General features: G+C 41.7%; 3 protein-coding genes and 1 long non-coding RNA gene across 11 annotated transcripts in view; 3 read left to right on the forward strand and 1 right to left on the reverse strand.

Moving 5' to 3' along the window:
* Window positions 1–33,197: 33,197 nt before the first annotated feature.
* On the forward strand, window positions 33,198–164,336 carry magi1b (membrane associated guanylate kinase, WW and PDZ domain containing 1b). Of its 8 annotated transcripts, XM_051414450.1 has the most exons (25): window positions 33,198–34,030; window positions 91,752–91,868; window positions 113,052–113,171; window positions 116,798–117,040; window positions 119,820–120,045; window positions 120,994–121,076; window positions 121,941–121,976; window positions 125,438–125,495; window positions 126,512–126,645; window positions 127,891–128,010; window positions 130,440–130,625; window positions 130,827–131,483; window positions 140,528–140,559; window positions 141,025–141,069; window positions 142,934–143,180; window positions 146,846–146,937; window positions 147,542–147,734; window positions 149,353–149,724; window positions 151,576–151,779; window positions 155,559–155,652; window positions 156,274–156,361; window positions 157,163–157,306; window positions 159,258–159,396; window positions 161,085–161,164; window positions 162,260–162,542. In XM_051414450.1, the coding sequence occupies exons 1-25, from the start codon at window positions 33,733–33,735 to the stop codon at window positions 162,323–162,325; spliced, it is 4,074 nt and encodes a 1,357-aa protein (XP_051270410.1). In that variant the 5' UTR covers window positions 33,198–33,732; the 3' UTR covers window positions 162,326–162,542. The 8 variants fall into 8 exon arrangements, with proteins under 8 accessions (XP_051270410.1, XP_051270403.1, XP_051270405.1 ...); XM_051414443.1 differs by lacking the exon at window positions 161,085–161,164 and having other exon boundaries at window positions 162,260–164,336; XM_051414445.1 differs by lacking the exon at window positions 161,085–161,164 and having other exon boundaries at window positions 142,934–143,174; window positions 162,260–164,336.
* Window positions 164,337–205,778: 41,442 nt separating this feature from the next.
* Window positions 205,779–252,339, forward strand: LOC127371571 (A disintegrin and metalloproteinase with thrombospondin motifs 9-like). The gene is made up of 40 exons (XM_051414442.1): window positions 205,779–206,161; window positions 206,490–206,899; window positions 208,582–208,747; window positions 210,812–211,149; window positions 211,823–211,906; window positions 212,023–212,147; window positions 212,406–212,446; window positions 212,582–212,687; window positions 214,461–214,607; window positions 215,252–215,393; window positions 215,964–216,068; window positions 217,100–217,245; window positions 217,690–217,871; window positions 217,972–218,108; window positions 218,998–219,115; window positions 219,319–219,414; window positions 220,625–220,791; window positions 221,026–221,155; window positions 222,184–222,310; window positions 222,435–222,645; window positions 222,770–222,934; window positions 223,741–223,902; window positions 225,073–225,192; window positions 227,028–227,135; window positions 227,217–227,384; window positions 229,481–229,729; window positions 231,308–231,469; window positions 231,769–231,945; window positions 237,680–237,850; window positions 240,056–240,232; window positions 243,171–243,341; window positions 243,566–243,760; window positions 244,823–244,952; window positions 245,369–245,463; window positions 246,017–246,111; window positions 246,317–246,450; window positions 246,896–246,987; window positions 247,809–247,913; window positions 249,553–249,661; window positions 250,052–252,339. The coding sequence occupies exons 1-39, from the start codon at window positions 206,065–206,067 to the stop codon at window positions 249,646–249,648; spliced, it is 5,847 nt and encodes a 1,948-aa protein (XP_051270402.1). The 5' UTR covers window positions 205,779–206,064; the 3' UTR covers window positions 249,649–249,661; window positions 250,052–252,339.
* On the reverse strand, window positions 236,851–240,146 carry LOC127371592 (uncharacterized). The gene is made up of 2 exons (XR_007886421.1): window positions 240,040–240,146; window positions 236,851–239,398 (listed from the first exon to the last, which is right to left on the reverse strand). It is a non-coding gene; the product is annotated as an uncharacterized LOC127371592 (long non-coding RNA).
* A 6,525-nt stretch (window positions 252,340–258,864) lies between the features above and the next one.
* Window positions 258,865–283,601, forward strand: part of prickle2b (prickle homolog 2b) — an 81,707-nt gene continuing 56,970 nt past the window's right edge. The window contains exons 1-2 of the mRNA XM_051414474.1: window positions 258,865–259,085; window positions 259,566–259,651. Of these exons, the coding sequence (XP_051270434.1) occupies window positions 259,044–259,085; window positions 259,566–259,651 (128 nt within the window). The 5' untranslated portion in view covers window positions 258,865–259,043. The remainder of the gene's footprint in view (window positions 259,086–259,565; window positions 259,652–283,601) is intronic.

The raw sequence follows: 283,601 nt of genomic DNA on the forward strand, positions 1-283,601 counted from the left end.
TAAAGAAACAGTGAGCGAAACAATCACAGACCAGCAAACTCTTACTTTGTTTTCTCTTATAGACTAAGAGAGTGATGCCATGCGTTGTCTCGTCTGTAATGTTGTCCGAATGGGGTGATGACACCCTACTTGAGGGGTCAAGACAACACTTTCTGAGCATTTGAGCAGAGGTGAAGTGTAACTGCTTTTACTGAGTGGACTGGTGTCTCTTCGATGGGTCACTGTGCTAAAAGAGCAATTCTGAAAGAAGTGCCCTCTCTTTTGATTCTGCTCCCAGAATGTCTCCAGTCCTGGTTTTCAAGACAGAAAAAGAGAACAGAATGAGGTTTAGAGAGAAGAGCCAGCTGAGGACACAAAATCACAGTTTTGATTGGTTGAAAAATATTAGTCGAACTTGATTTAGTGTCAGTAAGGTTGGTGTTTTGCTGATGATGCAGTGCTTGTTTTATGAATAATACCATGCATGTGAAAAAAAACCAAGCATATAAAAGTCAAAATGTGTTTTTGTGACCTACCTTCACACACACTTGTGTTGCCATTCCATAACTGTAGCCCTTGCGTCTCACCTCTCCCTCGTGATCCTGTTGAGTGAGTGTGCTCAGGTGAGTGTGTTCTTTTGCCAGTGACACGCCGACTGGGTTATTTATGGGCTGCTGTCAGCCAGGCAGCGCCTCCTATTAGGGAAGAGCAGGCGAGGGGCCACCACCTCTTTATTCAGCCCGGACCCAATGATGTCTGGGCTGAGTGCGCCCAGTTTGAAGCTCGGTGCCCGTCATCCATCTTGTTGAAGCGGGTCTCACAGGGATCCCGTTGGATGTGAGCCCCAGCTGTATGTGGACCTGGCTGCTGTCTCTGCTGTCTTGATCTGTATTAGGCTTGAGGATGGCAATTGCATCGCTTACACTCTGCTTCTCGCGTTTTTATTGTCTTGATGCAGCACTTCAAAAGACAGAGTACAAATATTTCTCTATATTTAAGCATTTATTTGTTGCTGTGGTCTATTTTAGGCATGTTATTCAGTCATGTTTTACTCCAAGAAACATATGCAATAGTTATTTACTGTGGTACTGACAATGTGCTGGTGCTTCAGACTTTGTCCCTCAGTTCAGTCAATGCAGCGCATTAATTCTATGCCATACCTGAAATTGATTTTTTTTCTTTTTTTCTTTCGGTAGTTGTCTAGAAGTTTGCAGTGTCCAGAGTCTGTCTGTTCCATCATGTAAAGCCATTTATCACTCTGTCACAGCACGTCCTTGGTTATTGGGATTTTTGTCATTTGTGCTCCAAATGCTGTATTCATGTAAGTCTCAATGGAAATGGTTTAGAAATATTAAGACTGGATGATCAGTTTTTCAATAAGTGTGCTTCTGAAAGATCTTTATGTTCTAAGAAAGGCTGGTTGACTCTTTGCTTCTGATCCATTTATTTATTTCTTGAGCAGTGATGAAACCTTTTAACACTTAGCTGCTTGTCAGATTCACCTAACAGGTTCCTTAATGACTTCAGCCAGATACGTGTCAGGAGTGCAGCTCACAGTTTGAGACCAGGAAGAACTGAAATAGAGAAACAGCTGTATAGGTCGTCTGTGCAAGCAGCTTATTACAACTCATATTTACGTTTATCTAATCATAGTAATTATGACAGGAGGAAATAAGGTGACATCGTATAAAGAGCCATTAGGGCTGCATAGGGTTAGGATTAGGCCGAGGTCGATGAATGGGTTAAACACATCCAGACTTTCACTCAGGAGACTGCTGTTCATGTCCAATGCATCAACATATAAAAGGTGGACGTTGTGTCTCTATTTTCCTGCCACAGTACAAAAATTAAAGCAAAATATCCCAGATACAGGATTGCGCTGGTGACGTCATTCGGGGTGATCTGGGCCGCAGTATCGAATCCCTACCCATACACTTGGCCATCTCAGTGTAGGATTCAGTTGTCAATCATGATGTAAAAACCCCCTAACTTCAAATAACTAATTAAAACCAAACTTATCAGAAAAACAAACACTGGAACATCAGAGTGAACTACCTAAAATTATACCAACAAGTCAACTTTTAGTTATTTTAAGTTTACTTACGTAACATAACTCAAGTCATGTAACATAGTCATGCTCCGTACCTTAAGTTATATAACTAACGTACTTATAAACCTATTCAGTCGTTATGAGGAAATGTTTGAAGCAGAGCAGAAACTGGCCTGCACCAATATGGTCCATGACTTTTTAACGAGAGCCCTGCGAGCAGTTGCTGAATTTATCCATAGACATTCATGTAAAATCTGGCTGGATGAGAGTAGGAGTGTTCAGTTACCCCTGTGTAAGGTCAATGAGAAGCACCCAGAGTCTGGGCAGATTTGCAGGGAGCACCATTGATCTTGACCTACTCAGAGTATGATCTCAGAGATAAAAGGGAGGAGACGAGAGGGGAACTTATTCACTGTCAGCCACAAGTCAGCAAAGGGCAATTCTAGCCCGCAGGCTGTCTTTGAAAAACTGAAGGGCAAAAGCACAGAGGATTAAGCCACGAGGTGGGGGAGGGAGCGAAATGCAAGCCGCCATAAGGGTTGTTGTAATAACACAGAGCCAACATCTATTGGTTGAGGCATGTGTGTTAGGTGACAGCCAGAATGAACTCAGAGTCAAAAGGTTATGCAGCTTGCACAGATGAGGGGTTGTTCAGAGTTCCACCTGAAGTTTTCAGACACTTTTTCTGCTCCTGTGTGTTTGTGTGTGTCTGCTATGTGTGTGTTATTTCAGGGCAGATTGCTTACATTTGAATTCCTTAAATTAATTTTCATCGCCTTTTTAGAGGCCCAGTTGCTCCTTTGGACACCATTAAAGACCAACAATTGACTTTTTTTCTTCTCATATGTAATTTGAGAAAGCACCATCTGTAATGGTCATTATTTGTGAGCCGAGAGGAACACACATCTTGAGTCTGACACTGTGATATTATTCATGAGACAGGGTGGTCGAGCAGCTCGGTAAACTTCAGCCAAAACATAACTCCTGCTCATTAGCTGGCCTAACATTTGCATCATTAGGACACGGCAACAGCAGGGGTAGGAGGAAATGCGCCTAAGCGCCTTTCATATAACTCTTTGTTTTTTAAACTCTCAGGAGGATGATAGGCTACACGAGTCTGTGACAGGGAGGGAGAGCGGGAGGGAAGGGAGGGCGGGAGTGATGCTCCAAACGGAGAGAGGAAGGGAGGTGACAGGGGGAGAGGAAGGAGGGAGGTGAGATAAAGGGAGTAAAGGAGAAGAGAAAGGTTAGAGAGAAAGAGGAGAATAAAAGAACATTCATTATAAATTCACTGAATCGACAAGCTGTCAGGCTGCGCTGCCGTCCATGTAGCGTATAAGCCTCTGCTGCACTATTGACTCCTACGTCACACCCAAAACTTCTCTCTCCTTTTCTCACCTTTTGGTTGCATCCATATCACCTGTTTCTGCTCCACGCTACCTGCTCTCTGGATTGACCCCTGAGAGCCCTGCAAAGCCATGCCATCATCCCATCTTCCCCTTCTCCTTTCTCTCCCCCCCTCTGCCCTCTCATCCCTGCTGGGCCACCAGTGAAATATGAGCTGCCTGTAGCATATTGATCCCATGCCTAGCCCCTGCCTAAAGATAGATAGATCACAGACAAGGCAAAGCACTCCCGATGCCTCCTGCTCCTCTACAGCAGCAGCGGTAGTGCCAATGGCTTCACTGGTTGATATTGATTGCAACAATCAATTTCACCACAACGCACGCTGATGGATTCTGTGCTCCTGTTGTCATTGTCTCAGTAAGAGCAGGTGAGCTGAGCGAAGGGCTGTCACACAAGTCGAGCTGTGATGGCCTTCGATTGGTCAGGACGGGTGTAATCAGCCCTGTGTTACAGCTGTCCAGTGGCAGCGCAGCGGGCACAATAGAGGCATTGGCTGTCAAGACCTCTTTCACACTCTGAGAACATAACTGAAGATACAGGATTTGAATATGCCATTGGTCAAATGTTGATTTATACAATTGAGTTACATTACATTTCTGTATGTATTTGCTTGTATCACAAATCACTCTGCTGTTATGATCACTGTTAAAGGCCCAGTCACATGTCTCCTAGGTGCATTCAGTATTGCTATTTTGTCATGAAACATTGGTCATAATTATATATATATTACAGTTACACAAAATTACACATTGTTTTAATTTATCATAATGATTATATTTATCATTAGTTATTTGTTGAGATTTTTCTGGATCATTACCTTCGTTGTGGCAGTGCTGCAGCACAAGGCAGAGCATAGGTGCTGACTTAGCTGTATGCTACATAACAAGTCCTCCAAATGAAACAACAAAATACGTTTGTCCATGCTCATGCTTGGTCAGATCCAACTCATCAGGATTTATAGGGGGAGCTCAAAACTTAAAGATCCCTTTCGGACATGTATTAAAACACATACAAATAGTTTGCTTGGAATATGTTCCTGGTTTTTTCCACATAAAAAGTATAATTATCATAAATTAAGGGATGACCAAAGTGGTAAACCAACCAGCTGACCAAGATTGCCATATTTCTGCACTGCTAGCTTGGATAAAAACAGAATTCTTAATGACCTACAGACATTTAATGTTACCACTTAAAGATCCCCTTCAGCCATGTATTAACACTTACATATTCATAGATTCTGGCATTTTTAATGAGATGGAAAGAGCAGGTGCCCTTTTAAGGATTTTAATGTGAAAATTATTCTTTTTTTCCCCCCACACATTATTGTTCTGAGCAGACTATTTGCATTATGTCTTAGTACATATCTGGGGGGGATCTTTAAGTTGTAACCTTATGTGTGTGTAATGTTTTAAGAATTCTGTTTTTATCCACGCTAGCAGTGCGCTTGGCATTGTTGGTCTGCTGGTTGGTTTACCACTTTGGCCATTCCTTAACCTAACTGTCGATATATGTTGGTTTATTACTAAATACCTGCAAAACTCATGACATTCCCATCATCCTCAGCTGATAAAATAAGGAAAAACTAAGATTTAAGAAGTTATTCCAGAATAACTACGTGTTTTTAAGAAAATATTGTATGCAAATCTTCATCTGTTTATCTGTAGCACAATGTTATGGGGGCCTTAATGCAGAACATTACTATCTAACAGTAATTTTGCGAGTGTGATCAGAGACAGAAACAAGCCAACAGGTTTAATCCCCTCTAAAGAAATGTGCTGACTGGTGTAAAAGAGGAGAAATGAACAGCCAGTCTCCACACAGAAAGCAACTTACACAAAATTATCTCAAAAGAGATATGGTGTCTATTCATCACAACTAGTATTGCTGACTTCTTCCCTCCGCTGGTATTAACTGACTGGCCTTTTGCTGCTCTGGTTCCTAGTCACAGATGACACTTGCATTTGTCATGGCCTAAGTGCTGAGGAGGAGAAGGTGAGAGCACCCAAACAACAATACTTCACAAAAGAGCTGCAAAATGAATCACAGGAGCTTTGTTTGCAGCATCCTGTCCCCTTTGATAAATCACTTCACCAAGCCTCACTTCTTTATAATTCTCCATAGCTGCTTTTTGCATTTTCTGTGAAAAAAAAAACAAAAAAACACTCTTCTCTCAATAGGTGGTGGTCTGATGGAGAAGAAAATGGGGCGATGGTTCTCATGCATGACTGATAAAACGGACAAAAAAAGCTTGAACGCTAAAATCTAAATTTCCTTTGACTTTTTCCTCTTTTTTGCATGGCATAATGTGCTCTCTTCCCATTAGAGAACACTTTAGTGTGATGTGAGTCACATACACACCTCGTTGATGCCACTAATGCCATTCCGTCTTTGTGTCTGCAGTGACAGATATCCCTGCCAAGCCTTATTGCCGTCTAGTGGCTGATGCCTCAGTGCTGCTTTAACGCTCCACAAAGCCTCATGCAACACTGTACAGCTTTCTCATGTGTGACTTGTCTCTTCTAAGATTCTCTCTCATTTCTCTCTCATGCACACACTTGAAAGTAACATTGGCACACACTGCCTTTCCTGTTTTTGCCAAGTGTGACTCCATGATCTGTTTTGTTCTATGAACTAAAGAAACTTTCGATGATTGCTGATGATTGACACTAAAGACCTGCTGTAGTCGAGCAAGGAGAACATTTTAAATTCCTTGGAATCACGTGGGATATTAAACTCAGTTTGGTGCACTACACCACCATTCACCAGCCCTGTTTGGGACTGAGCCATCCACTGTGTGGAAAAGTTCCCAGTGCTACTGAAATGTTTAAGGAAGCTGCTGCGTGCTGTTTGTGTCTTTATTAGAAGTGCGGAAGTTAACCAGATGTGCATTTGCCAAACAACCTACTGAACTTTGCGTTTGGAACAAGCAAGTTTTCCAGTGAGGCATCTTCTTTGCCTCCTTCTGGTGCATCAAGCTGTAATGGGCCTATTACTGTCCCCTGAGGTCAGAGGGCAGAAAGCTCCTCGTGCAACTACAGCTGGTGAGAGCAGCAGATTAAAGTGGGTGTTACTCCCCCATCGGATCAAAGGGCAACAGTGAGCTCTGGGTCATTGCAAAGGGGGCATTGGGATGCAATGTGAAAATATAACTCAATCTACGTTGCTATTACTCTACAGCTCCCCTATTTCTCTTCCGTGTTAACTGTCTCCAACAGATCTCAATAACAGAGCCTTCACACACATAGCACTCACCGTAGCACACAACCCTAATCACTACCTCAATCTATTTTTCATTAAGCAGATGCAAATCAATAGAAAAAACTCTACAGTCTTGATGATCCTCCCATCACTTCTCTTATGACCACAGAGTCCTCACCTAAAACCCTCACCTGTGCAGCACCAAGTATCATTTCCACTACTGCTCCCGAGAGTGCACAGCTCAGTCAATATCCACGAGTGTCGTGTGGGTCTGAGAGCTCACAGTTGATGTGTGGCCTGCCAATAGCCCACACTGTGCTAAAGGCCCTCTGCAGCACAGGGACCTGATGTGAACAAGTAGATTTCATCTTCACTGGCAGTCATTCCCTCCAGGCAGCTGCAGATGGATCAATAAGAGCAGTCCCCTGTCTCAGCCAGAATGAGAAGTCTTGGAGTGGCTCTTGTGGCAAAAGCATGTACAGATCTATTCGGTCTGTATGGAATCGATTTAGGACATGAACATCAAATAGGAGAGCAGGATGGGGATAGTGTGTACTACGTGTGTGTGTGTGTGTGTGTGTGTGTGTGTGTGTGTGTATGCCTGTTCATATATATGTATGTGTGAAATTCATGCGGGCATCTCTATCACCTCCTCTGTAGGTCAATGAAGATGGAGGAGCTGCATTACGGTAAAAATATGCACAAACATGCTTGGCAATCCAGTCCTATCTGTTCTGTCTGTGGAGCCTAATAGAAATATGGATCCGTTCTCGTATGCTCCCTGTCACACTGACATTTGATTCATCCCTTCATGAGCTGATACAATCTGGCATCAGAGTGACATGCTGACACTTTTAGTCACAGGAGAACTCTGACAAATTGTTAAGCATGAATTTTTCGTGTCGAGGGGAGACTCACAGGGGAGACGTATTGTTTGAGCACAACAGGACATGTGACACTTTAAACATCAGCGTGGCCCTCTTCTCACCACATTCAACTTCAGGTTGCACTGGAGAACTACGTGAGGGTCTGAAAATTAGAGCATCATCAAAACTGTGATAGTGATCAACTCCTCGCCCTGTCGCAGACCACGATTATGATTCAGCAACATAAATGTTACCCCAGATTGTCCTCCGCCTGCAAATGATGACCTTTCAAACAGCAAAGACTGAGCACTGAGGGAGAAGCTAACCTTTACATCTGAATAACATCTGGACAGCTTTGGCAGCTTTACTGTGGTATCAGAGTGCCACCTTCTGGTCAAATGCTGCACTGAAATTGCATTTTGTATGTTGTGTGGATAATGTTTGATGAGGCGATCTGGACTGGAGTCATCTGCAGTTAGTAATGCTTTTATACTCTTAAAAACACTTTTCATCTCACTATTTATTTTGGGAAATAACTGCTAAATTATTGCACAACAAAATGTCCTATATTACAGTAAAACGTGTCTAATCTTATTGAGTCACTTGAGACAAAATGTTATGGGCTTTCATTAACCCTGCATACATAATGCACATTCTTCCAATTTATCAGTTGTCAAGCATTATGTATTGTTCCTTTCCACCTTCAACACATGGGAACCTTCCCATCAAGCCACTGGTAGGAAGAAAGTCTTTTGGGAGCAATGTGCTTGATTGTGTGATAATAACCCATTAACATGCTAATTTCACAATTCATCTCGGCGATAATTGCCTCCATCAATATAAACCGAGACAGCGCAGCCTTCATTTGGAGAATATAGGTTTGGGGGTTTTTTTTAAATTCTGTGCTGTATTGTGATTAATAATGGGCGGCAAAGGGTTGTGGCTGGCAAAATAGCACAAACCCACCTCTGTGTTATTTGGATAAGAAAGTGAATCTAGAATTCATTCAGTTAGGAACAGTGGATGACTTATGTTTTCAAGGACCTCCTCGCTGCTTTATGGTTCTCGTATACCAGATTCTGGTCTTCTCTTATAACCTCATGGTGTTAAACTGCCTGTTACACCATCTCTGATCCATCCTGGAGCTGAACAGTGGGGATGGCAGTGACCTAGAGGTCTGGCTGTCCTATACCACCTTGTTTTCCTGTCTACCTGACCTCCCTCACCAGGGCAAATGACGACGTGTTAGCTCATGAGAATCAGCGATCACAGCTTTCCTATGTTCTTTGACCTTAAGGTGAGCTTCAATATACTGTGGGTCACTTCTCTTAAATTGTTCCATCAACATGCATGCAGCTCCTGAACAAGACAGACCTTATTAGATACCAACTTCCTGTTGAATGCAGCTTCCTGTCTCCTAGTCAAGTCAAAGAAAACATCCACTTCATATCAGTGCAGGCTTCATGCTTTGCTCTGCAACTGGGAATTTTGATGTTGCAACTTCTCCTGTTCTAATGCAATCCTGGCCAACCTTACTAGTTAGATTTTTTCCTCCTGGTTTGAAAGTGTGATGCCTCCACAAGTCATCTACAGCTATAAAACTTTTGGCCACTGCAAGATCACAACCTCAAAACTCCCCTGTATCATTTACTGTCAATGTTCTTCGAAATTCAACAACAGACAAACAATCACCACCAAAATAATCAAAATGACATTCCCTGATGGCAATATAGTATCAATTAAACCTGAAAGCCCTGTCAAATTCCCAATACATTAAACTAAATAGTCATTAATTTAAACAATTGTCAAAAACACGGCATGCATATTTGTCAAAAACTACATATGACAGACTATCTACATTAAATTCTAAAATTTCAAAAGTTTATATTTCCAATCATGAAATCAGTGTCAAATGTTAGTACTTTCAGTAACATGGAGACAGTGCTGGGCTTAAAACTCAATATAGAGAGCAAAGAAGAAGGTTGAGGGAGCAGCTCCCTAAGGGCTACAGAGCTGCTCAGGAGCTTATCAGACCTGAAATCCTGGATCCTTTGTGGTCTCCAAGAAGGAGCAATAGTCCACTCAGTAAATGATGAATGATATATGATATCAACAGTACATGAAATTTTACTACTTACATATAACTCTGTGTCCTGCAGATGTGAATAATATTGGCAGCTATTATATTTTTGGTAAATTCATATTTTTATAGTGAGTGATTGAGAAAGTGTGTGTGTGTGTGTGTGTGTGTGTGTGTGTGTGTGTGTGTGTGTGTGTGTGTATGTGTGTGTGCTATTCACATTCGTGTACGTGCTGTATTACAGCTTCATTGAACATGCGTCCATAATCTCAAAATCATTTGTACAACATATTAAATTATACATATGTTAAGTAATTAAATATGAAGATCAAGGAGAAGTCTCAAACATGCCTTTTATTCCCGATAATGTGAATATGCAATGGCTCACAATCAACTCCTTTCCTTAATTAAAAGCTGTCCATCTCCATTTGAGCTAATATCCAAGGTCCGCTGACAAAGCAATTCACTGAAATTGTACCCGGCTGGCATGATGCATACAGTACAGTAATTGATTTTTAAATCAGTAAAGAGGAAGATGAGCGCATTAGAGGCCATTTTGCATGTAACAGCAACCAGAAAAGGATCTATCCTGTCAACATGCTGACCTGCAGAGGTGCTGACTGTCTCATTGTAATGTAATTATATAATTTGTCTGCATCATTGTACATTTTGCATTCATGCAATATTGCACTCACATGTCTGTATTAAACAGCAGTTATGCATGATACATCTGTGTCAGCGTCTTAGCTACAAAACCATTTTATATTTGTTGGGATTATACAGGATCAAGAGCAATCAGCTCAACTCCTTATCTTACCAGCTATATATAGTGTATAAAAGCTGAATATAGCAACTTCTGCATGTGTGTGATCCACATAGTACTCACAGGTTTTTGAAACTTTAATACTCTGAAATCATGTGACCATGTGATTTAATGTCAGTGAACTGTACTCTGCATTCTGTTGGTGCTTCATACAATCATAGAAAGAAGTATAGAAAAGAAACATTTGGGGGGTAGAAGGTCAAACTTTTGGATGTAACAAGACAAAAATCTTCCATAACAAAAGTTTTTTAATTATTTCCTCTCCAATTAATCAGCTCACAACCCTTCAGAAAATCTAATAATGTCATACATAATAATCTATCACTCAGAGGGGACATTTTACTGCAGAACCAGTACTTTTACTGGGATTTATAATATTTTCCCACTGTGGTAAGTACTTATACTTAGTAAATGCCCTCCACCTCATGCATCCCAGCGACCTGTCAAACTGACAAACGATGGACTGACTAAGTGAACGGAGAGCCATTTTTTTCATTTGCATTATTGATTCCTACAAAATAAAACCATGACGTCAATTCAAGATACAGTTTGCTGAATTGGGCATGTAATTACATGACAATAGCATTATTAACTCTACTGAACAAGGCAAGGCCCCATTACCTTTAACATCTTGTTTGCAAGCATCACCAATTAGCGTTAATAGCTTGGACAGTAAACATGGCTAATTACACTCCACCAGAACATTTCCTCCAATGTTATCTTTTTTTTCACAGAGGGACTGTTATGTGTCTCTCCATCCTAATTGGTCTCCTCGTCATCTCTCATCTTAGGAAACCGCTGCCACCTAATTGTCCCAGTGGTAATGTTCCCAGACGCCTGCAGGCCCTCAGAAAACAACTCCTGTGATATATTCAATGATTACTAAGTATGCTAGGCACTGCAGTGCCTGGATATGAGCACTCAACACAAGAGGCTATAGATATATTACAAATGGCTGCTGGCAGTGTAATTATGCATGGTAATGATAACAAATGCTTTACATAGAGGTTTTTTTTGGTTGTTGTTTAAGAAAACATTTTTTTTCTCTTAAGCACATTCTTCCTGAGGTTTACTGCCTGCTATATATTGCAATACCTAACATCACCAGCAGAGAGGGCACATGTCATTCTGTTCCAATGTGAAAACCTATCTGGATGAAACCAGGGGTCTTTGACCTCAGGCTACACTGATTCATGTGTTTTTCTCAGGCTATTGATATCACACTATGAAACGAGTAAAGCCCCATGCATCATCATCACTGTGCAAGGGGGAGCTCCTTCCTCTGCACTGCACTGAGGTCTCACTTAGTGTCCATGCCAAACTTTCAAAACAAAGCTTCCCACCCTAACTTGATCTTCTTCCGACCTGAAATCTCCATGTCAGCCACTGATGTGCCCTGAAGAGTGGGGACAGGGAAGATCTAGTTTTCTGGTTAAGGAGAAGATTCGTGAACTGAACACACACGGAGGTTAAGAAAAGAAAAGAAAAGAAGGAGTAACAAATCAGAGGTGATCATTTACAGCCCTTTGCCCGAAAGGTTGATGTAAGGAGAGTAGCTAATGTTATAATCTTAAAGTTGACCTGTGGAGGCAGGAGTTTGGAAGCCTAAACAAATGACGATGTGAAAAGTTTCAGGAGAGAAAGGTATGAAGTGAGAATTTAAAGAAGAAAACAGTCGGAAAAGGGGCCAGCAGCAAAGCAATAAAAGGTGGGATGAAAACAAGATCAAATTTCTTAGCAGCTGCTGCAAGAGCAGAAAGAGTGAGAGGGTTGGCTTGAAGTCGTGAAGGATGGGGAGCGATTTTTTTTATGCGGCGCCGGTGGCTAATGGAGTCAGATAATGGCTGCTCCCTGCTTTCATCCCAGCTCCAGGTTGTTTAATTAGATCAAAAACTGATAAATGAGTCTTGACTTTCAAATGAGCTTCTCAAAGGGTTGGAGGTTGGAGAGATCTCTATCCACACTGATAATAAAGTTGGCCCGAATCTGCAATTCATCAGGGAGCCTGTACAAGACCAGTGTTAACAAACACGACATGTGCTTACAGCCTTGCATACACACAGATACAAACAGTAGCCATGCATAAATGAAAGAAACATGTACAGTATTATCAAGGCAGAGTGTTTTTACTGCACTTACAGCATATTCCATTGCATGTGAAGCAATAAACTCCCTGCTGGAAATATTTTAATTCATCAATATGTATCTTTGTATACACAGTAGCTTCATGGATGACACTTTTCCTTGGGGCCCCTGAACATTACCTCATAATACCATAGGCATTTAATCTGTCTCTCTTCCTTTGCTCACCTCCCATCTCTGCCAGGGGTCTAATCCTCTGTGACTAATAGGCTGGATATAAGGATTATTTTTTACCTGCCCAGAGACACAGTAAAAGAGAGACATAGAGGGAGAGATGAATGGATATGTGAAAAAGCTGATCTTTTTAATGGTATGACAGTTGTCACTGTCCTACTCCTGAGCTGGAGAGTCAGTTTGAGTGCTCACATGTTGAAATAAAGTCTGACAGCTTTCATGTTGCCATTTCATAAACGTTTAACGCCAAAAAGGTTGTTTTTTTTCCTATGCTAATAACTTTCTCAGGTTTTACTGACAGCATGAGCATAGGAGGGACCGACTCAACCTATAGTCACACACTGATGAAGACCTTTCTTACACATATAAACACATAGGTTCAGTGAGATCTTTCAGTGTATAAAGAGATTAATCACTCTGATCTCTTATCCACTTTGCTCCGAGGCTTTCTGCTCAGTGGAAAGTATGTCATATATTTAAGCTGTGCTTCACTTCTCTGTTCTTTTGATAATAAGAAAGTTATGCAGTATAAGCTTATAATTTGTTGGCAGCTTTCATAAAAATGCATCCTTAATAACCACTGATTTTTCTTTTGCCTTTAACAATTACCACAAAGCAATGCAGCTCTTTGTAGCCTTGTGTGAGCTGAGTGAGCTGAATTAATTTTTATTATTTAACTATTGCATCTCTTCGATTGTCAGCTCGGCTGTAAAATAGATTTGGCTATAGTTTTGAATCTGAATTTGTAAAACTAAACTTGAATATATTAGGTGTCATTTATTGACAATTTATTAAAAAATGTTCAGAGAAGTTGTTGCATGCTATTTTAGAAGTTACCTGGTAAAAAGTAAGTAATCCTCCTTGGTGCGATAATCCCACCTGGACTCATCTGGAAGGCAGGTTTTGGACTGATGAGAAAGCCATATAGTATAGTAGTATGTATAGAAAGCCCATGAATAGTGGGGTATGTTATATTTGTATGACCTGTGAACAAGCAGTTTTTGCAATAAACTCTATTGAGTGAAATTTCTAGAATTTTGTTGTCAACTTGATCACTTTTTTGACAAAGTAGTTTGATCTACTTTTTCAAAGTAGCTGTAATTGACAAAACTAGACTCCAATAGCTTCTGTGGAAGCTTTTTGAAATGGTTGTCATCTGTCTTGCAGAGGTATTCCTTACCAAGGACAGCACCGCATTACGCAAGTTATCCATTTTTGCATGCTCCAAAAGCTAATTTGAATATTCAAAAGCAAAAAGTGTGTTGCTCAAAACTTTCTCATGCTCTCTTGCCGTATGGTTCACTCCTTTGATTTCAAGGGCTTTGGCTTGTTAAGATTGCATCAGTGGATAATCAGATTGTACAAAGAATGAGCCAGTAAAGCTTTACGTCTGAGACCGATAGGATACAATAAAGCTAATCTTATTAAACAACTTCTATGGTAAATATATGCAGTGATCCACCCTCGACTGGTTCACATTGTAATCCCATCAAAAGGCCACGGACAAAAGGGGAGAATGTGGTCCTCTTGCACCAGTCTGTCAAGCTGCATTGTCCCAGACAGATCCGCTAATGTATTTCCACTTGAGAGAGTGCCGTTGGGGTTTGGGATTGTCTTCAAAATAAGGCAGCATAATGACCATTGGATTGGAGAGTTATCCAGCCAGAGAGCTGATATCTTCAGAATATTAGAATATGATTACTCTTTTACATTGTGCATTGTGTGGCAGCAGATAGCAGCACTTACATTTTAATACTTAAAGAAATAATAAGGTTGATTTTGGTTGTGCTGACTTAACCATGAGTGAGTTTCACCAGCCATTCCTACAACCTCTTTCTAAGTTTGTGTGTAAAGTCCAAGTTTTGAGTAACTTAAGAAACTGAAGTGAATGTGCATTTCATTTCATTAACTGTTGTGTGTAAAGTCCTTCTTAGGTTTTTTATAACCCCTTGTGACTAACTTTATAGGGTTGTTTATAAGATGTCTTAGCTAGAACTGACTAATGCAATGTATATCAGTTCCTATAGGAAGACTCTGTGGCACTGTCCAAACAAAAGTAATCAACTATGTAAACAGAAAGTCTCTTTAGATATTTATAAAGTGTAACATAACTTCCAAAAATCCAAAAATGAACAGTTAGGGGGTCAAGTAAACTTCCAATCTTTTCTAAATGTTGATTTATTGTTGTTATATCTCAGAGTTTCAGCGTCAGTGATATTCATAAAGTTGAAGAATGAGTTACAACTGTCAGATTAGCATTGAGCTAAACCAACTGACTATAGTGATTCAGATGTTATTGGTATACCATTTGGTAATTTGAGGTAAATTGTGTAGTTTTTATAAAATGAGATTTAAAGGTTTTTACATCATTATTAAACCATAATTTAATCATGTGTCACATGTGTTGACCATATCCCATTCTTTTACTCTTCAGTCTAATAATAAGACACAATAGCAAGCTGGTTCAGTTAGTTAGTTACGCAACAGTTACACACTGGATTTAAATATCTCCCACAGGTCTGTGACACGTTTTAATTTAGGAATGTGTGAATCTCCAATTAAAGCACACTGAACGGATGTCCATGAAAAGCAAAGGGCCCAGCATCCAGTCACATTTTCACCTGACCATACTATATGTCTACTACTCTGTATGACCCCTTTTATTAAAATTGTCACAGAGGAATTACTCTGTACTGTGAAGAAGTCCTCTGGGATCTCATTTACTCTGCTTCTCCAGAGTTTCCATTAACTCTTGGGAATGTCAGCAGCTTTCTCGCTTCCCAGTCATCTCCCTTACACACATACCTGCTATCCAGTGTCTATGAAATAATTTGGTTTGATAAATAACAGAATGCTTTCTGTTTATTTGTTCAGCCTGTCCACTCACATCTGGATGCAAAGCCTTCTTTGGTTAGTGGTGGGTGCTGTGTTTTTTTTTTAATTGGAACGACACAAATAGACACAAGACACATGCACAAACACACAAAAGCAGGTGCACACATTTACAGAAGGACATAAAATGAATACTCACACAAATCCTTCACCCAATAGTGCAACCATGACAAAAGACATAGTGATCATACATGCTAGCCTTCCACACACATCCATTACATGTCTGTTGTTTGTCTTTCGCTGCCTCCACCCTGTCTTGTTTACTTAAGGGTGGAGTGCTTGAGATTGTGTGTGTGTGTGTGTGTGTGGGGGGGGGGATTAATATCAGTAATGGCGACAAAAAGCATTTATTTGCCCATATGTTAAGCAGCCACTTTAATATTGATGATGGGAGGATGGGGCTAAAACGGGGAGAAAGAGAAGTTGTAAATCAGAGAAGAGGCACTATGGGGATGTGAGTACTGACCACTCATCGAGAGAGAGAGAGAGAGAGAGAGAGAGAGAGAGAGAGAGAGAGAGAGAGAGAGAGAGAGAGAGACAGACAGACAGAGAGAGAGATGGTAAGGATGCTGCCAAGAGAGAGGTTATTAGATAAACCACATAATCTCCCCTCCCGGCCCCAGTGGCACTATGTAAGCCTCAGGGCCGAGAGGTGTTAAAGGTATTTTATGAGCATGTTTATGGAGATCGATATGTGTAAGCTGCAGTGGAGGGGGTGTGGGTGGGGGAGTGCAAAGGCATCTGTGATATTGTTGTTTTGTCTGGGGGCAGTATCAGCCACCTCACAATATGGGTGTTGAATGTTTATACTATTCTGCTTGGAATGAACTATTATTCACTATCCAACAAATGTTAAAGTTCAGATGGTGCTGGAGCTTTTTGGGTTAGGGATATCATTGCTCAAGTATGATAAAGTAGGGGAGCTACAATGGTGGATAGCCTATTGAAAGTGATTAGATAACCTCGTGATGTTTAAAGATAGTTAAATTATGAGAATATATACATAAGGTGGTCACATAACATCCATTTTTTTTAAGTGCTCCTTAGAGCTGAGGGGTAGAGAGTTGCTGATAATTCTCTTTTCACATTAAATACAGTCATTTGATTCATTGTTAATATGAAAATACTTAAAGAAGAAGAAGAAGACTACTCCAGGGGAACACACCCAGGTACAACGTTTTCATTATGTATCATTTGAGTTATTTTGTTCAGTAGAATGTGTCTGCACACAGATACCACAATGGCAACTTCATATCTTGCATACAATGTACAAAAGTTGTGAGATACACGTGATATTCCTGCTATTCATTTTCAGATAAAGCATAATTCTTGCTCTTCATGATAACAGGCAAAACAGATGACTGCAGGTCATGTCAAAATATTTTCAGCACAGCTAAAAATGTACTTTAACAGCATAAAATCTTCCCTCTGGGTCAAAGAGCAATGGCTTTTGCTGGCCTCATTATTTTGCACTGACAAAAAAAACAACATAGGGAGAAAACCACTGAGGGGGAGATTCCTCCCTAAAAGATTCCTGTGTAGAGTTTAAATTGCAGCCTCAATAGATGTTTTGCTCTTAAATTAAGTAACTCAGTTTTTCCTCTTCCCCCAGTATAATATTAATAATTGTAATAATAATAATGCATGTGAAGTTAGTAACATGCATTAATGAGACATGAATGTGTGCAGAAAGAGAGAGAGAGGATGAGAGGAGCTCAGTGCATCATTGGAAATCCCCTGATAGTCTAGGCCTATAGCAGCATAACTAAGGGATGGTTCAGGACTCACCTGATCCAGCCCTAATTATAAGCTTTATCAAAGAGGAAAGTTTCAAGCCTACTCTTAAATGTGGAGAGGGTGTCTGCCTCCCGAACCAAAACTGGAAGCTGATTCCACAGGAGAGGAGCTTGGTAGCTGAAGGCTCTGGCTTCTGTTCTACTTTTAGAGACTATAGGAGCCACAAGTAGCCCTGCATTCAGAGAACGTAGTGTTCTAGTGGGGTAATAGAGTACTATGAGCTCTTTAAGATATGAAGGGGCTGGACGCCCTGTTAGCTTAGTGGGTAGAGCTGGCAACCCATGTACCGGGGCTCAGTCCTTGCTGCAGCGGCCAAGGGCTCGAATCCGACCTGCGGCCCTTTGCTGCGTGTCATCCCCTCTCTCTGCCCCCCTTTCCTGTCTGTCTTCAGCTGTCACTATAATAAAGGCAATAAAAGCCCCCAAAAATATACTTAAAAAAAAAAAAGATATGAAGGGGCCTCACCATGAAGAGCTTTGTAGGTGAGGAAGAGGATTATAAATTCTATACTGAATTTTATGGGGAGCCAGTGCAGAGAAGCTAGTACAGGAGAGATATGATCTCTTTTCCTAGTTCCTGTCAGTACTCGTGCTGCAGCGTTCTGAATTAATTGGAGTGTTTTAATGGACTTATTGGGTCAGCCTGATAATAAGGAATTGCAGTAATCCAGCCTAGAAGTAACAAATGCATGGATCAGTTTTTCTGCATTTGTCTGTGAGAGGATGTGTCTGATTTGTGCAATGTTACGTAAGTGGAAAAAGCCAGTCCTAGAGGTTCGCTTTATGTGAGAGTTAAAGGACATGTCCTGATCAAAGATAACTCCAAGATTCCTGACGGTGGTGCAGGAGAACAAGGTCATACCATCTAGAGTAACAGTATCTGTAGATAATGAGTTTCAGAGGTGTTTGGAGCCAAATACAAGAACTTGATGCAAAAAACAATACATGAATACAACAAAATTGCACCAGTCAAAAACAATTTTGGGGGAAAGTTAGACATCACTGACTGAAACAGAAGTAGGTGAATCAGACTGAGGGAAAGTGAGTCTACCAAAATTTTAATCACAACTTTTATTTGAAAGTATTGAAACTCCAAAGACTGATGGTATCAAAGTTTGGATTTCCTTTTAAAACTATAATTGGAGCCACTGGAGCTGACTTGGCTCCAGTCTACATAGATTTCTGAAGGATCCCAAAACTGATAATGAGACTGCCGTTCCATCAAGATATGACACAGTCTTGACAATTTGCCTCACGCTGATAATGTAGTCTCTCACATTGGTATGGTACTGAACTTTGACTTAAACACACACACACAGCAGCGCACGACACTGACAAACACACACACTTCCTGTCTGTGCATATTTATATTCAATCAAGTATGACTCACAAACAAAGCCATCTCTGGCTGCGTATGTGCAAAATTACACACCACCCTCTCTTTTTGTGTGAATTTACAAGCACGCGCCACACACACACACACACACACACACACACACACACACACACACACACACACACACACACACACACACACACACACACACACAGTGCATACATGCCTGAGTCAGTGCAGCAGGGTTGCCACATTGGATCACAGTGAAAAGCCAATGAAGACCTGCAGCTTTGGAGCCCATGGCAGAGATTCAGCCTCTGAGCAGGCAGCTTCCTGCTGAGGACGGTGAACGCAGCGCAGCACAGTGACAGAGCAGACAATCCCGCCCAGCACAGAGAACAGCTGAGTTCTCCCAACCCACAGAGCAACTTGTTACTCATACTGACTGCTCACTCAATTGGATCACTGTGTTTCCAGAGTTGTACAAAAAGCATAACGAGAAGGTTGTGTGTGTGTGTGTGTGTGTGTGTGTGTGTGTGTGTGTGTGTGTGTGTGTGTGTGTGTGTGTGTGTGTGTGATTAGTGTGCAAGGGTTGCATTTGCGGGTGCGTGCATGCCATTCTCCGGTTAGAATGAGACCTATAAACTTTAACGCTTTCGAAAATAGCAAAACATAAAATATTCACACACAGGCGTGTCAAAGTGGACATAAATGGCTTTGCAGCAACTCTGTGGTGTTGTTTAACTATGCCAATAGAAAGAACAATGCTTTTCATTCTCTTAAACACAGTTTACTCCCTCTTTAACACAAAGTCTTTCTAATTAATTCTAATATGAGGGTCCACAATCAATGCTGGCTGCTCAGTGGGGGTGTTCATCGATGCCATACTTAAGTTCTTCATCCATCAGCTTGAAAAGGGGATTTAAAACATTTGTAGTTTCATTCTTTATGGAACACGGCAGCTGTGGTCAACTTATATTAACAGCCATATTTCCCCCCCAAAATATGGTTAAATGTGGTTTCCAAACCTCACGCATGACCATTTCATATATTTTTTTATGTACCTATATATTTTCCAAGGGGATACCATGAACGCATGGATAAATGATGTGCTTTAAAGTCAACACATTTGAAGGCCCTCTTTTGTTGGAGCTCTGTTTTGAATTATTGCTCACTTCCTGACTGCTCACTTCTTTGCAGTTGAATGTTCTCCCAGGCTAGTTTCCTGCCTCTCCATGTGAAACTTTATACAGCCTTGACATACATAACTGGAGCATAGTAACAACCCGGCACTCCCGGGTCCTGTGGCCCTCGCCCTACCAGCCCATAGCTACTCCCTCAGGGGGATAATTCGCTCAATCTCCCCTGACATCTCCTGGACCTCTGCCAAGGCTTCATTCAAGGCTAGCCGAAGAAGTTTTTTTGCTGTTGTGGAAGACCATTACATTACCTCTCTCTCTCTCAATATGTAAGCAAATATTAAAGACAAGTATGTACTAATTTAAATTTGTATTGGTTAAGTTGAAGACCAATGTGAATTATCACCTGCCTACTTTTGCTTCCTTCAGATTATTGTTTTGTTTCTGCAGTCCACACCTTTAAAATGTTGGTTTGATCACCTTTCTCATGAACCTTGTTTCCAACTGTAGCTGATTTTCTTCAGCTAAAAAGTTCTAAAAACTCACTACGCTACCTGCCCAGCACCAAATGGCAGACTAGCTAGTGAACCTTAAGTGTATAGTGGAGCATTTAGCTGCCAAACAGCCTCTTAGGAGCTGGTGGAGTTATTCACCAGGTGGCCAGAATCATGACTCCAAAAAAATTGTGTAAAGAGGGTTAAAACTGTTTGCCATATAAACTCTTTTTAGGTGATGTGTCAGTGTTGTGTTAACAGCTTGTTCTGCTGCCAACATGTGCATCATGTTTCCTTACCTTACAATGAGCCGTTTTTATCTACAGGCTTGGCGGATAGCCTTCCATGAAGTCCATGTTGAACCACCATGTTTTTAGACACTGGACAGGTGATTGTTTGTTGTTTTGATCACTCAAAAATGATACTGATTGCTAAAAATATCTGAGCATTTTTGTTGTGACTTAGATCAGATCACTGCCACATCACACACATCCCAGCCCCTTCCTATATTTTGTTTAGAGACACCAGATAGCTTCATAATCAACATCATCATCAACAACAACAACAACGAACACAGTCATCAACAATCATCAACAACAACAACAATGAACACAGTGCCCCAGACTGTTGTTGCTGTGCACCTGTCTGTCTGTCTCTCGCTCTCTCTCTCTCTGCCTCTCTCTCTCTCTCTCTCTCTCTCTCTCTCTCTCTCTCTCTCTCTCTCTCACCCCAACTGGTCGAGACAGACGACCACCCACCTAGAGCCGAAGGGTCTGTCCTAGGTTTCTGCCTTTTAACAGGCAGTTTTTCCTTGCCCTTGTCGCCAAGTGCTTGCTCATGGTGGTACTGTTGGGTCTCTGTAATTAATGTTTTAAAGAGTTCGGACTAGACCTGCTCTATTTGAAAAGTGTCCTGAGATAACTTCTGTTATGAAGTGGCGCTATACAAATAAAATTGAATTGAATTGAATTGAATTGAATTGAATTGACTGTGAACCCATGACAGCAACTTTTTTTCATTTTGACTCCACCCTCTTCTAATCAGTGTTGGGTTCAGGCACAAAGCCTAGCTCTGTGCTGCACTGAGGATGGTTAGAGTGCCACACACTGCTGCAGGCAGGTCAGCTAGCTGTGAGTGGAGCAGCCAGGGTCGTGTCAGCCTGCTGATGCATTTGTTCATCTGCCTGCCTCTGTTTATGCTTTCTGTCTTATCAATTATTCACTATGTGTATTTCTGTTTGCAAATCTGTTGGTGTAGCTGCTTGCCTGTTTCTGAGTCGCTGTTGTCAGTCCCACGTCGGATAGCAAAGGGACAGTTGTTTTTGAAGATGAGCGCGTATTTGTGTGTCTTTTTTTATGTGTGTGTGTAGACATGCATGAATGCATACAATCCCCATTCTTTAAATCTCATCATATTTTTTCCGTACAATCATTCTCACAGCACACACGAGGTCATTCAGATTGTGATCAAACACTCCAAAATGAAGCACACTTGCAAAAACATAAACCTTGTGGCTTTTATAGTGGCCAGAACAGATGTAGCTGTACTATATCAGTTTCCATTGCCGTGGAACAGAGCTCTTTGTTAGCGGTTTGGTGGACCGGGTCCATTCTGCTTGAGTTACTGAGAGGGGAACCACCTGCACTCTGACAGAAGGGCACATATGCTTCCTCCACTAGAGTTTAATACACACTCAGGCAAACATGCTTCGTGCCCTGGTTGAAATCATGCCGGTTTAGGAATCCTCATAACCCAGGACAAATGTTTTCATTTGTGACCCAATCAGTCACTCTTCACTTCTATGGAAAAAAAGGGCCTACTGTATATGCTTTCATAGTTGACATGTACTCCACTCCACTGGTTTGACTGTTAAGCCTTCAGGAACACTGCAAACATCTTTGTGTGTGTTTAAAAATGGTCCACTAGCTGGATGAAATAGGAAAGGATACAAGACAGCAGTAACAGTGTGACATTTACAGATTGATTTAAAAAAAAGTCATCTTAAGCAGGATGTCAGTTACAATTTGCAAGAAAGCTGATACCAAATTGTCGCACAAACAGTATAGAGTGAAACATAGGGCAGTTACCTCCTCTTCAAAAGGGCAGTGTACAATGTTCACAACACATGACAACACAGGCAAGTTCCCACTAAATCCAAACAGAGCGAATGGAGTCACGCCTGATGAGGTAAGGAATTTGCCAAGGCCACTGGTACCCTCCCGCCCCTCTCCCCCCATTGTGTGCTTTGGTCTTTCGTCATGCCAAGCATCCCAGCTAGGTCGAGCAAACAAAGGAGCACCTGGACACAATAGCTGCCTTGTTTGCCACTGTGTGACAGCATGACAGGTATTTCAAGGCTGACACTGAGGATGGGCCGGCAGAGGGGTTGCTTTGAACTCACTGTTAGTGACGGTGTGATTTTATTCCACAGGAGCACTGGCACACAGCCCATGTAAAAAACTGTAAATACATTTTATCAAACAAGCATAGCACTCTTATCTCTGAAGGGCATGTTCAAAAAGTAGAAGCGATATCTTTCAGGTAATAGCAACATCAAGGTGAAAAGCATAGTTTCTCTGACCTCTTTAGAAAAAATTCAGCTAGTGATAAAGGCTCTAAAAACTTTCTCCATCAGCTTCTTACTCTGAGTCACAGTATCCGATATAGACACAATAATCTCCAACAGAACATTTTTCCATTTTACATATACAGAGACTCAGGATACACATGTGGCTAAGTTCAAATGAAAGTTTCTTAATCACCGGTTTAAAGTGGGGGTAAAAAAGTTATATCACATACCTCCATACAATGCCAGCAAAGGTAAATCAAACCACACCTGCACAGCCCTGATGAAACACATTAGCTGATATTCAAATTAAATTAAATAATAATATGATAATTGCTTATAAAGAAGCACATGGGAAGGGAAATAGCATGAGCAGGATTATACACCCAAACTGTGGGAGCAAGCATAGCTAGCAGGCTAACAATATATATATATATATATATATATATATATATATATATATACATATAATATACACACATACATATACACATTCCTACACACACGCATAAAACACAATAAAAACATAAAATGCAGACATGATGCATGTATGTTACCCAAACACCTGTCTAAACAAATGTGTCTTCAGCTGCTTCTTAAAGGAATCTACAGAATTTACAGGCCGTAAGTGTTGGGGCTGAGCATTCCATCGTCTAGGTGTCACTGCCTCAAAAGCTCAGTCACCATAGGTCTTAAGGCGGGTGCGTGGGACAGACAGCAAATAATACATTTGACCTAAGGGAGCGAGTGGATGTATTTGGTTCAGCTACTTATACAGGAGCCTGGTTGTGCAAAGCTCTGTACCTAAGGGTGATCATTTTAAACTGTATCCTATATGCAACAGGGAGCCAGTGAAGGGACCTAAGTATAGGGTTAATGTGGAACTGCCTATTTGATCTAGTGAGTAATCATGCTGCGGTGAGGTCAATTCCAAACCCTCTTTCAATCTGAATGAACTCTGCACGATGTGAAAAAGGCGGTTCAGTCTGCGTCTTTCAGTGTACGTCTCATAGAAATGAATGGTGAGCGAAATCCGGTCTGACTGCACCATTAAAGTGCAACTTCATCTCTGCTGAAAGGCTGACAATGGGGTAGTATTAACACTGAATAGTGATGTGCTCCACCAGCAACAATATGAGTGGTGATATGTGCCTATGGCCCTCATAATAAAAGCAGATCATTTCAAAAGTTTTTACCAAATAGCACTTGAAAAATGTCCAAAATATCACGTGAAGTTAGATTTGTAACGCACAAATGAGATGTTTAATTAATCCATATGTCTATACACTTTATTTGATGGTCTGAGGATGCAGTACAGGCCAAAAGGAGCATTTTGGACACGTATAATCCTGTTATTTTTGTGCCAAATTTGAGTTTATTTTGTGACGTTATTTGTGGAGATGACACATTTACTTGCTGGATACATAAAACTTGAACTTCATTCAAAAAGGCCTGCATTTCATTAGACATTACATAATATCTCTTCATGCTGCAATTGCAATTAATCAACATTTTCAAACTAATTCAATTGATTCTGCGAGCAGTCTTTTTTAACTGTGATAGTTAGAAACATACTGCTACATAGAGAAGATCGCAAAAGAGGCATAAAACAGTGAAAGGAGAAAGAGGTGGAGGAGAGCGAGTCCCATCTCATGTGGCCTGGCCGAGCATCTTCAAGTAATTGCATCGGAAATCAGGAGGAAACAGAAAGCAGTCGCTTAAGGCAAGAGGGAGAGCGCAGAGGGTGAGCTGGGCCTCTCAGATGGTCCTAACATGAACCATCCATCTGTGAATACTGCACATAGTCCCATTCACAATCCCTTCATTTAGCCTTTTTATTAATTCATGCCTCTTGTGGTGTCTTTTATTGTGCTAAGAACATACTCATACTCTAGGCAAGAAGCAAAGGAATGATTGTCTCTTTTAAATGACATTAGTACAGTATATGGTACTTTGTTCCTCACAAATTCCACATTAGAACATAGAGGAAACATGGAAAATGTCAAGTAGAGTACATCCTCAGCTTGTACAGCTGGGCTCTAACCCTAAAATGTCCACTTGACTTGCATCTGTTTTATTCCAGGCAGTGTGGTTGTGGAGCTGGCGTGGGAGTCTGTAGCAGAGCACTAAGAAAAACCCTGTTCTGTTCAGTCGTTGTGTTGTGTTGCTTTGAATTATTCACTTATGCTTTAACGGGCACACGTGACCTAACCCAGTCATACTCAGCTTATCATCATGTATCATCATCATCTTTCCCTTTCTTTCTCTATTTGCTCTTTCCTTTTATCTTTTTACTTCCTTTCAGGGTCTTCTTGAATAAGAGGTTCATATTCAAAACAGGAGATGAAAGCTCTAAAGTGTGGCACTTCTTGGGAGTATGGTGTGTATGAGAACACAATAATAGTACACATTGAGTCATAATGTTGCAATTTAAGGTTTATTATGATGTGAAATGTTTTGATTTGTATTACCGGTGTTGGTACATCAGGAATGGACAGTTTTCAGAGTCAGTCCTTGTCAGTCCATCTGGCTAATGTGTTAGGAAACAGTTGCCTATTTATATATCCAGCAAACATGGAGCAATATTCACTCTCTTTTAGCTCTGTTTTTGGTCCCCACCTACTCCTCAGGGGAAAATCTTACTTTTCAGCTGCCAAATGATGCGATGAGAGTGAACCAAAACAGTGCACCAGTAAAAGAAAACAGTGAGTTGAAAGTGGCTCTGTAGAGCAAAAGGAGGAACGCTGTGTTGGATGATAATTCTCGGTGGGCTACATCGCTAAGAATGATCCCTTTCACATTTCAGATAGTAATTCCTGATGACATTATATTCCCTTTAAATGTGTATATTGTTGATACATTTTTGATCCTTTTAGGAAGCTACAGATTCTTAGAAGCCACTTGTTTTGTGACAATAACTGCTGAAGCCATCTTTTGCAAGACTGACAGAATGCTAAATATGTAATTCCGTGCTACTGCTTAAATGCAACTCTGTGTAACATCAAAGTTCATCCAATTTTAATGTCCATGTTTAATGACATTTTAGTGTAAGCGGGGAGCAAAACAAAACTGTACATGGCTTGTCGAGAATTATTAAGTGTCTGCGTGCTTCTATGTAGAAACAAGAAAAACCAGGGCAACAAGCAAAACTTCTCACTTGTTATGTAAATGGACAAATGTCTAACAGTCTTCATCTAAATACAGTCAGTCCCCTCCCTAAGGCTCTGAAAATGCAGATAAAAAAGCGATACTTAACTCTGCTCAGCCTGCAGTCCAAAAAAGGAGCTGATCCTCTCTTGGTTCCCGTTGACGGGAGGAGCTTTGGAGGGCATTTTGGAGCACTCCTGACACGATGACCCATATGTCACACATCTGAAGGCATCATCAGATCCGGCAGTGGTGTTGTTAGATGTGTTGAGTGCTGCAGGGTGACAGTGTGTGAGGTTTCTTATATTCAGAGCATAAGAGAAGATGCTCATTTGTCGATATTTCTCAGTGTGACCTGAGTGATTAAGCAGAGGTGTGTTTGTTATAGCAACAGGGCAAACATACTTCCCCAATGTATCAGGATAGGACCCATAAATAAGTGGGTATACATGTAAATGCCCCTGTCGACCAGTAAACCGGTAAATATAAGACGTCCCTTTATATTTTGGGGAATCTATAAAGATTGTATTAGCAAAGAGCAAGCATTTTCAGCTAATGAGCCAAAGAGGCAGAGCAGGACGGGGCAGGCAGTTCTGTTATGGGGGAGCCAAACATTTGCAGTATCCAGATCCAGCTGATGTTTTATTGCTTGGGATCACAGCCAGCTTTAAGAATGTGCTGACGTGGATTTAGGCAGTTAAATATGCTGAATAATGTGTATAATTCACTCAGTGTCCCATTCCTGTCCGGGCCCTCAGTTAAAGAGCTCCAGCCTCTGTTGCTCACTCCTGATTCAGACTTAAAAACAGAACTCTATTTAGAGGACCTTCTAGTACAGTAGAGCTTACAGTAAAATATAGTCCTTACTATACCATGTACCTCATTAGTCCCCGTTATGAAACCCCATCCCGTCATTGGCTGTGATGTGACAGCTCTCCGCAGCCCAGTCACATAATCTGATGGCCTTTTTGTGCCAACCCATTCATCCTTAATCTTCCAGGGCAACACTGAGCTTTGCACTGCTTTAGTTAAAAAAAGGATTTCACTCTTTCTCCCTCACTCTCTCTCTCTCTCTCTCTCTCTCTCTCTCTCTCTCTCTACACATTGTGGATATTATGATGAATGAGGCATTATCAGGGCACAGAGGTAAAGTAGATTAAAGTGACATCTAAAGCAGAACAATAACCCTCCTCATTTACAGAGGCTGTGTTAAGTGATGAGCACAGATAAGTCATAGGTCAGCAAACAAACTCCTTTGTTACACAATGCAGGGGGCCACTCTGGGAGTTATGATGCACCAGTTAGGTCTCGGATATAAAAAGTTCATATGGTTTTAATGACTTATGAATGATGCACATGCTGTCTTTTAGCTGTGCAAAATGGTGAAGCAATGCAACGCCACAGATACTATGAGGTCATGTGTGGCCTTGCATATAGGGTTACATCGGCACAGCACTGTTTCACCAATCAAAATCACATTTTGTGTCTCTCCGTGTAGAGGATGGTGCAATGACAGCTCAAAACATTCTGATCTCATTCATCAAAGCATGAGCCGGGACAGACATGCCCTAAAAATCTTTACAGAGGCTACATTAGAGCTTCTAAGAATTAAAAAGAAATACGGAGTTCAGTTAAATATTTATGCAAAGTTCACTGCAAGTCATTTGATATACAGAAAGTCTGCAAAGAGAGCAACATTACAGATTAAGATGTGGAAGTTTCAAACACAAGGAAGTTTTGAGGTATGAGGACAAGGAGAGAGGTTCCTTCCAGGATGGATGTGTTAAAAGGTCAAGTGTCAGACACCATCAGATTACACAGGCCTCTCTGTTTCTACATCTCTGACAGCCATAACTCATTTAAAGCGTCATTTCTTCTTTTTCTATTTATTTTTCGCTATCCGTCAATCTCTCTCCCACCACCTTGTTTACTTTCTACTCTCATGCCTGCAATCCTGAAACTACTTTAAAGTAGTATAGCTGGACCTATACGCTGGTTTGTTAACTGACAATCAACAAACACATAAAACTTCTCAAGTTATCAAATTCATGTTGGATACAGCATGAATGTACAGTGTAGTACTAACAAGATTAAGAGTATACACCCATGTTAGCGGCTCTGTGAGGCTGTACTTAATATGCTGATGTTTAGCATGATGTTATGATTACCACGTTTGCCGTCTTATTTTATGTCAATATGTGCTATTTAGCCCTTAACACTGAGTAGAACTGAGGCTGCTGGGAATATCATAAGTTTTAACCTGATGATTGTGGGAAACATGAATGTACAAACTTTTGTGCCAATCCATTTACTACTTGATGAGATATTTCTGTCTGGACCAAGGTGGTTGACTAACAAAGATTGCCATCCCTAGAGCCATGGCATTAGCATGCCTAGAAAGCTTTCCTAATTTCATGTAAATACTTCATTACTCAATGAGCTCCTTAATTATTGTTGTTATTTTTTTGTTTCATGTACTTTATCATAATTTATGTGAAAATGATGGATGCACCAATATTACTTTTTTCAGACCAAATATAAAAGTTGTTTTAAATGTCTCCAAACTGCTGAAATTGCTTTTCCTCTACCTACCTGCTCAACTATCGCGAGGTTACGTAATGTCACGCTCCTGTTAAAGTGGTATCGGCTGCATTATTGGAGTAATTTTATGATGACCATTATGAGAACATGTGCACACACAGCATCAGACCCAATACCTGATTTTGACATCCCTGGTAAAAAATAAAACATAAAATCATGTGAGCTACAGCGATACAGTCACGTATTTGTGTGAGTGACGAGGTGACTTCTTCAACCAAGTGTGTCCCAGTGTATTTTGAAAATCTTCCACTGGACTAATGGTGAAAGTACATCACAAGTAGGCTCTTAACTACTTGTAAATACTGAAGGTGATGTGTCTATAATGTTAACATCCCATTCCAAAACTTGAAATCAGAAGTGATGGATGGCTCAGCCACTGCGTACGTCATGAAAGCTACTAATGGTGGAGGACTGCCAGGGTGTAGCACCAAAGTCATCCGAGCGCAGCTGTCAGATTTGAAGGCTACATTATTACTGTTGGCCATTAAGTTCACTCTGTCATTACTTGTCAGCGGTGCCACCAGGCACATCAGGCAGAGTGAATGGAAATGGTGGCTAATAATAGTTTATGATAAACAAACCATTCTTATCCAAGTCTTCCTCATTACATATGCTGTCATAACACAGCAGCACCATGGCAGAAAGTGATAATGTGAAAGCCCTGCTTTAATGCACGACAGGGTCCTGACTTTTCTATATTAGTCTTTAAAATTGATGCTGACATTTATTACATATTCTGTTGGTCTTTAATATGTAGATCCTGTAGTGCCATATAATATTACATATGTGACCATAGATATATTACATATAAACTATGCATGGTCGTAAAAAGACAGCATTTTGATTGTAACGTCAACATCCACTACATGCTGTGGACCATGTCGTGATTGTAGTATTGCATGCAATCTGGTTGATTCATGTGGATAAAACACAACATGCAGCTGAGGCTGTGTGCATATTTACTGAATGCACATGCAGATATTTGCATTCATTAATGTGTGCCTGAGAACATGACAGTGAAATTTAGGGAGGCAGCAAATGCTAGCAAGAAAATGTTGACACATACAGACGGATGGATGGGTGGAAAGGGAATAGGAAATTTTGGGCCTGTGGCAGTGTGTCTTCCTCTGTCGATCTGATTTGGATGACACTGTGTGACAGGAAGCTGGCAGAGGAGCTGGATGACCCCCCTCCACTAGAGGTCACGATGGAAGTGACTGGCACATATACATATTCAAACACACACGCATTAAAAACCCAGTCTTCAAGTCTAAAAGTCCTCTACCCTTTGCTTCTTATCAGCCCTCAAGCCAGTAACAGTGGAATTCATTACTTGGAGAATAAAACTTATATTACGTTTATGTATTAAACCAGAGAAAACTGCTGGAAATATGTAATTAGTCTATTCCTGTGAGTCAGTCAAGGTAGAACTTCTAATATCTTTATCAGTGATCCCAGACCAGGAGCAGAATTTACCCACTCCCAGGTACAGGAATTAAAAAACAAGATATATTGTATATTTAAAAATGGACATAGCCAATGTGAAGCTCAATGTAGTCGGCTCTGGCCATCGCCATCTTGGCAGTCCTGACTCCACCGGCTCCCAGCTAATCCAAAAATGGCAAAGACGTGGAGCGTGGGTAGAGCTGAGGCAGACTGGATCCAACTATCCCTCAAAGCGGCCATGCTCTTAATTATGCATAACTTTAAGCTTCAATAAAATTTAAATGACGGTTGAGTTATATAAAAATCCTAGGGCTGTCTTCGACTAAAGATTTTCCTAGACGACTGGTAGTTGCTGGTTAAAGCCAAAAGTTAACTAGTTGTCAAACAACAGACACCTGTTAAATTATATCGGAAAAAGTGGTTGGAAAAAGTGGTTGGAACAACCAGCAATGAGACTGAACATTTGGTCAATTTATTTCAACATTTCAACACAGTATAACATCACGCAAGTCTTGTTGTTCAAAACACAGAATAAATAACTTCCAGCTACACAAAAACAAATACTTACTGACTTAGCGATGCAATGGATGATATAACGTTAACAGTTGCTTCCAAATCAGCTCTCGCCTAACTCACTTCTCTCCCTTTATGCCTCTCCTGTCCCTGCCTGAACCCGTGGTATCTAGTCCTGGTAGGAGCCACTGTAAATTACCTGACTTCTGACAATGTCTGTGTTTGGTCCCAGCAAAGGTCACTGCATCTGCTACAACTGTTCTCACCGACTAACAGTTTACTCGATCGTTGAAATGAATGGGTAGTTTAGGCAGTGAGAACAAAACCGTTAATTTCTACTGTAATGCTGGGCATTTTAATACAGACCTTATGGAGATTGACTCACTTCTGTAGCCAGCCTCAAGTGGCCATTTGAGGGACTGAATTTTAACATTAGAACGCTAACATGCTCACAATGATCTGGCTAGCTATGTCTATGTAATGTGTGCAAAGTCCTCAAGTAGATGTTAAGATATTTCACTTATTATATGAAAACTGTGACCTGCTGGTGGCACAAGAAAAAAAGCCAATCCAACCAATATGATTCATCATCTGGGGACCATGAATAAAATGTTATGACAGTTACTGAGATATGTATTCCCTTTTATCAGACGGTTCACACCACTGAAGGATAGCTCACACAGGCTAAGGAACTCTTTTGTTTCTTGTACTTTTTAATAGCTTGCCTCCGGTTGATGTATTTTTTATAGGATAGTTAGAAGTGCAGTGTTACTGCTGTTTAGTTTAAGGGTGCTCTGTAGATGAATAAAGATGTTCATAATTTACGAAGCTTGTGTCTTGCGTTATGTTTTAAGTACTTTTCTATATCTCGTTTATTGTTCATCAATTGCCTGCAAAGAAAATTGCCCTTGGAGGGAAGTGCAATGAACTGTATACATATTAAACATGCATTTGATGGATGAACACTTGATAAAGGATGGAGATAAGGGAAAGTTGTACCTTTTCAGCTTAAAAGTGCACTTGCTATTTCCCTTCCCATCCAGGCCAATGGTTTTTACTCCCAAGAGACCAAGAGTACTTTCACTGTTATTTTTAGGTTGGGAAAAGCTCATCTACTGTTCCCTAGGTGAGAGGCCTGGCCCATCTGATCCCATCAAGCAGTGTATTCATCCCTGCTGTCTTAGGCCACTGTCTATCTATATAATTGTTACGCTTTATTATTTGTTGGATAATAAACATGCTTTACAGGTATTGCCCCCATCGTAAAGTGTAGAGAAAGCAAGAATCTGTGGTAATTAAGGATGATCAGATTTTTTTATGAGACTGATAATGTTGCCAAGTTTTCCTCCATTAAAATCTGAAATTGTATCTCTGGGAAAAAGAAGCAAAGCCTACTGAAGCTTGTTTCATTCACAAAATATGATGTAAGGGATACAACTAATTCTGTCGAAATGTCTGTATCTTTCTGTATCAGGGACAAACACATACATACACACAAACGCACACTTAGGAGCAGGCAAGAATAGGTTTCACCCGCACATGAAAACATGGTGTGCTGCCTGTCTAACCTGAAATGCAGGAATCCTGAAAGGCAGGATCACAATTATAACCCGTGGTTGACTAGGTCATTATCAAATAAGCATGTCAGTCAGAATCATCATAACAAGTCTGTTGAGTGAATAACTCACTTAACTTGAGTAGCAGCTCAAATAATGACAATTACTTGACAAAAATCTCCACAGAGAAGCAAATATTTGCAATAGGAACATCTGACAATACATTTTATATTTAATAAGTTAATTTGAATAAGATTTGTATTTAAATTGAATAGCTTGAATTGAATGAAATAATGACAAAATGACACCAGTATTTACTGTAGGGACTCTTTTATGTAAAAGGTGCAGGCAAGTCAGGCATCTCTGTTCTGAACAGCACGCATGCGCTCATTGTAATATTGCTGCCTTCAAGTGCTCTTTGAGGGCTCCGATATTCAAATCTTTATAATTTTGTCCCAACTCAATACCATGGAAATGTTGCACTATTCTGGCAGTTGCTCTAAAAAAAGAGTGTTCCTTTATCATGTAGGCAGCGGTGTGAAAAAAAAGTGAGATAATAATAATAATAATAAAATTACATCAAATATAGTGATTATAATATACAATTCTATTGATGGATTGGTTATTTATTGTTGTCTGAGCGTTTAAGAATCTATGTTGGGTTTTTTAAGTACCGTATAGGCTGTCATTCAGCCAAATACCGTGTAAATGTATATGATTCAAAACATGGCTAAATAAAAATTTGTATTATTAGTCTCAGTTTGGACTGAAGTGAAATTTTGATAAAAAAAAAAAAAACCAAAGTAAGTTTATAAATGAAAATAAAAAGATGTATAAATATTATATGTTGCTTGATCACACACAATGCGATCACACGTCAGGGATTACGGAACATTTCACTTGTATCTATTGTCACATATTGACATGGTCGTTGGCTCGTTCATGTGAACCCATCAGAAACTTTCCTGCAGCACTTGAATGCAGCACGAACAGCAACACACTCCCAGAGCCACAGCAGAGCCCAGAGTGCACGAGAGCGTCGTACCTGGTTCAACGGACCGAGCACCGTCTCAACCACCGAGAAAGTCTTACGGTTGGATACGGAGAGAAGAGAGTGGACTCGCTGTTAACTGGACAAAAGAAAAGAAAACAGCCATTTAGAGTGAGTTTATGAGAACAACTCAGAGGATTTAATAAGTGGACACGAGACGTGAGTGGGACCGTGGCAGATGTGAGATGACACCGATAAAGGAGGATTAAACTGCAGGGATGTTAAGAAAATGATGAAAGCAACACACACACAGTAGGAGCAAGTTCAGAGCACACGGGAATGGCTTGATTTGTCACCCAGAGAGAGCGGCGGGACAACACTGTCAGAGGCACTCATGTTTCTGTGGAAGAGAAAGAAAGTTTGCTGCGCTTCACTCGGATACAAGTCTACTTTCTGAGAGGCATTTCTGCCGTGACTATTTCGCATCCCAGTGGCAGAGCCAGACTGTTTTGGTGTCGGCTCTTAAACTGTTCACAATGTCCAAACCCGTGCTAAAGAAAAACCACTGGACCTCCAGAGTGAACGAGTGCTCCGTCTCTAAAAATGCCCGTGGTGACTTGAATGTGGCACTGCGCGGCGGCGCGGAGAACGGAGAGTTCGCCTACATCGGGCAAGTTAACGAGGATGTCGTGCTTTACAAAAGTGGAAACTTAACTGAAGGGGAACTGCTGCTGGAGGTGGAGAACCTCTCGATTTCCGGATTACCCTTGTATGACATTCAGACAGTAATAAAGAACTGCAAAGGTCCCGTCAGGTTGAAAACTGTCAGGCAAGGTAAGGACATTGGGGGGGAGAGAGAGGCAGCAGCACACGCAAAACTCCGTTCAAACTTCTGCCCTTTACAGTGGTCCAGTGTCCTGAAAGGTGACAGGGGTTGGAAAATGTATGCCAAGCCTTGTATCGAAACAGAAGGATGCACCCTTTAATTCGGCCCCCATAAAAGGTACAACATCAATCAAAAGTTGATCAAAGTTAAAACGTGTCTCCAAATTGGCTTTGCTTCCAGAGATGAGTAGTGTGGAGTTGGTAATATGTTATAATATGTTCTGCCAGGTGAAAATTGTGTTACTGAACTGATTTGGCTGCCAAAACGTCAGGAAGTCATGCTACACCTGTCGATGAGCCAAGCCCCCTTAAATTGACAGATTTTTGAATGGAGTTTGGCGTGTATTTTTTTTTTTTGGGGGTGGTGGAAACAATATACCTAGCTTCACACATAAACAGCTTCAGTCTCCTTTCCAACCCCTTTAACTTATTCACATGTTTAAAAAGATTCTAAATAATGTGTCTGTTTGTGTCATTTTAGTTTACTGCCCCTTCATATGGTGAACAATACAGTCAACTCCTGAAATAAGCTATTATAATTAGGCAAAACTTTCACTTCATGTAGAAACACCAAGTGACACCATAAGATATGATATGCAACCACATGGGAGAAGGTCAGTTTTCCCTAAATGTTCAGTACACCAGACACATTGTATGAAATAAAGAAGTCACCCCTCATTGACGTAGGTAATCTACTAAACAAGCAAAGTCTCAGTTGGCCTGTGTCTTTTGTGGCTGCGCCTGTTATGACTTTATCTATCTGTTGAGTCCTCAAACAGGCTAGACTGGCAACACTTCTCTAGCACCTAACAAGAATGTGAACATCAGACACCTAACATCAGGCCAGTGTGGCTGGTCTGGCTAGTTCATGGTCAGCTTGACTCAGCGGGGCTGGGCAGTTTGACAGTGAGCCACTCTGACAGGCTCCCAGCATGGCAAAGCAGACTGCTGAGGGGATGCTCGGAGCCTGCCTGGGCCACGCTAACTTCCTGTAGAGACAGACAAAGAGAGCAGCAACTCTTCAAGGACAATTTCACATATTTATAACCTGTGACTGCTGGCAGCAATATAGGCTGGGCCTGTGCAGAAGTGGCACCACGGTTTTTTAAAGGCTCTCCATGTACAATGTGACATCTACCTGCATATCACATTGTTTGCCACCATATTATATTTGGGAGATAGAAGAAAAATGTCTTCGGCACTAATATGGATGAATGCACTAGTTCTTCCAGTGAGTAAAGAGTGGAATCTTGTCCAATACAGCCTTTGAACAAATGCACTCTGTGATAAGTTGGTGAAGTATCTGTATCAATGTGTGAAGGAGAAAACCTTCAACTGAATGTGTAAATACCCTGTGTGGGATGAGGAGCATCGGGGCTAATGGAAAACATGGTCGAGCTCTGACAATCCCAGAGGTATACCAGAGGCCATAGACGTATATACCTAGGTTTAATTTGTTTACAGTCGTGCTGAGCAGTTGTGTGCTCTGAAGTGCAAACAAACTAAATTAAACACAGTGCCTTTACAGCAGTTCCTCCTCTCTGAAGGTTTGTTAACCTACTGTAGTTTTTGTATTGAAGGCTTCAGACTTTTGACTCTCAATAGCTACATTTTGTCCAATTTATCTAAAAGAAATATTCAGCATGTAGCAACTTTAATGTAACTTTGTGTTTTAAAAATCAAAGAACAAATAGAACAAACCAAAGTAAGTAAATCAATGTAATCTAATTTAAAGGTCCTGTGTGTAGGATTTAATTTAATATTTAGCAAATCATGTGAACGCCCCAATCTAGAGCCAGTGTTTGGGCTGTCCCTTCTGGGCACCTGTAGAAACATGGCGGTTTAACATGGTGTACTCCATGGAAGGCGACCCATGGCGTCTGTAGATAAAAAACAGCTCATTCTAAGATAACTACTCTATTTATCTATCTACTATTTTTAAGTGATTATACACTAATGAAAATATACCTATGAATATTATTTTCCATTTCTGCCAATAGATCCTCCTAAATGTCACACACTGGACCTTTTAAAGGTCCTGAACACAGGTGTCTTTCCTTATTGCCTAATTAGACCTCTGTTTAGGTTGGATATGGGCGGGGCTATGCTGGTTATGTGACTTCACCAAATTCAGTAAGCCATTTTCACAGCCGACAGTTTCATAGCAGGAATGGCACAGGTGTTACCGATAACATTAACTAATGGCTCTCTTCTATTCCAGTGTCACATGTCAGAGCAAGCATGTGAAACACCAGGACTGTCATTCAGTTTATTGTTGACACTTGTGCGTCTCCTAGTGTGACTGGTCAAAATGGCTTTTGTTCAAAAGGCCTAATAAGTGTGATAAGGGTGTGAGAGGTCCCGTCCTGACTAGTGCTACAACACAGGACAGTTAGGGAGAGGTCTGTGAACTCCCACACAGTCCTGAGAGGAGGTCCTCTAATCAGGCAAAATAAGTGAAAACACCTGTGTGGTTGAATCAAAGAGGCGTAGATGCTTGAATTCAGCTTGAAAGTGCTGGTCTTCATTTGAATTTTCCTAATATCTCTATTTTTGTTCATGCGCAGCAGGCACTTGAGTTAAGTACTGCTTTCTAGTTTCCAGGTGATTCTAAATTGTTGCGGGCGTTGCTGGTACTCTGCCTCCTCCCATTCAGTAACTGCAGGGGTAGTGTATTCTGATTACTCTTGCTGCAGGGGAAAGCAGCAGTAAACAAATCACAGTGCCAAGTGGTGGATATCTTTCTGTAGCGTCAGCCAGTGTTGATTATGCAACCCTTCATTCTTTCTGCAGTTTGTGATGACTTTAGACAGCAACAGGGAACTCACTTCTTACTTTGAGCCAATCAGAAGTCTCAGGGCTCCCAGCTCCCCCTTTTTTTTCCAGGACCAATCTGGGGACGTCAGGTGTCACTGCCATCAACATCACATGATCAGATTCCATTTAAAGTTTTTAATAATTGACGCTGTCTGGGAATTTCCCTCCCTAATCAGCCTTAATTGGGAAAATATGCTTGGCAACAAGGGCCATCTGTAAAATCGAAGTGACCTAATTTTACCCAGAGCTTGTGCCATTTTCTCACTTTAATCAACTGAGATGTGTTGAGAGGTACTGCTGCAGTGTCTAAGCTCGCTGATACTCACAAAGCTCTTGTTGCCAACTGTATAAAAAGGCATGTGGAAAAACATTAGGTCGGGACCTTCTGCACTCTATTCAGACCTGTTAGCGTGTGCACACACACACACACACACACACACATGCACACACACACGCATTTCTAGTCTGAGCTGATAAGAGTTTTGCTGCAGAGATTGTAATGTTTGCTTTGGGTGTCTGTGAAAAAGCACTACATACACACACATACATATTTACTGCAGAACACCCTGCTACGAGGAGTCCACTTCACTGTGTATTGATTGGGAAGAAGCTGTGGGAAAATAACTGGATTATGTAATTATGGACTATTGCACACAAACACAGACATGCACTGTCACTCCTCACCCTTTTAAGCAAACCGCTACTGACCCTGATGTCCTAATGCAGCTTTATGTTTAATACTCAGACAGAAATATAATGCAAAGACAGAAAGCGGTGTTTGCAAACAGAAAGTCACATTATAATAAAACTTGTCAATCTGATAAAGCCCCCGGACCTTCTTTATGGATAATCTTCATGAGAAGCTGACCTACTGCTTCACATATGCAAAACAGTCACTGGGTCACACTGTGGATAACACGCACAAACACATGCTTGTACACACACAGTCACAACAGAGAGGTTTCAGATTGAGAGCAGATTAGTGTCATGCTCTCTCTGGTGTTAGTACACATGTCCGGTGTGTTAATACTGTATTTTGCATGTGAACAGAAAGATGGCCAAGGTTTCGGGTGTTGGTGATATCGAGGGCAAGGGATTGTAGCCGTCAAAGGTCCTCACAAGGACTGTAAATCAAATAAGCATGTATGAAATGTGCATGTGTTTTCTGGACCTGAAAAATGGCACAGTGGCCCAGGGTTCATGGATTTCCCCAGGCAGGAGCGTCTGGGTTGATTTTGGTCAGCAGGATTTGCTTTATGTTACCGCACTCTCACACACGCCAAATCTGAATCCTCTTCACGTAAAACAAACCGTCGCTCTCCCAGACCAATCACAGGAATCAAGGCACTGCAGCTTAGGAGGAGTGTATTTCTCTCCAAGCTGCATTATATTCTGGAGCTGGTGTGATGAACAAGGCCTTACTAGCTATAAATTTCTGGAAGCAGAAAATATTCTGCCTTTCATACGGCGGTGTGTGTTGCTAACTAGGGCCCTCCTGCTCAAATGTACAACACAGTGTCACTGCATGGACTCCAGGCTCTGTGTGTATGTGCGAGTGTTCCTGGCAGGGTTTGCATATGGAAGTGTTTATTTCCTTTCTCTCAGCAGGAAGTTGGACACCGCTCCTCCTCGCCCCAGCCGTTCTTCCACCTTTGTATTCTCTGACAGTGGTGGAACGACTTCACTTCCTCCCTCGTAGCCTGGCTTTAGGAAAGATCTCTGGCTTCAATTTGAGGGTGTGTGTTTATATTTATGTGAGTGTGTGTGTGTGTGTGAGTGTGTGGGTATGGGAGAGTGAGAGAAAGGAGTCATATGCGTACAGTATAAGCATCGTGCCTACTTTGAGCTTTATGTGTGTCGGTGCTCAGCTTAAGCTCTGGATTTAAATACAGTGGAGGGACACTCAGTTACTGACTAAACAGGCCATGAAATGATGTCTCACTAATGCAGCGCTTTTTGTAATCCCACTAAAGAGGCACATATGCACACGTGCGCAGTATTTTCTCTTGTTTGCTGAAGGATCGTCTTTCTCTTCCTAATTAGCTCAGGCATGGGCTGTTGTATTGAGTGTGAATGGAAATTGGTCACACTTGGCGCTTGCTGTTACACACTCCGTCAGGGGAAGAGAAAGGCAAACTAATTTACGATGGTGAGTTTAGTAGGGTGGGGGAGGCGGCGGGGGAGGCGGCGGGGCAGTCTTCTTTCGTTTTCCTTTGAAGACTGCTCTTATCCAGTGTCCTTAAGTTGTATATGTGCACAGTAGAGGAGTGTATATTTCTGAGGAATGCCTCTAGATTTAGACACGCTTGAGCAAAGTTCATGAAGAGAGAGCCCTGATTACCGAGGAACATCAGGACCTCGCAGTAACAGTTTATTAGATCTTTTAAACAGTAGTTGACTACATGACATAATGAATTGATGTTTTTCAGTTACCATTAGTATGGTCTGCACTGAAAATCGAAGCCTTGCATAGATCTATGGCACCTTTTTTAAAAGAAAATCTATTATTAAGGAAGTGGGTGAAGAGATGATTTCTAAACAGTTCTAAGGAAATTTGTCATCCCTCTCTTCTCTCAGTGGTCAGTTCCTTAGGATTTGTAGCACTGAGTCATTTAACCGCTCTTAGCTTCTTTTTTTTTTTTTTTTCAATCCGTCAAACCATGAAATGCTGAGCTCCTTATGGGTGTCAGGACACAGGGAAATTAAAGCCCTAAGCAAAAAGCTTAGTATCAGGCTGCTTTGGTTCTAAGGTAAGTGTTAACCTAGCCAAAGTGTAGGATGAGTTGACAAAGCTACTGGAAAGGCCTTCACTTATTTTCACACTGTCAATCCGACTGCTTGGTTAGCATAATCCCTCAGCTGGGAGGCACGATGATGCTCAGCAAAAGAAGCACCCAACCTCAGAGCAGGTGAACTTTTTAATCACAAGGTTTCTATGAAGCATTAAGATCCTGGAAATATGTGTGTTGTTCCAGTTGCTTAAAAATGTTCAACCTCTCCAGCAGTCATTCACATCTCCTGTTCTGTTACTGTCACTTCGCCGAGTCTTTCCGTCAGCTCTGCTTCTGTTAAACTCAGATGAGATGTGGTTTGGCCTCCAGCAGGCACGACCAGGAAGCTAAATGATGGGATTGATAGTGGCTGTGGGCATTATTAATATGGCTGAGACTAGTCCCAGTAGCAAGTGGATGTGCCCAAGAAAAATGCTTCAAATCTCTTGTAAAGCTGAAGTTTTTACAAGTTTTTTTTTTTTTTTTAATTCAGCAGGGACGTCTTCTTACTTCTGCAGAAAGAAACACTGTTAAGTGCTTGGGCATTTTTAGCTCCACTCGATGCTTCTGTAATATCACGTTGCAGCATATTTTACTTGAGATACAAGCTAGTGAAAAGACACTTGGAAGCTTACATGGTGTTAATTTGTTGTTGTTAAAGCTAATCGTCAGCTTATTATCTTTCTACTTGTGGTTGCACCCAGAAAGTCCATGCTTTTATCTCTCAGGTTCCTTGAGACATGAAGGAATTTCTTGCCAAGTCTGCTTCCTTCTTTTCTTTACCTTTAATTACGCTCTGGTCTAGGCCGTGGGGTCTGTTTACACAAATCCCATTAATGTAAAGTCTTTGGGAAGCTTACCCACGCACACTCATGTGCACACGCAGACAAAACAATGGAGAATCTGCAGGTTTAGAGAACAGTCTCGCCCTGATTAAGAGGATTTAGGCACGAGTCTGTCTGTTTGTCTGTGGCAGTGAGCACACACGCACGCACACACGCACACACAGGCCCAAACTCCCGGGGTCTTCCTGCAGTGGCAATTATGCGGCACACAACAATGCCTTGCTGAACCACACTGCCTTATTCCTCCTCCTCCTCCTCATCTTCCCTCACTCTATTCATCTTGTCTGCTCTCTTCATCTCTCCCCTCTCAAGTCTTCATCTATTCTCTCCGCACTCATTGTCGTCTGAATATGGGAATTGTGATGGCTCTTATTAAGGCGGCAGCCCATTCTGACTGAATCCCCCACCCCGTCCTTTTCCTGCTTGAGTCTCCTAATGAAAAGAACCGTCCAACAGGTCACTTCACAGCAGTTATGGATGACAGTGTGTGGCAAAGCATTGAAGACAGCTTAATGTGGGTGGTAGTCACGGTGAGGGGCGAGTGTGGTGGATTATGGGAGAAATAATTTGCTGATTTGAAGTAAGGAAGACGTGTTGGTAACGTGTGTTTAGATTTGGGGTTGACCACTGATATATGTCTTGAACTATCTGTTGATGGTTTGACATTTTGGGAAACATGCCTATTCACTTTCTCTCTGAGAGATAGATGAAATAACTAATATTCTCATGTCTGTATAGTAAATATTTAGCTGGAGCCAGCTAGCTTAGCTTGGCATAAAGACTGGATGTGGTGGAAGGTAGCCTGGCTCTGTCCAAAGTTAACACAATCCACTGCACCAGCGCAGGTAAAGCTCACCAATTAACACACTTTATCTCGTTCTATACGGAAAAAAAGAATAAAAACACAAATTTGATATTTTACTAGGACTATTGGCCTCAGAGCAGTTGCCAGGCAACCGGCGGAGACTCTAGGAAGTCACTGCTCATGGCCAAGAAATAGTCTGGCGCATAATCCCTCGTTAAATGGTGAACTGTCATTTTCACACTTAACTTTATGTACAAAAGTTAATGTGTATTTCCCAACAATATTTAACAGTTTCTTTAATATCTCTGAGAAAACAACAGTGATGTATCAGGAATTATTAATTCAGGAACCTGCTATGCTGTCACTTAAAATGTTGTTTGCAATGTTGTTGTACATGCTCTCGTTTAAATAGTGGGCAAATAGATGATGAGTACACTGTTAAAAAGGTGCCTGCAGTTCTCCCATCTGGAAATGTCAGCCTGCGGGGTGGTGACCAGCACTGAAGCAGCCTTGATTGAGAAAGCATGTGTGTGCTGTGGAAACCTTCAGGACACCAAATGGCTTCGGTAATCTCTTATGATGACAGGGGAGATATGGTTGTGTCATCAGCTTCGCAGGTGGCCTCCCAGCACTGATGGGCGTTCAGTATTAACCGGTTAGCAGTTAAGGGCCAAGTGTCCGTGTCTTACAGCTATTGCAACTATCTGATATCAGAGAGCGTGGCTCTGCGTGATGACTGTGCATCAGCTGTCTGTCCCCTGGGCTGCCCTGAGCTGGGCACGCACTGTGTGACTGGATCACCCCAGATCCCTGTGCCACTCACATTCAAATATATTACTTCCAGTTGTTTAATGCCTCTTCAACTTAGTGGTACACACGCTGAATGATTCAATATATGTTGGCAACCACACATAAAGGATTCTTTACTTTTGGTATGGGCTCTGAAATGGAACTTGAGAAGGAAGAACACTGCATGCAGAGTTAATTCAGATTTTGGTGTCTTGTCTCCAAAAGTACCTCAATTTGGGTAAATAGATTCTTGTAAGAGCTTTTTCTGGGGGCAAAACACTAAGAATGGAGGCAGACCTAATACTTTATCAACACCTGTTCAATGGCTGATTGAGAAAGATCGTGTGGCCCTAACATGATTGGACACACAGAACAATATGATGCTCTAAATCTCTCAAATTTGATCTGACCCATTCCTTAAGTGGTTGCAAACAGACTTTAAAAGGCATAGCTCAGCTCTGTGATGGGTCCTTTGCTTTGATTGCCTTGGCAGCACCATGGTAGCACAAAGTTACGCTGCCCCATTGTGTGCATTTGTACAGCTGATCATTGCACATAAAGGTCAGTATGCATATGAACACTTAAAGGTCACTAGACTGTATGGAAACTGCAATAGAAAGACAGAAACAGTCGGTACAGTCCTACAGTACAGGCTTCATTAAACCAGTACAGTGAGGAAAATGTGACAGCTTTCTCATAGAATCTTAATTAGACAAGCAGAGACTAATTAGCAAAGACAGGAAAAGGATTGAGTCTTAATTAAGAGGTCACTGGTGTCCATCTTCTGTCTTCACCGTTGGCATCAGTCACAGAGGTTAATGTCTGCTAGTCTCTTGAAGGGACTTCTGTTTGTGACAACTCTGCCACTTTCTATAGGCCAGTGTCAGCTCACCCACCCTGCCCTGCTTTCTATCAAAGCTGGCTGTGCCCGATGATAGATCTTGGAAGTTTAAGATTACATTGTAGCAGTGTACTATGTATGTATATGTTCACACCTTGGCTACACATTTTCACACGCTTCTGAAAATCCTCGTCATTTAAGAAGATCTTCACCACGACGCTCTCTTATTTTGCCATGCGCCCCCTTCTTGAATGAATCTGACATCAAATTAAATCCACTTTAGATTTGCGCTCCTTCCAACAGCAGCTGTTATAAAATAGATTCAGTCCAATACTCTGAGCATATTTTACATTTAAATGTGAGTCCATTTGCTTTTATTATTCAAGAACTCATACTACTTTATATGACATACCAGCCACACTTATGTAACACCAGACCATTTTACAATCTGCTAACAGCAGAGAAGGCCTTTTCTCTGTATTATCTTGTCAAGACTGTATTGTACTCATTGATTCTCTGTTGTGGTCTCACTCAGACACGTTTTTTGAGGTGTATTTCTAAAATGTATTTTAGGATATGTTTTGTAAGCAGTAAGTTGCCTGTCTGTAGTTTCTCTGATCTTATAAAGACTTAAAGCCATGAAATACTGATGTTACTGACTTAAATTGCTTCTCAACACTGCAGAAAACAAATGTTACGAGACAGACAAGCTTGGCTTTATAGTCAGGTTTTAATATTGTTGCCAGCCACCCAAGACTTTGTAGTTTTAATGAAAGTAAAACACAGGCCTCGCATAAACACTTGCCAACTGTACTATCAAACCGAGGCAGCTGTGTGTCCCTTTGGTAACCAAATCTCACCGTAATATGTCTTAAATCACATTTCTCACTCAGTGTTAAATTCTTGCATGTTCATGTTTTTACTGAATAGAAACAACCTTAGGGACAGGGTGGGATGTACACTAGTGTAAGCTTGTGGACCGCGTGCCACCGTGGCTAATAGTGGCCACCATGACAAGTCTAATCTGGCACCCATATGGAAATAGTGTCATACAGTAGGATTATGACTTGACACAGACCCTGGGGGCCTTTTCATAATGCCTGTATTTTCAGTTTACCTAATGACCGCTCAGCAGCACGTTGACTGACTGTTGCCAGTCTTGATGGAGGCTTTGTGAAGCTGAGGTTTACCACACATAACATGCTGTTGATGCCATTTGCAAGGCTTTTATGTGGGCATCATGTGCTTTTTTAGCTGTGTGTTGGATCAAGTGAGCAGACTTGAATTCCATTTTCTCACCTAGTAATGCTCCACTACTATCATTGCAGCTTTAGATTCTCTCTCTCTTTCACTCACACACACACACACACACACACACACACACACACACACACACACCCCATACACCCACACACACACACACACACACACACACACACACACACACACACCACGGTTTCCCTGATCTCTGTACTGTTCAGGAATGCTCTGTTTACATAGCTGTAGCTGGCCCAGATCAGTATTTTAGTCTCTCAGGTGTCTGCTGTGTGTCACTGACAGTTATTTTATAGGCCCCAGTATGACTCGTTATACTCCAGACAGTGTCGCAGCACCTTGCCTACTCCTACGCTGGATTTATAGCATCACACAATGGCCCAAAGACTGTAGCGAAGTTTAGCACAATCATTGAAATGAATAAAGTTATTTATTTTGTGTGGGGAAACCTTGTGGAAAAGTTGTGGGCTGTGTTGAAAGAAGCATTGATTTTTTTTCCCCCCGGTCTGAAATGTTGCCACTATGATGAATGCATATCCTCAGCCTTATACTCACATACCTGACATCAATTTTCAGGGCTAGAGATAAGATTGGGCTAGTTTATACAACTGTGGCTTGTATAGAAAGCCCATCAAATCAGACTGTGTGCTGCAAATGAGGACCGCACTGATTGTGGAACAGAATTTATCTTTCCACCTGCTCGTGGAATTGAATCTCCCTAGCCTGGCCAACCGTAGCGTTTAAAAGCAAAGTGCAACATCAGCACGCCTTTTTATATGATCTCTCTCTCCCTCTCAGACCTCCACCCCCACCCTCCCCACGCTCTTTTTGATGTTCCCACTCGATGCACCTTCGTGTGAAATGACAGTTCCCTTTAGCAGTGATGTATTGAACCAATCTGTATAACAGATAGAGAATCACCTATTTTCTTAAAAACTCATTGGTGCAAATAGGCAGAAGATTGCTGGCGAACACAGACGTCCCTCCATGACCTGAAGCTCTACTGGGCTCCAGAGCTCATAAATTAGACAAGAAATCTAATTTCCCTGTGGGGCTCTTAGGATCCGAGTGCTCACAGACACTGTTTCTTTTCAGGGGCGGTTGATTTCTATTCTTCTTGATGTAAATGGGCTGTTAAGGGGACAGTTGGAACTGGATTGTGGCCTAGTTGCTTGCTGAGTCACAGTGGACAAGTAGTACTCTCTTTCTGTCACACTGACTGTTTTTTGGGCTTTTTTTTTTTAAGCCGTGCACATGACAGGCCTGTTTGGAGTTGTCTCCTCGCAGCTGGAGATACTGTTGTTGTGAAAGGGAGTTTATTACAGTCAAGCGTTGAATTGAGTTGGTCCCGAGACTCTTGAGGGTCACAGAAAGCGCCACGCTTTTTTTAAACAATGTTATCACAGCAAACAGCTGGAGTGGGAATGGCTCTGATAAGCAGAGTCATTTTCAGCATTGTCATATGTTACTTAGCTCTGCTGCTGAGTTCTTGTCTCCTTTTTCTTGAAGGGGCTTTTTGTTGTTGTTCAGCTTTCTTTTAGATCCATTCTCACTATCTCTGACCCTCCGTTGCTCCCGCTCTAATTCCTGCGTGTCACTTCCTCAATCACTGCGTCGCCTTTGTCCACCATGCCCTTTGTTCTTGTTGATATTCAGAGGCACCCTTGATATTTCCCGCTCTGTAGGGTAGAGTTTGGGACACATTTGGCATTTTTAAATACAAACAAGCATATCAGATGCGTGTCTATAAAACCTGGTGACTCCACTAATAACAGGGTCTTCATCTGAAACCTGACTCCTGCCATCCATTCGTTTTTTTCGAGGATAATAAAATGAGGCCAGTCAAAGGTTGGTTTGGTTCATTATTCCTGTTCAACCTCCCCTTCATTAAACCTCAATGAATGTCATTGGTCAATATCTGAAATCCTCAGAACATTTAGAGGCACAGTTATATTACACTACTGAATGCTAAAAGACAGAGTTCATTTTACCCTCCATTGCCACTGTGAAATCATTAGTGAAAAATAGACTGAACTTTATTGTCAGATGCACCCAAATCGTATCTTGCGTCAAGCAGATTGAGGCCGACAATGATATTGAGATTTGGGAGATGGGAGGTGAGGGTGGGGGTCCAGGGAGGGAGAGACGGGAGGTGTGAACTGCAATTGATGTCAAAATCTGTACACATACTTTTAAATTCACTGTGACTTACACTTTATGAGTCTATATATGAGATCTGATGTCCACTGTGTTCTAAAGTAAAGTAAGTATAATAGAAATAATAAAAAAAACGCTCCCTATGAACTCCTTTTTTTGAACTTTTCTTTAGTATCAAACTAATCCAGTGGCGGGTGTCTATACGTTCATGGGTACATTGCAAACAGGAACTGCTAATGGCTAATTTGGCATACTTTTAATGGTGCCAGTTTGCCAAAATGTGAACAAATATAGGCCAAAAACTGGGCTCAAGTTGTAGTCCACACCTAACTGAACTCAATTGCAATATTATACTTCCTGTCCCCCAAAGCCCCCAAATTACAGGACCTGTTGTTCTAAAACGTAGAGTATGAATATCCCCCAAATCAAATTGAGCACTATCAATATTTTTTGACATTACTAAGGCTCAGAATGTCTCATCCCCACAGTTCTTATATTCCTGGACACTGTCCTCTGTCCATATACATATAATTGCCCTGTGTTGTTAACCCCTCCCTAACCTTTCTAGAAGAATCTGAGCTCCCACAATTTCCATTTTGTCTTCCAATGGATGTAAACTAGTAAAATAGCAAGCTATAGTATAAAGGCTCCACCCGTGCTGCCAGTGAGTCGTCTTTATTAGCTCCATGCAGCCCCAGCCGGTTCATTGTCGTTAGAGTAGGAATGGTTGGAATCCTATACAGCCAGTCGGGGCTGTTCTGCTGTTTATCACCACAGTGTCTCTGGTGTGCTGTCAGTTAACAGCACAAGAACATGCGAGTGTGAGGCATTCTTTACGAGTCATTTACAACAGAGATGGAACATGGAAAAATGAATGGAACATGGAAGTGGTAGACATTGTGGTTTGAGTTCAGCTGTTGTAAAACCGATGCATTGTTACAACCATAGGAGCACACAGACGTATTCTGAGGAGCAAAATAACATTTCTTAACTTGTAGGTGTGGACTCTTAATAGAGATGTCATTTGTAAGCAATTTTCTGAATCAGTTGTTGGATGCGTTTATCAGTTACTGATTAATCACCTGAGAAAGCACTTATATCATCAAAATCCTTTCTGTTCCGGTGTGTGTGTTTCTCATTTCTGATCCAGTCAGGCAGGTTGGAGTGAAACCACAGGATACCTGTGCTGCACCTGTCAGCAGGTGCTCTGGGCGGTGCTCTGTAGCAGAATGCATCATTAGGGCGGGATAAAGATCAGAGAGATCAGAGGCTGCTGTGCTTCCTGGAAATGTGACCACACCCGCATACGTCCCTGTTTTTACTGCAGCCCTTGTTTCCTCACTGGTAAATGCAAATTCCCCTGCAGTTCACTCAAACCTCTCTGGGCCAAGTCCCCCGTATTCACCGTAGCTGGCACTTAAAAGAGTTAAAAGATTATCTTTCAACAGTTCGGGCCTGATGTTGTCTTTACCCCGGTTAAATACCACACTTGAATACCACGCTCTCTGCCCCTTCACTATTACTCCCTCTGTTCATCTGGAGAGTGTAAACATGACGTCTGAGGTGATCAGTGTCAGGTGACCTTTTGGTTGTCATGGCAACGGGGTCCTAAATCCCTAGGCGCCGAACCGGTCATCTCCAGGGGCTTGGCTGATTACTAAATAAAATCTTCCCAGACGCATGCACGCACGCACGCACCCACTCACCCACTCGCGCGCACACACACACACACACACACACACACACACACACACACACACACACACACACACACACACACACAGACTTGGAAAGCGGTAGATAAACAGTGGTGGGGAGAGGAGAAGCTTTTAGTCTCATGATGTTGCAGGCAGATAACTTTGTTTAGCTGTCTGAGTACGGACAGACCACATTCCTGCTGTCTCTCTGCACAGACAGCGAGGTACTACAGCATTGTTGTCCACATCTGGTTGGAGTTGAGTAGTTGCCTCATTGGTGAGCTGGACATGTGTTGTTTTATAAAAGATGGATATGATATACAGAATTATTGAAATCTGTCCACTTGTAGGTTCACAGTACAATAACTTTTAGCTACTGGGACTTATTCAGATTCATCAGTGCCACAGAGCTTCATCTATCCCTCTACTGTGATATGAATTCAAACAGAGCTGCAGCAATTAGTCACGTAGTGATCAACAACTATTTTGTTGATCAACTGATTTATTGTTTATAGCATTCAAGCAAAAATGTGAAATATTTGCTTGTTACAGGTTCACAAACATGATAATTTGCAGGTTTGACTTCTTACATTATGATAAATGTATTATTTGGGTATTGGACTGTTGGTCAGACAAAACAAGACATTTGTTGGCCACATCTTGGGCTCTTAGAAACTGTGATGGTTAGTCTTTTAATGGTTTATTGACCAAGTGATTAATTGATTAATCACTAAAGTAAATAAAAATCAGATAAATAAAGATCAATTGTTAATAGAAATAATTAAGTTAGTTGGAGCCCTAAATTCAAATGGGTTTTAAAGCAAGTAATATACAACCTTCTATTACTTCATTCAGCTATTTTAGAGTAATAAGAGCCTCCTTCCAGTCCTTTTGAGTTGTGAATAGAAATAAGTACCAGAAAGCTTTAGGAAGTGGATTCCACAGTGCCTTCCTGCACCTTTGTTCCCCACACAGATAAGCTATAGACTGGCTGCTCTTCAGTCCCAGTTTCTACTAATCCATGGCACGCAGAGGTGTGTGAATATTTTTTCAAGCTTCAGTAATAAGGTGTAATTATCACTGAAGCTACTACATTCATTCATTAGTCATTTGTCTCCAACAAAAACATGGAGATACTAATGTAAGATGTAAGTGAATCCCTAGTTTACGTTACCTAGTTGAAGGGCAGCAGAGAAATATGGGAAAGCAGCATTAATGTTTCCACAGGAAAGCAGTTTCTGGGACGGTAGTTATATTTGAATGCAGTTTTAAACAAATGATGTCATAGCTCTGCTCCCCATTGTAAAAAGAGAGCAGAGGAAAAATGTGTTGCTTTGTTCTCTAAGTATCCAGGCTCTTGACCACAGGCCTGTGTGTGTGTGTGTGTGTGTGTGTGTGTGTGTGTGTGTGTGTGTGTGTGTGTGTGTGTGTGTGTGTGTGTGTGTGTGTGTGTGTGTGTGTGTGTGTGTGTGCTGGCATACATCATGCTTGTGTGTGGTCTAAATACAGCTCTTTACTGCTGCCCAAATCATTGTGCGCCAAAAGGCATAAGCAAGGTCATAAAAGTCACTTTGTTTTGCCGCTCTAAACATAGACCGGCTCTATATTTTGGTAGCGTTTTTCCACAGGCGATTGTGTCTTTGTTGGATGTGAGTCAGCAATGGATCTGTATTCAGCTACTGTTTGCTCATGAAATGTCAACCCTGGGCAATATATTTGTCATTAACACACGTGCCTCCCTTGGCTACAATGTCACTGTTTGCAAAGGGTTTCATTTTATTTCCAAAGATTTAGCCATGCTAGCTAAATTGGTGTAGTTATTAATATTTTCCTTTCCTTTAGGCACTCATAGTTCGTACTGTCAGTAACCTCTGCAAGGTAGAAATGTAACCAACTTGTGTTTAGATCAGGGTTGGAGAAACCACCCATCCTAGCTTAACCTCCACTCACTCTTTTTGGCAGCTAGAAGATACACACACACACACACACACACACACACACACACACACACACACACACACACACACACACACACACACACACACTTCAACTCCACTACACATTTCCCGCATGACGCTGAATGAATGAATTAGAGCAGACACAGGCAGAGAGGCTAGATCTGAGTTTTTTTAGTGTGTGTGTATATGTGTGTACCTGCTCATATGTTCTGTTTCTCTGATTTGTTTCTGCCCTGCTAAGCGCCAGCTGTACAGAGAGGTATTTCATCCTACCTGACTGTGGAATGAGCGCTCCGCACCACAGCCTAGGTCAGCCACAGAGCCATCACTCAGTTTCTTATAGTGCAATGAATGACAGGCAGAGGACAATGTAAGTCTGGTTGAAGGCGTGTTATGAGAGTATGTTCATGTTCATCAGTGACATACTGTATCTGGTATAACAGAAGTTCTTAGCTTGAAATGAAACACCTTTTATTTTGAAATTTTCCCCATGTATCTTAAATAGCTTCAACAGAATGGAGAAATGTATTATCAGCTTCAGCCTCTGATGTGTGGCAAAGTCGTTTTTCTCTAGCTGACCCAGCTGCAAACTGACAACATCTGTTACAGTTAATATGACATGTAGATTGCAAACATCAGTATTATAACAGGAGCTGAGTTTTTTCATGCGTGGTTGCAACTGCACCCATCTTTCTGAGATAGCACACTAAAGTGACCTTTCCTCATATTCAAGTAAAGTCAAACATTTTTGAACATTGCATGGAATGAAATAACAAGTGCTTATTACGAGGTTCTCCGCCTTGGGAACCATGAAGAACAAGGAGAGATTACCTCATTCTCATTAGCATTTTAGCGCACACCCATCTAAACTTAATTTCAGTCTCTTTCGCTTTCTCTCTCTGGGGATCTCTTTTTCTCCTCTACTGATTGAACACAATACACTGTGGGTCATAAAATCTGGGCGTGTATAGTTTCTTCCAGCGGCTGTGGTCGGCTCGAACACGGCCTTATGGAGCCGAAGGAGCCCCGAGGAGCTGAGGAGAGAACTGGCGGGGCTTTTCCACAAACCAAGCCCCTTTCCCTCCCTTCCCCTGAGACTCATTCCGGCGTTCAAACTGAAATCAATCCTCTTCCCTGTCGCTCTACTGCACCCCTCCACCTCTTCTCATCTCCCTCATTCTCTCTCCGCTCGGTCACCTCCCCCTGTCCTCCATCCTTTTTCCCCAAGCCCATATTGCCAGGAATCCAATTACATCACATGAGGGTTAACCCAGTCTAATGCTGCTGTTCTCCCGCTGCAATCCTCTCCTTCTTAAACTTCTCACCCTCTCTCTCTCTCTCTCCCTCCCTCCCCCACTTCTTCTTCCCAGTGGGTAAAGGAAGATCCACCACCCCTTGGGCATTTGCCCCCAAGGCGTGTCACTCTGTCCTGGGTCAGTGTCACCTATTGGCCTCTCCTCTGTGCTCCCTGGGTGCCTTTCTTTCTTTGCGTTCCCACACTAAACAGTGGCTGTGTTGACACTGTTGTAGTGCTGCTGTCATGTTTTTTCGGACACACAGCAGGTGAACCATGAATGAGAACAAAGCCAAAGCAAGGCCATGGGTGCATGGATGGTGGCAGTAGTGACACTGAGGGTGGGGGGTGGAGTCAGTTGAGAGCACGGAGTTTTTATTGACTGGATTTGGTGGTTTAAATTTTGGCTATTTTTTTCCAGAAACATAGACATTTTTAGGGACTCCAGTCCACCTGATTTGCATGTTTTAAAACAATGAGAGGTGTATTTTTGAAAATGACCAGTGAAAATTCATTGAGGCATGATAAGTTGACTTAACTTTAACTGAGAAAAAGTACCAAAATTGTTATATTGACAGATGTTTGTTATTTGACAGCAGCAATGGAGAGGTGGATGGAGCGTTTTATACTCATGTTTATGTCTTTGTGAGTATGTGTGTGTGTGTGTGTGTGTGTGTGTTTGTCAGACACCACTTGCTGAATCATTAAGCTGTAGGGATCCTCCAACAGAAGGCAATAGATATTACCTCCATATTTCATGTCAGGGGGAATGGACGTGCCCCGCCGGTCCCAATGTCCAATCAGCTCAAAGTGAACTGTGGCAATAATCAGCAGCCACAAATCACTCTCATTTCCTGTTTTGGGGTGAGGTGTGTTGTTGTTATTATTGAATTCTTTTCCTCACAAATTTCACAGTTCCTTTCAGTTTGCAGCGTCCTGTGTACATTGTGGCACTATGTAAATAACGGATAGGAGTGGCGCTATAGAACAGGGACTGATAAATTGGATTGGACTGGGTGAGAGATTATGTGTACATGTGTGCTGTTGATATGTGATTTCACCCACTTAAATTAAATTAAAGGGAAAACCATTCATTTCTGGGCCCATTGATTGTATAGAAAGTTTAAGCTATTACGGTTGTCCTTAGCTCATAGGCAAGATGAGTAAGGGCCCTTTATTGGACCAGCATCACGTAAAGGCCGATCAGATCAACTGCCTTGCATGCAGGTAAGCTGTGAAATGGAAGGCTTATAGATAACATCAGCCAGCATTTTAAATACAGATATCCACTCTGACAGCAGGCAGTTTTTTGTTTATTAAAAAAAGCTGCTTATAGCGCTATTACAGCAACATTTTGCAGGTGCAGCGTGCCTCTAAAGTACAGCTGTTCATTGAAAACTGCACTTTTTCTTGGCAATTCTGGGAATGACGAGATGCAATCCAAATTCTGCCCAAGCATCCTGCCACAATGATTACCGACTGAAGCGTCTCTCTCTGTGGATATTATACAAAACACCATAGGGAGCCATGAAAGAAAGCTGTGATGCAGGCTGTTTTCTCTGATGCGGAGCTGTCGAACATCTAAATTGGAATGGCTTCCTTGATTTTAAATGTCGGCCTACCTTTGGATAGGATGTATTTTGTAGAAAAATCTACATAGTGAATTTGGACCTGGGAAGGGATTTGCTTTTAAGTGGCTAGGAGTGGGTTCAAGGGAGGAAAGAAACTTCCTGAGATTCCTGTTTATCAACTGTAATCGTACACGTTTGGGTGTCGCTTCCTCAGAGTTCAATAGCAAAGGCTAATTTAGTTCCCTATTTTTACATTTATGTCAGACACATGAGCAGAAATCCATTGTAGTTTTGTTTTGTTTACGAACAACAGCCTTAGTAGACAAGAAAACAGCTAACAAGCGTATTATGCTTTAAAGGAGCACACATTCAGCCTTGTACTCTGTAACAAAGTCATGATGGACAAAAGCATTTGCATGAGAACCAGAGATATCATCTCTTTTTATTCCATGCATTCTTCTCGTCAAAACCTGGAGCCTACATTACCCACAATGCAACCTGACCAACCAAAAGTTAAATTGGAGAATCTGGTGTGTTATGCTAGTCGTGGCTTATGGTGCCTCGAGCTCACTTCTTTCTAACTCCACATCACTGAACATCACAAATTGATGATATATAGCACAAGAGAGTAGGATTTTTCTGTGTGTGTGTGTGTGTGTGTGTGGGGGGGGGTGGTATGCTGCATGCTCAGTTGTGTCAGATGTGGGTGCTTGTCTGTAATAACGTCTCCCTCCCACTGCTCGAAGAGGAGCAGTGCAAACACACTCAAACAAATCCTCTTCCTCCTCACACTTCTGTCCCTCTCTCTGTCCTTAAGTTATCTTGTCTAACATAGTAGTTAAAGATAAATGTTCAAAGTTGAATTATTTATTTTTCTGTAACTCTTAATAAATTACCCCTCCACGTTTTATTTGGGTTATTTATTATTTTTTATCCTTGAACCAAGGGAATGTTAGTTATTATTAGTTAAATAAATCCTTTTTGCCATGTGATTACCCAGTTTTTTACTGCACATTAGCAAAAACCGAATTAAATCTGTTTTAAATGGCAGATAGACAATTATTAACTTATTTTTCCATCTGAATTGACACTTTCTTGTGTCTCGTCATGACATTTCCCTGTCTAGTAGATCTAACCAGAGAGAAAACTCTAAAGAGACATCAAAACTGTTGAAGTTCTCAAACCCCATGCCAGTCATTGCAGTGGAATAAACCTGCTCACTACAGCAGAAAGGTAAAAAAAATACACTCCCGCTTCATATCTTAACTTTCAGTTCTGCCTCTGTAAACTCTGAGCATGGCAGACTGAGCACCGTGACTGGCACAGCCCTTCATAAAGCTCCTCAGCCCCTTAGGCAGCATGCTAATGTAAACTCTGTGCTCCACTACCCCTGTTTTAATCACAACCATATGCCTTGCATTCCTCCCCCGGGGACCTGGACCCTGGTTCTGCCTACAGTCAGCCTGTAATACGACAGCCACTCTGTTAGCAAGCTTGTTGATTTGCTCGGCTGAAACACCTCATATGAGCAGACAGACTTTTAAATATTATATTTCAGTCGATTCATATCATACCTGGGGGGGCAAGAGCCGAGTAGTTGTAAAAGCAAGCTTGTGTTCGGTCTGTCAGAAGTGGCTGGGTAGCTGCTGGAAAAAGGCCCAATAGTGCTACTTCATGTTACAGCCGTGGTACCTTTGAGCAAGACGTTTAACCCTTGACACCTGTTAGTAGCCATACTCTGTGACTTACTTGCGAACTGGTTGTAGAGGAATGCTTATATACCCTCAATGACAGCGCTAACATGCTAACGTTTAGCAGGTGTAATGTCTGCCATATTCGCCCTCTGGTTTAGTGTGTAAACAGGCTAACATTTGCTACTTAACACTAAACACAGCAGAGGCTGATGGCAATGTCCTTAGTTGTCTGGACCAATTCTGACCTGTTGGTTCCACTAGAGGAAAAGTCAGGGGATCTCAAGTGCTTAGTATTTACCCTCTGGGGAATATGAATTTCAAAATATTATATATATATAATATACTATTTCTCAGGAAAAGTGAAAATCTTTAACATGCTTATCATTTATTTGGCAAAAAAGTGAACTGTTTGCCTTAACTGGCTGATAATGTAAGGAACATAAACACTTCTTAACTGAAAGAATAGGTTTTCTAATTAGCACAAAAAAATGCTGCTTTGTTATTTTTATATAGAAGTGGCCACATTACTAATAATATGCTGAAATCCTGCATGCTCATATATTTCACTGACTTATCTACGTCAGGCTTTTTCCCACACAATAACTTTATTCGAAGTTTGTTTCTGCATACTTTTTTTTTGACCTCATAGCCTATTTCAAATGAACCGAACAATACATACACGCCCCAGATTTTTAACTCGAACCAATCCATCCCTATCCTGAAAGTATTCTTGCTTAGTAATGTTACCTCGTGTAATTTAAAAACACATCTTTGCTTAACACTCTCACCGTGAAAGAGCCTAATTTCCTGGGAGTTCCACTTCTTCAATTCTAAGCTTTGCTGAGTAATAGAAAATATTTTTGGCCGTTATGTTTTTAGAGGCTTGAAATCTCCTGATACTAAGCCCTTGTGATCCTCTTTAGTATGACTTATTGAATAGCGCGCTGCATTGTTTTATGTGGAACTGATGGTCTGATAAATTGCTGCTTCATAAGGCCCTATCTCACCGCTCAATTAGCTAGGGAGGTTATCCGAGGACACGGCGCAACACACCACTGCGGCAGGCAGATGGTGACTTGGTGTGTGTTTGTCTCATTCGACACTACCTGTGTCTTACGCATAATCACTCTCTCCCTCCCTCCCATCCACTTTTTTTTTATCTACCCTAGTTTCCCAGTTGGTTGTCTCCTGTCGCCCGTTCACTTACGCTCAATCGCTCATGTCTGTCTGACGTTTCTCACATTCTCTCCTGCTTTGTCTTCTGAGGCTGTGATGGATTGCTTTTACGGGGCAAATAGCTTTGCATTCATCAACCCTGCAGACTGATTTGACAAACCTGATTTCTCCCCCTCTATCAATAAACTAGATTTTGTTTTGCTGCCGACAAACATGTAGCCTAAATAAGAAGCTAAATCAGGAGTAGTCATGGCCTTAATTTACTTTGTGTGTTTTCATTTCTGTAGAAGACAAGCATGACCTGGGGGCTTTGTATTTCATGTATGAACACTGGGGATTAGACAAGAAACTTAACTTTGCTTTGATGTAAAAAGAGGCCAGTTAGGTCCAGTTCTGTGTGAAACAGAAGGGATGAAGAAGAGAGGGGAAAAAAAAACAGTGTGACACGAGAGAAGACACACTCTCTGAATGCGGTTGGACCTGCTCAGTTGGATTGTGGGTGGTCTGATGTCATCATTCACACATGCAGCCAGTTTCTGCCTTCATGCTGGACTGCCCAGCTTCAGTTTCAGTGTACATACACGTGTTCATTTCGCTATCTGCTTCTTCTCTCATCTTCCATCGCATCTACTGTTAAAGGCACTTAGAGTGCACTTCCAAGGCTTTTTTTTTCTCTTCCACTCTTCAGGATTCTGGGAAAAAAATAGCTGTACAAACAACAGATGTGTGCTCTGATCCCAGGCCACCATTTCCATTTTTGAAGAAATGGTATGTTCCCAACCCCTTTACACAACGTAACAAAGGAGATATCCTGAAAGAACATTGGTGGGCTTTTGTTCAGCTGTGACTCATGATTGAAACTTCCCATCCCAAATCACTCCTCCGATTCAGGTGTTTTGACTCTTTTGAAGGCAGCAGTGATAAGATTATGCCTGTGGCCCTTCCCACTGTGACACGGTGACAAATGAGCGTGCGTGTTTATGTGTGTGCATGCTCATACACCCAAGTGTCCCATACAGGTTCAGTCACAATAGACTTGCTGAGAAGACAGGAAAATCGCCTGATATCTGTCTAAATTCCCACACCGCACAGAAACAAGCAATCTTTTGTGGACAGAAACGGGTGAAGGTAAGGTCCGTCCTTTGGCTCTTTTCCCAGGAAAATGTCCTCTCAGCTGAATAATCGAACAGTCTGACTCTTAATAGCTGGCCTCAGGTAGGGTTTGTTTTTCACTTGCTGCTTATGATGCTTTCTAAGTATTGTACAGACACAAGCACCACTCTGCTAAAAGCAATCCTTCCACTTTGCGATTATTACACAATTCAAGGCGAGGTGGGAATGTCTCAAAAATAAAGGCCTCACTGTAATATATTTTTTATGAGGGCTTTATTGCTAGTCATATTGCTGAAGTTGATATGATTGTTGAAGGGGGCTATGAAAGTGCTGAAAGGTAGAGAAACGCTCGCTTCACTTGCCTATATTTATGACGAGAGTGATGATGATATATTTTTTTAAGCTGTTTCTCTACCTCTGCTTAGCAAGTTGCTCTGTTTGTACTGTTTGTGATGTGGAAACGTAGATGCCAGAGTACAGGAAAAGTGAGTCTAGCCTCGTGTCCCATAGCCAATACCTACATTTCTGTCTTTGTGTTCGGTCCTGCAGGGTTAGGGTTGAAGAGAAAAGAGAAAGAATTGAAAGAGAAAGAAACAAAGAGATGACTGGTAGCCTCTATCTCACAGCAGTGGTATTTTGTTGCGCTCGTAAACTCAGACCACATTCCCCATAAAGCCAGTTTCTTTTTTTTTTGCAAAGATGATGTTGCTACTTGCTCCTCATCTTCCTCCCTGCCATGTGAATTTTATTGTTGACCAGCAGAAGAAAGCAGTGGTTATTTTTCTAGTTTGCCTTGTTTGCGTCCAGCCATCAACTTTCTGGTCATGTAGCATGAATTGATCTTCCTTTTTGTTATAATACACACAGAATATTCAGTGCATTTCAAAGGCGGCTGATAGTCTTGCTTCTTTATGGACATCTGGCTAATGTCTCCAATAAGATAATTTAAGTTTAATTTGAAATTGCTACACATAGGAAGTTGAAAGGTAGAACAGACTTCTTGTTGTGCTCAGTGAGTGTCTGTGTGTGTGTGTGCTGCTCTGACCCAGTAGTAGCTGCGGCAGCATGCGGCCATATGGTGCCTCAGCCTCTCTGTAATCACTGGACTGGTGGAAGAGATGAGGATGGAAAAATGAATGTGGGGTCCAATGAGAAAGAGTCGGCGGACGCGTCGGTGTAATGTTTCTGTCAATTCCAATTCGTGTCTCGAAAGATCTCCAGACCTCCAGTCGTCTGAACTGCAGTGAAAAGGACCATAAACATTTTAGCCTGCACACATAATTCTTTTATCACCACATATTGAACTCCTCTTTGCTTTGCTGTGCTTCCATGCATTCTTTTTGACGACTGTGTCATTGGCAGTGCATGGCCTATTATTCCAGCTGTGCTTTAGCTGCAGTGCCGGCAGCAGCTCAGGGCATTTAGTCATGCTGAGGTCAGGAGTAGGTTACCACCACTATGTATGAAACTCTGAGGTGGTGTAGTGTGTGTCCCTCTGTAAAATGATACAGTAATTGATCCCACTGCGTGGATCCCACTCCTCCTTGGCTTTATGGAGACGTGATTACTTCAGAGACTCATGAGGGGAGTGATGTAGTGCAAAGGGAGATGTGGTCATTACGAGGGTTGATTGCGCCATGCTGTGCATTGTCAGAAGCAATAACAAGTGTTGAATTCACCTTAACTTAAAGTTAATGCTTCACGCTGAAGCCCATGTGTCACTGTCATCTCACTGAGTTAGCAAATGGATGTGTTTGTACGCGCATTGAGGAATGAGAGTGTGAGTCTGTGGCGCTACAACACACGCCACAGATGGATAATCTACCCATGTACCCTTGCTGGAGCTACAATGCCGGCCCTCAGCTGTGTCCCCAAGAATACTGGTTGCTATGATACGCCCTGAGGGAGGCGGGGCTCAGGCCAGGATGGATGTTACAGATCTTGGAGTTGGCTCCATGTGTAATTTATGACATAGGGAGCGCGGCCGCCGGGGGCCACTGCATGCTGTCAACACACACATGTACAAACACAGGGAGCTCTTTAGGAAACCATGTCGCAGCTAAAAACAAACACCAATCAATAGCCCCAGCACCTGCGTCTAGGTTTATCACCCCTCTGTATGCGTGTGCACATCTTCAGGAGACGATCAAAGAGAATCTGTCGTACACATTTTGTTGAAACTTGAATCCACTCCATGTACATTTTAGGGCTATAGTTTGATGTTGTTGTGATTGATTACCTTGTGTTTCAAGGTGTTTGTAAATGTAGGGGAAAAAATATTGGAATCTCATTTTAATATAATGCAATCTAATTCAAGGCTATCATAAACTCGGGTCAGCACAAAAGAGTTTCAAAAAGGCAATATGGCACAGCTTTTACATTCGATCGCATTATTTTACCCATTATATTATTAATTTTTAAGGTCATCAAGTTTTAATGCTGTTTGTTCTTCTGAGTGATATTTATACTGCAGCTAAATTGGAACAGCAGCAGAATGAAACCTCCATCTCTCCTCCCCCCAAAATGTAATTAGAGGAGTTGAGAACAGAAATGTCATGGCTATTGATCAGAGAGTGCGGGGGCAAAAAAAAAAAAAAAAGCACTGGCCACTCCACATGTTTAACGGCTTATTAAAGGGCCTCATTAGGAGGGCAGGGGCTGATTGTCTGCAGGGCAGAGATGGCCCAGCCCCAGTCATCTGGCCCGAAGCGGAGCTCTGCACTCATTTGTGGAATGTGAGGAATTCGCATAGCGGCGAATGAGCGTGTCAGCAGTTGGCGTGGACAACTCTGTGGTCAGCAGCAGGTTAACTTCCAGACACACAAACACGAAAGAGGATACTTTCATGTTTATGTTTGTGTGTTTACAAGTTTGTATCATCTTACACTCATGTGGGCGCTGCTGCGAATGCCCAGACAATCTTAAAACGGGGAATCAGGAATCTTGATTTTGCTTTATTTTCTGGGAGAATGAGCATCAGTCAAAATGACATCAGTCACCTCTCATCTATACATGAATGCTTCTCATTTAATGGCAGTTGTTTTTTGTGTTTGGCTCAAACTTCGCCTCCTTCAGCTTTTGATTTCAGACAAACTGTCCTTTTCACTAGTATTTTTGTCTAAATCATGTGACTATCCAGCTCATTTGGCTGGCTGTCCTGCAGTGCCCCCCTTAGTGCATTTAGATTTCGTTGAGATTGCCAGACAAGGAAGCAGCTTCTCACATCATTAAGGGGACAGTTAGTGTAATGATTTGTTTATTGGGCCTTATCTTTTCACATAGCAACACATATGATCTCTGATTGTGTCGATATTTGAGCGATTTATATATTTAAATTATTTCATGGACTTTCATGAAATAATCTGAAATGTATCGCCTTAAAAGAATGACATTTCTTTGTTACTTTTCATGTTCTTTGCTATATTTATGTTACAGTATCAAGAGACCTCTTTGTATGCTGTGGCAGAAGAAAATAATATTTCAGACCAAGTAATAAGGCTGCATTCAGTAGGTTGGAAAAGTAATACTTCTGTATCAGATTTAGAGCTATATCCGAGGTCACAGAGCAATGATGCAGGCACTTGCTGAATTTTGTTGCAGTGGACTTTTGTGTTTCCCCGGGACTTTGCAGTGTGATTAGTCAAATGCCAGCAGTCCTCGCCAATGAGCAAGTGCATTTCTGTGCACTTCCCTTCTTTCCTTTCTGCCACGCAAACACAGCCTCTCACATGTGTGATATATGCAAATAAGCAATAAGGTGATGAGAATAAACAAGTGTTCTGTTATACAGTCATGTGCAGATTTATGATGTTAGCATGGCTGCACAGAGCCAACAGGAATATAAACAACAGTTCTTTAGCAGTATGTTATCTTTTCAATATATGGACATTGTGTTTTTTTTAATTTTTATGGAACAATTTGTTCTTCTAAGATGGAGAACACATCCAGAATGAGACATCGGAGTGACAAATGTTGTTCAAGCAGCACCTGAGTTAGCGGTCACCCTGTATTGATTTTCCAACTTTCCAGTTCACAAATCTATCTCTGAGACTGTTTGCAGTTCAGCCTCCTGGCATGGTGGACAGAAATCAAAGCTAACTTTATTTACTGCCCAGCTCTCAAACTTTGACAGCAACATTTTTTTTTGTCCTCACAGCAAATTCTCTGCTTCAGCTTTCTACTCGTTATGTGTTTATGGCTGCAGAGCGTTCCAGACGCCTTGCAGTCTTTTAATGGTAACACCAGCACCTAGAAGTTGGCAATTATGGCTTATGTTTTATAACCCGATTTATCTTTGCTGCTTAGAAGATGCAACTTTTCACAGCTGCAAGCACCAAATGCCATGATGTCTACATGGTCATCTACCTGTTGAGGTGGGTCAGTCAAGACAAGGAGACATAGAAGAGGAAAATGCTCGAGCAAGAGGAGGAATTTGTGCATTTTGCAATAGAAGCAAGTGCATTACACAACACTGATGGAAAGAAAAACTGAAAAGCAAAAACGCACCTCAGCTTAAGTTGCCCAGATGCAGTTTGGTCTCTTTCCCTTTTGCGGCAGATATTACTCACAAACAAGCAAGAGGCATTGCAGTGCAGCTCTGCAGATGCAGGCAGAATGTTACGCGAGGGCTTGGAGGCTCCAGGCTGACTTTGAAGCTAATTCAATAGTGTGTTCTCCTCTGCTCTGGCGCATAATAAGATTGGAACACAGACATTTGGTCCTTTTGATTAAAGTGTCCAATCACAACGAGGTTATCGGGAGACAGATTCCTCCGGCACCGACTGTAATGGAGAGTGTTATCACCGTCTTTGTCATTATTGTTTCCTTAATTGCAAACGATGGCAGTGTTCGCCTTGGTAGACCTCTTTGAGCATCCCAAATAATAGGTTGTGATAGCACCGTGAGGGAGTTGAGAATACTAATTAAATAGACCAGGGTTTCAAGTCCACGTTTTCCCAAGTTTAGTAATTAAATAACTTTACAGCGAGTAGAACAGTAACTGTGTTTGTATCACAAAGAAGCCTTGTTTACTTGTTTAATTTGGTGGAGTTTGATAGGGCCACAGCTGGCCAAGAAACACCAGAGACCGTCTACCGAAAGGACTGTATTGTCTAGGATCTTCTCCACTCTACCCAAACTCGAGTGGCTTTTACTGGGGAGCTGATATTTCAAAGGAACAGACCTCTGTAAGCCAACACAGAAATAAATGTTTCAGCACATATTGGTCCATCCATTCCTGCTCAACATCACTGCCAGCCAGGAGTTTAAGGAGGAGGCCAATGATGTTTGTATTGGCTCGACCCGGTTACAAGCACTGCTCTTAAGGTAGGTTTTCATTGGTCAAGCACCACTTTATAGCATATTTTTCAGGTCGCAGTTGTACTGTGTCCAGCTTATGATGCTCACTTCGTGTCACGGCTGTGAATCTCAGAGAAGAAAACACAACTTTTTCAGGATCCTAATACAACACAGTGTGACGTCTGCTCTTTATATTCCATGTGCTCCGATATGTGAAGGCCCACTTTTATGGACAGTGGCTCTACCGTAGGTTTTAAAAAAGTTTAACACCAATGCTGCGGTGTTTCCAGTTTCTCATGATCCACATTCCGAAGGTGTTAGGTCTCTCTCACTCTGTGTACTCACACTGTCATTAAATGGCCTGCTGGCGACTTTTGGAGAAATCAGCATCAGCAGTGACTAAGATGGGGGTGTATATTATGCCGTTAATCATCATGAAAATATCCGTCCTCCTCTGTTTTCTGTGGCCTTCCTCACTTGACTCTCCATGCCACCCATACTATCTTTGCCGTCTCTTACTTTGTCCTGACCTTTTGCGGAGCCCCATGTTTAAATGACAAGATGCACTCCACGTACGTGCTTTCTTTTACAGTGAACATTATGATTTTTCCTATTTCCAGCTTCTAGCTTATCTGTCATCTCTTCTCAAAATACCCTCTTCCCAACCATCCCCACAGCATGCATCCTAACCTCTCCTGTATATCTCAATTAGTCATTGATTTTTCTCGGTGCACATCTGTTGGCTCCAGCCTAATTTATGTTTTCTGATGACCTTTTTACCTCAGCGTGGCCCCTGCGGCTACATTGTTAGCATAGATCCGCTAGCCAAGTATGTGGCTGATGGCCTAATGTGGTCGCTGCTGAGTGATGACCAACATTAAGACCTGTGTGGGGCCTTTTTTCTTTGGAGTGTGGCATTGATGGAGATCACAGAACCCCGGGTTTTACTCCCGCAGCTGTAATTTTAAGGACCACACCAGTATTTTTCCATGCAAAGAACTACTTACTAAAAATGATGGACTTGAAGTGATTAAGGTAAAAACATACAAAAACATTGTCTTTGTGTCTCTGATGTCTCAGTCTACACCCAGATAATGAAAGCTTTTGTTTTTAATGATTCAAACTTGGTGATGGGTCTTTCCTGGGAAATAGAGTGCAGGAAGCAATGCTTTCTATTATTCAGGCAAAAATAAAAATAATTTGGCATTTACTTTGGTAGACAGTATAAGTAGTGAACACCAGTCCAAGAAAAAGAGAATAAAACCTACTGAAACTACTCAACAGAAAATCTAGTGGTGACTGACTTTTAAATTCAAAGTGAATTGTTGGAAGTGCAGTGCAGAAATAAAGCAGTGATGGCCACTCACGGTGCCAAATAATGAAAGAGGATCTTAAGAATTACATCTTTACATTATTAAAGTCTGATTTAATAGGACATTTAGATGATTTTAAGCATTGCCGTTTGCTGATGTCATAGGGTTAGAGATCTGAGCAAGAGGGGAAGGCGGAGAAGGAGAGAGAGTATAACGTAGCTCTTTTGGTATGCATTGTTATGTGCTTGTACAGTACACATGCAAATTATGACCACATGCTCAGACCTTCCGTTGTATACATTATATGATTTTACTTTTACCCAGCTTTTATTAAAAGCAGTTGTGTGTAATTCTTGAATTACAAAAGCATGTCTTTTTTTATTGTACCGTTTGAATGATGATGATTGAATGTCCACCTTTTAAGCACAAGGTAGAGCACAGTACATCGCTGTCATCGCTAACCGTATCCAGCTACCTCATGTCTCATTCATACATAGTTCGACATACTACATACATAAGAAAACAAACCAGATAATTACCTGTCCCTCAGTTCTCACCATTGTTGAAAAGCCACACCAATAACCTGTTGCTTTATCCACACTTTTTGTTCATAGCCTTTCCTGCTTCTGTCTTTCTGTCCTTGCTTTATTTAGCAGTGCAAACTCTTGTGGTACATTGTGGCTGGTCTTTCTCTGCCATCTTAGTGCGACTAGCTTGTTAGCTTTAGCAATGTCTGCCTGGCTTGTGAATGAGTGCACGGAGGTAGGCAGGTAAGGGGGCAGTTTGGCCAGCCGATCATTTCATTCAGTCTGAATGAATTGATACGCTGGGCTTATTACAGGCCTGTGACTGCTACAGATACAGACTCGTTTTCATTTTTTCAGAGCATTTGATTTATTGACTTCTGTCAGGATGTATTGTAGAGATTTCCGATAAATATAACAAAGCATGCTTCTGAAATATATTACCTACCCTAGCTTTAAGTGGCGTATGAACCTGGTTATTGAGGGGGGGAATCACACTGTGCTTAATAACTTTGTTTCTCTGCATTGTTTAACTTTAACTTAAGCTGTAAAATAAAAACCCTGCCCATACTGTATCTCTTTAACTCCTGACTCTTTAGTGTCTAATATATGACACCATTTATTTGAGCACCAGCGTTTGGGTCATTTTACAATAGACTTTAATGTTAAACCATTATACTACATTGCAGCCATTTAACACAGTAACTGAGCTTGCATTTTCAGAATGAGGGATCAGTGTATGGTACTGTACATTAACAAAGGCTCCCTTTGCCAAACTCTCTGCAAGGTTTTCTGCATGTGTTCCGAATAAAAATGTCAGCCATTGACTTTTTTAAATAAAACCTCCCCAGAAAACCTGCATATGTGAAAATGACATCATTTTGTGGCTGTACTGCAGAGGCAGTCGTTACTGGTTCATGTGTCACAGTGGTAAAGCCTTGTGGTTGGATGTAATCAAAGATAACCGAGTACTGTAAGTGTGTAAGTAATGTCGCTTATTAGTGGGCATTCATTTCCCTTCAGACTCTAATAACATGGAAAATAAACAGCACTAGTTAAGAGAGACAACATGACCTTTTATCAGTTTGTACTGAAGTATTTTGGATCATTTTCAGTAATACATTTCCTTATTCCTTGACCCTTGACAGCCCATTTCAGCGTTTGCTAGACTGAGTTGAACACAGTCTATACCTGTTTCCATATGAGAGGTTTTCAAAAATGTCTAAATGATCCCAAGCCCAGGTCAAAGAAACTATTTAATCTATTTTTCTACAGAGCTGAGAATGTTAAGAAAACTGCAGTCTGGTCTAAAGCTTTTAGTGCCTTGGTCTATTTGTCACTGATTAATGTTCTTATGGAGTTATGAGGAACTTTAAAAGTTTCAAGGTGTTCTTTTTTGATACCTAAAGACCAAAAAGGTCTTTAGGTATCAAAAAACACTTCTACTTGCTCGCTTTCTCTGTCATGTAATCCTCTTTGACCTCTGCCCCATGCAGACTCTTCTAATCTGCCCTCTGTTCTTGCTCCTCCAAGCAACACACCCATCCTCTTCTCCCTTATTCAAAATGAAAGAAAAAACAAATTCATCTTCAGTTCTCCCAGCTCAGGAGGTTTTGTGGGAATCTGGAGGTTTGCGAGGTGGGGAGGGGGCATGGAGGCCACTGTTCTGACGTTTCGCTAATGCTGCCCGATAAATCACTCACCAAGATTCCTGCACACTCCCACAAACCATGCTGTGGCCACCGCGACTTGTTGATTCATTTATCAGTCTGTCTTTGAGTTACTGAACTGCAGCTGCTGTGGGCTATTAAGCACTGCTACACCCAGTTCAAGAACTCAGTTACTCCATTATAGACACTGTACAGGGTTATAGCTAGATGATCATCTATTGGCCAAATGGGCTTTTAATTACACTAAGCTGATCTGCTTTATGAAGAATGCCATAAACGTGATATATACTGTATGAACAATTAAACATGGGTGGAGCTGCAATGATTACTTAATTAATTAATTAATTAATTATAAAATTAATGGTCTACTGTTTTGATCATCAATTTCTTTATTTTGACTATGTTTTTAAAGATTTTAAATTCCCTGATTTCAGCTTAAATGTGAATATTTTCTGCTTTCTTTAGACCTCTATGACAGTGAACTGAATATCTTTGGGTTGTGGACAAAACTAGACATTTGAGGATGTCACCTTGGGCTTTGGGAAACAGTGGTTAATATTTTTCACCATTCTCTGCCATTTTATGGACCAAACAACTAGTTAATTAATCGATTTTTGGGAGTTTTCAGGTATATGTGTGAGGAGCTGCAGAATGATCAGCTTTGATTCTGAGTGAGTTCTTCAAGACAGTTATTGCCCAGTTCTTCCAGTGAACGTCAGTGGGACAAAGTCAAACTAATTAGGGCTACAACTAACAGTTATTTTCATTGTTGATTAATGTGCAGATTATTTTCTAGATTAATCAATTAATAGTTTGGTCTATAAAATGCCAGAAAATAGTCCAGTATTGTTTTGTCAGTCAAAAACTCAAAGATATTAAGTTTAATATGTAATAAAACAGAGAAAAATTTCCACAGTTGAAAGGACAAAATCTGCCATTTTTCATGAAAAATTACTCAAACTATTTTTTAACTAATCATTGCAGATCTAAAACACTCACTTCTCCTAATGTTGTAGTTTCAACTATTCTCACGTGATGTGCCAGGAGACACTCCCTCATGTTCCTTGAAAAGTCCTCAGTTCTTTATAACTCTTTTGGGAAATGGCTCAGAAATTCCTCCAAACAGCTGAATGGATTTCTTTTATCACCATATTGCTTATTTTCTTTTAAGAAAAAAGTCCCAATGTTGCGTGTTCTAACCTTTTTTATTTGTGAACATGTTGCATGCCTATGTTTTCAATTTTCAGATTGTGTCATGGCCCAAAGAGGTAAAAAATCCCCCTAAATAATAAATAAATATTGTTTTTTAATACTGTTATTCATTATCCCTGTAATAATCTGCCCACCCCCGGTGTGGGAACCAGTTTGGCCATATTTTCCACCACATCCAATAGAACCAATAAAGAAGCATTTGAGCTTATTTAGAATATGAAAGGCTAAGTTGCTACTAAAGCTGCTAAGCAAGTACCAAGACAACAAGATAGCTTTGGCTGAGTGTCTGACCATTGTTAGCTGGAGGTTGTTTGGAGAGTGGTTAAATTGGACGTTCATTCAGTCAGTTGTTTGGAGAGCTGTTTCTAGTTCATCAGCCTTGCGTACAGCCTTCACTGCAGGGGGAGTGAGAATGTTGAAGGGGGGGGTGTATTATACGAGGTGGTGGTGGTGGTGGAGGGGGTGTGCAGTTGACTAATTGTTGTAATGTGGTCTAACTGTGCACGACCCTCGCTCGCTCCGTCTCTGTCATTCTGCGCCAATTTGCCTTAGAGTGCTTCTCTCCTCAGTCATCTGGAATGCACACTTTATCATGCATGCATGCACAAATGAGGGCTGCAGAAGAACTGATCCACATACATGCACACACACACACACACACATATCCCCACACCTCTTTGACCTCCCGGGGGAGTCAAACCTCAATCGTTACGTTTGTCCACTCCTTCTCAGTGTTTGCTTTTCTTACATTTAATGTCATCAGGGGTGATTTCCCCCAGTGTTCCCTACAGTCTCCCACTGTAAAGTGCTGCTATTGAATTCAGCTCAGGATAGCTGTAATGGGGGGGGGGCTGTGCATGCTGGGAAGTTATGGCATCCTCTGCATGTCCTCTGGTCCTGTATGGCTCAATAAAAAGAAATGGTGAGCATTTTTGTGATGGTTTGGGAGGTTGATTCTCTTGCAGGGTTCCCAGGGTTTTATCCCCTGGGTTTGCAGTGTGCTGGTGTTGCAGTTTTGTATTATCATGGATATTTGACAATATATTGGTTTGTAGGAACACTGGTATCTCTTATTATACTGTATACTGTACTGCCTACTGCATGTCCTGTGCTATTACTTTAATTGGCTGATGGCTCAAAGCCATCTGGTATTGCTGGAAACTCAGTATGTGACCATTGTAAAGAAAGCCCAAAGTAATGTAGTTTCAGTTGTTTCCAGGCAACTATCTTCATTCTTCATAGGGGTCAGTCTGCCTTTGATTAGTCACATTATGTGCATGCTGTACTTTACCATGTTGAAACTTCTTAGTCACTGCGTAAAAATGATGTTTTTTTGTGTGTAAACTTGACAGGTTTATAAGAATGCTGTTAAATTCCACTGGTGTTTGAGTTTTTACAGAGTTCTTATAGAAGATGTCTTATCTGCAGAGTTTATTTTGACTTATGTCAGCATTATCTTAGAGCTGATTGGGTTGGGTGGAGGATAATCAGATTAGGTCCTTTTGAAACCACCCTAATTTGGTGCTATAATTAACTAATGAAGATGTTTAGTTTAATGATTTTGATATTTTGGGGCCTATAAGCAATCAATGACAATGTGTTTTGGTGCTCGGGGTCATCAATAAATCAGCAATTAAACCTTTTATGCTACTTTTATGCAAATGGTTGGGTCCTATAGGGAACGGAAGAGCAGTCTGATTGATTAGACTGCTGATGTCGAGCTTCAGTCTCTGTTGTTGACTAGAAATCATTATAATGCAATCTGGCTCGTCATTCAAGCCAAGCTTTCCTTTTAGCAAAGTCAGCCTGTTTTTATTAGCTCATGCTATAGATACAACATTATGAAAACGGAATATACTTTAGGAAGTCTAGATTTCCTCATCATTACAGGGGTGCAATTATTAAAAGGAAGCGAGTAAACTCACAGTAATACCTCCTGTAATGAACCTGTCAGATTACCATTAGTTTCCAGTCCAGTTTATCAACACATTTCAATCAAATATGGTTTGGCCATGGGCCATGGTTAGTTTTTAGTTTGGATCAAGGGTGTCTTGAAAAGGCTTTTATAACATTGTGAAATGTAAAATTTCTTAGTTTTTCATGAACTGCCACTCTTCCTTGAATGATACCAAATCTGGTACTTCACTATGTGTATTTTTAGCCAAATTAAAATGCGGATGCTGTTTGTAAAATAAAACGTTTAGGGGATTGTCTTGCATTCGTGGACTTTAGGGAATCACCTAATGATATTTTCATTATCGAATAATCTGCCAAATAATCTTGTTTTGTCTATTAATATGTCAGAAAATAGTAAAATATGCCCATCACAAATTCACAGAGCCAGAGCTCACATCTTCAAATTACATGTTTTATCTGACGAGACAGTCCAAAAAACCCAAATATATTCACTTTACTGTCAACGTTTACATATTTCAAAACAGGAAAGCAGTGAATTTTAAACTAAAGAAATTACTTGATTGTCAAAATAGTTGTTGACTGTCAGTTCTGTCAGTTCTGTCAGCTGACTAATCTTTTAGCCTCTAGTGGAGTTATCTCTTGCTGTAATAGCTTTCAAGTGTCCACTGACATTTTTCTCCTGGTGGAACATCAGTTTTCATCAGACTGAGGTGGTAAACATTATCTCAAAGACCTTTTCAACACCTGAGTGAGAAAGACCAAAAAGTTCCATAAAATTGGTCTTGTGACTATCAGCTGCAATGACTGCATGACTTTAGCAGAAAGGTTAAGTAGCTTAGAGGCTAATGGTTTGTTTTGGTAGCTTATCAGCTAGTTTATTTGTAATGATTTCTCTCATTGAGATTTTTTACATTACAGATATAACCCCCCAAATACTGTACAGCATGTATTTATATGCAGTGTATTAATATTTACAGACTTGAAAGATACATTTTTAATTCCCACAAATCATCTGCAGCAAATGCCTTTAAATCCAATAATCCCTTAGAGCAGCAGGGTGCATTATACAAATGTCACTAATTGAACCCTTTGAAGAGGGTTGATTACAATAAATCCAACAGTAACACATCGGCATTGTTGTATTAAATATGAATTGATTTTAAACACCAAGAATTATTCTTCCACCTCCATAAAGACAGATATAGCAGTCCTCAGAGCTAAAAATATTTTGGCGCATCTTTGGGCTTATTTATTTCCAACTTAACTCCACAATGCCTTTATACCTCATTGGCCCTGCATTCTCTTAACTGTAGCCATGCATTACGCTTATCTCACGGGATGGCTGACGAACCAAGCTGGCGAAGATCTCTTTCTGATGGGAGAGAGCCCACTGCTTTACCGTGCTCTCTGCTTCACCTCCCATCACTCACATAGCCATCTCTTCAAAAGTTCTTTAGTGGATTTAGGGGTTAGCCACACCTCGCTGCATTCTCCCTTTTCAATGAGCTGTCACTGATTGAAGCTAATTTGCATATAAATGGACAACTAATTCCCTCCTTCTTAATCGGGCTTGGTTGAAAGATTCCAACACAAAAGAAAACAGCTTTTGCAAAGTTTTAGGCACGTCTCCACATTTGACCTCAAATTTTTTTTCCTCCTCAATATTAACTTTAAAAAGTGCACGGGGGAGATGTTGTTCTTGTGTCTGCATCTACATCTGATAGAGCAGATAATGTGATAGAGTAATGGAGGTGGTCCAGGCAGGCCATACTAGTTATCTCTGCGTGTTTGCCTATTTCTGGGTATTTCTGTCTTTCTCTTCCTCTCTCTTCCAGAGTGCAAGCAAAGATCTCATTTGGGGACAGATGGATCTCCCTTTTTCTCTCTCTAGACAGTTTCCACTCTGGTCCTCTTATCTCTGATCCGTCCATTAAAGGCAGCAGGAGGTGGGGGCAAGGGGTGAATCAAGGCTGGTAGAGGGGAGGAACCAGAAGACTTTGGCAAACATATTAAACTCTCCTCTCCTCTCGTCTCATCTCCTCCCACCCCTACCCCCTCCCCTTTTCCTGACATTCTCTCTTTCCTCCCCTCCTGTCTGACTCATATCCTCCCTGCATTCCTTCTCCTCTTTCCTCCTCTTGTTCCTCACCCAATATCCTCTGGGTCTTTTTCTTTGTGTCTATCCTCACCCAAACTATTTTCGCTTTGGTTCTTGTAAACAGTGTTGGAAGCGCTTTCCCTACATGTTATTACAGTAGCTGTTCGTCACCATTTTGCCATATGGTCATTTGACTACATTTCAAACATTTTAGCAGCATGTTTTTGGAGCTGATTTATTATTGTAAGGCATAGCTGCTTCAGCTAATATTCGCTATTTTTGTGAACTTGTCTTGCACAATGATTCAGATATTTTTTTGTAGTCCTAATACTTCTTATAACAACAAAATTATTATTATTCTTTTTACTTTTGAGAACGCTAGGTTGTAAGCAGTTGTAGCTGCCTATCACTGCTTGCATACAGGTAAAAATATGGGATTCTGAGTTAGTAGTATTCATGGATGCTAACAAATGTTATTTGTTTTTTTTCTTAGACGTTCATTTTTTGGAAATTTTATTTAAGGTCAAATGTGTGGACTGTATCCCATTACCTCTTTTACGCTTCACTTTAAACAATATATTAGCCAGCTAATGTTAGCATTGGTTCAATTAAATACAACAGTTATACCTTGTTAGTGTACATTTTTAGCAACAACTAATGTTTTCATAAGAACCCTTTTTAATTTAGGAACGTGTAAACACTAAAACTAGGCTAAGTTTGAACTTAGGAACAGCTGGTGCTAGCGGCTCCTGATGTTCTCCAGTTCTTTGCTACGTAACTGTGTATAACAGTTAGGGAGAGAGTGATGGAGGGAGAAACGATGGGATGACGGAGTTGCATAAAGGCTGACCGTTCACACTGCCCCGTCCTGTCAGTTAGCAGCTGGAGCTGACACCGGTACACAACAGAGCCTCTTACACACACTTTAAACACAGCCAGAATCCCACAACTCCTCATGACCACATATTTTAAGCTGCATCAGCAAGACAGGAAACTGAATGTGTGTGTGTTTGAGAGAGAGAGAGAGAGAGAGAGAGAGAGAGAGAGAGAGAGAGAGAGAGAGAGAGAGAGAGAGAGAGAGAGAGAGAGAGAGAGAGAGAGAGAGAGAGGGAGAGAGAGAGAGAGAGAGAGAGAGAGAGAGAGAGAGAGAGAGAGAGAGGCACTGTTTTTCCTGTGGTCTGATAGTTGGAGCTCTCTGTGAGTGGAGGGCTGCGCTGTATACTGAGCCTGACCTATCTGTGTAGATGGAAGTTAAGGTGAGCTGAAGACACAAAGACTCTCTTTTCACTGATGGCAGCATTGTATTAACATAAAATAGGTATTTTGATGTGCTGTAGTTTGCTTAATAGAACATTAAATTGATCAGTACTCTTCTTGTGAAGCCCTTCACTTAAATCGACAAATGCAGCACGTTGATAAGACCACCAAACCACTGACTGACTAGCTCAGCGAGAGAGGAGAAGCCTGGTGTCTGACAGTGTGTGTCGTGGGATCTCACAACTGACCTCTCTGAGTTTCTGGTTGTCTCTCATCGTTCCTTCATCACTCTCTCTGTCTATTTGATTAATCCTCTAGATTAGCTGGTCAATGTCACCCACCCTCCAACTCTTTCCTGACGTCTACTCCTCTTTCTCGCTCTCCCATCTCTTCTCTCTCATTTTGCCTTTCTCGTTATATGTCAGCATCATTATTTGGGCTTACCTGCCCACAGTTGCTGCTGGGGACTGAGAATTTAGTTTGTCCTGCTCCAGGAGATCACTTTCCCCTCCAAAACAATGATTAATGATGCACAATTTCTGAGTAGGCAGAAATGGCAAGCACGCCCCAGTTTTGAAGAATATTAATTGCATCAACAAGCGTTCACTCACAGACACTCATTACCTCCTCTCATCAACAAGGCTCTTACCTGTCCCTGTCGGATGTTTCCCCCTCCTATTCTGTTTGGTCTTTTTTATTCACTCTGTCTCAGTGGATGTGGTTTGTGAAAGGTGTCGGCTGACAGATTGAACATGTTGAAAAAACAACAGCAAACAAAAACTTGTATACACTTGCAGACATGAAGAATAGTATCGTAACAACTGCCTGCAGATAATTCTATTCCTCTCAGTGTCCATGTCGCATGGGTCAGACTCAGAATCAGAACCAGAACCAGAACCAGAATCGGGTTTATTGCCAAGTACGTTTTTTTGCCTTATTGCATTGGTGCATGAGAATCACAAAAAATAAATAAATGAACAAATAAATAAAAAATTTAATATAAATAAAGATAGAAAGATCTAAAGCTGTACAAGAATGATATTTACAATATTTGTTCCCGCCTCTGTAGAGTTCTCTGTAGCTGAGTGCTGAGGGTGCTTTTTGTTAGGGGCGACAACAAATAAACTAGTAAACAGTGGGACAGACCTGTCACTGTCACCATGGATACTTGCCTTACTCATCCAGCTGTCAAAATTACATTATGTAGTGTTTCATGTAAAGATTTAAATATTTACATGTTAAAAAAAATGTTAAATCAAATGACTGTGTGTGTTGTCCAAGGTGTTGCTTGTAGTGACAAACCCAAGGAGAATTCTTTGATTTTTATAGATGAAATTCAAGAGAAATGTGAGAAAGGCTGTTTTGTCCTCAAGTTATGTTTACTAAAGTGTGTGACAGCTGGCATTTGTTTCCATGCTGCAACTTCTGTGCAACTTATCATTCATGTGCACATGGACATGCGTCTGTATGTCTTTTCTTTTATTATTATGGAGTCTTGGTGTCTTTCTTTAGCTTTTATGAGTTGAGAGTATTGCTGAGTTATACATCTCCATTCGCCCCGACAGTCTCCAAGGTAAACACGCCCGTAAGCCTCGACAGCCTCAGCTCTGTGTAATGTTAGCTTTGGGTCTGGCTGTCGCACATTGCTTGAGTTAACGCTAAGGCTTCTGACTGTGCCCAGGACTTAGCATGAGCGCTAACATCAACACCGTAAGCCCTTACCACCTAATTAAAACAAAGTCAATTTCCAACACGACCCACATTTTCATCTGTGACTCCTCAGGCTCGCCAGGAACCTGCGGTGATGGCCTGTTGTGATGATGTTTAAGGCAGAACCCGTTAAGTATTTGCTTGGGTTTCCTTGGATAGGTTCTCTCACACTGAGAGGATTTGTAATGGGATCCTAATCACCTATTCCCCTTTTAAATTCTTCTTTCAGAAATGGCACTGTTCATTGTGTTGGACCAGGACACTGTGAAAGCTTTGGTTGTGCCCGAGTGTTTCATCTCAGTTTATAGCTTTCTGTGTAACCTTTGTTTACTTTAGCAGTTTTGCTGAAGGTGGTTTTTTTCTGTTGGTTTTGCTGGAGCTTATGGAGATGCAAGCAATCTGAGTCGATGTGTTTTCTGTGAAAGCGATTATTAGGTACCAAGTGTCAGAGTCAGCACATCAGTCTGTTGGGTTTTGTGTTTGGGGCAAAATGCGTGTACAATGTGCAGCGTATTGATCACAAGGATCAATACGCTGCACAACTAATGTCAGTTTGATCCAGTTTGTCTGTTTCTTAATTTTCTCTCACATAGGAAACACTGCGTATTTAATTTTTGTCTAAGATTTTATCTGTGAAGCAGCTGCACACTAACTTTGTCACTATGAGCGGGTTAGCATGTTAATCATAGCTCAAAGCACCATTAATGCTAGCATTAAAAATAAATGTCACATACTTCAGATTTTCTAACATTTTTTTTCTCTTCTTCTCTTTTCGGTCTCTCTCTCTCTCATGGTCATGCTTTTCTTGATGTTGCTTGACAACAATGATGACTCCTCTTCCATCATGTCCTCAGGTTAGAAAAATACTGCCTTCATTGTGCATTTGGTGATGAATGTGCGAAGTCCGTCTCTCGCGTCATAATGAGTGTTGTTTTATAGTGTTGCGCACTTCCTGCCACCAACCTGCTATGACCGGAATAAAAAAAATGTGGAATTTCCATCATTCCAAAAATTGTAGACAGAAGAATAGAGGACGTCATGACGATGAGGGATGAGGCAGATATTTCCGCACTGCTGACTGTTCAGTGTGTGGTTAAAATAATATTTAAACAGAGGGTGACTGTATCTGCCTGCATGCCAGAAGGGTGATGATGGTAGCAGCAGTGATACAGCAGAAGTAGACAGGTGGAGAGCCTTCAGTATCACTCACACACATAAAAACACTGAGGTTAAAGCCAGATGGAGTTTTTTTCCTCGTCCGTGTAAAAATGACATTTCTTTTTCCCCTCACCCATTTAATGGCCCAAAATCCCTTGAGCCCCAAGTGCTCACCGCAACCGAGCTCGCTGTGTGACTGGTACTGACGTTTAGTACATTTTCCATTCCATCCCTCTGATCTCCTAAAAATCCAGAGTCATGGTATGGATCCAGCCTTCACAGTTCACAAAAGGACCACAGATAAAGCTAATGTGAAACGGCAGCATGATAAAGCTCACAGGGGGAGGTCTCTAAAGGAAAAGAGGAGTTTTGGAATTATGTTTTCATCTATTTTAGCGCATGGAAATTCCACTTGTGGACACATTGATCATTTAGTTCATCCATTTTTAGCCTGGAAGAACCCAGTGAGCCACCTGTCATCTCTCCCCAACGGGGCTAGGAGACAGGTACAACTGACATCTGTTCAGCACTTCAATTGACGGCATATACATTGCTTATGAAGTGCATCCAGATTTTGGTGGCTGACTCTACTGAGGCTAGAACCACAGCTACACAGGACCAATGTGTGTCAGCAAACTCTATCAATCAGTGTCAATCAAGGTAATTTCTTATATAACTCAGTAAAAAGGGAAAAATCCATCCCGGGATACTCTTATTCTTGCATACTATTGATCTGTGATGGTCCAGTCTGGTCTGTAGAATACTGATGTGGTGAAGTGTTGCCACTGCTCCTCAGCTTACCTCGTGTATTCCTGTAATCACATCATTTTGAACTTGAACTACATGCCTTAGAAATTCTTAAGGAAGCTCTTTCTCTGTTGTCTTGAAAAGATGAGTAGTGAATGGTTTTAGTAATAGTTTTGGAGTCAACAAAGTGAGCCCTTTGTCAGAACTACCAGCCAAGTTACGCTTGAAATACACTTGACAATGTGATTGACATCTACAGTCTCTGTAAACCAGGTAATGTCTTGGGTGGTCTTGTCCATTTGATGGCTAAATGAGAGCTGGTGGAGCTTGTGCGTGTGTGTGTCAGGAGGGCGTTCCTGTCCACTCAGCACATTCAACCCCCCCCCCTCGGTGGTCGGGGGGAACATCTGTGGCACACTCCCTGCCCTGGCACACTCCCACCCAGGCCTCCCTGCTTTCTTCCTCCACTCACGCCCTTTTCCCTTCCTCTGTTTTTTGCTTGTCCCTCCCCTCTTTGTGGTCGTTTCTGCCTTGTTTTCTCACGCCTATACTTTCTACCCCTTGATCTTGAATTAATTTCTTGGTACACAATCAGTGCTTTTATATCTTAATTTCTGTGCTCCTACAGCCATCCTATCACTATATCATCCCCACCCACCTGCCTCCATCTACCTCCATCTACCTCCATCTACCTCCAACTGACTTCATGCCTTTGAAACATCCATTAACAGAGTTTTTCCACTCATTGTGAGTCACAAAGGAGCATTTTAACTCAGGCTGGTGCTTATGAAATGGCTGAGACCTTGAACTCCATGACTTTCTGCAAATTAGCAATTTAACAAAATGACTCTTTGTGATTACTAACAAATGTCTGACAAAAAATAGCTCTGCCATAGTTGAGCATCTAACATTTTTTTCATATCTGCTCTTGACGCAGCAGAAGTGGCGACTGGTTGGCATGTAAAGATTCGAAACACATTGCCCACATCAATTTCCCTTAATATTTCAATGAAATACAGACATACCTTGAGTAAGGATGTTAGCATTGAATCATCCTATCATGGAAGTTGAAGTATTTGGTGTACTAAGTTGGTCTGTGAGGCTCAAGGCGCCTTGTCTCAGTGAAGGGAAATTGTTTTGTGATGTGACTCAGCAACTGTGGGAAAGGTTGGTAGAAGGAGAAACAAATGGAGACGGACTTCAGACTTGACCTCCATTATCACTGGAAACTGACACACATACACACACACACACACAAACACACACACACACACACACACACACACACACACACACACACACACACACACACACACACACACACACACATACACACACGTGATCGATTGTTCACACAGAGGAGTGGTTCAGGAGTCTGTCTGCATGGAGGAGTGCTTCTGTTTTTTTTCTGTGTTTATCTCGTTCTGTTGAGTATTAGTTGTCACAGACAACAATGGAGCTCTTCTTTTTGTCAGTGTCAATAAAAAAAAAAAGCCAAAAGTTTGCACACTTTGCATTCTTTTCATCATATTTATGAAGCTGTGAGTCTGCATCCTCTTTTGTAAATCTCAATCATCAGGAAATTGTACGCACATGCTCAAGCCTGATTTCCACTCTCAATGTAGACACTCCCTTATTTAATCATTTGCCCCACCAGTTATTAGACATGGCAATGGAAACAATTTCACCAAACGTGAAATTGAGACACTCATTGTCGAGGTTGAGAAAAGGAAATGTGTTTTATATGGTGGAATCACAAACAGGACTGAATGGCAAAAAGTAACATTTGCATGTTCAGGCTCATGATCGTACAATGTGAGCTGCTGATAGTGATTAGTGGCTGCCAGTTCCCAGCCAGCTGATCCCCTGTCTGTCTGTCTGTCTGTCTGTCTGTCTGTTCTCATCCTCTCTCATCACCCTCATCCTCATCTTCATCGGCTGAGTAAGGCAAATGTGTCTTTCACCCCAAAGATATGTTACGTCAATCAACCTTTTTGCCAAAAAGTAGCGTAGTTTCCTCTCGACTCGAAGTTAATGAGAACATAAACATCATCCATCCTCCATGTGTCGTTGGTAGATAATGTGCTCCAGTTGATTTGATTGTAGTCACAAAAGTGGCACACAGAGTCAAGGACATGGATGTAGAATATGGAAGCTTTGAAATGTCAAAATAAAAAGGAAATGCATATAATGTGTATTGTATTTCACTTCATTATTTTAATTCATCCATAGCAGGACAGATAGAAGGCATATGAAAGAAGCAACATATATGAAAGTCCTTAATACCAATCATTATGATACACACATTACACATTTGCAATTAAATAGAAGACACAGTGTGCTAAAAAGCTTCCGGCAATAGTTTGATGGTAGCAGTAGTCTTTATGCTAAGCTAAACTAGGCTAAGTGGCTTCTGGTTGCAGCTTCATATTTACCTTGCAGGTATGTTTCACTATTCCTTTAAATGAAGGAATTCTTTCACATTTAAAATTTAATTTATATCATGATTTTGTGTTGCCCATCATGGCTCACATAGAGGAGACAGTTATTTATTTCCTATAAATCTCTTAAGGAGTGCTGCTTCACATGCTGTGACACTGTTTGAAAGCAGAAGAGGGGGGTGTGTCTGTCCGTCAGTGTGTTGTCACCGCGGTTTGGAAGTAGACCTCTGTGGTGGATTAAGGCTGTGAACTGGCGGCCTATTCCTCGGACCTGGGCCCGCTCCAGACTGAGCCTCTGTCGTAATACTCTGCTGACAGTTTTGTGCATGTGGATTCTGTTGTTTGCACGTATGGCTGTGTTCACTTGTAACGACTTTATGAGAGCAAGCTGAGCAACCCAGTTACACACAGAATTATCTAACCCGCACACAGCTCTTTTAATGGTTCACTGGGCTTCATCTCACTCATCATGCTATAGTGCTACACTGCAGATAACTATAGCCCTGTGTGTGTGCTTCTGTTCACAGGGGAACACGCACACACAGCACATGGCACAATGCACGCATACAGCTTCACATGGACATACACACTTGCCAGGCTTGAATGCAAAGACGAGAGTACAAGGTGGAGTAATTGATAAAAGAGATTTCCACTTTCATCAAGTGTGTGTGTCTAGGGGTTTGCTTGCAGCATGGCTTGTGGGTGTATGCCACTTATTCATAGGTCAAATGCATCTCATTTTAGTGGGAGTTGTATCTAGTGTAGAGATATAGTTCCTAATATTTATATTTATTCATTTACTTATATTATTGTACTTTGCCATGGGGATTTGTTACTTTGAGTGTCAAGTAAATGTCTTGTTTATAGCAAGTGCACCATTCATACTTATCTGCCCCTGCTGGATAGAAGTTAGCGTTACAACTATGTTACTGTGTGTGTGTGTGTGTGTGTGTGTGTGTGTGTGTGTGTGTGTGTGTGTGTGTGTGTGTGTGTGTGTGTGTGTGTGTGTGTGTGTGTGTGTGTGTGTGTGTGTGTGTGCGCCTGCCTGCCTGCCTGCCTGCCTGCCTGCCTGCCTGCCTGCCTGCTGCCATGTCTGGCCTGGAGTCAGCTGTTAAGGGATGCAGCGCTGGATGAGCGTTGCCTGATGCTGACCCAGAAACAACTGTAGACGTAACCAGCAGTGACTGCTGCCCCATTAGCCCACAACCCTAAAACACACACAGCTTTAAATGTATGTGTGTGTGTGTGTGTGTACACTTGTGTGAGAATTGTTTTTTTCTTCTCTGTATGTATGTACCCTGATATGTATAAATGTTGCTGCCACATATTTTCTCTGTTAACACATAACAATAACTCAAATGACTGGCAACAATGATCGACAAAGTTGAAAACGATACGTGTATGTTTGCATGTTGTGTGTCCTGTCAGACATGAGTAATAGATGTGGTGCTGAAGTGTTTCCTCCCCTCTATCTCTATTTAAGCTATTTCTTGTGTTAGCGTGCATACGTGTGTGTTCCCATCCTGTGTCTAAAATTAGATCGGTGAGCAGATGTGGTGTGTTTGAGTGTCCCTTTTGTGTGCATGTGTTGCCAAATGTATTCATCCGCATTAGCGAGGCTGTATGTCTGTGTTTGTGCATTCACACAACATCTTGAGTGTGTCTTGAGTCAGCAGTGTGACAGGGTGACGGGGGCAGGAAAGTGGGTCAGTCATGCTCTCTCCAGGCATGAGGGAGACAGACGGGTGGATGGATGGATGGATGGATTGATGCAGATGACTAGGGGTGGATGTTTGCCACTTTGGGGTGTGGCTTAGGGAAGGAAATAATGATTTTAATGATGGAAGAGGGGTTAAGTAATGAATTACAAAAGAAGGGAAGAGGCAAAGGAAGAAGGATGAGAGGGAGAGGAAGAACTGCCGACCTTGGGATGAAAATGAGAGAAAATACTGGAATATAAAGTAGTCAACTGTGTATATGTGAAGGCTGAAATCAGTGGTTAAAAAAAGGAAAAAATGTAAACTGATGTTAGCCACATTTTCAACCAGACATGAATTTTCATTTCATTGTTACTTAGAGCTGAAAGCAATTAGTTAATTAATTGATAAATCAATCAGCATATAATAACCAACAACTATTTAGATAATTGATAAATTGTTTAAGCCGTTTTTCAATATGCCGAGCATTTTGTAGTTCCAGCTGCTCAATTGTGAAAATTGGTTTAATGTGCTAATTAACTCAAGGTTTTTGAAGTCTCGGTCAGGACAATTAAGTAATTTGAAGACTTCACTGCAGCCGTCCAGGAAATTGTGATTCCTTTCACACTCAACATTTTACAGACCATTTTAAAGACAACCTATTTTGTAAATAAAAAAGTTAGTTGTAGGTGTTTTATATACATTGAAATTTCAAAACAATAATATCCATAATAGTGTCTGTAATGCTGACACCATTTTTTTAGATTAGCAGAAAAAATTGTGTGGATTTACTGATGGGAATCTTGGAAATTGTGATGAGCCTCTATCATCAACAGACAAATGTACTGGGTAAGCTGGTGTAACCCGGCACTGGAATTATCATGTGCAATAAAGTTTAAATAAAGTTAGTTGTCTTCAGTTTCACCTTGGTGCGTGATCTTTAAACTATCTGTGCTCAGAATCTGTGAAGGCAGCTGTGGTAATCAGCTTTATAATACAGGCACACACACACACACACACACAAACACACAGGCATCAGAAAATTCACCCAGTAATCAGCATTGGCAAACACACACACACACACACACACACACACACACACACACACACACACACACACACACACACACACACACACACACACACACACACCTTTCAAGCTATCCCTCACACTTAGTGATCCTGAGTGACATATGCCCCCTGGTGGCAGAGTTAATGAGCTTGCCCTGGTTAATCATAGAGAATAACCCACTCTTCCCCATGTGGCCAATTAGAAGCCAGGAAATCTGTGATGAAGACATGGAGTCCCAACAGCTGGTTGTACAGTTGTAGACAGACGGGAGCAACGTGCCTCGCTCCGGGTCTGTCTCGACTATGAATACACTTGCAAGGAACCTCCCACGTTGTCGGCCTCTGATTTGTCTTCTCTCTTTAATCTTTTATTTGTTCTTTATTGCCGCCTGCTCTCTATTCACGCACTCCCTTGCTTTTAACTTCTCCTGGCTTTAATTTCTCCTCCTGCCCCCCTGTTGTTTATGTTAATCCTCCGTCCCTCACCCTGTCCTGCCCTCCCTCTCCGGCTGTGACCAGTGGTTGGCCTGTCAGTACAGTGTTCACCCACTGTGGGCCTGGGGTGACTTAGCACACTGCCTCTGATTACACCCCAGCAGTTGCCCATTTATCTTGCTGTGAAATGGAATCGGGGTGTAGAGAGGCCAGAAGATATTATGGTAATACATCTCACCGCTGGTAAGGCGTGATAAACTTGGAAAATGTTCAGCTTAGTAATATGTTTGTATCAGTCATTTATTTGTAGCTTTGCTAGTGATTTGCTGAGGGTCTTCCCTTGACTTGCTCTGGGTTGCTTACTTTATTTTTTTATTGTGATATATTTTCCTGTAGTTTGTGTAGACAGGGGCATGTGTCTTTGTTGTTTCATATCTTGTTTAATAAATGCAATGATAGAAAATCTTTTTAAAATGAGCATATGACATTTAGATGGATACATCATGTTTAAGTTGAACTTTGCCAACAATTAAAAGTTTACTTGTCACCAGAAATATTGCTCAGCCTGTGAAAATAGTTGCCTGAAAGTTTGAAGATGCCAGGTGGGCATTTACTAGGCTTGGAGGGCCTAATGAAAGATGCCATTGAGTTGCATTATAGGAAATGTAGGATCCAGCATTCTGGAGCCTAACCCATCCTAGAGACTACAAGTAAGGATATCTCAGTCTCTGCTGCTTTTATTTTGACTTTTTTTTCACGTCTCTTAGTCTCCCAACTTTATGAAAGCATGCATAGGTGTGTATGTAATTGATAGGTCCAGATTATGATATTTCAAGGAAGACAGCATGTATCTTTGTTGCTTTCTTGTGAACTTACTGTTAGTGGTATTTAAATGAAACAGTACTAGTAATATTAAGGTAGAGAATTCCTCCATTTTCTAAATGCATTTATGCTTTAATCAAAGTTAAAGGTAAGAACTGTCTCATTGCTCTTTATTTATGGTAGACTTTGTTCTGAAGACTGGGTTTTCTTTCTGCTGACACATGCTTCTTTGGTTGTGTTTGAACACGAGGACCACTTTGCTAAATAACTGTTGAAGTGTTTGAAGGTTTGCAGTGTCCCAGAATGACCTTGTTAGTGTCTAGATGTCTCACCCGTACACACACTGAGGCTCTCGCTGTCACATTTTCTTCCGACTGTAAACGTATAAAGAGTTATATAAAAGTTATTCCCTCAAAATTCTCCGCTTTACCTTTATCGTCATTTCCCAGGGTTTTGTTGATCATTCCTTTTCTGGAATTTGTCTTTCTCTCTCATTCTAACGTTCACCATCCTTCTCTGTGTAAAAGTGCTGATCTGTCCTCTTAGCCGGGGGACCTGTTTTAAATCTGGGAGCCAATCAGCTGGCCTGTCACAGGAGACTAATACTCCCATTGGTCTTGAAATGCCGCCTGTCAGCGAGGAGAGGGCCATGATGGAGAGGTAATTACCTCCAAAATACTCGTGTCCCACTGGCTTAGGCATCAGTCAGTCAATAATCACATCATTAGCTGGGCAAATCTCGGGCTTAGAGAAAGTTTGCATCAAGGAGGCCTCAAATTCAGCGGTTCGTGTTAATCATGGCTCACTTTGTTTTTCCGTGCTCCGTGAAGATTCTGGCGCTGGATGTCAGAGTCTTTATAGTGGTTGGGTTGTACTTTCGGTCTTTCACGTTTCCGGACTTTTGATATTAGTGTTGAAAATAACATCTGCTACAATACTTGTTGACAGTAAATGCAGAGCCATCATGTGTGTGTCAGTGGATGATGGATCCTCTCATTCACTAGCCTCTCTGGAGGCAGCTTTAATCGTAGAGGCTCATACTGTATGTAGAACTTACAATATTGTGTTCAACACCCACATAAATCATGATGCAGCCACCGTATTATTGTTTATCGTGTGAGGAGTCCTTGGCTAGCAGATGTTTGTCAAATTAGACAGGCACTTAACGAATAACCCACACCAAAAAGAAATACATGTGAATCACACATACATACACACGTAATTAAACCTATAAAAAGTCACAAATGTGCTTCTCTAAATTCACTGTCAGATTGCAGCAGGGAAACTGACCCCCCTACTGCAGCCCTTTTGCTGCTTCACGTGCTCAAATGAATCCTCTGAGGATTTTCGTTTCCTTGTGAGGACGACGATCAATGAAAGCAATCTGGAACATAGTAAACAGGCAAGCAGCTCCAGGACACACCACCATATAGACAGGGTTGAAAACACGTCAGAGATTTAACCCTGACAGTCATGGATCTGGTGTTTTTCTGTCTCGACTCAACGAGGAGCAGATTTTTTGTTGTTCCACAGCTGTAGCGACAAGACTGTACCAGGTTTTCTGACTTGTGTCTGTGCACAGCCTCGACTACAGAGTGAGCCATAATGTTTGCCATTGCTCATTCAATTTAAAGAAACACATTACTGAACAGCTAAGACACTGAATTCTTCTTGTGTTTCTTCTCTCTGTGGGTGGATAATGATTTCTGTAACAATCTCACAAAAAGCCCCAGTTCATATTTAATAGGGTTAAATATGAAGTGGTATGGTTCATGATAGGCCTTGAGTTTTTTATGTGCAGTATTGGGAGAAACAGCATCGCTGGTTACAATAGATTTTCCTTTGAGGAAATAGACGGTTTTGGCTCATGCTGTTAGAGCCATATCCAGATACATTATCTCAGTTACTGAGTGCATTTCCTCTTCAGTTTAGAGCTTCACCACCTCACACAAGCATTGATTGGAAAGCTGCTTGTCTCTGCCACAAGGGTCTAGGAGAAAGCATTCACTCCCCCACATGCAGGATAACCGTCACATAAACCAGGATACCAGAGAAACCATCAACTCAAAAACCATAGTGTCAACCTTGCCTTCTATTCTTCCTTTATTGTGAATAAGGTGTGCATGAATACATACATACATTTCTAGTCCCATAGATTCTAAATACAGTATTTATACTGAAAACTTGTGACTATTGCAGTGTTGCTCAATATCTATTTCTGTTAGTTAGATGTGTCCTTTGTTGTTGTAATATCCTGTTAGTCCAGATGGGGGCAGCAGACTATGGCTGGCTGTGACCATCACCATCTTCACTACAGTCTATACTCATCTGGCAGCTGTTGCTATGGATACAGAGCCCGGCCTTTGCCGTGATGCAAGCCACATCTAATAGAGGAACATAGGGGGTAGTGTTGAGCTCATATTTTCACACAGACACACACACACACACACACACACACACACACACACACACACACACACACACACACACACACACACACACACACACACCTGTCTGCTCTGTGAATATGAAAGATCGGTCTTCTCCTCATCGCTGCAGTATGGTTTGGGACTAAGACTTCTTATTCTTATAAGAGCTAGATTATATTGCTGTTTTTTCATCTGCCTTACTTAAGAGCTTTAAAGAAAAAGTATTCTTTTCATTTGCATTTCCTCCATCACTTTCAGCTGGCTGCAGTGTAGGTCAGTGAATATACATAAACTTTGCTTGTGTCAGCAGATAATAACCATGGTGGTTTAGTTACCACTAATCACCTAGACCTGCATTTAACAAGCTGGAAAGAGAATAAGATCCCTAATCTGGTCATGGGTCAGATTGAGCGTTCTTAGACTTCTCTATGAGCCCCCCAAGCATCATGACATATGGTAAAGCTCTGATCAGTGGTGATGAAAATGTTAACTGTAGATAGCCGCTGCTGGTTGAATCAATTAAATGGTGATTAGCCCTGATTAACTGATTAATTAGAGCCATGGACTGACTGCTCACTTAAGAGTTGATTACTTAAGACATGACTTTGGACAGTCTGCGTATGTCTCATAGCTAAATTTAGCTTGTAGTAGGTCAGGTTTGAATGGCACAGATTCAGTTGACTTTAAAGCCCACTTCTTTACAATGTCCCACTTTGGAGAAACTAAATTTAACAATAAACAGCCCACTGTATGAAGGCTTCATTTCTAATCATAGCCTCTGCCTGGCAACATGTCCCTTGATGTTAAAAAGACAATTGAAGAGAGAAGGGAAAAAAATTGTTTGTTACCTTGTATGCCAGACTGTTTGTGTATTCTACATCGATACAACACTCAGTGCCCAGCCAAACATGGTGGCGCTGCCAAATCTGACTTGGCTAAGTGTAAAACAGGCTGGCACCATGGCATATGACTGTGTTTTGTGCTTTGTCACTTAGACTGGTGCTTTGCGTTAAGAGGGTGACTGTGTCTACCATTGCCCAGTGTGCTGATTGAAGTTAAAACATTTCTTAGATGCCTCTGCATAAAGACCTTTTAAGATATTGTTATTTATTTCAGGGCAGGCCATGAATTGTAATTATTACCAATGGTATTTGTAATTAAAATCTAGTATACACTACAGTCCCCTGTCTTACCTACAACCCTAAATGTACAGGTTTTTTTGACTGTCCCAAATATAGCTAAACAACACTAATGCCTAATTTCCCACTGAATGGTATGGCTCGGCTAGACTGGACTCGCTTAGAACTGTCCCTTTTTGGTTTTCCATCAGCAGAAGTGGTGGATAGTACCTTTTTTTTGGTATCACCGCAATTGAGGTTGTAATGGCAGTTTCACAAGAATCCCGACTACATTGAGGGGGTACTATCTAAAATTCTTCTGATACCAATACCAGTATTCCTCAAATTTCTCCTATACTGCCTAAAATCAGGTATACCATACAATTTAAAATGGTACCCTGCTACTTCCCAGCAGTGATACAACAGTGATAGCAATTATATAGGCTTAGTTGTATACACTTACAGTATATATATTTATTTAATTTTTTTTACGCACCTGTATCGGATCAGTACTCCATATTGGCTAATACGCAAAGTTTAGATATTGGTATCGGAAATGAAATTTTTTTATTGGAACATCTCTTAGTTCTATGTTAGACTGCAATTGAGGTTCATGGGAATGTCATTAGTTTTGCAGGTATTTGGTCATAAACCAAAGTATTGGACAAATTAAAATTTTAACCTGCTGATGGGGCTAGGTATAAACTTTAGAAATTATCCTGAGTTGTTACAATTCATCCTGTGACGGAAATGAACATATTTCCATTCTAATCCATCCAATAGTTGTGGAGACATTTCACCGTAACCACAGCGTTACATACTCTGGGAAACATGAATGTCTGTTCAAAATAGAATTTTGTGTCAAACCATCCAGTAGATACTGCGATATTTCACTTAAGTGGATAAGTGAAAACTTTGACCTGCTGGTGGCACGAGATCCATTACAGGCCATCTTCCAGTGTAAGTTTGGATTTTGGCCTGAGCCCTGTTCTTAAATCAACAACCTCAGCTACTTTTCAACAGTACACACAAGTACAATTAATTTCAGAAACGGCAGTTGGGCCATACAAAGACATCTTTGTTGCATAAATCGTAGCTGTAGGCTTTGAATATCGAGCAAGTTACCGGGGGCTCTCCACTATGTAATGACACTGCTCATCTGGAGCGTGAAGGACCCGTACAACTCTGTGACTCCTGCCATTTCCAAATCAGCAGAAATCGGTCAAACTTTTCCTTTCCCACTACGAGCAATAGGGTTGAGTTTCTGTGAAGTTGGGTTTTTCCATGCTGTGAATACAGATGTCAACTGCCAGCGGAGGGTCTGGCTGGTGCCATGTCTGGCACTGCATGTCTGAGCAGGGCCTTGGCTGGCTGATCAGAGCTAAGGGATGCAGGGGTGGGCTCAATGGGAGATGCCTGGAAAGTAGTGGAGCTTTTCACATTTCAGCTGTGTCTAAAACTCTTTTGATGTTTTTTGTCTGACTTACTCTGATGTTCTTTTTCTGTGTGACAGACTCTGCCTCTCTCTCCCCCTCTCTTGCATAAACCACTTCTCCCCCACTTCCCTTCTGTCATGGATTGCGTGTCTCCTTCTCAAAATCTTGCTTGTTTTAGGGGGCTTATGGAAAATCTATAACAGGTGGGCTGTGTTTGAAGGGTATGTCTTTTCTAATTATCTGTTTGCAGAGGGATTTGGGTGGGTGGTTTGCGAGGCCAAATATTCTCCCAACCTAGTCTTGCTGCTTGCCTGCCTGCCTACTATATGTTGCCTTTAAACACATTGGGTCTATATTGTATTTCAGGTTGGTCTAATGAAGTCTGTTCTCATCCAAGTCTCAAGGATAAGTACAGTGCTCTTTGTTTGCAATCAGGGTCAGCATTGTTTTGTCATTATGTACACTGTAGATAGACCAATTAATTGGTTGGCCGATTATCTGGCATTTTGCAGTAATCAGCATCGGCTGATGTCTGCGGTCACGAGGCCAATAAACGTCTGCAGATACATCTGTAGGCAGCGTTGTCAGTTTGGGCTGCTAGGGAAAAATGTTAACACTCCTCTGTGAGTTTTGGGAATGTAGTGATAAAGTTAGATTCTAGCTCTGTACCATAACTCTCACATATTCTGCTGCAAATGTTTGCCAACATTTCCTCAGTCTCCATAATATTTTCTAAATGTTAATACTTTTCTCCTAAATGACACCAAATAAGCTCATCTAAAACCATTACTGGCTAATGCAGTTGAATTGTGTCTCTTCTACCATACTGTTACATTCTGAAATCTACAGTATAAACCAATGTATTTTTCTGTAAATATTGGCATCGGCCATTAGAAAACCCATATCGGTTGACCACTAATGTAGTACCATAACAGAGCAAGGCAGCGCGGTAAGAGTTAATGGGCTTATTGCGTTAACATACTTGGCATTGATTTGAAGGAGCTGACTAGCTGCCTTAAAGGCTTAAATGGAGGTGAGCTGTGATATGCTTAACCTTCTGCAGATAAGGTGGGTGACAGATTGCTGGTGAAGCATCCACAGGATATTGATCTCTAAGATAACACAGTTGATTGTACTTGCACTACAGTTGGACTGAGCTAGACCCAATTTGGAGCCAACCAAAAGACTGAAATCCACACATTGTGGGTGCACTTCAGAAGAGTGGTTTTAAAGTAGTCCACTGTTATTTTAAGTAATGGACAGGAAAGAGAAAGAGAAAGGAAATGTGGTGGAAAGGTATTTGATCTCAGACCAGAAACAACATATTATGTTGGGTAGCCACAAAATGAGTTTGAGCTAACTCCCAGACCCCATGCATACTTTGGTCCCAGCCAACACCTCAGCACCATCCAATGAAAAGCTAGTGGTCAGTTATCTTCTGATTCTTGTGAGGGCATTGTGGACACTGCATGCTTAAACTGTCCGTCACGTCCTAAAAATCAGTTGGTCAAACAGTTTCCTATTTTGTCTAAGTCACTCATCCTTTTAATGTCAGGCATTGGTCCCAACCTCGTCCACGCAAGTACTGGTCCCGATTTTATTTCAGACACTCGCTGATGTCACACACTATTAAGAACAATGTATTGATACCAGATGCTGATCAGTAGACACTTACAAAGGGGCCAAAAACAGAGGGAGGACAGATAGTGCTATCTACTGGATCGACACATCCCTATGTGATTACCTTCCCCTCATTCATCAGTGCGGCAGTCCTTCGGGGCCTCTCCATTCACACTGTCACTGTAGGATTTCTGCTCATTCTAATTAAAACATTGTTGTTTTCATCAAGATAACCATACACAAGGAGTGAGTGAAAAGAGGACAGAATCTGCGTAACTGGATTAAAGCTTATGTAATAGCTCCTTGAGGTGCTGTTGCTTCCACACTAGTGATCAACCACATACAAGGACGTCAGTCAGATTAGCTTTCTTAAATACTGCTCACATTGTCCACTGTCCAAATTTTTATTTTTTTTCCTTTTTTACCAACCAAATGACCATCCAAAATATAACTTTATATACATCAAGCACATGGCTAGTCAGTTTTTGGAATTGAACTCTTCCCCCTTTACTTATTTTCGTCATCCCTTTAGCTCACTCATCTCATGGCTCACAATAATCAGTCTTATCAGCTAACTTTGCTTTTCCTTTTTTTTTTTAACAAACATTTCACAAGGTTCAGATTAATTCAAATAGCTTGCCATTGTTGGCCCACGCACCATTTACCATAATGCTACTTCCCCATAGGCAAGCCAAAGTTTGAGTAAAGTAGTCTAACAGCAGCCTTCTTCCATTAGCAACAATGCTGGTTCGTACAATTGCATATGGAATGGTAGGATCTATCATTTTTGGAGCTTGACCCATACTAAGACTGACTGTCTTGTCCACTGCTTTTCTAATTTTTACTATTGTTTTTTAAAAATCTGTTTCTTTCAAGTCCCCAAATTTTGTGCAATAAAAAATCTGCTTTAACATTACCAAAAACAAGACCATAGAAGATGTTGAATAAATATGTATTCTGCGGGGAAACTAATAATTATATGTTTGAGGTAAAACCCAAGTGTGTGTGTTAGTGAACTTTTTAATATAATTTGATATGAGTGCATAAAGTTAGATAGCAAATTATAAAGATTGTAGCTATATATTAGGACTTGGGTACCTGTAGCTGCCTGTGTTGCCTTGTCCCTCTCAGTAGTGCTCTTATCTCTTCTTATATGGCCCCTTTGTTAGGTCTTTTTTTGAGTTCTGTCATGTTACAGATTTCACAAAAGTAGCACTCAGACACAGTCACACAGCCAGTTGGGGGCCCATTGCTCTCCAGTAATTGGTGTGTACAAGAGCACATCAGGGTGTGTATTAGGCTCTCTTGTTGGCCTGAGCGTTGTGACCTGTTGTGAGGATTACTACACAGTGATATGTCTGGATGGGACAGAGCCAGGAGCAGAGTTTCCACACAGGAGGAGCTTAGACGGTGGGCTGAAGACTTCTTCCTCCAACAGTGTTTAACAAACAGCCACATTGTCTATTAGCTACAATTAAATATGTATGTATACATGACACTGGACTCACTACAGTTGTCATGAGTCCTAATATAGAACTATAGTTTAATAAAAGTATATTAACTAAGTTTGCTTTCTAACAATAAAGCCAGTAAAAAGATGATCAAGTCTGGACAACTCATCTGAAAGAAAACTTTTATTTGAGAGCACTGCTTTTAACAGTCCCATTCACTTGTTTTGTGTGTATAAAGAAGCAAAACATATAAAGAAGCACAATTTAAGCCTGTCTTTATTAAAAGCGTAGCAGTTAATGTTTTTTGTGTTTCCACCAGTGCCGTATATTGACATTTTAATTGCAGTGTGAGCCTGACAGCTTCTAAACCAGCAGTGTGACCATAATTAAATTTTTGCATCTCCTCCACTTTTGTTATTTAATGTCGATATGAATGACAGACAAAATCTTGGGTCACATTTAAATAAAAAGCAGTCATATCATGTCTGTGGGAAGTGCATGTTGTGTCTCAATTGTATTTTTAAAGTATGAACCTACAATCATTCTGCCAACCACTGCAGAATTCTCTTCTGTACTATGCTAACAATCTCAATCATCTTATTAAACACACACACGGCACACACACACACACACAGACACACACATACACACACACAGTTTCCATGGAAACAAGATCCAGGGCCTTTTATGACTGGTTGTTTGCCCAAGACAACTAAAAATGGTCTCAGCAGCCACGCAAAGATGGGAGATAAATCACTTGGATAATAAATAATGGGACATGCACTAATATAGAACGTGAGAAGATGTTTGTTGTTGCTTGAAGCAGCAATGTTATTGAATTTAGATCTAGACATTGTCATATTCATCAGATAAATTCTTACATTTTTCTACATGTGTAACATTGTGCATTTACGCGCGTTCTTTCTGTTCTGTTTGTCATATTATTTGTGCTGTGTTTGCACACATAGCACCGCCTCTAATGGCCACACATGGACACACATTCAGAATCAAACACACACACACACACGCATAGGGACACTTTCCAGCCGCGCTGCCCTTCAGTAGCCTAATGTGTGTCTGAAGGCCAGATGGCGTAGCAGTGGGAGGGCTGATTCACAGGGCTAGCCGTGGTGCTAGCAGTCTTAGTTTTGCCTAGCCCTGGCTGGTTGGAGAGGTAGAGTGTGCAGCCAGCTACCCCTCCGAGTGACAATGGCAAGTGTACAATTCACAGCTATGTACACAGCATCTAGCTTTGCTGTGGTTGCAGGATAAACTTGTGTATTTCTTTTCGTGGGAGCCAAACTGAGTGGTCGTTTGACACTTCACTGTGAATTATACCAGCGTCATTTTGACTCTTGTGTTGTGCTCATGTCCGCTAGCCTTATTTTTAGTTTGTTTTGATGCCGTTCACACATGTTTTCCTGTTTGTGTCCACAATGACAGGAAGTAAGCTGAACAAGGACCTGAAGCATTATCTGAGCCAGCGCTTCCAGAAATCGTCGCCTGACCACGAATTGCAGCAGACCATCCGAGACAACCTCTACCGCCACGCCGTGCCTTGTGAGTCCATGACCATCTTACACCTCACTCTGTCATTCCTTTATCTCATGTTTTACATCTCTCTCCCTGCTCTCCTGTCTTCTCCGTGTGCTGGCATTTATATGAGCCATTCTTTCAGTTCCTGATGATATTCTTTACACACAGTCTTTACACCAGGGGTCGCCAACCATTTTGAGAATGACAGCTACCTAAAGGAAGAAAATTGTCAGAAGGGCAACTCTGTATACTAACAACCATGTCAGAATTCCATAGAATAACAGTGGTGTGTCTTTTCACCTTTTAGGCAATTTCATATATAGGGTTGAAATGTGAATTGGAATTGTGTAACATATAATAAAGGCTTTTCTCAATATACTTTTTAATTAATAAAAACATACCATTCATGTATTTAAAGGTTTTGAGGCTTCCTTGCAATACATCTTTAAAAACATATTTAAGATTAAGATTACAGCACATGCTCTTTGGGCAACTCAGAGGGCAGGGCTGCCAGGGGCCCTCAGGCTCAGGCTACCTCCCAGTAATGACTGAGTGTAGTCACCTCACACAGACACTTTGGATGGTTATCTAATTAATCCTGATTATTTCAGTCTAATCTGAGCATGGTTCCTTTGCCATTTGGCCAATATTGGCCATACAGTTAGCCAGGCTGATTACTTAATATCCTCCTTGGAACTAACCTCTTGTCATGGGTTGATCGGTTTTATCACACATCATCCCTCTTCATCCCAGAGGGATCAATAGCACCAGTAATTATAGGTGCTATGGCTTCATCCGAGTCCCTCACCCTCGATCACTAACCAGTATATCCTCTGCCAAAGCAAGCAGTGTAATCCAGGAATAAAGGCTTGTGTCTTTTGGCTTTTTTTCCCCCCGACTGTTGCAAAGATCTGAAGGCACATTCGTTTTTTGATGCTGCATATTTCTCTTGTCGTGGCTGCACAAAAGCTGAAGTAGATATTTGAAGTGGTTTATGCTTCCCTGCTATAAAAACAACCCTTGAAGATGGCATTGGTGTTAAGGATGGGGCATTGTAGCATTAACGCCATAATAGTGGAGTAATAACTGTGTAATTCTCTCTAGGGGTGGGGTGGGGTGAGGGGTTGGGGGTCTACAATAAACACATATTTTTTAATAGCAAATTAAATTGGTGTATGCAAACTTGAAAAAAACTTTTTTGTTGGTAATTACTTTTTGCATTCTTCATCATACATACATCACCAACAAGCGTTAGCATATTGGATTGTTTTTGTTTTGCTGTTAATTTCCGACTAGAGAGGGGGCACCTACCCTTCCCTAAACCATGCTTTTCCCTTAATGGTTCTCATCCATTGGCTTTTCAATTAGTTTATTCATGGCCCTCTCACGCAAATTACTATCTGTATTCAGGAGGCTTGTTTAAGGGACTTTATGTGCATTACCTCCACTGCCATATGTCAGCCAGACACTGGTGGAGGGTGGGGGTCTGAACATAATGGCCATTTTAATCACTGAGTGGTCTATGGCACACTAGTAAAAATCCTGGTGTTGTTAGCGGTAAACAAAGCATGAAGGTGTTCCCCTGGCCATATGTTTTATAGGATTATAAAGTTTTTCTTGTTATGGTCTTGAAAAGGAGGGTCGCACTGTCACAGGAATATTATATTTATAAATACTTCACCACAGCTTAATTTTTTTTCTTTGTGTTATGGGAGGGCATGTTACAGTGGGCACAGTCCATGAATAAGTACTCCCTTATGCCCTTCACACTCACAATAAGACATGACCAACACAGCAATTGCATAGGAAAGCATACATACTGTGACTGCTTTGGCTTGTGTTTTTGAGAGGTTAGTGTGTGTCCATGCTGACATATGTCCAAAGGGTGTTAAAAGCACTGTCCATGTGCATGTGTAGGTGTGTAGGTGTGAGTAATGCACAGCAAGCAGGTGGAGAAACAGATGGAGAAGTGTGGCTGTGGATGTTGAGTTTTTTTCTTGCCTCAAATCAGGCAAAATGGTAACTCAACCAAACTCTCTGCACATTCATGTGACCCCTTCTAGTACACAGTAGGCGTTTTTGGACCTAACCGTTCTGAAGAGTCCCTAAGAAGAAGAACTGCCCACTGGGAGCTCGCCATAGAACGTCATACATTCAAGGTTTTTTTTTTCCCGTTTGCGTTCAGAAGTGAAGTGACGTAAGCCAGCCTGCGGTTGGTATAGCAACGTCTCTACTGCGCAACATTTGTCCGTCCAACTTTTCTTAGAACTTGAAAAAGTTCCTCCAATCTGAAAATGCCTAATTTTATGAACAACAGTCTGTTAGTTAAGTCTTTTTTTTGACTATATCAATTTGAGCCACATTCACAGTCAAGTATGTAGTTTTGACTTGATGATGGACAAGAAACATTTTGTGCATTTGTCAGCTGGTCAGTAATCAAAATAGGTTGTTTGTCAGCAGTGATGCAGCAGCAGTTGGAGAAATATAGAGTGCAACAACAAAATATGAGTTATATGTTGTTTCTGCAGCTGTCCGTGTACGCATATTCAAGCCTGAAGTAGTCCCTACACTTGCAGGCTTACCCTTGACTAGTTTAGAACTGAATAAATGAATACACTGTCAATATGCTTATTGGCATTTTTCAGGATTAGCCATTTCTTTTCAGAATGGACAAATATTTGTTTCTTCATAATTCATGCAACACTATTGGGGGCCACTTTTCATTCTGTTTAGTCATGTCATAACTAGCTGGGCACTATAAAAAGACAGTCCAAGAAATAACCAACACAATATAAAACTAAATTGGAGATTCAGTGAAGTCCACCAGACCTGTCCACCTTCTGATACTTTATGAAGTTGGTTGTAAACATAAACTAGTCTCCTCCTCACTTACATCTCTAAAAAGTCAGTTGTTCCCATAACCCTGCTAAAATTTGAAGCACAGCACTCTCACCCTCCCCCATCTGCTGAGGCGTCCGTCGGCTTCCCTTGTGGTCACCCCATCCATGCTTTCAGCATTCCCAATCTCCCATTATCCCCACCAACCCTCCACCCCCTCTATCCTGCTCTCATTCCTGACCCCCCCAACCACCCCCCCAACACCTCTGCCTCTCGCCCTCTCACTGCTCTCACTGCTGCTCCCTTTCTCCCTCTGTATCGCTCTTTTTCTCTCATTTTTCCTGCCAGTTGATCGGAGCAGTAGCAAGAAGAAGAAGAGGAGACGAATGCTCTGTTTGGTTTACAGCTGATTTTACAGCTCAGCATTCTGTGTCTACCAGCCTTGAAAAGGGAGCTCTGGTCTCTCCTGCATCTAGGCAAGTAGCAGTATTGTCTGCTGTGGTTGTTGTGATGCTGATGACTTGGTGTTTGCTTCTCAAATGAGCGAGGTCTGCAGGGGCTAGTGTTCACGTGCGTGTGTGCTGAATTGCGGGGCTAGCAGCACAGACGATTGGACGACCCGTATATAGGCTAAGAGGATGGCTCGGAGTGGGGTGGGGGCTGAAGCCGCGGGGATGGAGATGGAGATGGGGGTGGGGTGGAGTTTGGGTGTGGGAGGGGGGCAAGAAGGGGGGAAGGGTGGAGAGAGAGAGAGAGAGAGAGAGAGAGAGAGAGAGGGATGCAAAAGCACTCACTCACATCAACGCTGGCTCAAGCTAGCCTGTCGAGCTAACATAAACATATGTACACATATGACTTGACTTTGCTGATTTGGTGATGTTTCTGCCTGTGTGTGTGTGTGTGTGTGCCTCTACGGCGTATACAAAGGCAGCCTTTCTGGTGCTGGTTCAGTGAGATTACAGATTGCATTCACAGATGCAATCACATTGTGTCACCTGAACAAAAGAAATGCTCTCACTCACTTCCTAAACAGCAGAAGGTACATCAAGATAGGGGAAAGGAAGATTTTGGCTTTGTTGACTTTTATCAGGCAAGAAGAGTGTATGTCAGTCAAATACTCCGTGTGTGTGTGTCCGCTGTTTGACATGCATTACACAAGGGATGTTGTATTGTGTAAACACATGTCTTTCCAATGACAGATCCTTCCTGTTTTACCAGTTCTCAGTTGATTTACACTGAATCATAAAGCCAAGTTTGCTTTGCCCTGTATTGCACTTCACACTGCAGCTGACAGGATGGCCACAGATGGATACAACGTCTGTATTAAAACAGATCATCTGGATTTAGGAATAATTGATAAATTGACAGACTGTCTCCTTGTTGATGGTAAATATAAAGCCACAGCCAACAGCAGGTTAACTTACCTTAAATATGATAATGTTTAGCGTGGCTCTGTCCAGAAGCAGTACCAACTAACTTTGGGCAAGAAAGTGAAGTTTCAAATAACTATTTCTTTAAGGCCTGTATATTATTTGGATAGGTTTCCCCAGAATAGCAATGGCCCCTGATTTAAAGTAACTATGTTAACTTAATGTAGTGTGATATATGACATTTTTTGTTGTCCATCCCCTAAACATGTGTTTTATAATGATTCCGATCCTGTTCTTCTACATAACCATAGGGGAGGCACCACACAATACCAGGATCAGTTTCATTACATTTGGACTATGGGATCCCAGCATGCTGCAGGTGGATCAAAAGGAGGTTGCGAAGGAAACAATAGGAGCTGAATTGATGCTGATGGGAAAGTTTTTGTATAGCTAACTCCATTAGCAGGAGTCAAAGGAATGTTGTCAAACAGAGTGAATGATGGGTGGAGTCCCCCAGACTCAAAGCCCCCATTGCCCCACCCACACACAATGTATTGTATGCACACACTCAGTCACTGACTGGCGCACACGAGTGCAGGACAATAGGCATAGAGGTAGTTTCAGGCAGTGTAGGATGTAAATGCAGATGCTTATTTGAGCCTATCTGGGTCTGATATTTTGTTGGGCAGGTGTAAATTCAGTAATCACGCACAGAGACCCTTGAGAGGAGGTGGTCTCGGTCCAGTCCCAAATGTATTCTGGAGTGGTTTGTTTGTGGTGGGAAACCGACCAACCTCGATCAGATCCAACAACCAGGTGTACTCCGCAAATCTGAGCTAAACAGCTCCTGTAGCCAGGTGTGCTTTGCATTCTGGGATGATGGAGAATGAACCAAGGTGTTGCATAGCAATGTTTCTCTCACAGAACACGGGACCTTCTTCCTTGCTTTCTTGCTCCGGCCCCAGACACATCTGACCAAAATGAATAGTCTCACGTGGTTTGTAGTGATGCATTTTGGTTCGTTTGGATATTTTTCTGTGTGAAAAGGTGTAGAACTAAAAGAAACTGATTGGGACCAGAGCAAACAAACTATTGGTATGAAAACACCCTTTGTGTATAGCAGAATATTGTGGATCATCATCATGCTGCACTGCTAGTACAGCTTTTACATAAGACCTGTTTGTGTGTTTGGATGCTGACTAATCTTTTTAGGACCTATAGGACATGGCAGGTATTGAAAACATCCTTCAACAGGATGCTGCTGCTAAGAGTGACTAAAGCTGTGTCCAGAATCTGAACTATATTTAATACCACTGTATATACTATGTATAGGAATCTTCCAAGTATACTGTATTGTCAGTGTGAATATGCTGTAATGTTTTGTACTAGTAGTAAATAATCTAGGTTCCAAGTGCAACATTATGTAAGATTTGGTATTTATCTATTTGTGTGTAACACCATAAGGAAGCCAGCTAATATTACTGACTAGTCCAGCAGCAAGAAGGCCAGCAGCCTTTTATGTCACAAAGCTCCAATAAATAAAAGCCAGTCCGAGGTTTACTCTGGCGGTCTTTCTCCGTTTTTCTTCACAACTTCCTCCTCTAACATCTTCTTAGGTCTCTCTTAGCCTCTGCCATTAGCTATGTCCATAGAAGCTGCTGAGTCCGGTGACATTGCCCGCTCTCCCGGCTCCAGTTCTGGCATAATGCCGGTGCTGCTCTCCATTGGCATTCCCCCCAGTCCCAGGCATGAAAACGTCCTCCTGCTGCTACCAGTTTAAACATCGACAATGCCCTGGTGCTCTAAGCACCCAGTCCTGAGCAGTACGGCTAAGCTAACCAGCAACATTTAGCAGCAGTTTACTTTCCAGGGAGTGGAGCTGAAGCAGCCAGAGGACACTAGGGGGAAAACCAGTGAAACAATCAGTGGCATTGTTGGTTGTGTTCGCCGTAAAGCGTTACGCACTTGTTCCAACCCGAAACCAAAAGTTACACAGTGTAAGAACAGTCGTAAGGTGCAGATATTACAACTCTTGATTTTGAAGCTGTTGTTTTAAGGTGGAAAAGTTACATGATGTTGTTTCAAATTGCGTCTTTTAAAAGCTTCTTGGAAAAAATAACAAAGAGAAAGCAAAATCTTGTCCAACTCACACTCCATTTTCGTGTTTTCTGGGGTGTGTCTGGAGTTGTCTCACCACCGCCCACAATTAGTTTCATTTTTTCCAGCTGTGAGTTACTCCTATTTCATATGCATATTGCACCGTGGAACAAAAGTGTCCATCAACACCACACTCAAAACCCAAGGAAAGCAAACCAAGTTGTCTTTGCATCTTCCTAACATTGTGAGTTTTACTATGAAAATGTCTGCTTAGAATTAGTGTAAAGTACGAATGTGGGTCACATTTAAGGGGTATCTGATTTTTAAAATGGCACATCACGTGACCTTTGACTTTCCTCCCATTTACATTTTCTCACTGCTGTTCCAAACCCCCTCCTCTGACCATAGAGCATAACAAATGAATCCTGCACATGCGGAGTTGGCTTTTTTTTTAACTTGAGCATGCACAGATGTGTGCCAGTTGGCCAGTTTGACTTTGTCTTTCTTGTTAGTCCATATTTTATCTTGAATCTTGTATGAACCCTGAGACACTTGATCTCCTTCTTTTTGGAATTTTCCATATTTGGCTCATTCCCACTGACATCCTGGTGGCTTTGTGTTACTAGCCTTTTTTGTCACCGTTATTTACTGGGCTTGAAACACCTCAAATAATTGGTGATTTAGAAATTGTGCATGAACTTCTTTTGCGTCTGACATGTTCATTTCTCTGCAGCCGTATTCTAGTCCATGCCTTCCAGCCCAGCTCTTGTCACAAACCTTTTCTCTAGGTCTCAAGTCTGTCTATTCCACACTTCCCCTGACTCCGGTCCTCTTCACATGTTGGTCAAGGATGAGTTGTCTGAAAGTTGTTAAACACCCGGAGCATGTGTATGAGTTTGTGTGTGTAAGGACACCGGTGTCTGGGGAAGAGCAAAAAGAAACGGAGATGTAGGGAGAGGGAGAAAAAAACAAAAAAACGGACGGGATCTGTGAGAACAAGAAAGAATAGGGGTGAACAGCCAAGAGAAGGGGAGGGAGTGAGAGAGCTGGGGAGAGGGGGGAGGTGGGCGGGTGCAAGTGGGTGCCTGCGAGACGGGAGACAGCGGGGCTCAGTCAGTGAGGGGGAGAGAGAGAGAGAGAAGCCTAGCCTTGGTGTGTGTGGGTATGAGACGGAGCGCATTATAAGCCAATGTGTGGATCCTGCTTAGCTTAGCTCCCATTAGCTTAGCATCACAAAGCCAAAGCTGGACAGAGGACAGACGCACAGGAGGAAGAAGGGGAGGGTGGAAAGGAGACGGAAATGTGAATCTGCACTGGTTTTTCATCCACTCATCCACACCTGATTGGATTTTTTTCCCTCCCTCTGTCTCCTGTCGACGTGGTGTTGTTCTGTGGACTGTAGGAGAAGAAGCCCCTCACAGGCTCCCTTAACTGAGGTATTTTGTCTTGTGTTTCATTTTGAGAGAGGGCTGAGGGTTGCTGTGATTTAATGGTTGGGGGTTGGGATGAAGAGAGATGGAGAGGCAGGCAGGCTGCGAGGATGGCTGTGCATCAGGCGGAAGACATCCGGAGCAGAGTGAGGGAGACGGAGGCACATCGCTGGCAGTAATGGAGGCTGATGTGTTGTGGTCAAACGGAAGCTGTGTGTGTCGGTCTGAGTCTGTCTGTCTCAGGTATGCGTGCGTCTGTCTGTGTGTGGCTGTGCCCTGGTTTAATGCCTCTGTGTGTGTGTGCAAAGTGTCACTTCCCGTGTACAGTATGTGTGTTTCTAGTGGAAGCCCTCCAGTCCTGCGATGGTTGTATTAAGGCTATGGGATCTGTTGACATGCTTGATCATATTGGAAGCCATTACCTCCAGCAGCAAACTGCTGCCTGTCTGTTTGTCTGTCTAGAGCTTCCAGGATGCTAAGGTTAGCTTCTACCTCTCCTTCATCCTCCCTCTTTCTTTCTCTCCCCCCTCGATCCATCTCGTGTCTGGATTACCCCCCCTCCCCATCTCTATCCTTCCATCCCTACTCCCTCCCCGCCCCTCTAAATGTATCGTTTTAAAGACTCTCTTTTCCATTTCCATGTTGCTGTAGGTAGTAGAAAGCCCATGGTGCTTTTTTTCTGGGTGGAATAAAAAGACAAAGGCCGGCTGTGTGAGTGTGTGTGTGGGGGGCATTTTCAGGCAGGGTTCTGGCTGATTTAGCTTCACACTGCACTACCTCAACCCTTAAGGTTTTTTGTTTCTTACTCTAATCTCTGTCTCTCTTCCCTTCCCCCGGTCCTCAGACCCCCCCCCGTCTCCCTCCCTCCCTCCCTCCCTCCCATCACTCTGTATGGGAATCATTTAGTGCTGAAAGCATTGCTTATGAAGGGAAAAAATGGAGCACGTCAAAGGTCCAGAGAAAGGCCTGTTTCGATCTCATTGTGGTGATGTGTGTGTGTGTGTGTGTGTGTGTGTGCATCGTCTCTTCATTGCAAGCCTCTTTCAGCCAGCCGGAGCAGTGAAAACACCCTCCCCCGACAAAACACTCCATCCTAAATGATGGGATGGAGTGCTTTGTCATCCGTGCCAATCATTGAAAAACCATAATAAAACTCCCCCCTTCAACATTTAATTCCCTTCCTCCACCACATGGGAAGAATCAGGTGAGATGGTTGAGCTGGACGGCTATAACCCCCTCCTCCTCCCCACAAAACCAAAAGAAAAAAAAAAAAAAGTAGCCAGAATGTAGCTAGAAATTTGAGGACTGAAAAATGCTGGAAAATGCTGGAATCTGCGGCCTGTGCTTTTTGGTTGGATTAACCCTTTACTGGGACAGATGGCTCCATCCCCCTGCCGAGCTGACAAACCCCAGTCAGCTCGTCACCCCTCATTTGTGTGTGTGTGTGTGCATGTGTTTCACCCCCCCCCCAAAAAAAAGAAGCACTGGCAGGCTAGCTGTGGCAAAGATGGTGGATGGATCTGTTTTGGTTTTGGAATATGACGGGGAGTACCCACCCCCCTTGTGTTTGTGTGTGTGCACATGCATACCGTCGTCTGTTTTTTGAAAATTATCCATGAAGACATGCCTCAGTATCTTCTTGGAAAATGTGGACTAGCTGGCTAGCTTGACATTAGAGCATGTTTATTGTGGAGATTTAGAGAAATGCTTCTGTAATAGCTTCTGCACAACAGTTGGGTCTTTGAATGTTGCCAGATTTTCAAGGCAGGGCCATTATCCACCATGTTTTGCTATGATCATCCATCAGCTACATACGATATTCCTTTATGTGACCACTTATTTCAGCAAGGCAGATGCTACAGTAAACCCAACATAACCAGGCAAATGTGATCAGTTTGAAAAACCATGTCTGCCAGATTACACTAGAAAAATTTCACATGATTGTATGGTATTTATCCACATGCATAATGCGTGTTACTTCCATTAGTGTCCTGCTTTGTTTGCTCTGACTGCCATAAGACAAAAACCATAAATACCTTGCAGAGTTAGAGCGCTCATGTATGAATTATAGAGAACATTTTCTTGCACAGTTCCATGGTCTGCTGTCTGTGTAGGAGATATAGTAGATGGCATACGTGCAATGCGTTTGAAATTGAAATGACTGGACTCTTTGAAAGACATACAGCGGGTTAATTCAATCCACTACTAGGCCTGCCCTTAATGTAACACAGTCATCACATTTCATTTCAAAGCAGCATGATTCAGTGCACGGGGCAATTTTGTTTCCCTTAATACAGACAAGACTAAAGAAAAGCATTTGCTTGCTATATGTTGAGGACCCCATCTTTATTAGAGAGGGAGCCAGATCTGTTAGAGCGCATAACACATTGGCTCGCTGCTTCACCCCTTCGCTCCACTTTCTCTCCAGTGACGTGCACAGACTACGGACAGTAGAGGAATGTGAGGTAAACACATTGTACCTCAGAGTTAGACTAAAGCAGAATAAACCAAACCGAAATGTTGCTTTTTAGCCATAGGCATTTGTTGTTGTTCAATATTATTGTTTTGTTTTAATCTACATTGTTAATGTTCTCATGTTCAGGTTATTTAGTTAAACTCCACTGATTTTACATATAAAAGTCTGTTTACAGGTCTTGTGAATAAAGTTTTTGTGGCTCCGGAGGGAGTCCATCACGAGTTTCGACAATGTTATAAGAGTTCAGTGTGAAATCTGGAGTACTCTTTTAAATGTAGATCTCAAGTGGCATTCAAAGGTCTATACGGGTGATCAGTTGAGCAAAACATTTGAATTTCACTCCATGTACAATATGAGAGAATCAACAATATCCTTCACATCTGGATTTCGGTACGAGTGGTCATTTAAATGAGTGGCAGCCAAGAGGAATGAAGCAGTAGTTATTTGGTGTTCTTCTGGATTACATGACATCATCAACATCAGAGCGGCAAAATGGAGTTTGGGCTTTTGGCAAGACTCAGTCGGCGGCTTGAGAAAAAACCCACAGTTGTCCTCTAGTCAAACCCGAAAGCAGGAACAGTTTTGCCCGGCCACACAGGCAGTTGTCACATCTGCCAAACTTACTGGAGACAGAGAAAACACAAATGAGCGGATCAGAGGATGGGTGGGGGGAGTCTGTGGCATTAACTTCCTTAATATTCTTTGTATGAAAGAAAGAGTAGATGAATAGTGGTTTAAAGATTAAAAGAGAGAGTTGCTAAGGTTACAGATTTGAAGAACTGGAACAGATGAGAGGACCAGTAAAAGAGGGAACAAACAAAACATGGACAGAATGGAAAGAATGAAGTGGAGGAGGGGAGGGCAGCAGAGGGAGTGAGTACCACAGGTTTCCTGGGCTGTCCACTGGGCCATGCTCATGAAAATTTTAATCAAGCTTTGCAGATAACCGCTTCTTCTCTAAGCTAGCACATACATTTAACTGTGTTTGTCAATGATTCATGCGTCTTATCTATTGGAGAAAACCAAAAATATCCCCAAAACACTGTCAGAGTTTGAGTGCTGCCATTGTTTCCATGTCAGTCGCTAACTACTTAAAATGCACTCTTTGAAATAACTCCTGTCCTGAATGACCTGAATGCCTGCACACAAGCCGAATAAGAATAGCTGGGCCTATTAATAGAACAATTATGATAATGAATCATTGCCAAACACATTTATGATGGCCTACTTTTCACTCATGGCACCGATCAGTTAACCATCATTACCCCCCCCGTTTTGTTTATGTGTTATTTTTAATCCTGCATTTTGGATTGCCCAAGGAATGAACCCTCAGTGCTCTGAATTATAGGTGTTTTCCACCTTACTGTGCATGTCGTTTCTCTGAACCCTCTGACTTTTGAAGAAAATTTGTATCTAGGTCATACTGAAGTCTGTGTATCTGTTGGTATAGTGTGGGCATACTCTAAAGGCCTGCCTCAAATGGAAAGATGTGCGTCTTGATGGAAAACACTGTCTTGATTATTTGTGTTTGAGATGCTGTGAAGGTCTCAGTCCAGAGTCACGTCTTTTGAGTCTCAGTGTGTTTGAAACGATCACATCCAAACTGCATAATGGTTATTATGTAGTCATGTTTTTGTCAAAACCAGAGCTCTCAGGTACATCCTAAATATCACACTATTTGGATAGGTGTGTTGTCTTAAGAGCCTGACTAACTTGTTTGGTCGGGTTACTTGACTAATATAGTAATTCCAGATTCAACTTGCTGGGTGACAGAGCAGAAAGTACCAAATCTGAAGTGGTTCATTATGAGGAATAAAGTTAGTGTAGTTTGCTATGACAATGGCAAATTTTAAATGAGACTACTTGTAACTTGCTGGATAATTTCATGCACAGAAATAGCTGTGGTGTGCATACAATGGCTAAATATGTCCATGCAGTGTGACATCTAGGGTGTGTGTGCATTAGCCCAATTGGTCTTGTTTTTCTAACTGACGGTGATGTTATGTCATCAGCAGTGACACACTGACATGTCGGACAGTGTGATTGTTGCAGATTAGATGAATATTGAACACGGTCAGTTCCAGACAAAGAGATTGTCTAAATAAATCCAAGTTAGTTATTAAGGGATTCCTTTACCATTTCATCTCCAAGTTTCCTTTACTTTGGATTCTTTGTATAGTTGGTAATAACAATCACCATGTTCTCAGACCGTCTAAAGCCTCATCCAAGCTCCATAGTCTCATCAGCACACCTGTCTGTCTGCGTTTTCGTTGCTTGTGGATGTTGACAACATTCGGTTTTGGGTGGCGTAATCTTTCAGTGATATTCCTGTCAAAGTCTTAGGAGCCCTTAGGTCAGACCGAGATCCTCCTCTTAGTTTGTCAAGCAAACAGAAAGTCAGCTAATCTCTTTCTGTTTTTACCACATTGTGTTGAGGTACTGTCACTGTATGTAATGTCACAGAGGGTTTTGTCACCTCCTAAGAAAGAAGACAAGCAATTCCTGCTTTATTCAAGAGGCCATTCAGAAATATGGATACTTTGCTAATAATTTTGCTGCTAAAGCGTTCCGCTGTGGTTTTGAACAGTGACATCCAAGGATATTTGGACATTTGCCTGGATGTCAATTTGATTCCGTAGGACCAGCATGCCGTCATGTTCACTCTTATTTCGCTGAAGCTTTTTGGGGGTTTTGGATCACGCAAAAAGAGAAAGAAGCCTGGTACTAATATGAAAGAAGTATTTCAGTCTGGTGCGCTTGAATCTTTCAAATTCGAGAAAGCGGTGAGATTTAAGCAAGACGAAGACTTACTCATGGAAAATGCCAAACTACACCACCAAACTGGATCAGATGAAGATGTCAATCAAGACAACTCCTCAGCTCCGGGCCATGAACCCAAAGTCGTCCAAGGAGTCAAGCCCAACATTGTCCTTGTGGAGGGAATTAAATGTAGGTCACAGCTAAAATGCAAGGCCAGGCCTGGGGGATATGTGGGCCCAGGGTGCACTGTTGCTCTGGGGCAATGCAAGCATAGGAAATAAACAGATTTTTCACACATAGTTATTTTTAGAAGCTGGGTTGTGGCTCCGTGCATGCCTGTACCGCCTCCTTTAACGTTTTTCATGTGTTTTGATGCCGCTGTGTTTAAAAAAAGAAGGCTAATTTTAATACCATGTGTTTTCGTCTGTCATATAACCTCAGTTGTTGCCAAGCAGAGCTATTTTCCTCTCCGTGTTAGTATTTCTGTCTTACTGCAAAATCTAGCACGGTTGAAATGATCATGATTTACTTCTTTTTTTGCATTCTGTCTTCATTGTGTTGTGGAAGATGTTTCAGTGATGCGTAATTGAATAATCTAGTCATTTTAGTCTTTCTTCTAATGCCATTGTACTCTCAGATCTAATCTTAGTGTCATCCTCTGTATTCACAAATGTCAGCAACCTTAGTTTGAAGCTATCATGCCACTAGAAGGGCAGATGCTCCCTTAAAATAGTCTGCCATCAATTAAATATAGATGAGGTGCTTGGATTCTTCTGCCAGTGAGTGGTAGTTGTGCTTAAAGAGGGAAGAAGTAAAGATCTTCCATATATTAAATACATTAAAGCAATCCATTTTGTTTTACAGTATTTAAATCATGAGTTCTGTTTCAGGGATATTGGTGGTTTGTTCAGTGTGAGACATCCAAACACTTTTATCTCTTTATTTATTCCCATAAAGGAAAGCGTAAGAAGCTCGCTATTGTTCAGAACTAGCTAGAGAGGTGACCCATGAATACAATACACAGTGAAAGAAGGAAATGAATGTCTGTGCTTTTATGTATAGTATTTGCCGGAGGATTTCCAGGAGAGCTCGGCATATTACGTCATTATTATTATTATTATTAGCAGACATCTTGATAGTAACTGATCAGAATAACTAGCTATGCTCTTGATTTTTGGGTGTGGCATTCAATATGGCAACAAAAGAAAGAATACAAATCATCACACTGTTATCCTTATTGTTGACCTTGAACCAAGACCTTAAAGACCACAGTTGAGCCAGTTCAGTTGATGATGAGAAGGTGACAGAAAGAAGACAATTTGATATTGATTCTCTGTAAGCTGAGTGACAGTGTGTAGACAAACCGGGAAGGCCAAGGTCACAGCGAGGGTTGTGACCAGTAGCTGTCATGTATTGATTGTGGTTTGAAAGACATCATGGTGTTACTGGATGCTCTCTGTAGTTGATAAGCCCAATCCTGAGATACTGTGTAGAGAGGATGACATTTTGATTGGCAGAGCCAAGGTCACAGTGACACCAAAGTGGTCACAATAAAATTTTGAAACGACAAAATACTGTTGCAAGTCAATTGTGTTTGAAATTGAACACTTAAATTAGGTAGCTTTGTAGCCTTTTTACCTGTCAACAAAAACACTACATGTGTAATTCTAAACTACGTACTATCCAATTAGTGTGTTTAAAGGTGCATTAATCAATTTTTGACCACTAGGTGTCAGAAAAACTTCAAAGTCAACTTGCAGAATCGAAGTTTTAGCATACAGTTACCTTGTTATACATCCTGAAGACGCAGAGCAAGCATCCATTTGGAACCTTTTCTCAAGCTAACGTAAAAATACAATTTTAATACTTAATAAATTTTTAGCCCTGGTTTAGTCCACCTACTCTTTAAAAAAAACATGTAGCCTTATTACTTTACTTTCTCTGCTGTTTGGTGCTGAACAGGTCGCGTGCACTGCTTGAGCTTGTTTTATTGGAACGTCTGAGTTCATTGAATGAAAGCCTTCAGGAGGTAACTAGGTAGTCTAAATACTGACCGAATATATAGTGCCCTTTTCACATCACAGGAAGTTATTTGATTGAATTGATAATATCACTAAATGGAGCTTTGAATTTGTTTGTGCACTGATGTGTCAGCCATATAAGGCAATATTATGCTTTAGACTTACGTTGAGGTAAATGGGGGTGAGAGTGGCAAAGAAATCTTTTCACATGGACACGTAGCCAGGTCTTCAAATCTAAGTGGGTGTAAGTAAGCTAAACAAAGCTTCACTCACAATCAGTGGTTACTTTTGCAGTTCAGCAAAAGGGTAAATTGAGATGAACTAACAACAACATTTTTGCTTTTTTAAGTGAAAAAGATTTTTCTATTTGCCAAATTTATTTCCCACTGTTAAAGAAGAGTGCAAGATAACACTGAGGTTTGCACTTCTACAACAAATGGTTAAAGGGAGGGGTTGTTTCAGTTGCTACACTGAGGGGATTGATGGAATTGCAATTTAGTTCTAAGTGCTATTTGTCCATAGTTATTGGCTATTAATATCTATTTGCTTGTTTGTTTGTTAAGGTTCCATTTCATGTGTAGTGCCATTAGCTAAAAACATATAATTTGCATGCAGATGATACATACTATACATAATACTTAAACACACCTATAATATTTTGGCATGAAGCACGCTCATGATGTCTTGCTTTTACTAACTACATTTTGTATGTGTGTATGTATTACACTAGTTACTAATAACTACAAGTGTTTTGTCATCACAATAGGGCTGGGAAATGTGCCTGAAATTTCTTTCATATCAGTCCATATCAGTAATAACTGATCATTTTTTGATGACCTATGAAATTACCCACTGTATTTATCAAGGCACACGGGTAATCGTTTTAATGTTAATGTTTTGTCATACAGTATTGTTGTTGAGTGACTCTCCATCGTGGACTGGCTGTGAATGGTTTCTTTAGAGGTAACAGGACAGGTCGTGACTGATGACATGTTGTCAAAAGGGTGGACGCGGCTGTGGTGAATCACTCATAGCGCGCCCCATGATCATGATGATGAAGTGTTATGATGCTGTTTATGATGCACAGTGTAGACATTATACATGACAGTTTGCATTTAAGTGAAACTATTAATAATATATTGAACACTTTTCTTAATTGCTATTGATGTGTGTCTCTTGCCGATATATAGTATTGCTATTGTTTTATTGCCCAGTAATGCATCACATCTATATCTGCCCTGACTAGATGAAACTAGACTTTTTATAGGCCATTGTGCATAGAGGTATTTAAAATGAGTCAGTTTAAAATCAACAGATATGCATCTAAAACCAAAAATTTAATATTAATAATAAAAATCTATGTAAAGTTCTTCCTTAAAGCAAGGAGGATGGGAGTGGCAATGTGAAAATAGAGGGGACAGCGGAAGGACCGGTTAGACATTTTAGCTAGGAAAGTCATTTTTTGGGAGGTCATTGAGTTCAGATACCCAACAGCCTGTTGATAGCTCCTGTTTCTCTGCCTAGCTGTTCTCACTAAACTTCTTACCAGGTGACCGAATGGATACATTGTGGGATGGATGAGAAGGGTCCTTGATAATGAAGAAAGCGTTTTGGATGCAGCAACTCCTGAATGAGAGCAGAGAGAAGTCTGAATGATGTTTTCTGTTGTCCTCTTTATGTGCTGCTGGAGTGACTTGAGGTCTGAGAAATTGCAAGCCCCATACCACATATTGAGTCTGAGCACATTTTTAATGGTGCCTCTGTAGAATGTAGACACGGTTGGAGTCTGGAGTCTTGCCTGTCTCAGTTGCTGAAGTGGAGCCGTTAAACTTTGTTAGCCAGGAGGATGGGATTTATGTTCCAGGTTAGATCTTTAGTAAGGTCCACACTGAGACAATTGATATCCCTGACTCTTTCAACATCAGAAGTGCCAATATCCAGTGGCCTTTGGTCAGGATGGGCCTTGTTGAAGTCACCTGTTTTGTCACCTTAAGAGACCCTTTATTGTCATCCTCTCATCCTCTTGTTCAGGTGTGTGAGGATGATGTATAAGGAACATGATCTAACATGAGATGGACAGACTGAATTTTGTGTGGTCCATGACTAGTCATTCCCAGCATTATGACAACTGTTGATTAATGTAATTGTTGGAACTCTAATCCAGTATGAACACCACATATACTTGTAGCATTGTGATTTTGCCTGGTAAACTTTGAAACAGAGGAAGAAAATTATTGTTGCCATGATAACTTTTCTAAAATGGGAAATCTGGCATGAAAGGAGAATAAAGCAATGGGCCATGTTTTGATATTTGATAAGCCTTCAAACTGAACTTCCTGGTTCACGTTCAAGTCTGTTTACTTGTACCCTGTAGCAACACACCCACAAAAATTCAGTCCCTTGCATAGTGCTGTGGCCAATCTTAAAGTGCCCTTACTCTCATCATGTTCATTTTTGACCACATTAATTCTTGAATATCTAAATGTTAGACCAAACAATGAGGAACATTTAGAGAACAAAGAAAAGGCAGTGAGTGTTTTATTATTAAATTATTTCAAATTGCATATAGCTTAAACCATAAACAACATCAGGATGGCAACACTCTCAGATGGCAGGGAGATACAGTTGGTAGGAAGGTAGTAGTGATAACATGTTTCACTTTTGTGGTATGGCTGTGATGTAATTAGCCCAAACTACAGTACAACATGGTTATTTAGTGAGTTACTGTAGCTGCAGTGCAGAGGTGCTGAAGTTGCTCTCCTCACTGTGGGGGTCTAATCTGGTCACCATAGGTGGTTCACAGCATAGACAGGACAGTTCTCCCACTGTGGCTGTTATGGTAATGAAACTGTGTGTGTGTGTGTGTGTGTGTGTGTGTGTGTGTGTGTGTGTGTGTGTGTGTGTGTGTGTGTGTGTGTGTGTGTGTGTGTGTGTGTGTGTGTGTGTGTGTGTGTGTGTGTGTGTGTGTGTGTGTGTGTGTGTGTGTGTGTTGCAGGGGAGATGGGTGCATAAAGCTCCATTAAGTGATTACCCTCCACCCACATCTCCCGTTTAGCCCCAGACCATGCCATTTGGTGGTCAGGCACCTCCTCCTCATTGTCACTGTGTGTGTGCACAAACACATGTGTATGTGCTGGCTAGCAGGGGGTTGAACAGCTGCTGATTATGACAGGAGGTGTTTCCCTCCCAACCCCTTTTTGTACTATCACAAGCCAAAGCATGTTTGGCATTCACATACACATGAGCCATATGACTCCTCTGTGACTGTTTGGTATCTGAGTCAACCCTCTGCTGGATTGCCAGAGGGAGAAGGTGGCTCAGCATTGCGCTCTCATCTGTGCGAAGGGACAGACAAAGAAGATTGACAGAGAGAGGAAGGGACGGAACCAAAGGTTATGTAGAGCAGATCCACATGTTCAAACATGAAACTGCAAAAATCTTACTGCCCACAAAGCAGTTAGCCCTCATCCATTAATTTTCAGCAACACCCAGCTGCATACTCATGTAGTCGACCCTTAGACGCAGTATGAATACAGATTTTACATATAGCACTAGTGTTCAAGTCTCTTTTCCCAAGCAGATAATTTCCTGCTGTTTTGAGGGTTTAACCCAACAGCATTCTAGTCTGTAGCCATAGTTAGACTGGAACAGCTGCTGCTTCACCGCTGTTGTGTATGAGCCAAATTAATATACTTCATGGATATCATTTTTGCTTTCTCCTGTGGACCAGACCTGTGAGACCTCTGCGGTATTTAATTTTTGTGTCTTGGTATTGCAAAGGGAGTTGTGAAGCCAGAGGAGACTGAGTAGAGGACTGTGTCATCACTGGAGGACAAACTTCCCCACATAGCTTCCCCACATCTCTCACTCTATCCTATCCTTCCTGGGTTGTCCCTAGCAACAGCAGAGACCCAGTGGTATGAAGCATGAAGACACAGAAATTACTTTGATTTTCTTTTTTCTTCCTTTTTTTGAAGAACATATGCTCCTGGATAATTTATTGTAGTGTGCTATACATTTACAGGCTATAGTAAATTTACAGTTTTTATTTTGGTCATGCGTGCATGTTTTTGATGCAGCAGTTGTAGCTCCGAGCTCCCTGCATTACAGTACGATCGCCAATATCTCAACGCTTGTTTCCTTGATCATCTTCTTGAAATGCTAATGATGAGTGTTTTTTTTTATTTTTAATTTTTTTTCATACGACGCCCACCCACCCATCTCAGCTCGGGAAGATGTTGAAGCCGTTAAGCCATCCAGCACTAGACAAACACCCTCACAGCAAATCTCAGAAGCTTCACTGTACGTGCCAGTCATTGGATTATGCTAACCCTTAGCTTTGGTAGTCTCTCTTCTTCTTCTTCTTCTTCTTCTTCTTCTTCTTCTTCTTCTTCTTCTTCTTCTTCTTCATTTTTGGCATCCAGAATAGTTGTTGTTTGGCTCATCTAATCCCAACTCTAGGGAAGAGTATCTATGCACAACTTTTCCCAACCTGTCTTTCCTTCTCACTCTATTTCACAGCTTGGTCAATGGAGCTTTTGTGGGTGGGGGTATTGAATTAATCAGGCCTATAGCAATGACAGTGTCTTACCCCTGGGTCCAAGCCAAGGCTCTGCTTTTCTATCCCTTTTGAAACACTGGTCACAATTCCACTTCCTATTTGGTTTTCTAAGAGCAGCAGTGTCTAAATGGAGTCGAATCAATGGCCACTTTTGTGCGGGAAGTGAACTGACAGTCGGCTGAACGCTCGGGCTCGGCTGAGGACCCTCCAAGGTCAACATTCTGTAAAAGACTTGGTTCCTGGGAATGAGCAAACTGACTATTTGTTTGATAGACTTCAGAGGGGATATGTTTGACTTTAAATCAATTTCCTCGAGCTGCACGAGTGTCTGGTCACAAATAGTGAAGTTTGGAAAGTATGAATGAAAAGAAAGATTTACTATCGCTGTGTGTGCCCTGGTATAGCAGCCTATAACAGAGATAACATAAAAGAATAGACTGTGACAGCTGGGTGATCGAACTGATGGACGTCAAGAATATTTTCTGAGAGAGATTCAGTCCCTTCTAACATTGCAACATGCAAGCCTTTCGACATGCTTGCACGAATGTAATGCATGCTTGCTTCAATCCACACGTCTGTGATTTATCACCAGTGTCACTGAATGTGGCTGCAGTGGGAGCTTCTCCCCCTATCCCCACACATCTATTTTTACCAGCTTATTGCTTACCAACCCACTGGAGTGATTGGGAGATAAAACAGACTGATCAAGAGATGGAAGAGAAGAAAGGTAGCAAAATGGGAAAGCCCTCTGTTGGCAAACTGATGTCTGTCAGAACAAGCAAGATGAGAAAGATTATTTGCCATGAGCACTGTCTAGATGCCTCGATTTATATCTTCTTTCTAAGCCACTGACTTTTTGTAGTAGGATACAGTAAATGCACCCAACAAGAGAGCGACAGTCGCTCAGTAGTGTAGGAATGTGCACTGGTGAGGCGAAGACTGACTGAGCAGAGCGAAGAAAGTAGAATGTATTAAGGAATAGATATTTAATGGATAATTTGTCAGTTACATTTGCATTGTTTATTGTAGATTTGTTGTCATGTCACTATTGTAGCTGCTGTAAACCTGTTTACCATTGACGCCACGCTAGCCAACTGTCAGCAGTCATTAAAGACAAGTGCTAGAATCTCACAGGCTACATGCCAAACCAAACACACACACACACACACACACACACACACACACACACACACACACACACACACACACACACACACACACACACACACACACACACACACACACACACACACACACTCCCACTCCCATTTCCCCCCCACATATGGCAGGATCCCACTAAGGTGCTACTACGACACCTCACACTTTACCCCAGTGTGAAGGAAGATCCTAGCAAACAATGGAGACTTCTATCATGTTATTTATTTTTATCTACCAGTGTTACAAATGTGAATACTATCACACTAGATACCATTCATCCCCTCTCTGATTTACACTGAAAATTTGGGAAGTATAGGTAGGTAAGGATAAATGGCTGCTAAACCAGTTTTAGATGGTACACCTTAAACCTGAGTTAGTACAATGAAAGCGATTCTTCCAGTGAATTATTACATAGCAGCTGCTAATGTAATCTTCAACTGTATTCCTTGTCATTCTGGTTTGCTAACTCCTACCCTGTCTCTGATTGGTTGTCCAGGTACAACCCGCACCCCACGAGAGGGAGAAGTTTCTGGCGTGGACTACAACTTCCTCTCAGTGGAAGACTTCCTGGAGTTAGAGAAGAGTGGGACCCTTTTGGAGATTGGAACATATGAAGGTAAATTAGAGAATCTCACACTGTGTTGGGTGTAATGTATGTAACTTTTACTGATAAAAACTTTTTGGGGAGTTTTCTAACTAGAGGGAGCAGACCCCTACAGATGCCTGGAGAGGAGCAGAAATTCTTTGAGGTCTGGTTCTGCCTTGTCTGCCTGCTCTTGGCAGGGTATGAGCTCCCCTAAAGAGATGTTCAATAACTGGATGAATCAGTAAAAACAGTCCAATGTTGAAGGAAAATGCACCTTAACTCACTTGAATTACTGTAATCAGACTTGTTTTATAGTGCCAATTTTGTAGTTTTGTTCTGTATTTTATTATTTTCATGACTATCTGACTCACATACTGTAGAGGATGTGGCAATATGTCATCATATTTGTAGCTTTAAAGGAGTTTGGAACTATAAAGTTCCATATTGTAGATTTCTCATATCTAGAACATCAACAATAAACATCAGTGGTTTTTTAATCAAGTCTTTCTAGCATAGAGTTACATTGGGACACTGTTACACACACAAAAAAGCACATAATCCTTTCATACCACTAATGTACTGGACGCTTTTAGTCACTGCACGTAGTTCATAGACATGTCTTTCTCTGTGTGTCAGTTAGTGAACGTGCTTAAATTGTCAAATTGCATTGAACCTGACTTTGGACAGGTGTGCCAACTGTATGACAGGAAGTAAGTAAATAAAAAAAAAAACCTTTGTACCTTTAACTAGTGCTTAAACACGCCTACCCATGGTTCATTGTCAGCAAGCAGGCTTGTTGTGTCCCTGTCCAGGCCAATCAGCCCACTTCTGGACAGGTGCACCTGCTGGCACAGCAGGAGAGAACCGTGTATCCTGTCTCCCTCCAGCTGGCGCTCAAAACATGGCCTCCCCCACCACAGTCAAATCTTGGTGTCAGTCCCTTGGAGTCAAAGCTTCATTCCAGAATCTGTTTGCATTGACATTCAACAATCACATTAAAAGAAATCGATTGCAAAACAGCATATATACCGATGTCTCAACAGATAGTCTCCTCAATACATCAACATTTTCTCAAATGGAATGATTCTAGTTCTTATGCTTTTTGGTATGCACCACTTTTGCGATCACTGTCCACCATAAATGTAGGTCAGATAGCCCTCAGCAACATTTTCACCTCGTATCTCTGGAGGTTGTCGAAAGTAGCTCTCGGACATATTGGAAAACACTAGGTGAAGTTGGAGTAGAGGAAAAGAGCTGGAAAAAACCAAAAAAAGTTTTATTTGAAAGTTGAAAAGGTTGCTGTCAAAATCTTGATTTGTCTTTCATGTAAGCAACATCACAAAGGGATATTCATGAAAAATTGATGTGGTGGACGTTGGATGTATTGAGCGACTGGGGGCTTGTCAGTAGCCAGTGTTAGTGTTTGGTTGATGTGTTTTGTGTTGTCAGGATAGTCACACAGACACACTTAAACCTTTTAGCTCAGGTCAGGGGTTTTTGAGTCGTAAGGTGTGACCTTGTGGGGTCTCAGCAGTTGCCTCGCAACACAACTATAATCACAGCCTGACTGTCATCCACATAATACAGTGTGTTTTCCTCTATATTTTTAGTCATTCAGTATGTTTTCCTTCCTATCTGCCAAAACTAAATCCAACAAATTCATTTCAGTCATCAAGGCACGCAAGTATGTGTCACATAGACTACACAACACTTTTGCTTTGCTGATAAACCAAAGTCCCTACTGACACACTGGGAGGACTGTAAACAACAACACTACCATGTATCAACTCCATTCAGTCAGATACCGTTTAATTAAGTGTCTGCTGTGTCCACTTAGCTTGTTCGGTGTTCCATAACAATGGATTTCCCTATGACGGCAAGCCAGTAGAAGCAAACAAGGCCAATGGACTTCTGACTGACAACTAGCTTACTCACTTCCACTGGTGACAGTATGGAAGAAATCCTAAACTGTCAAAGATCCCCCTTTCACTCGCTTTAAACAAGGTAGTCGTGTGACACATTGTCTGACCACATCAGACTGCCAGAATCCAAGCCCAACTTGAAGATGGGGTGAGAAGCAGGTGTCATAAAGAGCAAAGAGGTGGGAAGACTTACCATGCACCATTTTTGTTATCCACCAACCACCACAAATAACAAGGAAACTGACAAAATAGTATTTCAATGGCAAATCAGGCAAAATTGGGCTCACAGCTGTAGTTGCCACTTTATTAGGTCAGTCAAGTATGCTCACAATTCAAATATTCTCTGCAGCATCTAAAGGGAACATTGATTTGTGACTTTGCGGCTCTGTATAGTCATTAAAAACAAGAAATGATGGTAAATGGGTTATATTTCAATGAGTACTCAATTTAACAATTTGCCCACCTGCGCTCACACTATGTTTGGTGTTATTAGGGAATGTTATACTAGCTTTCAACTGTAGTCTGTTTTATAACTTAAGTGCCATGATGCGTGAACACAGAATGTTGTTGATGTTGGACTACATGAAGATGAGACTGAAAAATGATTGAAACGTTCAAACACAGTGTTTAAACCAGCTTCCAGCCAAAATCAGTGTGTGGAATAAACTCTGGTGACGTGTGAGCTACAGACGAGCCAAAACATCCCCACACTTGAATATTTCCATCACACTTTTGACTGTTGGTTTCATGCAGCAGAATGATAGAATTCTTTGGTCCAGGAATACAATGACACACTTTAGGCCCATACTAAACGTTTACAGGTTTTATCATTGAAAATCTATTTTAAAAACTGCTAATAGACATTTTTCATGGCAGAAATTGTGACGTGTCATAGCAGGAAAAGCACAGGTGAAACTAATTTTGGTAAGGAAGGCTCAGCTCCATTTGGTGTCCCCAGTAAGTCGCGTCAGTGAGCCAGTATGCCCAATATCAGACCTTGGTACTGCCTAACCTTAATGGAATGCAGTCGTTATTAATGTTAACAATTATGCCTGTGCTTTTCCTGCCAAAACGTCTGCTGTGAAAAAAGTATTTTTGCCATTTAAGTTGTAGTTTGCCAATTTATCTTTAGACTGTAAAGTTTTGCCACCTGGACTAAAACATTCTTTTATCCATAGCCTTTATATTTTGGATGCTAATGCCGCTCTGTCTCATTAAGAAGTTGGCTTTATATTCTGGTCTTTAGATGGTACAGTCTCCTTAGATCTGCCTGGTCTAGCTTTAGATGAAAAATACTTGGTTTGTGGGGGAAAAAATCATGTTGCATGTTTTGTTCTCGCCCCTTTGAAGTTTAGCTGAAATGTGGTATTGGCACTGGAGAACAATTTGGCTGTAAACAGCTTCACTAAATGATTTTATGATGTAATATTTGTTGAGAACTGATTAGTTTGTGGTGAGTTAAAACAAAGTTGTCTTGGTTTTGAATTTTATGTGGGTCAAACAAGAAGGAAATTTAGTTTTGCTTCAGAGATTCACATTTTCCCACAGACAAAGCCAGCTTCTTTATTTGCATACAAAGGCTAAAACTAAACCCCCTCCAACACACACACACACACACACACACAGACACAAACCCCTTTGACCCCTCTTCTCTAACCCTCCTTACTGAAATGCCCTTCTTTTCTCTGTCTTTTTTTTAATCCTCCCCTCCCTGCCTTCTTCTTCGTTGCCTAGGTAACTATTATGGGACACCGAAGCCACCAGTGCAGCCCCCCGGTGGGAAAGTGATTAGCAGTAGCGGTAGCGGCGGTGATGCCCCACTGCCAGACGGGCTCAGCGGTAGCCTGCCGGGCTCGCAGCACTCCACTCCCCGACGCACCAAGTCCTACAATGACATGCACAATGCTGGAATAGGGCCTGGAGAGCAGCATCAGGAGGACGACGAGGACCTCCCTGATATGAACAGTAGCTTTACAGGTATGTACAGGGGGACAGAAGGTCGAGCTAGAGGGGGGGGAGGAAAAGGAGACATAGCAGAAGACATAGCATGTGGGATGGATAATGAGAGGACAGTGGAATAGATGTTCTTCACAGGTTTAAGCTAATGCTCGAGAATTTTTAAAAAGGGAGGGGGAATATTTTAAAAATTTTCCACTAAAAAAATTTTTAGAAAAAAACAGGGGGAAACCCCAAAAAAAAAAAAAAAAAAAATTTAAAAAAAAAATTTTTTTTTTTAATTTATTATGTGAAGATTTCAAATATTTGACGATTACAGCTTCCTCAAATGAGAAAATTTGCTTGGTTGTCTCCTTTTTAAACTTTTTATATTAAAGAGGCACCGCCATGTTGTGCACTATGTTCATGTTACTTTTAATGAGGAGAACTACTCGGCCCGTGAAATTATTTGTTCAACATCTTCCTTCACTCTCAAAGGAGCTTCATCAAGTCTGAGAATGCCATCATCATCATGGGTGTGGTGACTGCAAATTTAGAACAGAAAGCTTCTATTACAAACTGCAGTTATGAAGGTTGAAAGGCATGTAGTCAGTCAGGGAGTGTCTAATGATAGACACTGTCCTGTTGCATCGTGGGAAATGTTTGTTTGGGATTTGGGATCATTTAAGTACAAAGCTCAACAAAATATATAACATAGGTCTAGTATTTATAGATATTTTAATGCAGAAATGTTATTATATCTTTAAACAACTGTTAATCTGAAAAATGTTTGATTGATTAGTCAATAATGAAAACCACTACTGTTAACGCTTTAAAGATTCAATGATTACTCATAGTCCATGCAATAATGCAGTGTGAATGCTCAACCTCCCAAATACAGTTGATTTTCCTATGCCATCACCTTGGATAAGAGTTGAAAGTCTGTACTGAAACTGGGCTGCTAAACAAACTGCACAATCCTTTCTTCTAGCTGTGTGGTTGAGCACAGATGTGCATTTTATCTGTTAAGCAGTTTCACAATGTGAGCATGGAAGGGAAATTCAATAACAAGCGGTCACTCTAGACACATTTGAAACACATTCTGAGGCCAGGTGTAAACAGCGCTCTGTCTCCAATGGATTTAGACACAATTTTCATTTATTTGAATACAAAATATCAGGCCCCAAGGCTGGTACTATACTTCTAACTAGATTACATTTGGCATCTTCACACAAGCAGCAGCCAAAATGAAACGGCACATTTGGCATTGATAAACACAGTGTGTGCAGGCTAGCTAGTTTCACTTGACTACAGTTTTCACTCAAGTTTTTTCACCTTCTCAACCTGCAAGTCTTGGCTGCAACCAATCAACAGATGTCATGTGACCGACTGTACACCACTTATTGTTGGTTTATCATCATTTGCTCGTAGCTGTAGTAGTATGTCAACTCCTTCATTTGCAGATCTTACATAATCACTCATGTGCTCCTGTAGCTGGTGTGGACACCTTTAAAACAAACAAACCTAAGTTAGTGAGTACACAGGCAGTTGCTCGCAGAGCCGTCTGCAGCAGCAGCCTGAGGACAGGCTGTGCTCCGTTTAGTTTGGAGACACTTGAATGCATTCCTACTTTCTGCAGCTCTGTTTGGAAGAGAATCTTGCGATGGATAAAGTAGGAGGGGACGTAAGCGGAGACAAGGTAGCCGGACGTTAAATAGAAAGAGGGAGTGGCTGAGATGGGGTGAAGTGGGCAAGTCTGAAAAGAACTGGACAGTGGGAGGAAGAGAATCAAGGCAGGATTGTATTTTGTGAAGGAGGATAAGCTCAGAAAATGAAGAAGTAGGAGAAAGAGCACAAAAGAGGTGGAGAGAGAGCGGCAGAGAGAGCACTTTGGTGTGGTGAGCGGCTGCAGAACACAAGAGCTTCTTTGATTGGTGAGTAAGTGGTCTCTGGGTTTGACTACAACTGCCTGTATCTATGCGTCCAAAAATGTAAAATAGTGCCATCTGGCTGCAAGAAGCGGAGGGTGGATGACTGAGCAACCTCCATTTTTGAAATGATTCTTAATGATACCATTAGTACTTGGTAGGTCATTTGTGTTTGAATGAATTAGAGGAAGATTTTATTTGATTAATTTGAAATACTTGGAAGCATGATACTAACATCACTGCTATTTTAATAGGTCTGTCAGTGATGATTTTGAATATTACTCACTGTACAAATTTTTTGACATCTCCTCTTGTGTGTTAGTAGGTCACTAGGCATTGTAAAGAAGTTGACTCAGCGCTAAAGCTGTTTCTGCCATGTGGTTTTAGAAGGTGGGACCAAAAGTTGTTTATTTGCCGTCTGTGATTGTGTGAGCTGTGAGGGTGCCAGTCAAGTGTGAGTGTGAAAATTAGATAACAGGAAGCTAGGTGATAACACTTCAGAGGCCATGGTTCTAGGTGTGAACTGCCCACTCAGCAGTCTTAACTGAAGTGAATGTCTTTATGAGAAGAAGTAGTTCGGGATAAATGGATATACTCTACAGCTGTAGCTTCAAAAACTAAATGTTTGAGCTTAGGAAAGCTCTTGGACTGAGGCAGGGGCTTCTAGCGGCAAGATGAGGCTGTGTCTAGTGATGCATTTCAGGCCGGGAGGAATTTAATCAGTGGGAGCAGTTGTTTCAACAAAAAACATTTTTTGGTTGATCATATATTGAGAGTTCTCCTGTGGCACCCACATTGTTTTCACAGCTACCCTTTTCTTCTCAAAAGTGTTTTCTTCATCCTTCTACCCAAATGTTCTTAACACCAAGCCATGTTTGCATGAAACCCCCTAGGAGACTCTAGTGAATTAGACGAGTTTCATCACTCGGTGCCACCCTTCGTCCCCCGCCGGAGTGACCCGCCCTACATTGGGACAACCCCCTCACCATCGGCCACCACGGAGAGCACACAGCAGACACACTCTCACCTGAGCCATCCTCCCCCGGAGGACCCACTGGGACCTCTGCCTGACAACTGGGAGATGGCCTACACCGAGAACGGAGAGGTCTACTTTATAGAGTAAGTAACTCTAGACGGGTTCACTCGTAATGCAGTAAGTCAGTGTTCACTTTTTGGGTGCTGCTTTAGCTGGAAGTCATTGTGTAAACTCCACTTAAATGTCCTGAACGTTCTAAAGAGGTGATATTTACATGCACATATACATCTCTCCACTGCAGTTTTATGTTTAACTGCAAAGTTCTAGTAAATAAATGGACATAAAGTCTAGAAACAAAGCAACATTTTGCAGGTTTTGAAAGTATAACCTCTTTGGTTCGTAGCTGCAGATCCATTTTTCTACTTAATGTGCTTTATCACAATTTAATGGAGCATAAACCCAGATCACAGTTAATTTCTCAGCATGACTCACATGCAGCTACTATACTTTGAGGCATGTTAGTAAACTATTAATAAAAGTATGGTAGAAAGTTGGGGACAAATTGACCTGGTCATGTTTTATGATGGTGGCATTTTGCTCACTGTTATTGTTACTCATTAGATCTAGATTCTAATATTTTCAGAACAATGAGCATAATGAGTGGAGTCTGTAACACGTATCATGACCTTGTGAGATTCTGTTGTTTGTTTATGAAGACTCTTAAAGGCGAGTCCAGGTTCAGTGCTTTCATCATAATAATTAAAGTTATTAGAATCTGTAGTGGAGTCTAACAAATCATACTGTACTAGAGTTCTTTGTGAACATTTTTTTTATGAAGGCACTGATTTTCAGTCCTGTTGACTTGTATTTATATCATAAACAGATAAGTATAACCTCAGACTTTTGTGTTTTTGAATGAATAGTCCCTCAGATTGTGATAAACCAACAAATCTTCATATACAAATGAGCATTATAATCTTTAAATCCTGTCAACAGCTTAGAAACCCTTCTTGTTACATACCAGATGTGAGGAAATAAGGATTATTGCTATCACCTCAAGGTAACTGTATTTGCGTGTATTTCCTGTTTAGCCACAATACAAAGACCACCTCCTGGATAGATCCTCGGTGCCTGGACAAGCCTCAGAAACCCCTGGAAGAATGTGAAGATGATGGTATGTCCATGCAATGACATCATGCGTATTTATGTAAACTGTATCTGTTTTTACTCAACACTGAGCATGATGCAGCTGATTTGATGTGTTGTCAGGCATTCTATGACTTTATTTTGGCCTAGTGTGGAAATACTAAGGACCTTTTTAGATGTTAATGAGTAAATGAAAGAAAACTAGAGTCAGATCCTGTTTATGTTTGTATCCAGTCACCTAGTCATGTATTTAGTTAGACTTGGATCTAGTTTCCCAACAGAGTTGTTTCTAGATTTGACCAAAAACCTGACTCAGAAGCACCTTCTTTCACCTATTATTTCACTATGTTGTGTTATTATGAAAATCCAGGATGTTTATACAAAAGTAGTGGCTCCCACAGCAGCCCTTAGGTGTCAGTGTTGGGTCACAGAAAATAGTGAGTCAGTCATTGGGTGGCACTGTTCTGCTATACTTTCAGCTGTTTGTCAGAGCAAAATGCCCCACAGCTTCAAGGAATTCAGTGCATCATTCGCATCATCTAACTCAAACATGCAACGCCCTCCCTGACCTACACTGAGGCATCCTGCCTGCTCATAGATTAACACAGAATTTCAACCAAGAATTGGTGCATATAGACACACAGAGAAATACATATAATTTTTCTTATATGGACATGTCAATTGGGGCAAACATGCCTCGTGATTTCTGTCAACATGGATTGTCACATGAGCCTGAGGCTCTGGCTGTGATAAACTTCTTCCACTCAGTGGCCAGATGTAGTCAACTGACTCACAACTCACAACTGACAGCACCTTGTCCGCTCTCTGCCCCCTCTTCTCTTTCCCTTTGTCTACGATCCTGTGCTGCTGTGCCGCCCTTGCCGCTGAGTAGAAGGGGTACATACAGAGGAGTTGGACAATGACCTAGGTAGGAGATTCTCTCATTTTGTACACCACACTGCTGCCACACAAATGGTGGCACATCATTGTTTCAATTTAAAAAGTCTCAGCTGAATGTAAAATGTTTGAAAATGGGAAGGTGAAGATAATAGAGTCACAAGAGGTAATGGTTGACATCTACATAATCACATGCACAACACCACCATCGGTGGCTCATACGGAGTCATTTGACAGTTGGTGAGAGATGACTATGACAATGACTCCGATCATCTAGAAATGAGACATTTTGCAACGCTGACAGAGATCTGACCTTTACCTAGCCTTCCATCAGTAGGTAGCTTAGATTTTTTTAACAAAAAACACCATATGTGATCCGAAATCTGGCCTTGAACATGACTGTCAACTTACCCACATACCACCAGCCAACCAGACACACACACACACACAAGAACAAAACACTCGCACGTCGGCAGATCGTCATTTCATACATAAGAGACGGGGTCTGATCCAAGGAAGATTGTTATAATGATGATTTCCTAATGGGTGTCTGTCTGAGCCAGACGGCAACAGGCCTTTTTTCCTGAAGCCCATCAACACACTAACTAGCCTATCAGACACAGCAGCGCGGCCACTTGTGCACGGTAAATGGTGTCTGGAGACTGTGCCCTGCACTGTTATGCAAGGGTAATGAATGATGTCATTCCATCAGGAGGTGATATCTGAATAATGATTGTACCAGCCCTGTATTATTAACACACTGAAATACAGGGGCAAACCTTTGGGAAATACACACATTTCATTTTATTCTCGTCTTTTTGTAGAATTTGGAATAACACATATGGCCAAATGTCAAATCTGTTGTCAAGTGAAAGAATGAAACCTCACAGAAAAACAGCTTCTTTTAGCTTTAGCTAGAGTTGTAATCAGTTTCAGCTTTGTAAAATTAGATTTGGAAGGTTTTCATTAGCCCCAGACTCAGGGACTTAGTCAGGAACCCTGTTTAAGTATCAGTCAATCAAGTATATTTAATAAATATTTTTATATTAACATTGAGTCAAAAGACTAAATGTAACATGAAAGAGGTCACACACAGAGAAATATCTACGTTTAGCCTCTTTCTAGCTTTTTTCCAGCACCGGACAGCTGGACAAAGACAGGACATCGCATGCAGTAAAGTTGACGATGCTCTGTGAAAGCAAACCCAACATCTACTGTGCTTCTTGTTAGCAGCTCTCACTTTTAAACATCTGAAAGAGCTGCTGTGTTATAATCATCAGATCAGACAAGTCCCATGTCCATAAGACACCCTTCGACTGGATGAACATGTTCAATACTTATCGACCAGCACAATCCAATACAGGTGGGCAAAGAAACGTAATTAACTACAGTCCTTTGTGGAGGAGCAGACTCAAGCATTTCATGAACGCCGGCGCACACACACACACACACACACACACACACAAACACACACACACACACACACACACACACAAATTCTCTCTCTCACACACACAAAGAGGCTCTCTGTGCTACATGCTTACTCAAGAGAAATCAATCACAGCACTGCATCAAGAGAATGAGATGCAAGCAGTTAAACATGTAATTCATCACGTTTGACTCTCCCTCGAATTCGCAGTATGTTCAGGAAGGTGGGATGTGGGAAGAGGGGACACGGGATGAGGAGAAAACGCTGCGCTACGAGTGACAGATTTCTCTCTTTGTCTTTGGCGTGGTTACAGCAGCAAACATCCACTCGCTCGCTCGCTCTCTCTCTCTCTCTCTCTCTCTCTCACTCTCTCTCACACACACACACAGGTGCTTCTCCAGGAGCGAAACTAGTGCAGTGTGAAATCAAGTGGGTGATTAAAATTTTGCGGGAGGCGAGGCGGGACCACATTCCATTTAACGTTCCAGTTCAAAACATCTGAATGATGATTCACCATGCCTGCTATGTGGGTTCACCCTGTACTAACACACCAAAGCTGTAACCTTGCGTTCCTTTTTAGCCTTTTTGTATTACTTTCATTTAGCAGGTGTAGAAAATATGGAATAATAGTAACTGGAGTTGCTTACAAGCTTCAAATTGACGAATCCAATTGCAGATTTGTGCGTGGTGGCTCTAAATCAGTTTTGCTTACAAGTCGTAGCTACCTGTTCTCACAGACTGTAATATGTACTGCTGTGTGTCGTGCACAGACGATTTAAACATTCCCATCTGGCTTTTATATTTTATATTTTATTTTTTTTGTGCATCTGCTGCTGACTCCACTCTAACCAAGGGCCCTCCTCATTAGGAAGCAGAGGGAGGCTCTCCAAGTTGGATGATTGTAATTACCATCTACTTGCACACAGGGCGAAGCTTAATTGGTATAGGGTAATAATATGTAAAATGGATACATCACAGCAGAGGACTATTGGACAATCTGTGTTTGTAGTCAATTAGAAGCCTCTGACATTATCTATGTGGACGCCAGCCAATAATCAATGCTGCTGTAATCAGACTACAGAAGTGATTCAGATGGCTCCACTGGAGATAATGACATCACTCCTCTCTGGCAAACACTGTAGAAACACAGCACGACTGCACCATCGGGAAATTACACACTGCTGAAGTGGGCCCAGTCATATTCATATCTTTTCCTAATCATCGTTGATTAGGATGAATTTCACTTTAACTCTCTGTAAAAGTGTCTGCACATGTGTGCTTGGATCGCCGTGCGTGAGCAGGTGCTTTCAGTGACACCTCCTTGGATGAAGTCGCTTTTCAACCCTAACGCTAAGTCAAGGGTGCGGTCTCAGTCCGCAAAGCGGGAACTGGCAGGTCATTCACACACAAACAGGATGACGTATTTGAAAAAACGAAGAACGCAAACACTAGAAGACAGAGACAGAGACTGTACTACTACTTGATTGCACCATTTTCTCACTAATACAGACAACAAATCGATTAGAAATGTCTGCTGGATTGATTCGCATTGGTTTGAGAAAAAGAAATGGAATATTTTCCTCTAATCATTTTCTCACTTCCCTGCACATTGTTGTTTTTGTACATTGGTTTCAAAAGCTGGATTATTCCTCTGTCTCCCAGTTTCTCACCTTTACCTGTCTTTCCGTCCTTGCTTTTTTCCTCCTGCTGTCTGTCTTCCCTGCCTTCCCTCTCTCTGACCCCTTCACCACTCCTTTTTCCCACCTCCTTTCATCTCTCCATCCCTCCATTCATCCATCCATCTCTGCCCAAGGGGGTCTTGCTCTGTTCTTATCTGATGTGTGGAAATGTCAGCCGTGTGAGGGGACGGGGGGGGGGCTGTGAAGCTGTTGAGTCACCCTGGCCCTGAAGACAGACTGACAGGCAGACACAATGAGAGGCAAAAGGTCTCTACTGGGCTTGGCTCCAATGGCTCTATACTTGGGGCCTCCAGCAACTTCACAGCCTTGAGTTTTTGTCGTTTCCTCTGTCTCACTCTGTCTTTTTTTCTCATTTTTATTTAGAACTTCCACCGGGATGGGAAAAAATAGACGATCCAGTGTATGGGGTCTACTATGTTGAGTAAGTGCACGTGTACAGTATGTAAAGGCACCCAGCACCACACAAGGACACTTGTATGCAAACGCGCAGGCTGACGCTGCACAAAGGCATGCAGAAAAAAGAAGAAATGGCCTGCTTGCATTTTTCTTGCACATAAATAGAAATGCTTTCACACATTTTCATTCGAACAAAAGAAACTCTTGACCTTACTGTAAATATGAAAGGCTCTAATGTGTGTACAGTTATGCTGTAAGACGTCACAGCCAGATTTCGCTCCTGCTATTTTGGTCTTTTGTGTACTGGAAAATGTAGGCCATTTTGTTTTTGTCATTATCATTTGGGAAAACATGCAGAGAAGGGTGTGTGCGCGCATATGTGTGCATCTCATCTTGTGTGAAGCCCCTGGGCATCAGCAGTAATACGAATATGTTTCATGCGTTTTTGATGTTGTTCAAAGCAGCACCTGGGGGCTCAAGGCTGTGGCATTTCTATTTTTTTCCCCTCTTTGTCTTCAATATTATTCTTCTTTTTTCACACAGACATTATTCACCGTTTCCTTCATTTGCTGTATTATGTGGTGCTCTCAGGTGTAATTCCTCAGTGCTGGTAGGTTTGTAGGAAACCTCCCAGGGTTGATGTGTGATGTGAACCATGTTTGTAGGTTCTGTGAATTAAGCCATCAGAATGAGATTTATTCGATGTAATTTGAGGGAGTGATTTTGTCACACGTGTCTCAGAGAGGGGTTCCTGTGTAAGTACGGATGGATGCATGTGTTTTGTGCCACTGTGTATTAATATAAGCTTATTGCCATGTCTCCCCTCCCTCTCTTGACCCTATCTCTCTCTTCTATTATCCTTTCCACTCCTCTGTGCCTGTTTTCCCTCTCTGCTGCGCTCCACTTTCCTGCTGATATTTACTTCTTGTCCTACATCCTGTTTTCTATTCTTATTTTCTATTCCTATTATCCATTCCTCCTGTCCTCCATTTCTTATTCCTCAACCTCCATCCACGCATCCCTCCTTCCACCGTCCCAAAGTCATATCAACAGGAAGACCCAGTATGAAAATCCAGTGTTGGAGGCTAAGAGGCGCAGGCAGCTGGAACAGCAGCAGCCTCAGCAGCCTCAGCCCCAAAGCCAGCAGCCACCTGAAGGTGAGCGCTACATCCGAGGTTCGTTCACAAGCCCCCACCAAGGGCGTCATTTCCTTTCTTTCTATTCATGTGTGTGACTGAGTTGTCTGCATATGTCTCTGTATGTGTGTGTGTGAGATTGGGTCTTTATAGCAATAATTGCTACAGTACTTGATGTTGCCTGCTACTGCCTTATGATTTGCTAAGTGCCCTTCCATAAAGGCATAACTATAATTTGCGGCTGTATCACGCAGCCTTTTTGAAGTTAATTTCTGTTTTCTGTGCTGCTTTTGGATTCTTGTTTGTGGTAATAATTCGAAAGCTTATTTTTCTAAGGTGAAGACAGGTAAGTTTGGCTTGAACTAAACATGATGTGCTTACTAAAGAGACTTTTATTTTCCTTTGATGTAATTTAATAAAGCAAGTGCTACCAGTGATAACAATGATGATTTAGCTCGCACTACTGCCACAACTCAACCGATTGGCAACCTTAGCTTGGTCTCGCTTCTTGTCTTAAACCTTATGCAGTCACAGGACGCCCCGCAGAGAGATTAATTGTAAATGCAGGCTGGCCCACATGGGAACTCTCCTATCGCGCTCCACCTTCTGCTCATTCAGCAGAAATCATTCGCATCCACTCGATTACCTGCGGACTTTTACCCGGTCTGAACACTCAATCTCTTCTCAAAAAAAACTCAATACCTTCAAGCAAGGTTTTTACCCATTTTCTTTCACCTCTGCATCGATTCTATCTCACTGCTAAGAATAATAATGAAGGTTGTAGTCTGATCGGTGCTGTGATGCCATAACAAGGTGATTAATCAAAGATTGTAGCCATACTGAAGAAATGGGTCGCTCTATTTTCACACACCTCCATTTGTATTCAATATGGAGATGTGAAATGTGAAACAGCTTCATGAAGTTTGTGCAACCTGTTTAACCCCTGAGTTTACGTGTTATCTTACAGTTGCTCAGCATGGAGATGTGCAAATGTAGGTTTAACACGATATCTTGGTAATTGAACCACGTCCATTCACTTGCTGCTCTGTGGGGAGGGTTTGTAACTGAATATCGGGCACACCAGGAAATGTATAATTTTCACAAAGAATTTTCAGACCTATTCCTTTACAAGGTCCTCTAGCTTCATAGAAAGCCAAATGCCTTTTTCCCAAACACACAGGCCATGTTGTCCCATAGCCCTTCGCCCCGGTTCTTCCAGAAGTAGGGCAACTGTGCACCTGTTTAGACCCCATCTAGAGAATATGTGCCTCTTGCTTGTTGCAGAATGGATCGAGGACTCAGCGTTGGCAGGGGCCCCACTGGCCAGCTATGCTGCCAACCACCAGGAGACCTATAGGGACCCTCAGACAGGACCTCCAGTGCCCAATGCAATGGGACAAAAACGTAAGTTCCCGCCTTTATAGAATTAAAGTCTGAAACTTAATAAAAAAGAGGATTACTTGTTACTTTTCTGTTTCTAGGCTGTGTTACCCAGAGCGACTTATTATGAGTTAAATCAGATTCAGCTCTTAGAGTGTAGTTTGTTTTCCTGAGCCAGCGCCTCAGGGCATGTTTGCGTTTTCATGATGGAGGACCAGTTATGAACTGACACTATAAAGCTGGTATCTGTATATGGTTCATCAGACATTCTTAATAAGTAAAATAAAATTCAGCTCATCTAGTATTTACAATAGACTAAATTATTCCAAGAGAGCACTCAGGGCAATGTTTGTGTTTTCTTAAAGACGATCCGGATACGACTATGGAAAGTACAGTTTTATTTTATACGTGTGCTCCCTCTTTGTTTACTGTGGCCACATGTTGCTTCCCATGGAACCTCTGTTATGATGTTCCATTTTCTGCATCAAATAATGGCCTGATTTCACCCATCATAGCGATACACACACCTACAGATGCAGTGTCTAGCCATTACTGTGTGTTTCTTTCTCCTGGTTGCCAGCTCCTTTTATACCAGCCTCCCACTAGCAGCTTGTCTAATTAGCACAACCATGGCAGAATTAACTGCCTCACCCCGTCTTTCCCTCTTACTCTCCCTTGCTGCTCTGTCGGCCGTCTTTTCCTTTTCCCTCATCGATCTCTTTATTTTATGGCCCACATTGGCCGACTCACTTTCTTTTGTCTTGTCTCCCACCACTCTCTCCTTTGGTTCAATTGTTGGTTCTGTCCATCATTCCGTCTTTCTACCTCACTCTCTGTCTGTCCCCCCTCCCACCCTCTCTGACTTCACTATTCTTCACTGTCCGAGGCCTGGACATTCCTCCAGAGAAAGGTATCATTTGAAATCTCTTTATCTAACTACCTACTTTCATGTTTCTTCTTCTTCCTGGTCTGTTCTTACATCTCTGGATCCCTTGTGGATAAAGCCTCCATCTATGTTCACAGCTTTGTTACATCTCTCCTATTCTGAAAAATGCTATTCTAAGGCATTGCACACACACTGAAAAACACCACAAACACAAGGACACCAACTGACTCCAAGGGTAATGCATTTTTCATTGAATTAAATTGAAGTCGTAGCGCTAGCATAACTTAATGTGAAACTGCAGGTCAATAAGCACACATTCCTCTGTGTCCCCCTCACCCTAATGTACACTCTCCCCATCTCCTACTTGTTTTGCTTTCATTCTTTCCATTCTTTACATCACCTCTACCAACATCTCCTTGTTCATGTTATGTGAAGTAAATTGTGTGAAGTAATTTTCTGTACTATTTGGCTTACATTATGTCTATTAATAGACTGTTAGATCTCAGCCTGTCCCTGTATTCAGCTGTTCCCGTTTCTCCCGTTCTCTACAGTGAAGACGGTGGATGAATACCGTACTCAGTTTTTTTTTTATCAAGACTGATTCCATCTAATATCTTTCTTAATTTTATCTTTAATGCCAGATAATGAGGTAGAGAAAGGAAGACAAAAAAGGATGAAAGTAATTTGGTTTGCAGTGTTTGAGCAGGTCTCATGACTTGAGACCATTTTGAAATGTGTTTCTGTGTTAATTAAGCCCTCTCAATCCATGTTGAATGATAGAGATGTCTTGTTTGTAGGTAAGGCTGTACTTTCAGTAGCCATCCACAGAGGCAGAACTCTCTCTCATAGCAATGCTTTTGACCTTCATGAAGGAAGGATGTCACTTGATTTGTCACTTGGCATTTGATTTCATTAATCAAAAATCTGGTGCCTCTGTGTTACATCTTTTAAAACAAAACCACCATTAAATGCAAAGAGGGCACTGCACACAAAGAATTAGTATTATTTCAAGAAGCTGAAATAATATAATTTGATTTGCACCATGTTGAATTGAAAAAAGTATATATTGCTTTGTGTCCTTGGTGATGTTTGGACTAACTGGTGTAAAGCTATGCCTAGCTCAACCTTCAGTCGCAGGATCAAGTCACTCCTTTGAAGGTAGTAGTGTCTGAAGCCTAGAGGAGGTGGCATTCTGGATTCTGGTCTGGAAACAAAGTGTAATTAGTTATTTTAGGTGTTTTTTTTCTACCACATGCAACCTCACTTCCAATTCCCTTTTAATCTAATTAATCTGTTTATTATAATTCGCCTGTTTTGATTTGCGTTGCGTCATCAGACCAGAACACAGTCAATGGGTGATCACCAAACCTAGGCTAGTATAGTATTACATTAATTTCATGTGGTTACAGTGAAGAGTAAAGGTTAGTTGCGTGTTAGTTTAATGATAAGTGTGCAATAGCAAAAGCTCACTGGTAATAGAATAGAACTTCAGATATACTGAATCCCAGATTCAGTGCTGTTATATCAGTGCATCGGAATGGTGAATTATCTGCGTTTTTGTGTGCAGGAGGTAAGCCTTTCTTTACTCGGAACCGATCCGAGCTGAAAGGGACTTTCATCAATACCAAGCTGAAGAAAAGCCGTCGGGGGTTCGGTTTCACTGTTGTGGGTGGAGACGAGCCGGACGAGTTCCTGCAGATCAAGAGCCTGGTCCTAGATGGACCCGCTGCCCTTGATGGCAAAATGGAGACAGGTTGGTGTACTTAATTTGTAAAAAAGTTTACAAAGAAGGAATTCTGCTTTTTAATTTATTTAACTTTGATTTTCTGAATGCTGATTCTCTATAAGCACTGTGTATAAGTAAGGAAGCTAAAACTTTGTATCATATAAAAGAGCTTTGACAAATAAGTACATACAAAATAAAATGAAATTCTCCCTCCTCTCCACCTATAAGGTGACGTGATTGTGAGCGTCAACGACACATGTGTGCTAGGCTACACCCATGCCCAAGTTGTCAAGATCTTCCAGTCCATCCCAATTGGCTCAATGGTCAACTTGGAGCTGTGCCGTGGCTACCCACTACCCTTTGACCCTGATGACCCCAATACCAGCCTGGTTACCTCAGTGGCCATTCTCGACAACAAAGAGCCCATCATCGTCAACGGCCAGGAGGCCTCCAACAGCTACGACTCGCCGTCCAGCCATGGCAGTCAGAACAACAACGGCTCGACCAATGGTGGGGCACCCCTCAACGGCCTCCACCGACCCCACAGCCCCTCAGCAGAGGTGGTCTCTGATACCTCTTCCCAGCATGGCTACCCGAGCGACGTGGTCACCCTGGCCTCATCCATCGCCACGCAACCGGAGCTCATCACCGTACACATGGAGAAAGGAGACAAGGGCTTCGGCTTCACCATCGCCGACAGTCCCGGAGGTGGCGGGCAGAGAGTGAAGCAGATCGTGGACTACCCTCGCTGCCGTGGCCTCAAGGAGGGCGACATCATCGTGGAGGTGAACAAGAGAAACGTGCAGAGCATGTCTCACAACCAGGTGGTCGACCTGCTCAGCAAGTGTCCCAAAGGCAGCGAGGTCACCATGCTGGTACAGAGAGGTGAGTGGAGGCTGATCTCTCCTTATGTATGCCTGTTGTCTCTGTGAATTTGTCATTTGTATTGTAACTGATGAGAGCAGATGGAGATGAGGAAGATGGAGAAAACAGGTGCTAAGCTTTATGGTGGTTTCTGATTTATGTCCATATGTTGAAGTATGGCAAAGAAAAACAACCTTTGCCATGAATCTGCTGGATGCTGTTGACAAAAAATAATAGACTTCTGCCTTACAGGCTGCTCAAGCTCACAGAGAGCTCTTTTATTGACACACACATTTATTTATTCATATAAATAGAGGTTGGAAGAAAAAAAGAAATTGCAAATAAGGCAAGAAGGAGTGATAATTATGGTATGGAAGGAGAAAAGGAGCAGCAGAGGAAGTTGAAATAACATTTGAGGACGTGGCTGATAGTAAAGTAGGAAGAGAGAGTTAGGTGTTTACACTGAGTAGCATTGACTGTCGGAACATTATAGCTGTCTTGAGTTGAAAGGAGGCAGAGGGAAGGAAAAGTAAAAAAAGGGCAGATGGAAGAACTATGAAAAGAAGGGTAAACACGGGAGAGAAAGGTCTCGGGTCTGAATATTCTCCTTCTCAGTCTGTCTCATACTCAGCCCAGGATCTTATTCACTCTCTTCTGTTTCTGTCTGCTGTTTCTGTTGGCTAACAGGGTTTCTAGTTATTTTAGGCTTTTAGTGTACTCCCATGTCAAAGTTGTTTGTTTTATAGGTACCACCAATTGTGCTTGTGTGCCTTTTATCCACCCACATGGGTATCTGGCTGAAGTCTGTGACATTTGTTACTGTTAACATACATTTTCAGTGTTAGCTGGTCTCTGTCGATGCTGTGAAAACAATGCACCAGCATGTCAGTGCTGCTATTTTAACGCGTACCACCCAGCTTTTGTCATAGTTTCTGATTAAAAATCACTGTCGCACAGAACCACTAAATGGAAACAAAGCAACTGTGAATGGAGAATAAAACTGAAATGATTGAATTTTGGTATTTTCCCCTCCAATCCCCCTCAGACTCGCAGACCTCCAGAGCTCTAAACGCACCGTGTGATACAAGTAATTGGACTATTTTCTCTGTCAGACTGTCCATAGCTTGCTTTGGGGCTTATTAATTCCAAGTAACTAAAAGGTTTTCTGTGTGTGTGTGTGCACACACACGCAGTTTATCTCCTCTGTAGGGTTAAGTACTCAGAACAGTCAGGGGAAATTGGTCAGATGAATGCCAGCCAAGTCTCACATTGAGTCCCTGTCTTTCTTTTCGTCTTTCTGTCTGTGTATGTGTGACTCCGTCTCAATTTGTATCTCCATCTCTTTCTCCATGTTGTCAAACTCTCTTTTTGTCTTGCTTCTTGACACACACACACACACACACACACACACACACACACACACACACACACACACACACACTCCAAAGACACACAGGCCAAACCGTTCCTCTCCCTCTCACTGGCTTTTGCTAATGAGTAGCATTTCTTCATCGTGTTAGTGTACACAAGCACATGAAGTGATACAGGCTCATCATGGGCAGGGGTTTAATGGGCTGTCAGTAAGACAGAAGGCAGTTCAGCTGGGCTTGTGTAAACACAGTGACTGGCTTTGATAGCCACAGACAGATATGACTGTGATAGGAGGAGAAGGAAATGGCACTGAGCTAAAAGATAATGGTATGGATAATGATAATGCATATGAAGCATTATAATTGAACCAGCATTACTAAACGCTGTTTATGGTTGTTTTTTAGCCTACTTAAGGTTTGGAATGAAGGATGCCCATCAGCAGAAAAACACAGGAAACCAATATAAAAGCCAATTTAATATATAGTATATTATAGCAGGACCTGCCGTTCTGGTGCTTCATGCAAATTAATAATAGAACAAAAGTCTGCTAAATTGCACTTCTCCCATTTGCACATTTAAGTACCAAGTGCTGGCTGCCCTATGTTTTACAAAGAACCTTTCTGAGGAAGAGCCTTATGGCTCCACCATCACAACACTGACAGTAATTAGTGAGCCGGAGGAGTACAAATTCTTTTTTTATTTGTCCTGCACTAGGGCTGGGTATCAAAATTCCACTTTCTTTTTTTGGTACCAAACAAAATGTGTTGAAAGCTATCAAGTCCTGGAACCTGGAAATGAATCCTTGCATATTATTTTTATTTCTTTTTGTGCTTGTTCTTTGATCAGACAGCTTTAAAGCTTTTTAAACTGTATTTTATTTAGGCAAGGCTCTTGTATAGCTGCTTGTGCTTAGACAACTTTTTTTTGTCCTCTTTTGTTAGACAATGAAAAGGCATTTGTAAAAAGATAAATTCATATTCCTTGAATAATGCCCAGCACTATCTAGCATCTGGACATGGATTGTGCATGCGTGACAACTCAATTTGCTGTAGATATGAACATCTAGGGCTGCAACTAATTATTTTTATTATTATTGATTAATATTTTTTTTTATTAAATAATTGTTCTACCTATAAAATGTCAGGAAAAAGTGAAAAATGGCCATCACCATGTTTTGTTTTATCTAACAACAGCCTTATGTTGAATGATGAATCTGTTTTACAGTTAATACAGCACCCACACTGCATCATTGGCGTCTTGTACGTGTTGCTAACACAAACACACACACACAGTCGCAGTCATGAGAACTTAAATCAAGGTTCTACATGCGGTGCCTTAATTACTCTCCCGCTCTTACTCTCTTCACTGCTTTTTCACTCCGGCTCACTCCACCAGTAGCAGCGAGGCACACTGGCCTCTAATTGGGGTCCTGATGTCAGCTTTACTTATCATACACATACATCTTTTTCTCTCTTGTGCTCTCTTTTACTCTCACTCTCCTGCCATCCATCAAGAATCTCTTCTTCCCTGAGCAAACACCGCTTGTGCACACACACAGACACACACACACACACTCAGTGTCACTCTTAAACACGAACAGCCATGCATCCAATTATAGATTTGCGGCAGTAAGGCCCTGGTACAGTCTTAATTGGTGGAAATCCACCCCTCCTCCAACCCGCCATCCCCCTTTTCTGTTTCTATTCCCCCACTACCAGTATGTAGATTCACACCCGCTTATCCACATGAAGATGGGAGCCAGTCCCTGAGGACCAGCGCACAAAGATACACACCAGTTAAGGCGGCCGTGCGCAACAGTGTGCCCACCTCACCCCTCTCCCACTGTCTTTCTCACAGTGTGTGAGCATGTGTGCAAGTCAGGTTGTGTGAAAATGTGAACACGTGTTTTTATTCCACACCAGCTACAATGAGCTGAATGTTGGGAGGTAGGGTCGAGAAACTGCCATTCAATGTGAACCTCATTCGAGGGGGTTTTGCTTCTATCTTCTGTGTCTGAGCAAGCTACATTAGCTGTGAATAATCTTTTTTGACCCTTGTGGTCCAGTTAATACATACAGTGGAAAAACCACCCATGAGTGCAGGTTATGAGGTTTTGACAGTGTTTCATAGGTTAAGCACACAAGACACAGAGGTTTTACAGACAGTTTTTACTCTGAGATGTACTCCGTGTGAGCACACAGGCATGATTTATTACTTCAATCAGGTCTGTGTTTCGTGATACATCGTTCTTTCATTTGTCTAATTACACTGCTCTAATGTGCTCATTTTCCCCTGCCTGTTTTCTCCTGCCCCCACTGATGCGCTGACATAACTCATTTTGGCCGCTGATGTCTTGCCGTAGCAAAGACGCTAATTTCCTCTCCCCTGTTCCTTTTAAAAAGGTGTAAATGTTACAGGGTCCATAGGGACGCATACACCTGCCGTACAGGCTTTTGTCAGCGGAAACTTGTTTGGGTGTAGAATTTGTAAACACAGCCTCTCAATAGCCTAGCAGCTCATGTCATTAGTCAGCTATAGAAAAATGAAGCCCATTTGTCTCAGCGTGGACGTAGAGTCGTTTTCTGCTCTTTTTTTCTACCTGTTTGTAAGGCCCAGCAGGTGCTGCAATGAATGCAAGGTAATTTGTGTTTGGCTGCAGCAACAGCTTGTAGCCATGTGCAGGAAATGGAAGAAAAGATAGCTGCAGTGGGGTGAAGGGGGAGGAAGAGAACTGTGGATGGAAGCATGTCAGAGGATCAGAGAGATGATGAAAGAGCGGCGCCGAAACCCCCATGTTGCTCTGCTCTCTCTCTCTCTCTCTCTCTCTCTCTCTCTCTCTCTCTCTCTCCCCCTCTCTTCCCCGACTTCATGACTCATCAATCAGCCGTGACACATTAGTCCCTGCTGGGCAATCAGGCCTTGCACTCCTCTTCTCTCTGAATGAGAGATGGACCTTTTCTCTCCTCCCACGTAGCCGGCGGACGGACAAATGGCAGGTTGAGGGACTAACACAGACAAGAGGTGTTAAACTATTTTGCAAATGTCAGTGGATTTGATGGACCCCCTCCACTGCACAGTCACTTTCCTCATTTCTTTTGAATAGATGGGACTCTAAATACCCAAAGACATGTCCGAGACCTCAGATTATCTGCATGGCTGCTTGAAAAACTCTAACTCATCATTCATCTACAAAATATCCATAGTGTTAAAGCACAAGAGGGTGTATTTACACTTGTTTACTTTTGTTTGCGTTTCCCCTCATTGCCTTTAAGTGCAGTTTGAAAGGGATTTATTGTACCCTTGAAGACAGACAAGGGGTTGAAATGTGTGATTTCCTTTGTTTTTTCATGGACGGGCAGTTTAAAGAGGGTAAAAACACCAAGTGGATCATTGCCACCCTGGATAGCTCTTATTGGCATAATGTTAGGCAAGCGAACCGACAGCTTGTAAATGCCTCCTGTCAAAAAGCACTCCATGGATCAGTGTTCTTTGAGGACACACGCTGATAGGCACAAACACCATTACGTGTACTCACATAACCCACGTAAACAAACTCACAGTTACCGGCATGCACATTCATAAGGCCCGAATAATGTGGACAGTCTTGTACACACCCATTAGAGGGAGATAAACGTTGATGATGGGTCCCCGTGCAGACCAAAGCAGGAAATCAATTCACTGTATGGGCAGGAAGCGTTGTATTTTTGCCCACTTCGCATTAAAAATTCTGCTGACTGCACGTTCCAATGGCACCATAACAAACAGCATTGCAGTCCGGAAAAGCAATGATGGGGGAGTGGCCTGCCCGCTAGGTGCCCACGATTCACCTCCACTCATTTTTGGCTTGCTGGAGGCTTATGCTTGTGAATTACAGCTTGTTGCACAGATACAAGGTATCCCCCGCCCCCAAACACACACACACACACACACACACACACACACACACACACACACACACACACACACACACACACACAAACACACACACACACACTGATCTCCCATGTCTTCACACCTCTGTAGCTATTGGGCGAGTTATAAATCTCCACCATTGCACCATCCTTTGTTTCTATGACAATGCTCTGCAGATAATCTGCGCTGGGGTCTCCTCTGGGTGGATGTGTGCATTTGGTGGAGGAGGGGATTTCACCCATACCACAAGAAAAAGACACTCCTAGGACGTATTTCTTTTAATAACAAAGCACCATGGCCTTCCTTGCAGGAATAACAGTTATGTTCCATCATTTTTTATTTTTTTTTTACCTCTTGCATGTACACTCTCCTCAGTCATCTTTGCCATGTATTTAGTCACACTGGTACGCTCCTCTGTCACATTTAATTTCACTGTTTACACAAACAAACCTAGAGGAAGCTAAATAAAGCTGTACTCTGCAGGGCTGTCACATCCTGGCCGCTGATGTACACAGCTGATGTGAGCCTTTCACTCCTTGGAGACCGTCTGTCGGTTCCCTACGGTCACCAGGCACCGTCGCCACGGTGACAGATGGACCTGCCTGTTGGAAGCCATCACTCGTAGCCGAGATCTACCAACTTGTACGCACACACGCGCACTGTGGACAGACAACATAATCTGCTTAGTAATGGGTTCCGTTTAGTGACTGCTGTGCTGCCAGGTTGTTGCAACAGTTCCTGCCTGTTGAAGGGAACTATACAGCAGCCGAGGGTACAGTCCTCCTCGTCAACCGTTGCCCAGTTCATCGGAACACAATTATTCCCAACCAGCAGGAGCAATTTTTTACTGAATTCATCTTTCCAGTGCGCAGATCTTAACTCTGCGTGTCAATGCTTTCATATGCCTAGTTGCATTTATTCCACGACAACCTTTAGCTAAGGGTTTTTGTCGACCATACATAGTCTTCATGCACCCAAACTGCTGGAATTTAACCAACTGAGGGGCTGTCGCACGGAGAAAAACAATTTGTGTTTGGCGAAATTCATGGAGTTTTGCCTCAGGCAGTGAAACAAGATGACAGTTATTCTGTCAAGCTCAATAAAGAATTTCACTGCAGTCCCTAAATATACTGGATACTATTACTATTATTTTGGCTTCATTGAAATTCGTAATAATCAGTTGATGTATCATTACTCATAAAAAAAACACATATTATACAAATTTAGTGCCCTGTGGGTTGCGCAGCCCTTTATTATTCACTGTTAAGAATGCATTGTCTGCCACAAATCTTAAGATTTAGTAAGCAGAATAAAATGAGCTGGGGGAAGGCCCACAGCAGTCCTCGTCCATTATTTGAGAGCTGGAGGCGCAGAGGATTTAGTGGGCGCTCTCTCACTCGGACTGTCAGTGTACAGGCCAGCCGAGATCGCCCACCTGTCCAAAACCACTCTTTCCTCCCTCTTGTATGTAATTAGGGCTGGAGGTTGGTCCAAACATCCACAATAGCTTTTGATCTAGGAGCTTCAAACACACCGTGGCGCTTCACTCACACACACACACAAAACCCATAGAACTGCTTCTGCCTACCAATGCAGTGTTGACCTGTTCACAGTGTAAGTATCTATCAAAGGGCATCAAGGCCTCAGATCTTAGTTGATTTCTGTATTTTCAGATTAATATATATCTCATTTGGTAATATTGCTGTTACAGTATGAATTTTGAGGTATGATGTATTACGAAGACCTGAATCAACCCGCGTCTGAGTCGGTTAATTGCTCACATAGGTGTGTCCGCTTTGTGTATCAGTGTGTCTGATCGAAAATCTAAGAGAGAGAGAGCACGCTGAGAGACATTGACGGACAACAGCAGCAGATCAGTTGCAGTGGATAGATGAAGGATAATCAAACATTAGCCTGACACTTTGACTGATGCTTAGTCCAGGGAGAATACCTCAGGATTGACAGCTTGCATATGCGTACATGCGTCTGATTTAGGGGATTGTTATCCGCTCCTGAATGAATGATTCTTATTGATTGAAAAAAAAAATCGGGGTGAAAAGGGGAGAGGAGAGATGGGAGGAAGGACGGGGTGTGCAGGGGGGAGGAAAGGAAAAAGAAAAAGGGATACAGACGCATCACAGTTGGAGCTGTCAGTTGTGAATGAACCCAGATGTCGGAGAGATAAAGAAGGTGTGTGTGTGTGTGTGTGTGTGTGCGTGTGCGCATGTGCGCGTGTGGAAGTGTAAGATTGTATCCTCTCAGTTTCCCTGAAGGATTGACACACAATAGTGGCCCATTTTCTTAGATCAGACACCGCCTGGTCTCACTCATGCTTTACATCTTTTACACACCCTTATCGTATGTCATGATGTATGAGGTGTGTGTGTGGTTTTTACTGCTCTCACTGTTGAATTTGAAGGTTATAGAGGTAAAAATACACTACGAGTCTTGCATTTTTGCCTTTGTTTCATGCATTCCTTCTGTCGTTCTCATTTCCATAACTTCATACAACTGTTTATTTCATGCAGAGTCGGGGGAGGGAGGGAGCGAGGGAGGGAGCGAGGGATGGAGGGAGAGGGAGAGGGCAGTGATGTGCTTAAGGAGCAAATTTCCCTGGCTAGATCCAGGCTGTGTTAGCATTTTAGTGATCTGTCAGTCTTTCTTTGTGTGCTCGTCTGTGATAATGATATTTCTGCGATGATATTTCTGGTCACTGCTCACTCATGCAGAAACCCGTCTGTCATACCTTAAGCACACTTCGATTTGTGTCGGGAGCGCCTCGCAAAGCCGCCTGACGCCCGTTTGTGTGTGTGTGTGCGCGCGTGTGTGTGTGCGCGCGGGTGTGTGTGTGTGCGCGCGTGTGTGTGTGCGCGTGCAGCTGCGTGGATGTTTACCAGCATGTGGGGGTGGGAGGGAGACTGAGATGGAAAGGAGAGAGAGGGAGGGTGATGATGATGCTGAGGGAAGAAAAGGGAGGGAGGACAGTGTGCGGTGAGGTGAGAGAGAGAGAGAGAGAGAGAGAGAGAGAGAGAGAGAGAGGGAAAAAAAGGGAAAGGCAGCAGGAAAGGGAGAGACTGGGAGGACACGGCAACTGCCTATAGATGCTGGAGCCTTCGACAGCGGAGCGCGGCGCTCAGCGGACGCAGGAAGATGGTCTCAGTAAGAGGGGAACTGACGGTTGCCTATAATTTAATGTTCAGTATCTTGGACTCCTTCTCCATGGGTAATGCTACGGCCAGGAACTCCAGAGCACAGCTCGCTTTTCTCCTCTCTACTCCTCTCTCTTTATTCTCTGGTTGCTCTCTAGGATTCTGTCCTTTCCTCTAAACTCTCACTTTCCTCCCTCAAACACACACTCACTCACATGCATGCGCTGCCGTTGGGTAGCCAGGGTCTAGCGAGCGCTGGGGTAGCCCTTGGGGCTGGCTCCACTCTTCCGCTGCACCAGTCAAGCCAAGCGCTGGCCGCGGCAGTGATGCAGATAGATCGCGCTGCCTGCCCCCCCCCCCCCCCATCCTCTCCTCCCCACCCTTCCTCCTCAAACACCAGACCGCGGATGTGCGAGCAAACGAACCAAGCAGGGAAAGAGAAGAAAGAAGGGAGAAGGAGACGAGGGCTAGATGAGCACTGTTGTGACATTGTTTTGGAGTCTGCGTTATCTGTTTTTGTTTTCCTTTCTTCTTTTTTTTGTTCTCCTTTTGTCTGAACATGAATGATATAGTAAAACTACACTGGTAACCTTCTGCCTTTTTCTTTTTCCCCATTTCTGTCTGGCTTCACAGGAGTGGCACCTGCAAAGAAGAGCCCGAAACTGGTAAGTAGTTGTTTTCGTATGTTTCTCTCCCCTCCCATCCATCCTTCACTCTTCTGTCCCCCATCCACACGCTGTACCTGTCAGAGGGATGTTTGTCTCACCTTCACAGCCTCTCTTCCCCTACCTCATCTCCAACTCTCCTCTGTAAGGTGTAACTTGTCCTGATGTTGTGGGTCTGTTTGTAGACATGGGATGCTGTGCTGTGCGGGGGTGGATCCCTGTGGCTTTACATCAGTGCCCCCTCCTCTCTGGTGGGGGCTGGGACAAGGGGCTTTGAAGCACAGCGTGAGCTGGGTTGCTAACACGCTGATGATCGCTTCGCGCTGGGTGCTAAGCTTGCAGTGTGAGAGTTGAATGTATGATCACAGCTGAGATACAGCCTCATCCTGTGATATATGCTACATTATGGTGGGACCCTGTTGACTGTGTCTGACTGAACATATGTTTGTTAATTTTGTTTTCCAGGATGATTTTGAGCTGGCTCCTCCATACAGAGATTACATTAGGAGGGTATGTGATGCCATTTAGATGGGGTGAAAGTGAGGTGTGGTGGTATTGGTGCTGGATATTTAATGTGTTAGATGATAATGGTGATGGCATAGTGATCTTATAGCAGATAATATAGGTGAGAAGTTCAGAATGATAACAGTGTTAATGCATGACGTCTCAGTATAATGTTTGGCTATATAATGCTGTTTATGTGCAACAAAACACTAAAAGATGACTGCTACTACTGTGATGAATCAAGGCACCCAATCTGAGTGTGGCCTGCTAGTGGCAAAGCAGGACTGAGCTGAGGAAGCGACAGGGATTTGTTTTCATTGCCCCCCAACCCCCCTCTCCCTCCCTCCGTCCCATCTTCTGTCTCCTTAATAAGTTATTGGAGCAAGAGAAACCAATGTATTAGACCAGTCCCGGAGCACAGAGGGAGAACACAATGACTGCAGAAGGTCAAATCTAATAGATCCATCAAGAACAAGAGATTTGTTTTCATTTGAAAGGGGGATAGGATTTGGAATTTGTGTGCATCAAAGTGAGAGAGAAACAAGAAAAAATGCTGCCTCATTGGCTAATGGTGGCGCCATTTTGTTTGATGGAATGAAAGTGACCAAAAACATTATTTTGCGGTCAGGTGGAAGCGCCAGTCTCTGAAGTCTGACTTTAGCACCAAACATGGCCTGCACTTGTGACTAATTATGTGAATCCATTGATTTTTACTTCACCTCACAACCCAATGAGGTTGCGCTGATAACACTGGTAGTGTAAGCATTCCAGCTGGAGCCACAGCTCTAACTTAATATTTGCTAAAGCGTCAAGCTTCTTTTATGTCTAACAAGGCTGATGAATATAAACATGAATTGCAGAGGTGTAGGAGGCTGATTAAGGGAGTAATGAGTCCGAATTTATTGAAGACATGGCTGCACTTTGAAGGCCAAACACTTTGATATACGAGAACAGATAAGCCACTTGCCCCCGCCCCTTCCTGGTGTATTTTTGTCTGCCACATCCAAAGTACTCAGAGGTCACGTGATGTGAAGGGACTGAACTGCTGTCATTTTCTCTTACTGTCTTAAAATATCTGCCTTTATTTCCCATGCTCTAGCTTTAACCCTTTCCCTTTGGTGGCTTCTTTTTTAAACCGGCAGAGTAATGATGACAATGGGACTGGAAAGAAAGATGGTCACAGAAGGGATTTTTACTTGTACTCGCAGTGTACTTGTGCTTGAGCTTGGGATTGCGTGTGCTTTACCCTGCTCAAGCAACACTCCCTTCATATCCTTGAGCAGGTGCTTAAGTGCCCATATTATTGTGTGGCCAGTGGCAATTTATGAGGAGTTTTACATTTCTGACTTCACTAGTAAAATCCTCCCTTCGTTTCAATCCCCACAAGTGCTTTATTCACTGTGAATATCTCTCCATATGCAGCAGGGGATGCAGTTCCTTGTGAATACATTCCACTCTGTTAAACAAAAGGAATAGGCAATGTACCGTCCTAAGTTGAGCTAGTTTTTTTTCCCACAGCCGAATGACTTAATCATGAGAAACCATTGAAGTATTTATTTTATTTTTTGTATGCTAAAACAATTCTTTGAATGAATCTGCTTGATTGTCTTCCTGTTGAATAAGGTAGCAACGTAACAATGGTTGACATTATACACTCTTAGATTATACTTCCCTTTACCATATGGAGCAGCATTCTTCATCCCAATGTTTCTCCTCTCACAAACCACAACCCCAATTCGTCTTGTTTTTCCACTGCTGAGCATGCATGCAGTAACCTTTTTGTTTTGTCTTTTCCTGTCTGTCAGCTCTCAGTTCAGCCTCCATTTTCGACTTTCAGTTGTCCAATGATATTGATCTGCTTCTCCGACAGCAGCTGTCTAGAAAGGACAGTCAGAACAGTTCCCAGCATAGTGTTTCCAGCCACCGGAGCACCCACACGGACTCGCCCGTGCACCCATCCCTGGCACCCCCTCTCAGCGAGAGCATCGCTCCCCCACCCCCCTCTCAGCCCCTGCCAGGCCTGCCGCCCCAGGACTCCCCAGCAGACGGGACCATCCAGAGAAAACCGGACCCCTTTAAGATTTGGGCCCAGTCCAGGAGCATGTATGAAAGTAGGCGTAAGTATATTTATTTTTGGTGGCGGTTGGATGAGGGCTGCATGGGGCTGTTGGCTCAGTGGAGACCCTTGGTGTGTTTAAATGGTACTGCAGGTTTTGGAGCAAGATTTGAGATAAGGGATAAGTCTTGTGCATGTAAGTAACCGGTTTATAGGCTTAAACAAAAACAACAAAGACACAACCTTTTTTGTGTCCTTGTTCGGGTTCCGGAGTGGGATGTGGTCTCGATTTAGTACCTGGGGTGTTGTATGTGGACTTACTCTCTAAGATATGCTCAGTTTATTTGGTACACCACGCTAAAACTATAGTCTATTACAACATTCCTGCAACAAATCTCACCTACATGAAAGTTATAATGTTTTTTAACTGTTTTAGAGAGGTGTAGATTCAAGTATCCTCATTTGTATGTATATAGGGTGTAGTTTGTGGTGCTGTCTAAGTGAATTGCATTGCACAGAGAGGTGTTCCTGTTATTTTGTCTACCGTCATATAATTGAGGTGGACAAAATCATAGAAACACCTGTCAGTGTAAAGCAATACAGTTTAACATAACCATAAACTGCCACTTCCAAATTGAGCACACAGTTGATTCAACACCTCTCTAAAACAGAACAAACGATTGAACCAAGGACGGAAACAGCGTTGTAGAATAAAAATGATTAAACTAAATGTAATTGTTTGAATGTGTAATTCAAAGAGTAGTTCAGCATTTTGGGAAAAACGCTTATTCGCTCTCTTAAGGAAATCGATAAGAAATCTCACATATCTGCACTAAACATAAAGCTGGAGCCAGCAGGTGCTTACCTTAGCTTAGCTGACACAGAAAGCAGGGGGAAACAGCCAGCCTGGTGCTTTTCAAAGTACTTTTACATTTTTGCTTGTGTGCAGATTGAACAGACAAAATATACCTTGTGAAATAGTAAAATGTTGCTTTGAAGCCAGTAGGCAGATTTGTTTTCCTTTGGACAGAGCCAGTCTTTGTGCTAAGCTAGGCTAAGAGCTGGCTAGTTAGCATACAAGCATGACAGCGGTATGAATCTTCTCAACTAATACTCTGCAAGAAAGTATACATGTATTTCCAACAAATGTTAAGTTATTCCTTGTGAAGCAGTTCTTCAAAGCTATAAAGTTGGCATTGATTTTATTGTCATTTGTGACCATCATTAGAAGCAGTTGTCTCCCACATGTTCTTGGTCCAGTCTTTTAAAAGCTACTAGATGCCACTTTGGTCCAGTTGTCCATGCTGGCACAATTGACACACTTTTACACTAGACTTCCCTAAAGAGACACATGGGCATATAATTAGCAGCAATAGTGGAGTGGATGTCAGTGGATTGCATATCCTCCTCCTCCTTTTCTAGCCTTGCCAAAGCAAAGGGATAACGCCAATTAAAAAGAATAACTCTCAAATCCACTGTCAAGTAAAAAAAAAGAAAAGGAAAACAGGAGTGTGTAAAGGCTGAGAAACCTTAACATCTAATCACTTTCCCAGGAGCTACTTGTCAAGGACTTTCATTATTTAGATGCCTGTGAAGAAGAATGTGAAAGGAAGGTTTAAAAGTGGGCTATACAGGCGCCTGTTGGCAAGTCGCCGTGAAGGGCTGAGAGGACTGTTGTCCTTTGATTTGAAAGGAAATAAAGTGGAAGAAGGCACGATTTAGGAGCAGATTATGTCTTCAATCCTGTGCTAAGATGGAGTCTCAACAGGGGGTTTTCTAAATTGCCTGAGCCAGTTTGCTCAGTACAAATGAGAGGATATGCAAAGTGAGCACGAAGGATAATGAAGAGGGAAGTGACAAAAAACATAAATGGGATGTAAAAGACAAATGTTAGGATGAAATAAAGGTCAAGCACTGGGGGATCAAGGGATTCTGACTTGTAGAAAAAGAGACGAACACAGAGAGAATGACAGGGATGACAGCTGACCTGTACCAGCATGTGTAAATCCTCTGCATCCTCACGCTGCATTGAGCTCTCACCCTGAAATCCTGCTGTGTGCACCCCATAGGGCTCGGTCCTTGGCTGCGGCAGACACATTTCTCCACGCAACATTCTCTGTAATGAAAAGTTCTGTTGAGATCAAGGTCTTTAAACACACCATGTGGTGAACAATTTCCATTTGCAGAAAAATCTCCCCCCACAAAATCTCACACAGCATTGACCTGCTCAAAAAAATCAGGCCAGAGAGGATAGGAAACTCATGCTCGTGCTTTATTTTGTCTTCATTTTGATTATTGTCTGGTTTTAAGATGTTCCCAGTTTAATCTCCTCACTGTTTGAACCATCCGTGCTTATTATTATGTGTTATTTGCAGTCCTCGCGCAGAGCCCTGCACTGGACCGCCCATCTTTGTAAACTATTGACTGATTCACGCCCAGTTGCCTCACTCTGGGGATCACTTATGGATCTATTAATGGACAGGAGCAGGGTGTAACCGTGCAGTTGACCCTCCCGAGTGCAGGTGCAGATTGCGACAGTTAGCCTTTGACTCTTCCTCTCCCAGTTCTTCCACAGTTGCATTGTGATAGATTGGAAGAGATGGCTGCATTCCGCAGGGATTTTAACTATTGACTGAAGGAACAGATTGGGAGCAGGCTGTTTATGCCTTCTGCCACCCTGCCATCTCTTAGTGGCTTTAGTGGCCTTGGCAGCAGTGGCCTGTGTTGGAGCAAAAGGAAATCTCACCGGGAGTTTGCTCAGAGGTGCGTGTTTGTCAGCCCTGTGGCCTGTGCATACATGCATATGTGAATAAATATACACATACTTAAAGCAAAGAAGCCCATGTGTCCACCAAGATGAGGCCACACAGATACAAACTCGCTGGCTCCATGTAACCCTCCTAAAGGCTCCCCCCCAGCTCCACTGCTACATGAACCATGAGCTGTCATTCGCTGCAGTGCCATGCCTCTTTTATTCTTTCACTTGTGGATGGGAGAGGACTGTAAACTAGTCATACACTGCTCAATAATATATAGCCTGTTTCAGCATGTATTAGCACCTCTGTCGGGTGGGAAGTGCTCTCCAACATATGGAGGAGTTGCGTGTCACACATCACTTCATAAAAGAAACAGTGTCGCCCATTTGAATAGTAATGTCCAGTCTGTGAGAACATTACTGAAAATGGTTTAAAAAGCTAAAAGAAAATATGCTATTTCAGACATCAGAGTGGAATTTCAGCCTGTTCATGTCTAATTATGGGACCAATGAATGAGGGTGCTCTGAACTTTTTTGGCAGCTTGTCTAGCTTTTGATTTTTTTTTTATTAAAAAAAGCTCTATACCTATGCTCTCCCAAAATAGATCATTTTTTAATCTTTTGATGGATCAGTTGTTTGTTCTTTTCCCAAAGCCTCCAGACAGATTGTTTGTGCAAAGTGCTATCTTAGCAGCGAAGCTTGGAACAGTTGGGAGGACAAATATTTGCATGTTGACATAAGCAGGCGGGTGGTTTGATTCCCAGAGAACAATAAGTGCAGCCATACCTCTTTATGACAAAGCTAGAGCATGAAATTTAACTAAATGGGGTGATATTGAGGGAGTTAAACTAAATGGCTAAAAGCATGCTAGCACTGAACTCTTCCTTTACTGGTGCAAGCACAGGAATTCCCCTGGGCAGGCTGTTGGTATTAATGCATAAATGTTAACAGTGGTTTGTTGATTTTACAGTTCCAGACTTCCAGGAGCAGGACATTTTCCTGTGGAGGAAGGACACAGGGTTTGGCTTCAGGATCCTTGGAGGCAATGAGCCAGGAGAGCCGGTGAGTTTCCTTCACATTCTTTGTATCTCTCAAAGCTGATTCTCTCTATTTTTCAGTTTCCTCAATTTTCACCATATATTTGTGTGAAATGTAATGAACTGCAACTGACAAGACTCAGTATCCTGACTAATGAAATGGACCCAGCACTAGTTTGAGCAGCATATATAGGATTTTTCATCAGATCTGTCTTTCTACTTATCTTCCTTGGTGTAGTCTTGAGCTTCTGTGTTGGACACAAATTCATATCAGTGATTTCTACAACCCACCCATCTCACTCACACACCACCTTTTGCTTCTGTTTTTTAAAGAAGCAACGTCGTTTGTTCTTGTTCACTGGCCTGCACTGGGTTTTTTGAAGGAAGAAAAAAATAATGATTTACTTTATAGCCTGGCTCGGGTGACTACTGTAGCAGGCTGGAAATAAGAGTAGTGAAATAAAATAGTGAGGTCTGAAGGGTTGGTTCTAGCAGACCTGTACTGCTAGCCAATTGTATACCTACTGCCTACATTTTCTAAAAATCTATAGCACATAGGTTCTGTCTGTGATCTAAATTTGTGCACACAGTCTCAGCAGTCTCCTCCATCTACTTTGTTTGTCTTCCAGATCTACATCGGCCACATAGTGAAGTACGGAGCGGCAGACGAGGACAGTCGTTTGCGGTCCGGCGATGAACTGATATGTGTGGACGGCACAGCTGTGGTGGGCAAGTCGCACCAACTGGTGGTGCAACTGATGCAGCAGGCTGCCAAGCAGGGCCACGTCAACCTCACTGTGCGACGCAAAACCAGCTACGCCGGTAAGAAGCAAAAGGGATCAAGATGAAGGAGCAGCCTAACGTGTTAGAGACCTGCTGACATGTTCAGAAAAGTCTATGTTCAACCACTCCCATAATATCTTTCTGCTGGCTGGAGTTCAAAATCTTGATCAGGGTTTTTGAATTATGGCAAATACATTAGAGACAATCACTTAGAAGCTGGAGGTATGCAGCCTGTCGCCTCCAACGTAACTCTTTATCTGACAACTCACAGCGACTGCTCCTTCTCATTCCATTACTCCCTGCAATATTTAGAAATGCACAAAATTGCTGTTGTCTTGTTGTCTGTAGGTGCATTTTTAATGAACGATAATGATTAGAGCCAGTTTCACCGGCTCAAGCCTTCTAATGTGAAGTAGCAACAGCTGGATGATCTGCATCAGCAGTCACTTGATACAGCATTGGCACTGTTAAGGAGAGTGAACAGTAAACATTGAGGCTGATATCAATGAGATAAACTTGCATGTGAATGTGAAGGAAACTTGAATTCGATGCAGGAATGGCTGCAATTACTCAATGTGAACACATTAAATGGCTTTTGCTGAAAAAATGCAAACCATGAAGAGTATCAGTAATGGTTATAGTTATTGTTAGAAAAGATCTTAAGTATTATAACTTCAGAGGGTTCAAAGTTAACCTCTAATTGTGCTTATTATGTCATGAATCCATTTTGCAAACATCATAATCCTATTTCTTAATTTGCCTCTGATTCCATTATATCATTACGGCCTCTGCTGTTACAGTCCAACAGCATTCTGTTGCTGAAAAGAACTCTGTACTTTACATCGCCAAGAGCCCCATTTATTTTCAGCGCAGTTTCCATCAGGGGCCCGGGGACCTGCTTACTATGTGCAGGGGTTGCCTTAATAGTCTGGGTGTGTGTAGGAAGTGCTCAGCCGCTACCACGAGCAAACGCCCCCGCCCATCACTGCCTTTTCACTGCTCTGCTTGGCTTCACTCTGCTCCTCAGCAGGCGATAAAGAAAGACCCATAAATATGATGGAGAGGGTGGTCAACCTTCGGCCCGATGACAGCGGCCAGACATTAGTGCATTGCTGCTCCCCGTCTGCCTCAGAGCATCAAGAATATGAGGCGCCTTCCTTGAGCAGCTGTACAGGAAATGAAATGTGGAATGAAATGTCCAGATACAACAGACGGGCTGCGTCTTTAGTTCATCTTTTGTTCAAAACAGATCAGAGAAGAGATTGTTGGAGAGGCTCTTCTCCCCAAGCTGTCTCGCTGGCTTGTCTTTTATCATATCTACATAAAGTAGCTGTGTTAGAAGAGAAAAGTGTTTGTGTTTATTTACAATATATTTTCTGATTGTACAGATGATGTAACATTTGCAGCGTTCATATCTTGACAGTGTTGTTTTTATGTTATCTTGCCTTATTATTCACCAGTCTCTTACTGTTTTTTCTCTTCTTTTATCTCCTAAACTTCTTGTAACACTGGATGGCCTAATTTGTATCTATTTATCTTCATTCTCCTTTTGATCGTCTCCCTAAATCTTTCTCCCCTGTTCTCCGCACTATTTCCTCTCTCAGTTTTCACTGTATATCTGCATCATTCTCACCATATCCTCCTCTTTCATCTCTAGTTAAAGCAGAGGGAGACGTGCCTCCATCTCCGGCGTCCTCTCACCACAGCAGCACCCAGGCGCCCAGCCTGACGGAGGAGATAGGGAAGCGCACTCCACAGGGCAGCCAGAACTCCCTCAACACCGTCAGCTCAGGCAGCGGCTCCACCTCCGGCATCGGCAGCGGGGGAGGGGGTGGAGGGGCCGGGGGAAGTGGCAATGCCGTGGTCGCTGCGGCAGCTGCCACCACCTCCTCTCAGCCCCCCAACGCCAGCTCCACTGTCGTGTCCGCCTTGCAGCCCTATGACGTAGAGATCCGCCGTGGCGAGAACGAAGGCTTCGGTTTTGTCATTGTCTCTTCGGTGTCGCGGCCTGAAGCTGGCACCACCTTCGGTAAGAGATCACACTTTTCTGTTTGGAGTGTTCTAAATGTTATCTTCAGCACACTGTTGTTGATTGCACATGCAAATATTGCAGAAATCAGTTCCACTAAGCGGAACATGAAACACACACCATAGCTTTCCCTCATCACTGGGGCCTTTTATCTTTTTATCTTCTTTATGGGCTGCCTTTGTATCATCCATAAAACCGCTGAACACTAAATAGCCCGACAACCAACACATATTCTGGCTATTTACAGTCTCACCAGATCAATACCAACACTCTTCAAAGAAATGGTTCTTCTTTCTCATTTTCGTCTAAGCCTGTCAAACCAAGACACTGAAACCCTTTCTTCGCCTGCAGCTGCTGCTACACTCACACAAGGCTTTCATAATTGATCACAAGTGAAGTGGGTCTTACATAAGGCATTTGTATTATTCAGCTGAACTTAAATGGCTTCTGCCGAGCAGGTTGGCACTAAAAGCCTAATGATAGCTTAATGAGAATGAGTGCTGCAAGCAGAGAGATGCATTGACTCAGAGTCACATTGTCTACATAGTTATTTTGCATCACTTAGCTGATAGTAAATACTGTAATATCTGTGTTTTTCAACACTACAATGTTTCCGCTATTTGATCTCACACACCTGTCATATAAAGCTGTTCAAATTGACTCTACTTTGCCTCTTACAAATTAGTTGTGTCTTTTCAGTGCAGCGCACTCTTTGCCCTACCACTATGGCATTCCACTCTTCTCTCTGCTCTTATCTCTGTCAGTGTGGGTGGACTGAAAAGGCCTGAAAATGCTCAGCTTTCCAGGTTGGCTTACAAGTGGCAAAGCTTCCTTTTCACAGGCCAGAGTAGAACGCATAGGCCAGCAGATAAGCTGTTTTTGATTTGACCTGACAGGTAAAATCTAATGGAAACCCATCAGCTACAAGTTTAAAACTCAGTTGTTTCTTTGCAATATGTAATTTCTTCATAGTCAGAAACCAGTCCACTCATACTGTTAGTATTTGGAGAAGCACTTTAGTTTGTTCATAAATGCTACAGCACCTCGTTCTTTCTTTCCTCTATCTCTCTGTCATCTACTTTCCACTCAATATTTTACAGCTAGATTCAGTAAAGACAGGAAGAGGTCGGGGTAAGACAAGTTTGTAGTGGAATAAAGTGAAAGGTGGTTAAAGGGAGAAACGAATACTAATGAAAAAGAAGATGGAGAAAGAAAGGAGTGATTGCACACCCCTTTTCTCTGCAGTGACTGATTGTCAGACTGCAGAGCGAGAGAGGGAGGGAGGAAGAGAGACAGAGAGACCTCAGGGTAGTTGGTGAGATGTCAGCTCTGATGTATGTTTGTCGTCTACAACTTTCTGCAGGTGCAGGTATTTGGGATGCAGACGACACAAAAACATTTCCTTCATTATTAGCTTTTTGCTGCAGAGAGACTCCCGTACAAATGCAATAATGATGCCTGTTATAGAATATTGTGCCGGAGCAGCTTTAAGTAAAAGAGGAATGTGAGGCAGAGACGGTGGAGGAGAACTGAGCTTAGTTTTTCCAGTGATTAATTTGAAAAAGCTACTTACGGGGAAAAGTATTGAAAACTACAGTAGAACACATTCTCTTATTTCTTTTCAAACGCTTGCATTTTGTTCTGTCGGTTTCCTGATCAGCTTCTCTTTGGCTTTGGCTCAGCTGGCTGTTGGCTGTCAGTAAATTAACCCTTAACCTTCTGATTCTCTTTTTCTGCTCCTTTCCCTCCTTTTTCCTTCTTTCTCTCCAAAATGCAATCCAACATCACCCACACACACATACCCACACAAACACTAAATCACGCATCACAACGTCTCAATGGTGACCATAGCTGGCAATGCATGTGTGGCCATGCCCCACAAAATAGGGCGCATCATTGAGGGGAGCCCAGCAGACCGCTGTGGGAAACTGAAAGTCGGCGACCGCATCCTGGCTGTGAACGGATGCTCCATCACCAACAAGTCCCACTCTGACATCGTCAACCTCATCAAGGAGGCCGGGAACACCGTCACACTACGCATCATTCCCGGAGATGGTGAGTAGAGAGCGATAATTAAGGACTAGTTTATCATAAGCTATAAAAGTCTCTATTCCCCTGATAAACTGTTGCCAAAATGGTGACCCAGCAACCTAAAAGGTGCCTTCAAGGGTCGTTGCAACAGTGTGGGATTTTGCTGACCAACACATTCTGAAAATATCCTGTTAAATCATAGCCTTCAGCCAAACATACATTTTTTGCCAAACTGTTGAGCTAGAGCTTGTTCATGAAGGTTGTCCAAGTGGTTTTGCTCAATAGGACACTAATGGAAGTCATACAATACAATCATCAACTATTGTTAGTATTATTACATAGTCTGAGTGTATTTGAGGTGTATTTGCTTTCAGAGTGAGTAGAACACCTGCAGTGTTGACAGAACTGCTTCTTTGGGGATATTTGGGTTTAGTTTCCCAGCCTTTGCATTTCTGCCTTCGGCAAGCCGGTACCTTTAAGTAATAGATAGACGTGCGTTGTACGTGTGTGCGTGTGTGTAATAGAGAGAGAGAGAGAGAGAGAGAGAGAGAGATAGTGAACTTCCGCCATGTATGTGTGTGTGTGTGTGTGTGTGTGTGTGTGTGTGTGTGTGTGTGTGTGTGTGTGTGTGTGTGTGTCTTTGTCAAAGTGGTTTTAAGGGAAAGTTTGTGCACATTGTATGTTGTGCTGTGCAGCTGAGAGCTCTCGCTACTTTGTTCTGACAGATCACCCTGGCATGCTTCACAAATACTGTTTAATTAAGTGTGTGTGTGTGTGTGTGTGTGTGTGTGTGTGTGTGTGTGTGTGTGTGTGTGTGTGTGTGTGTGTGTGTGTGTGTGTGTGTGTGGAAGGCAATACTCCCTGTCAACCTGCGCGCTGGTAGAAATTGGAGCTATTTGTCCGCCGCTCGTTGCTTTCCGGCTCACTTCTTATGGATGAAGCGTTTTTTTTCCAGTGGAGAGCTTGATGAGAACAGTGAGCCAGAATTGCTCTGCCAAGAAGACACAGAGAGCAGGGAGGGAAGGCGTCTCAGAGAAATAACTGGATATGCTTTATCGGAAACTTCTGGCTTGTGTTTATGTGCATGTGTCAAACAAACAGACGCTGTCTGACACGGACACAGAGAGAGTGACAGGAAAAGATTGTGGCTGGTGTTTCTAAGTTGTGTCTCTGAGTGACTGTTCTCCCTGCCTCTGTTTACACAAGACTGAGCAGTGCCTATTTTTGTGTGGATCAGTCCTGTCTAAACTTTCTGACATGAACAAGAACCAAAGCAAGAGTATCTTCCAAGGTGAAGTCAGGTTCAGCTACTTTCCATTAAGCTCACCTCTCCCCTGTGTGGGAATATAGATGGAGTTTTTTAGTGACTGATACTCAATTCTTCTGCAATGACAAGGAAAACAGGCATGGTACTCTTCCTGCTGGTGCACAGTAATGCATGCATAAACAGCTAATGCTTTCATCAAAGCTTGTGTCTCTTCGGCATAGACTTGAGGCGCAAACCAAGCACACCTCATTGCTTCCTGTTGTGCACGAGAAGGGAGACAAAAATGCTGGAGGTGATATGACGTGCTTTTTTTTTTTTTGCAAAACCTGGAGTATATTGTGTAGTACAGCCCTCACACTTCTCTTATCTCTTCTCCCTTTCTTTCCCTACACGCTCCTCTTTCTCTCTCCTGATTTTCTCATTTTGATTGTCTCTGCTCTTGTTCCTATCTCAGTCCATTCAGGGCGGGAGGGCATATTGCCAGGGCCAGAGAGAAAAATTACAGAAACAGCTCAGTGCTTTTTCTTTGCGCCGTGAAAGTCTTTAAGCAAGAGAGGAGAAAGGAGGCAGTGGGTCGCGAGCGTAACAGAAAGAGAGAGAGAAACTGAGCTTATTCGATTCATTTCTAGAAAGAAAACAGAGGAGAGAGAAATGGAGAGAGGTGGCAGAATGGAGGGAGGTGTGTTATGTAAATGAGCAGATGGAGGGGGAATAGGGTTTACGGGGACAAGTTTGAGGCTGGCGAAAGTGAGAAATGAGCAGAATATATGTGAAATTGTAACACAGCTCTCGGTTTATGCCAAAAAAAATCCTATGGGCGTGTTTTCTGCACGGACCTCATGCTGAGGGCCGACCCGAGACATACATCACACACTCATGTACACTCAGAACTAGAGGGTTCTCCTTAACCGAATTACAGCTCGCCCCACCCACGCTGCAGCTTGATTGGTTGACTTTGTACCTCATGGGCAGAAGGCAATCAAAGGGTTAAGGCAACAGGCTCCAAGGGGACTGGTGGAGGTGGAAGAGATGAATAGATGTGAGTAGGCGGGGTAACCATGAGAGGAATAGTGAGTAGGGGACTTAGAAGAGAGGAGTGGAGAGTAATCAAATAAGATACCTGTAAATGGCCAAGAAAGATTAGATTGTTAAGGAGAAGAAAGGTTTCTTTATGCAGCAAGAGTGGTGTAATGATGGTCTGTTTTTGTCAGTGGAGCAGCACGATTCATTGATAACACGAAATGATTGAATCAGTGTTGAGATAAAAGACAGAATAACCAGCGGCTTTTATGTCCCTAGAGGCTGCAAGTGTGTGTATCCGTTTCCTGTTTGACAATTCAGGCAGACAGGAGGAGCTTCAGTCCACATTGAGATGTACACCTTTTGGAAAAGAAACTCAATTTGACAAGTACCTTGACAAAATGATTGATAGCTCAAATGTAAACCTCTGTATTATTCTGGTGTCCCAGATCTTGACTAAGTGGTGGAGAAAGCCTGGAGGCTGATGGGGCTGGTGGTGGTCCCTGCGGCTCAGTTAATGTTTGTAGCTGACAGCTGCTGAATCTAAACCAATGTTCACACTGAAAAATGTTCCATGTGTGTGAAATATGGATTTAAGTCCATCACACAGAGTCTTCCAGAACTCCAGAGACACCTCTATTGGAGAATGTTTATGGAAATTATAAGTATAAGCTGTATGGAAAAAGAAAATGTCAATAAAATGTACTCAGTGTAGCATTTTTTATTTCCATGAGGTAGAAAGGTTCTTGGATTGTCTGACTGGTTGACATGAAAAGCAATAATTTGCCCAATGCTAATCAATTCTTCAAAAGTTGGCTCTATGGATGACGATCAGTTTGTCTGTCAAGCAGTCAGTTGGTCCTCCAGTTTGGTCCAGACTGACATATCTCAACAAATATTATGGATTGCCATGATATTTGGAGCAAATATTCATGATAACCAGAGGATGAACACTGGTGAATTTGGTAATCCACTGCCTGTTAGTCTAGTGCCACCATGAGGTTGACATTTATGGTTTTGGATGAATAGTATTAACATTGGATGGATTGTCCCAAAATCTAGCACACATATTCATATTTCCCTCAGGATGAATTATAATGACTTTGGTGATCCCATAGCTTTTTATTTAGTACCATCATCAGGTGCGAATTATCCAATACTTGGATTTATGACATTCCCATCAGCCTCAGCTGTACTTCGTGTTTAGTGCACAGTACGAAAGGTTAACATGCTAACACGCTTAGATAAAATGGTGAACATAGTGAAATTAATATACCTTTAGCATCAGCATGTTAGCATCGTCATTATGAGCATGTTAGCATGCTGACATTAGCATTTAGCTCAAGATCCAGCCTCACTGAGCTGCTAGCATGGAGTCTTGTTTCTATAAAGCCACTTTGGTTGCTTTGGCATGCAGGAAGAAACTTAACAAATTTTATTAGGTCAATTAAAACTTTTCGTGTGACTGTTGGACGGAAAAGTCACAGCAACCCTTTCCTTCTCTCACCCTCCTCAGAGTCATCAAATGCATCTTTGTTGACAAATGCAGAGAAGATTGCCACTATAACCACCACTCACACACCACAGCAACAGGCTGCACCGGAGGCCAGGTAAGAGGCACTGGGAAATTGACTGTTTTTACAGAATTAGTAGTCCTTTAAAAAAGCAGCAGAACCTTTTTCAGATGAAGTGTCAAAATATGCTGATTTAGCGCATCATTTCATGCCTAAAATTAAAGGTCCCCTCCAGACATGTTTTAACATGTATATAAATTGCTCTACTTTGAATAATAATTTGTATCTGGTAAGTTCAATAATCTTATCAAAATCTTTGAAATTACATCTTCTACTTCTCCTTCATTAAACAATCTGTAATCTATCAGTATAAATTCAACTTCTGGACAGCAGAACTTCACTGTTAAGTCCATTTTTAGTGGATATGTGCGCTTCACGTTACGCTTTTTCAAGTTGAATATTAGACTGGGACTGGCTTACAAACTATTTTTTGTCATTGTTCTAGGCCCACCCCTGAAAATGGGATTTTCAATGAGCACAGGGAAACTTAACACTTTCAGTAGATGAATGTGAAAACATCCTTTTAGTGTCAAAATCTGCACATACATCATTCTGCACAATGGAGCTCAAACATCCAACTGTAGAAACAAGAAGAAAGCATCTTCTGCGTGGTGGGGGAACATTAATTTCACTCTGACTGTTATATTTCTGTTTCAGGAACAACACCAAACCAAAACAGGAATCGTTTGAATTTAAAGCCCCACAAGGCCCTCCTCCCCAACCCCCAACACAAGTCTCACCTCAGGTAAGGAAGGACACTCCAGTCATCTGTTCACCTGTCACTTCATTCATATATCCATCCATTTCCTTCATCAAACACCCCAGCAATCTACGCTCCATCCCGTCAGCTTCCTACCCACTTCTACATTAGTCTTTTCATACATCCAGCCAGCTGTACTAGCACCCCAATACCCATTCATCCTCTGTCCCTTCATGCAACAACCAATCCCCCCACCCACATTCCCAAGGACAAACAAAGTACATTTTTAAACATTTATCTTCCCCTTTATGTCTACCTGCTGGCGTTATCGGAGTCTGTGCATTAAGGAAAGCCTGTTTGCTTTCAAAGTAACCCCTCAGTCCAGTGTGTTCACTGCTGAATTAATCTGGCAATGTGGAGATGGCTCTCACAGATAACATTGATCCCTCAGCAGAGGAGATTAGGAGGGCATGAAGACAGGAGCTGCAGTGGCTGTCTGCCTGTCCTTGTGGTTGTGCCCGGCCCCTCTCTCTCTGTCAGTGTCCTCTCTCTTTGTCCACACAGAGCCCAAGGCATCAATAATTCAGCATCCTTCCACCTGAGCATATGCATGTACACACATACACACACACAGAGTCTGGCCTATCTATTAAAGAGGTGTGACTTTCCTGAAGGTGGCATTTGTCCCATGCTCCTGAAATAGTTGCCCACTTCAAAGGACACACACACAACACACACACACACACACACACACTTCAAACCTGAATCACAAACCTTGATGCAAATGTGTCTTTCTCCCTCCCTCTCTCTCCGTGTGTGTGTGTGTGTGCGGTCTGTCTCCATCAGGATGCGGAGTTCTACTCAGTGGACCTGGAGCGAGACAACAAAGGGTTTGGCTTCAGCCTGCGGGGAGGCAGAGAATACAACATGGACCTGTACGTGCTGAGGCTAGCTGAGGACGGAGCGGCCGTCCGTAACGGAAAGATGAGGGTACGGACACAATGTACTAACACTAACAGTGTGAATGTTTTACTCAATTATAAAATATTTGACATTTTTCTACGTACTCTAGTGTGCCTTAAAAATGAGATCTTACTCTCAGTGGGCCTTACTTTATTAAATAAAGGTTATATGCAACTAACTAAATAAAGCAATTGTTATTCTGTAACTGGAATAATTCCAAATGATTTACATTATAGCAATATTAAGCTGCATTCTTTCTGCACCCAAAGGATCCCCTGGGGTCCTTTGTCCATTTTGACTGTTTCCGGTTATTATGGCCCATAAATGGACAGTTACCCCAACTGTTTTAGTTCAGCTAACTAAAGCATCCATGTAGCTTCATGTTTTTATGTCATCTTGTGTGTAGAACATACCTGGGGAATTTCTTAACCAGGGCAGAACTTGCTAATCATCACTGTAAATGTTAGGAAACAGTAAGAAGGGGAACATGAGGACTCAAGTATTACACTATGTATGAGCTGGGTGAGAGACATGTGCATGTATGTCCAAAATCTCAATGTCAAATAATAATTTAATTGGTTTTTAAATGGTTTATTTAAATTTTAAGTTGGTGGATTTTCTCAACCCATGAAGGAACACTTCACAGAATCACTGTGCTTTTCATTGGACAGTGCTGCACATTCCCGCACTTTCATCACAACATGTCGAAAACAAAATGATTAGATTTTGGCTATTGTTATGCACTGATTATAATATGATAATTCCCTGCTTTCAGGTGCAGTGTAAGCCATTTGACTGTGTTGATTAACAGGAGGGGCTGATGATACTGCTTCACAGACTTCACAGTCATCAGAATAATGTTATCTATCAATATAATTGCTTGTGCATAATGTACCTCCCAATTACTGCAAGCTCTATTTCACTGAATATAAACACTGTCGCCTCCAGGCTTAGGCACATACGAGGGTTCACTGTGTGAGTGCTGTATCAAAACACAAGACATTTCAGAGTCACGGAGCATACCCGCTGTCAGAATATGTACATTTTAATTAATTAACATTTCCCCACTAGCTTGTAAAATGGTGTTCATACATGCTACAGAAGCTGTCATAAAACTGTAATATTTAACCTTTATTTTGATTAATTGCATAAGCCAATGGCACTTTCCCTGGGCTGCTTGATTGAATATACAATGTGGGGTTAATTGATTCTACCCAATGTGTATTAGACAGCCTGTTAGCAGATACTGTATGCATTTGAGCTACAAGGGAGTTTTTGATATATATATATATATGTGTTAATACGCTACAGTTTGGAAATGAGTGGGTGCGCATGAATAAGCACATTTGTACATGCATATATGAATACATACATTTGTGTTTGCACCTTATTAGCTAGAGATATTAATAGTAGCAGCTCTGTGAGGCAGAGAGAGGTGTCAGTGAGAAATCCATATTCTGCCAGAGAGGAATTCCCTTGGCGCAGACAGCACTGACGGGATAACTTGAGGCGTGGAGGCAAAGAATCAGGAAGCAAAAAGTGTTTCTTCTTGCTCCTGTTTTCCCCTCTCTCAGCTTCTCAGTCGCTGCTTTTCCGATGCAATTTGCCCTCTCTGGAAACTGTTGATTTAGATAAAAAATGTTGCTGTTGTGCAGTTTACTGTTTGGAGTATTCCATATGTAACGTCTCCTCAATCTGTCCTCCCTTTCCTTCCTTTCTGCTGTCACTGTGTTCCTTTGAACCTTCGTGCCTCTCATCTTTCCTCTTGTGTACTTTCTTCCCCACTGTCACTTGTTTTCTGCGTTGTGTCTTGCTGTGTCTCCTCTTGTTTTCTGGCTTGGCTGCCTCTCCTTTTTCCCTTCTGTTTTACCTCCTCTCACTTCTTTCTTCATCTGTCACTGTGTCTCTCTTCTCTGCCTCCCACCTCCCACCTTTTACTCCTTCTCTTCCTTTCCTTCCTGGTCTTCCCTTTCCGTAGGTCGGAGATGAAATCTTGGAGATCAACGGCGAGAGCACCAAGGGCATGAAGCACGCGCGAGCCATCGAGCTCATCAAGAGCGGAGGCCGGCGCGCCCATCTGGTGCTCAAGAGGGGTGACGGCTCTGTGCCTGAATATGGTGGGTCAATCTACGAAAACATTCCCTTCTCCCCCATCTTCACGCCCTGAGCCAGGGGGCCGCCCAGTGGACGGTGGTGGGTCGAAAGGGAAAGAACTATATTACCCTCCCAGGACCTATCACCCATCCCGGGGACAAACCCACCAGGCAGGGGGAGAGGGTTGGTTGGTGTTGGGTGTCTTTCTGGTGGAGGTCACTCCTGGGCTGTGGGATTTTGGGGGAGAGCAGGGGTGGAGGTGCTCCTGTGGGTGCTGTTACCCCCTCCTGCTGTCACCTGCTCTCAGTTTCCATGTCATCCCGCTGTCACTTTTCACCTTCTGGCCACTGAGCAAAAGCACTCTGCTGGGACTTTACAGAAAGGTGGTGGGTCTATTTTCAGTGCTACATGAAAACAGAAACTGTTTACAGGGTTTGAATGACCAGAGTAGTGAAAAATCAATGTTTCTTGTGGGTAATAGGTAATACTGAGGGCCCCAAATCCTCATTAAACACTAATTTAGCGTTAAGAGGACAGGAAAACTTGATCCACTGCATCCCATGATAAAATGGGACATCTCGCAGCTTTTGGTTAGGATGCGACTCAAACGTATTTATGATATTTATTGAAGGTGAATGTAAGCTACTGAACTCTTTTAGGGTTTTAGGTGAGAACTGTATTGAGAAGAAAAGGCAATCTGATGCTTTTTTTGTGTGTTGCCATTTCAAAGAGAATATCTCACTATACTGTGCTTGACATTACTCACTAATCCATGAATTTTATTTGCACCCACTGTTAATGTCATTGAAAAGCTGTGACGATAGGAACTCCACCCATCCCCATTCAAAAAGAAAAAGAGTTGCTCCAATTATATAGACGTTTTGTACAGTGATGAAAAGAATAGAGACAAGTATTTTTGTTCCATGTACAGAGCCATGAATCGAAGCCACATATTAATGGATAAAAGTCTATTGCTGCATGAACTTGTCAAAAGTGTAAATTGGATTTTTTTCCCTTCTATTGTCTATTTTCCATAATATTTATGGAACGTTTCTTTTTTTAATCGTATTGACCAGTTTTGATTGACAGTCACGAGTCATCATAAATGTTTTCTTTTTGTTACTGTTTTTTTTTTTTTTTGAGTGGAGATACATTTGCCTGTCTTGAAAAGTTCATCAATGTAATGTTTTTGTTTTTTTTGCGCTAAGAATGTGCTGTCTTAACCTGCACCGATATGGCATCATGTGAACTTGTATATTTTGGATCATTGTTTGTACTTTTTAGTTGGCACTACCTTTGACAGTCTTGCCAGTACTTCTTTTGATTTCTGTCTGCAATGTAAAACTGCTTCATACGCTGTTGTTGTGGGTGTGCAAGTCTCACTGTCTTTATTTTTGAGGTTCTGAGGTTTCTGCTGCTTCTGTGTCCACATGTCGTGTCTTTGAGTGTGTGTGTGCTTGGTTCCGGGACCTTTCTCTGTAACTGATGGTTTCCACTGAAGGGTTTGGGCAATTTCCTGGACTGTTCTTTCTTCTGAATGACTCAATGATCAAATAAACACATTTTTTTCATTGAAAAAATCAACACAATAATTCTCCTTTTTCTTCCTTTAAAGTTCCAAAGCGATCTAAACCCTGTGCTCTTCTCTTTTTTTCTGTTTTTTGTATCTTCCCTTCTTCCCGTATTGCGCTGGGCTCTTGTCTTCCTTCAGGGATGGTCGCTCCCCATCTCACTGCATGTATGAGAAATGACAAGATGGGGGAGGCCTCTGTCCTCCAAAATCAGACCACGGTTTGTAACTGTCCTCCCCTGTCGTCTGGCTCTGCCTCCTCCCACTTCTTTCTTTTTCTCTCTCTTTCTCCATCCTGATATCTGTGTGGTGTGGCTCAACTCACCCATGCCCGTGCTCTACTCCATGCATACAAATCCATTCACCAAAAATGCATTGCCAGTACCGCCGCTGCCGTAGCCGCTGTTATGGATACGTTATTCATGTGTCTGCACATGTTGCATTTAACCTTTGGGCCACAAGTCCAAGGTGAAATGAATATTCTTGTTAAATAGTTATTATATAGGTATTCACAATACTTTACCATCAGAGAACTGCCTCTGTTATTGCTAGTTGTTACCTATGGTTGTAGTCTTTTCTTAAAATGTAGACCTGTAGAGCTATATACAGTCAAACTGGGTGGGTAAAACTGTAAGATTTAATCCTAAGAATCTGATGATAAACAAAACATTTTGGTGGCTGCTTATGTAGATGATTTAGTAAGACTTAGCAGAATGAAATTCCTCAAGGTAACACAGTTAAAAAAATGTGCAGACCATTTTATTCTTCTTGTAAAATGCCACCTAAACCGCACACGCTGTTAATGCAATATAGCCATAGTTTGTGTCTCTCATCTTCAGCATTTAATTTGCTTTAAACATCTACAAAGTGTCTAAGGCATCATGACAGTGCATGAAAGAGCATGGCTAATCAGTACAACCGAGCAGCATCATCAACATGCAGCACATTGGCACTGACTGTAACCAGCCTCCAGTCTGGTCCAGTCACTCTGCTTCAGGGAGAGGTGACCCCAGGTAGACCAGGGAACAGGTTTGTTGTGGACAACCAGTCTCCTCAAGCAACGGCTGCCTTTGTGTCACTGCCTTTTTATTCTCATGTGTAAGCTACACTAATGTTTTACCACTGGCTGTTGCTGTGCCATCTAACAACTTGCCATCTTTGCTGGCATTAACATCAGAATGGCTTCCATTGAAAATGTCCTCAGCTTCACGTCTGAGTGGTTCAGCATGGTTAATGTGAAAGCAGTTAGGAGCTTTCAGAGTCCAGATGCATGTTTGATCCCCATTCCCTCGTCTGTATGTCACACTCTGTTGCAGACGGCAGCCCCAACGACATCAGCGCAGCCAACCCAGCCTCAGGGTTACAAAACGCTGCGGAAGTGAGCACCCTGCCCCCGTCCAACGCCCCATCGGAGTTAAGCTACCCACCAGAACCCCAACAACCATCCCGGAGCAAGAAGGAGCCGAGCCGCTCTGCCGGCATCCGCAAGCACCACCATTCCAAACCCCGCCACCGCTCCCCCAACAAGAGAACCAGCACGGGAAAAAACAAGGGGAAAAAGTCCACGGGGAGGGACAAGAGGAAGGACAACGGCCACCGCCACCACTCCAGCGGGCACCACCGCAGCCGCCACCGTTCGCCTGACAAGGTGCACAGCCGGTCACGCAGCGCAGACAACAACCTGGACGGTCGTCACGGGGGACAACGCCACGGCCGCTCCCCCAACAGAACGGGTCACCGCTCCCCCACCCACCACCGCCACCGCTCGCCCTACCGCTCGCCCTACCGCTCTCCTCACCGCTCCCCCCGCCGCCACAGGTCCCCCCACCGCTCTCGGCACCACTCCCCCACCAGACGCCACGCCCACTCCTCAGACCCCTACCGCCGGTACGCCTCCCCAGAGAGACAGAGCCGCAGCAACGAGAAGCCCAATGGGGACGAGGCCGTATTGAAGGAGCCGCTGAAGACTCCTGAACCCAGCCTCCCTTTTGAGGACAGCATCCTCCGGGAGGCCCCGGCCCTGGACCGCCTGAACAGAGAGGCCACGCTCCCACCGCTGCGCAGGAACGACGTCCAGTACGGGGAGGACAGTCTGCTGATGAGAGCCTCCTCCATGGAAAGAGCCTACAGGGGGGACAGCCTGCTGAGGGACGTGGCATCCCGCGGTCAGAGAGACGCCTACAGAGACATCACCTTGCCTAGAGTGCGCACCCCGGACTCCGATTCAGCCTACAAGAGGTACAGCTCGCTGCTGAGGGGGCGCTCCCCTGAGAGGGTGGAGAGTTATGGGCGCTACCCCAGCCGAGGCAGTTCCCCTGAGCCTCAGCGCCGAACCCGCAGCCTGGGACGAGACATCTCCCCGATCAGGAGCTCCAGAAGGGACGACTCGGAGGACGAAGAGGACGATGACAATTTCGTAGCGGCTAAGGTGAGAGAGTACTACAGCACGCTCAAGACCAACACCAGTCGCTCATCCAAGCCCACGGTCCCCGAGCCCAAGAAGACCTACAAGGATAACCCCAAAGACCTGAGCATCTGATTGGTCGGCTGTCAGCCAGTCACAGCCACTAACCCACAAAACACCTCAAGTACTCACTTTCATTACCACGTGGTTCCACAGAAATGCACCCAATAGTGAACACAGAGATACACACACCAGGAAACACACTCACAGTCACATTATGTAACAGTGTTGAGTTACTAACAAGACACTGATTCCAAAATGACTTTTGAAAGCGTTTTTTTTTCTTTCTTTTTTTAATTGTATGTTATTTTCTTTTTGTTTGTTTTTCTTCTTGTTTTTGGTTAAGCATTCTACATTTACAGTAACTCAGACTTTTCCAGAAAATATAAAACCATAAAAAACAATGATGTGCCTAACAGTTCCATTAATGAGCGACGTTTTGTTTTTGATTTGATATGTGACGGGCATTTTGTGCCGCACTGTCAGATGATGAAATGTATGTACTTTTCCACGAGGACCCCATGGAAGTACAGCGCACCTGGATCACTGTAACCGGTGCTCACAATGATGCTGTGCATGTCTTTACCGGTTTCAATGTCTCTCTCTCTCTCTCTCTCTCTCTGTTACACACACACTCTCTCTCTCTCTCTGTTACACACACTCTCTCTCTCTCTCTGTGTTACACTCTCTCTCTCTCTCTCTCTCTCTCTCTCTCTCTCTCTCTCTCCCCAGTGCCACTGTTTTTTAGACATTTGACCAGACTATAGCACAAGCCTGCATTTGTTTGTATATTTTTGACAGTTTGCAGTATGTGTACATTCAGAGGTGATCATTTTAAACAAATGAAGGGAAAATTAAAAGTTAAACTATGATGATGATGATGATGATGATGACGTTAAAATAAAATAATATATTCAACAAATTAACAAGTGTGTGGTTGTTTTGGGTCGGCCTCTGGTTGTCACAGCCATTAGAATCATTTGGGGATTGCCATTGAAGTGTTTAACAGGTTTAACAATACGAACAAAGAACTAGTGTCATAGCAAGGCAGATCCTGGGTGGCAGGTAGAGAGAGCGTCTGTAGAGTACCGAGCTCTCATCATTTGGACAAACAAAGGAGTGAGGAGGCTGATATTGTTATCTCAGGCCTTCCAAAAGTGTGTGTGTGGAAATAAAGTCTTTGAAGAAAAGTAAAGCAAAGAGCTTCCATCCTTTCACAACATCAAAGCCTGGATAGAACCGTCTTAAAAATGTTCCTCCACTCCTCCTCTTACTTTGATTTGTACCTTTTCAATGCCCTAGTTCTCCAGTTTCAACAGTCCTTCCCTTCCTCCTCTTCCTCTATCCACTGTCTTGGCTGAAAGACTTTTCATTTGATAGGGAGCAGACAGCAGGGAAGCTGCGTTCCCTATTTCAGGACAGTGGCAGTGATGCTGGGGAGGGATGTTTTGTGTTTTTTTCCCTCCCAGAAACAACAATGGGGAGATGAGAGAAAAACAGCAGAGAACAGAGTGGTCACTTCTGGTGACCTGTAAATGCCAGCGGGGATTTGCTATTGCAGAAAAATGAAATATGTTGTGTGGCAGTGCTGGTGCTGATATACAGAAAGATGAGGCGCAGCATGTATTTGAAACTGCCAAATTCAGAGATACATGAGAAAAGTACATTTTTTCCTTTGAACTTTTATCGTTTCGTCATAAAATTTACTGACATTCACTTTCAAGATGCAATTCAAGCAGGTGTGTGTGTGTGTGTGTGTGTGTGTGTGTGTGTGTGTGTGTGTGTGTGTGTGTGTGTGTGTGTGTGTGTGTGTGTGTGTGTGTGTGTGTGTGTGTGTGTGTGTGTGTACACTAATCCTATGACCGTCTACATTTACTTACTTAGACCCTGGATGCACGTGTGTTTAAACATGCAGAGAACTAAAGACTTTCTGAGCTTACATCATATGTGGTGACTTCCAGTTGCTACAACACATGCAAATGGTGCTACCATATGTTCAGAAAGTGTGCAAGATTCAAGATTACCCTGTGGACACAATCTACAGCTCATGAGAGGAAATAGAAGCAGAGATGAAGCATCGCGATCAAACACTAACATATCTGAGCTTTTTTTGCCCCAGTTTCTCTGCGATTCAACAGGGCCTCAATGCATGTTAGTCCTTTTGATGCAATGATCTGAAAGTGTTTTTACATGGTCACATTTATGGCTCTGGCTGCCTGCGCTAGTGCGAGACAGCTCATTTTTTAAAATTGCTGATTAAAAAATTGAAGTTGCACGGTACGGGTTTTATTTCAAATGAATACCCACCATTTATCAATTTTAGGTTATATTTGACAAAAATTAGGTACATTTCTGCTACTTAAGTAAGGATGGGGGTCTTATTCAGGATGAACTGCAGTCCACAAAGAGACAAAGAGGAGGTTTTTGTATCCTGCAAACACTTCTCCTTTCTCTCTCCTCTTTCACAGTGAAGGGGAAGCAGCTCCTAAATAATGGATGTAATCCACTTTCTAGCACCGAAACGCTCTCCTCCCCTCTCTTTAAGTCTCTCTATCCCTCTTTGTCAGGACACACTCCACTCCTTCTCATCATCAAATGCAGGAACAGAGCTCCATGTTTTATTACTTGTGCGACCCCAGAAATGATTAACAACCCGTGTCTGGTGACAATTTATCATGTCAGTGCCAGGCAGAGGGAAGAGACGTTAATGAAATGTCCAATAACAACATGACTACGGCCCAGCGCGGCGACAGCCCGCAGGGTCAGGGCTCCATTCTCCCATCAGCTCGGCTCCAGGTGCTCTCGCGCCGACCTTGGAGACCCTCTGCTCCCCCGTTGCCATGGAAACACCAATGCAACGGGTTCTCTCCTCAAGCTGACTGGAGCAGACAAGAGTTGTAGATGCGTAAACAGGGCTGAGGGAGAGAAGTAAATGAAAAGAAAACAAGAGTGCAGGGCTATTTTTGGCTATGTGCTTTCACTCAAGAGAGAGGGAGAAAGTTCCTAAATTTTGAAGTTACTTTTCTTGCAGGAAGCTCAGCATCCTACATAACAAGCCTGCTGAGGTTCCCATGTCATGTTATGGACATCCAAGAAGTAGCTGTAATACTGTACCTGTCTCATGCTCAGTTGTGCATGGAAATCGACCTTCTCGAGGAGAGAAGGGTGGTGGAGGAATGTGTTGTGGCTGCTTAAAGGGCATTTCATGCAGTGTGAGTTTTTCTCATTATGGTTACAATAACAGCACTCAATAGGATATGGTGTACGTACATGTAGGCTAATGCTTGAGGTTATTGTGGTGGATGGTTTTATTAGGGAGAAAAATAGCTTCAGACGTTGCAGCTGTCACACTAATCAGTCGACAGCAGCTGTTAAGAACGTCTCGTATGATTAGAGTCCTTTCAAGGTATTTTATATATGTTTGTTGGCAGGAGATTGTAAGTAAAAGCATGAATTTAAATAAAGATAATCTTTTTCTTTCCTTCCTTCTTTCTTTAGTTGGAGCATCCAGATTTTTATTTTTGTCTCTTGGTAAACCTTTCAAACCCCCAAAGAACATCTTAATTTGCCTTAACAGCTGGTAATATTGTGTTTGATTAAAACGTCCTCTACTACTTTTTTGCATGTTCGCCATTTTAGTGATGCATCTAGCTTGTTTCCCTTTTTCACAGTACACACTTTGATTTGGGTAAACCACAGGTGTAACTAATAATGTTAAAGATGGCTCTGTTGAAATGTCCAGATCTGCCATTATGACAGTGAGCCAGCATGCACAATAACAAGACCCTGAAATCATCATTAATTGTATTATTTACACCTGAGCTTCTCCCACTGTGTCATGTTAAAATGTCTTCATTGAAAAAAAGCCCATTAATGCAGCTTTATTGAGAGGAAGTCAGGTGTTGCTGCTGTGAGGGAACCATACAGTTTGTCATTCTTCTGCCAATGCTTGTTTGTGCAGAATGTGGAATATTTGGAACAGAAGTGGATCGGTAGACTGTGGTGATTGGGGATTGATTTCACTTTGTTCAAAAAACTGGACTGGCACATTCAATACAAGTCCTTAAGTGGCGGTTTAGGTTAGCAGAAAGTGACTTGTGACTTGATCTAGAAGGTCCATAAGTGGATGGTTTATGTCCCCGCAATGGCTACTGTCGCCACTCCTTTAGAGATGACAGAGGCTGGACTTTTGGCTGCCCCAGAGGTGTTGCTCCTGGCCTCCTTCCTCTGTTGAAATGTGTTCCAGAAGCAAATCCCCCACTTGTGCTGCGTGTGGTGTGCAGAATCAAGTGTTTTTCTTCCCATAAGATCTCTGTCTCACATAATCTCTCATCCAGTTTCATGCATACGGTGCTCCTGATCAGCAAATTACAGTAGCTGCATCTCATGGTAGGAATAATGCCGTTTTAAGAGTGACTGATCCACTCTTAGATAAGAAATGGCCTTCTGGAAACTGCCTCGGACTGAACCGATAAAATAGTTACACTATCATAAGAAATGCATGCGGAAATGTCGGCTTTGCCTGTTGAATGATTCATTTCGAACATTGTGTGAGGCCATTCGGTCATGGTTATTCCAAAACAAAGACACTACCCACACCTTCAATAAGAGTTTTTATCCAAAGCTTTCTTTTAAATATGTTACAAAATGAAAAACCTTCAGTTTTTCTCCCGTAAAAAACAAGGTTGAAACTCATTGCGATGTCCTTGATCAGTCTGTGAAATAACTGCGCCTTCGTCATTGAGGGTCTTAGAGGGTGCGTACATGCAGGCAGTGAGTCGTCCGTACAGTTGCAATGGACAGCAAAATTAGCTATAGCGCTTTGTACCAGGCTGTAAACATGTTTATTTCTGCTGTAACGTTGTGCATTTTAATATGGGATCTTATGGATATTGACTCACTTTTGGAGCCAGCCCAGAGTGGCCATTTGAGGAACTGTAATATTTGGCACTTCTGTTGACTTCATCTTTCAGCCACAGAGGTTGGTATGCAGCCAGATCAGAAAAACGGCCCAAGGCTTAGCTAAATATGTGTCCAGGAGCCCACATGCATGGGTAAATTAATTTTCAATGAATCATTATTGTCATTGAACAACTCAGTTGCTTTTAGTGGAGCTCCCCTCACTGGTGACTGAGAGCACCAGCCAGCTTTAATGCAAAGTATATGCCTGTTAAAAGACCATGAAAGCAACAGAAACAATAATAATCTGATAACTCTATTATAAATAACAGGCTGCTGAGCTATTAACCTCATGTCCAGTGCTTCATTTAGTGCTGAACTGTACATTACAACTTGAACTAGCAACAGACTGAACGTACTACTGAACTGAAGACGGTCTGAATCAGCGAGCTCTATGAGCAGTGATGCCTTCTGTTAATGTTGAACATACTGAAGTACATTTGGATGGTGATTAACAAATTACACAGTGGGTGACTATGAATCTTTGAACTGAAGTGATTCATAATTTACACTTGTAATCAGCAATACGCCAGTCAGATTTGAAAAACTGATGTAAAAGTGAAGGTCCTCTGTCCGTGGCTCCTGGATGTGTTAAAATGTGACCACAGTACTTGCTCTTCTTTCCTGATGGCCATGCTGCCCTTCTGTTACAGTATGAAATGTTACATGAGATTACATGACCTGTCCTGTCACCAGAAAAAGAAATGAGGATATATAAATAACCCATCTATGTCAAGTAGCCCTCTTGTTCTGTCCATGAACCAACTTGTCCCATTAGTTCCTGTGTAGTTATGTCAGCAATGACTGTAATGTGTGTGCTATGAGTGTGTAATCCACAATGTGTGTCTGGGTTATGATCAAACTCAGAGAGGAAATCAGTCATGTGTTCAGTGCGGGTCTACAGGCAAACATGCTTCAAAGCTCTGCCTTCCTTTCAGCATCATTTCTTTTTTTAGATTTGACAATGTCAGGTTAAATATTGATGCTTGGAAGTTGCCTCAAAGGAGTCGTGGTGGGAGGGGGCAGAGTGTTACTTTGGCAACATACAGAAGGAGTATTGAGATTTTTTAAGTGGGTGAGAAATTTGAAAAAGACAAAACGAACATAAGATAATCTATTCTTACTTTATTCTTACGTAATTCTCTCACATATATATGTACACAATATGAATATGTAATAATATTCCTCCAAGTATTGTCTTCAGATTTGTTTTTATTAGCTCTGAGGGATATATAGATTCATAGACCCAGTAGGATGCGGACCTTGGATAACAGCACTTGCAGTAAATGCAGAACTACCAGTGTGCAAGCTTCGCCTTTAAAAAATCTTTTGCGTAAAGTTATGTCTCAAGGCTAAATTATTTTATGCATGCATTAATACAAACACCTGGGCCGCATCAGAAGTCAGACAAAACCAAATCGGGATCAGACACATTTTGTGAAAATTAATAGCACAGTGTCTATAAATAAACTCCTGCGTAACCTCCATACATAAATAAACAAACCTCCTGACACATTTCTGAATGCACACAACCTGCTTCATAAATATTTATAATTGCATTGCAGTTGACATCCAAAATGGTTCAACTGCATAACTGTAAGAATGTGACAGTGTTCTGGTCTGATATGAATTCATACATTGCCCCTCTCCCTATGCATTTAAAATATATTCAGTTTTTTGTGATGAATATTATACTGTAGAAATACTGTATGTAGGAAATCATCAGTATCAACAGTACATCATCAGTAGCTATTTTCAGTCTGGCTGCCTTTTATATTGCCAACAGATATGTAAATCATGTGATGAAAGTTGCTTTGATGGTTGATTCATGTAGAAAAATGATGATTGGTTAATCGTTTTTATGTTTTCATGATTTATGTTTGTTTTTAACTGTTTTTTTTTTCTATTTGTAGTTCAGCTGGGACAGAAAAAGAATTATAATTAGGATCGATTGATTCATTTTGTTTTAAAATCCTAGCGGATACAGTGGCTGACATCTCATATATAATTGGTCAAAATGTCTTTGGCTCACAGGTGTTTGGCAAATAGCTGGTGGTTGTAAAGCACCGCTGCAGACAGCTGCTGCAGACTGCTCAGAGATACAACAACATTTTTGGTCCACTAGTTCTGATAGATGCTGTGACCGTGGCAACTGGTTGGCCACTGGGTAAAGCCATCTCCTTGATTTACAGGCCTTTCAGTATAAGAGCTCTTACTGAGCGGACTGATGCCTCTGTAATTGGTCCCTTGACTGAAAGAGCAACACTGATTGGCCACAGAAGTAAATAGAAGCTCTCTAGTTTGACCTGGTTTCTGCAGAGGACTCATCTGAAGAGGGTTTGTCATCTTCATCCAGAGTGGATAAGTGCTGGTTCTCTTATTCATTGATAAGGCAGAAGAGGAGAGGTTTTATCCTGAGCTCCCAGAATACTTCAGTCACACCTGAAAGACTGTGCAAGAGAAGAGAAACAAGTAGAAACAGAAACAGAGTATTAAATCTGTATTCTATTTTAGTCTAACCTAATCTCTATTAATATTCAGTATATTAGATTATTCACTGAATTAAATTGGGTTGTTCTGATAACTTTAAACCTACCACATGGAGTTTTTAACTGGTTATGAAACAGTCTCAATTTATTACTGATTACTGGGGCTCTCAGTTGGCCTGCCATAAGGTTCAGTTGGGCCGGACAGATTTTTCTAGCTAAGTAAACATATAATACAAAATATTATATAAATTGGTATTTATGCTGTTTTGTTTTTCTTAGCTAAAAATGCTCTTTAGGATCACTAATTATTCATTATTTCAGTTAATCTTAGAAAGACGAGCAGACTGATACTGTGGGGTTTGCTTTTGGCCCATGGACTACCATTAAGTTTCTGTTTCAGCCCTCAGCCGAAAATATTTTTTATTAAAAACGTACTTTAATCAGTATGTATTTTAATAAGGAGTCCTTATTAGGTAGTCACCTTTAACACAGATGACTTATTACAGGTCACAACAAGGAGGCTGTTTATTCTGGCAATCAGTACTTGACTGATTAGCTGAATAAATTACTTGGGTGTTGCCATTATTTACACCCCATGGCCAGTGAAATGTTGCCATGGTTTCCACTATATAACTGAGTGCCTTGAGAACAACAATAGTAATATCTTTCACACTCCTTATTTTATTATTTTTCCACTCATTCCTCAGTCTGCAGTTTTTATACACTATGGACACATGTAGGTATATTACGTGTGACAAGAATTGAAATGACTGATGTCATGAGGCCATTTCTATACATTATGGACTTAAGGAGAATCAATTTTACACATGAAGATCAACATGTGACAAACAACAATAACCCTTGGGATGTCATCAGGGTTATTGCAGCTTGGACTTGGACATTTACAAAAGAAAGTCTTCACTTTAAAAAGCTGGGGGTGTGGAGATTGAAAGTCATGGACATTTACCAGGCAGGTCTAGCAAAAAAAAAGCTATTGGCTGCATTATGGGAAATGTAGGATCCATGATTTTTGTGGGTCAAGCTCCAAAAACTGTGATACTCAGTGTCTGCTGCATCAGTATTTCTCTTCAAGCTTTATGGAGGTGTGATATTAAATTTCTGGCTTGGCCTTTTAACACAGAAAGACATTTCTGAAAAGCTTTTTCAGACCTGAACAAAAAATGTCCAGATTGTTCCAGAAAGATATGAATAGAAGAAGAAAGAGGAATGATGGAATTGGCTTATGAGACTAGATACTGTGGTTGTTACAGACTCTAAACTGTAAAAGAATAAGCTTAAAAACAGAAAAGTCACATTTTATCACATTTATGAAGTAACTACATGCCAAATGCATTTGTATTTATTTGACTATTTAGCCCCATTTGGCTTCATGAAGTAAACACTCTTGCTGTGCAGCCTCTTTCATTGTAGAATAAAATCTAATAGAGTCTAAATAGCAACAGATAGAAGTACATATGTTTGTGTGTCAGCAGCACAATATTGGTGCACAACAATCAGGTACTGCGTGTGTGTCCCACAGTGTCATCTTGTGGTCAGTTAAAGACATCACACTCTCCCTCCTGAGCATCATCCTTGTGTTGAAGCCGTTAGAACAGCGTCAACAGACCACTTCCTGTGGCATACAAACTGTCACCCCCCTGATCTATAACTCACAGGCTTGAGTGTGACTGATGCTTTAAAAGGAGAGCAATCTGTGTTTTCTGCCCCCATTCTCCATTATAAAGCAGTGAGTTTCCTGCCAGGGTGTCACACATTCAACATCTGAGGCCAAGGACTCTGTCAGAGAGAGATGGATCAATATGTCACCAGAGGAATTTGTGTGTGGACATGTGCGTTTGTGTGTATTTGTCATAGTCAGGGTCAGGAGGAGATGATCGTCTGAAGCTTCTTTGTTGGGGCTGGATAGTGTGTATCCAAATATTAGAAACGCTTTTTCCCAACACCACCTTGAAATCTTGAATAAGTACTAAACTTTAGAGTGATATATCTCGTACTGGAGGTGAGTAGATAACTCTTATGAGGGGAGTTGAGCACATTTAGTTTCCTTTTTAGAAGGGAGCTCTGAACACTCCCAAACACAGATTCATCCACTGCTGAAGGTTTTGTAAGACCTGTGAGACTGACAGATGATTTAGTGAGCGAAATAAAAAGGCTTACAGCAAGGACACAGAAATGATGGGAGGCCCTGCGTGGGCCAATTCGGTGTTTACTACATGAAAAAAACTGACTCATATGCCTCCCTATACGCTGTATGCCAGTCTGACAAACACACTCACAAAAACAAGACATGGTTTGCTTTCAAGTTGAGTTACTGTCTGACCGCTGCATAGTGTGTTTTCCATAGCCCTTTATGCATCACTACATCAAAGTACCAATTCATCTATAGCACGGTGGAGTTAAAGACAGGCTGCAGGGGCTGGACAGAGAGTCATCAGCAAAAACCAGCACAGAAATATGCTGAGCCAACACAAGTTAAGTGTTTTCTCATGCATCTTTTAACAGCTGCTTCTCTGTAATAACCATCACCGAACAATCCATAGTTAACGACAAAGATTTGGGTTGGGCGATAGCTTCTATAACCAAAACCATACCACAATGAGGTTGTGTTGCTATGATCACTCAACACACAGTCAACAAACATAAGGCCATTGTTGAAATTAACTGACTTAATTCAGTCCCAAATGTGTGGCTTTGGCATATATAACTGCTGTGACATTATCCAGTGTACACAAACTGAATTGTTTTCGCAGCACAGGGCACACACACATCGTCAATCTCCACCACAGGGGGAATTGCAAGATGATCCACACAGCATGCTAATAAGCCTGCAGTCAGCCAAGAAAAACACAAATCAGATATACATCTGCGTTTTGACCTCGCCACTGGCCCCTAGCAGAAAACATAAGAAATAATGAAAGGTACATTTGGAGTAAACACTTCCACAAACAATAGCTTGTTGTGTGGTCTGATTATTGTCAGCAGGCCTGAGCTGTGGAGAAGTAGTCTGAAAGACTTTTGTTTTATTCACGGTGCTCAGACCTGTAGTGGCACCAACCAGTCCTGAGACTCTGTCCATGCTCTCTGCTGTAAGGATTCTTCTTTGTTACAGTAGCACAAAGGCTGTTTGGCCTTTTCAACAAAGACAAGCACACTTTGGGTTCACTGTGGTGGCTGTAAACTTCCTGCTGTTGCAGTAAACTGGTGTGGAGTGGCTAACCAGAGGAAACTGGCTACTTTGGAGTGGGCATGCAAAGGCGGTCATTACAGGCTCTATCCCTACCACTACAGGTAGACTGCTACAGCCGGAAAGGTCTATCGATGCTGAGATGATTTTCTATTGTAAGATGGAAGTTGTAGCTTCAGCCTGCAAACACTGAGACTTCCAAATTTGAATTAGATTTTTTAATTTATATTTGATGTTCTAGTTGTATATGTCATAGTATTTGTAATAGTACTATGGTTAAGATGGTATCACCTGCACACAGACTCCAAACCACAAGTTAACCTGAATTAACAGATTTTTGGCCACAACAAGCTGTAAACACAACACTCACATATTATCACCTCATCCAGTTAATATGGTGAAAGTGTTAGTTGCTGCTCTGTGTTGCATTCAGCAGATTCTGAGCAATATTAGTGTTCTTTTAATAATAGTTCTGGACACTGAATGAAGGAAAGTCCAAAATTCACTCTTCCCTTTATTTTGGTTTTGTTGTCCAAAAGGAAAATATCTGACATTTCGTCTTCATCATTGGCAAAACACAAAATGAGGGAATATCTTTTAGAGGAATGGTGTTAGTTGGTGAACATACTGCATGTCATCCCCTCACTCCCCAGTTTCCTAGCTGTCTCTATCCAAAATAAAGGCATAAAAAGGCCTAAAATAATAAAAATGTGTCTGTGTCTGCTGGGTGTGAAAGTAAACAACTGTTGACGTGTGTGTGATGTTTAGCTTTTTGTGGAGTTATGTCCACCAGTCGCCAAAAATAATCAATGCAGCTTTAAATAAATGTGTGTTTTCAAATCAGTGACAGGTATTACCCTTAACATCAATGCTGTTTCCAACAGCCTTTCGCCTACACGTGGCGTGTTCTAATTACCATCCTTCCTTTATAGTAAATACCAAAATAAAGCATGTTGGAGTCCTTGAGGGGGGAGAGTTGAGTCAAGAAGGTTTAGAGGTAAGACACCGCAGTTACCTGACATTCCTCATTAATCTTCCCTTCCATTCCTGTCCCTCCAGCCTCTGTGAACATCTTCAATCTGTGAGATTTGTGAGCCAAAACAACACAATCCACGAGGTTGTACCTTTTTGACAAATGTTCGTGAATACATGTGGTATCTCATTCTGTGTGTTTGAATACTATGAGCACCAATTTACCACAGAGAGAAGAGGATGAAGACAATCAAAATCCAGTTGACTTCCTGGTCTCTCTATTTTCTCTCAGTGGATAAGAAAAATGGAATTATCATCACAACCAAATAGGCTATCAGTGGCCAACAAGCCCTGTAGAAATACACGAGGCACCAGCCAGGAAACCACTGAGTAAGTCCACATTTACTGCTAAGTTTTACATTTTTATGACTGTGTTTTATCACCTGAGATGCAGCAGAGAACAGTCTCTCTGGTCTACCTACTGCTGATCTTACACGGGAATCCCTTGTGGTGATGTTGCACAGTAATAAAGCACACAGCAGGGAGACGGAAACAGTGATGGAGATTTAGAAAAAAGTAAATTCAATATTTTAGGCCCCCTTTAGGGAAGACATTGGCACAAAGTAAAACCTGCCTCTGTATTTAAAGATACAGAACCCTCAATCTATTTCCGTACCAGTGTGTTGATGTCTTTATCTCTACAGAAAGACTGACTTGTGTTAAAGGAGTGGAAGATAACTGGAAAAGGAGAGGGGATAGTTTTTACCATAAATCGTGACTGATCTCTTTCAGTTGGGAAATATTAAAAACTTCATGTACAAAGACAGGAAGAACAAATATGAGTGTTTCCTGCTTCTGTTTACTAGTTTGTATCTTGTGCCAAAAAGCTTTGATTCATGGGATATTTTCTTGGGCAATAAAACTTAATAAGTGATGACGTCCACCTGCAGTGAGGCATGGGAGGGAGGCCATGTGTGTCAAGTGTTGAGCTAGGCCGAGGGGCGCGTGTGAATCTGTGTTCCTTCCATGAATTCTTCGCTGCTCCGTATTGCATCCCCTGAGGGTCAGTGTGAGTAAGCAAGTGTGTGTCCAGGATCTGACGTCTTACACCGAAGGGATGAATGAAGATTGTGTAACAGGGTGTGTGTGTGTGTGTGAGCTGCTCCAGGACGGGGAAAGTTGACCCTCACACACACACACCTACACCCCACCATGTGCTGGACAATGCAGGGGGTGGTGGGCTGGTGATTCACAGGACAGGGCTGTGGCTGGACAGAACATAGGCTGTCTCATACCTGGAGCAGCCGGATGGGTTGTGTAAAACGCCTGTGAGCATGGACGTGGACTTCCCCATGAAGTCTGACTGGGATAGACATCCTGGAAGGACCCATGGAGCCACAATCTTTCCATGGGTCCTTCCTGATTCCAAAAATAGAGAGATACTATGTGTTTAAAAACGTACCATTAATTCTTTAGCAATACTCTTTGGGTAAACTGAGGCCGTCTACGTCTTTGTCATGTTCTAAAAAAGCTGAGCTGGCCGGTACTTCGGCTGAGACAGGGGGACAGGCCTGGTCAGCCGTCTCAAGGAAGTGACAGCTTCCTGGCAGCATGACACAGTATGTAGTAAGAGAGGGTCACACAGCGGGACCAAGGACGCAAAGCACAGCAGTTCTGTGGGAAAACGGTACTGAGCATGCTCCGTGACCCAAGTTGACCAGCATCTCCACAGTCTGGTGGAGACTTCTCCGGGAAGGGACTCCAGAGGGACACTCCGCTGCTTCGCCTGCTGTGCAGAAAAAATAGAAAATCACAGACAATCTCAGTCTCACGTTTGCTTTTTTTCTCCCACAGTGTTTTCATGTGAAAGAGGCCATTCCTATGAAATATTTTGTTTAACTCACAGTTTAAACAGAGATTTGCATGTTTAAGTGCGTGTGTGAGTGCATGATTACTTATGCTTCTTCCCTGCATCAGTTTTGGGAATCGCCTTACATTGTGTTTATTCCCCAAACCCAAAAATACAGACAGTTCTGTACAAAGAGTAATAAACGTGACACTTCCCAGACCGGCAGAGCTCACAGAGTGAATCTTCTTTCCTTAAAGTGAGCGCGTAATCCCGTATTTTTCCCGCCCATACTTTATCCTGCTGACGTAGAAGGCCTGCGAATGCTCTTTGGCACTCGAGTGCTGTGACGTCTGCTGATTTCAGGAGTTTACAGCTGTGCTCTGGTTATTGCAACTGCAACAGAGTCTGACACAAGTGTGATGTCACTGCATTTATGATAGCAAGGTCATGTTTTCATCTGAGCTACTGTTTTAAATGTGGGTCATTTTAATTATTTGACTCAGACCTTCAGTTAGAGGTAGTTCTCTTTACATTTTTAAGAAACATTTCATAAAAGAACAGCTGACTTTTTTGTATATCAAAGCTAATAAACCTAATTCTAAGATTTGAATGTAAACATAATTGTACATATATCTAAATACAAGAGACAAATGAAAGAACCAGCTAAGAAAACATAAACTGATGACACCTCCCAAGCCTAAAACATGCACCAACTTTGGCATTCTGTCCATCTTTTCCTACACACACACCCTTGCACACTTTCATCCCGCCTTTGTATATCAGGTCACCCCTGCGTCCCCCGGCTAACCCTCTAACTGACCTCTGTCTGGCAATGATGATGTCAGACACAGAGGTCATCAGGGGTTATCACAACCAGCTATCAGAGCAGTTTGGGCCTTGAGTGTTTGAACGCTCCCAACAGACTGACAGTGGTCAAATAAGCCAGTCCATGCTAACTCAGCATCCCCCTTTACACACGCACACAGGATGAAATCGCCCTTGAGCATTAACAGAGCTGCAGATTCTGTATCTATGGACTTAACCCCAGATGTTTTGTGTGTGTGGGGAGTCTGTAGGCAACTTTACGCTCTAGAGGCTTTTTCATTTGACCTTTGACCTTAATCATCAGTGAGCCTTTGAGATGTAAATGAGTAGTCTGTAGAGTTAATGATGTTTGCCAGGAACCATAACATGTTATGGTAAACTTGAAGAGAGCTTATGAGTATAGGGTGGTTTGCAGTGGTTCAAGCTTCTAAAGGGTCATCAGGTTTTGTTGAGTGGGGTCTTTGAAGTTTAGGGCGCATCATTCACTAAAAACAGGAGTCAGCAGTCTGGTTGCAGTCAGTCGCTCTTTGACATTATTCTCTTTCCTGCTTTTAAGCATTGTTTCGTTTGGCACAATGTTGAAGATTTTTGTTTTATTTCCAGCCTGTGAAAGTACCATCAGGTTATATATGTAAGCCCAACACCGTAAAAGCACAACCTTGAAGATTTTGTTGCTTAATAGCTGCACAGAGGCAGTGTATGTGTTGGTGGTTTCATTCATGCCCTCCTTAAGATGGTCTTGGTCTCCCGCTTGGTTTTCCACCATTAGCTGTATAAAAAAAACATAGATTCATCTTTGCTGACTTTCAGGTGAGTAGGATTAATTGGCACCATTATTGCCTCCTCACAACATTGAAAACGATTTGGCCTATATAGATAGTGAGAATTAATGAATTAATATATGAATTTGTTTAGTAATGAATGGATGAATGGATAAATTTTTGGATTAATGATGCCAAGATACATTGCTAAAATTGTACTTACACTTACACTTACTTGTATTACAAAAGGGCTCATTTGAGCATAAAAGTTCAATCTTAAACTTGGGAGCAGTTTTTGTTTGAGTTTGCTTAGTTGTGATGGAGTTGGTTCAGTTGACATCACGTAACAACAGCACAGAAAATAGCTCATGAGTACCAACATCATCTTTGTGGTATTTACATTCTAATATTTCTATGTCACAGTTATGTTCTCTGTATAATCCAAACTTCACTTTTGAAAGCAAAGATTCAGTTGTTGCTGCATTAATGTCAAACAGATTCTATTAAATAGCTGCATAAAAACTAATTAAACTGGCCAATTTCATAGTGCTTTCTTAGTGTAATGAAAGGGAGAGATTTCTTGCCATTAAAAATGTATTCTCTTTTTTCTGGAACTTTATTCAATTTCCAGAAGCAGACTTTATATATCAGTTTTATGCCAGTCGCAATAAGAGCTACAGACAGAAATACTGAGGTCATAAATACAAAATCCTCCAGAGAAGAATTTTCACAAGCCACCAACCAAAATCGGTTAAAGTTTCTGAGTATCAAGAAGACATCACACTTAATTAATGCAGTTAACAGTTAAAATATATTTTCTATAAATCTTATAGATACCCTGGTGTCATTCTGGTTGAGGAACCACAAACAGTTTTTAGAACTAGCCTATATAAAATGCCAAAACTGTACGTGTGTAATCTTAGAATATAAACTCCTTTTAATGACAGTATAGGCTAATCTCACCACTTTTCCAATAATATGACCATAAGACCGTAACATATGTGTCCTCAATGGGTACTATGGCCCTATGCATACTTAGCATATTATCTGTGGTACAGGTGCAAAAAACAAACCAACTTATTGGAGGCACAAAGTTCAATGATACAAGAAAATATCTCCACTTTGACTAAGTTTGTTACTCTTCCAATGTCAGATCCCCCAAACCATTTCCAGCACCATCGTTTCTGTTCCTTTTTTCCATCTTCCACAAACCTGGCAGGAAAGGTAGCGCAGAGACAGAGGAGAAAAGAGGGGGAAACAGAGACCATCTCACCCTTTCCCTTTTATCCTGTTGTCAGGCTGTTAATTAGATAGGAGAGTGTTTTGATGAAGGCACATTCCCTGGATGTTCAAGCTATCAGTTTGGTAGAATGGGGCCAGGAGCACAAGCCATAGGGGGTGAGTGGGAGGCTGTGTGTGTGTGTGTGTGTGTGTGTGTGTGTGTACATGGATCTAAAGCCTTGTGAGATTGAAGACAGAGACCCAAGGAGGTGGGAGGAGGTAGGAGAGGTAGAGATGTGATCAGAGTGAGAACTGCGGGTGAATTTGCAGTGAAGATGCTGCAACATTATTATTTTCCTCTCTTTCAATTTTCCACTATCCCTCTTGCTTTCTCTCCTGCTCCTTTTCCTCCATCTCTGTGTTTCTGTGTTGGCTTAATATTTCTATGTAATGGTATCTAGGATCAAAATTGTTGGCTGGCTACTTTACCCTTCACTAGTTGACTTTTAAGCACCAAAGAAGCACACATATGCTCTCATTTCTTCTGGCTCTCATAAACTGACACCTGCTCCTACTGTAAGTTTGTCTTTGCTCTTTTTCTCAGGCATATGGTGTGAACACTGGGCTCTTATTTCCAACCATAAGGTATGAAAATGTGTAATGAAAAGAAGACTGCGCTGAGAAGCTCTTTGAAGGTGTGACAGATCTGTCTTTAAACCTCTAAATAAACCCTAGCCACTCCAAAGTGTTAGAGAGGATGAAAGACTATAAAACCAATATTCAGTGCCCTATTATTGTTGATTTTATAGAAAAAGTTGGACATTCTTGGCAAAGGCTTGGCTTTCTTGCCGAGAGTTGGATAAGAAGATTGATACCACTCACATGATTGTCCATTAATTATGAAGGTTCAGCCAAGAGACAGTTGGCTTTGCTTGGCACAAAGAATGAGGAGAAAAAAGCAGGAGAAAAAGGCTGGCCTACAAACCCAGCCAGAGCTTACTAATTAACATGTTACTTCTTGTTTGTTTAATTCACACGAAAAGCTGTGTGTGGTTTTACGGTGGTTATGTGTTTAACTGTTTCATAGCCAGGTGCAGTAACTTCCTGAGTCTGGTCTTCAGCTTGAGATAGAACCTTCTCACAGCAGCCATTATGACATGACATAGTCGGGTAAACACAAGTGTTACCAATAAAAGATTCCAGTGAGCACTCTGACCTGAATGGAACAGAATCTTAATTAGTATCCCCTTGGTATCACCTTTGTTTACCCTACTATTCCATGTCAAAATGGCTGCTGTGAAAAAGGTCTATTGCCAGACAGCTAGCTGAGATTCCACAAAGTTAGTACAAAGATTGCAGCCCCTGTCTTATTTTCTAAGAATGGTAAAGCTCTAGTCTTTTAAAAGTGCTTGTGATCAGTCTCCCTCTTTCGCTCTATCCCCTAACTTATCTAGTCATCCCCTTCCTCTGATTCAGCCCCTCTCCTTCTCTCTGTCTAGGTGGCCTTGTCACTGAAGCCTACTACAACCAATAACTTGCACACAGACCCACTAAATCAGCAATTCGCCATTACAGGCCTAAGCTTCTGGTTTCTCATCATCCAGTCTGCCTGGCTTCCTTATCAGCCTACAGAGCTTTTCATCTGCATCTCTGGTCCTGTGCCACACCACCAGGTTCTCGTTTAGCCTCCCACCCTGGGAGCGGAGCTGTTTAGAGGAATTATCTTTCATCTTTGTGGGTGGACATTTGGATCTGGGAGGAAACAATGTCAGAGTGTAGGTTAGATGCACTAGTGAGTAGTTATTAGTTCACACATGAGCATATAATGGAATATTGGGGCTTATAGGTTTGAGCTTTTGGTTTTTAGTTTGAAGTCCTGCTTTCTCCATCAATCATTTTTATAGGATTAGCAGATTTCAAATGACCTAACAAAACTTTCCACATCTTTGTGGTTGTACCCAGTGTGTTTGTGTTTGTGAAAATGGTTGAGGTTAGCTCAACTGTTTTGCTCCCACTCCACACTTGGTTTTAGAAGGAAGTGTTGAGATCCAGATTTTAGACAAGGCTAAGCTATGGATTTGAACCCTGGTTTTGTGAAGTGAACATGAAAAAATCTGTAGGAGAATTGTCCCGGGGCTGCAGCCCAGAGTGTACAGCCAGTGCTCGGGACTTACAGGCTCTCTTTGGTGCTTGGACCTGGTGACTGGGACCTGCTGGTAGAGACAAAAGGCCTCGGCTTTGGCCCACAGCTTGCCCCAGCTGAGGGACTCTGCGGGCACTAATTCTCCTCTGTCAACCCCTGCTCATTACACCACTTACTGGGAAACCTCTGGTGTATACCTCAGCACAAAAATGGGACAATACCTTTGTGGAATGTGAAATAACAACAATGCACTGTGGGAATATTACACTGGGGCTGAGAGAGGAGGAGGACTGTTCATTAGAAATAAAAGCTTCACTGTTCTTTCAGCCAGTGTTGAAAACCTGGTAGAGAAAATGGTCATGTTGATTGGTGGAGTCAGTAGTGCCACTTATTGAGCAAGGTTTACTCTAAATTCTTTAATGTAACACATTATATTATTGTATGTGTACAATATGTGGCACATTGCCGGTGCATAACATGTGTTTTTTCATGTTCCTGTTCCTGATAAGACATCCTGTTCCTGCCCCAGGCGATCATCGACTTGTAGGTCTGAACTGTAATAAGGCTAACGCTTTCACCAGCCACAAATTCTTGTCGTCACTTCTCTCCCCCTACTGCAATCAGCCCTGACTGCTTTGTAAGCTGTCAGGTGACGCCTATCATCAAGTACTTTCTCGCAGATTTTTGGAAGAGGAGGAAAATTTGTGTTTGTGTGATTGTCTATGACTTAATAACACAAGTAGTGACTTTCTCCACACCCTCCTGCTCCTCCACTTTCTTCACCTTAACCCAGTCTGCTCATTTCACACACTCAGCAGAACAGCCCCACTTTGTTTGTTTCGATGGCCCCCGCTGTGTCTGTGCGTTTATAGCTTCTTTGTGTGCATCTGCATGTGTGTGTTCATGCTCTCACTGGTAGATGCATACAGAATAGATGTTGTCCGTCTCTGTCTGTGGCTGAGTTTGGAGGCCATATTTGTGGCTTTGCCTCCCTGCTGCGTTTGCAGAACTTTGAAGCTGAGTCTGGGGAATGAAGAGATGATCTCTGATCTGACTCCTCTCTTTTTTCCCCTCCCGTCCTCCTTCTTTACTCCTGTTCTAATGCTCCCCACAAGATGCAGCTGGTCTGTGAGCTCATCCCTCCTCCAGTGGAGCTCTAAATAAACCTACTCTTTCTACTCTCCAATACACATCCTAGACCTATCTTTTCCCTTCTCTTATCAATCCAACTCTTCCTCAAGGAACATGTCTTTCTCCCCTTGTTGCTGATTTGTCTGACAAGTTATCAACAGACCTGTAGAATAGAAGAGAAGTGGATATCACAGATGAACTGAGGTAATGATGTGACGTGGGCTTCAGATCATTAATGCAACAATATTGGAGCTACTGTATATCTTTACGGCATACACTGCAAATGTTGAAAACCGTACTTACTTCAGAATTTCAGAAATTCTTACCACTCTGAATAGCTGAACTTTGAACATTGAACAATCCTAGTAATAAAACTGAGGGACATCTTGTATACACTCCTTGCTGTGTCTTGTTACACTAAACTTGGGACTTGGGTCTGTGAATTAGTTTGGTCACATTCATATTAATTGTGTTTCATCTTCCTATTTCACTGTAAGTTTATTTAGCTTTGCTGTACACTTAGTCTCATGCACTGTAGACAAGGTTTACACAGCTGCTAGTGTCTCAAAAGTCCCTTGAGTTATTATTTATTGAAATAATGATCGGTGGTTTATGGTCACCATGGTCAGGTGAAATCAAGTCAAATCATTATCTTCTGGTGGTGAAGGAAACAGTTGTCTTACTTGTATGCCCTAAGTGTGTTGTTTTCTAAAGAGTGTTACCTGTAGTTTGTATAAAGGTCAAACACAGTCAAAAAAAATCCTTTTCTCACTTTTTCCTTACAATGGGACCAAAGTACGGGCCTCTCAAATGCCTCCATGACCTTGAACTTCAGTTTAGGCACATACCCCCACCTATGGTAGTGAAAGCCAGATACTGCTGATGGAAACTACTCTAACACAATGCAGCAGCCCCAGAGTAAGGCCAGGAAGGAAGAATTAGCAACACATCCTCCACACGAAAGCCCCGGCCCTGGTCGTCATATCGTTACACATAACACATCCGTTTATTCAATTATCGAAGCCTGGTTAATTTATCACCGCCAATCCGAGGCCTTCATGTGCTTTTCCACACTCTCTGGCTCACCAATATTCAGGCATGTTTGTTCACATGGCCCACCAGCAATGATGAACGTGAACATGATTCTGGGACAGGGTGCCGTGATGCTCATGCATGATGGAAAAGAAAAGATTCAAGATGTGCCCTGGTTCGGCGTGGTCTTTTGACCCCATTGAGGATGTTCTCGCTGAGTGCTGCAGACAGATAAAATGCATCGGCGGTTTGTGGTTGGTGCACCACAGCTCTTCTGGCACAGTTTAAATCCCGTGTCTCCTCTGTGCTCTCTCACAGAGAGAGGCAGAACTGTGGTCATGCTTCCCCCAACATGAAAGGATAAGCCTAATTAAAACATCTTAATTACAAAACTAGATACAGCCTTCCCAAAGTAAGGCGAACACGCTGGAGTTCAGCACAAACTCTTTTCTCCATCCCCTGTGGACAATTTTTGGCATCAGCAACTATTCTCAAACATAACAAATTCTGTACTTGGTTGATGTTTTGATTTTCTGGTTCTATTTCTTTGTAAATCAGTCAACAAGCCCAAACAGGTTTTTAAGGACGCTGGGAATTAGCATATGAACCCTTTTTGTAGTTCAGGCATTATTTGCAAACACAGGCATGCAACACACAGGCCGAACAGTCCCTGGATCATATTTGTATTGATGTATTTGTGAAGGAAGTTGGACTTTCTGTTAAAACATGTCTGGAATTCAGTGACTGACAGAGGGTTTGATAATGACAGAATAGCAGCCCATGCTCATTTTGAGGTTGTAAACACATGAAGCTCTATGGAATGTCCTGTATATCACAGACAAACCATCTTGGGTTTGCAAAAAATGGAGCAAGGGGTTGAGTCTAAAACATGAACAGTTTGATTGGTACCAGGCGATAACAAATAAGACTCATGATTCCCCTTCACCACTTGCCTTTTATCTTCCTGTCAGTGTGATTAGTGGAGTTTCAACCGAGCTTGTTCCAATTCTGTCTGTTCTGTAATTTCTGGTTTTCATGTCCTGTGTTTAACGCCAGAATGTATTAATTGTTACCAGAGCAGCAAATATTTAATGTATGGTATTACCAAGTCGGATTCCTTGAAGTATGTGCGTGGAGTGCTAAATGAGGGCAGACGCATGGATGAATATTAGGATGTGGTCTCATCATCCACCTGGCTATGAGGCCATTGACCAGACATATCAAATGGAAGGGAAACAGGAAAAGGAGAACCAAACAGAACTAGACTATTTAGTCTATTCCATAACTTCCCAAGGACTTATTGATAACACTGCGCACTGTTGCAGGAACCACAGCATTATTGGCAACAGTGACAGTGTGTGTTTGTGTGTGTCCATGTACACTGCATGCAAACTTTTTTCATTTTTTTCAGTCAGTGACAGTCCTGTCTCTTGTTTACAGTTTTGATCATTAGAGTTGACCTTTGTGTAGTGGCTTAGTTCAAAGCAGGTTCTCTGTCCAAAGAGAAAGCTGTCTCACATTAGACAGGCCAAGCCAAAATCTTCTGTAGTGACAGAGTGAGTTTTCAGCATTATTTGTACATTAGCCTTGTTTATTACCAGAAAGATGATGAGAAGAAATTCATTGTTCATAAATCAGCTTAAGGCAAAGGGTAGACATATTGAAATATGTTTATACACTTTCTTCCCAAAAGCTAGATGAAAAGATTGATACTACTTTCATATTTGTCCATTGAATATTAATTCAAACTTATTAAGACTACAGCCAGGAGGTGGCTTGTTTAGCTTAGCACAGAGACTGGGAACAGAGGGGGAACAGGAAACAGCTTTCCTGGCTCTACACAAAGGTAACAAAATCTGCCTACCAGCACCTCGAAAACAAACTAATTAAAGTTATTATATTTTGTTTAATCTGTAAAAAACCCAAAGCATAAAAATGATTGTGAGGTTGTGTTTTGAAGGGGGTAAAGTGCCAAACTATTTCTTGGCTGCCGCAGCAAAGGCAAGAGTTGTGCCTGAGCTGAATTTATTTCCATAACCCTGGTTCTCTGACCGGCATGAGTGAGATGTCTCACTATGCCATATGATCCAGACAAGCTTATTTTGATGACTGACCACCAGCTTTCCTCACATAGAAGCGTGTGGATGAGGCAGGTCCATCAAGGAGCCCTCCCTCGCTACGGACGGCATGAGCAAGGCTTGGAGATGTGACATCCAACTTATAAACATCAAAGGTCAGGGATATCCTGCATAGAAACACCCATGAACAGGGACCAAGAGGTCGCAAGACCCTTGGTAGAATGTGCCTGCACCCCAGCCACAACCTGAAGGCTCAGCTCGAGTAAGCCAGTGAGATAGCATCCATTATCCAGTGAGAAAGCCTTTGCTTGGTGATGGGCTTGCCCCTGTGGAATTTAGCCCAGGAAACAACAACTGATCCCCCTCCACATAAGCACTCAAACCACAAACAGATACTGCATAACATATGCAGCTGCTGCTGCTCTGCAGAACTATGAGGAGGCGGCTCAAAAGTTGAGAGGTCCACTGGTGGGCATGAATTGACCACCTTAGAGATGAAAGCAGGATTAGACTTCAAGGTCACCTCAAGGTTACCAGGGGTGAACCGCATAGCAGAATGCAAAGACAATGCGTGAATATCACTCACATGTTCAGCCAACAACAAAGCCACCTAAAGACATAACACTTTCATGTCTCTGTGTGGCTCAAAAGGATGACTGGTGATGGCCTCCAGAACCACAGTCAAATCCCAAGAAGGTGACTATAGACCTTAGAGATTACATACAGCATAGATTTGGTTAACTTTAGACAACTAAATGACTAAACTAAGGCTAAGTAATGAATGTGGTCATGGTCAAAATACTGACACACTGTATGTCCTTTGACTTCCCCACCTCTCTACAACATTTTGTGGCGATTCAACAACTTCACTCTATTTCTATGCTTTACTTATGTTGGGATCAGACTACGCAATATCACTTTGATATCAGATCGGGAATTGTCATTGAGCATGGCAACTGCTTGTTTATTCTATGCAGTTTAAAAAGTGAAGACACGTACACAACCTTCCCTCCCCAGTAGTAGACAGTCTCCTAGTTTGACAATGTCTAAGACGTATTCCATGACAACCACCCATAGGAAGGGAGAACACTCTTATGTTCACAAATGAATATGAAAAAACAGCAACAGTTCCTGCCACTCGTGTATGATTGCATTGTATGTCAGGGCAAGCTTAGATCTGTGGGGGTCACGTGTAGTCCTCCAGGTCACTGCAAGAATTTATGACTCTATGATTGCCAAATCTGACACAATGACCATCTCAAAATGCAAAAATATTTTGTAGTCTAATCCTGGCATTACAGTCATTATTCGCATGACCACAAGAGGTCGCCTGTAAAAAAATAACTACAAAATTGTAGGTTAGTGTGTTAAACAATAACCTTGTGAGGCAGCTTGACTTGCAAGATCACAAAATCACATGAGAATCCATCTTGCCACGCGATCGATTCATTGCCTGTACAGTGATACCGGACCGATCAGCGTCCTATGTGCTAGTACTGGCAGTGACGGGGGTGGGCGCTAGGTGTGACCGAAGAGATTTCTTCACTGGAAGACAAGCAAAGCACATTTCTAAAGGAAAGTGTTTTTGCAGTCTCAAGCTGTTTTTAGCTGGCAAACTACATTTTCTTTGCTTTCTTGTGGGTGTTAAGTGGTGAGACAGCACATAATCTAACAAATCAGACCAACATCTATCAAATCAAAGTGCTTTCCCTTGTTTCTTACTTTCAACAGCTTGATCCAAAACCACAGAGTGTTTTATAAAAAACACATGTACATACGTATGTGAATACTACACCACTACCGGCTGTGAGAGTAAGCATGGGTGGCATCAAAATGCTGCCTTTACAGTGAGTACTGGCTATTGTAGGAATAGCTAAACTGCAGACCTCGCTTTTAATCAACATTCAATATTGACATAAAACTTACAAATGAGTGTTCTAGAAAGGCCAAATTCCCTTTCAATTCATCTGCTGATGCATTTTTGAAGTTGAAATAAGTCATCTTTCTAAATATCACTGCCTGACCTGTTCAACACTCCAATCTTTGAACAAATCAGTGTCTAAATCACCCACAGAAATTGAGTTATATTTCCCCCTTCAGCTGTTTGTTTCAGCCGTCTTGAAAATAATTGTTCCTTGACAGAAATCTGAAATGTCTTGATGCAGCAAATGTCACCCAGCTATCTTCTTTCCTCAGATAAAAATGGGCAGCATTGAATGAGTCTATCATATTCCGAATATCCAGCACTATTGCCTTTCGAAGAACTAGTGGAATGTAATTAACTACATTTACTCAAAATATTTACCAAGGTACAAGTTTGAAGTAGAGTTACATAATCTGGGTATTTCTATTTTGTGTTTTCTTTATTTATTTCCTGTGTTCAGTCCTTCCAGCCTACTTCCTATTCTTCTTTCATTTCGTTTTTCCATTGTCAACTGATCTTATTTATTGTATTTACATGTGTACAGTAACCCTAACTAGGGCACATTAACTATACTGAGATCTAAAGCAGTGGAAGTCAAGAAGGCAGTTACATATAAACAGTTTCAGACAAACAAGCAATATGCCGTCATCAATCTTCATTCTCAAAATACATCTAAAAAGCCACAGAAAATAAGTAGGGTAATTGGACAGTAAATCTGTGTTTTGTATGTCAGTGAGGGCAGGATTGCACACAAATTTACAGTTTTCTTGCATGTTCTGTTTCTTGTAGAGTTTCCCCTGCATGTCAGAGGAGTGGAAGCATAGTTAAGACAAGGAAACATCTTTTACAAAGAGATCATGGGTCCCACATGAGTCTTCCATTATTTTACCTAAAGGGCTTTCAACTAGGAAAACCATAAATTAATAAATTTTTCAAATCACAGACAGAGTTGAACAAACATACATACCCAAAGAAGTTTTGTGGGGGAATAATTCATTTATTATCACACACACAAAAAAAATGAAATTCTGCAACTTGGATTACTCTGCTTTTGTAATAGAGTGAGAATTTCACTGCACTACCATTTTAATGTTGGACTTTAAATCCCCTTTTCCTTTCACACCATGTGTACTGCATGTGCACATGTGAGTACACACTCACATCACTCTGCAGTGGCACCACCAGTCAACACTGTTTCCATAATATCTTGTTTTAGTGTGACCCACCATATGGCACAGCTCTTCTCCACTTATGAACTCATCTCGGGTCCATTGACAGCTTTCTTAGAAACACTGTCATTTATACTGTGGTCTCTCTCTGTCTCTCTCTCTCTCTCTCTCTCTTTCTTTCTCACACACACCCCTCCCAGAGACACACACAGACACACTATCTCCCTGGGAATGACAACATAGCAAATCATATAGTTAATGGAGATTAGCTGCATTCTTGCTCTTTGAAGATTTAAACTCAAAGTCAAACTCTACTAAATTTATGTTAAGTGATATATGGTTGTTTTATTTTTGTGTTTGCCCCACAAAATGTCTTTCACCTTTTTAAGGAGCTTCTGGCAAAAGTTCCGCAGTATGGTTAAGAAGATCAAGGGTACTTGAAACAGACATTTAAAGCAGTTTATTTAAGGGCACCACTGGTTAACTCCCTGATAATAAGTGACATAACAGTGTTTCACCCTCTGGCTTTCACACATACTGTTTTGTTCAGTTGTCTAACTTGTCCTGAATCGTGTTCTATATGTTTTTATAGATTGTCTCTGTAGCCTAAGCAAAGAGGTGATCAAGCCAATGAGCCTAATAATCAGAAGAACAGTCTAAAGTTTGCACACTCTGCCTCTCCGAGGACATTGCATCTCCAAGATGATCACAGCACTCATAAACAAAAGAGGCGCCGTTTGCTTTTTACATCTGGACTTCCTTCAGATTAAACATCCCGAATGTGACCTGAGCTGGAAACGATTTGTTCACCGGCAGTGTCTTCAGTCCTGCCAAAAGGCAGGGGAGCGGGGATGATGGGGGGTGGGGCAGTGGGCGATGAGTCCCGTGAAAGGATATGTTGAGTATACAGAGTTCCTCTGGTCTTAAGATTTGGTTGTGTAGTAGTATGATACTCAGTTGTGTTTGAAGATGTAATCTGCCATTTGATTTCCATTCAGCTGGCAGGATGGGAGGGTGCCGGTCCCTGCTCCCCTGGGCTACCACATCTAGCCCGTATCAGGGTCAGGCAGACTCTCTTATAAACACTGATTAAAACACTGGAAATGGCTGCCAAGCTAAAAGCTCATGCTGACAACATCCAGCCAGTCCATAATGTACATCTGCGGTGATTTCAGCTGAAAAGGATGAACAGAATTAAAATATTCTCTTCCTCTTTATCTCTGTCAGCTCTCCTGTTTAATGGTCTTTAAATCTGCAAAAGAGAATAACGTGTCATATATTGTTAACATCAAAGTGTGCAGCGTATGACTGTGCTTATCTCAGCATCTAAAACAGATGCCACAGGGTCAGAGGGCACTGTGGAGTTGCTTTCAGCAGTTTTATAACAACCAGAGAAAGAAAAGGAGACTGATGTCAGTATCTGCAGCCCCACATGGAGCCTGCATGGAAAATACTTGGTCCCCTTCACTGATTGCATTACAGCACACAATAACACAAGAATGAGATATGTGGTTTCATCTGGCAACATTCATTTTTTAAACTATTTTCCTATTCAAACATAATAATTTCATACTTGCAATGTTAGATCTCTGGGAATCTGGAATATTGTATGTAAAGTGATCACAGAAAAATAGCGTAAAGAGCAATAATGAGACATTTTTGAATATTTTGGGTATTTTTCCTGTATTGTATGATAACCACAGTGAAATAATTCCAACAGAGACAGACTTAAAACACATGGCCGTTCGATGAATCCATGGTTTGGTTTGATGCACGCAAAGAGCTTTTTCAGAGCGATTCCTTTGGATGTGTGGGAAAACAAATCTGTGAAAGCTTCCTCAAATGAACATTTGAAAACTGTAATTAGTGCATTATGTGAGGCAACACCAATGTCACGATACACATAAGTGTTGCTCTTCCCCTCACCAAACTCAAGCTGATTTTCTGAATGATAAAGGAGATGACAGCAAAACAAGACAACATGAGAAAACACGTGAATAAATCCATTAAAGCTGATTTAACAGACTCTTTTTTATGTCTGAGGGAAGCATAGCAAGCTGGGTAATCTTTGGGGGGAGTGGAGTTGCTAGCTCATAACTGCCCTTTACCCTGCAGGGCACTCAGTGGCTGCCTTATCAGATAAAAACAAAAACTGAAGGAATCATCAGGTTAAAAGCTTTAAACTAATGAGATGGAAATGATGTAATTAGATTCATCTGTTGCTCGTTGGACAGCCAGGTCCTCGTGTAGACACTTGAGCTCTGTGGGGTGTTCAGAGTGGAGTTTGCAAACTTGTAGAGAGGGAAAAAGCTGCAATATTCTGTGCTGCAGCACTCAATGTGAGCTTTTATGAATATTATTGTTTTCTATTCAGTTTTGAATAGCAACTGTTACAGAGTTATGGATTTTCATGAGGTCTTTATAGGATAATGTCCAGTCAATTTGAGTCTATTTTAACAATGATGCAGAACAGCAGTGTCTCCCATTGAAGCCTTTTTCAGACCCCTGTGGCTTGGCAAGAAAATTAGAAATAATAAAATATAGGGCTTTTTAAGTTGCTTTTTGTAAACTCTAGAATGGGGTTACATGTTTATGCTTCTGTCATTTTAATATGTTACAATTATATGCTGGCTTTATTGAAATACTCCGTGTTTTCAACAGTGCTTAAGGACTTTGGCTTCAGCATCATGTAGTTATGCTACATGCAGTCATTTTGTGAGGTTGAATTGTTTTCTTGTGGTCTTGAAGTAATTCTCAATTTGAGTACAACAAAATGACAGGGTTTGTAATTTTGGATTTAGGGTTCAAGTTCCTATACTGTGGTTTTTCAAATGAATAAATGGTGAAGTATTTGAAATGTTTGTGATTGTTACATAAAATGTATAAAGAGTGGCAAGAGGTCTGCAGACAAGTTTATTGAAAAAATGTGTTTTGAGCTCATCTGTCAGTTCTTATTGTTCACCAGCTTGCTGCCTGCTCTTATATAACTGGCGGAAAAGATAGTATTTTTATAAATGGACTGGGGAGTATATTGGTTTGAACAGACTTGGGAGATGAAGTGTAAAGAAATAATTACATTAAATGCTGGATTCTGATGCACAACACACATGAGCTTTTGTGACAAGCATCAAGTGGAACAGATGTCCCTTAATCTCCACATTTATGGGTTTGTTTGAGGCAGTGTCCATCCACAGTTGGTCTGAGGGTACATTTTATACCATTCTGTGCAGGGATCTTTTTCAACACAATAAAGATGGAATCCATCCTCCGAGATTGCGTACAGTAATTTTACATTCTGTTTTGTTTTTCCACGATTCATCTCAACTAAAATGTTTTCAAGTTTATGGTCACGCATTTAAAATAATGGGAGTGAGAGTCATGGTATAAAGCATATACATCAATTGCAGTTCCTTTAGCTTGAGGCCAGCCCAGCTGCACAGCTGGATGAAACGAATCCAATTTAATACAGAATGCATTATTGTTTGCAGAGACCAACCTTTGTATTTGGTGCGGACATGATCTGCTCTCCACCATTTAATGTGTAAGTAAAACATACACATTTGATAATCGTACCTTGAGAGATGTTGCTGAAGCTTCCTTGATGTTAAACAGTCATTGTGTACCCCCAACCACACGGCTCACCACCCTAATCCACTACCGTGACTCCCCATCATGTAGATACTAAAGGTGGGTCATTAGGTTAAATGGACAGAAAGCAGGAAAGAGGGAAGGAAGGAAAGAAAGAGGAAAGCACAAAAGTGAAACCTGAGAACTGACCTTGAACATCCATATGCCTTCGCTTTTTGAAAAAAATAGACCTTGATTTTGAGGGAAAGGATTTTCTTAAACATCAAAAAGAGATGTTAATTGCTATGAGTGGAACCCATAAAAAGATTTTATGGGTCGAAGTAATTGTGCCCACAGCAGGACGACAAAATGAATGAATTCTTTGTTGAGGTCCATACAGTATATGAATCCACTTTATTTGTGCTTGTCCTCTTTCCTCGGGCCATGTAGAGAGCGGAGCAGTTGCAGATGGCTTGTTTCAGGAAACCACGAGCCCAAAAGGGATCCCTCTCTGCTGTGCATTTAGTATACAAACTACAAAGGCAGGCTGCGGTCAGCACACCCTTGTGAAAGGGGCTAAAATAGTGTCAGCAGGATGTCCAACAGACTGCAAGCAAGCAGAGGAGAGAGCAGAGCAGAAACTGACATGTGAAGGAGAGGGGAGCACACTGTCAACACTACACTCCCCTTTTAGGAACGGGAATTACAGAAAATAAAATATTAATATCTTCTCCTATTTTATTCTTATTGACTAACATCATTCGATCATGACGATGTATTCAAAGCCATTTCAGATGAAAAACAAATGTTTGACTTTAAACTAATGCTTTAAACCCCTGCTCTGAGCAGCAACCAAACAATTGTAACTAGACACAGCAGGTCTGTTTTTCTCAACATGTCGATACGCTACGATGTACTTTATGTCCCCCCTGTGGGGAGATTTATCTTGGGCCTGAAAGCCTGAATGCGCACATATAGCTGCCTCCATGTAGTAATAATAGAAAGCAATTTTTATTGGGCTCTACTCAATATTCAGTATACAAAGAGTTTGGAGGGTTGCAACTTTTTCTCAACCAAAACAAACAATCAAACGATTGATTGAAGAGTTTGATTGTCAGCTGTACCATAAATCTAACTGAAATATATACTAACTTAGCTTTAGGCTACTTCCAAGGCTAAGAGTCAGCGTGAATGTCAAACTCATTAACAAGTCCTTATCCTTAAAGCCATTTCTCGTTTGAAAATACATGCAGACAATTAAATCATAAATCTAACATCGACAAGATTTTTTTTCAGTATGTTTCTCTTTAGTAAACATCTGAACAGGGTTATGTTAGAACAAAATCATGTTTTAATGCCATTTTTACGTATTATACTGTACTACAATACTAGGGCTAACCAGCAATCCTGCCTGCAGTACAGGAACAATGTTCATTACCATATCTCTTGCATGGATTTTTAACCTTCTAGCCTTTTAGCATAATGTATTTGGCCAGCAAATGCATACACTTTTCTAAACGAGTCAGCTGGCAAAATGTAAAAAGTTAGCTGGAGGCAGGTTTTCTAACCAGTGCATGGATATAGCGTTTAAAATCTAACATTAGCTAATAAAATCTGAAATAAATAATCTGAGATAAAGTAAAAGCTCAAAATCATTCTGACTGACTTGTAATAGAAAGAATAGGGCCTTCAAGTCTGTCATTCAAGGTACATTTCACATGGGTCTAGCTCTGCATTCTCAGTGCAAACATCATGGTAGAGGCAAAGAAACTGAAGAGGATGTTAAGAAGAGAAAAAGACAGAGTGACTAAGCAAGTAAATCTCAAACTGGGTTTTAGTTGTTGACGAGAACTTTGTGAAATAAAAGGCTCCAAGACAGATGGCGAGCTAAGCTTCTTGCTGTTGGTCCAGTACATAATATAAACTGGCTTGCTATGTCATCTTGCACTTGACTGATTTTTGGCTATGTTAGCAAATTGATCGCTAGTTTTTGATCATCAAATCAGTCCACCAAATCTAAATCCTTCAGTTTGTCATGCACTTGTTCGGCTGTCCATGAGGGCGCATTGCTCTCCCAAAACTGTAGGGTTATCAATTAAATTGTGTGTAAATTGGTTTGTGTCAGAAATGCTGTTCATGAAATCTGGGGTTACAGTTACGCTGCGTAGGTTCAAATTCACAACTCGTGTTTTGCCAACAACCCCAGTCCAGTTGTTGCTGTCTCTGAGCTTCAGACCAAAAGGCCAGCTGTGCAAAAATTTAACTTGCCATTCTACACTGATTAGAAGCCAGCCCACATTAGACATTAGTTGATTGTAGTATGTCTCCTTGGACGGGTCCGAACTTTGATTATCACCCCGTTGTGGTATTTTCAAATGGGTTATGTTACTAATGAAAAGGGTTATTCTTTTACTGTCTAATGTCAAAAACAGAGTCCTGCTCCTCCTACACAGGCAGCAATGCAACTTTCTGCCTCTCTGAACTTAATAGAATCACATGCTGTTTTTAAATTTTAGCATTGTTTTTGTGTCAAAGTTGGCATTCCTGTAATATTAAAACATTCTTGTACAGCCATTTTCCAGCCCTGACCTGAAGGGATGTGATTAACAATGAGGTGCCACAAGAGAGGGATGTGATGTATTCTTCTACCATTCTGGCTCCCTTATGAAATCACTTTGACTCCTCCATGCCTCTTAAACACAGTGCTTTGCTTTACTTGTTTTTTAGGCATTTCCATGCATAGAGTACTAATATATTTTTACAATTATCTTTAAAGCTTGACATGTTTAATCTGATGTACATTAAATTGGATAAGGATGCTATATTTCTTGCTCAAAAGCAGAGGTCAGCAGGTATATCATGTGTGAATATCACACTACTTCAAAATGTCTGGATTTGATTTTACTGTGTAGCTCATTGACCCTCTTACTCAGCTACAAAAACAAGAGGTATTTTATAGCAACGCTGTAACTCAGGTTAAATTACACTCTTAACATTTGACTAGAGGTGTGACAGAGAATTAGAAGTCCCACGGGCAGCTCAGACTAATGTGTGATAATGTGACCTCAGCTATGGGACGCCAATGCTTAAACTGGATCGAAACTGAACCTCAGGATGACCCAGGTGGGCGTAAATGTGAAAAACAGGACAGCAAGAGCAGAGTAGAGCAAGTGTGAGCAAAGCTGATCTTCTGGTTTGCTTGTCTTCCCACGTGTGCAGTCGAGCTACACAGGCCATAATGGAATATCAAAAATGACCCGAAGGCATGGTAATCTTTCTGTGGCCTAACATTTTTCATTTAAGTTTACTGTAACATAACATACAGTCTGGCTGTGAGTCTTTAAATGTATAAATAACTTATTATATGTCGCCCCTTACATCAGAGCAATCCTGTCTACAGCACCCAATTTCCTTCATAGACGAGTGCCCTCGCTTTTGTATCTGACTGAAGAATGACTGGTTCCTGGGGATGTCATCTAAAGGAATCCAAGCCATCCGACATGGGATATTTCCTGAACCTCTGAAGCCGTCCATTCCTAAACAGAAATGTACACAGAAGAAGAGGCACAGTGTAGTTTTAATGGGCCATGAATAGCAGCGTGTACATAACACATTTAGTATTTAATAGCACAAATCTTCTTCAAGAAAACAGGATGAACAGGACAGACCTTGCTAGAGCCAAGAGAATGAATGATTGTCCAAGTTAATGCTACAGCATCTACAGGGGTTCATATCTGTTAATATTTGTCCCAGAAGACAAATAGTCAGTGAATTTACTGACTTTCCAACAAGACTAAAAATGTATGACAAACAAAAAATGTCACCTGTCACCAAGGAATCCACCAATCCTTTGGCCAAAGGGGCTCTGTCCACTTACCTAGAGTCAAAAGCTGTGTATTTTTCAGATACTTAAACAAGCAAAGAAACACATGGTTGATTTAAGCTGCTTCCAATATTGTTGGACACGACATTGATGACAACTGCATTGTGGGCAACATGGCCCATCATAAGGAATGTGCTTAGAATTTGGAAACAAAGTGAAATGAAGATGGAAACTGATGGAAATTGACTTGATCCCTGCAGCCACAATCACCATCCCTATATAGTGAGAAACCATCATATCACTACCTGCTATTGAGAAATGGAAATTAATCTGCCGTTTTTATTAACTCTATTTCCTCTGAAATACAGTAGATTTCCACATCAAATCAAATCATATGGCACAGTCACTAGATGTTATGACTTTGAAAAATGTATGTTGCAAAAACAAATTAAAAAACAGTTCAAGCTGTTGAATTTCAGATAAATGACATTCTCCCAGTTTCTTTCCCACTTTCACAGAGTCAGACCACGTCTCTTGGCAGTCAGGCTCATCAAATAAAAATTCTGATTCCCCCATCCTGGCACATTCAAAGCATTTGATGGGGTGATGACAAGTGCAACCAGCAACCACCACTGTGAGACCAAAAGATATAGCTTTATACAGCAGCATAGGCCCTCGGAAATCCTCTCAATAACTACCATAAATGAAGCACCATACATCTGAAACTGTACAAGGCATTGTTGTAATGAGAACACTCACAGTTTGCCATATTGGGTAGTGACTAGCTTCAATTACAGTTTCATTGTGCATTTTAGAAAACATTTTGCAGCATCTATCTACAATAGCTGTATCTAATCCAATGCCGGTACTATGGTAGTTATCTTTGAATATTAGTTGCTGTGACTGCTGTTATTTTGAAAAGCTACAATATGTGCTTCCTATTCTGTTTGAGAAAAGCCTGAAATTATTATGGAGGTGATTCATACGAGCATCTGCTTATGGAGTCAATGAGGCCAGACAAACCTAACATGAAATTGCTCACCTCTTATTTCCCTTCATGTGTAAAGAACAGTCTGCATTTTAAAGGCCACATTGCTTGGTTGTTGTATACTCCAAATGCGTTCTGCATTTTGTTGGGTTTCATAATTACAGTATAGCATAGACCATTCTGTATTGTTTAGAGTTTTAGAACATGGTTCCTGTGGTTCATCGATATTGTGAAAAACATCTCATATGTTCCTAGTGTTTTTGGCTGGAAGCAACACATAAACTACACTGTGATTATCTTATTTTCCTACATACAAAACCTTATTCCAGAACAAAACACACTGACATGTAAGGGCTTTAAAATGTCATTTAGCTTTCCTATACAGCTTCTACAAGTATAAGTTATGTAATTTGAATTAATTTCTGTTGCATTATACCTCTATATGGTGCAATGCAACCCTGAGACTTACTCGTGTGTGTGTGTGTGTGTGTGTGTGTGTGTGTGTGTGTGTGTGTGTGTGTGTACATAATTTGGGCTTTCCACAGCACATATGTATGCTGTCAGTCAAAGCCGTCACAGTCATTACTTGGTGCCATTCACCCTGCTGTGTTAAAACCATAATACGATTATTTAATCATTAAATCAGATTTGGTGAAAAATAATTTCTTTGTTAAGTGATAATCCTAAGTGGCTTCTAAAAGATTAGACTGAGACAGACAATTAACTCTAACCAGTGAAACAGACTCTCTGTTTGGCTACTCTCACTAGCAATGGAAATATTCCAGGTGACACTTCTAAAGGCAGCTGTTGGACTAGCACAGCATGGGTAACCTCAATATGAGCTCAAATGTTTTGTCTTATAAAGTAAGCATGCATCTCAGTTATATCACAGCACACCTAACGATTAAGGACTTTAAGAAGACAGTTATAGTCTAAGTTAAACCATATTTGTGTTATTGCAGGCCCTCCTTGTGGTACAGACCCCCCCCCCACACACACACACATCCAACTGGGATCCTGGTGCCCACTGCTGTGCACCTGTCAGCTATAGTGAGCATTCTGGCTCCTCTTGGTCCCAGGCGACCCATTTACACAGTGGCCCTGCCAGCAGGACCCGGGCCATTCTATTTTACAAGCCATGACAGCCAAAAAATAGAGTCCTTGACCCAGAACACTAAACTATATCCAATATGACAAAGGGGTAGACAGGGTAGAGGAGAAACAGATCTTACTGTACAGTGTGTGTGTGTTGAGGATGTAAATATGCCAGCACTGTAACTAAAACTGTGGTACAGTGTGTACAGTTTTCAGATTAAGTGTCAATCAATAGGGTTATAAAAAAACACTGGCAAAGTGGTTCTTTTATAATCAAATTTATTTTTGCACTGCCACCTACTTTTATGCATTTTTTTTGTTTCTTATGTGATGACTTAATTTGATGTGCAAAGAGACACTTTCACAAGGGAAAATTCACATGTTCATGGATGGAAACCAACACGTGGGGGAAAAAGCACATGTGCTTTGGATTAGCATGTGGCTCCTCATATGTGAGTAAGCCTATACTACCCTTACCCTTATTAAACATGTCTGTTTGGTACTGCATGAAACAGCTGGAGAGAAAGAGCTTGAGGATCATGCCTGTCGTATTCAGTGAGGAATTTTAAATAAATGTGTGTTTTCAGCAGAGGAAAAGTGGTAATCTTACTCCTCCCCACACAGTTCCCCTTTTTTGTACTACACTCAGTTTGTCGCTCCAGCTGTGCTCTGTCCATACAAAAGTCAGGTGGTTAAAGGGTGTCACAACATCTTTTTTTTTCACTTTCACTTGCAGCTGAGAGTGATTAGGTCTTCATGCTGTCCTGTTGCTAAGCACGAGGTGCCAAGTGATCTGACGGGGACGGGGCGTGCTAGGGCCAGGGTAAGACTGCAAACTGATGACATCAGGACCCTGTGATACGAGACCACTACTGCACAATACCATTATCACAGTGAGTCAGACTGGGAGAGGGGACTGCACACCTTATACCACTGCTGGCTATGCCCCCAACGGTGCCCTCTAACCCCACCAAGTGCACTCAAAATAATCATGTTATGAAAGAATACATGCCTTTCTTTAAAGTTTTAGTGGAGGGAGAATGACTCACTTAGCTTAGTCTTCTGTAAACAGAGGAGTTCGTGGAAGCACTAAGAGCTTTTTGGAACTCAGTGGGCTGTTGAGTTTGGGTCCTCTTTGTGTGTGGCATGTATTATGTCACATTGGTATCCAGGCTACACTACGCTACACCTCTGATGACCTCTTCCTCCTCCTCTCTTCAATCTGGGGTCAGATTAACTTGGTCTCTGGCATGAGGTCTATTGTTGCCATTCCACAGAGAGCCAGAGAATCTGGGAAGTATTCTGATTTTGCAGAGACCCGCTGACAGCTGCTGTACTACTTGGGCTGAGTCCAGACCCCTATCTTGTGGTCTGTGAAAGCTCCTCCAAAGCCCTAATTGCACTTCAGATGTTGAACATTGTTTTCACTCAGATCTCACCCAACACAAACTTGCCCAGGAAAATCCTAAAAGCCCATTTACGGAATCACCTCCCCTTCCTCCCTCACTCCCTGGTAAAGCTCCTAATGCACGCTGCCTGCTTTGCCAATTAAAAGAGTGAACATGTGACATATCTTGATGTTTGAACATGTGTGCCCATTGGTATGTGTTTGTGTACTGTTGTACGTGTATGCCTGCAGGTCTGAGGGAGCCATGTGTCTCTGATGTTTACCCAATTACTGCTGGAAGTCCAAGTGGTCCCATGCTGAAAGACGTAATAAGTGTGCAGCCACAGAAATCATGCTTTGTCTCCCATGGAAGCATTTGCTGCAGGACTCACTCCTTACAATGACATGTATTATGTGTGTGCACACATAGAAGTGTCTTGCAACAGATAAAGCAGATAATAACCTCAAAGCACTGACTGAAAATTACTCTACAAAATAATCTTGATCATGATATTAAAATGCAGACAGCTCAACTGTTCAAGTTGTGCTGTTGTGCAGAGAACAAACGCTCTAAGGTAATTATTAGAGAAAGGTTTTTCCTTTTCAGAAATAAAAGTTGACATATCCCATAAAATAAATTAAAAATGTTGTTTAGGATTTACGAAGCCATTGTGTCTCTTGCAAGAAAATGAAAAAGCCTGAAAACCTAGAAAATTGTGTTGACATACATTTTGGTTGCTCTTTCACTAGACTAAAACTGACGAAAATGACTCAGCAAAACCCATTGAATAACAGTATAATGTATAATAGTATAATGTGTTGATTTTTCTGTATTTTTTAGTGGCACTGGGTCTATAGATGGCAATGTTGGTGTGCCAGACCACCACTTTGGTCCAGACTGAAATATCTCACCAACTATTGGATGGATTCTCATGACATTTCCCCAGTGGACTATTAACTTTGGTGATCCCCTGACCTTTTGTCTAGTCTAGCCATGAGTTTGACATTTATGTTTTTTATTTGAAATGTCTCAGCAACTATTAGATAGATTGGCATGAAATGTGGTACACTCATGTCCCCCTCAGGATGAATTCTTATAACATTGCTTATCCCTTAACCTTTCATCTAGTGCCATTATCAGGTCAATTGTGATTCTTCCAATACTTTAATCACCAAACATCCCATCAGCCTCAGTTACACTTTGTGTTTAGTGGTAACTAGCAAATATTGGTATGATGTGCTACGGCATGTAGCACACTAAACTACTATGGCGAACATGGTAAATCATCAAACCTGTTAGCATTGTCACTGTGAGAATATTAGCCTGCTGATGTGGCATGTAGAGTATGTGTTATGCCCTTAATTTGCCCGGTTACAGACAGTTATTCTATCGATTACGTATTTCATTTTTCTTTTTTAACTTTTTTCTTCCACTTCAGTTAATAAAATGTTCCTCTTATAGTGTCCATCGTTTGTTCCTCATTGTGTGTTGTACAACACCACACCACAACTAGCTTCAAGTGGCTAAATGGCCTGTACATTATACAGCTCACTTTCCAATTCCCTACACATGGATATTGCCTTGTAATGAAGCCAAGTTCACCGGGCCAAGAAAGTCTGTCAGGGTGGGGGCTGAGGGGAGACAGAGTAAAACGAGAGTTTGAAAGCTCCACAATTAAAGCGGTATCTCTTTGAAATCCCTGGCCAGGCTTGGCTACTCCATTCAAGCTTTCCGCTCCCTATCGGCCTATTATCTGATCTGGAGGGGAAGTGAAGTTTACACTGCTGATAGCTGCTCTGAATGATGCTGCCTGCGCACAACTCTGATTCTTGATGACCTCAATGACCATCCACTGAGAACACACACACAAACACACACACACACACACACACACACACACACACACACACACACACACACACACACACACACACACACACTTACACACATAAACACACAGACTCACAGCTGTAGTGACTGTTCCATTGAGAAACATGGAAAAAGGCCAGTTCACTGAATGTGGTGGCCACACGCTGCAGTTAAAGGTGAGGAGTGTCTTTTTAAAGCATTCTCATCGCCCCATGTCGGCTTCATGGAGTCAAATGGCCATTCATTGAGAGACTTGAAATAGTTATTCTTAGTTTGAAATGAAAGGTGTCTGCAATACTTATACAGTGACTACGACAACACATTAAAGAGTTAATGGTCCAGTTAAAGTTGTAGTTGCTGCACATCAAAACACTACCAACTGTTTTTACTTCTCTGTGACCCCTGTGCTGTAAAAATACTTTATGGAGAGTTCTGGGAAAAGGAAATAATTGTGAATGAAAGGTTGTATTTAAAGGGGTTTGTGACCTACAACTGCCCATGTTGATGTTTTAGGTTGTACTCTGAGGAAGGATCTTCAAATAACAAGAAGAACATAGGAAGAAAACCATCTCCTGTGCAAAGGTTAGCAGATTTGGGAGTTCTTTTGTGATTGCATAGGCTATTATGAGGACCTCAAGTGTGTACAATTCATTATAACCATGGATTTTAAATGCTAACATTTCAGTGACCCCTATGATCATAGCTAATTAGTTCCATCATACTGGGAAATTAGTGCTAACTGGAGCAAAATGCAGGGTGGCCCATGGCTGTTTACTTGCTGATGTTGGTTTTGTGAACAGCAAAAGTCGTGATTATGAGAGCTGGTGTGAAATTTATTGAAATGATGTTCTCTCTAAAAAATGACTATGACTCTTTGTAACACCACAGGCCTGCACATGTAATGACCATAATGACAGAGGGGACAGAGCGTCTTGGCCTGTTTTGGCTCAGTAAGGATCCTGCGGGCAAACATCACCCTCTCTTTATATTTTTGGATACCACAGGCATTTCATATGAGGCTTTTGTTTTAGGTATGCACCTGCAAATCCAAGTTAGCCTCCTTGATGGCGGTGCATGTTGATTGCACACAACAAATGAGCTGTAAAGTCATGTGCCAGCTGTTAGCGTTTATCACCACATAAGGTCTGGGGCGGGAAACATCTACAGACGCCTGCAGTGATGTGTCTCTGAGTGGAGTGATGACATACGGGCCAACTGAGTACAACTCATGCTATAACTCAAGTTAGTTCTAGTCTTTAAAATTTTAGATAAGTTTCACTTTTTAGGAATATGTCTTTTAGGGATGACTGACAACAGATTTCAAGATACTTGTAGTGATTTTTTACATAAAACAATACCCTAAATAACTAATCCTAATAATAAGTCTCCAGATAATGTGTTATGGGTTGATGTATTGTGTATGTATGCCTTGGCTTTAATTTTATCTGAAAATGGCTTACTCTCAGTCATCTGTTGATTTATCATCATATGTTTTGGTTATGTGCTACTGCTATCATTGAGTTAAACACAAGATTACCTTTAGTAAGCAATGTTTTCTTAACTTCTTATCTATGTAGATTCATCTCATCCAGCCAAAATAATTTATCAGTTGCCTCTCATACACAATGTGTGTTTGTGTTTGAGCAGAACAATTAGTGTTTGTCCACTGGTGGTGAGTAAATGCTGTAGACTGAACTACAAGACTTTAAAGACTGAAACTGTGAAATTAGTTGCAGTCTATGTAGGAGTATATAGACAATTGCAATAAAGCTTCTGGCCACTAGTTGCAGCACTGACTGCACTACTGCTGAGCATCATTTCAGTCAGTAAGTGAGGAAAAAATCCTGTGCCATCTTTGAGTTAACATCTGTTGGTACATTAAACAATGTGACTCACCCACCTCTTTTATGTTAGTCAGCCATGTATTCATTTATTTCGGTAAACCTACTTTACGTATTTTTCTCACTTAAATTGCCCTCTGAGCCCAGTCTAACCTACAGGACTTTTCTGTTGACTTATACTGCCACCATTGAGGAAATGAATTCCTAACATCTTCATGCTATGGCAGAAGTGGACTAACACTAGGCATCTTTTAACCCAGTGGTAATGAAGTGAGATCTTTGGAAATAACCACAACAGCTGAATATACACAAAAAATTGTTAAATATTTGATTATTTTAGATGGCTATTTTATTCTATCGATTAACTGTACATTGGACAACATATTCAGATTACAAGACATCAAATAATATATTGCTGAAGTATAACCTTGATTTAGTATTTGGGATTTAGGGGCATATAGCAGTGAAATACTACTCGCCTTCCAAGCACGTAGGAGAAACTGCAGTGGCCCTGAAAGACCGCTCCCTCTGTAGATAAAAAATGGCTTATTGTAAGGTAACAAAAACATGAATTCTTATTTTCAGGTGATTATACACTAACGAAAACATACATATGAACATTCAACAGAGCCTCCTAAATGTAACACACTGGACCTTTAACTTCTATTTTCAAGAATAATCTAGAAACAGGTTTTTAAAAAACTGGGCTCATATAATCCGGGTAGTTTAATGATCCAGCTAACATGTCATGGCAGGAAAAGCACAATTAAACTTACTCACATTAATTAAGCTGCATTCCATTTAGTTGAGTCAGATCCAGCGTCCAGGTATTGTGTGTACTCACTCACTAGCCCGGCATTCTAGGACACTTGACTGGAACAGAGCTGTCATTAATAGTGTTAGTTGCACCTGTGCTTTTCCTGCCGTGATAAGTCTTAATGTCTGCTGGGAAAAGGACCTATATTCTATGGTATAACTGCATTATAGGTCATTTTATGGTGGATATTATTAGAGTTTTAGAAAATATTATAGTTATATATGAGACATAATCTTTTTTTTTTTTTTTTACATACGTAAAAAAATAATCTGTTACCATAAATGTGTACAGAGCGGAACATTATGCTGTTTAAAACCAAACTTCTCAGTGGTCTCTGGTGGACAAACTATGTAATGGCGACACTGTTTCTGAATTACCTCAAACATATTTTTGGCATTTCTGTCCTGTCCGACATATACAATGAAAGCGATATGTCTGCGATGAGCTAATATACATTTTATCAGTCTGGCTTTAATGCATTAAGCCCATTTAAAATATATAGTAGAAGAAGTTAACAGGACAAGTTGTGTGTTCTGTTTGTGTATGTGGGGTGGGAGTGGGGGTGGGAGGGGTGTATGAATGAGGCAGGAGACTGTGACTGGATACCCCTCTCTTTGATCCTCCACATTACAAAGGCACCTACAAAGGCTCCCATACAGCCTGTAGCATTGTTCTGCTGAGGAGACTATAGCTCATAAAACCATTACCATTATCCTCACACAATACCGTTTCCAGCACCTACTTAAGACCTCAAATCACTACTGTATATGGCTACGCTGCTTGCCAGTTTGCATTTTGTCACTCTGTGATCCCATGAACTTCTAAGTATACAGCCATGCCCAGATTATCTCGCTTGTGGCCCCAGGGCAGGCATTTCCTATGGGCCCCACCTCACTGTCATGGTCACCAATCTGTTCTGTGCAACTGCCCCCCCAAAAAAACCCTGATTAACCCAAAGCTATTGAAAGTACTCGAGTGTGTCAATGTCTATAATAAATAGAAATTTACAATTGAATCACCTCATATATCATGAAGTCAGTTAATTGGGGCACTTTCTGGTCACTGGGGGCCTTGAGTATGGACCCTGTATAGGCTGGCCCAAACACAGTCACTGATCATATCACATCATCCCAAGTGGACATACGCGACCACTCCTGTCACCACAGTAGCTATATAACGGGAGTGGCTTTGTAGCACAAGTGTACCTTGCCTGGCCGATCCCGCCCCTAGCAGTGGAGAAAGCTGGTGCACAGGCTTGCAACGAAGCCCATCGCAGTTTGACTGTTTGAGCAGCCCACCCCTCTCTGCAGTATGCATGTTCGCCAGGGAATCCGCGAAGCGCTCACGTCCCAGCAGTGTGTTTCACCGGCCAGAGACCATCTACTCAAGAGTCGAGGATAATAAAATTGGATGTGGCAGGCGGACCGGAGGCGGAAAGCCCGGAGTGACCGGAGGAATACAGTATTACTACAGGAATACAGGCTGCCGCTCTCCTCTGAACGTGGACAATCATGCATGTGCTCTTCTGGGGATTGGGGTTCCTACTATTCCCTGATTTCTTGAATGTGGTCGCATCTACGGGGACATTGTTTTTGAATTCAAGCACAGGTAAAGTATGCTCTGACAACCCCCCAGCATTTCCCCCCCCGCATGGAGTAATTTTCTAAAACGGAGGGCGCAGAATGAATGAGTTTTGAATTCAGCCAAGCACATGAGTTGCAGCGCTTTCTAGTACCTAAAGTTCACTGACTGATTATCATTTATATATTTATATTTCCTTGCAATGCTGAAAAAGTGATTTTTTGAGAACGGAGAAATCTATATGCAAACGATATTCTATCGATTAACAGATCTTGGCTGTTTGATTGGTACTGGTGGTATTGGGATTCTTCTTATTCCATAATTGCATTATTATTCTTCTGTCTTTATTCCCCAGTAAAAGAGGAGATCGCCGCTTATGAGATTGTGACACCGGTGCGAGTGAATGAAGCCGGTGACAAGTTTCCAACCAGTGTGCACTTCAAGAGGAAAAGACGAAGTTTGGACGAGAGCACCGGCAATACTACGGATCACTGGGCCTCGCCAAATATCCACTACAGAATATCTGCTTTCGGACAGAATTATCACCTCAACCTCACGCTGGATTCGGGATTTATCGCACCTCTCTATACTGTGACAGTACTTGGAGTACCCAGAGGAGATAACATAACGGATTTTGCAACAGATGGGGAGCTAGAGGAGGAGGAGGAGGAGGAGGAGGACACGGAGTTAAGGCACTGCTTCTATAAGGGACATGTAAATGCACAAGCAGAACATGCCGCGGTCATCAGTTTGTGCTCCGGACTGGTGAGTTTTTACGCACGGTTAGACTCGCCGTGCATGTGATGACTTTACGACCGGGTGTTTTACTTTTCCACCATGGGTATTTAGGGGCCATTATTGCTTATACAAGACTTGAAAAGCTGCCTCACCACTGCCTTAGAAAAAAAAAAAATTACAATTTTGTACTTTTGCGCAAACCTTGCGCCGAACCTGCTTTTTGTATTGATCGTGTAAATATCAAACTTAATCAGTCGCACACTATTGCGTTTTTAAACATGTTTTTTATCTGGGGAAGAATACAAAACTGCGCATGCTCCAGTGAAGAATAAAAAGTTGTATATTTTGGTCACAATTAAGTGAAGCTGAAGCTGATTTTTAAAACATTTTAAGGAACAACGTTGGGACTAAATTATTAAAGCTTTTATGTGTAGTAAGATCAGGTGCTTCCAGAGACTAAATAATTCAAACTAATGAACTATGCTGACTTGTGAGAGTCCCAAGTCCATTGCCTATGGTCAAGTTTAATGAACGCTCTACCTTACTTCCATGTCTCTCTGTGTTCTCCCGGTTGTCGGTGACGTCTTTACGCACGCCAGTATGGGTGGTACTGACGTCATCACAAATTGGTCCCACTCCAAGGCTAGCTGAAGCATGAGTTTTGGAGGGGAGCAAAAGTGCACGTTGAGTGAGGTGACAGATATGAGTAAAGGGCAAATTTGTTCCCAAATGATAAATCAAATAAACAATGCTCTGAAAGCTCCGCTCTATAGAGCGCTTTAGGGAGTTAAGCTGACATTTATGGAGCATCTTACATTATTTATTCAAGACCTCTGAGGGCACATTCATTCTAAAACAGGCAGTACTGCTGGTGGCCACAATTGCGTTTTATTTCTGTGCATCCTAAAATAATGCACTTGTTTTCTTGCAGGGAAACTCAGATGAGATTCCCTTTTGCCCTGCCAGCTCCCAGGTCAATCAAAGTGCAGTTCCTAGCACCGTTATAGGACTAGTGTCTTGCAGGAAGCTTCTCCTCTTTCCCCTGGCTGAAGAACAGTCCACCCACCTGCAAATTTTTGCACATGCACGAGAATTACATACTTCATACTTTTATTATCAGAGATTATAAATATGACTTGTGCCAAACATAATTGTGCCAAACTTGTATCAGCCCCGACGGCTGCCATGATGATTCTCCACAGCCATTGAGCAACAAGTGAAATGTGCTTGGGTTGGCATGTACCTTATCTAGAACATCGTAGACACACTAAACGTGCCATGTGAAATACACATACACATACAATAACAAGGCTTTCAGTACGCTTGCCAAGAACATACAGTCTCACTGTTTACCTGATTGGCATCGCATATCTCCCTATTATCCCTTTCCTCCTGTTTTAAGACCATTCTTACATGCATGCAAATTTATGAAAGCCCTTGGGTTTCACCATTGCTTATTTTCTTTAATGAATAGTGCATGAGTCACATTCCTGCTATAAGTGCTATAAATATTTAAGTGAAACATACATTGCATTAGAGTTGTATGGTGGCTCACTGATTTTTTAAACTATATATTCCCCATGGTCCTGTCTGTGTAGATTTTGCAAGTTCTCCCTATGTTTGCACATGTTGTTGCTGAAAAGGAATAAGCATTTACAGACGATGGATGGATGGAGAGTAACTGCTCTGCACTTTTTTCTGCTACCCAGCTTGGCACTTTCAGGTCTCCAGAAGGGGAGTATTTTGTGGAGCCCCTACACAGCTATCAAGGGGAACACTATGAAGAGGAACACACAAAACCTCATGTTGTATACAGGAAGAGTGCACCCAAGAAACAACAGACATCTGGGGAAAACTCAGCTTGTGACACTTCAGGTACGGTGTATTACACGATGGATGTGCATGCATGCAATGTACATAGACAAAGAGTCACAAATATATAAACACACATAGACAACAGAAACATTCATAGATGCAACCTCAGTGCTTCTACACACATGCGTGCAAACACAAACAAGCACATGCACAGCTACTGTATGTGCAACCAGTATTGCACATACAATAGTATACAGTAGAGCACTGAGATGCTCTGCCAATCAGCTGACTTAAATATCTGCCCCAGTCAACCATTACCCAGTGTCTTTCTCGCTAATCAGCATACTGCTGCGTCTGAGCCTGAATGAATGAATGAATGAATGAAGCATGGGCCTCCCAGGAGCTATTTGTGTAGAAAAAACAGTGTGTATGTCGTTGGCTCATTTGCATGTAGGTGGATTTGTGCGTCACTCTGTGCATGTGTTAGGTGACCTTTAAATTTGTTCCCACAGATGTAAGCAGATGTAAACACTGTGTTACCACCAAAGTCTCTGCTATCAGTTGTAACAGGAACCAATTATGTAATAATAACTGAGTTTATTGAGCAGTAATTGTAGTATGGTACTGTAGAATCAAATGAAGCTTATCTGGTTAAAACAAGCAGAGTGTGTTTGGATATTGAGGGAGATTTTGAAAGTCAAAGATTAAAACAAAGAAAATGGCTCTTAAGGGCTGGATTTTTTATTGTGAAATCTTAGACCAATGGGAAATAGAAATAAGGAAAATTATGATTGATTAAATAGCACAATATCGTCAACCATTCAGTTGTTATGTGCTGTTTATTGTGCTATAGTCATAAAATGGCACTATATCATTTGGACATTTTCTCCATGAGTGGGCCACAAACAGAAGCGTAATGACAGAATTAAAGTGAACGTTTGGTGTGAAGCTATCTGGGCTCTCATGTCGTAGCCTGCACAGTGCAGTGCCAACAGCTGCAGCACAGTAGTGACTGAGGAAGCTTTCCAACTCTCACACAGGAAAAATCATTTGGAAGTTCACCCTTGTATCATCCCATCTCAGTTTACTTGCTGAACTTCCTGTTGACTCTTGTACTTCCTCTGCCTCTTTGATAAGAAAGTTGGGTAGACCCACTGCCATGAACATGCAGTGTAAATGGTCTGATAGCAAAGTCATGCCAACTTGAAACTGTCAAATAATCAAACCTATAAGAAATAAATCTGGAAATATTTTCTCTTTGTCTGTTGAACAGCTTTCTGCAGATGTTTGGTTTAACAGTGTATATAAAAGTGTGTGTGTGCTCTCGTCCTTCATATTTTTGTGTGTGTGTGTGTGTTTCTCTTGTGGCCCATTTTGTAATACAGTATGCGTGTGTGATATCATAGCCTGGAGGAACATAAAGTTGACTTAGAGCCATTTTTGGCCAAGAATGATTCATCCTTGTACAAAGTTCCATTGTTACCTTGTAGGTTTTGAAGTAGAGCAAATTGTTCTCCTTTGATCTGAGTCGTAAATAATGTATACTGAAAGTAGATCCACTCTTATGCTGTAATCAGGCTCACTGTTATTTGGGTGGTGATGCACTGCTGGTGGTCCAGAAAGGCTGATTTGCATGTAATGATAAAACAAATTCAGCAGTTTTGCTGCCGTGTCATGATTAAAATCAGACTTAATTCCCCTCAGTGTGGAGAACATTTGCTGCTCAGCTGTTAAACTGCCTTCTTTTGGTGTGTGCACTGCAGTTTGTGCTCCATTTTTTTATGGCAGGGTGCCAGGTTTACCTAGCCTGAACTCTTTGCCCTCCTCTCTCCCCTCTTCTCAAAGAGGAGGGAGAGAGAAATAAAAGGCATTCCAGGCAGTGTTCATTTGTCAACCCACTCTTTGAGCAACAATAAACAAAGGAGAGAAAGAACATATTTTAACAATGCCCACTTGTTCATGCATCTCCACCTTTAAATACATAAACCAAAACTTTAGCTTAATTGTAAACACATTGTCACAGCAAACACTGATTCATACTTTGTTTATGACTGAATGTATTTCCCATCATCCCTCCATCTTTGAATATTTACTCATGCTCCGCTGCTCCTGACTTCTCTCCAGGACACAAACAGAGACATAAGAGACACAAGCTTAAGAAAAGACCGGTGGCTGGGGTGACCGCCGCGTCGAATGCAGCCCCTGTGGTCAGTGCTGGTATATTCAATGACGTGGAGTCACTGAGTGCTGGCCTGGCCAGCGATGCTTTGCTCAGATCAGAGAGCGGCGGTGCTAGCGCTAGACCATCAAATGATAGCAGCGGTGACTCAGGACCTCACAGGAGATCAAAGCGCTTCCTCTCCTACCCGCGCTTCGTTGAAGTCATGCTGGTGGCCGACAGCAAAATGGTGGAGCATCACGGCAGCAACCTACAGCACTACATACTCACATTAATGTCCATAGTAAGTTCTGCTCTGACAATTTGCTTCATTGATGCTAGTAGAGAATGTTTGGTGGGGAGATGGAAGTATGTTTATGTGTCTGTATACTATGCACACAGAAAGTAGCTTCAAGTGTGCATATATGTGCACTAAATATATGTACCTGTTCTCCTGTGCTGTTCGTGCTGCAAGTCAGTCAGCCAGCCTTTTGGAGGAGGGCCGTGGGAGGGAAAAGGGCAGCCTAGGGCAGGGGTAAACACCACTTTCAAACGGCCAGGGGGAAGAGAAGGCAGCTTGAGGTAGAGTCTGCCTGACAGCTTTGATGAATGTTAAAAATAAGCTCAGGTATGTCACATAGACGGCATACTCTCGGCCACTTCAAATACCAGCTTCTGCAGGCCCCTGGGGCCGACAGTCCTCAGGGGGAGGCAGAGATGACCTATATTCTGATCTTGGCAAAGGCTGCCTTCCCCACAGGGGCTCAGGCCATTTTCAACTTGATCTTCCAATCAACCAAATTCCCCGGTACTTGCTTGAAACCGCAGGCAGTCAATGATAGAGTAACCAGTAAATATGTTGTGTCACATTTCAGCTGGGTTAAATTACTGAAAATACTATAACATATTGATCCTAATATTAGCAAATATCATCAAAATGTTCAGAGGTGACTTAATGTTTTGTTTCTTGTATTCAGGTATCTTCCATCTACAAGGACCCCAGCATTGGCAACCTGATTAACATTGTAATTGTAAAGTTAGTCATAATAAACAACGAGCTGGTAAGACTGCCCGTTTGTTTTAATCTCCATACTTGCACACTTGCAACAAGTATGTGGTGTAAATACTTATCAATGAAATCATACCTTCTTATTATTTCTCTTTGTATGTTTCCCAGGATGGTCCAGTCATTTCATTTAATGCACAGACCACTTTAAAGAACTTCTGCATCTGGCAGCAGAGCCAGAACATCCTGGATGATAACCACCATTCCCATCATGACACTGCCATCCTAATCACCAGGTGCAAGAAAAATATCAAGTTGTTTGCTGTGTATGGTATATACAGGTTTTTAGGTCTTTCAAACAACCAAATAACATTGTAGTAAGTATAAATTCTTAGAGAATCAGTTCCATCAAAGGCATAGATCAAATGGGGTCCAGATGCCCGATGAATGGAGCTGCTGAAAATTAACCCAAATAATGAGGGTCCCCTGAAGGTTGGGGAAGTGTTTTGTACAGTTCCATTGACCATGACCCATTATCTGTGTCTTTACCACAGGCAGGACATCTGCAGAGCAAGGGATAAGTGTGACACCTTAGGTAGGTGGAGAAGACTTACAACCATAATCTAATATATGCTGTATGTCAAATGCTAATGATGGTGAATGGGACATTATAATGGTGGACTATAATGGTGAAAACTGAAGTGAGTCTCTTTTTTTTCCTGTTTTTAAGGACTTGCGGAGTTGGGGACGGTGTGTGATCCATACAGGAGCTGCAGCATCAGTGAGGACAATGGACTCAGCACTGCATTCACCATCGCCCATGAACTTGGCCACGTGTAAGCACAGCGTGTTTTTTACTGATTGTTTACCTAAAGTAATGTCACTCTCCTGCTACGTGAAAGTTTTGGCCTCAGTCATAACAATAAATTGCGCTTGTGTAAAATACGCATGTACAATTGCTTCTGTGCATTTCATTGAGATATTAAGATGTTGAATACAAACAAAAGAGGCCAGAGGAAAATTTAATTAAATTTAATCAAGCCTGAATACAGTTCAAGAAGTCTTAATCTCTAAAATTCTTTAATTTGCTATTAAAAATATGTAAGGTCGTATACGTATAAGTCAAACCTTCTCATCGGACCCCTCACTCTGTACTGCAATCACCTTCTTCTTTTAATGGTTCATGAAGCAGCACACTGGCAGCGAGCGATAGTTTAGCAGAGTAGCTGATGTCGAGCACATGAAACAGTAAACAGTTTCATGGAACGGTTAAAACACACTTAAAAACACTCATGGCTGTGGGTGTGTGTGTGTGTGTGTGTGTGTGTGTTTGGAACTCTGACAATGCAGCAGAGGACAAAAGCAGCAAAACGCAGTAGAGACTCTTTTTTTATTACGTGACTATGTTGGTACAAAGTTTTACTAGTGCGGTGGATAGCCTTCAGTGATTTACTCGCCAAACAAAAAACATACCTGTATTTGGCACTTTGGGACCCTGTTGGTAGAGCTTTAAAAGTCAGCAGATGGACTCCAAGGAATGTTGCATATTTGGACAGCACAACAGCCGTACATTCCTTTTCTTTTTCCCACTATTTTCTGATGCTTGTGTGTGTTTCTGATCACAGCTCCTCATTTTTGCCCACCTTTCAACTTGAGAGGAAAAAGAGAAAGAAAAGAGTCACTAAATTGGATTCTCAGAATTTAAGCAAAACCACTAGTTGTTGGCCGCTTCCCGTCAGCAAACTCTGCATTGTCCAGCGTCCTGAGTCAGCCAGAACTTGGGAGGGGTGGGGGTGTTAGCCTTCTACAGTGGAGACTGTTACCAACCGTAACCCCCCCATCATCTCTAACAAATGCTGCTTCTAACAGCCAAACAAAAGGTGTGATTGTTCAATTCCATGTTTATCCGCATCAAGCTGTGACAACCTGCTTGACGACTGCTTAGCCCCTGAGCTCAGTGTTGTATGGTACCTGTCAGGTGGGGAGCTGAGTAGCTCACAGGGAGGGCTGCGTGCAGTGTGGTGCTGTACCTGTCTACCACCAGCCGGGATCCTATTTGTTCACCCTGCAGGAGCTTGAATGCTTCTCTTATACTCACTGTGCTCGGATTTTCACATATACATTTTTCTGCTTTGTCTGGTGTCCCAATGTTACATATGCTGGTTTCCTTCCCAACCCCCCCAGACAGACAGACAATACACACGCTTTTCATTATTTTTTAACTGCAGCATTGAATGGGTTTCTCAAAGCCAATAACACAGTGACAGTAAAAATATTGAATCAATGTTTAGATTTAAAACATGTGGCCAAACAAATTAAACACAGTGAAGCACAAAAAACAACAATTTTTGTGTTTGGAGCCTCGTCTATGTCTGTTTGAGTAACAACAAATTAAAACTTTTATGTCCCAGCCAGAAGAAATATATTGGCATTTATCACCATATTACTGGTTTTTGTTACATTCATCTCAGCCAAACAGTGGCTTTACAGAGCTGTGCATCTGCATGACATGAACTGCAACAAACAGAATTATTACAAGTGAAAGTACTTCTCTTATTAATGAAACGTTTTTATGATACCTTAACTTGTTGTTCTGTTTTCTCTGCTAGGTTCAACATGCCTCATGACGACAGTAACAAGTGTAAGGAGGACGGAGTTAAGATTCAACAACATGTGATGGCTCCCACACTTAACTACAACACAAACCCTTGGATGTGGTCCAAGTGTAGCAGGAAGTACATCACAGAGTTCCTCGAGTATGTCATACTCTTTTCTTGCAACATTCATAGGGGTTAGATTATGTAGAAAATGTTTTATTTTGAACAACTGAAACAGCCTGAAATTAACAGGTCATGCAATGTAGTAAGGAAAAAGTGTACATTTTAACTTGTGAGACTTAATTTTTTCTTTTTTTTTTTTAATAATCCAAATATCCTTTGGAAATGCTCTATGTAAAAAAACTATTACAGAGATTTCACTAATATGTTGCCTTAAATATACAAACACATACACATAGTATGCATGCTTTTCTTCCTACTTTTGGCAGCAAAGGCAGAAATGCCAATAAAATGTCATCATTTCTCTTCTCTTGCAACTGACTGAGAATGAACAGGGATCTCCTACTGTAGAGTAAATGGGATAGTATCTGGAAACTATCCAAAATGCCTTTCCCTAAACCCAACCATCAAATGCTCCCCCAACCCTTGAGATCACCACCACTTACTACATATAGCTGACAGAATATAAACACGTCTGTCAACCCCTACTGTGTGTACAGTAAGGGTTCTATACATGTACAGAAAAATGACCTCTCCGGCTGTACTGAGTGTGTTTTCTGTCTGTTTGTGTCTCTTGTTTTTCCCTTTTTTCTTTAAGTCATTTTATTTTTATTTCTTAATAGCACAGGATATGGTGAGTGCTTGCTTGACGAGCCCGTTTCTAGGCCGTACAGTCTCTCGCAGCAGCTGCCTGGACGGATATACAATGTCAATAAACAGTGTGAATTGATATTTGGGCCGGGAACGCAGGTGTGCCCTTATATGGTAAGTGGAGTTGGTGTGCGTATCTAAACTGTCATGTTGCACACATGGGTCTCTGAGGGAAGCCTCTTGTGTTATGATCATGTGCTGCAGAGGTTCCCAGCTGAGTTTGCTTTATTTAACGACATACTGAAAGGTACAAGCAAACAAAAACAAATGTTATGAATATATAAGACATGATATCGCAGCACTGATAAAGTCTGTTAATGACCCCCTCAAGCACTGTGAAATAGTTTGGCTTATGTTCTCCGCCCATATAGAAAGGTCATGTAAGACACTGAGAAACACCTGGCAAATGGGATCAAACTTACTGTACGGAGTCCCCTTCTGGCATAATGTTTTATAATGTGTGATTAATTGGCTCTCTGCCTATGGGTGTCCATATTTTAACAGAGTTGTCTACAGAAAGGTTATTTAACATGACATGTGTGTTATGTTATGTCTTGCTCTGATTGTCTAACTGTTTTTTTTTCTGGAATCTCAGAGATAATACTGTTTGTGTGTGTGTGTGTGTGTGTGTGTGTGTGTGTGTGTGTGTGTGTGTGTGTGTGTGCGCGTGTGTGTGTTTCTCAGACCCAGTGTCGGAGGCTGTGGTGCACCAGTCCAGAGGGTGCCCAACGGGGCTGCAGGACCCAGCACATGCCATGGGCAGACGGCACTGACTGCTCCCTTGGAAAGGTGAGTGTCATGTGAAAATGAGGACAGATGCTAAGAGGGAGGTGCTGTTAATAAGCAAAAGCCTGGGATGAATGTGTGAAGAGGAAAAAATATGTGAAAGGACTTTAACACATTGGCTTGCCACATTTTCATCCATTACATTAGGGTTTAATACTCATATGGTTCTGGATTATGATCTGACAATTCTCACCGCATTTCCTTGTTTTGATCTTACAAATTTTCCAGTGATACAACCATAAAATTATTCACAGACGTGTTAATCCAGAGCGTAAAATGACAACAAGTTTTGGAAAACTTGCCAAAAGTGAACTCCTCCATTGACACATATGTAAACTCGAGTAATTGAAAATGGCTGCCATGTAAGTAGGTGGTGTGAAGTTGTAAATGATTAAATTATGTAGGTTTCTTCACAACTGCCTTAGTTAAGCTTTTAATTATGACTTTCTCACTAACCCCTCACTTCCTGCTGCTAAGACTAAAAACATGAAAGCCACGCACACACACACACACACACACACACACACACACACACACACACACACACACACACACACACACACACACACACACACACACGTTGAATCCTTTTCATGTTTACACCAACATCTCCTCATCCCATGCCATACCAGTGTGCACCACATTAAACACTTAAACTGCAGTCTGTTTGATAAACAGTGTAAGATTATCCTCCTGGTATAAGCTGAGGCATATTTATTGACTATGTGCGTGATGTTTTCTTGTCTTCTGTCCAGCCAGACCCAGCCGTGAAATGTCTTTTTTGGTTCCTCTTTTTCCCATTTGCTTCACTGTATAATTTCTCCCAGATTAGCATCAAAGCACGAGAGAGCAGATAGATGTGTTGCCAGTTCCATGGATAAGATTTCATGTGCTCACTCTGTCTGTTCCTCGCCCTTCTTGACCTTCTCTGTCTTACTCCTATTTTTCTTTCCCTCACTGACCTCATTCTCTCCCTCTGCTCCTATTCTTTCATTTATCTGACTTCTGTCTTTTCTGTGTATCTCTCATTGCAGCACTGCAAACACGGCCTGTGTATAGCCAAAGAGCATGACGCCACACCTGTGGAGGGGGCGTGGGGAGTTTGGAGTCCTTTTGGTACCTGTTCGAGGACATGCGGCGGGGGCATCAAGATTGCCGTGCGCGAATGCAACCGACCCGTGTGAGCAGTCCGTCTCTTTGTAGTCATGCATGCCTACTGGACCTTGTCTCCATCTTAGCTGCCAAACTCAATGTTGCATAGATCAAGCCTCCTTAAGGGAATTCTTTCCATAGCTAGTGTTCATCAAGACAGGCCGTCTGATGGCAGATCTTACAGAGTTGTTTCCTGGTAAATAAAAAGATCAGAGTCTCCTTGAAGTCATTCATCATGGTTTAAAGGACAGATATAAAAGAATGGGGTATGATGCGAATGAGTTTGAAACTGAAAACAATGCCACTGACATACTGTAGGCGTGTGATGGTGGGCAGTAAGGCGAAAAGGAAAATGGGCAATGTTTTAATCTGTAGGAGAAAAGTGGGAGGATGCTTACTAAATCTTCTACCTAAGATATTTACTAAATTCAAACAATGATTGTTCCATTCATTTCCTCAATCTTGCTTCCAGGCCAAGGAATGGAGGAATGTATTGTGTGGGACGCAGAATGAAGTTTCGTTCCTGTAACTCTGAGCCGTGCTCAAAGCAGAAGAAGGACTTCAGGGAGGAGCAATGTGCGGCTTTCGATGGCAGGCATTTCAACATCAACGGTCTACCTCCTAATGTTCGCTGGGTGCCCAAGTACAGCGGAAGTAAGAATCTTTTTTTCTGCTTGTTCCTTTTGTCAACCGTGTTTCACTCATGCATTGACATCTATTGGTATTAAGTTTTTGTCTCTGTCTCCTCTCTCAGTCCTAATGAAAGACAGGTGTAAGCTGTTCTGCAGGGTGGCAGGCAGCACGGCCTACTATCAGCTCAGGGACAGGGTTATTGATGGCACACCGTGTGGACCCGATACCAACGACATCTGTGTCCAGGGCCTGTGCCGGGTAAGGTTCTTATTAACTTTAAACATTCAGCTGCATGGTTCAAATGCATATGTGTAGTTCATTTTGTTATCATGGCTATAGCTTCTTACAGTGACCATTCTTGCACAGTTACTGTGTGGAGCAGATATAATCATTTCTATATTTTTAGACGATTTCCATCCTTTGCCAAACCAGACTGTTTGTTGCCTCAAACCTGTGACAGATTGAGTTTTAGTTTGAAAGCTTGATTACTAACATACTATACACATCAATATTCTGCTTGAAAGAAGCAGTGGGTTGTTCTGTGTACACTTGAAACCACACACAGTGTTTTGGTTAGATTGTGGTTCAGTAAGTTGCCTTCCTGGCCTTGGCAAGTGGATTTTGATCCATGCTGTGGCATTAAAGCTAAGCTCTTCATCCCTTCATAGAAAATCAAAGATGTCTCTTGCTATAACCAATTACAAGCAGACCAGCTCATGTCATTTCCAGTGTGGTTTCTGAAGGAAATGTATTTCAGATGGGTGTCAGTGATATGGATACAACTCAAAGTTTTTATGCAACTATTTTAAGGGTCACTGGGTTTGATTCTTTCTTTCATGATCTGCATTTCATCAGTAAATAAACAAGTAATGGCCAAGCAGAAGACATGTTAACATTGCTATGTTGAATTCCTGCCAAGTAACTGGAATTAAAGAGTGTTGGCTGAAGAAAGTCTTTATTTTCTTCTGAAAAAATCAGTCTGATCCCTGTTTACACACATCCTTTATCCTCCATCCTCTCATGCTTTTAGAACTTCTCTTCCACTTTCTCTCATTTGTACCTTTTTCCTGCTACCTTTTATTTTAATCCAGGCATTTCCTTATTTTATTTTTGCTTTATCCCTCCCATATACCTATTTACTGAGCAGCAAGCCGGCTGTGACCATGTATTGAACTCTAAAGCCAGGAGGGACAAGTGTGGTGTGTGCGGAGGTGACAACTCTTCCTGCAAAACTGTGGCAGGCACCTTCAACATTGTCCGCTATGGTGAGCTACAGCCTCTTTCATTATAGTATCATTTCACTTTCAGTGAGTATAAACGTCAGCAGCTCATGTTATATTGCATCAACATATTTTTACATGTACTTAGTCGCCAGACTGAATAGCACTAAGGGAATGGCTCATTTGTCAGCGTAAGCACAGAACTCACTATACTAATGATCTAAACCCACTATTGATGTCATTTGCAGGCTATAATGAAGTTGTGCGAATACCCAGTGGTGCTACAAATATAGATGTGCGTCAACACAGCTACTCAGGGAAACCGGAGGATGACAACTACCTCGGTAAGACATCCAACATTTTGTTTAAAATAAACTACTGTTAATATTTTCATTGTATTTCTACATTTGAGTTAATACAGTTTTCACTCATTTCAGAAGCAATGTGTGGTTGAAGGCGTCTACTTTGGCCTGCATGTTTTGTTTTGTCTGTGTGCCTGACCGTCTATGTGAATGACGGTGTTCAGCTTTAAGTGTAAAGTCATGTACTGAAGACCTGAGGTCTTGGCATATAGTGTGCATGCTAACATGTTAATGAGCCAGAACTAGGCCTGTGGGTACCATTCCTGCAAGGTCAGTTGGTTTATAAGCATTTGGGTCTCGAGCGTGTAAATGTGCTGGTATATATTTTCTTTGGTTCTACAAATGTGTGTCTTTCTGTACCATATGCCTGTCTGTCAGCCTGGATATGGCTGCTTTGTCTGCTTTTAGTGTACATGTCTTGTTGGCACAAGCGTGCTAATACCTGAGCTCAGATAGCCCTCTGGCTACCATTCCATCAAGGTCAACAAGTGTGGGTCTGCATGTGTGGTGTGTAAATGTCTGCATATTGCTGTTGTCATTGTTGTGTGTGTTTTGTTATGAGTGTGTGTGTGTGTGTGTGTGTGTGTGTGTGTGTGTGTGTGTGTTTGCCTGTATGCTTGATTATATGTCAGCGTGCAAACTTTTGAACATGGTTTTTCAGTTCAGTCATCCTTTTATTGCATGTGTGTATTTATATGTATTTGTTTATTGGCACAGTCATTAGGGGCCCAAAGTGGAGATGATTTTGCCGGAATGCTCTCCGCGGTCATATTAGTGTAATGTGTGAAATGACGAGGAAAGTAAAGGCAGGAAATTAGCTCCATAATCGCATTAGGGTGAATGAGTGCAGCAGACTGGCTGTTGAGCAGAACAGGACGCCCCTGGATGGGACTTCTCCAGGAATGGAGGATTATTTTACCCCATAAGGCTTTACTGCTGCCTACTGCATGTGCTTTACTGCAAATGAAAACATTAGCCACAGTGTTACTGAACTGCACATGCAAAAGCAAGATTTCTTCTTTTTCTTTTCTTCTGTAGCTAGTTAGTGTCATAAGAACAATAACTTTCTGCAGTTGTCTTGTGCCAATTAAGCAAAGATAGTTTGAACTTAAATCGAGTATGGCTCATTCTGGCTCTATGTGTCAGTGGGATCAAGCACAGTGAGTGAGTGTTGTTTTCTGTCTCCCTGCAGCCATATCAAATAGCCGTGGAGAGTTCCTGCTTAATGGAGAGTTTGTGGTCAGCATGTTCAAAAGGGAAATCAAAGTAGGAAGTGCTGTCATCGAATACAGTGGTTCTGACCATGTCATTGAGAGAATCAACTGTACTGACCGCATCGAGGAGGAGATCATTGTCCAGGTAAACCTGTCCTTGCAGGTGAAGCAAAACTAAACTGGTTTAGAAGCAGTGGCGTGAGTGAAACTTGTGCCACTCGCACTCTTTCAATGCAGGAACTTAAATGCTTCTACAGGGATGACTTCCAAAAGTTTCTACTTTTACCTTTGAAAGTATGTGGACAATCCATAATGTTAAAAACCCATATTCTGACTGTATTATAATGCATTGCCATCACATTGCCTGCATTTTCCCCAGGTGCTGTCTGTGGGGAACCTTTACAACCCAGATGTCAGGTACTCTTTTAACATCCCCATAGAGGACAAACCTCAGCAGTTCTTCTGGGATGCCTATGGGCCCTGGCAGGAGTGCAGTCGCCTGTGCCAAGGTGAGTGGGAGGCACAAGAGCTTGGCACAGTGAGGTGATGGGAGTGGTCAGTGATAAATGGTGTGGTGAGCGTAAAGATGAGTTGGAACAGGGAGAGGAGACGTGGGAACCACTGAGCCAGAGGCATAGGAGAGAGAGGATTGTCTGGCTAAACTTGACAGGTTCATGTTAGACATATAGGTTTGGAACAAGTGATAAAAGTTAGAGTTCATAGTATGCTGCTGTGGCAGGTTACCTTCTTTGGCATGACTCTAGATATGTCGGAGTATGTGGGCGTGCAGAGGCGGATTGCAGGTAAACTCGAAAACCTGTTATGTTATGACTTGCTTTTTCTCAGAGTTTCTTTCTCTACTGTTTGACACTGTTCTGCTTAAACAACCAACAGTAAATTCCAAAGTGAAACCAATGAATTCACACAGCAGGATAAACAGCAAACATGTAATGCCCTCAGTGGCTTTTGATTTTTTTCGATTTATACAGCTTTTTTTGGCAGTCTGGGACACACTAAGCTCTCACAGCACTGAGCTGCAAAACTTGGTAACATGAGGTACTGATAGAGACTCTATTTCCTGGAGCCACATGAGGTTTAAATCTCTCTCCCCTACTGTATAGTTTGTGCACTGTGATTCAGTGCAGAGATGACAACACAAGACCCAAGGTGAAGCACACACACATTGCTGCCGGTATTCGTTGTGACCCTACGATGATCTATATTGTACTCGGGCAAGCTGTTGTGTCGACTCAGTTAACTACTTGCAGGATCTTACAGAAGCTGAGGTCAGGCAGTGGAAGGTAGTGGATTTTAATTTACGGGTGAAGTTATGAAACCCTAGATTGTAACAGTAGTCGTGAATTTTGCACACATGTCTTTCTCATCAAAGAACAACATACAAAGGGAGCAAAATAAGTTCTCTTTATTTAAAAGCGGCTTTTAGCCTAAATATTTTGTTTACTTTGGAACTATAAGAGAGACTTTTGACTTTTTAAATATACCTGCTGTCCAAACTTACATCATTGTGTCTTCATAGGAGAGCGCAAGCGGAAGATTCTCTGTAGTAGAGAGTCAGACAGGGTGGTGGTGTCAGACCAGAGGTGTCACGGTGCAGCTAGACCTGCTGTCATCACTGAGCCATGCAACACTGAATGTGAACTCAGGTTTGTACCAGTTAAATCAACTTTTAGTACCTATATGAACTGATTCATGTAGGTACTAAAAGTCTTTCTTCACTCAGTCACTTAAAAACACTGACAAGGATTTGCTCTATCACCCTTGATGCAGGTGGCATGTGGCTCGTAAGAGTGAGTGCACAGCCCAGTGTGGCCTGGGATATCGTACCCTGGAGATATACTGCGCCAAAATCAGCCGTACAGATGGCAAGACCCAGAAGGTTGACGACCGCTACTGTAGCGGTCAGCACAAACCTGATGATAAGGAAGGTTGCCATGGGGACTGTAACCCGGGTGGCTGGGAGTACTCGCCTTGGTCAGAGGTAAGATTGTTGTAGTAAGCGTGGGGAGTTTGTATGTGAGCATAATCCAGATGTTTTGTCAAAGTTTATCATGGGTTGTATATATGTGTTTACACTTGCTGATGTTCAAACATTTGTACCACAGTGCTCCAAGAGCTGTGGTGGGGGCACCCGCCGTAGAGGGGCAGTGTGTCGAAAGGCAGCCGAGGCTGGTGGTGATGAAAGCAAATGCAGTCAAAGGGACAAGCTGACCGTCCAACCCTGCAATGAATTCCTCTGTCCACAATGGAAGACTGGCGACTGGTCTGAGGTCAGTTCAGCTCTAATTGGATTTTCTTTACCCTTAGAGGAAGACCAGTCCGATATTTACTGGACAGATACGGTGTTCCATATAAGGGAAGTAAATTGATTGAGGAGATTATAGCGAAAACATGTATAAATATTTCCTCTTTAATTTGCAATCATATACACAGAAAACATTGCAAGGAATGATGACCATGTCATATATGAGCTTCAATTGTGGTATACAGTGACATAAGGCTTGGAGATTTATCTGTGAAGAAGACCTCCCAGTGCTTATGTAGCCGAGTTTAGTCAATGTATAGAGAAACAGACTATGCTGTAAATACTGTAGTTTTAAGCCAGGAGTGATCTGGGTCAAATATAAAATCCCAGTGTTGATTGTGCATGTCTCAGCTTTGGGAGAGTCACTCCCTCCTTCCACTGTAGTGAGTGTTGGGAAATCTGTGATTGCAGGGTAAGATCGTACTTAACTACTGTACAGTTTACACATTGTAGAGCGAGGTGCTTGCAAAGCTTTGGGCTGCATTCCAGGAATATTTCAAATCTCCCATGTGGTGCTGCTAAATACAAACACCTACACTGCACTGTATACATATGCACTGTACTCACACATAAATAAACACTCTTGCCCTGTCTTTTGGTCCCTTCCAACCGCCATTTGTTCTGTAATCTGCATATCCTGCTTTCCACGACACCAAGTGATCTTCCTCTGTCATGAACTGGAATTCCAGCAAACTCAATGCCTGGTAACAACCAGTGCTAATGTAATATTTTGTATTTATATCTATCGCTGATGAAATATTCTCCTTCCAGTGCCTCGTTACGTGTGGGAAAGGCTATAAACACCGTCAGACCTGGTGCCAGTTTGGTGAGGACCGTTTAGACGACGGCTTTTGTGGCTCATCTAAACCTGAGTCTGTGCAGACGTGCCAGCAGCAGGAGTGTGCCTCTTGGCAGGTCGGACCTTGGGGACAGGTGAGTGTTAATAGTGTATAGTGTACACTAGACTTTGTTCAAACACAAAACACAAATGATCAAAAGAGTAATTTGTGGGGAAAGAAGTAAGGTGCTGATGCAGTGCAAGCATCCCTACATAATGTGGTAAATAATCAATTTATGTTCCAGCACAGGTGAAACAGCAGATCACTAAATTTAGTCTGTGATTGGAAATTGCACTGTTAGCTTTATAGAAACATAAAATTTGCCAGTTGACTGCATGAGATACAACAATCTGAATCATGTACATGTACATGTATTGTTCATCTGTGCTTTATATGAGTCTTCATATCAGAAAACAAAGTGCTGTTTTATTTCAATGGTATTTAGGGGCTACTCCAGACAGCTTGATAAACAGTCACTGCTTTCATATATAGTAATATAGAAGTCTACCCAGTTGATGGGAAGCAGCACAGAGGCTGACATTTACAATTACTGTTGCTTCTCTGATGAATTCTCTCCAGATGTAGACCAAGGGGAGGACAGATAAGCTAAGCTCATCATTTAGCACTGTCCCCTTTTCTCTCGCCTGTTTAGACACAGAGCACATCCTGCCAAAATAAATATACAAAAGCTATGGATGATCTAGGCATGTTCTTTTACAACAGCATCATATAGGGTTATGCATACAACATATAGTGTCTGTGTGTGTCTGTGTTTGCAGGCTCAGTCTCATTCGTGTGTGTGCACAGAGAACTGAAAAAATGTGAGATATTTTTGTGCCCCCCATCAGGGGATGTGCGCACGTTAAGGTATATTTGAAGTCATTTAATGAAGCGTGGTCAAATGGTAGTTGAAGTTGCCGCCACACAAGTTTGACCCTGTTTTATTGGAGGCAGTGAGGCAGAAGAAAGAGTGGGGTAGTACCCTCTGACTTGGCTACAGTGGAAAAAAGACAAGCGCAATGTATATGAAAATGGTTCCTCCTGTATTTGATCTGTATTTGGATCTTAGTAAGTGTGTGAGGGGAGCAGAGTGATAATATAAGCCTTTTTATGTGCTAAGGTGGGTTTACAGTTTTTTTATTTATTTGTGTGTTCAGATGAACCGTCTGCTTTTTTGCTTGCCTTCTTTGTCTTTTTCTTCGTTTTCTCTTTGGCTCACAGTAATGCAACCCACCCCCACCTTTTTTTCCCTCTTTGAACCCAGTGCACTACCTCGTGTGGGCCAGGCTACCAGATGCGAGCAGTGAAGTGTGTGGTTGGCTCTTATGGTGCTGTTATGGATGACACTGAATGTAATGCTGCCACACGACCCACTGATACCCAGGTAAGGAGGACTTCCTTCCTTGCATCTCTCTCTCTCTCTCTCTCTCTCTCTCTCTCTCTGTCTCTCTCTCTGTCCAGTGTCTTTCTTTTACTTCGCTCAACTGCTCACAACCTCTCTATCTCTTCCTCACTGTGAGAGCAACAGTTGTTCCACGGTTGAGTCTCAAACCTATTCATACTGTGAGAGAAGGAAGCATCCATGTTCATGCACACTGACAAACACACACATTTCAATTCCACCTGGTCTCAATAAAGCTATGTTGTCTGATCTAGTCTGGTTTAGAGGGAAAGACAGAAGGGAAGGTTATACCGGCCTCACTAACCCCACATAGAGACACACAACTCTCTGACAGAATCCCCTAAAGAAAGCCCAGATGTTGAAAGATGACCTTACAGTGTTAGTCTTCAGAATACTTTTATCTTCATTATGTAAGAGACACAAAAGGCAGAACTCATGTTTGTCTTTACGTGTATTTACTCACCTTCCCAATGCCGTCATCCCTTAGTTGTGACAGCTGATCTTTGACTCTTGACCCTTGACTACAGATCTAAACAAATCGTAATTTACAGAAATCTAGTTAGATTCAATGGACGTTCTTCAAATGACCAATTACTAATATTTAAAGCTGGCTAGTTAAAAAGCGATGCATAATTTTCTAATATTTTAATATCTCCTCTATTCAGAAAGTATTTCATTCACTTAGGTTTAGATGTGGAATTGTTTGTGTTGTCTAAATTTGTATATGTTTTTAAGTGTGCCACACACAAAGAGACTCAGAAGTACCAAATAAAGCTATTTTGAGCTGAATAAGAGTTGTGTTTGTTTAGCGTGGGGCGTAAACCCATTTCAGAGGGCTGAGCATGCACACTCAGGATGAGGCCCCCCTCTAGTCGCAGTGGCTCTTAATTCCGGTGCCTGGGCCGGCAGAGCCAGTGACCCTGAAGCAGTCGCCCCACCTTGTTGTGATTCTAACCAGCCAGCCATGAAGTGGGCCACCATGCTGCCAGTCCCACCACCACCAGCCACCAAGCAGGGCTTAGAAAAAGAGGGACAGAAAGGTGGATGGAGGTCTGAGTACAAGGAGGAGAGAGGTGGAGGCAAGGGATGCCTTGCTCGAGATTTCCACACACAGTTTGGATGTAGGATCAGCAGTTAATGTAACAGTTATATCACTGCTTGGGCCTATTATATAATTTGTAAAAGCCATACACCATCACAAAATCTGTCATATTTATCAGTTTGTACAGTTTGTAAAATGTGAGTCTGACAGGAAGTGTGCGTAGAACTACCTTAAGCACTGACTTCAAGAGTATTTGCTTCCGTTAGGAGGAGTGTGGAATGTGGAGCCTGCTCAGAGCCTGTGCAACCTGATTAAGGCCCTCATTCCTAGAGACTGGGGGTCAGAGGGCACCAGAGGGCATGGGGGAAAAAAGAGGAAGGGGCGGAAGGTGAGGGACAAGGGGGTGGATTAGGGGTGGAGTTTACAACCACGCCAGCATGGGCATTGGAGCCCTGAATACCACTCCACTATGACCTGTTATGACAGGGATCAGGGCTTTATGCTGAGTGGCTTACTGCCACAATCCATAGTTTGAACTGAGGGGGGGACCTTGTTAATGTTGTTTTGGTAAGGTGGGGGAGAGAGTTGATGGGAAACACAACTACTCTCAAACATAGAGCTGAAGGAATATAGTTTAAGTAGTTAATGACTGCCCCATGTCAGAGGAGCTATCTCTGATATTCATGGTATTTCGTGGTCAGGGACAGATGTTGTTACAGTATATTCATTTTGTTAATCACTGCATGAATGGGTGTATGTGTCCTCCCTTCCACAGGACTGTGAACTGGCCCAGTGTCCCAGCAGCCACCCTGTTCCCCCAGGGACCAAAGTCCCCTCTCACCAGGGCCACAAAACTCAGTGGCGGTTTGGTTCCTGGACCCAGGTTGGTTGTTCTGCCACACCTTCAACCTGTGTGCCTTTTTGTTGGTTTCCAGCTTATTAACCTCTCTCCTCTGCACCACAGTGTAGTGCCAGCTGTGGCAAAGGGACCCGGATGCGCTACGTGAGTTGCCGTGACAACCAGGGTGGTGTGGCAGATGAGTCGGCGTGCGCGCACCTACCGAAGCCACCTGCCAGAGAAGTGTGCTCAGTAGTGGCCTGTGGACAGTGGAAAGTGCTGGAATGGACAGTGGTAAGAACCCCCCCCCCTTCATTATTATGTATCAGACCCAGTTGGCACACATTATCTCAAAATTACAGTGTTAAGCAGCTGCACCTAAATTTATGTAAGCTCACCATATTTGTGGAGGTAAGTCTGAAATAAGTGGAAATTTGGAAAATAGTTTTTCTGCATTTTCCATCAGGTCTGCATCTCATTATGCTGAGAGACAGCACTGTTGATTAACCAAAATAATGTGTCATCAATATTGCGCTCCAGATGTTTTTCTTCCAGCAAGGTTTGTTTATTTCACTTTACTCCAGATGATTTTCACCCTACACTCACAATTAGTGTCTGCACACGCTATGTAGATATGTGAGCAAAGATGTGGAGACAGGGTGGCAGCTGGGAGACAAGTGTGTATCAAGGTCTGGAGGAGGGCTGGAATGAGGCTAGAGACGGAGTGTGTATCTGTGTGAGAGAGAGCCAGAGAGTGAATTTGAGTGAGGCACAAGTTTCTGGAGCTGGGAGATGCAAGGGGCTGCAGTGAGGGGCTCCAGTCTTGTTTACAGATGTTTCTCATCAGAGTCCTGGTGATACAGTACAGCCAGACTGCAGGTCTGGTCACCATACACACACCCACACACACACACACACACACACACACACACACACACACACACACACACACACACACACACACACACACACACACACACACACACATCCATGCACACCCACACATGTACCACCAAGCCAAAGACACTCATTGAACCCCCCAAAGAAAATAGTTCATCCCAAGGCCAAAAAAGATTTCAGAGCCCTATTCCAGCCACACACACACACATACACACCCACACTTTCTAACGTGAAGCAAAATAGCCTTCTTAATCTTGTAGTGACAGACCACTCCAATATGACAGAGGTTTGTTATTGTTCTCATGGCATGTAGAGCCTACATAATGTTATCCAACAGCCTCATTTAGTATCACATCATGTACATTGACATATTGTATGTAAAACCTTACAGTATCTAAAATCATGTGAAATCCATAACATGGTGACAGAGCAGTGTAAACTTCTGGACAGTGTAATCCCAGGCAGGGTTTTAAAGTTGACAGCTGTTACAGAAGAATAATAGATCACTTTATGCAAGACAGAAAGTAGACTCTGCTGTGGAGGAGCTGAGTGAGATGCCATTAGTGCTTGGTGTGCGCTGCCTTGCGTTATTTTTCTGAAAAGAAAGATGTGTACTTGGTATCTTTAAAGATTTACTGCATGGTCAGCCAGGGCCATTTGCTTAGTCAGGCTTGCTTTAAGTTGGTGTTGGACTATACGCCATATTAGCCTTGTCATTTTTGTTAGTGAGTTTTTTAAGGCCCAGCCAAGGAGTAGAGGTTTCCACTTTGGTGCTATCTGTATGTAGTTGACATAGTTCTGCTGGTCGCCACCCTTGGGCCGAGTGTCAGCTGGAAATGGGGTCGACGCCTCCATAACTATTGGTAGTTGGTGCCCCCCAGCGAAAGGCTTTAAGTATCTTTGGGTCTTGAGATCTACAGTTGGATGTATGCAGCAGCTGCTGTCATTATGGCACTGTTCTGGACCATCACAGGGAAAAGAAAAGATGAGTGTGAAAGTGAAGCTCTTCACTTCCCAAGCGAGTGGTCACAAATGTTGATTTGTGGCAGAAAAGATGAGATCAAATACACATGGCTCAAACTATTTTCTGTTGCAAGATCTTTTAATATCTGAAAAGGATGAAGAAAAAAGAAAATGTCAGCAAAAATTACAGGCCCTTGAGCCCACTCGCTCATCAATATAGAAATATATAATGTATACATTAGAAGGCACTCTCGCCTTTATTATCATTTCTAACCCCCTAGTTGTTACAGCAATCCATGTTCATACTGTTATTTCAAAGTTGTCAAATGTTTGTAAAAATCTGTTTAAAGAGCCAATTCTGATGACCCATGTTGAGCCATTCGTACAAATAATAGGTTGGTATGATTGCTCATCTTTTACTTCACACCATGTAATAATTACTGAAATTTCAAGTGTGTGTTTGTATGTCTATGTTTGTTTAACATCTAGATGCACATGAGCATAATGCACCCCCTTTGTGTTTTCAGTGCTCAGTAACCTGCGGCCAGGGGAAGACGACGCGGCAGGTACTGTGCGTCAACTTCAGTGACCAAGAAGTGAATGCTAGTGAGTGTGACCCAGACGATCGTCCTACCACAGAGCAGGACTGTGCTATGTCTCAATGCCCGTCCCGCTCCAGTGAGACCCGACCTTTCCCGTCCTCACCAAATGCCAGTGCCAGGAACAACCTGCCTCGTAGCCAATCCCACCAATGGCGGACTGGACCCTGGGGCGCGGTGAGGAATTACATCACAGTGGTCAACAAACCATTTCTCTGGGGCCTGACATTTGAAATATTGTGCTTGATCTTGTGCAGCCAACCCCTCAGCTCAAACAATAGAAGTCTGGAGAAAATGATAGCAAGGGGGAAAATGAGACAGTTGAGGAGCTGAGGCGGTCTGAAATGGCTATTTTTTATAATGATCCCACCATCAGGAAACTATTTTTCTACACAAGGAACTGCTAAAGGCCACTCTTTTGACACACGTAATTGTACCATGTAAGTTTTCTATTGTTAGTGAGCTAACTGTTAACCTGAAATGCTCTGTCCCAGCAGTAAGACTTCAGTATCACAACGTTTCATACAGTTACTATCTGTGCTGAACCAACTTTTGTGTTAAATGAAGCCCCCTATTGATTCAACCAAGGTTGAATCTACATAGGATTAAAGGAATGGTTTGACATTTTGGGAATTGCGCTTAATCACTTTCTTGCTGAGAGTTAGAGGATTGATACCACTTTCATGTCCGTAAATGTTAAGCTACAACCAGTAGCTGAGTTGCCAGTACCTGGTTTTGTAATGGATTAAACCAATATGTCATAACATTAAAAAGAATGTTAATTATTGAGCTTTGCTTTTTTTTACCTTTGGGCTGAGCCAGGCTAGCCATACCAATATGTTTCCAGTCTTTGTGCTATGCTAAGCTAAGCAGCTTCTGTAGCTTTGTAGTTACCGTAGTTCCAGACAGGAGAGTGGTATAGAGCTGAATATGTGTAGTTCCCTAAATGTCAAACTATTCCTTTAAGATGTCCTAACTAAACTTGTCCTCATATAAAGTATTCCCCCTTGTGTTACAGGGATCTGGGGTGGTTTAAGCACTAATGTAAAGTGAAAAGTCTCGTAATTCCTTAACAGTTTGTGAAGCAGTTATATTTTCCTACAATGCATTTTGTGATGCTGACTTTGACACACGCTCATAAAGTGAGGCTCAGTTCTCCAGGTCCTTTTCTCTTTTTAAGACAAGGCCTTAGCCATTGTGATGTGACTCCACAGGATAGCATAACCTAAGAGCCACAGGCTGTCTCCCCCATGGATTTCTTTCTTTGTATTGTTCATCTGTTTTTTTTAAGAACTGGGTTAGTGATAATCTCTGTCCAAAAATAATTTTGACCTTTAAATAATTCTGGGACGTGATTAAAGCTATTTCTGGTGACTCTTCCTTCCTCTGTCCTGAGGATGTGTATTTTATTATAGCAGCACACATGGCCAGTCTTTTGACATGGGATGGCTCATAGTATTGTTCTGTGAATTTTTGAGTGGGAGCTTTGTGTGCACACAATAGTACACGTACTATAGTGCGCAAGTATTCATTACAACATGGTCTGTGTGTATTTAATCTACTTGTTAATTCTTCTATCTAATCAAAGATACACCGATTTAATACTTTGCAGTAGGCAGTTTTGTGTGTTTTTTACATCATCATGTCTAAATGAAGTATAAATAATATACATACAGTATATACCTAGATAGATTTATAACTATACTCACACACATCTAATTGACAGTGCTTACTCTTCTTTCTCTGTAACAACAGTGCTCCAGCACATGTGCAGGAGGTTTCCAACGGCGTGTAGTAGTGTGCCAGGATGAGAATGGGTACCCTGCCAACAGCTGTGAGGATCGCAGCCGGCCCAGTGAGCAGCGATCCTGTGAGTCAGGGCCATGTCCACAGTGGATCTATGGCAGCTGGGGAGAGGTAAGACAGGCACCACTCTACTGCTCTTTACATCATTACAGCTTACCATGGCTCTTGAGTCTCCTTAACAGATATTGGTCTAGTTTAGAGAGAAAACTGTAAACTCTGGGATGCTTTTTTGTGTTTGATTAATTACTTTGACTGATGTAGAAGTTGCTTAGTGTGGAGGTTTGAAAATGCATTAAAAATCAGCTAATACTCACATTCTCCATGCTTCAAGAAAGAAGTTTTTTCTTCACACTCAAACCTTTTCCCAATACCCATCTGTAAAACACAACCTCTCCTCCTGCTGTCTTCAGTGCACCAAGCCATGTGGAGGTGGAATAAAGACGAGGCAAGTGGTGTGTCAGCGGCCAAACGGCGAGCGTTTCAATGATCTGAGCTGCGAGATCCATGACAAGCCACCAGATCGCGAGCAGTGCAATACTCAGCCGTGCCCGTCTAGCCCCCACTGGATCACAGACCCATGGAGCTCGGTACGCTCATAGAAAATACTCTATACCCTGTTTTTCAACCTCACATTTTTTCAAATGCTTGTAGTCTTACTCTTTCACAAACAGTCTTAAAGGGGCAGAATGACTATGGTGCTTTTGCACTGGAGAAACAACCGCTTCTCTACTTTTACTTTTAACCCCTTCCACTTCCTGCTCCCTCTCTGGTGCCTGCGATTGGTCGACGTTTCCTCAAGACATTCGGAGAGTTAATTTCTGTTGCACTTAAATGGCAAAGATACGCTCACTTGCAATATGCCAAAAAAAAAAAAAAGTACAACATCGCAAAATACTTCAGTGACAGCTGTGACCATAAGAACATTTTTTGTCAGTCCTAGTTACCATAAAACTGTTGTTGAGCCTTGTATTAGTATTTGAAAAATTCAGGACCACTTTGTATCACAATCAAAGTTAGTTTTGTAAAATATTGTTTTTAAAGATAATTTATTAAGATATTTTTTTCCTTTTTATCTTTTGTATATAGCATTAACTTTAAAAAGTGATTTATTTTGTGTCTTAGCTCTTTGTATTCGCACATTTAGCCAATCGTTGCTCATATGCAAATACTGATGAATGTTTTTGTATATCAGGAATATACAGTACGATGCCTTTTTCTTTTATTATCCAAAGAATGGCCCATAATCCCCAAATATGTGGTGCTACACAATGTAGTCGATGTTCTGTTATGAACATTAAAAGCACCAACTTACATAGGGCTGTGTACTATATATACATCTTTGTGCTATATACATCTATGAAATGGCTATTGTATCAAGAATTCAATTTGTCTCAAGGCACATGTGGTTTTTTTAGAGAAGTTACTAATCTTATTTAGACACTTTATTTTACAGTTTATGTATTTACTTTCTGCTATGAAACAAACAGTGGTGTTGCCCCAAAATGACATTGACACTGAAGCATTAATATGTTGGCTCAAAGGTTTCTGAAACGTCCAGTATCAGTAGTAAACACCAGCAAACAGCAGCTGTACTAGCACTGTAAAATAAAGTGTCTCACCGAGTTTGTGATAATTAGAACTAATAGCCATTGTATTCCAGTTTCGCAGAGGGGTTTTGACCCAGATTTCCTTAGTGTGGCCAAAACAATAAGTTTAAATCTCTCTGCTCCAAAGGTGCTTTGATATGAGTGTATTTATATTATGTTAGTTAATGTTTTCTCTGTACAATAAGTACTTGGAGTTGCTAAATATGCTATGCTCAACAATACCTCACTTGGAACAAAACACAACTCAACTAGCCATTAAACGATGATAACCTACACTACAGTGGTGCTTTGGCCAAACAAGGGAGATATAAGATATAAATATCAAAAATGAACCATCGTATTTTTGGTCGATTAGGTGTTTATTGTGGCACATTGCTTTATTGTGCTGCCTTTTTTTTGTACTTTTTATTTCTTTCCATGAGCAGTTAGTGGATTGATCAGATTGATCAGCTAAATGCAAAGTGTATCACAGATTTGATGAAATAATGTTGAATTGTTTTCGAATGTCCATCAAAGAGCTTGCTCAACCTTTAAGAGAATGGGCTGTTAAAATGTCGTACTTTGAACACGTGATACCTGTGACCACAGGGGAAGTTAATAGTGTTTTGTATCCAGAGCTCTTACTCTGAGCCAACCTAATGTGTCTACCTCAGTCTCTGTTTTGATTGCCCCCCTGCCGTATCTTTCTCTCCCTTGCCCTAGAGGGGTTTGGCTGGCTAAGATTAAGCATGAGTTGTTAAGGCTACCCATTGCAGTTGATGGCCCTAAACACAGATCCAGGTTGTATGTCATCTCCCACCTTGTAATGCCTACCATCCTGCTGTGGACAGTGAAAAATGATCTAGAATCTGTGGTTAGGGGCAACTTTTGCCTGCAGCCCACCCAGTTGACTCCTCCTGGTCATAAATGTCTGTACTGACATCACACCTTATTTTAAGGGCCTGTTAACACAGCAGTGAGTACATTTTTTACTACACATCATTTACTAATGAGAACTATCTCTTCTAATGAGTCCCACATGTGATTGTAAGGCAGCATAAAATCAAATGTAGGTTGAATCAGTGAAAGTAGAGCACAGTACTAACACAGTTTTATTTTTCAGTCATAGCAGTTTGACTCCTTGTGGTCAACCTCTGGTTCAAATAGCAGTACAGTTATACACACCATATCAACAGGCTCTTGAAATAAGTATATTGTATGTCTCTTATTCACAAATGGCAGTATTCTGTAGTCTGTGTTTCAAGATTTCTGTACATTTATGTAATTACTTGTATTTATTGTTACTTCATTATAATGTTATGTCAATATTTAATTTTTTTATGGATTTGTTGGATTTCTGTTCATTTCCCAAAAGGTTATGATTAAAGTGAAGTAGAGGTACTATCAAAGGCTTTTTTTCATTCTTATTTGAACAAAACATTCTGGTAACACTGTAGTTTGTAGCCCACAACATACAGCATATTTCTTCCCAGAAATCCAGTGTAATGTTTTGTATTAATGGTGTACCAGTACAGTACAGTACTGATGCATAAATGTAGATGCAAAGCAGCAATATGTGAAGTTAGGAAGTAAGTGGGTAACTATCTGGGAACTTAAAATAAATGTTTGTATTTGTTTGCATATTCTAATATTATAGGGCCCACTGTGACCTACTGAGTAACAAAGCTGAATTTTGGCAGACAATAGGGTAATGAATTCTGTAGCACTGCTGTGATTTTTTTCAGAATTACCATTTACTGCAGACTACATAGTAGTGTAATTTCATCACTTTTAAAGTCAGCCCGTCTCTTCTAACAATAAACTAACAATATGTCCAAAACAGAGCCTACTAATGCCAAAACATAGCTTTCCGCAAAAACTGCTTGTTTTTTACTTGTTTGTGGCTCCAAAGGACGGTCATGCTCATGTACACATCTTGTGCCCTCGTATCCACGTGTGTATGGGTGCGTACTGTACTGGCACCATTAGTATTAAAAAATGTCACTGTAAATGGGAATAATTACGCTGTACATTGTGGTGTGTAATCTAAAGCATTACCAACATTTGTCACTCGCAGTGAGCTGGCCAGAACACTGCAAACTAAGAAAAAGAAAAAAACACAACTTACATAAACTGGTTGTCCAAAAAGGTCTTAAACAAGGATAAGGCTTTAACTCAAGATTACCAACTCCTGCTTTATGGTTATTTCAGTGTGTTTGTGGATAAGGAAGTGTCCTATATTATTTAGTGTGTTTACCTTTGACTTTGGCTCAAAGATTTAAGAAGAGATGCCTGGCTAATAGGTTATAAAGCAGTCCTCCCCGCCAGTCTATTCAACGGGGTGTTTTTCCTGAATGAAAACGCACAAATCACTGAGCAATATCCTTGTTATTTTATGTGATCAGGGCCTCTGCTGACCTCTTTGAGCGACCGTGCTCTTACCGTCAGTGTCAGGAGTTCAAAGCTCTTTCCATCAAGGTAAATCTTTGTCCTGTGTGACAATACCTCAGTATACCTCCCATTTCATTGACTGTGTTCATTCACTCTTAATGCCTACCCTGGCTTTTTCTGGGACGCCTGGTGACGCGTGCTCGACTATGAAGTTGCCAGCGCCCTTTGCCCCTTTCTGTCAGGCCCCTCTACTCTGGTCTAATGCGGGTTGATGACAGTGTACCAAGACAATGCAGTGGTGTATTGGTGGGTCAAGGGTCACGTTTGATCTGGGGAGGGGCCCCTTCCCAGTTTGTCCCGTCAGCACAGACAGACTTCTGGGAAATTGCTGTGATCCCGAGGGCGGGGGGGGGCAAAACCAAGTTGAATAGGATTCCAAAACACTATGCTGACATTGAAAACTGGTGTATTTAGGGGGGTTTCATTTCACATGGTGCTGGTCGATGCTTTGCCTATCTCGATTTTTAAAGCTAAAGTTGTATGATTTGAATTATGTGTTTTGTGTCTGCAATTCTATGCATTGTAATTACCTTTTGAACTGTTTAGAAGTCAGTTCAAACTGACTCGTGATTGACACTGTTTAAATTCCGTGTAGCATTATGGTAAATAGAGCCTGAACCGACAAATCGCTTTACAATTTGCCTCTCATTCACACACACGCACACCGATGGTTACGGAGCTGCCATGCAAGGTGCTGGCCTGCCCATCAGCAGCAACTATGTTCAGTGTCTTGACCAAGGACACTACGATATGTGGACAGGGGGAGCCAGGGATCGAACTACCATCCCTGTGATAAGCGGACGGCCCGCTCTACCTCCTGCAAATAAAACTAAAGCAAAAAGAAACTGTTTATATAGTGTGTTTATTATCCGATGGAGTAGGAAATATTGAGTTTAAGTGTGTGTGTGTGTGTGTGTGTGTGTGTGTGTGAGAAATGATATTTGTATTAGTGAATTGGATACAGAATCCCAGAGAACATATGGGCAAAGTTAATGAACTCCGCATGGGGGGGTTCAAGTACTGATAAAACACATGGTGTTTTAATGTGACCCATTTGCACTGATTCTCAAGGTATTCTGAGGGCATTTCAGCACAGCACACCGGCAGGAAATACCTTGTAAAGAAGTATATAAAACCTTTGAGGAACGACCTGACGATTGATTGCAGTCTGGATTGTAAATGCTTTGTTTTATGATTTTAACCTTTACTGGGAAGCTCAGTTTCCCCTGCAATGACCCACTTGTGTACATCTAAAACTAATGTGTTACTGTATATTGTGTTCATGTCAGGCAACAGCATTAAAAATATGATCTCTGTTGTTGCAGTCAGTGGTGGTATTTGCTGTCAGGAGAACTGTCAGTGACTTATTACATCAATCATGAAGTCAGTTTTACTACTCTATGCAACAATTCATCATAGTAAGCACTATCCCAAAAACACATAAGAAACACAGTGTCATTTTTATTGAAATTTAATGACAATATCCACACAAGAATCACATAATGTTTCTTTATTTCTTGGCAAAAAAACAGCATGAGTTAACTCCAATAAATCTAGCGCATTACAGATCAAATATAGATGTGCCCGGATTTAAAAAGGGGAACAGGCATTTTGTTAGCCCCTCCTTTAATCATACCCGTCCTCCCCACACCCTAAATGAGGTGAGAGGTCACAGCATGTTCCTGTCTAGTACAGTCCCTTGCTGGTCAGGACAGCACCACACACTGGGCCGCGTACCCATTCAACTCTGAGCCTGTCGCTTCCCATCCATCCCCACATGCAACGCCCCTTTGATTATCCGAGCACAGTCCAGCCCTTCTCCACTCCCTCCTTGGTGTGTGTGTGTGTGTGTGTGTCTGCCTGTCACACTGAGTTAGAGTAACTCGGTGAACCCGGAGGTGAAAACAAACTGCTACCGGGGTGATCGGACACGCTTTGCCATTGGACTAGCAACCCACGTGGAACTGTGTCTCTCTCATATCACGTTTTTCTTTTTCTTTTTTTTTTTTGGGGGGGGGTGAGTCAAAAAGATCCACAAATTAAATTTACCTGTTTAATAAATACTTACCTTGATTTTAATTATAATGATTATAATATTTTATCATGCAGATTCAATTAAGCCTGACATTCAACAAATGAAGTGCTTTGTGAAACCCAATCATTTTGTTTGACCTGAATCATGCCGACCAAAAAACAAAACCCTCCCTGACTTTCATTGGTTTGGAGTGTGTACAGTTTTAACACAGAACATACCTTTTGATTTCAACTGAACTCCTTCTTGCAGTGCTCTGCCGCCTGTGGAAGAGGATTCAAGTCCCGTAAAGTGAGCTGCGTGACCGGCTCTGGTCGCCCTGCCTCGGAAGACAACTGCCAGTCTCTGTCCCCCAAACCCAGCAAGCAGAGGCGCTGCCGAGGTGGACGATGTCCCAAGTGGAAGACTGGCAACTGGGGAGAGGTAGGAGTCTTTAACCCTGCTGTAAAACACTCCTACCACTCTTGTTCTCACGATGCTAGACATGTTTTTTTTCTCTCTTTCCACTTTAATGCTTACCAGCCTGCTGGCAACCATGCGCATATGTGTGAAAACATCTGCAGCTAAACCTTATTTAATTATGTATTCACCATGCCAGGCCACTAACTAAGGCAGGGTGCTTTTACACATCACATGGCGGTTGGCTGGTTTGCAGCACAGGCCTACGGTGGCTGCTTACAGGGGTTTTTGAGGTAGTGTATGCAGGAGCTGTGACTACACAGTACAGTCAGTATGACAGCAGGAGGTATGAGCACCCCTCTCTTTCATCTTAACTGATGTTAAGTCCAGCCAATGTAAATCTACCCCTCTCATTTCTATATTTTCTCTTCCTCCGTCCCTCACTTTTCTGTCCTCTCTGTCCCTTTTATCCTCCTTCTCACTGTTGCTCTTTCTCCACTTTTCCACCACTTCTTTTCTTTCAAGCCCTCTTCCACTTTTCCCCTCTCTGTCTTCAGCTTCCCCAATGGGAACCACATGTCAGTCTTTTCTTTGAATGCCCTACTAAAAAGGCAATTCACCCACGTCATCACGCCAGAAACACTCACAACGTACACCTGGACTTCTGGAGAGCCTGTCCGGGGCTTGTTCCTGTTTTCTTTGCCTCCCTTTACTCTCTATGTCTTCTCTCTCTCTTTTCTTGTGTTCTCTTTCTCTGAATTCACCCCACTGGCTAAGAGTCCAAGCACAAGAGCCACATCTGCGCCCCACACGTCAGAGAGGATGTGCGTCTGCTCTAAACAGCTGTGGAGCAGGACACATGCCAGGAGAAAATGATACTCACACACAAGGCTCTTAGTCGGGTATAGTGTGATTACCCATTCTGTAGCAGGCTGCCTAGTAGTTCAATGGTGGTTCATTGGCACATGATAAACAGTGGAATATTTAAAGCTGCATGTAAACTGTGTAACAGACTATATAATGCTGCTGAAGCTCCATCTGGAGATTTGGTTTACCACTTCCTCCTCCCTTAACCTGCAAAAGTATGAGCAGTTGTGATGTCGGTCCCTCTCATATACACAAACAGAGACTCAAACATTGTATCAGTCGTACTCTTGTTATGTACTTTGAAAAACAATACATATATGATCTATTATTATGTATCTACGGTAGTAATGAATTAACATCAGTGCAGTGCAGGTTGTTCAGAATCATCAATCTGTTTCAAAAGAGGAAAGACACAAGATAGTTGTTAATATCCAAATGCATGACTGCAAAGTTTTAAGTTAAAACATTCAATTGTATGCTTTGGTTATATCATGGGATTGTTTTAGTCATCTGGGTTAACATCTAAACAGACCTGGCAGAAAAAACGGATTCTTCATCCCTCTCCCATTCTTTGTGTTTCCTGTAGAAATGTGTTCTGTGTTACAGCCGAAAACCCACACTTTCATTAAAAACATCGCTGCTGGAGCTTAGACACGCTTTCGCAAAATGCATTTTCCAGGCTTCAACTTGAATTTCTTCACATTTCTGTTGGAAAACATCAGCATTAATATAAACCACATAACTTAAATGTAAACGTGGAGGCTTGGTTGCAGTTATTTAAACATATTTCCCACATAGTGCTCAGTAACACGCCATGCCCTGTCTGTAATGCACTTGTATTGTTAAAACTTGGATTGCTTCAGACTTTGGTTAGTAAAGAAAATAAAATTAAAGTATGCATTTACATCAATAAACAACACAATTCTGTATTGAACATGTTTAGAAGGAATGTGAGGATAATTACTTTAAAAGTCAAAACAATCTAATGTGATTGGACACGCATAAAATACAATAAAATACTTATATTAAATAATACATGTAATAATAAATGTAGTGAAGTAGTAATATAGTAGGCTATATAATATGTATATAACACATAATATATGTAAAACAATATGTGTTTTTTATCAAATATATTCCCTTAAATAAATAAATAACTATCTTCATAGCACATAAAGTCAAAGTAAACAAAGTAGAAACCATGAAGTCAAAGTCATTAAACTCTCGAGGCTTATGGCGGTAGTCATAGTATTACAGGAATATTAAGTGATAGGTTGATATGCAGTAAAACAATACACTTTATCGGACAAATGAAGGTCTGATAAAGCTAAAGTTAAAGCTCTTACCTGTCCTGTTTTCCAGTGTTCAGCATCGTGTGGCGACGGCGTCCAGCGACGGGAGGTGTTCTGCCAGGTTGGAGACCGACGGAGCCCGCTGGAGAGCGGCTGCTCCCAGCGCTCCAGACCGGCGTCCAGCCAGAGCTGCCGGGTCGCTGACTGCCCCTCCCGGTACCGGTGGAGAGAAGGAGACTGGCAGACGGTAAGCTGACGAAGCCCTGTACTAATGCCTGTACAGGAAAAAAAGCATTGTAACCTGCGTGCTGAAACAAGAAGTTTCAGCTCTCTGTCTGCAACCGGACGAGGATGATTGGCTCTGTCATATCTGGTGAAGTATGAGCGCTGCTCCCGTCGGAGGCCAGAGGGGAGGAGAGGAGGCGCTGGCCCTGATGAAAATCAGATGATCAGCCTTTTTTCAAACAAGCTGAAGCCTCGTTGTGATGGATACCTCCGGTCTTAATGGCAGCGGCGGATCTACAGACACATTCACGGGGTGGCATGGAGACTTTGAAAAGGGAACAAATATGATATAAAATGAAGATAATCGAACATTATTGTGGCATATTAGTAAAGCATCGAATATAAATATATAAAATTGACATTAGAAATATTTGATTGACATTTGTCTTTTTTCATTGAACTTTGGCCAATCACTTAGTCTATTGAATTGTATGTGTTAATTGCCATTTTTAAACACATTCTTTTTTAAAATAATACTAAATTTGACAGCATTTGACATCAGGCTGGGGTGGTCAGATTTTTTTCAGGGGTGCCAGCTGCCACCCTATGCCACCCCTCTAGATCTGTCCCTGAATGCTGATTGGCTAATTCCCTTTTTTAGAATCAGCTGAAAAGTAAAGTAAAGGCAGCTGTGAGACATGACTGTTCTATCTAAACGTTAACAAGGCTACATGTTGCTCCTTAAAAGCTACATGAACAGCCCAGCTTCTTATTATGAGTGGTCCTGAACACACACATTTCTATCTTTAATACCTGAGGATGCTTGTTTGCTTACTTAATTTAGAATAAAAAAAAGTATTTAATATTTAAATTTATTTTTTAATCATAATGAATATAAGTTTAACAAAAAGTATAGTAAAATCTGCTCTGATAGAGTGGCCTGTTGCTGTATATAAGGCCTCAGTCTTACCCAGGCTATACTTAATGGGCACATTCCTGCTGAGTTACATTTTCTATAAGCTTGAGGCTACAGATCCTTGTTGAGTTTATTAGAACAGGCAGCTGCAACAGGAGCGTCTCCTTCACTGTGTTCTAGTGATGTTGAATCTGGGCCACTGAGCAGCATGAAATGTCTTCTCAGAAAGGAGAGTCTAATTAGTCTGGAGAAGTGTTGGGAGCTCCCTGCCTGAGTGTCCCAATTAACCACTGGAGGTAATTACAACAGTTCAACTGGCAGGGGTTAACATGCCTATGTGTTTTATGCAAATTCAAATTCTTTATTGGCATGAACAAAAAACATGTTGCAAAAGAAGTTTACAATATTCATATTATTCACTCATATTTAATACATAGGTGTCTATGTATCTGTATGTATATCTATACAGTAGATTCTATTTTATATCTTACTGATGCAGTCAGTGCAATGCTTGTCTTGTGCTGGTTGTGTTTTATGCTCTTAGATTTACTTCTTTACATACATAACTTGTTTCTACAGGCTTAACCTATCTGTTAGAATGAAATATGTTCCCTTGTAGCTTTGTCTGCTGTCAACATTACCAAAACATAATGAAACTCAGGTGCCTGTCCTGCAGGGTTAGTTTTATTCCAGCATAGCACAGCAGCAGAGCTCACAATAGCAGTTCCAAGTATTTCAGTTGTTTGACAGTGTTCAACATGTAAGGAGTGATGAAGACCAGCTGGAGTCGGTGCATTTGTTCCACAGAGTGTTTCTGACGCAAGTGGAAGCCCCTCTGAGCCCTTTCAGTGTTTAGGCTTAAATTACGACTCTTGCAAGTTTGAATGTCGTTATTATTGAGTTACTACATGAACCTGGATGTAGTAAGACAGCCAGGTCCAAACTTGCAGTCAGGTAATCTCTTCATCAAAGGACCCCACTTTCATAGCAACTCCATTTAAAACCATTGGCCTGACAAAGTCAAGTGTCTAACCATTTCATTTTAATAGTAGAAGAAATAACTTACTTGCTTTTTTTGACAAGATTTGAATGAGAACATCCCTTATCTGTACATTAAATGTAGACACTAGCTTAGCTTAGCATAAACACTGTAAGAGGGTTGCTTGTTTGTGTAATCTGTAGACATACAGAAAGTTAAAAACTTGTGGCTTTGCTAGAAGTAACCTTTTATATTTTTGTAAAGCTGCAGTTTGTAACATTTAAAAAAATAACTCTTTGTCATATTTGCTGAAACTTTCATTATAACCTGACAGTAGGACATGAGACAGAAGGGTAGCTGACTGTTAAGGTCGTCAAAAACAATGTTTTGGGTCCCTGGGAAGACTCAACAATAAACTTCTTGCAAATGCCATTAGGAAAACTAGGACTTAACTTTTTTCACAGATTATCTGTCTTATGCACTACTGTCAGGGTAGAGAATTTAAAAGTCACCTACTGCAGCTTTAATGGACAAGAAAGAAAATAAGCATATAAAAAAGGTTTAACTATACTTTTATATTTTCATATTCTTGTCTTTTGGAACAGTCTGGATCTTAAGACTTCAGGCAGCTAACTGCTAGTGAATTTCAGCTCTGACCTTTCATCAGACACATTGTTGCCTTGGACTGTAAACAGCTTCAGGAGTTAGAAGTTGTGTAATCTCTTCTCAGGACTTGGCCATGTCCTCAGCTCAGGTTTTTCTGCTCAAGAACACAGAACTTTCCTCCCAGCTCTTATCTACTGTTTTGAGATCTTCATGCTGTAGTCCCATGTGGTGAAGGTGCTGCTTCACAAGAAGACACAAATCTCAGACTGTTCATCCTCGTTCTTGTTTTGCATTGATACCATAAAACTGGTGTTTACTGAGAATCTTTAATTTGAAACATCTTAGTTTCACATACAGCTTCCTGCATTACATATATATTATATATTACCCATAATATAGGAATGTCATACATGATTTGTTATGATCTTTGTGTCTGTCTTTTGTCTGTCCCCACTACAGTGCAGTAAGTCGTGTGGAGCGGGCCACCGACAACGAGCCTTGCAGTGTGTGGACCACAACCAGCAGGAGGTCCATGAGATGTACTGTGTGAACCAGATCAGACCTCCAGAAATAGAGAGCTGTAACATGAATGCCTGTGAGTTAATCTGGATCACAGGGGAATGGACTGAGGTGAGAGCCATTTAAACTATGACGTCCCACAAAAGGCTTTGAAATCTAAATTACGTATAAAAAGGTAATTTTTCTCTGAAAAGGCAATACTTTACTCTTCAAAAAGACCCTTCATGTGAATCACCATCTTCGAAACAAGTGATACGGAAATGACAGAAATCACCCATGTTTCCTGTGTGGAATACTGTTGTTATTTCATGCCAGTGATTTATTCTTTCCTCCAGTGCTCAGCCAGCTGTGGCCAGGGCTACCGCCAGCGTCTGATCTCTTGCAGCGAGGTGCATGTGGAGAATGACAACTATGAGTATGGCCATCAGTCTTTGTCCAACTGCCCCGGGACCCCCCCTGAAAGCTACATGCCTTGTAATTTGGACCCGTGCCCGCCGCAGCAGGAGTGGAGGGTTGGAATCTGGGGACTGGTGAGCGAGTCCGTGGTTTTAAGTGTTGTCCAGTCATTTATCTGTATTTTGTCAAGATGGATCATGCATATTTTTAGTTTGAAACCTTGCGACAGAATGTACTTTAAAAAAAAAAAGGTGGGTAAACAGACGGTGAGGTTAATAAAGGCTAGTTAAACAATCTTCTCTAGTTTTTGTGACTAATTGCAATATTAAAAATATCATCATTGTGACAAATTTCAGTGGGTATAATGCAGTAGATTAGTAAACAGTAACAGTTCATTTATATCACAAAGTACACCTTCATCAACCTGTTTTTATGTGCATTTTAAATTTGTGAATGAGTGGAAACCCCCAGGAAGTATAATATTGCAAAAAAGTTTTCCTTTTACTTTCTTACTTTCGGTTGAGCTGGGAAAGTTGGTGTATCTTTAAAAGAGAAATGTGACAAAGTGCAGTAGAAACAGATTTAGGGAATAAATTGTAATGTAAATGAAGCACGTGACTTAAAAATCTAGTGAAACAATTTAAAATAACAGTAGACAAAAACACGACGACATCGCAACTTTCCTCAAATTAATACATAAGTATTCCAAATAGTTTGTTTGAGGTTTGACTGGTGCTGTTTTAATTACATAATCTTTTCTTCTGTGATGATTTATAGAGAATTAGCAACACCAGTTGTTTATCTCATTGCAGTCAACTGCTAATATTCACATAGGAGATGAAAACATGCATTAAGTAGCATATTCATTTGCACATTTTCTATAAGATTTGTGCTAAATTTGCAAACTTGTCTACAATCGTTAATCTCATGAAGGAGCCATTTATGTCATTTTATACATGAGGGAGGGAGGTTTCCTTTAACATATATGAGACATTAATAACATTGTATATTTGGCTTCAACCAGTGTCATAGCTGATAGGAAAATAATCAGTATTGAAATGACCATAATGTAAACACACACACACACACACACACACATTTTTTTGAATGAGCCACTTTGAAGATAAAAACTGCTGACAGACTGTCATCCACAAGTTTTATTTTCACACTGTCATGGTTCTCTTCCTCCCCTCCAGTGTTCAGTGAGCTGCGGTGATGGAGTGATGGAGAGGACGGTGCAGTGTGTGGCAGCAAATGGTCAGGAAAGCAATAAGTGTTCTCAAGACACCATGCCAGAGGCCAGAAAGGTCTGCAGAAATCCAAGCTGTGAGTACTGCGAGAAAACTGCTGCTCTTTTCACGAAGGTCAAGGCTAGGGGGTTACATAGAGGCCAGCTGAATTCCACTATTAGGTATGGCTTGACTTGATCCGGTCATCTCAGAGATTTGGCCTCTAGTGAAATATTTATGATCCGAGGCAAACTTCAAAGATTCACTGTCCAGTGTATTCACTTCCCTACGGTAGGATTGGACATCAAAGAGTGAGGGGTTTTTCGTTTTCTTTAATTCGATGCAGCGATTTGCCACACTTGACTAAACTCCTGAAATTCTTGTGTGTATGCGTGCACATGTCTGTGTATACAGCCTGAGTACCTGCCCTGTGTTAAATCTTTTTCATAATACACTCCTGCTATAATACACTGCTGTATACTTACTTATTTTTAGTTCTTTTGTGTCTCTAAGGCCATTTGCCATCCAGCTGTCAAGACGTCCAGAGCATTAAAGGCCCCCTCCCAGACAGCGAACACTTTCTCAATATTCAAGGAAAAGCACTCAAGGTACAATTTTATGATCTTATTACCTCACAAATGCACAAAGCACATTTTATAAAGCCATGACTGGGTTTTAGTTATGAGGGGAGAGGGACAGTTGAAAAGTAGGCCTTCGTGCCTTCTCCCTTGACATTTCAGATGACTTAAACACTGACAGGATATTTTGCTGCATTTATGTGCTTGTGTGACTGTGTATGGGCCTGTATTACAATACAAAATGCTTATAATTCATCTTTCCCAGCTTGTGTTTAGGCATAAGTTTGGGGCTCTGGCTTGGTGTACAAGATCACAAATAGACAGAGTCAGTCAGAGGAAATTCTTCTCCTGTGTTTGTTGGGGCTTGTAACTGCCATCGTAACATCCTCTACTCTACTCCTTTTCCTCACCTCCTCATCACCATTATTGTCTTTCCTTTTCTATTCTGCACTTCTTCTCTACTTTCCTATTTTCTCTCTACCGTCCTACCACCTGCATCCATTTCCTTCACCCTTGGTGCCCTACTCCTCCTCCCTCTGGTTACCAACTCTCCTTTCCCTCCTCCTCCTCCTTCTCTCCTCAGGTCTACTGTGCAGGAATGCAGACGGAGACTCCACAGGAGTATATCACCTTGACGACGGGAGAAAGGGAGAATTTTTCAGAGATCTTTGGCTTCAGGTAAATAGCTAACAGCATAACAATGAGAACAGCCTGATATTTCATTAGAAAATCCAACAGACGTCTGGCAGTGTTTTTGTCTGTAAAATGAAGAAATTCCATGAAAGTGTAAAGTGAGGTGAGGTATCCTGTGTGTGTGTGTGTGTGTGTGTGTGTGTGTGTGTGTGTGTGTGTGTGTGTGTGTGTGTGTGTGTGTGTTTCCCAGGCTCAATGACCCCACCCAGTGTCCAACCAATGGCTCCAGAAGAGAGGACTGTGACTGTCGGAGAGACTACACCGCCGCTGGCATCACCACCTTCTCCAAAGTCCGCCTGGACCTCAGCAAAATGAACATCATCAGTGAGTGGCCTTTACACACACAGAGATCAGATGGCACTCACAAACACACACACACACACACACACACACACACACATACCAGCATCCTGTGCCAGTGTAAACTCTACATTACTCTCAAATAAGAACTTCCTTTGCCATTTAATTATGTCCGTGCTCATGAGGGTTAATGAGCTCAAGATGTCTTCAAGGTTCATTTAAGCAACACACAATTACAAGGCTTGAGGGGATTAAATGAAACTGCTCTAAGTAGGTGAAATTATACTGATATTAGGCTGACCCTAAAACTAAGGCTAGATTTAGACCAGTTAAATAGCACAAGGCTTGGTCATTATGGCAGATGTAAGTTATCATTATAAAAGTTCAACTGAGGTCCTATAGCAACACATTTCCAAGAATATCTGTCACATTGTGCTTGATGAGCTTGATGGTTTGTCTTGTTATTCAGCTACAGATTGGCAGTTTGCTTTCACCCGTGAAGGCAAGAGTGTTCCTTTTGCAACAGCTGGAGACTGCTACAGCGCCGCACGATGTCCACAGGTGAGAACAACACCAGCTGTTCATTATATGACAGGAGGGGAAGTTGTCCTTTTTCACAGCAGACCGTTGAATTGTCATAGCAGGAAAAGAACAAGTGTAGCTAGTAATATTAATGAAGGCTCAGTTCTTTTAAGTGTCCGAGTCATTTAATTTAACAAGAATGCCTTGGTACCTAAATGGTATTCAGTTATTAGTGTTATTAATTACACTCCTACTGTGCTCTTTCTGCTACAGTATGACATCTAAAATATCTCCATCCTTTTAGAAGCAGTTCATGCCTCTAGTTCTGGAATATGTTTCTTGATAATTTCACAAAACTGAATTGAATTGTTTATTGATATTTATTCTTGAAACATCCAGCATCTCAGCAGGTCTCATGTTTTTGTGTCATTTGTTGTATGTTGGAGGGCAATGATAGAAATAAGTTACTCTGTACTTTTCATGATCAAATTAATTCAGTCAGTCAAAAAGAGCATTCCACTAATGATTTGCATTAGTTATAAATAGTCATTTTGTGTAAATATCATGTTGCCTGTGATACAGTTTGCACTTACTCTGCTTTGAAAAACCTCTGAAGGACATATATATATATATTTTTTTATCGAGCCTTCTTCAGACACCTTGGTGCTTCACGTCCTCCTTCTCTCTGCTGCTCATAGCAAACCAGACACCTAAAGTCTCTCCATTAAACCACATGGGGAGAGCCAGCAATGTCTCTGAATACATTTCTACATGATTATTTATATTCTCTCTCTCTCTCTCTCTCTCTCTCTCTCTCTCTCTCTCTCTCTCTCTCTCTCTCTGTCTGTCTCTTCTCTCAGGGGCGATTCAGGATCAATCTCTCAGGAACAGGTTTTAAGGTGGCTGAGGACACCTCATGGACTTCCCAGGGAAACTATGCAGTGGCTGATGTACAAAAATCACAGGTACTGGCAATGTGTCACAAATGTTCATGTCAGTATCCTGTAAAAACTCCCCAAATTACAAACTTTAACTGAACAATCTTAAAGACTTTGAGTACATCATTTGAAACTCTCATTATAATCCCTCATTCATACATGCTGGTATACTGGTATGTGACTCTGAGAGGTCCTGTGCACCTGGCTTGTTAAAATACAATATTTAAAGTAGAGATTGGTTTAAATGTAACTATGGCCACTGCTTTAGAACATACATTTAACTACCTATCTGTGCCTTTCTTCATTTTACTGCCTCATTTTCTTTATTCTGTTCTATTAGGTCTTGTACTCCATCCCTCCCTCCTCTTTTTCTCCTCTCTGAATGTCCTCTTGGCTTCCGAGCTCGTGGGCATAGTCCCAAGTGGGTTCTGTATTCCCAGCTCCGCTTCTCCCTGTAAACTAACTGAGAAAGAACCCTTATTGGGCAGCTGCTCTCTCAAGTGCCCCCACACCCTCTGCTTTTGAAATGGAGATCAAGCAGAAGAGTGCTTTTTGGCAAGGAGGAAAACAGGAGGCAGTTGTGATGCCAAAAGTGTTCATAGTCTGATATCCATAGCCAGCCGGCCCGCTCTGGGCACTCCAGGCAGTTTAAATGAAGCCAGGTTGTGACAGTGGGATGGAGAGAGCACTCCAGAAGAGATCAGACAAACCACTCAGTGCACGCTGTGGCTTTCATGTCGTGGGATAGTGCTTTTGGTCTACTCGTCTGCTGCAACTTCCTTTTTGTTTCTAGATGTTTGCATGAAATCCCCCATTATGCTGCACCATGACACTTGTACAGTGCTGGTGATTAATAAGCTTGTTTTTTCTGCTTGTTGCTGAGAGTGATTACCCAATTCATACCTGGTGACAGCCCGCCTGGTGGGCCTCAGTCTTTGTGTGCCTTTTTAAAAGAGAAAAGCTCATTCCAGATGTACCAAAACAAACCTGCCGCAAATACCTTTTAAAGTGATGAAAATCTCAAACTTCTTGGAAGTAGCACAAGAAATTCCTTCACTGTCAAGGCTTTTTTATTAACAGATCCTCCAAACTAACACCTGTTTTACTGTTCAGGTCAGTAACAGGGGAAAGCGCTTCTTCAAAACAGGAGAAAAGACGTTCAAGCAAGCTGTGATCCTGACAAAATCTCATATTCGGCATCTGTATGACTATATTACAAATTGTACTAATGTTCACTTAAAGCTGCTACAGGGAGAAATTTGATTTCTGTTGATCCTGGTGTCCCCTGTGGATAAAAGCACCGGTTCCCAACCTAGGGGTCCCGACTCCTTTCTGATGCAGTGTTCACAGGAAATAATGTGCTCAAAATTCATCCAAACCACTCTTTTTACCCAAACTTCCTGCAGTTATTGCACAGTCATTATCAGTTGTTCTGGCCTGTTGTTGTTATGCAATGAAAATAATATAGCCATAAAATTTGTCAATTAGTGTGGAGTCGGCAGTTTACTCAGTGATAAAAAAGGGATCCCTTAAGGAAAAAGATTGGAAAGCAGTGATATAGAGGCATCAGTATTAAATTAAAATTTGTTGAAAACTCCTTCTAGTACGTTTAAGGAACAGCATCTGAATTGCACATAACTGGGTGTTATTCATGTTGTGTCCACAGGGTGGCAGCAGAGTGTCAGGAATGTGCGGAGGCTACTGTGGTAAATGTACACCGTCCTCTGGCTCCAGCCTGCCTGTATCAGTGGAATACATCTAATACCATCAGACAAGTATGTGATGCTTTCTAAATACACAAACAATGCTTTCATTTCAATTATAAAAGGCATAAATAACAAGGGCTTAGCCCCACCACTGAAATTCAAAGCATGTGACTGGAACCGGCTGTATCTCACAAACTGATGAGGTCTTTATTAAATGTATGTATTTTCAGTCATCAAAGAAGTTGTAAATCTTTTCATTAACCTTTAAGTTATGTATGTGAATACACCTGTCATCTTTATGGTTAAAAATGACAGAGACATCGGACAGCTAATTATCAATTAGTTCATAATATAAAATATACAATTACAATTTGCAATCTGTTTAAAAATGTGTATCTGTCCAATTTTTAATGAGTAACTGACTGAGTGTTAATGTTGTCTTCATGTATTTTTTTTTAGCACCTATTCCCATTCATCTCGACAGTTCTCTTCAGGTGCTTGTTGTGTTCAAAACATCCCTCCTCTTTGGTGCTACTACAGCCAACTCAGAGCTTAAACCCGTCCTTCACATGACCTCTTTTACTCCTGTGTGTGTATATTGTAAATGAATCTGCTGTAAGTACTGTACATAGCAGGATACAAATGTCTTATTTATTGTACTCTCCATTTATTTTTGTATTGTAATATAATTTAACAGTTGCCATTTATGAGATTTTTTTTTTGCTAGATTGTCCCTTCCAATTTAGATATTTGCTACTTGGACTTTTTAGTACTGCTATTACTCTATAGTGCATGTGTTACAGCCATATGTTCTTTTCAATACTAATTCAGTGAGTTGTGTTTATTCCAATAATGTTATTGTTGTGATGGGCCTGTTGTCCATATGTAGCAAGGTGTCTCCAATTAGTGGGTCTTATTTTAAACCTTTTTTTTGCTTCAGGCAAGATTTTGGGGACAGTACAGATGCCAAATATAAGCACAGAGCCATGAGGAGCTCCATGAGCAGATTTTTTTGGTTAGGGAAGTTGGAAGGCTTTCGTCCGCAGCAGAGAACATAGTGCAGGCTCATGAACTGTATCATGTGCGACAATAACACACTGCAAGATACTGAATGTGGAAAAGACACTACAGGGATGAAGCCAATTCATGATCCATACACCAGCATCAGTGTCATTCTGAGCTGAAAGAAAAAGATCACAGCTTCAAACCTCTTTGCAGGAGGACAGGTATGGGAGAGCAACTGTGAGTCAGTTGAAGGGTCTGATCATGTATTTTTATAGCTTTAAAGAATGAATGCATGCAATGTTATAAGGAGTTTGGGTTATAAGGAGTTCGGTCTAGACCTGCTCCATTTGAAAAGTGTCCTGAGATAACTTCTGTTATGAATTGGTGCTATACAAATAAAATTGAATTGAAAATATTTAATTGAATGCATCAAGAAGGGGTAGGTGTGGACGTAGGTTTTACAGGCCAGACCTTGGGAGGAAGTGAGATGTTTACTGATACACAAACACAGTGCAGTATTACACATAAGTACAAACACACTGGAACACATTACTGGACCACAAGGAGAAGGCTGTAGGTTACAAGAACTGTAGAGATTATCTTGCCAGACATCAGAGAGAACCGAATCCCTCTGTGTTCTTGCATATCTCTCAGGTAGCGTTCAGTGACCAGAGAGAGCCATTAGCCTTTAGCTCTTAGAGAGCAGACAGGTTATCTTATCTGGAGCAACTTGAAAGAAAGACTTCACCCCGGGCCAATAAAATTCCAGTAGATACCCCGGAGATATAATGCATTGGTCCGGCCCTGGAGACACCTCTCAAACTGCTAAACTCACAGGCCCCGCAGCGTGCTTTCTGTCCAGATGCTGCCTGTAAACTGTTGCCTTGTGTGCCTCACATTCTTCTCTCCGTCTTTGTTTTTAAGCATCTGTCCAAACTGTACATACAGATGTCCTCCCGTTCAGAGCATTCTGACCTGTTGTTTTTGTTACAATATCAGGGTACTTTTTGTGTATATGTAAGTTTTTGTATCTCTTTAGTCAGTTTCTCTTTAGTTTATGGAGTTTTGTGAGCAGATTTTATTTTTGCAGAAACAGGAAGAAACCATACAAGTCAAGAAGGAGATACAAAAATAAATATTTTTTTTACGTTCTTGAAGCCTTAACTCTGTGTATGTAGGGTACCTCCTGTATCCATTAAGAAGCCATATTTGCTTTTAAGCCTTTCTGTACATGGTTGTATTTCAGTGCTTTATGTGATAATGTGCACTCTTCAGCCAAAGGGAATTTCACAGTCTTAATCTGCCACTATACAAGTATGAAACAATATTAAGACATAAAGACCGATAGTCGCAACTGATAAATGCCCTTCTCATTGTGAATGTCAGAAGAGTTCTCAGGTGTCATAAATCAAGGGATTATTATGATTTTGAAGTGTATTTATCTTATTTTACAATGTATTATTGAAGTGTCATTATATATGCTTTATTATATATGCAAATATTTATTTTATCTTTTCTTAACGTGAATGTACATAGGCTTTGGCCATAAATGACTATGAAGTACCATGCAGTATCGTATAAATGAACTGTCTGGCAACACATTTCCTGTTTTGTGAATACATTTATTTATCTGTATGTCATATCTGCATAAAGTGTATAAGCAGAGTTTGGTGCTACCATATGAAAAGCATGATTTATATGAAATTAGATCAGAAGGAAATAAAATGCCTGACAAATTCCAAGCTTGCCTGTCTGCTTCTCACACAAATATATTATTTTTACCCCAGTTTGCCCTTGATGAACCATCTACAACACTGGCTGCAGAAATCCTGAACTCACAATAGTCAGATTAAGGCTTGGGTCATAAAATTCGCCCCATAGTGCTTCTGCTTAATTATGATTACAAACTTTCTACCAGCAGGCGGGCTTCTGACCTGGCAGAAGTGTTTTATGGATCTAATCTAGTGTCTGTCTGTTTATATATTATATATTCACAATAGTCAATTATCAGGCTATCTACCAGATGTCAGCACTGATCTAACTATATAAATATAATTCACTGCTGAGCAGATTTCAGCAGATAAAAAGCAAAGAGTCAGTGATTGTTATCAAAAGCAGATTCAAACCTCTGGCACTGTAGATCCCCTCCAGACTTCAATTAGCTCCCTAAAAATTCTTAAAATTGCATCAACTCCCTCTCCCTTACTGGAATATCCAGAATCTTTGAATATCCAAATATGCTTTGGTTCAAAAGTTTAACTGTTGGAGAAAACAAACTCGTACTTAACTGAAAAGTCCGTTCTCAGTGTATGTGCACTGGTGGTTTCAGTTTTCCACATCACATTGGTTTAAGTTGGATCATGATTGGTTTAGTGAAGTCACAAAATCCTACTCATACATACATGCCTTAAACTCAGATATACCACTGACAAACTTTCCCTCTTTACTTTACTTTCAGCTTTCTAGCATCAGACTTGTTATATTGCACAGTCAGAGTCAATCAATCATTGCGGGAATGTAATGTATAAAATACAGAAATTTTTCAATATTGACCAGTCATCAAATTCCTCCATAAACTAGAAGAAAGCAAATTTCACTGACATATACTAATGAACATAGTGGATGCTCACTGAACTCCTGCTTCTTTTACAGTACAAGCAACAGTGAACACAACAGATGTGTGTGCGATGCCAGGTGGGCATTTAGACACAAATTACAAATAGGAGCTAGTACAGACACAGCCTAATTAATTTCCCAGATCAGCAACATTAACCATTATGTGCTGATGGTTGTTCATTACCTTAACCCTAAATAATTGTAAGTCATTTACAATGTCTGTCTAATGTAATCAGTGTGGCAGGCACAAAGAAATTTGACCTCAGTATTCTTAGCATTGTACGTAAAATGATCTCATATATATTTTAAAGTGAGAGTTAGTTACTTTGGAAAGCAGCAATCATTTTTTTCTTTCTCTTACAAATTAAGAGTTTAATTCATTTTATTTTATTAATTTAATTCATAAAACACACTCTTGATCAGCTCAATACATGCAGAGGTTTTGCTGCTATTGTCTTACTTGGTCTGGTATGATTAGGATCTTATGGTGGAAAATGTTAGTAAAGTCAAACTATACAGGATTTTCCTAAAGAACAACGTGTCGACTCATGCAAACATAATCCCTCTCAATCATCACTTATGAGCCAGTGTGTGGTATGCTGACCCTGCCCTGTGCCTTTATATTCGTATTCTGTTGTGTGCGGGACGTCTCTGGGTGTCAACCTTTGGATAGCAGGGTTTGAGTTCTCATATAAAGACATAGGTTCCGTCAAAGTCTATGTCTCTTCTCTGCTCCCTGTCTATGTGATGTATCCATAACGAGCTGCAGGTCTGTGTGCCAGTGTTTGCTTGGCCGAGGGCAGACAGGGTGAAATGACTGTCCTGCAGCGTTGTGCACAGACGTGGCCTTGTCAATCAGAAAATAACTGTTTCCCTGCTTTGTTCTTGCTAACTTCCCTTCCTCTCTTCATTCATTCTCTATCTCGACCAACATTGCTCTCTCTGCCTGCTCAAGCACGGGAGGAGAGAACAGCTTTGAATGGTGTGTTTTAAAACAGCAATGAACAAATCCTGCATAGTATACCTTTGAGTAGATGTTGATGAATAATAGATGTTACTGAGTTAGTTCACTGACTTTAATGTTCTTCTTCACTACTATTATACTACATTTTAGTATTTACCGTGCATCTCAATAGTTTGGAGTGGGGAATGAAATGCTGCAGGCAGAATGTGTATGCATTTACAGTAAGTAACTGACACAAGCTTACATAATCAATATTTCATGTTGTTGTGGTAATCTCAGGTGAGCCGTAGCAGTAGGAGCCAACACATCATTTGGGGACTGATTCCTTAAATGTCTGTCAACAGTTTGAGTAAGTTGCTGTTTTAGAGTGGCAGTTAGACAGGAGGGATAAGTACAAGTGTGAAAAGAAAAGAGAGAGGAGGAGGGTCGGGGAGGCAGGAGCTTTCAACAGCTCCAGAGGGCTTGTCTAAACTTAAGTATGTGATTCAAAAGTAGATTAGCAAACATCCCAGGGGTCAGTTTGAAGAAAAACTATCTGCGTTTTCCTTTCTCTTTCCTGCACACACACGAAAACTGTGAGACAGGTCCTCTATGGAGTAGATAGATGACACCTGCTTGTTGGCAGGTTTGTGTTACATCAGATTGTCCTGAAAAAGAACTGACAGACTTACAGGTAAATCTTCTTTCCTTTGCAGATGCAGCCAAACGTAATCCAAAGACCTCTGCCTCGCTGCTCATAAATAGTTGCATCACTGCTGAAAGTTGGGATGAATTCCTCCAAGCATGCTGACTGTTGGTTTAACATTACAAAGACAAGTGGCTTCTGGCTGTGAGACTGTATCTACCTCTCACTCCAGGTTTTCAGCCGCATATTTTTTTTGTGTGTTGTTAATGCATATTTGACATCCACATAATGTGTGTATACATGTGGATTTATGTTAGGATCTCCACGGAGACCTCACAGGGGCGTGTTCTGTTTGACACCGACAATCAGCATATGCGTCAGGCAGGTGGTTCAAAGCAAACAAATACTACACCTCAGAGGTCCTAACTCGAGATTTTAAAAGCACAATTTAAAAATTAATCTGTGCATGTGCGATTTTTCTTTATTCTTTAATCTGTGAATTTATAATCTGTGCAAAAACCTGTATGGTTTTTCTTACTGCACATGAGTTTTCAGCGTACACAGTATAAATAGTGGCCAACTTGACAGTGACTATTGGAAATTTCAAAGATGAGGATTCAGACCACATAAATTAAACTGTTGGTTTTCCGAGTAAAATATTTCACCTGAATTCCATTTTATTCACCAAAAAAACAGTCCATAATTTGTTTCCGTAACTCATAATTACGATTTACTAACTCACAATTACAGGAAAAGATCTCATAATTCAGGATGTCACACCTTTGGGGTTTTTTTTATATTGTTATTGTGAGAGAGATAGAAAATCATAATTATATGGAAATTGTAATTACAAGATTGTGTTATTTTTAATTTATTTTTTCTTTGTTGCAACAATGTGTACAATATTGAATATTCAGTAGTTACTCAGATTTAAATCTTTATAAATATGTTGAACAAGTGTGACAGACACTGATCTCTCACCCACTCAGTCTATAGCTGTGACTTAATCTGTAGATTCAGGCTGCTGCAGTGTGAAAGCATCCTCGTTGGTATTCTTCACTGGTCTGTAGTTTTTCCTCTCGTCTTCTGGGTCCTTTACAGTCATCTGCACTCCATCCCACGGCTAAACAGCACCGACGGCTGCCAACATTTTACCTCTCCGCTCTCAGTGGGGTCTAAATGCACACTGATATCTGTCCCTGGTAGAACACATAGTGTTAATGCTGACTGAAGGATAAAGAGAGAGGACTGTGAATTATGCAGCAGAGAAAGGTCACTGAAACTGTGTTTGCTGACTGCTTTAAATGGTGCAAGTATGTGTACAGGTGTGTATCAGTGAAAAAGATAGAGTGGGGTGGGTGGGGACGGAGAATATTTGACACCAATGTTCCAAACAAAAACTCAGTAAACTGATACAGGCGATATCATTTTTCTGTATCTGTATTCATGTGGATACAGTAGGCAGTTTCCTGTGCTAGACTCACACACCTTCCCACAAGGATTAGAGCAGTGACCTAAGCAGCTGTTGGCGTCAGGCTGTACTAGACATTCCCAACACATCTGAACGTCATTTCCACCACCTTGCAAGCAACTGCCCCTTGAAGCCAAATAAGCCCTGACATACGTCTGCAGGTCTAAAGTTCACTGGCAGGATATTTGAGATAATTCAAGGTAAAAAGCACGGCATCAGAAATCCCAGCTCGAGCTTTTATGAAGACTGTCTTTATTTTTTCCCACAATGACTGCAGCCATATCTATCCTCTCACTGCACTGTACCCTGTTGACTGTACAACCAAAAAAGGAGCTTTTCTAGACTACTTTTTGCATTGCTCCTAGAAAATAGCGTGCAATCTGTTTTCGATTCTGCCAACAGTGTTTAGACTCTTAACTTAAAACTTAATGAGGTGAGTTTTAAAGTCCTGAGTCCCCAGGGTCAGCTCCCCCTACCACCATTATCATCATCATTCCTCAAGGTAATCTAGGATGACTTTGAACTCAGGCTTAGTAGTAAGCCTCAGGCCCACATGCACACACAAATACTCTGGATGCCCAGATACAGTATGTGTGTATCTGAGTGTGGAATGACTTCTCTTTTGTGTGTCTCTGTCTCACTGCCATCATTCGACTGCAGACTGCTGATGCGTAACTAGGATGTTTTGTTTTTGCCTTTATCTACCAGTGCAAGGTTACCAGTGTGTCCTTGAGACAAAGCAGACATCTCACTGTTTCTCTGTTGCAATTCAGTTCGCAGCAGAATCATTTTGTTTTGACACAGCAACACCTGTGCTCCTGTTTTCTGTTTCCTTTTCCTATCCTCATTTTTCATGCAAAAATTAATGTTCCAGTTTCTCAAATCTGAGGATTCACTGCTTTTCCTTTTAATTGTTTTAATTTATTTTTAACAATTTTTAATTGCTGGACAAAGCAAGCATTGTGAAGATGTCACTTTGGGCTTGGGTAATTGTGTCAGCATTTATCATTATTTTCAGAATGATTACAAACAAAACAATCATGTATGTAATCAATGCATGGATTGTATGTTAGAATACCTGTATTTTCATGTTAATAGATCGTGCAGCTATATGCATGTAAAAGTGGCAGCTTATTATGGCAAATCCACAGAGAATTATTGTCTGACTTTGCAGTTGCCCTCAGCTGGAGCCTTATAGCATCTTTCAGCTCACTGTTTTGGTTTTCCGGCCCGTAACTATACCATTTTGGTTCACTCTTAATACTCTCATAGCATTGTTTTTGGCTGCAGTTGTTAAACATTTAGCACAAAGAGCCACCTTCCCCTCAAGTGGACACAACGGCACATAAGTACTAAGTTAAGTTAGTGTTCACCAACTTACAAGTTAATAGTATGTCAGTGTGTTGTTTATAGGTTGTTTCTATTGCCCCCAAGTGGCCAAAAATCTGTTATTGCAGCTTTAAAGTCTAGAAATTGTGTGGTACAATCAAAGAACAACTACAGAAGTCAACTATTTAATATGTCTTTATTAGGGTTTACAGTCTTTATGCTAACATGAATTTTAGATAGAATTCTTTATTTCAACTTTTAGTTGACCTTGGTAATTGACTAAAACAATTCACTGCAATGTGTTTGCAGAATAAGTGAAAGGTACTGTATAACTGCATTTATTCTAAGGACCCACTCAGCACAATTCACAATGTTTTAGTTACTTAGAAACAGCACCAAAGCAGCAAAGTGCCTTTCAGGTCTTGGTTGTCTATAGGCAGCTTTAACACTCTTCGTGCCACTCCATTTAAAAAATAACAAGATAATAGGTAGTGTGTGAGATAGATACCATCCCCGACTGTGCATGGCAACCATCTCACAGTATTGTGCATGCCTGAACTTTATAGAGGCTGACAGAGCTGCATAATGGGCACAGAGTAGAGCCTTGAGCAAAATGTGTGTCTAGAAATAATAATACAGTTTAAGCACATCTCGGTGAAGAGTGCCTGTGAGTCAGAGCAATCTCTCACTGAAAAGCCCTTTCTCTGGTGATAAATAGTAGGCACTTGCTGGAGAGAGTCAACACTGTCAGACCACCGGGAAAAAAACAGAACAGAAACGCCCCATGGGGGACATGGCAGTTTCTTGTGAGATGAATGGAGGTTAGGAGGAATTAATCTTTTCTGAACAAATATGAATCAGGAGATGCTCATGGAGAGAGAGAGAGAGAGAGAGAGAGAGAGAGAGAGAGAGAGAGAGAGAGAGAGAGAGAGCATGAATGTCTATAAATTGTGAGTGAGGAGGAGGAAAGAATACTCTGCTGTCCCTGCAAGTTGCAAATTCCAATACAGTAAAGTAAAGCAAAGAAAGACTGGATGGAGAATGAAGGGGAATCCAATAAAAACATGTATTTCCTCAATGATTGCAGGGTCTGTTATTTTCCTTGAGCTGCTCAGACTGGACGTCAGAACTCATCCACACCGTCATTTACCACCGCATCACTGCTTTTTATCGAAGTGTAATTATAGTTTGACTGAAAAAAAAAAAAAAAAAAGTCCTCCATTGGCTGTGAGGGAACAGGGTGGAGCTGCTATCCGGAACAGCGCGGCTCCATTCATTAATGAGAGGGGTTAATGGGATAGGACTGCAGCCAGGGCTCAGTGCGTTTGGAAAAGTCGTGAGGGATTTTTAACAAATACGCACAGCTCTCCAGTTTCCCCTTGCGCGCCGTTTGTCTCGGTAGCAGCCGACTGTGCCTTCACTGTCCTGGGATCAGCCTGTCATGTTCAGTCGCAGCAACAAGAGGAGAGATTCCAGCAGATCGGTAGGTAGGCAAGACAAAGTTTGGAGGTTTGGCAGTGTCGACTTGATTATGCGCTTTAATTTAAAAATACGCATGCCATATATATGTTTGATGTTAGTTTCTGCTCTGTCTTGTTGCTAAGGGCATCAAGTTACATCTGCTCTGTTAACATAACGCTGGCACAAGCCTCATTAACAACCCTGCATGAAACATGATGAAAGATGTGTTTTCTCTGTTTGAGCCAGTGGCCTTATTTCTTGAATAAAAGTTATGTAGCACACATTATTTTGACCTAATTAAGAGCCAAAATTTAAATTTTATAATCAATTTATTTTCTGTTAGCTGTAAATTATACATATTAGACCAAAGGAAAACAATCTGTTAAACTGCCACATTATTATTGTACAATATGTTGTGGTGCCACAGGCTTTGTAGAGATACAGTAGGTGGGCAAAAACCAATGCAAGCTATGACCCGTCATCTCCTGTCCCTGCTCCCAAGGTGAACCCTGCAGATGAGCCACAGAGAGGACAGCCCTGCATCACCTGTGGAGAACAGTGTCCTGGCTTCACCCTGCACAAATGGAGGTAACGGCGTCACATCACTCCATGTGCCAGAATCACATTTATGCCCACACAGCAGTCAGTTTCCAGTTTCCTCTCTGATGTGCATTATGTTTCCATCTTGCGGTTTGATGTCAGCAGAGGCAATTAATTAATACATGATGAGAGTTAAGACCATGAATTATAAGCTGGCCTTTTAATAGTGACATCTAACCAGCTGATTAAGCCATTTGCAATTTGGCAAAGTACCCATTCTGCATTGTGATTTACAGTACACAAAAACCCACTGAGGTTTCTTCTTCAAGTAGAGTTGCATTCAGGAGGAATCCTTTCAGATCTCTGGTACCTTGAATAGAATCAGCCATCCGTACTACTGTGAAGGAACTATTGTTCAGCTCCTGTGTGCTCTAAGATAATAGTTTTTACTGTAGAGACCATTCATGCAGCAGGGAGGCTTCAAGCCTGCTGCTTCTACAATCACTCACACAGGACGTAAATGTACTTGTGCTGTGAAACAAACTGTGTATTCTAAAAAGAAGTGATCCTGCTATGAAGTACAGGTGGTTTGGGTTAGTGTGTGGAATAGTGTGACTAATGTGTGCAACTCTGTTTTAGGAATGCAGTATAAAAAGCATCACACATGTTCTAGGAGAGCACTGAACACTGTTAGCTGATCACTATCAGCTGATTCTTATAACTACCAATCACTTCAGTAACAAAGTCACTCTATTAGCAATACTGACTTAATAGAGATGTTGTGAGCTACATCAGTTCAGTTTGTGGAAACAAAACCCAAAGGCACATTATGTACCAATTACAAATCCTACATTGTAATCGTGGAACACAATAAGCTGCTTGATTTGGTCCAATGAGGATTAGTTGGGGAGGAAAAGTCCAAAATTATAAGCTCAGCATAATTGAGCAGTGTGAAGAAAACATAATTGAGTTTTAATGTTATTTACATGCCTGCATGACTTCATTCTGAAGCACACCACAGTTATTCTAAATACCAATTTTCCTCTTGAACACAGAATAAATCACATAAAACTGTAGTGTTTTGGCAAAAGAAAAGTCAACGTGGTTGGAGCCAGCTTATTGGAAGTTAACACGGCAGCCATGGATTTGTTAGGTATTTTCTCTCCTAATGGGAATCCACAATAGAAGGGGAGGGTCTGAGCCATAAAGACCATCCAGCCTGCTTTGCTGTAAAGTAAACTATTACAGGGGCAACAGCAGGCTCAGGAATGCAGCATTTAATTGCCTGTCTTTGCAGTCTCACAATAAAAAGTAAACTTTTTCCCCTCGGACAAACCAGAATAAAACGGTGTCAGTGGACACAGACTTAAGGAGCCAGACTTTGTGTGCGAAGGCAAAAGGCTATTTTATAGCTCCAGCAAGTCTTTGTTCCTGCAGAGAAAACTTGCCAATTTCACAAAGAATTTCCTGTCTTTTTCTTTAAGCAAAAATAAATGTGTTTTAATGGAATTGGAATGTGGTGGACTTACAGTGACCCTGAGGTTAGAGATAGGGAGCTGGAGGATGCAGGTGTGTACGTACTCTCTCCTCTGGTCACATACCAGATGTGTCTGTCTGTGGCTAAGTTGATTAAGGCACTGGTTCTCAAACTATGGTACTATGGAATCTCTGAAATATTTTTATGCCTAAATACAGCCTCACAGAGCTGCTATCATGTCTGTTGACTCTGTCTTCTTCTTTTAAGTGTTGAAACTTTTGGCTATAGACCACCAATCACCCACATTCAAATTACAGCTAGCAAAATGTTGTGGCTGGTAAATTTAAGGAACACCAGCTGCTGACTTACATGGCGGTAAAGCAGTGGTTGCTTCTCTAACAAACCAGTTCTTTCGTTTCGATTTCTTTCGTATGGATTTTCATACCAGCGTTCCTGTAAATTAAACTTTTGGCACCCTTTGACTTAATGTTGATCTTAATTAATTTCAGAGCAGCTTTTTCTGATGTGTAATCCACACATTTTGCTTGACATGTGTTTTTTGTCATGGCAGAGTCTCTCTTGGAGAATGAAAAAGTTACAGTGAATGGTCCTAGGCTACGCTACACAGACCTGCTACCATTCTCCACACTTTTAACTGTAATATTGATGATTCTCTAAATATTCAATAGATGCATGTACAGTATAGGCACTGTTTTTCTGCCTTTTCTTTCTTCTTCTTCCTCTGCTCTTCCATACTGCCTCTATATAAGATGTTTCCACTAAGCCAAACTCCAGGGGGTGTTTCAGCCTGGTCCTTTTATAGTAAGTTGGCTGAGTGTGTTGAGGCATTTCCCATTCAGAGTCAAGAGAGGAGCTTTGGGTATTTAAAATCACCCAGGCCTTCCAAAACATCACCCTCAAGAATTTGCTGTAGACGTTAAACCCAATAGTCCGTATCTGCAAACTTTAAAGTACAAAAAAAGTTTTTTCCTAGTGACACAAGTGGCTGAAATCAGGTGTTCGGTCGCATTCTTTGAGACGGAAGTTTGCTGTGGAGCTGCAGCTCCTTTATAATGACATAAGCAAGTTCCCAGTTCTGGATGGATGCCCATTGGCTACTATTGTTTGGAGGTACACCCAGCATGGCATGTTTAAAGGCCTGGTAGAAGATTCAGGACATTGTTCTTCTCTCAGCATCCCTTGAGCTCTCTGGAGATAAGGTGGCGGAAGTTGCCGTGGAAAAGGACGCCTGGGCTGCTCTGTTCACCCTGATGTGGGTAAAAAAAGAAAAAGGACAGATGAACAAAGAGCTTAAGTTACCTGCTTGTGTGTGTCAGTGTGCCTGTGTAACTCAGTAAGCTAAGTGGGCTGCTCTGAGCAGGGTTAGGAATAGGAGTAGATTCTCCTTGCACAACATGCTCCTTCTGAATTATTAATGCTTGCCTTTGGCTTGATTGATTTTCCTTGTGCTAATGAGACTCATTACCAGGCTTATTAACATGTGCCCTGAGTGTGAATGTGCTACCTGATCGGTCTGATCACATGACCCTCTTCAGCACGATGCCGGTGTGTTTTAGATCTGGCTCTAATGTACGCTTAAAAGGTTACACTTGACCTGTTGGTAGGGTAAGGTCAGTCCAGACATGAGTCAGACTACAAAGGAGGATTTATGCTAAGAGATTTTGCTATTTACTATTCCTTCATTTCCTCCAGCCAGCAGCACAACATAAAACTTCATTTAAAGCAGCAGGTTTAGTTCAGGTTGTCAGAGCCGACTGGCGCTGGACAAAGCCCGTCCTTGTATGCAACTGGGCCTTAGCTGAAACTTTAGCTGGCTAAGCAGCAGCAGCAGTGAGGGGGTAGAAGAGGAGGAGAAAAGAGGATGGTTGCAGTAGAACAAGAGGGATTGGGGTTGAGTTTTAACCTGGTCCTGAATGACTTGCTGACGTCTGTCCCCTCGGTAACCCAGTCTGATCTGCATAACACAGGCAGGCCCCGCCATTCACTGTGTTAACAAGACGGCCTGGCAAATAAAACTGTCAGGGAGCCCAGGCATATGAATGGGCTCTGGCTATTTTGGCAGAGAAGAAGACTCAGTATGAGGTGAGGGGGGAGAGAGAAAAGAAGAAGCCATTGGTGGTCAGTGCCACACAATAGAAACTTAGGAGATTTATCACTAAAGCTATGTCTGTGTATTTGCATGGAGAGGGTAAACCTCCTCGCTCGATGGTTTCCAGGGTTGAAAACACTTTCTGTCCCGCTGTCCTCTCTCCCTCCCTGGGCTTGTTTTAGAGCAGAAAGCAGCATCTGTGATAGCACCAGGCAAATGACTTGCTAAGCGTCAAGGGCTTTTTATTGTGTAAATGGTGTGTTTTGTCTTTGTTGTTTTAGAGGAGATTTATTTTGAAGGGGTTATATTTTAAAAGGTCTGCGGGGACATGTGATGTATGACTGATGTTTGTAGATAATGCAAACCCAGAGATCTATAATATAACATAATAACGCCCTGATATAAATCATAGTTTGACCTTTGGGTTCTCAGTGTCAGGCTGAACGTCCTATCCCTCACCTTTCACTCCTTTGGTCGTCTTTCTGCTGCTGTTTTCTCTCTCCTCCTTCTTCCTGTTTCACCATGTTTCACCCTCATTTCATCTGAATCAACTCCAAATTCCAGAACATTTTATTTGCCTGTGACCGTACAAGCCCCTCCGAAGATTATGCATGGCGGTCACGGAAACGAAGACGGTCTACACACGCAGCCGGGTGAGATCCTGAGGGGCCTGTCGGTCAGCTGCTGAATTCCAATGAAATCCCTGCATCAAAATTCAAGAGCCACACTGATCTGGTGACACAAAAACACAGACAGAGGTCACGGCTAGAGAAAGCCTTCACGGCTGAATTCCTGCAGTATTCCTCATTTCCTCTACCCCCATTGATGCGGTTGGCTGGAGTCTTAATAACGAGCACAGGTAAAGAAACATTTGTCATAAGCAGGCACACAATCCCGAGATACTGTCTTATCTCATTGAATGCACACACTATTCCACTGCCCTTGGCAAGAAAATACACTGATTCCTTAATATCGTTTTATGAGATATTCTGAAGGCTCGATAACAACCCAATTTATTGCTTTTTCATGCAGAATATTTCACACCTCTTCTGTTTGATTTGTTGCGACAGAGCTGCATTGTGTTGGCTGTTTTAATGGCTGGCTGTGTATTTGTAGACCCTATCCGCAGAGAGGAAATGATCCCTCTCATCTGGTTTAGATACAGTTTATAATTATGCACACATGACACCTCTGGAACCAAAGACAAAGAGAGTGTACGTGTGTGTCTGTGCTTGTGACTGTGTTTCTGTTTTGTATGTTTGCACGAGTTAGGTGAGCATATGTGGTGCATGTGGTTGTCAACTTCATGTGTAAAAGAAAGATGGATGTGTTAGCAGTGAGGTATTAGGCATAACAGCAGTGAGTGTCATCTCATCCACCAGGTGGGTTCCGGACGTGTAACAGGAGATCCTGCGAGGTGTTGGGTTGCTCCTGTGCTCCATGCTTGTAATTGCTTTTCTAACTTTCTGTAGCTCCTTATATCCTATTATTAGTATTGTATGACATGTTTCACAGCCTATGCCCTACAAGCAGCAGCATTAATGTAGGTTTATTGACTGAAACCATGAGTATTTTCATTTGTCATCATGTTGAACACTAGTTCAATGCTGCTGTGGAGTCAGTAAAATACAGTTACATTTTCCTTGTTTTGTTTGTCTGCGGAACAAACTGCCCTCCTTGTGTTGTCCCTGAATAACGGCGCAGCATGAGCTAAAAGATGCCGGAGTGAGGGCTGTTTTCTCACCTCACTACCTCAGACAGACATGTTGTTTGCGCTCTCACCGCTGTGACTCCTTTTCTTAGTTCTATTCAAGCTGAGCTATTCAAAGGTCACTGTGTCAGCTCGCTGTTGTAATTTTTCCTGTCATTTAGACTGTGGCAGTTATGTTTTTTTTAGCTGTATTGTCTTTGTACTTGCATATAGTCCCTCCGGTATCATATCACAGCTTGTCATGTCTTGTTTGTAGATCCCAAATTTATAAGTGTTGAAGAGAGGAGACTTCAAATTTCTAGTGAAGCGTCATGAACAGATGAGCTGTAATTTTTTACCTGAAATGAAAAAAATCGAAGTACTGGTATGCCAAGCAAGATGCTCTCCCAAGCTGTTTCAAGGAAGCTTTATTGTACAGCTCTCACCTGTTTTCCTCTCTGGTGGTGAAGTGCACTAAACTGACCAGCAGGAGGCAAACATGTCCAACTTGGACACACTGAATTCCAATAGCCGCTTTGTTTGCATCAAGGTCACACAGATTGCTCTCAGTCCCAAAACTGTGACACAAAAGAAAGGACATTTAATTTGATTTTATTCAATATTTAGTGGGGTGGGGGAGGCTCAGATTGTAACTGCTAAACAATCACTATAGGGAAGACAAAAATTTAAATATCAACTTAGTAAATAAATCAATGGCTATATTGGCATAGTTAATAGGCCTCTCCTCTCTTTCATTACTGTGGTGGTAACTCTGCTACTGATTGTCAACAGAAAGACCTTTAAGCTTTTTCCAATGTAGGAATGATAAACCATAATGCTGAGCCACACCCATGTGAGTACTCTTAGCAGCAGCTACATTACGATCCATAATCAGAAAAAATGTGCTCATAATCCGCACAAAGTGCATTGCTGTACTTCAGTAATACTGAATAATTTACTGTTGTCTAATCAAACCCTGCATATTCTTTTTCATATAGTCTTTAAAGAGCTTTATTCTATAGGACAGCTGTGTAATGTTTTCTTACAGCTTCTGAAATTAAGCCAGTAGCTTTACTCTGATCCACATCTCCAGAATTTTCCCTGCTTCTTTTATCAAGGTCATCTCTAACAGGTGCTCATGCGTTTGGATTAAGACTGATAGGCATCAGAAAAGTCCTTTGAGTCCCTCTTAGAAGATGGTATGTGTGTGTGGATGTGTGTTTTAAGCACAATATGTTCTTATATATAGGCTCATTCATGGAGATCAGATCAACAGTGAGTCATATTTAATCTCCTCCTTTACCGGCTATCTATGAAGTCAGTCTGTTATGCCTCACTTATTCCAAACAATTTTAACTAGGGAATTAAAAAAATTTAACTTAACAAATAAAAGTGTGCATGCAAGTCAGTATCATTGTTTCATGTGATTCGTGCCTAACTAACTGGTTCTGATACCAGTCATTCGGCATGGATGAGCTGTAACTAAGTTACTACCTGGGGAAGAGAGTTCAGTCGGAGCGGGAATGAATGAATCAGGAGATGAAGTAGAGACACAAAGCAGTCCACACATAAATCCCACTGTGGTAAACATAGTGTTGTTATTTTTGAAACAGGAGGAAAGCTGCGGTACAAGCAACTGTCCCCGGTGTAAAGATGAAAAGTTGTGCTACCTTATAAATCCCTGTCAGAGACGGATAAAGAACCTTGAAGTCATAAACTCATTAAAGGATGTAACTGAAATTAGGTGTAAAACCTCTCTATGTCTGAATTGTAACAATTGGGATGCATTCAGTTGTTGCTCTAAATGAACATGATAGGGTTGTAGCCTTGTACTGCTTGTAGCAAGTTTCACCCTTCTGAAATCAGCAAACCTCTGTAATTCCCCCTGACCTGTGTGCTAGCGATGCTAATTCACCCCGATTTTTGCCCTGGTGCGGATCTATGCCTTAATGAAGGCTTAGCGTGCTAAGCTGCCTTTGAACTGTCACTGGAAATAAAGGGAGGCAGGCTCACTGCTGTCATATGCACAGCAAGTTAGCATTTACTGTGCTCAGGCCTACAATTGCAACCCGCCCACCCCGGTAGAGTTAATTCATGTCATGCTGACTGTTTCCGTGTTAGTCACTTCATGCACTTTGACAGGTCAAATGTTCAGCTTTTGACTTTAGCTAGCTGATATCATTGCTCTATAAAGCTCTAAAGCAAATTGTGCTTCAAACAAAAGCACATATTCCATTAATTGTATAGTTCAGGTGTTCCTTCACTGTACGTTACATAAAGAATTCAGGGCATGCAATGGTAACACACACTATTACTCTCTACCACCTCTTTTTCTATCTCTGTCACTCAAATACACACTCAGTGACTAGGAATGGTGAGAAACACATTCTCACTGGTCTGAAGCAGTTTTCATTTTATGTTAGGATGCACACACACCTGATCACCTTAATGCTCATTCAGAGAGTTTGCATCCTGTAGTGTAAGCTCCATGGTCTCCCACAAGGTGCACAAGCTCTCAGTAGTCTCCCTGGTTGTTTGAAAACACTTAGTGGATTAGATTCGTCTTTGAATCATTAAAGCCTCTCTCACATCAAACTCTTTCATGCTTTTTTGGTGGTAGTGGCTATGGTATAGAGTTGGAGGAGATGGATGAAGGGTGCCAATTATTAATTATTTTCATTATTCACTAAAGAATGTTCTATAAAATGTCAAAAAATTGTTGACCCTGTCTTTATTTCAGAGAGTTTGAGGCCACGTCTTCAAGCATTTGCATATTTTTTCATTTGCGGCTCTGCAGAGATTTGAGAGTATTTACATCACCATCAAGTATGCTGACCTTGACTATCAATCCAACCAACCTCATGGTGGCAGGAAGTCAGATTCATCCTTGAACGTTTTCATGGCAATCCATTCAAAAGCTGTCAATATATTTCAGTCTGGAGCAAGTGTTTGGATCTTTGCTTGATAAATGACTTAAATGATGGATTAGTTACCAGAATTGTTAACGATTAAGCAATAGATGGGTGGGTGCAGAGAGGATAGGATTGATGGAGAGATGAAAGAGTGACTGAAGGATGTTTCTTGTTATTACATGCTTTCTTCTCCCTTACAGTTGCCACTTTGGCCTTTTAAAAAGTGCTAATGTACTTGTTTCCTTTAGTCTGTGCTGATTCATTCTCATTCTGACATTGCCTCTCTATCAGCGCATACACCTCAGCTCACTAACCCGTCATCCTCGCGGCCCCTCTTTCTTCCTCCCTGCGTCCATCCATCCATCCATCCATCCATCCATGCGTCTCCTCATCTATCCTGTTTAAAGGCTGCCAGCCCAGTGCAGCGAGGTTTAAGCAGTGAACCACTTCAAAGACCTCTTTGATTCTCTCCTCCTCATGTTTTATCCCTCCACTGCAGCCACCTGTTCCCATCCGGCGGCTGTGTGGAGGAGAAAATCCTTGATCAGAGCCGTACCAACAGCGTGGTTTGAACGCACAGTCCTTCATGGATTTCATGTGTTTGGGAAGACTTTCTGATGGTGGTGGTGATTTTAGAAAAAGAGTGGCCTGTTCTTATGCTTATGATTGTAGTAGCCAATAGAGGTCAGCATTGTACAACAGCAAAGTAGTGTCATATGCTGCTTGTCATCTTTGTATCATGGGCGGATGTATAAGCTGGAGCATCAGATTGAGCAGAAACAAATGTAGAAATGATAAGAAATGCTCAGAGCTACTGTACGACACTGGACAGAGATCCTTACTTTGTTTATTAGGTACACCTCATAAGTTCGGGAGATGCTGACAGTTTCTCTTTGAATCCCATTACTTTAATGACTTGTCCTATTTTCATTACAGACCCAAAATCCCAGTGAAACTCAAAGCCTCCTTTGTGTCCAAACTGCAAAAGAGGAGGTTGATGACTTTGCAGTGTTAAATTATTTGATTGGTTTATTGATTCAGCGAGCCTACTGATTATTGGTGGGCTTAAGTAGCATATTGACCCTGAGAGAATTGACTGTCGCTGTCTAATATTGAAGAAAGGGTCCAGACAGCCACTTCATCAAAGAAAGAGAAAACACAAGGCTTATTTGATGTATTGATGAAGCATTTTGATACCTCATCTTTAAAAGACCAACTGGAAAAACAAATGGGGTGTGTGTGTGTGTGTGTGTGTGTGTGTGTGTGTGTGTGTGTGTGTGTGTGTGTGTGTGTGTGTGTGTGTGTGTATTAAATGTTGTTTTTGTGTGTGAAATTGCATTTGCTTATCTTTTTTAGCCTGTTCAACTTTTGACCCTTGTATAATCCTCTCGCCCCCCTGCCTGTCTTCATCTCTTTCTCTCTCTTCCTCCCCCTGTCTGTCTCTGTCACTGTGCGATTTGTCGTCATCTGAGGAGTGGGCGAGGTGTCGTCTTAGTTCTGCTCACAGTTCTGCATGAGTCAAAGCTGAATCTGATAGGCTGGATGAGCTGTGATGCTGTTCCTGCTTCTGTTCAGCTAGTTCACTGACACTTTTTCTCTGTTGTATATTTGTCATTTTTATTCTACCCATGTGTCTGTGTATATACGTGTGTATGTGAGTATTAATAGCAAAGAGGCTCTTAAGTGAAGGCTGTACTTCACGGATGAGAGAGTAGGCTGGCTCTCAGTGCCAAGCTGTACAGGTATCTATCAACTGATCTGGGTGCAGAGGGAATGGAGGGGGGCAGGAAGCAGGAGATGAAAAAAGGCTCTGAAGCATGGCCTGCTTCCTCTGTTAGAGGCCTGAGAGAAGTAACGCACTGCTTCACTGAGGTATCAGGTCAGCACAAACCAGGGAGAAAACAGAGAGGCTACTGTAATGATTGTGGTTGTTTTCGGTCATGCTGAAATGTTTATCTGCAACAATTAATATACATTTTAGATATAGGTAAAAAGTTCAGTTGTGTTCCTTTATGGCTTTAGCTATAGCCCAACAGATACTGGATCTTTGAGGCCAATTTTAATATTTTATTTTGATAATTCTGATAGTGATATATAACAGATTTTTAGCTGCACTTGTGGCTCTTGGGATGTCAGTCAGGTGAATTATCTATTGAATGGCTTTTTTTTTTTTTGTACGGATATCCACGGATATCACTTGACTTTTGCTGTAGTGCCACCAGCAGGTAAACTGGAAAAATGATATCAGAATATCTCTTTTATTTCCTCTAGCACCAACACAAGGTTTATTTTGAGTGAAATTACTTTTTGATGATTGTAATCCCTTAACTTTTCATCTAGTGCTATCATCAGGTATTTTAATTCATTTTAATTAACATTTTAATTTGTCTAAAACATTTCCGTCAGCCTTTGTGTTTGTCGCTAATTAGCAAGAGTCTTGTTGATAAGTACTACCTCAAACATATTTTTGGAAATTATGAACAGCCATTTCGGTTGATTTATATGTGCATCTCTAGTCTCTATATTCAGTTAGATAAATTAAAGTTAATTTTTCAAAGAGGTTTTTCTGTGTAGATGACATAATGTGACAATGGTTGAATTCAAACCGCTCATTTCACGCTGCATGCTGTAGCCAGTTCAGACAGGAAGATGTGAAGTTGACATGTACTTTTAAGGCCTGCGCGTTGCAAAGAGACAGCGTGGGCACAGACACTGAGTCATTTGGATTAAGATGGATGGAAATGGGAGCCAGTAATGCAGACACATGACAAAGTTACCTCAGCAATCAGATTGAAGCCATCATCACCCTCATTGCACAAAATAGTGTCTCTGTTGCTTCAGCACTTAGAGCTCTGTATATTTCAATGTTGCACTCATATTCTCTCTCTATCTTTCTGTGTCACTCATCCGGCCAAGTTTATTTGTGCAGGTTAACTGGTTGCCAAGGTGATGAGTGTGCTGTAAGTTTGCTGCTGCCTTGACAACGGGCCAGACAAGTACTGCATTATCAGCATGACAATAGGAGCAGAGCAAATAAGGATAGACAGAACGGACACACATACGACAGCAACAGAGAGTCAAGAAACAAAGAAGTTGGTGTTGCTCACTTGACGTTAAACTTCGCTTAGTATTTTTCCTCTCTTCTTGTGGTCAGTGAGTAGCTAATGGCTGTATAGGGTTATTCATTTATTCATTTTTTAATGGCTTATGAAGATACCTCCCCCTTATACATATAATCCTATTTAAAAAGAGAAAAACGGATACAAACAATAATAACAATAACAATTGCAATACATCATTTGAGCAGCTCAAATACAATATTAATATACATTTTATTTTACCAATTGAAAATGCATGCAAATGAGTCGCATCTTTTAGCATAATTTATAATTCAGTTTTTTTAATTTTGGATTAGCGATATCTTATTGAGATGTGTGGGACAAACAGTACCCAAACAGTACCCAAACAGTATTACAATACATTATATGAGGATGAATTAAGCTGTAATAAAAAGTTAAAATACAGGAATGATTTGACAATTAACAAACTCTACTCAAGACATCAACTGACCTCATAGTCTTTTTACAGATAAGTTCAATATGGTATTTCCATGTTAATTTTTCATCTACTATGACTCCTAAGAACTTCAAATCAAAAGATCAGCATTCAGTTGATTCAGCCCAAATAAAATGAACTTGAAGCCCACTCCATAACCTGGGTTTGATACAGTTATTCACATGATTTAAAATCATCAGTTGCGAACAGAGTGATCATTTGTTTCTGTTACAGGTGAAATTATTTTCATCTTGAAGTGTGAGATACCAAATAGTGTGAATTTTTTGCAAGTGACATTTCATTGACTTTCGCCTGTGAAACAAAACAGGCACACACATCGAAAGAATCAAAACCAAACTTTGGTGGAGTGCAATACTTACTACTGTGTACAGAAATGTCCCTGATCCATTCTGCACTGAGTAGCGTGGGCCCCGAGAGTGCTTGAGCTGTGAAGGTATGCCTTCCATTTGTAAAGTTTGAAAATCTTGTGAAACTAGAGAACAGAGTAACTTACCAGCAAGGTAGCCTTTCATTGTAACCCCCGCCCCCTCTGTGATTTATTTCTCAACCTGATACTCTTGTAGTTTTGCCTAGCAAACAGACTGTAACAATTCTTGAATTTGATGTTGAAAGAGCTCAAATTAGTTTGGATTACAATTATGATACCTTACACTGGAAACATTTATGGCCTGGTAAGTTAGAGTCGAAAAGACAAAATCAATGTGCACCTGGAAATGCAGTCAGAATGAGAGCCTGGAGTCTCACCTTTTGACTTGGTCCAGTTTATTAGAGGATGATTCACATGAACAGAGTGTGCTGTATCACACATTAGTCTCAGGGGCTGATGTAATGTGCAATCACACTTTCTGTGCTCTCGGCATCGTCCCAGGCTGCTGCATCAACTGTCCCATCGGCCCTCTGTCACGTAACAGACCCGCACATAAGCCCATGTTATCCTGTCCAGCCATGACAGTGAATGTGACTTAGTTAAGTGGCAGCGTGACTGCCAGAGGCGGAAAGCAGAGTGAGCCGATCTGTTGAATCAAAAGGCCAGTGTATGCATGTCAGAGAGGTCAGCTTTTAACCAGCAAATCCCCTTTTCTCCCGTCTAATCCTCCACCCTGGGGTTTTCCCACACCACAAGACTCCTTTCGGACCTCCAGAGGGCAGACATGCATGGCTCCCAATAGCTTCCACAGGCCTTAGACAAGACAAACAAGTAGTCAGATGTCCAGCAAAGATCTTTCGGCCTGCAGGTGTAGCAGAACTGTGGCTCCAACACAAGTGTTACAGCAAAGTTTAATCATCAGTTGATACAAAAAGAAAAGTTGATAGAATGCCAAAATATTGTAAAATCCAGTGTCCCACATAACCCACTCAGTGTTCTATGCTACATGTAGCACTTTAGCACAATGCTAAGTAAAAGTAACTGGTGGTTTCCATGTGGATTCACAGATTGGGACTCACAAAACTGAACTGAAAACACAAACTGATGGAGCCAGGTTTAGTTTTGAAAGTGTTTTTAAGAGCAACTAAATATTGTCCACTGTGCAGTAATTTCTTGCCGTGCAACAGGGGGCCCAGACAATAAATTAGTGCCTTAGGAGCCTCTTTCACATTTGTCTCTACTGGTGGTATCATCAGTCCACATTTGCTCTAACAGAGAGTCAGCAGTTTAGGCCAGTAAAGCTGACTGGACTTGCTTAGTCAGGGAGGCTTGTGATCTGCACTGTGTATCTCTGCATTCTTCAACAGTGAGCTTAGCTTTGCCTCAATTCAACCCCCTCTGTAAAATAATGTGGCCTGGGGCATACACAGTCCATGTTACACACACACACACACACACACACACACACACACACACACACACACACACACACACACACACACACTCATCATTTCCCCCACAGACTGGATCGCTCATTTAGTGTGGAGATCAAAGACTCCAATATTTATAAGTGGTCTTGGGGTATAATTTGTTTCTCGTTTGATTCTGACGAGACCATTCCCCGTCTCCCCTTTTATTTATCTATGTGTTTATTTATTTATCTGTTTAAACCAGACCTCTTCTTCCTCATTACAGCCGCTTTAATGTCCTCGCTGTGCCGAAACTAATTGATATATAATGAACACCGTGCGAGCTCATTCGGAGTGAAATGTAAATTGTTTGCCTGCAGCTCTGGTGATGAAACAGGAGGAAGACAGATTGGATAACCCGCAGTGGAAAGTCCTGTCTCCTGTCATGTGGGAACACGGAGCGCACACTGCCTGTATATTTTTTTTTTATAGCACGTTTTAACTCCCATCTGGTTGGCTTATGAGACTCTTGGCTTTGTTTGTTTGTTTATCTTCTAATGTGTTTTAAGGCCGTTTTCATCTTCATAGCCCTTTTGTAAGCCGGTGTTTGATCCGCATCTGTCACGGCTAATGGTGCCCCAGTTGTTTCCTGATCTGGTTTCCAGCCACTCAGGTTGAGCCTCTTGTCTCTGATTGACACATGAGAGTAAATATGTTGTAATGACAGTGGGGTCAGTGTTGATATAAGGTGTGTGCGTGGGGGATGTGGAGGTGATGTTGTGCATACACTCTCCTCCTGCTTCTGCTTTCTAAATTGATATTGGCGTCCTCAGACAGGTGGGATGCAGCGGGAAGCGTGTGTGTGTGTGTGTGTGTGTGTGAGTGTGAAAGACATGTGGGAGGTGACGGGTATGGGCCAGCGTGTGTGACAGCAGGTGTTAAAGGCTGGAAACTCTTTGTTTAACTAAGGGCTGTCCTAAGGCAGGTGTAGCACACATAACACCGTGTGTGTGTGTGTGTGTGTGTGTGTGTGTGTGTGTGTTTACACTACCACACGTGCCTTGGCGGCATACGAAGAATGGCCTCAGCAGACCTGTAATATTTAATAGCTTGACACTTGAGCCAGGAAGCGTGCCTCAGTTTCTGTCTCATTGTCAGATGGTGTCCAGCCCAAATATCCAATCTCATGTTCCAATCTGACCACAAAGTAAGATGGGATGGACAGCAGTGGGACTCCAAGCGTGTGTGTATGTGTTCAAAAGTGTGTGTTACACTGACCTTGTGTTTTTTTTCATTGTCAAGTGGATGTGTGTTTGTGTACGTATGTGTACACTCATTCAGAAGACACACACTTATACGTCAAGTTGATAGGTACATTTTAATTGAACTACTTCACCTTTTTACGATTTACCTCTCTCTCTGTTTCACTGTGTAAGCCGGTCACGTCTCGGCGTGTATGAATGTGTGTGAAGGGGCTGTTGGAGGTACGTTAGGTGGGGGGGGGGCTGCTCACTGAGTCCCAGCTCCACCTCTGGCCTGTTTGAATTGCAGATGCTCTAACTCAGACAAGCTGTGCTCCCAAGTTCCTGAATAATGAATCTCGAGCACAAGGAGAATGGTTGATGGGAGCATGTGTGTGTCTTTATGGATTTCTGCTTGTTTTCTTTTGTGTGTGTGTGTGTGTGTGTGTGTGTGTGTGTGTGTGTGTGTGTGTGTTCCAGCCTTGATTAGTATGCTGTTGTGTTTGGTATGTTGTTGCTCTGGCTGGCGTTGGGGGCAGAAGAAGCCGGCTCACTGCTAATGTTTTTGCGCAGTGTGTGACAGATCATTCATATGAAAGATTACACTGGATTCATCATACATCCTCTACAATGGTAATGATGAAAGTTAAAATAAGAGGATATTACATGTTTTTCTATTGTCAACAAATCCCATGAAAAGCCAACAATGAACTGATCCTACTACCAACCTTTGATAGGCTACAGATTATGTCATAAACCTCTTACTGGAGTAATTCAACATTTTGTGAAACATGCTTATTCTCTTTCTTGCTGATTTTTAGATTAGAAATACCACATTCGTATTTATAAAAGAAATATGAAGTTACAAGCAGCAGCCCACTACCTTAGCTTAGCACAAAGACTAGAAACAGGTGAGAACGGCTAGCCTGGCTCTGTCCAAAGGTTGTTGGTTGCTTGGCAACCTCAATGTGACTGCGAAACTCTGGGATGTCTTTTTTTCTGGACCAAGAAAAAGTCTGACTCTGACACATGACCCCAAATAAATAATTGTTTTTGCACAGATATAATGGGTTAATTGGTGAGCTTTACCAACAGTAATACACCTCTAGTGTTGGTTTTGGTCTTTTAATGGCATTTGTTGACAACAAGAAGAAATATTTTTGTTATTTAAGTTCCTCTATGTGGGCCAGTGTCATTGTCCTCACTGTGTTCGCTTTGGAGAAAGTGGTATATATTATTAGCACAGAGACTATATTCTGTCTGGTCTGATTAATGATGTGGAACAACAGAAGGGAGAGTGGATGGGTCCGCTTCCCAAACACAATAGACCTACACTAGACTGACGCACACGCACACACGCACACACACACACGCACGCACACACACACACACACACACACACACACACACACACACACACACACACACACACACACACAAGTCAATTGGTCTTGCCTCACTGCCTGCCTGCCTGATGCAATTGGATTTTGGTTAGTCGACACCTGTGTGCTCCAGCAGGTTATAATGGGGAGAGAGTGATAAAAAATGAAATATGTATGTGTATGTGTGTGTGTGTGGGGCAGGGAGAGACTCTTACCCATGCATATAGCTGCACATGTATTCATATAATCCTGAGAAGTCTGTACTGAACTAGAAATTCACCCCAGAAGGGACAGAGCCATAATGTCAGTCGACATGGAGCTTCACGATTCTCTGTGGAGGCGACTATGATGATAACTGCCTGACAGCTGCGAAGCATCCACAGAGCACTCAGTGGATTTGGCAGAGTTGCCGGAGCATGAGCGTGCTTTGCCTAAAAAGTTTACGGTCGTGGTTGCACAATGGAGAAGAAACATCAATGCCTACACACGCTCATGTCGAGCATCATTTGTGTTGTAAGGAGATTCTGAGCCTGCTGTTGCTTGTGTCAGTTTCATAACCGGTGAAATGCTGTTTTCATTGTAACTGCCACAGCATTGCCACACCAGTTTGTTTTTTATAGTGCTCAGCTTTATGGCTCCACAATACCTATGAAGCAGTTTATTGAAACATCTGTCAGACCAGGTCCCTTTCCCAGAAGGCTTTGTGACTTTGATAAATTCTGATGTCTAACTTTTCCTCCTCAGCTAAATGGATTACCATAAAACCATAATAATTAGGCATGTTTGTTTTTTGGGCGTTTTTTTCATGCTAACTTTCATTTTGACCCCCTTCTCCGTTTTCTTCTTGTGTCTGATATGTTAAGTGTGTTTTGTGTAATGGCTGGGGATCAGGTAGGGCACTTGTTCCTGTCCTTTTTAGGCCTGTGACCCTTTAAACCGAAGCAATGGCTCCTCAGAAACCATTGTCACAGGTTGCAGATTAACCAAAGAGTGAGATTCCGTTCTCAGAGGAGAAGGAAATGTGGACTGTTTTTAAACTATCCAGTGTTTGACAGTAAGAAGCAATAATTTTAAGAAAGATTAGAAAAAGATGAATTCTCATCTTGACCATTCAGAGTTATCTGTTGACCCTTTGGAGGTTCCTACTCCTGTTCGTAAACCAGTGAGATAGCAAGTTGGCAGGAACTGATGCTTATGTGTGAGTCTAAAGCACAGCCAACCCAGCTACTGCAGCTACTTCAAGTTTCTTTAGTGAGTTTAAATGTGTCATCGTGCATGAGGTTGTTAGATGAAACTAAACAATATTAGAAAGAAAAATCCAGAAAATGTTACGGTAACTTTTATAACACTGTAATGGAACAATCTCTGTTGTGTTTAACTAGAAGTTGACTGAGTTTTACTAATCCTCCGACTGCCATCTGCTGTTTGACCTCCTCCTTATCGACACATAACCAGCCGCCACTGGTCCTGTGTGTGTGCGTGCGTGTGTCTGTGTGTGTCCATGCCCAGTGATGTGGTGTGTTTGTTTGTGTGTGCAGACCATGGCTGTCAGTCAGCATCATGGACCAGACGAGGGAGGGTGGGGGTATCATTAGCAAAAACCCAACATAGGCCTTGTTTAGGGTTAATAGGGTCGTGCTCCTGCCAAATGTGCACATGTGGGACTTATTTTAGTCCAGAGGTTAGCCTGGCAGAGGGGGGCAGCCAGTTTTGGGGTTCACTTGCTAAGTGGGCATCCGTCATGATCATATTTCAGAATGCTTTCATTCACTGATTCAGGGTTAGTATCTAAGTCATTAAAATTCAGGAAGCTGATTGAAATTCAACCCAGTCCGAAAAACCAGTATGAGGGAATAATGAACAATTGGCATTGAGAGATGAATTGCTCTCGATCATTTATTGAATGTAAAATCAACTTTTGGCTTTTGGGCTTTGTTTGCTATTTGGTCATATGTTGATTGAGCTTCATAACACTTTTATATTCCATTGACTTCCATTCAAACAAGAGAGGGGTGCGAAAAAATTCACAACTGTAAAGAACTTGGCTCTTTTGCTCTGTACTGAAGTTAAAGAGTGGCAAAGTTTGGTGCATTTGAAAGTAAAATCAATCTTTCAATCTCAGCAAGAAAGTAAATAAATGTATTTACCAAAAAATTTAACGACTTCTTTAAAAAAAAAAACCTGATTAAATGAGTAGAGAAGCACAAAGCGAATGCAGCTGCTCCCATGAGAGATCATGAAAGGGTTTGAGTATGAATATGAGATAACAGGAAAGACACAGTTCAGACATTTATTTGGACTTTATATGTAGTTTATTTAGACAGGAAGGAAGGTCTGATCTGGGGCCAGCAACAGACACTAAATCACACAAACACCTCTGGCCAGTGGGCACACAAAAGCTGAAAGCAGTTGTTTCTGTGTTCTGGGTTGGCTTTAAGCAGTTTGCCCAGATCCTGTATACAGTTATTAATTCACAGTGCTGTGAGTGGGCAAGCTAACCTGACTGTCCAGAGTTCATAACATTTTTATATTGTCTCATGATTAGTGGGCTTATTAAGAGCAATCAGCCCCCTGGCCCAGGCAATCACTAATCTGAGTCATTCATCTAAAAAAGACTTTATGTGTTCAGCTTTTATATAGATTGAGGTCAATAGTCTTAATGAGACATGTTTGCTTTCTCCCCTGTCAACATGCTGAAAAATGTGATTTATTCAGTTCAAGCCAGTGTCTTTTTACACCCACTCTGCTGCTGCTGTTCTTTCTTTTTCCACTCTTGCGTCACGGCAGCTTGTTCTTCAACTATTCTCAGTGATATTTCAAAAGGTCTTTGTGGCATGAGTCATCCCATTTCACTGCAATTTTGTCCTGAAATAGGTTTGAATTGCGACAGCATCAATTTATTCCTTTTGGGAAACAGTTTTTTAGCTCCTTAATGGAAAAAGGTTAAAGCAGAGTTGCGGTGTGGAGGCGAGCATAATTTGAGGTCCTGTCCTGGTCCGCTGTGTGGGATTGTGTACTGTTTGCTGTTGACAGCTCCTCTTTCACAAGTTCTTGTCTTTATGTCCTCTGAATAAGTATTTTAAATACTTTGTCATTGAGGGGACATGGCTGTTCTAATGCTCATGAAATACCTGTAGAGGAAGACAGCTTAACATCTCTTTTTTGGGCTTTGTTATGGACATATTTCACATAACAAGTTTCAAAGACGAAGGTGAAGGCAAAGACGTATTCCCCTCCATTTTTGAAACACTACACAGAACATCCGGCCATGACACAATAACACTACAGTCCTGGCAGGTATGGACAGTTTCTCTCTGCATTGTTCAAATCCCACAGCTGCAGAAGCATCCAAGGCCAGTCCTACTCAACACACCAGACTTCTCAGTGATTTGTGTGGTATCTAATTTGTTCTCCATATGGTGCATACTCACACACACGTACATATGTGGCTAAGACATACACATGGCTAAGACTCCATACTTACTGACTCACGTACACATACACACAGCTAAACCCTCCCGACCTTTACTCCATCTCTCTTCTGCAAATATAAACCGGGTCACATGCGCTCTACATCTGCCTGTTAGATTACAGTTTCTAAGGGAAGGTGCGGGTTGGCTGTCCCTACCAACTAGCATTAACCTGCTAGATTGGATATAATAAGCCGCATGGGATTCAACTGCCATTCGGGCTTGTCTGTTGCTCTGCACAGCTCACAGTTTCCTGGTTAAACTAGGAAACTGGGAGAGCGTGAATGTAAGTGGGGAAACAAAACGCCTGCTCACAGTGTGTTGGCTTTATTAGAGCGTCACCTCTGATTAAACTACCTCAGAGGAGCGCCAGTTTGTCCGACCAGAGCAGCTCACAGGGGTGGGGCTTTGATGTAGAGGAAATGAGGCTCGACTGGGAGACACCAGAGAGGAGAGGTCACATCATCACTGGATGAGTTTGAGAAGAGGCAGAGTCAGGGCGTTTCAGCACGCTTAACTCTTGAGAGTTGCAACTTTCCACAAGAGGGAGAGGGGAGAGAAGTGTGTGTGTGTGTGTGTGTGTGTGTGTGTGTGTGTGTGTGTGTGTGTGTGTGTGTGTGTGTGTGTGTGTGTGTGTGTGTGTGTGTGTGTGTGTGTGTGTGTGTGTGGAGATGTCTACTGGGTTTTCCAGGTGATGTAAATTGCCTGCTGACACCATCTTTATGCACAAAGATGGTGACCTGTTGCATCAACATTACCACCAGCAGGAATGATTATTCTTCCACGCAGCAAGACTTTGAAGTCCCACTTTTTCTGTCTTTTTTTTCTCTTGATCTCCCGTTTTCACTTTCGCATTGATTTACATCTTCATGTTTCCAACCTTTGTAGTGCAAAAGACAACCTCACTTTAATTTCAGCTAATGAGGGCTGAATATTAGAAAGGGATATTTTTTGGGATGAGGCAACCTTTTCAGGTGGAAATTTGCAATGCAAGTGGTGTGGATAATATCATTTGGAAAAATAGGGCAGCAAGGTGAATTTAAAAGATTATTTTGGGTTTGAAGGAGCTCTTTCTTCGACAATAACAGTTCACAGAAAGAGGAGAACTTTAAGCCTTGGCAAAAATTATGCCAATTAAGTCAGTCTGACTTTACAATGGGTAAATGATCAAAGGACTTTAAAGCAAAGGGCGAGGAATCATGACAGCAGAGACTTTGTGAATGGTGATTTAGGGAAAGAGGAAGAGTGTGACTAAACAAGATTAAGACAAAAGTCGACTGTGAACTGATTGACAGAAAGGTATCCAATTTTTGTCATGGAATAGCACAGTATGTAATTAATAACTGTACTCCATTCAGGTGGGCCAGTTCCTGGATCCTGAGAGACCTTAGGTCATATTCACAAAGTGTCTTCAGTCCCCCAAAATGGCAATAAAAATTAAGCAGAGTTTCCTGTTAAGACCTAAAGCTAGAGCATCTTTTACTGAGGGACAACTCATAGGCTAAGAGAAGGGGCGGGGTTGACCCTGTTGCTATGGATGGCATCCTGTTTTTTAATCCATTTACTCAATATGTCTATAGTGATTGATTGACAGGTGACCAAACTGTGTTAGTGATATGAAATAAAATACATACGAGCGTGAAAAGAAACTGTCATCACTGTCATCATTATTCTGCGTCATCACTGGCAGGTTTGGAGTCTAAAAAGGGTAATCTTTCTATTAAATGTGAAATATTGACATCATGAAGGTCATTTTTTCAGACTTTGTAAAGCTCCTTCAGAGCTTGAGAAGGCAAAAAGTAAACTAACCTTGTGTGTAAAATCGGTGGAGTGCTCCTTTAATGCGGGAGACCTAAGACCTTATTATTGTTATTAATTACATTTCTGTCTTTTGGGATTGGCAAATCAAAATGTCTGCTATGTAAAAGGTCTATTGTGCCCGTTGGCTCACTGACGGGGCTCACTGGGTCACATCAGCTGAACCATCGTTAATGTTATTAGTTCCACCTGAGCTTATTCTGCCAGAACATGTCAAAATGCCATGAAAAAGGGCTTAAACGAAATACTTGCTGGTTCAGCTTCTCAAATAAGAATATTTGTCTGCTTGCCATTCCTTTCATAACATTGTAAATTTAATAGCTTTTTAACTTGATCAATAAACTGAAAAAAATTGTAGATTAAACCGTAATGAAAATACTCAGTTGCAGGCCTAATACAATTACTACGCTCCTCTCATCTCTGTTGCAGCTTCTCATGAGATCTAATCAAGCATCCAATTTCTACCAGTGCCACAAATCAAGAAATTCATTTAAGCTTCACTACTTCTCACTGAAAAAAAAAACTCTTCTCCTCATTTGCTTTATTTTTTGCTTCAGCAAAGTAAAGTTTTCTTGTTTTGGTTTGTAGTGTTTCAGACTAATGTTCATTCCACTGCTCACGCAGGTTTCCTGTGGCATGATGCAGCTCTTGATTCATTTTCTTAACTGCCCCCGGTGTATTTTATTATAACGTAACAGAAACAACATTGATGGCAGATATTTCCATCATCAGATTTTCATATGTTCTATTGTTGTGAGGTTTCCCAGTCTGCATTGTTTAATAAACTACACCATCCAATATCTAACACAAAGCAGTGTATGGCAGCATTCCAAATTACTGGTGGCCATTTGTATTTTCTCTGCGTCCGAGCTCGGCTGGGGCCGGGCCGGTAGTTGACAGCAGATGATCCCTTCTTTAATGAGATTTTTTTCTCCCCTCTCTGTCTCGCTTCATGGCGCCACAAGGGAATCATCTTAGGCAGATAGAAGCCCTGAACCATGAACAGAAAGAGCCTGGACACAGATAGGACACCAGCAAGGAGACAGAGAGGGAAGGAGGGGAGCATGAAAGGAGGGATGGAGGAGACAGGGTGTGAGAAAGGGAGATATTATAGTCATTGTCATGCACTAACAGATGCCTAACTCCTCTCCTTTTGGCCCAGCTAGTTGTCAGTCAAAGTCCTGATGTTCATTTCAGATATGAATATCAACATGAAGTGATACAGTTTGTGTTGGTAGCTGACAGATCAGCCTTGGCATGAGCGTTGAGGTGTGTGATATTTCACGATATTCCAATATATAGAAGTTTGTCATTGAGTGCACAATAATGGCTCATGACTATACATAATTGATGTCTTTTATTTCAGCACTTTGTAATTATCTTTGTCTGTCATGTACTGTACATTTCAGCCCTGTGGGTTGTCAAGGTGATGTTCAGAATTCATCTGAATTAATTTAGAGCAAGATCTTAGATTTATAACACATGTCACACTCCAGCCGTCCACCCATCCATTATTCATCCATCATTTTCAGATTCGGTCTAGAGCTTATGTACTTGGACCATATTTACATCTATCCAACCATCCTTTATCTCTACCCACTGTTCAGGTTAATGGAGGGCTGGAGCCAATCCCAGCATGCATTAGGTAGAGAAGCAGGCAGACCGACAAGAACAGGCAAACACATTCACACTTATGGGCAAATTTAGATTACATCCTTGAGTTATTTTATGTAGTTTTTTTTATTTTATTCTATCTTATTTTGTGTGGTGGGTGTGACCTTTTATATGCAAGCGGTGTGGCAATAATAGTTTGTTGGTTGGTCCAGACTGAAATATCACAACTATTAGATGGATTCTCATGACATTTTGTTCAGACGTTCGTGTTTCCCTGACAATGTACCTCAGTGACTTTCGTGATCCCCTGACTTTTGATATATCATCAGGTAAAACTTTTAATTCTTGGTTATCTTCTTTGGTTATGACCAAATGCCTGCAAAACTGTACTTTGTGTTATTCGAAAATGTGAGCATGCTAATATGTTAAACTAAGATTGTGAACAATGTAAACATTATACCTCCTCAACATCAGCATGTTAGCATTTAGCATTTTTAATGTGTGTGATGCTAACTGAATCACTAATATTGCCAAATGTACCTCTGACTGCTTCTCAAGCACGCTTGAATAATCTGGTTTTGAATTTGGATCTAATGCATTTTGCAGTCTGACAGGGTAGAAGAGTCTATCTAATTAGAATCTAATTACCCAGAATCCAAGTTAACACCAGATGTATAGGGGTCATTTATCTGTCCCATTAATCTAGCTATCTATCTAACCACCATCTAGACATACAGCCAGCCAAACCCCCTCCCTGCACTGTGACTGATGACTTCTGCTCAGCACGAACAAATCATAATGAGCCCATCTGACAACCTTTTATGGTGCCTTTTAGCCTGAAAGCAAAAGCACAATGGGATGTCTCTCAATGGAAAAGTGAGTAAATTCACCGCAAATTACAATCTTTATTGTTTACCACAAAAAGTCTGGAG

The sequence above is a fragment of the Dicentrarchus labrax genome, unplaced genomic scaffold (genome assembly GCF_905237075.1).
Source record: "Dicentrarchus labrax unplaced genomic scaffold, dlabrax2021, whole genome shotgun sequence".
Lineage (NCBI taxonomy): Eukaryota > Metazoa > Chordata > Actinopteri > Moronidae > Dicentrarchus > Dicentrarchus labrax.

Excerpts from the sequence above, each read along its gene's own strand:
- magi1b (XM_051414443.1), top strand. The coding sequence starts at position 33,733 with ATGTCCAAACCCGTGCTAAAGAAAAACCACTGGACCTCCAGAGTGAAC. Across the intron at positions 140,560-141,024 it reads CAAAGAAGAGCCCGAAACTG|GATGATTTTGAGCTGGCTCC; the intron begins GTAAGTAGTTGT and ends TTTGTTTTCCAG. Across the intron at positions 155,653-156,273 it reads CAGGCTGCACCGGAGGCCAG|GAACAACACCAAACCAAAAC; the intron begins GTAAGAGGCACT and ends TTTCTGTTTCAG.
- LOC127371571 (XM_051414442.1), top strand. The coding sequence starts at position 206,065 with ATGCATGTGCTCTTCTGGGGATTGGGGTTCCTACTATTCCCTGATTTC. Across the intron at positions 217,246-217,689 it reads CGCGAATGCAACCGACCCGT|GCCAAGGAATGGAGGAATGT; the intron begins GTGAGCAGTCCG and ends TCTTGCTTCCAG. Across the intron at positions 246,112-246,316 it reads TCAGAGATCTTTGGCTTCAG|GCTCAATGACCCCACCCAGT; the intron begins GTAAATAGCTAA and ends TGTGTTTCCCAG.